A 288,358-nucleotide genomic window follows, 5' to 3' on the forward strand; every position below is an offset into this window, starting at 1 on the left:
CACAGCAACGAAGACCCAACACAGCCAAAAAGAAAGAAAGAAAGATGCAGTTGTTTTGGTATGTATGCTGGGATAGTATTTGGCCACAAGTACAGAAAACCCAATTTACAGTGTCTTGGGGTTTTTTTTGCTTGTTTTTAATTAATTAATTAATTAATTAATGTCTTTATGCCTGTGTTGGGTCTTCGTTGCTGTGTGCGGGCTTTCTCTAGTTGCAGTTGAGTGGGGGCTACTCTTCGTTGCCGTGCGTGGGCTTCTCATTGCAGTGGCTTCTCTTGTTGCGGAGCACAGGCTCTAGGTGCACGGGCTTCAGTAGTTGTGGCATGTGGGCTCAGGAGTTGTGGCTCACAGGCTCTAGAGCACAGGCTCAGTAGTTGTGGCGCACGGGCTTAGTTGCTCCGCAGCATGTGGAATCTTCTCAGACTAGGGCTCGAACCCGTCTCCCCTGCGTTGGCAGGAGGATTCTTAACCACTGTGCCACGAGGGAAGTCCTTGTTTGTTTGTTTTTAATCTGGAAGTACTCCCACATGGGGCAGCCATTTAAGGATGTCATGGGGGGCCCAGTCTCCTCCTGTCTTCCTAATCCACTCTCCTTTGCATGTGGCTCTCATCCTCATAGTCTCTAGATGCTCCTGCATCTCTGGGCTTGGCGGAAGGAAGAGGGGAGAGCATGAGGGCCAAAGGAGTATACCAACTGAGTGCCACCTTACCTACCCTTCCCAGAAATCCTGCCCAGACCTACACTTTTGTCTTCTTGGCCTCTAGCTACAAGGGAGCCTGGAAAGAGGAAAGTTTTGAGTGTGTTGTTAGTCAGATTGTTTGTAATGTGCTACTAAGGACAAAGGGAACGCTATATAGGAACAGAACTAAGTTTCAAATTGTATTAAAACTGGAGCTTTGCAGTGATACTTGATTGACTAGAGAATTTCCATTTTGGCTTTATGGGTTAATATGTAATTTAAATGTGAGTTAAATACTGTTGGGCATCTGTTCACTGAAGATCTGAATTATGGACTAAGTAAGTACCACATTTCACATACCAAAGAATGTGGGTATGTTAAAACATACTCCATAGATAGGTAAAAGGATAGTCTTGAAGCCAAAAGAGTGCTATTGTTGGGTTGTTTGTGTTTTTGTTTTATAATTAAAATTCTTATCTAAAATCAGATTCTGGGTGTTTGGGTTGGAACTTCTGTTACAGACTCAGAGACATGTCAAAAAGAAAGAAAGCTACAGTGATTCATATCAAGATTAAAGGTTTGTTTCTCACAGATGTGTTGTGTTTTTTTTAATTGTGGAATCTTTGTGATAAAAACCAACTCCTGTGGTGCCTGTTCCATTAGTACCAGCAGGGAGAGCACAGACAATAAGCGCCAAAAACCTGGCTTCTAAATCATTTCCCATTAGTGCTATATGGTAAGTGTTTTGTTTTTTAATGTACCAGAGAGAACGGTTTCCAAAGGATTTAGAATAAATTATACATGAAGTATAGCATAATGGGTTCAAAACTACATCTTTAAGCAAAATGTGATGTCGACATTAAAAGAATATTATTACAAGGTACAACCTTTTTTTTTTTTTTTTTTCTCGGTACGCGGGCCTCTCACTGTTGTGGCCTCTCCCGTTGCGGAGCACAGGCTCCGGACGCACAGGCTCAGCGGCCATGGCTCACGGGCCCAGCCGCTCCGCGGCATGTGGGATCTTCCCGGACTGGGGCACAAACCCGTGTCCCCTGCATCGGCAGGCGGACTCTCAATCACTGCGCCACCAGGGAGGCCCACAAGATACAACTTTTTAGGGAAGGCAGTTTAGTAATAATTATCAGATTTTGTTTGTTTGTCTTTTAAAAATTGTATCAGATTTTTGTTTTTTTGGTTTTATTGCTGTACACGGGCCTCTCACTGTTGTGGCCTCTCCCGTTGCGGAGCACAGGCTTGGGACGCGCAGGCTCAGCGGCCATGGCTCACGGGCCCAGCCGCTCCACGGCATATGGGATCTTCCCGGACCGGGGCACGAACCTGTGTCCCCTGCATTGGCAGGCGGACTCTCAACCACTGTGCCACCAGGGAAGCCCTGTATCAGATTTTTGAATGTTCATTCTTTTTGGTTCAGCAACTCATCTTATCCTATTTTTTTTTGTTTTTTTATTTGGCTGTGTTAGGTCTTCGTTTCTGTGCGTGGGCTTTCTCTAGTTGCGGCGAGCGGGGGCCACTCTTCATCGCCGTGCGCGGGCCTCTCACTGTCGCGGCCTCTCTTGTTGTGGAGCACAACCTCCAGACGCGCAGGCTCAGTAGTTGTGGCTCACAGGCCTAGTTGCTCTGTGGCATGTGGGATCTTCCCAGACCAACCAGGGCTCGAACCCGTGTCCCCTGCATTGGCAGGCAGACTCTCAAACACAGCGCCACCAGGGAAGCCCCCAGCAACTCATCTTGAAGTATTGTTGAATGCTGAAACACACACACACACACACACACACACACACACACACATGCACACCTGGAAATAATTCAGACATCTTTTAATAGAGAATTGGATAAGTGAATAATCATGGTGCATCCGTAAAATGAAATATGCAGCCCTTAAAAATAATAAGGGGCTCTATCTGTTCTCTTATGGAAAGATGCCTTAGGGTATACATCATTGAGTTTAAAAAAAAAGGTTGAGGGTAGTATTATAGTATGATTCCATCCTTGTTTATTTAATTGTATGTACTCCAAAAAAAAGTAGGGGTTAAGAGTGATTACGGTTAAGAGTGATTACTGTTAAGAGTGATTACTTTGCACCAGGGGCAATTACAAAGACTTGTACATCCTAAGTCATATATACTACAATTCAGTAAGAAATGTGTTACCTTAATAACCAGGAGGGAAAATCTAGTTTTTAAAAAGAACATTGAGGGCTTCCCTGGTGGCGCAGTGGTTGAGAGTCCGCCTGCCAATGCAGGGGACACGGGTTCGTGTCCCGGTCCTGGAAGATCCTACATGCCGTTGAGCGGCTGGGCACATGATCCATGGCTGCTGAGCCTGCGTGTCCGGAGCCTGTGCTCCTCAACGGGAGAGGCCACAACAGTGAGAGGCCCGCGTACCAAAAAAAAAAAAAAAAAAAGAACATTGATAGGAAGTCAAATATTAGAAAAAATATATTAGCCAAAAACCAGGCTGAGGACAACAGTCACCTGGTTCTTTTCTTAAGCATCCTGTTTACATTTATTAATTATTAAAATATGCCACCAGTTATTGTCATATGCATAGAAAAATTACAGTACATGGAAATGCTTGAACAAGATTTATGAGAATTGTTTTATTCTACATTTTCCTTTCCTCCAAAATTATTAGTACTGAAGAACTTAATAAAAAGTTTGGAGTTGTGTCCAGAAAGGGATGTAATACCAAAAGCCATTTGGTTTGTTTTTCCCTTCATTTTGTTTATAGAAGTTTGGAAGACCATTCCATTAGGAGAGTGTAATTTTAGGGCCACATCTGTTCTGTGTTGATTTTGAGATAAATCACCAATCACAATTTTCCACTTCAACACTGCAGCTCCAGTTTACAGGTGATCTGACAGCTTGCTAAATGCTTTGCCTTTTTAAATCCTGTTTAACCCTGTCAAGAATCTTTGTGGCAGATACAGGTACTATCCCCCTTTTTAGATGAAGACGCTGACGCCTACAGGAATTAAATAACTTGCCCAAACTCAAGCACCTGGAAGTTGGCAGAAATGGCAATGAAACCTAAGTCTTTCCAAACCCAGGGCTGGCCCTCTCAGCCATTATAAGATGGTCACTTGGCCACATTGCAACTTTTAGTAGAACATTCAGGCAACAAAAGCAGGAGATTGAGGATATACAAGAAATGTAAAGGGCAACTATGCTCTCCAGGACCTTAGCCATCTGATGAGAAATTTGTATATCAAGATAGGAGAGACGAAACACTGAAAGATTGACATGACTGCTCAGTTCTGCCCAGAGAAAGAGCAGGCTGTTATTGCTGAGGTCGCTTGGGGAAGACTTAATGAAGATGGCACTCAAATTAACTGAGCTCAGAACAGGTGAACCAAATTGGGTAGGCTAAATGAGAAAGAAGTATATTGGGTAGCTTTGTGACATGATCAGGCCTGGCATGAAGGAAACGTTAGGGCAAAGAACGTGATGGGGACAAAGCTGCCCTAGCAGGTAATAATGAAGGACCCACGTTTTTGAGAGCCAGGGTCAGGGTTAGACCTTTTTTTTTTTTTGGGTGCGTTGGGTCTTGGTTGCTGTGCACAGGCTTTCTCTAGTTGCAGCGAGCAGGGGCTACTCTTCGTTGTGGCACGCAGGCATCTCATCATGGTGGCTTCTCTTATTGCGGAGCACAGGCTCTAGGCACGTGGGCTTCAATAGTTGTGGCACGTGGGCTCAGTAGTTGTGGCTCACGGGCTCTAGAGCGCAGGCTCGGTAGTTGTGGCACATGAGCTTAGTTGTTCCGTGGCATGTGGGATCTTCCCGGACCAGGGCTCGAACCCGTGTCCCCTGCATTGGCAGGCGGATTCTTAACCACTGTGCCATCAGGGAAGCCCCCAGGGTTAGAACTTTAAACTGTATTCTATTAGTGGGACAAAGGACATGACAGATTCTCCACACAAGGGCACCATTCTGCTTTTACCTACCATTATGAGAACGATTTGCCTGAACATCACTTTTCCTGCCCCAGTTTTCCCCAAGCCATTCCAGAGTTTCTGTGCTTAACTCTCAAGAACTTTTTTTTTTAAACAGTCTTCTTGAGATGTAATTCATGTATCATATAATTCACCCATTTATAGTATACAGTTCAATGGTTTGTAGCATATTACATTGTCATATTTCCATTTTAACCATTTTAAGTGTACAATTCAGTGGCATTAAATTCATAATGTTATGCAACCACCACCACTATTTCCAAACCTTTTTTATAATCCCAAATAGAAACTCTGTACCCATTAAACAGTAACTCCTCATTCCTCTTCCCCCAGCCCCTGGTAACCTCTAATCTACTCTCTGTCTCTGGATTTGCTTATTTATGTGTCTCATATAAGGGGAAATCATACAATATTTGTCCTTTTATGACTGGCATCTTTTACTTAGCATCATGTTTTGGGGGTTCATCCATGTTGTAACATTCCTTTTTGTGGCTGAATAATATTCCATTGTATAGATATACTCTATTTTGTTTATCCTTTCATCTGTTGATGGGTTGTTTCTACGTTTTGGCCCTTGTGAATAATGCTTTAATGAACATCAGTGTACAAGTATCTGTTTGAGTTCTTGTTTCTTACAGTGCTTTAAAAAAAAATCAGTCATCTGCCATTTCATCACAAGTCCTCTGAAGACTTTCCCCTGAACCAGTCATTATCTTGTCTGTTCTTATATTACTATTTAACTTTTTCTTAACATGGTCATGGGCCACGCCTATCATTATTGTAGCCCCAGTGCCTGAAATGAGGTGACGAGGCATTCAAATATATACTGAATGAAGATTACATTTACATTTTCAAGCGGATGGTGAAAGGATAAAGTCAGGACTTTTATGAAATTTAGTTAATTACAGTGCACCAGATGGATTGGAGGGTAGAGAGATGGGAGGGAGAGACACCAGGAAGTAAGAAGCTTTATTAGTGGTTCCCATGTAAGGGCTTAGTGGGTGTTACTGGGAATGTAAAAATAAGGGGAGATTTGCGGGAGATTCTACTGCATTCGAATTAGCAGCTGAAGGTTAGGTTGAGGTTTTTTGTTGTTGTTGTTTTGTTTTGTTTTTATTAAATTCACCTGTTTCTTCTACTGCCAGGGAATTCCCCAAGGTTGAGTTTTTTTGTTTGTTTGTTTTTTGGATTTTTTTGTTGTTTGTTTTAGTTTTGAGTCTAGTTGACTTGAACAATAGCAGTTCCTTTGATGAAAATAGGTTGGGTGATGACATAATTTGTCATCCAAACTCTTGAGCATAAAAGAGCGTGCTATAATTAATTCTGGAACAGCAGACATAAACTGGAATTGTCCCGAGCAAACTTCTAGAAATCAATAATTGGAAGTCCTTTGGAAGGGGTGTGGGAGATGAGTTTAATTCTGAGCACTTTGAGTGTGAGGGGGCAGCTGATGGCCTGGGTGATATCCAGCAGCAAACAAAAATATACGTGAAAGCAATAGAAATAAAGACTTGAGAGACAGGAGGTCTTTAGCGGAATTAGGAGATAGAATTTGATCCCTGAGACAAGTCAGCAGTTAGGATCAGGAAGAAGGAAGGACTCAGCAAAGAATCAGTCTAAGAGGTTAATCGGAATAAAGGGTGGATCAATAAAACATGCGAGTCCTAGAGAGGAATTTCTTGGAGGGGGTTGTTAATAGTATTAAAATATCCAGAAAACTTTATTTTATGGCAGTTGAACTCTAACTCAGCAAGCCTTGTTGGTTTTGCATTTGTGTGTGAATTAGTTGCTCTGTCCTTGTCTGACCATCTCATAAACAAAGTGCCAATCTGGACACCTTAGAACCCTAGAATATATTGCTTTGCCAGCCACTTTTACTGAAAAGAGGGAAACTCATTTGGAAAGATGGCTATATTTATTCCCTCCAGTTGTCCAGGCAAATTCTTTGTCCTAAAGTTACTTTTCCACTGAAAGGAAGGCTATCACTGCCAGGAGACACTTAAGGGATATTAAGTAATGTTTCCCTTAGAGCAATTTACAAGTGTTATGTTTTTCCCCTTGTACAAAAGACAGATCTAAGAAAAATGTCTAATGGAGCTGGGAGAGGTTTTCATTCTTAGGCTGTTGGAGATTTAGAAATGAACTTAAGTGGAGCAAAACATTTACATTTATAAATTGTTCCTCTAAATGTATCTGATTCAACACTCCATGGAATTCACATCATTCTGCATCTAAGTGGCTTGTCTAAATGTTCATGGCCAGCTGTGTGTCTGAAAAGACCCCTCCAGTTACAAAATTATCATTTTAGAAGATGATGATTCCATGAGAAAGAGGAGACTTTGTCCCCTTGGATTTATCTCTTGTGTTTCCCATGTTAGTTTAATATTACATGTGTCCTTTGTATAATATGAAAATCAGTATGATCTGACTTACATGAGGTTAATGGAACTTAACCATGGAATCCATCCTATTTTGGAGTAATTTATTTTAAAGAGGATTTTTAAAAAATTTCCAGAGGAGGTGGTCTCTCCTTTGCTTCTTTTTCTCTATAAATATTTTGCTTCATGCATTCTTTGTGTTGTTTATCAACTCCACAGATGTCTTTTAGCACTATTTCTTTATAGAAATTATCAACGTTTCTCCTGCCATTTAGCTAGTGATATATTCTCCTTCATTCCCATCAGGATATAAACATGTTATTTCTTCCATCTTAAAAAAAAACTTTATTCTGTTTCCCCCACCTGCTGTCACTCATTTCCTCCTTCCCTTTATAACAGGCCTTCTCAACCTTGGCACTTGGACATTTTGGACTTGATTGCCTCCTCCAATCTACTCTTAACGCATCAGACAGAACAATCCTCTTAAAAAGCAAGTCAGATCATGTTACTTTTCTGCTCAAGACTCTCCATTGGCATCCATGAACTTGTTTCCTACTCCTCTCCCTGCTTGCTCAGCTCCAGCCCACTTACCTCCTTACTCTTCCTGTAACATGCCAAGCTCACTCCTGCTTCAGACCTCTAAGCTTGCTCTTTCCTTTGCTTGGGATCCTCTCCCTGTAGATTTCTACATGGCTCCCACTTTCCTTCCCTCAGGTCTTTACTCATATGTCACCTAATCAGTGCAGCCTTCTCTGATTTTGATTAAAAATGGCAGCCCCTGCCCCAACACTCCCTTTCTTTCTTCTTTACCTTTTAAGCACCTTTAAAAAACACTTATGGAAAATTTAAATATACATACAAGTTGAAAGAATAGCATAATGAACTCCCATGTACCTGCCACTTAATTTCAGTTGATATCAACATTTTGCTAATTTTGTTTCATCTATCTCTCTCCACTCCCAGGAATATTTTAAAGTAAACCCTATACATTTTTTCTTCCATAAATACTTTAGTATGTTTTATTACCTTCTCATAATACTATTTGTATTACTTGGTTACTGTTTATCTTTCCTCATTATAATGTCAGCTCCATAAGAACATGGGCTTTTTTTAAAAAAATAAATTTATTTACTTATTATTTGGCTGCGTTGGGTCTTCGTTGCTGCGCGAGGACCCCCTCCAGTTGCGGCGAGCGGGGGCCCCTCCTCGTTGCGGTGCGCGGGCCTCTCCTTGGGGTGACCCCTCTTGCTGCGGAGCACAGGCTCCAGGCGCATGGGCTTCAGTAGTTGTGGCGCACGGGCTCTAGAGCGCAGGCCCAGCAGCTGTGGCACACGGACTTAGTTGCTCCGCAGCACATGGGATCTTCCCAGGCCAGGGCTCGAACCCGTGTCCCAGCAGACTCCCAACCACTGCGACACCAGGGAAGTCCCAGAACATGGGCTTTTGTTTTTGTTCCCACCCTCGCTACCAAGCAATCAAATCTTTCTGTTGCTTTCAGTTTATTTTTTCTGGATATTTCATATACATGGAGTCAGGGATTATGTGATTTTTTTTCTTCTGGTCTGATTTCTTTCACCTACCATGACTTTATATTTAGCATAATATTTTTGAGATTCATTCATGTTGTTCTCAGTAGTTTGTTCTTTTCGTTTTTAATTTTTTGCTGAATAGGATTACATTGTATGAGTATACCATATTTGGTGATATAGTCATCAGCTGGTGAACATTTCACTTGTTTCCACTTTTTGCTATTATTAGATGTGGTTTTAATTATGAAATATTTCAAATGTAGAAAAAAGTATAATAGCAAGCATTTATATAATGTTTACTGTGTGTCAGCCATTGTTGCAAGTGTGTTAGATACAATGGTGTATCTAGTGTGTTTGACACCCAGAGAAGGTCAATTTTGACACCCCCCCTTCTTTCTTCCTTTTTATTAAGTTTAATTTTTTCAAGCAGTTTTAGGTTCAGAGCAAAACTGAGGGCAACTAACAGAGAGTTCCTATATACCCCTGCCCTCACATGTGCACAGCCTGCCCCACTATCAGCATCTCACATTCAGGGTGCATTTGTTACAACTGATGAACCTACCATTGTCACCCAAAGTCCATAGTTTACCTTAGATTTCTCTCGGTGATGTACATTTTATGAGTTTTGACAAGTGTATGACATGTATCTTCCATCATAGTGTCGTATAGAATAGTTTCACTGCCCTAAAAATGCCCTTTGCTCCACCTCTTCTTTCCTCCCCTCTATCCCTGGCAACCACTGATGTTTCTACTGTCCCCAGTTTTATCTTTTCCAGAATGTCATATAGTTGGAATCATACAGAATGTAACCTTTTCAGATTGGCTTCTTTTACTTAGTAATATGCATTTAAGTTTCCTCCCTGTCTTTTCATGGCTGTGCTCCAATAATTGACAAATCTGTTTACACTGTGTATGGAACATGAATACGCAGAGATGATCAGCTTGGCAGTCATTGACAAGTTTTCAGAATTTAAAGGTCAAGACCAGAAACTGTATATTATTCATTTCTTTGCTAATCCAACATGTAGGGTAACAGTTTTTAAAAATACATTAATATAATTAAAAAGTATTAATCCGTTAACTTTTTGTCCTGTAATATTGGTTTTATTTTTTCATTAAAAATTTTACTGACATCATTATTTAGATGAAGTTTAATAAAATAATATTTTCACTGTTTCTTTTCGGGCCATTATTATTAGTCATTCATTTCAGGACTCTTACTGAAAGTTAAAGCGAGGGAGTGGTCAACAGAATGAGACAAGGCACAGACTTGGAGCAAATATTTTCAAAATATTCTCTGATAAAATCTGATAAAGGACTGCTATCCGAAATACACAAAGAACCCTTAAAATTGAACAACAAGAACACGAACACCCTGGGAATTCCCTGGCCATCCAATGGTTAGGACTCCGCGCTCTCATTGCGGAGTGCCCAGGTTCGATCACTGGTCGGGGAACTAAAATCCCACAAGCCGCGCCCTGCGGCCAAAAAGAAAGAAAGAAAGAAAGAAAAAAAGAACACGAACACCCGGACTAAAAAATGGACAAAAGAACTGCACAGATAACTCACCAAAGAAGATACCCAGATGGCAAATAGGCGTATGAGAAGATGCTCAATTTCATACGTCATTAGGGAATGGCAAAAATCACAAGATAACACTACACTCATATTAGGACGGCTAAAACTCAACCTAGTCTTTATTCACTCTGAGCTAGTGAGTAATTTCCCATGGTAAAAATACGTCCTTTTGCACCCAAAGAGTGAAGCCGTACTCCCAAAGGTACACGCAACACCTGAGGGGAGGGGGCGTGGCGCTTTCAGCCTTCGCGCTCGTGCGAGACTAAAAGCAGTTAGGACTGCCCCTGGCGCCTGATTAAAATATCTAATTCCAGCTGTTGGGGATTTTTCCCCCCCGCATCCTACTAGTATATTAACTTTTATTTATGATAAATATCAATACATTTTTATTAATTTCTGAGAGTCCTCTCAGACTCATTTCAATTGGGCATGCATTCGTCCTGAGTTGCCTTTTGTCCCCAGCTCATTGTAAGCCCTCCATAAAGTTTGCTGCTTAAAATGATGATGTAACTTTCGCTAAAAACAACCCTCCGCACCCCAAACCAAATCGTACCACCTCACAGGGGGCTTGGCGGGGAAGGAACTGAGGGTTTTGTTTTTGTTTTCGTTTTTCTCAGGCATTTCGGTAGCTGCCTATTATCCTGGGGGCGGTGCCGCGTGTAGACCCGATGGACCCTGGCGAGGCGGCCATCTTGGAGTCTTCCCGAAGGAGCTTCAACCTTCTCTTCGCGCTGGTGCCGCGGCGGCCTTGTTGGGCAGAATGAATGTGATAGACCACTTGCGAGACATGGCGGCAGCGGGGCTGCACTCCAACGTGCGGCTCCTCAGCAGCTTGTTACTTACAATGAGTAGTAACAACCCGTGAGTTGAGGCGGGGAGCGGCCTGGGGCTGAGGAGAAAGCGGCGCCGGTTTGGGAACGGGGGCTGAGGGGACCTGGGGATTGGCGGGAAGGAGCGGCTGCGGGCCCCAGCTGAGGTTCCGAGGTCAGCGAGGGCCTCGTCGGGCGGAGCCGACTTAGGAACGAAGTTGAGTTCTCTGGGTCCCCGCGTTGTGCCGGGCGCTGGGATGCGCTCCCTGCGGGGGATGCGGCGAGCGGCTGCTTCGAGAAACGGAAGGCGGGGGCTCTGAGGACCACCCTGGCTAGGGTTTCCCGAAAGTTGGGAGCAGAGGTTTTCCTAAGGAACTTGTCGCCCGGCATAGCGACTGTCACATCGCTGGGCTGACTCATCCCTTCCCAGCTCCTTCCCGAAGAACGTTTTCTCGCTCAACGAGGCTCAAAGAAGCCCAGTCGCCTGGTTTTAGACCCTTGTCCTGCATTTGAGATTGATTTTTTTCCCTGGGTGTGTCAGTAGGGTTTATTTACTTTCTCGTCCCTGCAAACACCTGAAAACGGGAGACTTCCTTGATGGGTGAGAGTGGCACCTTTTGAAGGACTCGCATTGCCCTTTTCACGTTTCCAAAGCTGCCGCTTATGGAGTCTTATTGCGGATGAAGCACAGGGCTATTTCCAGCCTTGAGTGCATGTCGCCCCTGTGCTTAAATTTCTCCCTTTTGGTTAAATTAAAATTCCTTCCCACGGTCTACAAGACCAAACATCTCTCTCTCACTCTGTCTGTGCTCCAGCTTCCCTGGCTATTCTTTCTGTTAACTTGAACACACCAAGCTCGTTCTCAACTCAGGGGTTTTGCATTTGCGGGTCTGCTTAGAGTCCTCGCCTCAGAGCTGCCTCCTCATTTAGGTTTCAGCTCAGATATCCCTCCTAGAGAACTCTTTTTTAAAAACATTTAATTTCATTTTTTATACAGCAGATTCTTATTAGTTATCTATATCATACATATTGGTGTATATATGTCAATCCCAATCTCCCAATTCATCCTACACCCCGTCACTTTCCCCCCTTGGCGTCCATACGTTTGTTCTCTACTTCTGTGTCTCACTTGCTGCCCTGCAAACCGGTTCATCTGTACCATTTTTCTAGGTTTCACATATATGCGTTAATATACAATATTTATCTCTTTCTGACTTACTTCACTCTGTATGACAGTCTCCCTCCTAGAGAACTCTTGTCTGGCCACTAGAATTGTCCCTTACCCTCACCATTCTATCCCTTTGCCCTGTTTTATATTCTACATCACTTTTTTTTTTAACCAAGATATAATTGACATACTAGTCTCAGGTGTACAACATAATGATTCGATATTTGTCTGTATTGTGAAATGATCATCATAGTAAGTTTGGCTAACATCTGTCACCTCACACAGTTACAGAAAAATGTTTTTCCTGTGATGGGAACTTTTAAGATCTATGTTCTTCATCACTTAACACCTAATGAAATCAGCACAGTGCCTGTGTGCAGTACGCACTCAAACGTTTATTGAAGGTGCTAAGGAAATACGTGCAACCTCAGGAAGGTGAAATACCGTGTTCAAGTTCACACATCTAGTAAGTGGAAGAGCCGCAATGTCTGAATTTTGGTCCTTCTGACTCTAAAGTCTCCATTCTGACCCACCACAGTCTACTGCGTCTAAATGGCATTGTAATCTTCTACTGAGGGTGGACCCATTTGCATTTGGCCTGCTCTGGAAGCTGTCTGGGCCACTTAAGGGCGTTGCAGCTGTTCCTACCTATTTAATTTCCATTAGTGCTTTTGGACCTCACTATGGGAGACCCATCATTTTACCACCATCCACTTAGTGTTGACAGTGAGGAGCCCTGGTCTCTGTCGGCCTTCTTTGTTTATTCTGGAGCCTTTCACCTGGTTCTGAGTGATTTGTCAAAGCATACAGTGTCTACCATTGGGAATTTATGCACCAGTTAGTCATTATTCTTGGTTCTTGAAGATGTTACAGGATAGTTAGAAGGAGTTTGGTCCTTTGATTAGACTTGGCCCGTTCTTTATTTTAGGCTAAACTGGCAGTTTCCTTCCTAGCTTCAGGAGGTGTTTAAATTCTGACCTTTATCATTTATATTTTAATATTTCTTAATTGCCAATACACACCATAAAAAAAAATCAAACAGTACTGAAGGGGTATGCAGATAAGTGTCTGACCCTGAGTCTTGACCCTCACTCCACTATTTCCCTTCTCCACAGACAACAACTTAACAGTTTTTCATGTATCATTTCAGAGATAACTTAGGCATGCATAAGTAGGCATGTATGTTACAATATATAAACATCTGAATCCTTTCTCTGAGTGTAGTATTTCTATCAAATCAACTATTTTCTTTCACATCTTATTTTTCACTAAATATATAGAATCTCAGAGTTGGAAGAGATCTCAGCTATCTGGACTGTACCTTTCAGTCCTTGACTTTCCTTTGTAACTTTATATCCAGTGTTTAGCCTACCTATCCTTTTTTTAAAATTATTTTTTTACTAAGATAAAATTTACATACCATAAGATTCACCCTTTTAAAGAATACATTTCTTGTTTTTTGTTTTGTTTTGTTTTTGCGGTATGTGGGCCTCTCACTGTTGTGGCCTCTCCCGTTGCAGAGCACAGGCTCAGCGGCCATGGCTCACGGGCCTAGCCGCTCCGCGGCATGTGGAATCTTCCTGGACCGGGGCATGAACCCGTGTCTCCTGCATCAGCAGGCAGACTCTCAACCACTGCACCACCAGGGAAGCCCCCATTTCTGTGGTTTTAAGTACATTCACAGAGTTGTACAACTGTCACCACTGTCTGTTCCAAAGCATTTGCATTACCTCCAAAAGAAACCCCAAATGTATTAGTAGTCACTCACCAATTCCACTTGCCCCAGCCCCTGGCACCTACTAATCTGTGGTACCTATTCTTGAGTATCCTTCATTTACTGAGCAGTTAACTGTCTCCAGAGTTCTTTGACTCTGACTGTTCTTTCATTTTAAGTGGCTGTAGGTTTTCCCTGTCAATGAAAAAATGTAAACTCTAAATGGGGGAAGGATGGGATTGGAGATTAAAAATACGAGTTTCCCATTAAGATTGGTGGCCAGTCCTAGGCACTTATAACACTTGTGAGCAATATTCAAGGTTAAAGAAAAGGTTCTGAAATGTATTGGTTCTGTTACGCTGTCCTTAAACCCCTGAGACTCAAGGAAGTAAAAATTCTTGTTAGTGAAGTTTACTTCTGTATGTAAAAAAAAAAAAAAAACCTTTCATCAAATAAGGCTAATCTTCTCTCATTCTGTTCCACTCTGTCCCACTGGCTTATCCTAGTCTATTCCCATACTTCGGTATTTTAGTATTCCCATTTTCTTCAGTATTTGAAGAGTTTTAAGTACCCTCCAAACCTCTTTTTGTTCAGCACTTAGCTAAAAATGATTCAGAGTGGTGAGTTTCTCTTTTCCAGGTTCTTTAACCCTTCTTTGGTAATATTTAGTAATATTAGTTAAGTCATGATTGCTCTCTTTTGTCTATATTACCCTAAAAATTGATGTTAATATGAGAGTTATGGATATATATCAGACTCTTCAATTAAGAGGGCTTGGGTTAAAGAAGGGGAGGAAAAGATACACAGTTGACCCTTGAACAACTTTCAGGGGAGGGGAGGGGGTGCCAACCTTCCCCACAGTCAAAAATCCACGTATAAGTTATAGTTGGCCCTTTATATATGCATTTCCTCCATATCTGCAGTTCTGCATACATGGATTCAACCAAGAGTGGTGTAGTACTGTAGTGTGTGCTATTGGAAAAAATCTATACATATAGGTGGACCCTTGTAATTCAAACCTGGTTTGTTCAGGGGTCAACTGTATTACATTTCTCTTTGTATATCTCTGTATTACTGAATTTGATTTAGATGTATCGATTGTTTTTATACTAAAGAGAACAATTTAAGGCAATTTTCTACATGTGTTGACCATATTGACATGAAGTATGACTCTTGCCTCTTTTTTGGGGGAGTAGCACTTAAGGTAAATTTACTTTTTTGTAAACTGTCAACATAAGGTGTATTAGGCTTATGTAGACACTAAGGAGAGCGTTCTTTCTTACATTTCAAAACAACCCATGTAGGGGGTATACTTTCTTTGTTTTCTAGTGAGTTATTCTCCCCATCTCAGAAGTACCAGCTTTTGGTGTATCATGCAGATTCTCTCTTTCACGATAAGGAATATCGGAATGCTGTGAGTAAGTATACTATGGCTTTACAGCAGAAGAAAGCCTTAAGTAAAACTTCAAAAGTGAGACCTTCAACTGGAAATTCTGCATCCACTCCACAAAGTCAGGTAATTGGAAGTAGATGTGTGATGTGGTTTTGGTTGGTTGGGTTGTTTTGAGAGCAAGAGACGCTGAAGGAATTTGAAAGATTGCTGATTAGATGTAGAAGAAGTAAAATAAAAAGTAATTTTAAAGGGGAGCTGACTGGAGAAACAAAGATGAAAAACCACTTAGATGCAAAAATGCATCCAACCAAGCACTAAGGGCTAGAAGCAAAGTTGACTCTATGGATGAATCTAAAAATAGAATTAAATTTTAAATTAATTAGTTTAAAAATTAAATGGAATTATCTAGGCTCTAACCAAAGCCTTTTATTGTTCCTTCCTTTTATTTTATTATTTATTTATTTTTTGGCTTAGTTTCCCAACCAGGGATTGAACCTGCGCCCCCTGTGTTAGAAGCGCGGAGTCTTAACCACTGGACCGCCAGGGAAGTCCCTGTTCCTCCCTTTTATACAAACAGAACTCAAAATCTAAAGTGTTTTTAATAATTTTAATGAAAGTACACTTTTAAACTGTAACTCAGTTTTTAGGATAGTGAGCACCTGGGGAAATTTATATAAAATAATCTTATGAATTCCTACTAGTTTTGGTTGCTTGATAATTAAATAAATGAAGGGTAAAAAATTATAATTTCACCATTCGACAGTCATCCCATTGCTAGAAATTAATCCTAATAGTAGATTCACAAAAGGTTTACAAGGATATATAACTAAGGCTGCTTATTGTAGTATTGTTTATAATGGTAAGAAACTGGAAGCAAAAGTGTTTATCAGTAGGATCTAGTTAAATTATAATATAGCCCTAGGATGGAATATGATGGAAATATTGAAGAAATGAAATATAGAGGTGTATGTGCTGATGTGGAAAACACTGTGTATATTAGTAAAGAAAATAAGGTTTGAAGCAGTGTGTTCACTACTCTTTTTGTTTAAAGGGGATAGTTTATTTATTTTATTTTTATTTTTTGGCCACACCGCACGGCTTGCGGGACCAGGGATTGAACCCGGGCCCTCCCTGGCCCTGGGCAGTGAAAACACGTTGTTCTAACCACTGAACCTCCAGGGAATTCCCTAAAGGGGATAGTTTATAGTTATATAAGTATATCTTGGTGTATGCCTAAAATATATATGGTTAATATACATGAAAAATTTTCTGTGTGCGTGAAGGAAATACATTTAATGGGAAGCTTCAGGGAGAGGGGAACTTTGACTTTTCAGTTTGAATCTGTCTTTAAATTTAAATTACACATGCAACTTATTTAAGAGGAGTGTCAGTAGAATGAACTGGAAGTGAAATTATGAGTTGTGTTCTGTATTTTTCCACATTAAAAAAAGATACAAAGTAACATCATTGCTTTTTTTTAAAGCCTGTACATCTTCCTCTTGTTTCTTTTTATGTAGAACCTTTGTTTTTGTTTTAAAACAAAGCTTTTTTTTTTTAATTTATTTAATTTTTATTTATTTTTGGCAGCGTTGGGTCTTCGTTGCTGTGCGCGGGCTTTCTCTAGTTGCAGTGAGCAGGGGCTACTCTGTTGCGGTGCGTGGGCTTCTCCTCGGGCTCCAGGTGCACAGGCTTCATAAGTTGTGGCTCGCGGGCTCCAGAGCAAAGGCTCAGTAGTTGTGGCGCATGGGCTTAGTTGCTCCACGGCATGTGGGATCTTCCCGGATCAGGGTTCGAATCCGTGTCCCCTGCATTGGCAGGTGGATTCTTAACCACTGGGGCACCAGGGAAGCCCAGAACCTTTGTTTTTGTTATTAAAGAGCTGATTGCCAGGAATTCTGTTTTCTGACACTGAATGGAAGTCATGTGTATTATCCACACAGACTCATTCATAGAAGTAGTTAACTCCTTTTTTAAAATTTATTTATTTATGGCTTTGTTGGGTCTTAGTTGCTGTGCGCAGGCTTTCTCTAGTTGCAGTGAGTGGGGGCTATTCTTTGTTACGGTGAGCAGGCTTCTCATTGTGGTGGCTTCTCTTGTTGCAGAGCACGGGCTCTAGGCACGCGGGCTTCAGTAGTTGTGGCTCGCAGGCTCAGTAGTTGTGGCTCGCGGGCTTAGTTGCTCTACAGCATGTGGAATCTTCCTGGTCCAGGGCTCGAACCCGTGTCCCCTGTATTGGCAGGCAGATTCTTAACCACCACGCCACCAGGGAAGGCCAGGTAGTTAACTGTTTTTGAGCGCTCTGTATGCTTAGCACCATGCTGAACCTTCCATGTGAATCAAATACATTTAATCTTTAAAGAGTCTTTTAAAAAATTGACATACAATTCACAACATAAAATTCATAATTCAGTGGGTTTTAGTGTATTCACAGAATTGTACAACCATCAGTACTGTCTTAATTCCAGAATATTTTCATCACCCTAGAGAAACCTTCTGCCCTTTATCTCCCCAGTCCCTGGGAATCACTGACCTTTCTGCCTCTGTGGGTTTACCTATTCTGGACATTTTATATGAATGGAATTGTGCAATATGTGGCCTTTTGTGGCTGGCTTCCTTTACTTAGCATAATGGTTTCAAGGGTGATCCATGTTACAGCATGGAATAAAGAATCAGTTCTTTATTCCTTTTTATTGCAGAATAATATTCCATTGTATGGATATGCCATATTTTAACTGTTCATTAGTTGATGGGCATTTGAGTTGCTTCCGCTTTTTAAAATAATTAATTAATTTTTATTTGGCTGTGTTGGGTCTTCCTTGCCACACGTGGGCTTTCTCTAGTTGCGGTGAGCGGGGGCTACTCTTCGTTGTGGTGTGTGGGCTTCTTGTTGCCGTGGCTTCTCTTCTTGCAGAGCCTGGGCTCTAGGCGCATGGGCTCAGTACTTGTGGCTCGTGGACTCGAGTGCAGGCTCAGTAGTTGTGGCGCACAGGCTTAGTTGCTCTGCAGCATGTGGAATCTTCCTGGTCCAGGGCTCGAACCCCTGTCCCCAGCATTGACAGGTGGATTCTTAACCACTGCGCCACCAGGGAAGCCTTGTTTCCACTTTTTGTCTATTATTAATGCTGCTATGAACATTTGTATACAGGTTTTGTGTGGACATGTTTTCAGTTCTCTTGGCTGTATACATAAAAGCAGAATTGCTAGGTCATATGGTACTTATGTTTAACAATTTGAAGAACTGCTGTACTGTTGAAGTAATATTTTGAAGAGATGTTTTCATTTCCTCTTAAGTGTCTTCCATCTGAAATTGAAGTAAAGTACAAAATGGCTGAATGTTATACAATGCTAAAACAAGATAAAGATGCCATTGCTATTCTTGATGGGATCCCTTCAAGACAAAGAACTCCCAAAGTAAGTTGAATTAACAACTTGTTACATATTTTTCTCTTCCCCAGTCCTTCCAACCCTCTTCTGCCATGTTTTCAGGGATTCCATCTGAACATTTTATCCTTGTCTCTAATTGCCACTTTGTTCACCTGTTCTCCCTGTTTAGAGAGATGGAGGAGTGACTTTCTTATGAGACCGTGAAAATTCAGCTAATGAAAGTGGTAGCTGGAGAATAATATTACATATGTTTATTTTTTGGTGTTTCTTATTGTAGGAAATATGATTTGCAGTATACTTCCAGGTAGCAATAATACTTTTTAGAACCTCATTTTTTGCATTCTATAGGTATACGCATTTGATAGTGTGTGTTCCTTTCATTTTCAGAATTAAGACTGCAAGATCCTTTTGTACGTTTGATTTGTCAACATATTATAATGTATAGAACACCTTCAACTGAAATCAAAAGTTCTGGTGTCTTGTCTGAGTTTAGGGCATTCAAGCTGTGTGCAGTGTGAACTTGGCACAAGTTAAAAATCTGGCTTTCCTTTTTTTTTCCTTACTGAGGATAATGGTACTTTCTCTGGTATAAGTTAAGTTCATGTATGTGAGAATACTTTTTAAAAGTACTATTCCATAAGGAGTATTATATTGGGCATCTCTGATTACAGGTTTTTTTGAAGTCCAGTTTAGAAAAACAATGAAAATCTTAGCTCTTAGGAGTAAATTCACATCAGTATTTAATATTCTTCATACTCTCATGTCACCTACCGTCCTCATTTCATTGAAAAACTGTTCTGTGCAGTGTGTGCTTAACAATAAGGAATTTTATAGGTATGATGTCTATGTACATGTTCCTGCCCTTAAAAGAAAAGGAATCATAACCAGTAGGGACCTGGTGTATTTAGTTAGTGTTTTTTCACCCAGGTGTTACTGAGTTTTAAAAGTAAATAATCAAACTTTATGAGAACGTGTTGAAGCATCTCCTCATGTTGAGGATTTATTTAATATTTTCTGAATTTTCAAAAGTAAGCTATTTCCTCAGTATATTTTATGGTGATAGCTGTTATTAAAAACATTTGTAAGTATATTATAGATTAACTTGTCTCATAGTAAGCTGGGCGCTCTATACTAAATTATGTTCTGGTACGCTATGAAAGTGTTACTCCAAGAATAATTTTTTTGTATATGTAAAGAGTGTCTTCTTTTGGAAAATGCTGTTTTGATTATAAACTTTGCATGGTACCTGTTCCTTATCTTATTGGAAATGTACCGTAATTTCTTCCTTGATGACTTGATGGAGTTCAGGGACATTTTTTAAAATGAGTAATGGCAAAGAAGCTGAGCTTTGTATCCAGCACTTTGGTGTTTACAGCCATCATTTCAGGAGAGACCAGAGGAGTCCACATATGTTAGGAGTACATATCTTTCGTTCTTCATTCTGTAGAGCTGTTGTAGCCAGGAGCAAGCAAAGATGTGTGCCTCACACATAAACCTAGAATATTTACAGTTTTTCTTTCTTGTCCGTTAGGGAGTTAACTGGCTTCTCAGTCTGTGTAAAGAACAAGGAAGTGAGTCAAAATAAATGTTTGTTAATGTATGGTAAACACCACCACACATTCTTTCACAATTTTAAAGGAAAATTCCAGTGTGAAATTATTATATCTTGGAAAATCTTCAACTTTTAAGAGAAACATACCAACAAACAATTTCTCACTCAGTTTTTAGAACACGATGACTTCTTGTGTTTATTACTGGTAGAATGTGGCTTTAATGATGCCCACAAGTAAGGATCTGTTTTAAAAAGAATTGACTTTCCTACTAGGTAGTACTCAAAACTCACTCTTTCAAAGTGTCAGGTAGTTTAAAGGGAATTTTAATATTTGTTGAGACAGATGGTCCGTCCGTCGTAGTTTGCTAATAATAAGCAGTCAAGAAAGGATATTAAATTTAATTCTTTTATTTTTTTCAAGTATTGACACCAGTACTGGAGTTTTCCTTTAAGTACCTTTTTTTGCATTTCAACATAGCCTAAAATGGAAAATCTGAGGCCAAATAAAAAATAGTTTTGAGTCACTTTGCACGTTAGTAGCTCGGGCCGTTGTGCCGTGCCATCTTCCCGCCTGTGCCAGGGACCTGCCCGACTCATTGGCCGCCATGGCATCACATGAAGGCAAGCTTTTCGTCGGAGGGCTGAGTTTTGACACCAACGAGCAGTCACTGGAGCAGGTCTTCTCAAAATATGGACAGATCTCAGAAGTGGTGGTCGTGAAAGACAGGGAGGCCCAGCGATTGAGGGGCTTTGGGTTTGTCACCTTTGAGAACATCAACGATGCCAAGGACGCCATGATGGCCATGAACGGGAAGTCTGTGGATGGGGGGCAGATCTGGGTCGACCAGGCTGGCAAGTCGTCTGGTAACCAATCCCGCGGGTACCGAGTTGGCTCTGCTGGGGGCCAGGGCTTTTTCCGCGGGGGCCGTGGGTTCTCCAGAGGAGGAGGGGACCGCGGCTACAGGGGGAGCTGGTTCGAGTCCAGGAGTGGGGGCTATGGAGGCTCCAGAGAGTACTACAGCAGCTGGAGTCAGGGTGGCAGCTGCGGTGACCGGAGCTCGGGCGGGTCCTGCAGAGACAGCTGCAGCAGTTATGCTACACACAACGAGTAAAAATCCTTCCTGCTCGAGATCGTCCTTCCAGTGGCCGTATATTTAAAAATTTTGGGAGCTCCGCTGAATCGTTAATGTGTAGTGATCACACGTCCTTGTACCCACTTTTGTAGTCTTACTGGTTCTGATCTTGTCAAACACAGCCTGACTGCTTCTGGCCCCCAGATGGCCTTGTTACTACACTTTGCTTTTTAAGGAAGCGCTTTCCATTTTTAAGAGTCTTAAAAACGTTTTGAAGAGCACTTCCAGTTTTACTTTTACCATTTTACTGTGAGCCAAGAGGTTTTTTTCAGAAAATCACCAGGGGTTGTGAGAGTTTTGTTTTTTGTTTTCTGTTGTGTTGCTTTTTTTCTTTTTCTTTTCATTGGGGTCGGCCCCGTAAAGTTGGGTGCCCCGAGTCACTTCTCTTTGAGATTGAACAGACTCTGAATCTGCTCTTTGTCCGAAGCTGAGCAAGTTGTAGCTTTTTTCCAACTCGGTGTCACGTTTCTGAGTGTAGCGTGGTAGAACCGTGCAGGTGGCAGCAGAGCACCCGGGCTGCCCTGGCCTGGGCGTCCACCTGTCCTGTGGGACCCACAGTAGATTTGCAGACATCCCCGAGAGGTTCTTGAAAATGTGTATTTATATTGTCCTTTTTTGCCGGAAGACGTACACATGTCCCGTCAATGTTGTATCTGAAGGGGTGAAGGAATTCTTACAAGCAGTTTTCTTTGGCTTCATGAAGCCGATTAAAAGACCATCTGAATGAAAAAAAAAGTTTTATTTCCAGTATCCATTATTTCATTGTTTGATTCAGTATGGATTAATGGCGTACTAGATTTTTATATACTATGAGTTCATAATTGGAACAGATGTTGATGTTCTTTATCTTCATAGTAATTTTTAGTAAGCGTCTGGCATACCAAGCTACAGATAATTGAGGAGATTGGGGATTGGCTTTTTTTTTCTTTTGTGCCCTCATGTTGACTGCTTCCTTAGGGTAATGATCTGGCAAACAATGTGTTCTATTTAATACCTATTAATTTTAAATTGGAAAATTGTGTTTTTGTCTTTGTACTATTAAGAATATTTATCCCTTCCCTGTAACTTCTATATTCTTTGGAACTTTTAGGTATTCTCAAATTTTCCCTGTTGCATTTTTAGGAAGGGTTTTTCTTTTTCTTTTTCTTTTTTTTTTCCTTAACTAGAGCTTTTCTGAGTTACATATTTGAATTGTGCTAAAAATGCATTCACTAGATTTAAATAGTGTAGCTGATCTCAGGATCATCATCACCTCTAGAGGTCAGTTAGAGTTTGATTTTTGTAGCATTACTTTGATCAATCAGACAGTACCTGTGGGTCAAAGCTTTAAGCATTAGAAAGGCTAGAGTCTAGCTGCTAGACCAATTGTCAGAGAGAAGCGAAGTGTTTTATTCTGTATCTGTCATTTCCTTTTTGGGGAAAATTCATCTGATCTTTTTTAATTAGCTGTGTTAAGAATTCCTCACTTTCTCATGCTGTGATATTAATTGCATTTAGAATATATAAACTTAAAAAATAAAATATGTAAACAAGCATTTTTAGGGTAGTTCATCTTCTGTCTTAAAAATCAAGGTAATTAGAATTCTGTAACATTTCTCAAATGAAGGTTACTTCCATTTCCAGAGGCAGCATCTTTGGTCCAGTATTTTTGGACCTTTTGGCTGGGTAAGTGAGAAGAATTTGGGGGGAAATGGGAGGACATAGGAAAAACAAAGTAGTAATTTCCTCTTTGGTTTGAAGAATGGGGTTGGGCTTTATTTCCACACCGCTTTGGGTAGATTTTCCAGTAAAAAGTAGAATAGCTGATAATAAAAATCAGGACTTATTGATGGTGAGATTTTGTTTTTAAATATATACTTACCTTATTGTCCTTTCTTTTCATTACAGATAAACATGATGCTGGCAAACCTGTACAAGAAGGCTGGTCAGGAGCGACCTTCAGTCACCAGCTATAAGGAAGTGCTGAGGCAGTGCCCATTAGCCCTTGATGCCATTCTAGGTACAGGTCATTCTCCCTGTTTTCATGGAGTGTTTACTCTCTAAGATAATCTTGGCTGTACATTAGAATAAGTTTATTTTTTTTAAAGTTGACCATGCTTCACCTCCAGAGAGTGAGTCAATAGGTTACTCTTGCCGTGTATTCTTTCACTGATCAAGAAATACTGTAGTTGTTCTGTCATGTCCATCTTGCTTAGAATAGGGAAAGGGTTGCCTTATAACCTAGGGAAAGAGTAGCCTATTGCTTTTTGCATTGTAGAAGAAGGATGCTATGCCTCACCTTCTTTCTCCTACTTTTTGTTGGATTAGGTTTGCTGTCCCTTTCTGTAAAAGGTGCAGAGGTGGCATCAATGACGATGAACGTGATCCAGACCTTGCCTAACTTAGATTGGCTTTCTGTGTGGATCAAAGCGTATGCTTTTGTGCACGTTGGTGACAACTCGAGAGCAATCAATACCATCTGGTGAGAGCCACAAAGTTGATTCAGTATTCTTGGGGCCCTTACATGGGGGTTTTATGTATATAAATTAGCAAAACAGAAAAATGGATGCTTATCTGTTGGTATTACAGCCAATTGTCCCTAGGCTTTGCTAGTCTGTTAATGTACTGAATGGTCCCAGATGTAATAGTCTCTGTTAAATGTAAACTTGGACCAAGTTTAGCTCTGTACTTGCAAAAGTAGTAACCCTTGCAAAACAGACGGCCTTAGTGTGTCATACTTGAACCTGGAAGAACATCTTTTCGGATGCCCCAGAAGCATAGATTATTGCAGCATCTGACCTGGGTTGCCTCAGGACTGGGATTTTTCTTTCTAGTCAGGTAAAGTCCAAGGACAAGAGTGGGGTTTGTGTTAGGCAAAGTCATTTGGTTGAATAATAAGTAGCTGTCACTTTGAATGACATTACATTTAACACCGTATAGTATATGTTATCCTCTGAAAAACTGCAACCAGAAAGTTTCTAGGTAATGAGAGAGATTTCTGCTTTATTCTGTGTATTTACTATCCAGTCTTGTATAACTTTAAGTTAAAAGCTCAGAATAAGAAAATCTAGTTACACTTTTTTTTTAGTCTTTCCTTGTGAAAAATCTTGTACATACATAAAAGAAAATAGTGCCCATATACCCATCACCCAGATTCAACAACTAAGAGGATTTACAATAGACTTTAAGGTTCATTGTTTAATATCTTAAAGTTCACTAGAGAAAAAGTCCTTATTGAGAGATAACGTGGACCTACTGGGAAGCTTGGCAGATCTGTACTTCAGAGCTGGAGACAATAAAAACTCTGTCCTCAAGTTTGAACAGGCACAGATGTTGGATCCTTATCTGATAAAAGGTAAGTAATTCTTGGGGCAGGATGGAGGTCTGTAGAGGGGCAAATCAGAAGATAGGGAGAAGATGTAATATGATCTTCTGATACAGTTTTTTGTAAAAAAATATTTTATAAAATTGATTAGAGTAGCCTTTTACCTTTTTTTTTTTTTTTTAGGCCTTGACAGTGTCTCTGACACTTGGGTAATTCCATTTTGAGCAGTTGTTTTTGCTTGAATTTAAGTGTCATCACCCCACAGATCATTATTTAGCTTTGTTTGTTTGGGGAGGGATCATAGTCCTTCCTTATGATTTACAGATTTATGATGTGCCTGACTGAGAATTTGGATGGCATCCCCAGGACCGTATATCCTTTTAGGGAATTTAGCTTTACTGTGTCCTTAAATGTAGTTAAAAAGGAGTAAGTGAACAGATACTAAGAAAGTGATCAGGTGGTTAAAGGAAGTAATTAGAAGTGAACAACAAAAAAATCATTGATTTAAAAGAAGATTGCTGCTGAAGGAGGTAAGCCACAGGGACTTCCAAAGGATGGCTGTTGGGTGAGTGGCAGTGAGTGAAGGGTAATGTGCGCAGGAATAGTAGGAAATAAGGTTGGATAGATAGGCTGAAGTCTGCTTGTAAAGGCCCCAAAAAGGTCATGAGAAAAACATGGCCTTGTGACAATAAACAGTTTTGTAGACTCTTTTTTTTCTTTTAATAAATTTATTTATTGATTTATTTTTGGTCGCATTGAGTCTTCGTTGCTGTTCACAGGCTTTCTCTAGTTGTGGCGAGCAGGGGCTACTGTTTGTTGTGGTGCACAGGCTTCTCATTGCGGTGGCTTCTCTTTGTGGAGCACGGGCTCTAGGCATGCAGGCTTCAGTAGTTGTGGCATACAGGCTCAGTAGTTGCGGCACATGGGCTTAGTTGCTCCACGGCATGTGGCATCTTCCCGGACCAGGGCTCGAACCTGTGTCCCCTGCATTGGCAGGCGGATTCTTAACCACTGTGCCACCAGGGAAATCCCAGTTTTGTAGAGTTGACAGAGCAGGGAGGGGAACTTCACAAGCATGTAGATGGGGAAACAGATCCAGAAAGATGAATTTGTTTGCCCAAGGTCCCCTCCTGCCCATTGTTATTCCTCTTCTTCAAATTGCCTGTGCCCATGATGAAAATGATGTTTTAGAAGTAGTAGCCCGGCAGTAGAGTCAGCATCTTGGAGTTAGAAGCTCAGACCTGAGTCCAGGGGCCAGCAGGGAGAGCTGCAGTAATCTTGGTTTGAGAGGCATTTTCTTTGGAATCTGAAGGAATATTAAGGAGTGGAGGGGAATGGTGGTAAGAGATGGGTGACAGCGAGCTTGGGGCTTTTTTTTAATAGAACATGAGCGAAAATAAGGGGGAGGTAGGGCTGGGGGATGATCTTAAATGAACTAGACTCCAGAAGGAACTAGATGCTTTTTCTAGAATAGGCTAACTTTTTCTGAGACCGTCATATTAAGTGTGTACTCCTGACTGTGTCTAGACCTGTTGGAAGAGAGAAGTTAATTTGATGCCTTTTTTGGGCCTTTTCTGTTTATGTGTTAGGATAGCTGTATTATCACACCACAGGATATAGGGACAAATAGTTCCTGAAAATAACAGGCTTTCAAATTGTGAGGTAGGTCCTTCTACTTTTTTTTTTTTTTTTTTTTTACTTTTGGATGTGTTTTGTCTTTTTTTTTTGCGGTACGCGGGCCTCTCACTGTTGTGGCCTCTCCTGTTGCGGAGCACAGGCTCCGGACGCACAGGCTCAGCGGCCATGGCTCACGGGCCCAGCCGCTCCTCGGCATGTGGGATCTTCTTGGACCAGGGCACGAACCCGTGTCCCCTGCATCGGCAGGCGGACTCTCAACCACTGTGCCACCAGGGAAACCCTGTTTTGTCTTTTTAATAGTCATTCTGTAGGAAACTGGGAATGCTGGTGGGAGGAGCTCATGATGGTGGAGAGGGCTCAGACCTTGCTGGAGCTGGGGCCTCAGTGTGGACTCTGATGAAGGTTACACCTCCTTCAGAAAAGATGCCTGCTGCTTTAATGAGCCTCTTCCTTTGTAGGAATGGATGTATATGGCTACCTCCTGGCACGAGAAGGGCGGCTGGAGGATGTGGAGAACCTTGGCTGCCGCCTTTTCAATATTTCTGATCAACATGCGGAACCCTGGGTGGTCTCTGGGTATGTTTATGCACTCCCTTTTCTCCCCAGTTTTAGTAGATTCTTTAGGAAATTGTGGTTCCTCCTCAATAGAATATAGATTTGAAAGCTTTGGTTTAAGGGATAATCAAGACTTGGATTCAAATCATGGTCTGCCTGTGACTTTGGATACATCATTTACTTCTCTGAGTCTGTTTTCTCATTTGGAAAATGAGGATAATACCCCTGCTTTATGGGGTAGGTGTTTACTGAGATAGTGAATGTATCATGCTCAGCACTGCACCTGAACACGGGCAGCCATCAGTGAGCAGGCCAGGAACTGTGCTGCTGTTATTAACCTGGCTTTACAAATTCTCTGAATGTCTCTGACCTGATAACATACCCAGATTGTCAGGTTCTTTTTTTTTTTAATTTTATTATTATTTGGCTGTGTCGGGTCTTAGTTGCAGCTCATGGGCTCTTCGTTGCAGTGTGTGAGCTTCTCTAGTTGCAGCCTGTGGGCTCAGTAGTTGCGGTGCACGGGCTCTAGAGCATGCAGGCTTAGTTGTCCCGTGGTATGTGGGATCTTAGTTCCCCAACCAGGGATTGAACCCACGTCCCCTGCGTTGGAAGGCTGATTCTTAACCACTGGACCACCAGGGAAGTCCCCATCAGGTTCTTTTTTGTAATTTTTCCCTTCCGTATCAAGATTTCTCCCTTAAAAATAAATATTCAGTAGATTCTTGTTGTTCTGTTTTTTCACTAATATCTTAGGCTAAAATTGTAAGGGGTTTGTAGTAAGGATCACGTAGAGGGCCTTTTCTCTGATTTTCCTTTTTGAAGAAGTTTCTTTATGGTCTTATCTCAGATAGCTTTTGGTTGTTTTTTCCTCCAGGTGTCATAGCTTCTATAGCAAACGCTACTCCCGAGCCCTCTATTTAGGAGCCAAGGCCATTCAGCTGAACAGTAATAGTGTTCAAGCTTTGCTACTTAAGGGAGCAGCACTCAGAAACATGGGCAGAGTCCAAGAAGCAATAATCCACTTTCGGGAAGCTATACGTCTTGCACCTTGTCGCTTAGATTGTTATGAAGGTAAGATAAAAAATATAGACGAATGGTGTGGATCTGTAGATGTGGCGACAGCACTCAGATGGAAGGTTTTGTTGGGCCAGCAGTTTCCAAAGTTTGTTGTACATTGGAGTCCTCTGGGGGAACTTTGAAAAATCCTGATGCTAGGTCACTCCAGTACTGTTTAAGTCAGAATATTTGCTGTTGGGATATAGGCATCAGTACTCTTTTAAGATCACAGGTAATGCCATTGTGCAGACATATTTGGGAACCACTGCATTAGGCATTATAAATTCATTTATGGCCGGACTTTTCACTCCATACTTTAAATCCAGTTTTTTCATTTTTTGTTTCTGATTTTTGGTTAGGGTATAGTTGGGTTGGTTTTTTTGTCATGTTTTGTTTCTCAAACGTGGCCCACTCATTAACGTGAGTTTCTCTGTGCTGGCACTGTGCTGGATTGCTTGGTACGTCTTTATTGGTTTTTTTTTCTTCTTTTTTAAAATATTTATTTATGTATTTGGCTGTGCCAGGTCTTAGTTGCCGGGTGTGGGATCTTTATTTAGTTGCAGCATATGTGGGATCTGGTTCCCTGACCAGGGATCGAACCCGGGCCTGCATTGGGAGCGCAGAGTCTTAACCACTGGACCACCAGGGAAGTCCCTGTCTTTATTCTTTTTTACAGTTGTCTTACCTTGGGCCAGAAATATTACTCATAGGGTAACTCAGTATCCATATGACAGTGTTGGTTGTGGGAACTGGTCAGTTCATTGTGACCTCTGGAGTAGGCATGATCAGGGTCAAACTTTGTTATGTACTATTTTAAGTTCGTGTGAACTGCCCCTAGGAGTTCAAAGCTATGCCAGCTTCAGCAGCATTTGGTGACTCAGTCGGAGACGTTAAAATAGATCTTACAAGATGCAGTTCCTCCAAAGCATATTTTTATAAGAATTTAAAAATAAACCCAGGAGTCTAGGAGTGATTTGCTCTTAACAGGAAGATGAGCTCAAATTTGAGAAATAAAATTTGGAAGTTGGTGTAAAGAACAAATCTGCTTAGATAGCCAGAGAACTATGCCTGTTGTGGATTTGTTCTTAAGAAACTGCAACAAACCAAGCTTTTGGTTTCAGATTAAATTCTTGATCCTGAAACTGTAGCTTCCCTAGCCTCCCAGCTGCTTTTATCACGCTAACTCCTGTCTGCTGTGTGCCTGTTTCACAAGAGCCTAGGAATGCAGCTAACTGCATTACCACAGTGAGTGGTTGGACACAGGATAGTTAGAGTTGTTCCCCAGTTGGCCAGTGAGGCTTTATGGGATGCCTTCACTCAAGCCACAATTTGGAAATTTGGATCAGGGTGACTTGGTTATGCCTTCTGGTGGTTCTTGCAGCCGCCAACCAAGCTTTCTTTACTGGTGGGGGCCCTGGATCAGTGAAGTGCATTCTTCACATTTCCCTCTGAATTTCCAGTGGGGCTTTAGCAGGAAAGTAAAACTATTCAGTAGGTAGTTACAACCAACCACCATATTCTGAATCCACCACGTTACCCTTAAGAGTTAGGTAATTTCTGGTTAAGTAACCATAGTGTGTGGTAGAATGTGCACATATATTATAAATGCCACTAGGGTGGAGGAGTATACAGAGAAAATCTGCCAGGGAGTGTGTGGGTTTGGGGTTTAAGCTGTTTTTCTGTTTTGATGAGTGCTTTGGACTAAAAAGTACCTCCTCTGTTCTCTTTGATTTCTTGGCATGAACAGTTGAGAGTTGACTGTACTTGAAATGTCCCCGTGGAGCATCTTGCTGTGGGTATGGAAAGAGGCAGGAGCTGCCGATCTCAGTGTATTTGATCCATCTGATTAAGCCCTTTCCATCCAGTTTAGGGAAACCCTCAGCAAATGCTTCTTGAGATAACGTTTATGTTTCAAATGAGAAGGTCTTCCTTTCTCCTGAGGTTGCTCCCTAGGTCCTTTAGTTTTTAGAGCTGGACATTCGCTGTGGACTGTAGGAGCCCTCCCCCTTAAATGTAGGACTAAAGGTGACTGAGCACAGCTGGAAATTAACAGTTTGTTAAGAGGCAGCAAAACCTTGGGTTTTGTTGGAAACCTCCTCTTTCACAGTATGTTAATGTCACATTAGTTAGTGTCACATTCGTTCCTCTGACTTGCAGCTGGGCTGCCTACATGCTTTGGTTTACTTGTGCATGTTTGTTTCCTTCACTAACTGAAGGTGCCTTTGCGCTACAGGCTTTTTCCACATCCGTCACGTGCTCTGGGGAAGAGCACCTCTTAGCTATTCCATCAACATACCCTTCAGTCTGATCTCACCATCAGACTTTTCCCTTGGCCTGCCCTTTGTTTTAAACTTTGAAGGTTTGTAATTTGGAAGGCTGTCAGATGGAAGCATGGCTTGGAATGGTAATGTGGTTGAACTTTGTGTTATATTTTTTCAGGTCTCATCGAATGTTACTTAGCCTCCAACAGTATTCGTGAAGCAATGGTAATGGCTAACAATGTTTACAAAACTCTAGGAGCAAATGCACAGACCCTTACCCTTTTAGCCACCGTTTGTCTTGAAGACCCAGTGACACAGGAGAAAGCCAAAACTCTATTAGATAAAGCCCTGACTCAAAGGCCGGACTACATTAAGGCTGTGGTGAAAAAAGCGGAACTGCTTAGTAAGTGTATCTTGTTTACTTCCCTGTTCGTAGTTAATTGTGTAAAACCTGATCTCAGTTGGATTCCCTAGTCCCAGTTGGTTACAGATGACCAAACGGGTGTGTGCTTTTTTTTTTTTTTTTTTTTTTTTTTGCGGTATGCGGGCCTTTCACTGTTGTGGCCTCTCCCGTTGCGGAGCACAGGCTCTGGACGCGCAGCCTCGGCGGCCATGGCTCACGGGCCCAGCCGCTCCGCCGCATGTGGGATCCTCCCGGACCGGGGCACGAACCCATGTCCCCCGCATCGGCAGGCGGGCCCTCAACGACTGCGCCACCAGGGAAGCCCTGGGTGTGTGCTTTTGCACTAGGTCTGAGCCCATGTGAATTGGTTTATATTTAGCACAACCAAATGTAATTGGCTTAGAATGACTTTTGTGGAGTGGCTCAAACCAGGTGTACTTGGTTAGTACCTATTCAGCTCACTTTGTCCTGAACTAATTTGGGCCGAATATAACTGGTTTTAACCAATTTGAACTGTTTTGACCCATCTTATGACTTCCCTTTTAGACTTGGTTTTTTAAGTCCTGATTTATGATGAACTGAGTTTAGGGTAGTTTAGCAAATAAAATCCATTTTGGCTTTTTATATGAACTTTGGTCGTGAGTAAGTTTTTAAAAATCAGAACTCAAACTGCAGAGTTCCTAATGGAATAAGAATTCAAACGACCTTGTTCTCACTTCCTGCCACACCACTGTTCTCTTGACATCTATAAATAGATGTTGGATTGTGATCATTGTTGTGGTTTTGTGTATATGACTTGCGATGGGAATATATTTCGAAATGTTGTGTAAGTAGGAAAATGAGAGTCTTTTTCTTTTCAGGCAGAGAACAGAAATATGAAGATGGAATTGCTTTGCTGCGGAACGCACTAGCTAATCAGAGTGACTGTGTCCTGCATCGGATCCTAGGAGATTTCCTTGTAGCTGTCAATGAGTATCAGGAAGCAATGGACCAGTATAGTATAGCACTAAGGTAGGCACTTAGCCTCCCATGGGGGGAAGGTCATTGAGGGGTAGAGGAAGCAGGGAACAATGTAACAGGAGTTCTGGAAACACACACACTTTGTGCCCATGGTTGAAAACAGTAATAATAGTAATGGTAGAGTTGTTTGTAAATTTATGACTTCTAAAGTCTTTTCCTTAACTGATATTAACATTAAAGAACTGTTTCACTCATAACCAGCCACACCACTATAACATCTGTTTTCATTTGTGTAGATCATCTTCCTGGCCTTGCCAACACATATACGTATTTTTATAGGGTTATACGTAGTATATATTTTATATTCTGCTTTTTCAATCAACGTATTGTAAGTACTTTCCCATGTTTCTACCTACTGTAGTAGTTAAGAACTTAAGCTCTGAAGAATACTACCTTTACCACCTGTTATCTTGGGCAAGTTACTAACAGATTTCCTTGTCTATATCTACCTTATTAGGTATTAAATGATTAAACGAGGATTAAATGATTATTACGTGTAAAGCTCTTAGCACTGTGCCTGGTATATAGTAAATACTAAATAAATAGTGGTATTCTTACTGCTTAATACAGAAGTGATTTCTTTGAGGGTCGTCTGTGTGTCTATAAAGTTATGGTGGAGGCCTGTCTTTAATCGAGTCTGATCACATCTATTTACTTGTTCAGCAGTTAAGCACCACTCATGTGCCTGGCATCTCAGTAAACACTGGGGATGCTGTGATTCCGGGAGCTCTCAGTCTCAGACGTGCAGACTGATAGATACCATGTGCTAAGTGCTTTCAAAGCAGTCTCTCTAGAAGGCAGGGTGGGAGTGCAGAGGGTGGGGAGCGCTGCGTGTGGGTGAGAGCTGTATGGAAGGTTTCAGAGAATAGGAGATGTTACAGTCAATCTACAGTTATATAAGTAGGAACAGGATTCCAACATGGGTTTCATTTGCTTTTTGGAAACCCAGAAGCAAATGTGAAAATAAAATATAGAAGCGGAATTTGCTAGAGATTGGACACCGGCTGGCCTCAGTGATGGTCACAAAGGCAAGAGGAGAGATTGCTTAGGAACCAAGTAAATAAATGTTCTGGACCCTCTGAGCTTTGAGGGTTTTGGCATGCACAATACTCTTAGCTGCTACAGTCAAATGCCCAGGTTGGGTAGCTTTGGGTCCTGGGGTCTAACCTAGGAGTTGACAAATCTGTTCCATGGTAAGCATGATGATTTTGGTTGACTACTGAAATGCTGATATGTTTAATTATATCATAAGAATATGGAACAGTTTTACTCACAGAAAAATAAGTATTTTTTGTAAACTTGTAACTTAAAAACCTAATACTGTTAAATTATATTTGAATTTTTCTGTTAATGGTTGTTTGCTACTTTTTCATTTGTGTTATCTAGTATCTTCCTCTAGCAGAATGCTAGGGGTATTAAGTGTGAAAAGGTTTAAGAAATAAATGGAGAAAACTCAAATTGAGAATTCTAAAACTTAGGACAAGATGCCTTTTTTCACTTCTAGTGGTGGACTCCCTCGATCTTCCCTATGGAACTGGAGTTGTTTGGAGAGGCCAGGCATTAGCAGTTTCTCTGTGACTGGGTGGTCATTTCACTGCTGTGCCAGGGAGAGATGACGCATCAGCCAGCAAGAAGCAAGGCAGAGATTCAGGCCTCTCCTTTGTTTTGTTGTCCCCTAGTTTGGACCCCAATGACCAGAAGTCTCTAGAGGGGATGCAGAAGATGGAGAAGGAGGAGAGTCCCACGGATGCCACTCAGGAGGAGGATGTGGACGACATGGAAGGGAGTGGGGAAGAAGGGGACCTGGAGGGCAGCGACAGTGAGGCGGCCCAGTGGGCTGACCAGGAGCAGTGGTTCGGCATGCAGTGAGGCAGGCACAGCTCCGTGGCCACACTGGCCTGCCCCGCTCTGAGCACTTCCATGGACTGAAGGAACCTGTAGGAGCCCGCTCTCTGGGAGGACAATGATTCAGCATGTGATTGCAGCAGGGGTCTCTGCCCCTTGCTCCGTATTTCTAGTAGTGACTTCATTTTTAAAAACTGAGCCTGACCAACCTTCCATATATCTCCATCCTCCTCTGCTCCAGTCAGGGAGGACCAAGTGAGCACTCAGAGGCCCGTGGACGTGTCGGGGCTTCTGGGACAGAGTGCTTTTTATAGAACTAACTTCTAAATCTGAAAGCTCGAGGAATAGAAAGTCTTTTGTCTGTGATGTTGTGGATGGGTTTAAAGGAGCGACCTGTTCCCCAGAGCAAGAGTGTCATCTCCCAGCAGCAGCATGGACTGGCCCTTTCAGAGAGGGTTTCCTGTCCCAGAAATCATTATCCTGGGTTTTCCAAACTTCCCTAGTAACCTTGCTTCTTTCTGCAATGTTAGTAATGCCTTAAGCTGACAGTTGCTGTTTTGCAGAACAGTTTTCCTATTTGCTAATCTGGTAACTTGCCTATGAGCCTGGGCCGAATCTGAGAAACAAGTGTGACCTAGAGCATGAACAGAGGCACAGTTGGGGTAATTAATAAAACTGTTTTTTGTACAGTAATGATGTTGGGTTGGTCAGAATGGAAGCCCTTTATAGATTCTTTTTTTTGGTCTCTTATTTACAATGCATTGATTCAGCTCTAGAATTATTTGCCATAAATAGACTCTCTTTTTCCCAGGGAAAGGATTGGGAGGAAAGGGAGCTGGGAGGATTGGGAACCTCAGGTAATACTGAGCTGGTTCATCCATTCGCATTTTTGATTGGTAAATTCCTGGGGAGAGTCTTTGGCCAGATTTTAGACTGAGTCTGCCTATCTCTGTCAGGGGCGCTGAGGTCGGTGTCTGGTTTCAGCATTCTATTGTGGGGTCAGCAGGGGGCTCATTCCCTGGGCTCGGGTGCTGGGAGACTACCCACCCTCTCCCCCTTGTTTAATATGTGATGTTTTTGGAGGTGAAGGTAGTGGGGGGTGTCACAGCTAACCCCAAATTCTCATCAAAATAAAATTAGCCAAAGGTGGTACAAAATGGGAATTTGACATAAATGGAAAGTTCTGTCTTAATGTGTAAAAACATAGAGTGTACAATAGTTTAGGAGCTTAGAACATCTGATAACTGCAATTTAAAGTGGGCAAAAGGTTACTGTTAAATTATCTTTCAGTATGAGAACCAAAGCTTGGGCAGCATCATTTGATGGAGCAGTTTTTAAAGAGCCCAGCAGGCAGTTGGAGTCATGCCAGGTGAATGTGTGGCCCAGAGAAGACACTGCTCATTTGTGCTCGCTGCAGGATGCAGGCTCGTGTCCTTCCTCAGCTCGCCTCTGAGCATCCATGATCAGTTAGTGCTTTGGGAGAAAAGGTGAAATCTCTCCTCTGGGGAGGAAGCCCAGCCACACCCTCCTGACCTTGTTTCTGCATGTCAGGCTCATCACCATGAGCCCTGAGATTCTCTCAGGATCAGTCTGTGCCTTGGAACCCACACCTGTGCACCGCCTTCCATCAGCAGCCTCACGTTCCTCCCCTTTCATCTCTGCTGGGAGCCCCTGGATCAGTCTGGCCTGTCCATCCCAGCAACACCCTGCACTGGATTCCTCAGGCCCTCACACCTGCAGCTCCAGTATTTCCATCTCGGCAGTGCTGGGGTGACAACTGGGTTGAAGTGACAACTGAAACTATTTTTAGAGCACCTGACATAGGATTGAAAACACTCTCAGTTTACGTCAAAGAATCAGAGGAGTTTGAGTTGGAGGGTGCTGAAGCGCTTCCCTGCCAGTCACTTGCTCTCATAAACAGAAAACCTCATGAGAGTGAGGAGCCCCAGGAAGCAGGGGCACAATCAGGCTGACCAGCTCTGTCGCTGTCCCACTGATCCACTTGCAAGAGACCAAGCAACCTTATAAGGGATGCCCTTCCACATGCCTGCAGTCACCACAGGTACCTTTTGCTGTCTGGATTTTCGCACAGCCAATGTGGAGATGTTTTAATTGATGCTTGTCATTCCTCCTGGCTCCTTCCAGATTGAAGCATAGGTTTGGAATCAGACTGGGTTGGGTTCTAAAAGTCTCAGCTCACCTGTTAGTGCTGTGGGTCAGGGGCCAGGTGGTTAGCCTCCACGTTCTGGGCTCCCTCATCCTCCTCTGGACTGAAGACTGAGTGATCCTGTGAGGAGTTCAGCATGGTCCCCATTGGGAACATTATCGCCATCACAAGGGTAATGGAGATCCCAGTTCTTTCCTGGGGAACTGGGGACTGGTGGTATCACTCTGAAGACTTCTTGCTCTTCTCTCCTGGAGGTCCCTCTGCTGAGCAGGGAGGCAGGGTCCTAAGGAAGGTGTTCCAGGCCCTCCACCTTGGCCCTTCACCCTTCACTTCTGAACCCATGCTGTGTGCCAGGGACCTGGCAGATGTGACCCCTACAGAGCTTATGTCAGGAGTGCTCCTTGCCAGCCTTAGTTTGGAGGCCACACTCCTGCCTCTGAATTCTTTCCCAGAGAATGAGGCCAGCTTTTGCCTGAATCTGTAATTCTGAAACTTGATTATGCTTCTCAGTGATACAGATCTCTAGGCTGGACACCAAACTTTAATCAAAGTCTGGGCCCTGGGCCCAAGAGTCTGCATCTTTAATCCCATCCCAATTTACTATTCTGATGCAGGTGTTCCCTGGTCCAAATATTGAGAAACCTGGGAGAAGGGTTTGAGGGCCCCAGAAGTTGCAGGCCTGACCTTAGAGGGCCCCTGGGGGCCTCACTCTGTAGTTGCCTGTGGGTGGGGCAACTCCCATGACCAGGCCTCTTAAGCCCATGCCCAGGCCTGCTTGCTGACCCCGAAGCCATGGGCACTGACTGCTGCATTCTCTCTGCTGACAATAGGCAGTGAGGCCTGACTCAAGAACCTCACTTCAGCGTCCAGGGACAGCAGCCATGACCAGGCCTGCCAGGAATCCCTGGCACTGGGAGGGCCTGTTGAGGTAAGTACCTTACTAAGGTTTTCCACTTCCCCCAGGAGCTTCCCTGCCCTGGGGCAGTGGAAGGGGGTACCAGTCATGGGCCACAGAGGGCAGGCTTTTATTGTCTAGACGCTCTGACCTGCCCTGGCTACACCTGGGCCTCCACCATTTGGGGCCAGGGTGTGTGCAAGATGTCAGTTGTTGCCATCACAGAACATGTTACTTATTTCACAAACTACATGGTACCAGCAACACCAGGAAAAGCCGGAAGATCACGTAAGTCTCCTTAGCAGCCGTTAGAAGAAAACAGTTTAAAAATAACCAAGTACCCTCATGCATTGCTGGTGGGAAGATAAAATAATATAGCTGCTGTGGAAAACAGTCTGGCAGTTCTTCAAAAATTTAAACATTTACCATATGAACCAGCAATTCCACTTCTGGGTATATACCCAAAAGAATTGAAGCAGGGTCTCAGATGCTTGCACACCTGTGTTCATAGCAACACTATTCACAATGGAAATAACCCAAATGTCCATTGTTGGATGAATGGACAAACAAAATATAGTATATCCATACAAAGGAATATTATTCAACCTTAAAAAGGAAGGAAATCCTGCCACATGTTAACAATATGGATAAACCTTAAGGACATTACGCTAAGTGAAATAAGCCAGTCACTAAAGGACAGTAGAATGATTCTGCTTATGAGACCCCTAGAGGAGTCCGATTCAGAGAGACAAAGTAGAATGGTGGTTACCAGGGCCTGGAAGGAGGGGGAATGGGGAGTTTAATGAGTACAAGTTTGGAATGTTGAAAAAACTGGAGATGGATGGTGGTGATGGTTGCATAACAAACTACTTAAAAATGGTTAAGATGGTTAAAAATGGTTAAGCTGGTTAAAAAATATATATCAAAAAAAATTAAATGGCCTGTAATTCTGCCATTCAGATAACCCTGTCAGCCCATGTGTTTGTAATATATAGGTGTTATATAAACGTACACATGGTTAAAATTAAGAGAGAAAGGTGTAAAATTAAAAATATATCTGCTTCCCAATCTCTACTGAATCCTAGTGTCTCCACAAAATAAATTTTCTGGACTACATTTAGAAAAATAGTCTTGAGCTTTTACCTAATGATAATGGTATGAAAGTTACACTAAATTGGTCATGCTGTACACACAGAAATTCCTTCCAGCGGTATCACTGCTCTTCCTTGCCTTAACAGTTCCACAGAATCCCATTCTGTGGATGGAACCATTTCTATAACCCTTCTGCTGTTGGTAGACCCCCGTTTCCAGCTTTGTATGTAATTATTACAGTGTGAACTACCATGAATATGTTTTGGCATAGTACTCCAAAGATAGGTCAAGTTCCTTGTAGTGAAATTTCTGATCTCAGAGTATGTGCATTTAAAGGCTTTGATGGATGCTGTCAGATTGCTCTCCAACAATAGACGGGAGTGCTTGTTTCCTGAACTTTCAGGAAACACTGGTGTCATCAAGCGTTTTTGTTTTTTACCGGTCGTCAGTGTGATAAAAGCTCTATCATTTTGATTTGCTATTTCTTGAGCACTCGTCTGGCCTGAGCTATAAGGTAAGCCCTGTGCCTGTGTTATCACATTTTAGCCTCACACTCCTGAGGCATCACTGAAATTAGCCACATTTCACAGATGAGCTAATAGTCTTCATCTGTCCAAGATTTCTCATCCTAGAGTTTGTGTGTGTTCTTAACTGTGATCTCTGCACAATTTTATAGTCTGTTAAGGAAAAAATGGGCTCTAAGCACCCCTTGCTGTCCATCTTAATCCTCAGTCTCGCTGGATTTAAGGGCTGCCAAACCGTCTGGCAAGGGCAGCATCAGAGCCGGCCACTTAAATCTTCCAGTGTCTGTCTCTTTATAAACAACCCTGTGGTGACCTCCGTTGTGCTCACAGCTTTTTCCTTCTTTGGGTAAATTCCCAGGAGGGGAATTTCAGAGTGAAAGGATATAGTGATCTGTTTTGGAACTTTCAAGGGGGCTGCCTAGCTGGTCCTGTTTCTGTGAAGCGAATCTGTAAGCTCAGGCCAGCCCTGTGGCCTCCCTGTTTCTGGTTGGTGTGCCCCAGCTGCCCCAGTCTACTTAGGGAGTCCATCCATTGGCTTCAGGTTAGGGGTGAACCAGGAGATTCCCAGTCTCTGGAACTCGCATCTCACTTCCTCTTGCTGGAGTGGGAGCTTATGGTGGACTCTGGTGAGGTCTGCGGAGGCCTCTACCTTTGCTTTCTCAGGCCTTTGGGATTTGGGGACCTCTTCCCTCATGGGACAGCCCTTGCTGGCTCTGTGTGTGTGTGTGTGTGTGTGTGTGTGTGTGTGTGTGTGTCAGTGGTGATTGCGGGCTACTTGTGTCCTCTCTGAGCCTCCATCCTTCTTTCAGTCCCTCCTTGGAGGAATTCCACCCTCCCCACTACGAGGGCTGAGCCTCTCAAAGGGAGGGCCTGTCCCTACCACCAGGTAGAAGGCTCAGGTCAATGGCCTGTCACTGGCTACTTAACCTCTCTGTGCCTCCATCTTCTTTTGGAAGAGAACTTAGGGAGTCGGGACCCCTCTCTGGGTCGTCCAGTGTATGGGGCTTTGTGGCAGGGCTGTCAGCATTGGAGCCTTTGGGTGGGTCGTGTGGGAGGGGAGTGGCCTCCCAAGGCTAAACCTTGGTCCTTTTGGGCTCAGCATCCTTGTGGACATGAGCCCTGCCCTCTGGCCCCCTTTGGTGCTGGATGAACAGATTTGCCCTGAGCCCCTCTCAGTGCCAGGTTTAGTCCTACATGGGTCTGTGGCCCAGAGAAATTATTTTTAATTTTTGGATCATTTTCCACTTATGACTTCAGTCCACTCTACCCACCGGCCCATCTCCCTTGTCAGGCCCCTGGGGCAGTGGGGATTTTGTCCAGGAATTGAGAGGGAATGGTAGCAAGCAGGAATCTTTTCTGAGAGAGGCCTCTGCCCTCCCGCCTGGGTGGTGCCCAGACTGAAGCCCCATCCTTGATGGGCTGAAACAAGCTGATCTCCAAAGCCCCACAGGCCCCTACGGCTCCCCAGTCCCATGCTGCTGCTTTGCTGAGCTTGATGGTGTTTGACGGGAAGGGACAGAGATGACCCCTATGCACAGTCCCCATCTGGAGCTACTCTAACCAGCCGTGTTGACCAGAAAGACAGCTTCTGTCAGCTTAGGGGAGGCCAGAGGGAGCCACCTCAGAGGACAAGGCCATGTGAAGACCCCTAACCAAATATAGGAGAACCGCCTCCCCTGAAGAATAATTGTGCCAGGGCACTAGGGCCGGAGCCTGCCTAGGGGACAGATAAGTTTTTCCTTTCTTTTTAAATAAAAATAAAATTTGTAAAATATAGCATATATATAGAAGTATATGAAAATATGTAGAAACACACATGTACACTTTATCCAGGACAAGAAATAGAACATTTTCACAATCCCAGAAGACCCGTTGTGCTCAAAACTGATAACATCCCATTCCCTCCCTCCTCCTGCCTGCCTTTCCCCACTACCCCAGCCAGAGGTAACCACTATTTTGAATCTTGTTTTTATATACTTCCTTTACTTTCTGACCCTGGAAGCTCAAGTGAACCTTCAACAGATAGCTCATTTTTCTTACCTGTAATATTGTTTTTCCATTTTATTTTCACTTTTACCATGTTTTTATCCTAAATAATACATTTATTTGCTGTTCTTGAACTTAATGTAAATAGAATCATGTTGTCTATATTTTTCCATGATACCCTTACTTAACATTATTTTAAATATTGATTCATATTAATACTCCTATAGCTTCATTTTTAATTGATAGACATTATTTTTAGAACAGTTTTAGATTTAGAGAAAAATTGAGTAGATAGTACAGAGAATACCCATATACCTTGCACACAGTTTTCCCTGCTAACATCTTACATTAGTATGGCATGTTTATTACAATGAATGAAGACTGATACATTATTATTAACAAAAGTCCATAGTTTATTCAAGTTTCCTTTAGTATTTACCTTATGTCCTTTTTTGGTTCCAGGGTTCCATCCAGGGTAGCACATTACATTTAGACATCATCATGTCTCCTTAGGTTCCTCTTGGCTGTGAAAGTTTTTCAGAGTATCCTTTTTTTTTTTTTTTGATAACTTTCCTTGAAAATTTGGTGAGGAGTGGTCAGGCATTTGTAGGATGCTACGTTCATTTTTCATTGCTATATAATATTCCACTGGGTGTATCCAACACCCCCATCTTATTAATTCTGCCAATGACAGACATTTTAGTTTCTAGTTTTTTTCAAACAGTGCTGCTATGTATGTTTTCATATGTGACTTCTGTGCATAAGCACAGGCTTGTGTAGGGTTACACTCAGAGGTGGAACTGATGGGTGTAAGGTATGCACGTGTTCAGTTTTACCAGATATTGTCAAACTGTTTTCCAAAGAAGTTGTACAAATTTACATGCACACCCACACCTGCAGTCCTTTGTCCTATTTCCTCACTGGCATTTGGTATTGTCAAACCTTAATTTTCTCCTGGATGTGGGATGACATAGTGATTTTAATTTACAAGTTTCTGTTTTTGTAACAAGATTGAACATCATTTCATATATCTAGGAATTACTTGTGCTTCCTCTTCTGTGAAAAAAATTTTTGCCCATTTTTCTATTGAGTTATTTATTTTTCTTGTTAATTCACAGAAGTTCTTTATATATTCTGGATGTAATTCAGAATACGAGTTGCAGATACCTTCTTCCAGTTTGTGACTTGCCTTTTCATTCTCTTTTTTAACATTCACCTTTTTGTTTTTTCATCTTTGGAAGTCAGAGCTATGCTATCTCCAGCCTTCTTTCTTTATTTTTTGGAAATATTTATTTTTGGCTGCGTTGGGTCTTAGTTGAGGCACACGGGATCTTTTGTTGTGGCGTGCGGGCTTCTGTCTAGTTGCAGCGTGCATGCTCTCTTGTGGTGCGTGGTGCGTAGGCTCTGTAGTTGTGGTATGTGGGCTTAGTTGCCCTGCAGCATGTGGGATCTTAGTTCCCTGACCAGGGATCAAACCTGCATCCCCTGCATTGGAAGGCGGATTCTTAACCACTGGACCACCAGGGAAGTCCCCTTCACTCTCTTTAATAGTATCTTTTTTTTTTTTTAGACTTATTTATTTTTTGGCTGCGTTGGGTCTTCATTGCTGTGCACGGGCTTTCTCTAGTTGTGGCGAGTGGGGGCTACTCTTCGTTGCAGTGTGAGGCCTTCTCATTGCAGTGGCTTCTCTTGTTGCGGATCACAGGCTGTAGGCGCGCAGGCTTCAGTAGTTGTGGCACATAGGCTTCAGTAGTTGTGGTTTGCAGGCTCTAGAGCACAGGCTCAGTAGTTGTGGCACACGGGCTTAGTTGCTCCGCGGCATGTAGGATCTTCCCAGACCAGGGCTCAAACCTGTGTTTGAGCAGGCAGATTCTTAACCACTGCACCACCAGGGAAGCCCCAATAGTATCTTTTGATTAACAGAGGGTCTTAATTTTAATGTACTTGAATTTACCAATCTTTTTCTTTATGGTTGTATTTCCTTCATTCCTTCCCTCCTCCCTCCCTCCTTCTTTCCTTCCTTCCTTCCTTTCCTGTTGTTTTTTGGCCACACCGTGTAGCTTGTGGGATCTCAGTTCCCCAACCAGGGATTGAACCTGGGCCACGGCAGTGAAAGCCCAGAATCCTAACCACTGGGCCACCAGGGAATTCCCTATGGTTGTATTTTTTAATTCTTATGAAATCTTTCCTCATCTCAGAGTCAAAAATTTATTCTCTTATATGTACGGTGCGAGGTAGGGATCCAATTTTATTGATTTTTAAAAATTTAGGTTTAAATATGCATAACCACCAGGTATTAAAAAATTACCTGCTTTTTCCACTGATTAATGCCAACTGGGTTACAAATCAGGTGTTCGAAATGAGCAACTCTGTTTCTAAGCTCTCTTTTCCATACCGTTGGTCAGTTTTTCTATCCCAGCACTTATACCTCATTGTCTTAATTTTACTGTAGCTTTATAAAATTTATTGATATTTGGAAGGGCAGGACCCCTTGATCTTATTCTTAGACGTGTTCTGGCTATTCTTAGCTCTTTGCACTTCCATTAAATTGTTAGTATCAGATGGTCTAATATATTTTCTAAAGTTAGATTCACAATTTCAAAAGGGCATAAGGTGAAACTTCCCCGTCTTCTTTCTTCTCCTAATTCCCTCCTCAGAAGCAATCGTAATTACTAGTTTTGTGTGTAGTTTTTCAGAAATAATTTGAAATTGCATGTTTGTATATATACTATACCACCCCCCGTTTTGTACCTGCACTGTTCATCGGCAGAGTTTATTTAAAAAGTAAACTTTTCGTATTCAGTGAAATCTTTCTTAATAGGTCATGATGTATAAATATCAAAGACATAAAAATGTTAAACTTTGTACACTTTTAGTCCTGAATTAAAACCATTTTGATTTTAAGTAAGTTTAACTTACAAAATGTATTTTATAATTTCTACAAATTTTGACGAAAAAGCAGCCAATTTCAGCTCCTCCAGCACTTCCTAGCTGACTGCTGGACGTGTTTGTATCTCTTCCTGCTGCTGGAATCAAGTAGAAGCACGGATTGCTTTTCAAAATAGAAATATCTGGGTCATGCAGAAATCACTCTCTCAAAAACAGCAACAGGAATAACATATTTAGTATGTTCTTATAATATTACTATTGATTATATTTGGGGTTGGTTCTATCGTCTTCTATTATCCTTTCTATCCTTCTTATTTTTTTAATCTTTTTAGATTTCTTTCATTTTTGTCCTTCTGTTGATTTGTTAGTCTTGCCTCTATTTCTGTCATTTAGTGTTTACCCTAGGAAGTAGCAACATACTTACCAGTGTATCTATGTCTGGAGCTAGCCAGTGACTTTACCATGCTCCTGGGTGACAGAGGCCTGCATATCACTTAGATTGCTTACCCCTGCCCCCCATCTAGAGTTTCCCTTAGTGTGAGTCTGCTGGTGAAGAATTCTGTTTTTGTTTGTCTGAAAATATTTGACTTTGATTCTTTAATTACTGTATATTTTCTCCAGGTTTAGAATTCTAGGTTGCCAGTAATTTCAGCACATGAAGCTGTCATCTCACTGTTTTCTGGCCTCCACTAACTGTTGTGAAGTCAGCAGTAGGCTGTCACTCTTTAAAGGTAGTGCCTTTTTTTTTTTTTTTGCCCTCTGTTGCTTTTAAGATTTTCTCTGTCTTGGCTTCTCTGCAGGTCACTATACTATTTCTAGGGCCGGATTTCTTGTTATTTACACTTTTTGTGATTTGTTGGGATTCTTGTATTGTCATTTCTAGAAAATTCTCAGCCATTACCTCTTCAAATAATACTTCTCTCATACTCTCGTCTTCTGAAACTATGATAAAATGTATATTTGACTTTGTCACCTTTCTCAGTCTATCTTCCAGGTATTTTTACCTTTCTTCTGTATTTTCTAGCTTTTTTTTCCTTTCTCTGCTGCATTCTGCTGTATTTTCTTTTCATCTGTCTTCCACTTCATTTGTTATTTTGCAGTGTCCACTTTGATACCACGTCCATCCATCCATTAAGTTTTTAGTTTTGGTTCTTATACTTTTCATTTCTAGGGTTCCATTTAACTTCCCTCTCTGCTATGTTCCCTTTTTTTTTTTGGCTGCACTGCAGCATGTGGGATCTTAGTTCCCAGACCAGGGATCGAACCTGTGCCCCCTGCAGTGGAAGCATGGAGTCTTAACCACTGGACCGCCAGGAAAGTCCCTATGTTAACTTCTTTTTTCTTTAAAGATTTTTTTTTGATATGAACCATTTTTTAAAGTCTTTATTGAATTTGTTAACAATGTTGCTTCTGTTTTATGTTTTGTTTTTTGGCCGTGAGGCATGTGGGATCTTAGCTCCCCAACCAGGGATCAAACCTGCACCCCCTGCATTGGAAGGTGAAGTCTCAACTACTGGACTGCCAAGGAAGTCCCCCTATGTTCACTTTTAATAATTGCTGTGTCCTGCAGATTTTCATCTATTTTTCTTTAAGCAAAGTAAGCATGAATGTGTTCTTTTTATTTATTTTTAAAAAAGATTTTATTTATTTTTGGCTGTGTTGGGTCTTAGCTGAGGCACGCAGGATCTTTCGTTGCAGTGCACGAGCTTCTAATTATGATGTGCAGGTTTTCTCTTCTCTAGTTGTGGCGCACAGGCTTAAGGGCATGTGGGCTCTGTAGTTGTGGTGCTCGGGTTCCAGAGCCCATGGGCTCTGTAGTTTGCAGCATGCAGGCTCTCTAGTTGAGGTGCGGAAGCTTAGTAGTTGTGGCGTGCAGGCTTAGTTGCCCCGCGGCATGTGGGACCTTAGTTCCCTGACCAGGGATCCAACCTGCGTCCACTGCATTGGAAGGCGGATTCTTTACCACTGGACCACCAAGGAAGTCCCAGTATGAATGTTTTATATCTAATACTTCCCATATGTGAAGTCTGTATGAATCTGTAATGTGTGTTTCTGTAGGCTCTCACTCATGGCACCTTGTTTTATGTACTTGGTTGTCTTCTACTGTGTGCTGCTTTGAAAAATAATTGTGTGGTTCTCCTATGACGTAAAATGAAGGTGCCTTCCCCCCAGACAGGATTTACATTTATTTCTGCTTGGTGCTTAGGAGTACTATCAGTGACTTTAAATTCATGCCTTGAAGTTTCATAGCTTACCACTAGGATAGAGTTTGGGCTGCAGATATTTTCCTGGTTCTGCTCAGCACCAAGGCAATGCTACCTACAGTTCTTTGAGTTTTGGGGAAGATTTGCTTGTACCCTGAGGTGTTAGCCCTTCAGGGGTCACAGCTTAATGTCCTTTGAGACTTCCCACTTTTGGTGGGCCCTGGATTTGACTTTGCCTTTTTTACTCTGTGAGCCCTCAAAACCCCTGCTTGCTTTCACAGCTTAGTTTATTGGGATAGGTAGATGCCACTAGGAGAGAACTTGACCTCTCCTAGTGGGTATTCTGATGATCTCTCTTGCTTTCTCTTAGATTTTTGCCTGGAAATTCTGGACCACCTTATAGTTCTTTGATGCTTCTATGAGGATTTTTTAAAAATTTGGTGAGTGGTCGAGATGGTGGAATAAGAAGACCCTGAGCTCATCTCCTTCCATGGGCACACCAGAACTACAACTGTTTATACGCAGCAACTATTGATGAGAATGACATGAAGACTAGCAGAAAAGATCTTCTGCAACTAAAGATAAAATGAAGGAACCATGAGACAAGTAGGAAGGGTGGAGACGCAGTATAGTCAAGACCTATACCCCCAGGTAGGTGAACCACAAATGGAGGATAATTACAATTAGAGAGGTTCTCCCCAAGGAGTAAAGGGGTCTGAGCCCCACATTGGGCTCCCTAGCCCAGGGACATCACACTAGGAAAATGAGTCCCCAAAACATTTGGCTTCAAAGGTCAGTGGGTGCTTTTAAAGGGCACACACAAAATCATGAAAACCAGCTTTACAGTGGAAGAATGGATAAAGGAGATGTGGTATGTATCCATCCATGTTGTTGCAAATGGCAAGATTTCATTCTTTTTTATGGCTCTGAGTCATATATATATATATATATATATATATATATAGAGAGAGAGAGAGAGAGAGAGAGAGAGAGAGAGCTTTTAGACTTATGGAAAAATTAAGCAGATAGTACAGAGGGTTCTTATATACCCCAGACACAGATTCCCCTGTTATTAACATTTTTTAACAATATGGTACATTTTTAATGATACTTATACATTATTATTAACTAAAGTCCATAATTTATTCAGATTTTGTTAGTTTTTTCCTATTTCTATTCCAGGATCCCATTCAGTAGTATTGTATTTAGTCATTATGTGTTCTTAGTCTTCTCTTGGCTGTGAAAGTTTCTCAGACTTTCCTTCTTTTTGATGACCTCAACAGTTTTAAGGACCATTGGTCAGGGATTTTGCAGAATGTCTTTTGGGATTTGTCAGATGTTTTTCCTTTGATTAGACTGAGGTTATGTTTTGAGAGGAAGACCACAGGTAAAATGTCATCTTCACTTCATATCAAAGGTACATGCTCTCAGGATGACATCACTTAGCTGAGGTAGGGTCTGTCAGGTTTCTCTACTCTGAGTCACTTTTCCCCCTGTCTACATTATATGTACTCTTTTTTTTGGGGGGTGGGGGGCTGCATTGGGCCTTTGTTGCTGCACACAGGCTTTCTCTAGTTGTGGTGAGTGGGGGGCTGCTCTCCGTTGCGATGTGCGGGCTTCTCATTGTGGTGGCTTCTCTTGTTGCGGAGCATGGGTTCTAGATGCTTGGGCTTCAGTAGCTGCAACATGTGGGCTCAGTAGTTGTGGCACACGGGCTTAGTTGCACCGCGGCATGTGGCATCTTCCTGGACCAGGGATCGAACGTGCATCCCCTGCATTTGGCAGGCGGATTTTTAACCACTGCACCACCAGGGACGTCCCCATATGTACTCTTTGGAAGTCACTATGTGATTTAAGCTCAGGCTTAAAGAACTTCACCTCCGTAATGGCAGAGTGCCTATAGAAATTACTTGGATTTCTTCTACAAGGGAGATTTCTGTTTTCTCCCATTTATTTATATCAGTATGAACTCATGGATATTTATTTTATACTTTGGATTATAATTCAATACTACTTTATTTTATTGCTCTAATTGTTCCAGCTTTGGCCATTCAAAGCTTCTTCACTTGGCTCCTGTGTCCCTTTGACATAACTTCATCTCCTTGATCATTGTTTTTGTGTTTGAGCACTTCCTTGCTTTCTGGCACTAGTGTTCTCCAGGCATTTGTACATTTTCTGCCTCAGTCCTAGAATCAGCCATTTCTCTAAGGAGACTTGATTCCTTTAATTGGAGAATGGCATCAGAAACCTAAACTGGGAGCTAAGTGTGCTCATCGCCACTGGAATGTCTGTCCTTGCTTCTTGGCCCACTCAGTTGACAGTGTAATACATGTATATATACACATAACTAGAAATATTTCTATATGGAATTTTCTGTATCGATATTAAGCTAAACATAGTTTATCCTGGTGTTTCCAACTGTAATTCACTACCACATGGATCATTCTAGCTGTCTTCCCTTGCTTATCTGTAACCTCCTACTCCAACAGTGAGAAAACTGGCTACCACCATCTGCCATCTATATCACAGCATTTTCACTTATTCTCAGCAACCATCATTACTGAAAACTTCCTCTTGTTTTTTAAAAGAAATAGTAGAATATTATTTGGCCTCTACATGTTTGCGTGTTTCCAGGGTATTTTTTGTTTTCTGTTTTTTTTCTTATACTTGATTTCTAGTATCATAGCATTGTGGTCAGAAAAGATGCTTGCTATGATTTCAATTTTCTTAAATTTACCAACCCCGGTTTATGACTCTATCCTGGAGAATGTTCCATATGTACTGGAAAAGAATGTGTATTCTGCTGCTTTTGGATGGGATGTTTTATATATATATTCCATTTGTTCTAATGTCATTCAAGGCCAGTGTTTTCTGTCTGGATGATATGTCCATCGATCTAAGTGGTGTGTTAAAGTCCCGTACTAATATTGTGTTACTGTCAGTTTCTCCCTTTATGTCTGTTAATATTTGCTTTATGTATTAATATTTGCTCCTATGTTGGGTGAATATATATATACAGCTGTTACGTCTTTGGATTGATCCCTTGATCACTATGTAATGTCCTTTGCCTCCTGTTAAAGTCTTTGTTTCAAAATCTACTTTGACACAAGTATTGCTACTCCAGCTTTCTTTTCATTTCCCTTTGCATAGAATGCCTTTTTCCATCCTCTCACTTTCAGTATGCCTTTTGATCTGAAATGAGTCTCTTGAAGGCAGCATATATATGGGTCTTCTTTTTGTATCCATTCAGTCACTCTATGTCTTGGAGCATTTAGTCCATTTACATTTAAAGTAATTATTGATAGGTATGTACTTACTGCCATTAAAAAAAATAAATTTATTTATTTATGCAGCCTGATGCAGCCATCAGGTCTTCGTTGTTGTGTGCGGGCTTTCTCTAGTTGCGGTGAGTGGGGGCTACTCTTCATTGTGGCGCGCGGGCTTCTCATTGAGGTGGCTTCTCTTGTTGCAGAGCACAGGCTCTAGGTGCGTGGGCTTCAGTAGTTGTGGCTTGCGGGCTCTAGAGCACAGGCTCAGTAGTTGTGGCGCACTAGCTTAGTTGCTCTGCGGCATGTGGGATCTTCCCAAATCAGGGCTCGAACCTGGGTCCCCTGCATTGGCAGGCGGATTCTTAATCACTGTGCCACCAGGGAAGTCCCACTTATTGCCATTTTGTTAATTGTTTTGGGGGTTGTTTTTGTAGTTACTTTTTCTCCCTTTCTTCTTTTGTTCTCTTCCCTTGTGGGGAATATGCTACTAAACAAGCAGTGGATCACTGAAGAAATCAAAGAAGAAATTTAAAAAATACTTGAAGACAAATAAAAGCAAAAACAGAACGATTCAAAATCTGTGGGATGCAGCAAAAGCAGTTCTAAGAGGGAAATTTATAGTGATCCAAGCCTAGCTCAGGAAACATGCAAAATCTCAAACAACTTAACTTTACATCTAAAAGAACTAGAAAAAGAAGAACAAACAAAACCCGAAGTTAGTAGAAAGAAAGAAATCATAAAGATTAGAGCAGAAATAAAGACTAAGAAAACAATAGGAAGGATCAAAAAAACTAAGAGCTGATTCTTTGAAAAAATAAACAAAATTGATAAACCTTTAGCCAGACTCATCAAGAAAAAGAGAGAGGGTCCAAATCAATAAAATCAGAAATGAAGGGCTTCCCTGGCGGCGCAAGGGTTAAGAATCCACCTACTAATGCAGAGGACTTGGGTTCGAGCCCTGGTCTGGGAAGATCCCACATGCTGTGGAGCAACTAAGCCTGTGCGGCACAACTGCTGAGCCTGTGATCTAAATCTCACAAACCACAACTACTGAGCCCTCATGCCACAACTACTGAAGCCTGTGCGCCTAGAGCCCGTGCTCCGCAACAAGAGAAGCCACCACAATAAGAAGCACACGCACCGCGACAAAGAGTAGCCCCTGCTCGCCACAACTAGAGAAAGCCTGCCTGCAGCAACGAAGACCCAATGCAGCCAAAAATAAATAAATTAAAAAAAAAAAAAGTCACAACCCACACCCCAGAAATACAAAAGATCATAAGAGACTACTACAAATCACTACATGCCAATAAAATGGACAACCTAGAAGAAATGAACAAAGTCCTAGAAATGTACACTTTCCCAAGACTGAACCAGGAGGAAATAGAAAATACATAAACAGACCAGTTACCATTAATGAAGTTCAATCAGCAATAAAACAACTTCCCTCAAAAGTGTAGGACCAGATGGCTTCACAGATGAATTCTGTACATTTAGAGAAGAATTAACACCTTTCTCAACTATTTCAAGAAATTGCAGAGGAAGGAATGTTTTCAAACTCATTCTACAATGCCAGAAATCACTCTGATACCAAAACCAGACAGAGATAGCACAGAAAAAGAAAATTAGAGGCTAGTATCACTGCTGAACACAGATGCAAATCCTCAAGAAAATATTAGCAAACCAAATTCAACAAGACATAAAAAGGATCATATGCCATGATCAAGTGGGATTTACCTCGGATGCAAGGGTAGTTCAATATCTGCAAATGAGTGTTATATACCACATTAACAAACTGAAGAATAAAAGCCAGATGATCATATAAATAGATGGAGAAAAAGCTTTTGACAAGATTCAACATCCATTTATGCTAAAAACTCAACAAAGTACATATAGAGGAACATACTTCAACATAGTACAGGCCATATGCTTGCTGCAACCAGAGAAAGCCCGCGCACAGCAACAAAAACCCAACGCAGCCAAAAATAAAAATAAATTTATTGTTTGCAGGTGACATACAATACATAGAAAATCCACAGGATGCCACCAAAAAATTATTAGAGCTCATCAATGAATTTGGTAATGTTGCAGGATACAAAATTAATATACAGAAACCTGTTGAATTTCTATACACTAACAAAGAAGTATCAGAAAAAGAAATTAAGAAAACAATCCCATTTATAATCAGATCAAAAAGAGTAGGGCTTCCCTGGTGGCACAGTGGTTGAGAGTCCGCCTGCCGATGCTAGGGGACGCGGGTTCGTGCCCCGGTCCGGGAAGATCCCACATGCCGCGGAGCGGCTGGGCCCGTGAGCCATGGCCGCTGGGCCTGTGCGTCCGGAGCCTGTGCTCCGCAACGGGAGAGGCCACAACAGTGAGAGGCCTGTGTACAGCAAAAAAAAAAAAAAAGTAAAATACCTAGGAATGAATCTAAGGAGGTAAAAGGCCTGTACTCTGAAAACTATAAGACACTCATGAAAGAAGCTGAAGAAGACAGAAACAGAAGAAAGATATATCATACTAATGTATTGTAAGAATATTGTTAAAATGACCATACTATGCCAGGCAGATTCAGTGCAATCCCTATCAAAATACCAGTGGCATTTTTCACACATCTAGAGCAAATAACTCTAAAATTTGTATGGAAACACAAAAGACCCTAAATAGCCAAAACAATTTTGAGAAAGAAGAACAAAGCTGAAGTATGTTCCCTGACTTCAAACTATACTAAAAAGCTACAGTCATCAAAATAGCATGGTACTGGCACAAAAAAACCAGACATATAGATCAATGGAAAAAAATAGCCCAAATGAGCCCACGATTATATGTGCAATTAATTATGACCAAGGAGGCAAGAATACACAATGGGGAAAAGACAGTCTCTTCAGTAAATAGTTTTGGGAAAACTGGACAGCTACATGCGAAAGAATCAAACTGGACTACTCTCACACCATGCACAAAAGTAAAGTCAAAATGGATTAAAGACTTAAATGTAAGACCTGAAACCATAAAACTTATAGGAGAAAACATAGGCAGTATGCTCTTTGACATTGGTCTTAGTAATATTTTTTGGATCTGTCTCCTCAAGCAAGGGAAACAAAGCAAAAACAAACAAATGTGACTACATCAAACTAAAAAGCTTTTGCACAGCAAAGGAAACTATCAACAAAATGAAAAGGCCACCTACTAAATGGGAGAAGATATTTGCAAATGATACATATGACAAGGGGTTAATATCCAAAATATACAACTCAGCATCAAAAAACCTGATGAAAAAATGGGCATACGATCTGAATACAGTTTTCCAAAGACATACAGATGGCCAACAGGTACGTAAAAAGATGCTCAACATCATAGTCGGGGAAATGCAAACCAGAACCACAGTTAGCTGTATTACCTGCACCTGTCAGAATGCCTTATCAAAATGACAACAAATCACAAGTGTTGGGGAGGGTGTGGAGAAAAGGGAGCACTCCTGCACTGCTGGTGGGAAAGTAAATTGGCATGGCCACTAAACAGTATGGAGATTCTTCAAAAAAAAAAAAGCTACCACGTGATCTAGTAATTCCACTCCTGCGTATTTTAGAAAAGATACATGCACCCCTATGTTCATTACAGCATTATTTACAATAGCCAAGACATGGAAGCAACCCAAGTGCCCATCAGTAGATGAATGGATAAAGATGTGGAACATAGCAATGGAATATTACTCAGCCATGATGAAATTTTGCCCTTTATGACAACATGGATGGACCTGCACTTGAATATTTCACTGGGCAGTAAATGTGTATTGGACGTCATTGCTTGCTGGATCATAGATCTAACCTTGGGTTTTCTGAAGGCTGCATTAATACTCCATGGTAAGAATGTTCTTAGCTTATTTAGCAGCTAGCTTGTTTATTGATGGGCATACAGGTTATTTCCAATCTTTTGCTAACAATAATGCAGCAGGATTACGTTTGGCTTTGTAAACATGTGGGGGGATTTCACCAAAGTTAAGTGCTTGATCAAAGGGGATGGATCTTTAAAAATGTCATAGATATTGTCAGATTGCCCTCTAGAGATTGGGCCAATTTATATTTTCACGATCAGCATGAGCTCTTTCCTAATGCCAGCTGCAAAGGAGAGATCATTAAACTTTTATCTTTGCTAGTATGTTTAGAGAATATGCTTTGTTATATGCGTAGCACATCTATTTTACTAACTCCAGAGAGGTATATGGTATTCCAAAAATTTTACGTTTTTATGTAGTCAGTTTATCACTCTCCTGGGATTTTGTGTCATGCTTAGAAAGTCTTCTCAGCTTCCATGTTTTCTCCTGGTACTTTTATGATTTAAAAAAAAACATCTCAGATTTGCAAAAGGCATAATGAACCCCTACATACATGGCACCCAAGCATTACTTACAGAAGTGAAACTCTGCTCTCCCTCCCTCTTGGAACTAACCACTATCCACCTACTCACTTCCTATCCCTGTGGCTGGTGTCTGTGAACTTGTTATTTATGTTTGCTCCTAGTCCACAGAGGTGAGGAGCTTGCACTGTGAATCCACCACATGGCTGTTTAGTTTAGCTGACTTTCTGTGAGCTGGACTTTCTCATCAAGGAAGCCAGTGCACATGCCTTAGCACAGACAGGCACTGGCCCTAGGGCCAGGTTAAACAGTATGATATGGTCATGGAGTTCCCTGGCCGTCCAGTGGTTGACTCTGCACTTCCACTGCAGGGGGCACACCACAGGTTGGACCCCTGGTCGGGGAACTAGATCCTGCATGCTGTGCAGTGCAGCCAAGAAAAAAAAAAAGGCTATGATATGGTCTTATTTTGGGTATTTTAAACTTGATATACATCGCACTTGGTGGCACCGTGCAGGGAGGTTTATCTGCTGATGCCTGGTTTGTTTATTCATTTTCACTGATGCAGAGTGACTTCAACATGCCTTAAATATACTTACCCATTTTCCTGTTGTTGGTCATTTAGGTTGGTGCTTTTCTTTTGCAAACATCCTGGTATGGCTCTTCCAGCACTTGTGAGGAATCCCTAAGAAGGTAAGGATCTGCCAGGTTGTATGTTAAGAGCATCTGTAAATGTACCAGATGATGATACCCAATTGCTCTACAATGTAAGGATGGCCCATTGTCCACATCCTTGGTATTAGAAGACCCGTTTTTTTGTCAATTGATGGGCATGAAATGGTATCTCATTGTGAATTTAATTTGCTAGTGAGATTGAACATCTTATATTTACAAATTTTGTTTATATCATTTAGCCATTTTTCTTTTGGGGTATACCTTCATTTTTCAAACCTTCTGATCCATTTGCAGTTGATTGGGTGTGAGGGATACAGCCATATTTTTTTTCAGAATAACCAGTGACAATGGATAACCCAACTTTTACCTACTAAGCTAAAATGCCACCTTTCTTAGATAATACATTTAATGACTATAGGTTTTATACCTGAGGTTTGTACCCTTCCTTGCTACTCTTGCATTTTCATTAGAATCAGTCTGATTAAAACATTTGGTATTTTCATATATTATTATTATTGTTTTTTGCAGTACGTGGGCCTCTCACTGCTGTGGCCTCTCCTGTTGCGGAGCACAGGCTACAGACATGCAGGCTCAGCGGCCATGGCTCACGGGCCCAGCCGCTCCACGGCACGTGGGATCTTCCCGGACCGGGGCACGAACCCGTGTCCCCTGCATCGGCAGGTGGACTCCCAACCACTGCGCCACCAGGGAAGCCCCTTCATATATTATTAATAATGTATGACGTGTATCATCATTCATACTAAGATGTTAATCTCCCCTGAATTATTAAACTTTCATAAAAATAAGGTGTTCTTATTGATCCAGTATGACCATTGCTCCTTTCTGTTCACTCCTAGGCATTTTCCCTTCTCTTGTCTGACTACAGTGACTCTCCAGAACAGTGCTAAGTTGTGGGCAACAGTGGATGGTGAGTCTAATTCTGGAATTCAATATTTCTGGCTTTTCATTATGTCAAAAAATGGGAATTATGGGTACTCAAAAGTTTTTTTTTATCCTTTACAGAATGGATGTTAAAATTTATCAAATATTTTTCCCATGTATATAGATTTCAGTTCCTTTTTGCGGGGGGGGGAACCTCCTTTCTCTTTTTTTTTAAATTGGAGTATAGTTGGTTTACTCAGCTCTTTTCTATATCTATTAACAGTGGGATTTACATTTTGCATCTGAGTAGTATTACAAGTATCTCTCCATCACTATAGTCTCCAAGCTGCTGACAACTTTTAAATCATGTTATCTCTGAAAACCCCACTCATGACACACTCTTTTTCTCATACTTAAGGGGAGACAGTGGAACCAGGGCAGGAATATTTTATAGATCTCATGTCACACAACCAGACCTTCTACCACTCTGCTCTCCTATGCAGAAAGTCAACAGGAACTTTCTGTCCCTTTTATCTACCTAAGGGCACAACTGCTCAGGGTGCAGGGCTGGAGGTCCTCAGTGCACATCACCCACCCCTCCTGCAGGAGAACAGTCAACACCACACTGTGAACTTATCATAGAATAGATTTATTTACCTGAAACCATGTCTGTGCAATGCCTGTTGCCAGCACAGAAACAAACTTTCTATTTACAGTCTAAGTCAAACATGCGTTGATAAATTGACGTTTAGCATTTTATTGATATAAATGCATCACAATATTCTTATTGCACCAACATCTGTCTACTGCTTCTGATTTCATTAAATAAGTTACATTTAATACAGTGCAAAATAGCTGCACACTCAAAATATAACCGAAGTTATGAACTGGAAGCCTACATTTTTAACCATTCAACACCTGTAGTGTTTTCAATAAATTTATAAATAAGCAAACTGTACAGGGCCAATTAAAAAGTAGCATGTTTCAATGACACCATAGAGAAATCTGGCTACTTACAACTGAAGGCATGCATTACAACTGAATATTGTACATTTATTTAAGCTATGACATTTTGCACAGAGAAATATGGCAACTTGGCTGATGGCTTCTAAGCTCTTGGATAAGGTTTCAGAACCTCATTCTTCTTGCAGCAAAGAAACCAAATTTCTCTGGAGAGGCTTTCTGATTCATTAAGCTAAACTGTACATTTGTAATTATTTTGATTTAAAAGCTAAAAACCCCACTGGTAATACACGTTTCCTCCACATAACACACAATGAGTTGGGGAGTTTTTTCTAATTTTCTTTTTCCCCCCAACATCAATCATGCAGAGGGCTGGTAGATGTGTTGCTAAAAAACGCACATGCACGCAACTGAACACCCTTAAATTTCTGCAAAATGGTTTAGGAAGCGGTTACTCCAGTATTGCTGAAAAGGAAAGAGAGAGGAAATCAGCTTTATGAAATATGGGGAGGAAATGTTAGAATAACTAATTTAAGATTAATAGTGACAGATGAAAAGGAATATTTGGTTTGATCTTTTAAGATTTTAAGACTAGCATTTCTGATCAACTGTCCCTGAGGGGTTGCCCACACAGGGTAGCATCCAGAAGCACTGGCTCAGCAACACAGGCCCCTCATGTCACCTGGCTACAGAGAATCCAACCAGGCAGACACTTAATCGCTTCAGGTATAACAAAAGTTACGAAGTCCTCAGTTAGCAGTGCAGAGGGTAAGGAAGGCGAAGCAGAGTGAGCAGCGTGGTAATCAGCGCCAAGCCTCTCTCCTTCCTTCCCCGGGGGCCAGCCTCTGGGCTGCATCCAGTCCTAGAAGGGGAACTGCTTATCACTGTTCCCTTTCAAGAAAAAAGGCTGCAGATTACCCTCACATGCAGGGTGGTGGTTTTGACACAATTTGGTGCCTCCGCCCTGCAGACACAACAGGCTTGGCAGACACTGAGCTAATAACGCTTGTGGTCTTGGATATTCCTGAGGTCTGCCCACCACACGGACATTCAGGGGCCTGAGGCCCCAGTTTGAAGGTAATGTGGCAGCCGCTGCTTGTGAGGGAGGGTGGCAGCTGCCCTGCTTGTCTCTGAGCTCCTGCAGCTCTCCCTACCCCGTGTGTCACCTGCACTGTACAGATGCAGAATGAGCTGCTGGCACAGTACCCCACTTAGGAAACGTGTAAGACTGCCATCTCCTGGGCAAAGGGTAAAGCTCTACTAAAGAGGTCAGTCTGGGCATGGGGTGGCAAAAAAACAGAACACCGATGGGATGGGCCTTCAGCCCACTTGCCCGTTGAGAAAGAACCTGGAGCAAGTTTCAGGCAAGAGCTGCCTGAGAGCATGTAACATGATGGGTCTGAGGATGCTGCCGTCCTATCCAGCTACTGATAGCAGCAGAAGCAGAGAGGCCAACGGTGCCTTCCTGCGGGTACTTGGTGAGGATGGGGCTGGGTACCTGCTGCTCCCTATAGGACAGAGGCCAGGGATGTGCCCACAGCAGCACCAACTACTGAGGAGGTGCCAATCAGACGTTTTTTGGCGGCGAAGCCTGAAACAGAGCAGACAAAAGGACTCTGCACCACTGGGTCTTTCCCACTCCCAGCTGTCTGAGTTGAGGGAAATGGGTGCCTAAACCACCTCTGTGGGCTGGACAGGCCTGAAGCTGAGAAAGCACAAGGTAATAGCCTTCCATACCATTCAACTTACTTTGCAAGGGCCAATAATAATCAAGGAGCTGAGTCAGGAAAAGTTGACCACTGAATGGCACCCCACCCAACAAGCTCAGACACCCTGGTTTGGTTTGCAGCCGAGACACACTCCTTGCATTTGATCTGCTCAACCTGTTTCTACACCCCGTAACACTAAAACTGGCAAAATGTTATCCCCTACATTCTCTGCCAACCAAACCAGCTCCTCCTCCTCTGAGAGGCCTCCATGAGCCAGGCCAGGACTCTAAATTAAGAATCCGCCTCCATGTGACCTTTCTACCCCCTTACATGGAGACCTCTTAAGTTCGCAGCACCTTGTCCTGCTTGATACCTGTTAACCTTTCCCCAGACACTCAGCATTTACATCATGTCTTCCGGCTGGCCCTGTATCCAGCTAGGGCCCAAGTACCTTCAAGTACCCACAAGAACTCTCGGGGCTTCACGTGCAGTGAGCTACCACCCTGAATACGAGCTGCTGCCTAGGCCCTCCTTCACCCTGGCTAATGATGGGGCTGGTTGTTTGCTAGCTGAGCAGAACTATGGCCAGTATCTTTTCTCTCCAGGGTACATTAAAGCACAGTTAAATCTCAGCTGCAAAGAGTATGACCCAGAAGGTGGAAAAAGGTGGCCTATTTAAAATGAACCAGGGAATTCCCTGGCAGCCCAGTGGCTAGGACTCAGTGCTCTCACTGCCGGGGCCCGAGTTCAGTCCCTGGTCAGGGAACTAAGATCCCACAAGCCGCACAGCGCAGCCATAAAAAGAAAAAAGTCATGCAACAAATGATGCATGATTTTATTGGTTACTTGCTTTCACTCACTTTTTGCTTTTTATTGAACCAGGTAGCAAGATTCTGGGACAAGTCCTTGCAGCTAACAAAGATCAAAGGAACCATGACAAGTTTTTTGTGAATCCTCATCTTGGCATTTGTGAAGGCACCTGTCAGTCTGACCAAAGCAGAACTACCTTCTCTTCCCCCAGGCCCTCTCCAACTGACATGTGGCTGTGCTGTTATCCTAGGCAGTGGGTGGCGTCGAGAACAGCTACCCCAGCCCACAGGCGCCACGTAAAGTCATATGCCCGCTGCTCTCAGGGTGCCTGACATAAGGGGCTTGCTCATTAGTGTCATATAGCCAGCTCATTTAGTGGCAGTAACCTTTAGGCTAAAGCATCCAAATTTCAGGGAATACTCACGTTAGTTGATGGATGTTGGAAGGCATTGGAGGAAAACACCACAGTTAGGACTGTTAATGACTTACACACTGTTGGTTAAGACTGATCTCGAACATGCGCAAACATTTGTCATAGTAACGATGGTGGTGGTTAGTGCCACATTCAAATAAAAATAGTTCTATACAATATGTTCATTTGGTCATGTGCTATTTACAGATTTTACAAAACACATACACACACATACACACACATACACACTTGCCCTTATGTCCTCTACACCAGGCTAAAACAGGCCAGCAGAAACTTGCATAAAAATGTATCACAGATAACAATTAGTGCCTATACACTAAAAATAAAATTCCTACAACCACCTATGCAGCAGAACAGGATCCTTCTTCCCCTCAAGCACAGTAAAACTAAAAGTAAAACTAAGAACTTAAGAGAAAGTTGGACATCTGTTAGTTCAAACTAAGCCACTTAAGAGTTAAAAACAAGACAGTTATTTTTCTCTGTCCATTTAAAATGTTTTATTTTTCTTTTTAAACTAGATTGTGAAGTGCCACTGAAATAGGCAATGTTGGCAAAACAATGTCTGTTACAATAAAATACATTAGACATTTAAATAAATAACCTTAAAAACTATGTGAAGGGACATGAACCTGGTCGATTGAATCTGGAACAATGTTTTCTGCACAAGCGAGAACAAGCATACCTCTTGTTAAGACTGATGTAAACAGAACCATCAAAACCCTACAGGAGAAGCAGCCGAGCGGGGTGGGGGTGGAGGTGGGGTGGAGGTGAACAAGGGCCAAGGGGTGAAGGGGTGGGGGTGGGGCAAACCAAAAAAAAATACTGACTGAGGTAGCAGTACTCTGCTCAGTGCAGAAAAATTGGCTTATGAATAAAAATTAGACTGTGATCTCAGATTAAATCCAGATGATCATGCAAAAGACACAATACATGCTATTTAGTTTTAGAAAAAAAACACACACATTCATTTCCTAAAATCTGCTGCCAATTAATTTGCTGACAATGTCTGCTGGCTCAACTATTTTTTTATACAAGGATGAGTATTAAACAGAACACTGTACATGCTTTTTCATCTACAAAAAAATATTTGCATAAAATAGTGTTAGTTCTCTGTACATGTCAATGGACACTTTAATTATGTGTATAAAAAAGGAAAATCTTGCCCCACTGGAGTCAGAAAAAGCAAAACAAAATCTAGAGTATGAAACCTCCTTCACCAGCCAGTATGTTCATGTGAAAATTCAGCAGAAATAGACAGTTGCTTTAAACAATAAAAAAATTAATTGATTAAGTTAAACATCACCTTTATGCAAAACTGTCAGTCAAGACCAGAACATATCACTAAAGTTAGTGTCTGTGCTATAGACCCAGATCACCAGGGGCATTATGAGCAGCACAAAGGGCCAGGAGATCCCATCGGTGCATGCTGAGAACGAGCAGGATTTGGTGGCAGGCTGCACACACTCTTTACCAGGTTCTAGGTAGTTGCGGGCCACAAACTTGAGGGTCTCATCCATTAGAATCACAGGCAAGGAGATTTTCAGCACCATCAGCCACTGGGTCAAATTCAGTGGTGTGATCTGGAAGATAAGCTGAAACACAAAGAAACCTCATCAAGCTCCCTGACTTGCTGGACAGGCAGCCAGGCCCCAGCCCAGGCTCCCCCCACCGCTTACTGGCAAGGGTTCCACGTAGAGGATTAAGAAATGGAGTGACATGGACAGGCAGATGGAGCCCACGAGCCAAATGTTCTCCCAAGGGGGCATCCTCAGCAGGGACTGGTTTTCAGACAAGCTGCAGAACAAGGAGAGGTAGGTGGGTGAAATGTGCCTGCTGAAAGGGCAAAGGCATATGCCATCACCGACAGAGACTGTTCAGAACCACACTTCAACAAGGTGATGGCTAACTTGGCACTGCCTATTGCCTACTGACCTAATTCTATTAAGTTTCTACAGTGGCAAAGTTAAGGAAGAATGTTCAGATGTAGGACAGACTTCCAATTTAAATCTAGGCTTCAGCACAGCAATCCCATTTCAGTGTGTTCAAACCTGCTCTCAATTGCCCTTGACACTTAGGCTATTTTGAAATTTCCATTTTTGTCACTGGCTTAATTAGGTGATACTGTTTGTCTCAATGCTGAAGGGCAAGAGCTCCTTCCCTGTGGGCACTGGCACACAGGGGTGCAGAAGTCCCTATTTTTGGCCTCTGCTGTCTCTTGAAGAACATGTGGCTAAGCACTCCCACTACTTCCTGGAGGTGATGATGACTTAAGCTCTTAAAACCGGTGCTGCTTGTTCTTCCTTTTGGGGAGGGCGGAGCTTTCCTGTGATTCTCAATCAACCAGGAAACACACACAATCCCCCAGCACCCTGGCTGTCAGGCTCTTGCCCCAGCATGCTGAGAAGACTCACTGACCTGTTGAGGGCGTTGCACATCTCTATGGTTACTAGAACAGAGAGCGCCATTGTCATTGGGTATGGGGATTCAAAGACGGTACAATCTACTCCTTCAAAGTCCGGGTTGTCCTCTTTACACTGTAGGAAATGGCTCTGCAACAAAAGCCCAATCAAGTTCCTGATCAGCCAAGGACATTTCCGAAGTCCACACACCAATTCCACACCAAACCCAGAACACAGACCCACACAAAATCTCACCGCATTTCCCAGAGAAGCCCTGGTCCTTCAGAATAACCTTAGATGCAACTGCTTATTGTTAAGAGTATTAAGATTATTTGACTGACATCCAAACCATAGAAAGCTCAAGGACAACTGTTTGTGAAGACTTACACCACCTTGCATCTAAGGTACACAAAGAAAGGTGGCTACGTACCAGCTGGTAGAAGGACACTCTCGGACCACCCTCGGCAGCAATGAACCACCACGCAGCAGCACCCACCGTAGCAGCGCCAACATAACCTGGGAACAAACATCATGACACTAACACACATGGGGTTTACGGCCTGCAGCATTACTGCAGGTGCTGCCTCGAGGGCCAACCCCTAGGACAGAGATCAAAGACATGGTATGTCAATGAGCCTGTGCTACCACTGGCACCTGCTCACTTGCATCAGATAAAGCAGCTAGGCTGATGGTTTCCGTAACGAGAAGGGTGTCTGTGGTACAGAAGAACCAGGCAGCTTTTCCTCCAGAATTTGTGAGGAAATGCACCTACTAGAATTGGTAGGACCTTCACACTAGCCATGCCCTCTCTAACCAGCGGCCAGTATGTTAACGCTGCAGGCACGTGTTCTCCATGTAAGGAAGGCCATGCTGTGCTAGAGCACCAGATCACACCCGTCATGACTTTGGCAAACTCATGCTACCAGTTATACACTAATTTATTTGCTCCATCAAGGGCCTGGCAGAACCTTTATATGGAAAGGCCATTAGAGCAGTTAGTGCAGAACGCTGAGCACATGGCAGTGCTTGAAGCCAATTCTGGGACCATCCCTTCCCCCACCCCAACAATTACTTTTGAATTCAGCAAGTTTATTATAAAGAAACAACCAAGGGTAGTGGAGAACACAGGCACTTGAGAATAAGAGACTGTCCCAATGCAGTAGTATCCACTGAAAGGTCCAAGTGCACACCCTCTAACCCAGCAATTCCAACAGAGCAGTAGGCAGGTGGTGCACAGCAATAAGGCAGCTATACTGGTACTGATGTAAAACTACCCATAAAACAGGGAGAAATACAAAAAGACAGGGTTCAGCATACAGGTGTATACAGCATACCATCTCGCTTGCGAAAATAAACACCTAAGATGGATCTATTTGCTAAAGTATCCCAAGAAGGCATGCCGGAGGGGAACCAACTGGTTGAGAGCCTTCCTGCTTTATGCCACTGTGTGTTTTTTGAGTGTTAAATCATGTGAACATATTAAAACAAAACAGTTTCCTATGGGACCCTAAGGAAGTCATTTAACCTCTCTGGGCCTCACCTTCCTAACCTATGAAATGAGGAAGAGAGAAGCAGCGTCCTGGGTCAGGACGAGGTCTACAAAGGCCACACATGTGGAAGAACCAACCATTGCTGATGAATGCACAGATCCCTTCTCTCACTCAGGGAAAGGGGGACTTCGTTTTACATTTTGGTGATTTAAGGCCTCAGTCCTCCCTGTATTTCCTTTGCCCATAGATTAAATCTGAGAACCTCATTCACAAAGGCCCAAGGAAGAACGAGGATGCTAAAGTAAAGGAATAACTTTACTGTAAACTGGGTATACACAGCTCATTAAACTGCAAAAGGGCAGTCTCCATATTTTGCTCCCCTAATATGGAAACAGAAAAAAAGGTGCTTTTAAGGGATGCATTTACAAAATTTGGACTCAAACATTCGTTTAAAAATCAATAATATAAAAAACTGTACTCACAGCCAATAGCCAGGTAACGGAAAAAGAGCCACCCACTGATCAGTGGTTCCTTTGGGTTCCGGGGTGGTCTGTTCATAATGTCCAGATCAGGAGGATTGAACCCCAGTGCAGTGGCAGGCAGGCCATCTGTCACCAGATTGACCCAGAGCAGCTGGACAGGAATTAAAGCCTCAGGAAATCCAAGGGCTGCTGTTAGGAAAATACTGTTTCCATCCAAGAAAAGAAGAAAAAGACCCCAAATTATTTTTGGCCACTATTTAAAATAACATCACCACCCCACCTTCCTCCATAAAAATCAGTGGACAGCAATGATTGTTTTAACTTTTTCCCTGGGCAATCATAAAACATTTATTATATCCAATTTCAAATTAAGTTAACTTTTACAAGACCAAGAATTTTATGTTACCTTATATAGTTAATTTAAATTCATTTCTATGTTAAAGTGTATCCTTTGCACACTGGAGCAGCCGTAGACAGCCCTCCTGAGGACCAGAGGAAGTACCTCTACCTTCACAAGGGCCTCCTTCGTCTTGCCCGGCCCTCCCTCTCTCCCGCTGCACTAAGAGCAAAGCTACTGCCACATGAAGAGCAAATCTGGAAAACTGGTCATCACAAGCCAAGGAATATATGTGACCTGGTCATAGGGACCCACCAAACAACTTCCCCGACATTGGACGAGATGAGGTAGCGGATAAACTGCTTCATGTTGTTGTATATCGCCCGTCCCTCCTCCACGGCAGCCACGATGGTGGAGAAGTTGTCATCAGCCAGGACCATCTCAGAGGCGGTTTTAGCCACCGCGGTGCCAGAGCCCATGGCAATGCCGATTTCAGATTTCTTCAGAGCAGGAGCATCATTCACACCGTCTCCAGTCTGAAAGGGTTAGAAACCCACCACTGGTTTACACCTGCCACCTAACACGCTGCCAACAAACGCTCAGCCATCCTAAAGCCAGGGAATGAATGGAGCTGTTGGGCCTCTGGACAACAGAATTCTCTGGAAAAGTTTTCGTTTTTGTAAGTTGGTGTCATAAAACACATTTCACCTGGGAAATGTAAAATTGCCAAACGAGCTATAATAGGTGACACTTCAGAGGGAAGTGGGACAAAGGGGACTTCAAATTATCTGTATTATTTTTTTACCAAACAAAACACAATATGGCAGTCAAGACAAAATACTTGTATCCACATGGATAAATCTCAAGTAGAATAAAGGCAAGACTTCAAAAATATGTAAACTATAATATATAATATATATAAAGACCAAAAAAGGGCAAAAACACTTAAATATTGTCTACAGATACAAAACTATCATTCCCATGTATGTTTTCTATAGTAAACACCCAGTACTGAATTCAGAATGGTGCTTTCCTCTGGGAGAGAGAAGGGAAGGGGGAGGAAAGAGGAAGGGAGGAAGACAACTATAATAACTGGTTTCAATCAACAAAATTAAGTTGTTTTTAAGAGTGTGAAGTTTCACAGATAAGCAGCAGAAAGCAAATATGACACAATGTTAACATGTCTCAGTGAAAAAATCAGATGCGAGGAAGAATATGGGAAATGCTTCATCAACAGGTAGCTCTTAAGAGAACACATCACCAGTACATCTCATCTCAGGTAAGGCTATCCAAAACTGGGTGACAGAGTGTGGATTATGTCCTGAATCAGCTTTTAGAAACGTGAGATACAAACATGTATATTTTAACCACAACAAAGATTAAAAAAGATATCACCAAATATTTCCCCTGTGACTGATTCAGACTTCCAGGTCTTAAACTTCTCCAGAATCTTCCATGCATGCAACATACAGCATGCCAACTACTGGTCAACAGAATCCTTGATAAACAGCCCCAGATCATGACAAAAATAAAGAAGTTCCAAATATGGGAGCTATTACTAAAAATTTAATGGTCAGAATTAGAATCTGCTGTGTCTGTGCAGTCTGTTACCTGTACATGTATAAAGACACTCACCATGGCTGTAATCTCATCAAAAGACTGAAGAAACTCTACAATTTTAGACTTGTGGGAAGGTTCAACTCGAGCAAAACAGCGGGCATTCAAGCAGGCTTCTCTTTGGGCTGAAGGACTGAGCTCATCAAACTCCCGACCCGTGAAGGCCTTTGACGTCACATCCTCGTCCTGCCTGAAGATGCCAATGCGCCGGCAGATGGCCACAGCGGTGCCCTTGTTGTCACCGGTGATCATGATGACCCGGATGCCTGCCTGCCGACACAGCTTCACAGAGGAGGCCACTTCAATTCTTGGAGGGTCCAGCATGCCCACACAGCCAACAAAAGTCAGATTGGTCTAGAGTTAAAGAATCACCTTATGTCAAAACAGGAAATTCTGGTTTTCCCCCCAGTGTGGACAGCAAAGGTTTCTGCATTTTCTTATGATAGAATTCACACCATTGATATAAATCCAATGAAGAACAGTATTAATTCCAATAAGTCAGAAACAATTAAAAATCACTACATTCTTGTTACCAAATTCTTTAGCTTTCATAATAATATTCTGAAATGAGGGAAAAAAATATACCGAGGAATAAAAACATTTTGATAGTGGCCAATTAGTTGCCCATACTACCCAAATTTGTTCCCTGTTCAAGGCTTCAGGAAGTCACATACTTGATATGAAAGTATTCCATAAGCAGAAAAGTAGACGGAATCTCTCCATTTGGACAATTTGACCTTTAGTAACTAACTGAGTGTTTTAAAAATAGCCTCAATTTTTAAAATATCTTAAATTTACATGAGAGCTGCAAAATAGGTTTTTAGCCTTGATGATTCTACTTTGAAAGTAACAGGCCTGTATTAAGTTGTTAACTGTGTATGTTTGAAGCAGCAATCTAAATTATAAAGGTAATAAATACATTTGGCCTGAAGAAAAACAAATAACCGCACCCTTTTCTCGGCAAAAGCAAGACTCGTTTGACCTTTTATTGAAGGAGTGCTGTCTGAACACAATGAATGTGCAGGATGTGGGCAAGGAAGCTTTTCATTAGCTAACCTCGTATTTAATAAAGTTGGCAGAGTCCTCCAGGTTCATTTCTTCTCTTCTCAGTGGGTTGTCGTGAGTGGCCAGAGCCAGGCATCGCAGTGTGTCGCTGCCGCTGCCCCATTCCCGAATGACAGACATGATCTTCTGTTTGACTCCAGGAGTCATGGGGACTTTAGTACTTCCAACTCGAATGTGGGTACACCTGTCAATGACACCTTCGGGGGCACCCTGGAAATGTTACAGATTTATATCAACAATTTTATTTATTAGCTCACCCAGGATTCCAATCCTGGTAAGAACATCTCAACTGCAATCAGTTGTACTTGCCTTCACAAACATTTTGCTCATCGATGTCCGGCTTGGTTTGTTTGGTGTACAGTAAACCGACATCGATTTTCTATCGCGTGAAAACTCTAGAGTAAATTCTTTTTTCATCAACTGTTTAATGACCTATAAAGAGAACATATATGGAATATTATTGGATGGCAATTTCTGCACATTCTTGATTTGTTAAACAAACACTCACTAAGTACCTATTATGTGAAAGGCAATAGGGATACAGCAACAGACAAACCAAGTTCTCACCCTCATAAAACTTACCCTCTAGTTTGGGAAAGACACACTAGAATGTGAAAGTAGATTATAAGTGCTACGGAGAAGAATATTTAAAAATAAGCAGGGAAGAGAGAAAATTATGTATGACTGCGCTTTTACATAAAGTATTGAGAAGGCAGTATTTGAGTAAAAATGTGAAAGATGTGAGTGTGGCAGAGAGAACAGACGTGCAGGCTGACGTGACCTGGCACGTTCAAGGAGCCTCCAGGCCAACATGGCTGGCACAGAGTTTGCAAAAAAGAAGTGAGAGGTTAATGGCAGGAGTGGCAGAAGCAGGTTGTAGGATCTTAAAAGTCAATGTAAGGCATCTGGCTTTTGTAACAGATGAAACAGGAAGACAGTGGAGGGTTTCGAGCTCTGGTAGTTAAGTATTAGCTGAAGCGGGGGCAAGGAACACCACTTAAATATTCTAAATAGCTTTAGATAGCTAGTGGGTACTATATTAGATGTCAGCACATGGACAGTATTTGAAGTCATGAGGTGAGAGGAGTTCAAGGGAGTAACTGCAAACAGAAAAGGCCGAGGACTGGGCCCTGGAACCTCTTCACCTCTGGTGGGATGTGGAAGATGCAGCCAAGGAGATGGCAGGGGACAGGGGGTGGGGGAGGGAGGAGAACGAGTGAAGTGAAGGACTTTCAAGGAGGGAGAGACTGACAGGATAAACTGACAGCTCAGGTAAAACGAAGACTGAGAATTAACCTTCAGATTCAGATTTGGACTGTCTATGTATACAATCATGTTACCTACAAAATAAACATACTTTATTCTTCCCAATTTTTATATCTTTGATTTTTCTTGCCTTACTGCATGAACTAGGACTGCCAGTACAACACAGAATAGAAATGTTGAAAGTAGAAATTCTTCTTTTGCCATTAGATATGTTAATTTTGTGTAAATACACCATCAACTTGAAGATAAGTTTGTTGAGTTTTTATCATGAACTGAGATTAAATTTCATCAGATGCCTTTTCTGCATCTATTTAAATGATCTTACGGTTTTTTGCCTTTACTCAATTATGTGGTGAATTACATTGATTTCTCCCTAATTCAGACAAGTATTTAATAATAACTGTAGAAATCCCAAAGAACCTCAGCATCCAATGTAGGCAATTACAAGTGGGCTGAAGCCATCCTCTCAGCAAGAGTTGCCCCAAGCAACAAAAAGACAATCACTATGAATTCTACATTATTTGACTGATACATTACTTATGTATTTAGTTTCCATTAAGCATTTGTACCAATGACTCTAGGAAGACTGAAAGAATGGGTAGTGATTCTGAGTGAGGTGTGGACCTCGGCGCCAGACACATCCTAGGGGGAGAGAAGAACAAAGCCATTGCTTCCAGTATCAGGGCTGTGAAGATCAACAGTCCTATCCAAATGGGCCGCTAGGCCTTAAAAAGCTGGTCCTGCTCTATTCACCTCTGTACTATAAAAGGTTCTTGCTTTCGGGGGCGGGAGGAGCAGGCAAAAGTTCATTTCTGGGAATTTTCAGTGAGTGAGCACCATGACAGTCATTTCTGATCCCTTCACTCAGCTGCTGTGGCAAAAAATGAGGCAAAGGAGGACACAGAGCAAGAAAATACTTAGACCGCACACTCTTACAGAACAGACACTCCTGCCCTTATTTGCAGTGGTCATTACAATTAACGTACCACTTTTTTAAGTTCCATGCTGCTACTTGTTTCCCTTCGTTGAGCAGTTACAGGTCTAGAATCATATAATTCTAAACCTCAGTCTCTGTGAAGCTGAATCTTCGGGTTGCTTCTCGAGGGTTTAGTCACAGCAACTAATAATAGAGCTGTCAGACAATGTGGCTTTGCAAGGATTGGCCCCCTACTTAATGACAATTGGGGTGAATTCCCTATAACAGAAACAAAGGGCCTGGATGTCTGTTTCATGAAAACCATGTAAATCGGGGCAGGATGCCATAGGAGCTGCCCAAGATCCTCATGGCAGTGAGACTGTTAGTTGTGAAGCACAAATAGGGCGACTATACTTCAGCTGAGACATCCTCCATGCCGGTGCGAGTTTTGATTTCTCGGGATAGTATAAAGGAGGCAAAACGATGTAAAGGAAACGAGTGCCAGAGCAGAAGTCCAGTTCTGCCTCACACTGTCGCCCACCTTAGGCTGCCTGTGCCGTGTGGTGCCACCCTACTCCCCCAAAACACACTGCCTCCTAATCTGCCCTGGATATCCAGGGAAGGATGAAAGAAAGGAAACGTAGTGACAGCTGACCATTTAGTAGAAATGAGTCTTGCTTTTGTATAACTAGGAAAGGCTATATTTTTAACTTTCCATTTCTCCTTATTCTATCTACCAGGAAACCCTGACTACAAATCAAAGAAGTGCTACAAAGAGGAGCCTCAAGCACTAATTGGCAGCCATTTGGAGATGACAGGTACTAAGACATTATGTGTGGCAGAACCCAATTCCAAAGAAATCTAAGCGCCAAGGCTGGGAGGCAGCAGGTACTGGGAATAGGTCTGGAGGACCCACCGTACGATCTCCTGGCTACACCACCCTGCACTGCACGAAGATGATGTTGTCCCTGGTGCAGAGGGGCAGGTATGTTTCCAGGGTGGTGGCTTGTGGGGGTGGGCCCAGACGGAGACTCTGGGGCCTGACCTGCTTCCTTCTTAGGTACCTTCTGCTCCTGCTCGGCATCACAGTCCCTTCAACCCGTCTTCTCCGGCTTCTGCAGTTCCCATTTCTGAGCTTCCTTAGCTCGCTTCTTGGCACTATGCTTCTTCTCTTCCTCTTGTTCCACTTGTACGTACCGCTGCCTGTTACTCTGACCTTCGTGTGTTATAACATCTTGTTTGCACACTGCTTACGCTGCTTCTCATCTAAGCAACCATTCACCACTCTGTCTAGGACAAAGGCTGGATCTGTCCTGCAGTAAACTGTCAGTGGATTCTGTGTCCTCAAACACTTGGTACAGCTGGACCTGAGTAAAACCACCTGCAACAGAGGCTGACAGACACTGGCCATCTGGTCAGCCTCCAGCACCTGGGTGTCCTCAACAGACTGGTCCATCCTGCCTGCCACTTTGTTCAGCCCAAGAAACCCAGGCTCTGGGGCTCCGACAGGCAGGGGGAAGGCAGCTGAGGAGCCACAGATTTGTCTAGTGTCTAGGGCAGACACGCCTGCACCCTGCAACACGGCCACCTCACTGAGCTTTGAATGTCAAGCTAGCCTTGTAGTTGTGGTTATTCTGCTCAAATATAACACGTCAAAGTTCCGATATATTACTAGACTCAATCTGCTAATGTTGTGCTGAGAATCTCTACTTCTATTGATATATTAAGAAGAATACTAGCTTGTAACTTCCTTTTCTTGTCGCATCCATGTCAGGTTTTGGTATCAGGGTTATGCTGGCCTCATCAAATGAGGTGATAAGGGTTTCATTTTCTGCACTTTTTTGTTTTTTTGTGGCCATGCTGAACAGCTTGCAGTGAAAGCACCAAGTCCTAACCACTGGACTGCCAGGGAGCTCCTCCAAACTGGCATTTCTTTAGCATTATACAGAACTGGGCCTGAGGAATTTTTGTGGGGTAGATTTTAATTACAGATTCAATTAATGTAACAGACACAGGATTATTCCATTTTTCTGTGTCAGCTTAGAAAGCTGTGTTACTGAAAGGACTTGTTGATTTCTTCTACGCCGTCAAAATTGTTCAGAATAGCTTTCTGATCTTGTCTTTGCTATTTCCCTTTTACTTGTATTTAATTTGCTGGTTTTCTACTTTCTTCAGATGGAAGCTTATTTATCTTTTTGTTATCAATTTCTAGTTTAATTCTTTCACGGTCAGCAACCAGCTGTATTTCAATCCTTTGTAATTTGTTGAGTCTTGCTTCATGGACCAGTAATATGGTCTATTCTGGTGAATGTTCCTTATGCATTTGAAAAGCATATTAGAAGTAGCACGATAGGGACCTTCCCTGGGGGCACAGTGGTTAAGAATCCACTTGCTAAAGCAGGGGACACGGGTTCGAGCCCTGGTCTGGGAAGATCCCACATGCTGTGGAGCAACTAAGCCCATGCGCCACAACTACTGAGCCCGCATGCCTAGAGCCTGTGAGCCACAACTACTGAGCCCACATGCCTAGAGCCCATGCTCTGCAACAAGTGAAGCCACCTCAATGAGAAGCCCGCGCACCACAACAAAGAACAGCCCCCACGTGCAGCAACGAAGACCCAACACAGCTAAAAATAGATAGATAAATAAAAATAAATTAAAAAAAAAAGTAGCACAATAGAAATAAGTGTTGGATTGAGTATATTTACAGTGTCTTTCCACATCCTGATTTTTCAACTGCTTGTTCTGTCAATTTTTGAGATAGATGTGTTAAAATCTCCAACTCACTGTGAGTTCATCTACTTTCCCTTTTATTTCTGTCAACTTTTGCTTCGTGTACTTTTTTTTTGCAGTACGCAGGCCTCTCACTGCTGCGGCCTCTCCCGTTGCGGAGCACAGGCTCCGGACGCACAGGCTCAGCGGCCACAGTCCACGGGCCCAGCTGCTCCGCGGCATGTGGGATCTTCCCAAACCGGGGCACAAACCCGTGTCCCCTGCATCGGCAGGCAGACTCCCAACCACTGCGCCACCAGGGAAGCCCTCTTCGTGTACTTTTTTAATTTATCTTTGACTGTGTTGGGTCTCTGTTGCTGTGCGTGGGCTTTCTCTAGTTGTGGCTGCTCTTCATTGTGGTGCATGGGTTTCTCACTGTGGTGGCTTCTCTAGTTGCGGAGCAAGGGCTTTAGGCACGCGGGCTTCAGGCACACGGGCTCAGTAGTTGTGCAGGGGCTTAGTTGCTCCACAGCATGTGGGATCTTCCCGGGCCAGGGCTCAAACCCATGTCCCCTGCACTGGCAGGAGGATTCTTAACCACTGCGCCACCAGGGAAGTCCTTGCTTCGTGTACTTTAAATGTGTTAGTAGTACACATGCATAAACTATTGGACCATTTAGCACAAGGTCATGGGCAACTTGGACAAGAGGTTTTGATAGACTAGAAGGAGGCAAAAGCTTGACTGGAGTGGATTCAAGAAAATGGGAAGAATGAAACAATACATAAAAATAGCTCTTTTGAGAAATTTCACTGTGAAGGAAAAGAAGCAGGGTGCTTAAGGCAAAAGACAGTTTTTAGATAAAAAACATACTATTATTTCTCTAATGAAGATCCAGTAGAGATGGGAGATTGATAAGCAGGAAAGATGTTGGGGCTCACTAGACAAGGAGCAGCTGGGTTTTGCTGGGAGCAAGAAGAGTCCATTTCACAGCACTGGGGGAGACAGCAGACCTTATGGGCAGAGGCTGCATGTGGAAATTATCCATTGATTACTTTTATTTTCGTGGTCAAATGGCCAGACCATTTTACCTTATAGTGAGTATGGGGAAGGAGATATTGCAAGTTTGAGGAAATAAGGTATACACTAAGTTATCTAAGAGAGTAAGAGAGTGAGCAGACTAAGAATATATGGTCTGAGTGATGGGCAGCATGAATAAAACACTAAGCTCAAATACTGACCGAGTTGCAGGCATTTGCTCGTTCTATTTTAGAAAGACCCTTCAATTCAGTATCAAATACATTCATCTTCTCTACCAGGCAAGTGAGAGCAGTCTCTGTAGCTTCTCCAACTTTTTCATACACACCCTTCGCCTGTAGTAGTTAAAAGCATACAAATTACAAAAAGGGAAAAGTAGTAAATTTTCTTTAATAAAGACTTTTTCCATAGGTGGATAATCTCTTGCCCATTGTACCATTATTCTTTGGGCCATTTTTATCCTATTCTGGAGCATATGATCCAGATAATTAAAAATAAACTCAAAGCATAGGTGTGCATTTTATCTTTTTCTAATAATTAGATCTTTCATTTCCCTTAACCATAAGAAGCCAATATTCACAGTATTAATTCAAACATAGGGAGCTTTCAAACAGTATTTGTAATTCCTTGTCATTACTTATCATTCTACAGAGTTTACATTCTGTTTCCGTTGGGGACTGGCTTGCCTTTAGAAACCAAAGAATTTATCTCACTGTTTAAAATTAAAAAGGGAGGGAAAAAAGGTTTTCTGTTGGTTAAATTTTATATTATATCATCATCATCATCATCATCATCATCATCAAAACAACCTTCTAAGCCTCAGCCTGTCCTCTAGGACATAATGTTACCCATCTTAAAAAGCAAGATCAATACCCTATACTTTCAGGAAAAAGTATCCTGGTTTTAATCATTTATAGTAACTAAGCTATACACAGAAGAGAACATCATGTACGCTACAATTCCTAGTTAAGTAACTGCAATGCTCAGTCACAGAGAATATATGAAAGGCTTCCAGCTTCCTTTGGGTAGGTCATGCTGGCTCTGATAGAGATAGGCTCTTAATGGAAAGGGAAAATAAAACCAGGAACCCATACTTTCAAAAAGGGAGGAAGGAAGGCTGGATTTTCATTCCACCCACCGCACCCTTGAACTAGGAACAGCCAGGTCTAGTTTCTCATTTGTGAGGAGGCTTACCTCATTGTAATCCAAAGCAGAGTCATTACAGAGAGCGCAAATTGTTGCCAATTCCACAAGACCATCATACTGATGACAATTCACTGGTTTATCATCTTTATGTCTGTCAAAAGAAAAAGTAACTCTTAGAACACACTGTGGTCATCTCTGTTGATTTTTATTTAATTATTTACTAATAAATAGAATTTTGTGGACAACGGACTGGCAAGCATTCAAAAGAAATCTGATGCTGGAGACAGAATATGTCTCTGGTATCAGCAGTCAATCAGTAAACACCAGGAATTCTTAGTTAATGAAATTCCTCCACCACTGGTATCAATGAAAAACAAACAGGAATTCCCTGGTGGTCCACTGGTTAGGACTTGGTGCTCTCACTGCCAGGGCCCTGGGTCCAATTCCTGGTCAGGGAACTAAGATCCCGCAAGCCGTGCAGGGTGACCAAAAAAACCAAACCAAAACCAAAACCAAAACCAAACCAAAGCAAACCAGAAACCCCACTTGAAAATTTAGGCTTCAAAAGATGAAAAAGGGTCACTGGCTTATACAACCTGTAATGTCAATTTCAATTTCCAAAGTATGTATTATCCATTTTGTTTTTAAAGAAAATGAACTACTCTGATAAACATGAGCCACATTAGGAAAACTGTCTGAACATTTTAGAGACACTGCAAGTCTATACAAGCACCAAACTACCAGAGTGGAGCCTTTAAAAGACAAGGAGGGATTACTCACATTTCTCCAATAGGTGCATATGTTGATCCAGTTATGGTAAACTCATTAAGGGAACAAGTATCACTGTCAACTTTGTCCAGAATGAACATCTACAGAAAAAAAAAGCCTAAGTGTTGAAAAGGTATAAAAAATATGCTAGAAAAAACATATAACATTTGCTAAGACAAAAGGCCTTTCTCACTTAAGTATAAATGTTAATGAAAGTGATTAATTGAAGCTCAGCATGAGGAATATTGTCCCTTATTCCAGCTGGACACTATTAAGACTGCCTCCCCCATCCACCTAACAGTCTGAGAAACAGCATCACTGAGGAGCTGAATAAATAATAAGCAGCAACAGCACCAGACACAGAAGAGAACCCACGTGAAATCTGAGTTATGAGGACTCTGGGTCAGTCAATTCCAAGACTCAGCAGTACTCTTTAGAATGCTCAGAATTCCAAATTTCAAATGGCTGGCTGAGGAAGTGACACAGGTATTCCTGCCTTAGAGCTAACAGTAAAAGCCTAGGAAGAATAAACTCACGTTTCAGAGTTGCATAAAAACTCCCCAAGTAAAATAAGACAAACTGCTTCTCTACTTCTTCCTACTTATTTTTATTGTGGCAATAGCTCATTTTCTATGAAGCTGCACAACTACGTGTATACAGTAAGGAGCCCGCAGAGCTGAATGAACTGATGCTACCAAGACAATACAGATGGAAGCAGGCTTAGGAAAGAATTCTTAATTTTACAGAATAATAAAGTGACATAAGCTAGTTTCTTAAAGATGGCTTTTTTTTCTTGGTTTGTTTTCCAATTATAATTCAGAAGTCCAGTTTGGAATGATCAAACCATTCTACAATAAGGAACTTTTAAAATGTTAAACTAAAGTAAAAAAGGGCCATGTAATGCTTTAAAAACATCTTTTCAGAGCATTCTGACTCATATTCAGTAAGAAAATCTGCTCATTTTTATTTTAAAATAACTTCTTTTGCCTCATAAGATTTGCTTATTATATAGCACATACTTTTTTTCCCCACATCTTTACTGGAGTATAAATGCTTTACAATGTTGTGTCAGTTTCTGTACAACAAAGTGAATTGGCTATATGCATACATATATCCCCATATCCCCTCCCTCTTGAGCCTCCTTCCCACCCTCCCTTATCGCATCCCTCTAGGTCGTCACAAAGCAAGGAGTTGATCTCCTTGTGCTATGCAGCAGCTTCCCACTAGCCATCCATTTTACATTTGATAGTGTATATACGTCAATTATAGCACATACTTTTAAATTCCAAAAGCTTCATTTCAAAAGTACACTCAGAACTAAATCAACCTTGGAACTGAACTAAAGCTATGAGTAAGACAAAACGATTTTTTAAAAAATTAAAATAGTAAAACTGTGATGACTCCTGATAAAAGGTGTTAGTTCAAACACATATAACTGGTTTGTCAAATGAGGAAAAGATTCATGTCCAAGGTCACATGCAGCAAGATCACCAATCCCTACAACTTCTAACAGATACAACATCTAAAAAAGGAAGCTTGGCACAAAGCTCTTTCCAAAGATGTCTGACATTTACAGAAGAGGAAACAAAGGACTAGAGAGGTTAAAAGATGTGCTCACAGTTACACAATTATTAAGTGGAAGAGAGAGAACCAGGTTTACCAATGTTTCCCATCAGAAAATTCAACTTTACCTTTCTATTAAAAGTTGTGCGACCCTCGGACATGTCACAACTTCTCACAGCCTAAGTTTTCTAACCTCTTGAGCAGGATTACCATACAATTCAAATAAAGTCACATGTGAAAAATTAACTGCACTAAGCCTTACCAAAGCAAGTTGGCATTATTATTACTATACACCATGCCATTTCTTTAATGACACTGTTTATAAAAGTGAAACTCTTTGGGTCTATACCAGAGTTCAAAATATTCTAAGACATTCAGAATTCTAACACACACCAACTAAATCTGAATGCACATGGGCATTTTAGACTGCAAGCCAGTAAACCATTTAGAAACTGCATGATGAAAGTATCCCGAAGTCAAGGGCAGTTATGCAATCCACTGCAAGAAACCTCCTGTAGAATACTGATTAGCATCAGCTTTCTGTCGCCAAATGTAGAACAGAACAAAGAGCCAAGCTATTTCTTTAATAGAACATTTTAAATCAAATCATTTAAGGGAAAATGTAAGAACAAAAACATTTTTATCATGGATTGTGTTTTAGTCTTAGTTTGAAGTCTGAAGCTGCCACAATCTTACCATTTTTTAAAGATTACAATTTCACACACTGCTTTACCTTCATGGACATAAGGACTATTCTGAGGAATTAAAGCTTACAGTCTAAGTTTAAACAATTTCCTGGGGGAAACCAAACAGATAAAATGAAATTCCCTTTCTCTCCCAATCAGCTTTTAGCGGACAACTAGCTTTTAGCAGATTCGTCCAACCTTTTATGATTCCAAGGAAAGAGAACTTAGGTAGCTCAGTTACACCCTGCATCTACTCAAGAAACTCAAGACAAGCTAGAAGGTTACCACTTGAGAGAACACCCCAGTGTGTTTTAAACACCTGTCCATTCACTCTAAATCTGGGTTTTGGACAACACAAAAAGTTGAGGGTGGATGTATCAAAAAAATACCATGACTATAAATTTGGCAAGAAAAAGATTCAGAGGGTTCAACTGTATTAAAACAAGAACAATTTCCAGTGCTAAAAAAACATTAACTAAAACCTGGAGATAAGGCCAAGGGGAGGATGGCATGTCCTTTCAATGTCATTCAGAAGCATTACTTAACAAGCACACTCAAAGATTTAGTGTTTTGGAAAAATTTAACATTCTTTTACTGTGCTATTATTAAGGGCTCATGTTTTATGAAGTTGTGGCTTTTTCTCCTGTATAAAAGATAAGCTTAGTTTTACTGCCCTATAGGATATTAACCAGTTTTTGTAATCTAACACACATCAATTCTATTCTAATATTGAGCACACTTCCTCACATGATCCTGTAACCAGTTTTACCATCTTACTGATTCTCCCTCATTGAATTAATGAGCCAAATAGAATCTCTGACATGTGTCCACTCAATATTTCTATGAGCTGTGTACCTTTTGGAAAATTACTTTGACTTGTACATAGTAGTAGTAGTTTTTTTGTGTGCGTGTGTCAATTTTATATTTAATTTATCCTTCCAGTTATACTGAGATATAAGTGACATACAGCACTGTATAAGCTTAAGGTATACAGCACAATGATCTGACTTATGATCATCATGAAATGATTATCACAATAAGTTTAATGAACATCATCTAATATATACAAAATAAAAAAGTTTTCTCCTTGTGATGAGAACTCTTAAGATTTACTCTCTTGACAACTTTCATATATAACGTACAGCAGTGCTAATTACATTTATCATGTTGTACCATTACATTCCCTAAGACTTATTTATCCTATAACTTTGTACCTTTTGATCACCTTCATCCAATTCCTCCCCCTCCCACCCACACCTCCGCCTCTGATAATCACAAATTTGAGCTCTTTTCCTATGTTTGTTTTTGAAGTGTAATTGACCTAAAACTTCCTGGTGCATGGGATAGTGATGCGATACTTCTATACATTTCAAAATGATCATCATGATAAGTCTAATTCTCATCTGTCACCATACAAAGATATTACATTATTATTGACTGTGTTCCCTGCACTCTACATTTCATACCCATGACACACTTATTCTGTAACTGGAAGTTTGTACCTCAATTTCCCTCATCTGTTTCTCTCATACCCCACCTCAAAGTTGTTTAAACAAAACCTAGGGAAATTGAATTACATGAAAGAACTTCATTCAGCTGTACCATTACATTATTTCTTTAGTTCTTATTTTGCTAAGGGAAGGTTTAAAGTTTTTAATTTTATCCCCAAGTGATGGTCAAAACAACCTAAGAAAGGAAGGATGAACACAGAGAATGAAGCAAGTTAAAGGCAATTATTTACTTTTCAAGAAGAAAACATGTCTCATTCAATGTGTTAAGGAAGTACCAATTAGAATTTTATGTAGGCAGGTAACTAGCTGGTTTATAGAACTCTTCCTTTGAAGCTCGTGTTAACATACATACACTTAGAGAAGAACAGGGAAATAAAGTAAGCACAGTCACCTAACACATTTACAGACTGCTTACAGTTATTTCCCCAGTACAAATATATCAGCCATGTAGGTAACCTTTATTTCATGACATAATTTTGGGAATTAAATGATTAATTCCCCTGGAGTATAAGAAATTACCCTTGGGCTCAAGCTACACATACAACCCAATTTGCTTAAAGCACATAAAAAGGTATCAAATTATAAATCAAAGGTTTTAAGATCCAGCAATCCCACTCCTGGGCATATATCCAGAAATGATGAAAAGATATATGCACCCCAGTGTTCATAGCAGCACTATTTACAATAGTCAAGACACAGAGGGGGACTTCCCTGGTGGCGCAGTGGTTAAGAATCTGCCTGCCAATGCAGGGGACACGGGTTTGAGCCCTGGTCTGGGAAGATCCCACATGCCGTGGAGCAACTAAGCCCGTGTGCCACAGCTACTGAGCCTGCACTCTAGAGCCTGCGGGCCACAACTACTGAGCCTGCATGCTGCAACTACCGAAGCCTGTGCACCTAGAACCCGTGCTCCGCAACAAGAGAAACCACCGCAATAAGAAGCCTGCGCACTGCAACAAAGAGTAGTCCCTGCTCACCGCAACTAGAGAAAGCCCGTGCGCAGCAATGAAGACCCAACGCAGCCAAAAAAAAAAAAAAAAGAAAAAAGACACAGAGGGACTTCCCTGGTGGTCCAGGGGGTAGGTGGTCCAGTGGGTAGGACTCCACGCTCCCAATGCAGGGGGCCCAGGTTCAATCCCTGGTTGGGGAGCTGGATCCAGCACGCATGCCACAACTAAGAGTTCGCATGCCGCAACTAAGAGCCCACATACTAAGAAGTCTGCATGCTGCAACTAAAAAAAGATCCTGCATGCTGCAGCTGAGGCCCAGCACAACAAAGAAAGGAAGAGGGGTAGGGAGGCAGGGAGGGAGGGAGGAAGACATGGGAAGAAACCTAAGTATCTGTCCATCGATAGATGAATGGATAAGGAGATGTGGTATATAGATATACAATGGAATATTACTCAGCCATAAAAAAGAATAAAAATAATGCCACTTGTTATATGTGGAATCTAAAAAAAAGGGTATAAATGAACTTATTTACAAAACAGAAGTAGAGTTATGGATGTAGAAAACAAACTTATGGTTACCAGGGGATAAGCAGTGGGGGGGATAACATGGAAGACTGGGATTGACATACACACACTTCTATATATATAAAATATATATATATATTCTATATATAATAAGAACCTGCTGTATTAACACAGGGAACTCTACTCAATACTCTGTAATGGCCTATATGGGAAAAGAATCTAAAAAAAAAAGCAGGTATATGTATATGCGTAACTGATTCACTTTGCTATACACCTGAAACTAACACATTGTAAATCGACTATACTCCAATAAAAATTTTTAAAAAAAGGAAAAAATAATGCCACTTGCAGCAACATGGATGGACCTAGAGATTATCATACTAAGTGAAGTAAGTCAGAGAAAGACAAATATAGTATCGCTTGTATGTGGAATCTTAAAAAAAAAGACACAAATGAACTTATTTACAAAACAGAAATAGACCCACAGACATAGAAAACAAACTTATGGTTACCGGAGGGGGAGGGGGAGGGGGAGGAGGGATAAATTAGGAGTTTGGGATTAACATATACCTGCTACTATATATAAAACAGATAACCAACAAGGACTTACTGTATAGCACAGGGAACTATACTCAGTATTTTCTAATAACCTCTAAGGGGAAAGAATCTAAAAATTTATATATATATATATATATATATATATATATGAATGAATCACTTTGCTGTATACCCAAAACTAACACAACACTGTAAACCAACAGTACTTCAATAAAAATAAAATAAAAGAATAAATCACACAGGGAGCTCTACTTCACTTCGCTGTACAGTAGAAACTAACAATATCGTGAAACAACTATACACTGATAAAAAACCATAGTAATTAAAAAAATAATAAATCAAAGGTTTTGATGGCACGAAGGCATGTTCTTAGGATGAATCAACAACCATAACCTGCAAAGATTCTGAAACTACTCCCACTTACCCTGCAGACTGACATCTGGTTTGTTGTCAGTGTACCAGTCTTGTCTGAGCAGATAACAGAAGTACAACCAAGGGTTTCCACGGAAGGGAGACTTCGAACAATGGCATTTTTCTTTGCCATTCTGCGAGTTCCAAGAGCCAGACAGGTGGTGATGACAGCAGGCAGACCTTCAGGAATGGCTGCTACAGCCAGGGCCACAGCAATTTTAAAGTAGTAAATAGCACCTCTGATCCAGGAGCCTCCATGAACTGGGTCATTGAAGTGTCCGATGTTTATGATCCAGACCGCAATGCATATAAGGGAGATGACTTTGGACAGCTGTTCCCCAAACTCATCTAGTTTCTGCTGGAGGGGTGTTCTCTCCTGTTCCGTGGCCACCATTTCATCCCGGATCTTGCCAATTTCAGTGTTCACTCCAGTTGCCACCACCACTCCCATAGCTTTGCCGGCAGCAATGTTTGTACCCTAGGACAGAAGTAGAGAAATGGTTACAAGACTAACACCACACCCAATTTAAATACTGACTAGTAAACTCAGACTTGTGTGGATTTTCAAGAGGGCACCAAGATTCTCTCACCACATTCTACTGGGCCTTCCAGTGGCAACCAGCCATCTAACTTTGATGATGAGCAATACCTCATGCAGGCAGTGTGGTCCATCTCTCTCTGATTTGATTCTCCATGAAATCAGAATGGTACCTACTTGCCCCAGAGCCCTCTACACCGGCCACCTTGAATCTCTATTCACAGTACTGAGCCTGGCTTGCAGACTAGCTTTGGCCTGGGACAGCGCTTAACCCCTCTGTGTTCCTGACTTTTCATACTTCATACAGCTCTCAACCCTAAGCATTCTCCACCTCTGGCTCCAACAACTCAACCCCTCCTACTTTTATCACCCATAATAAGAAGGGCAACCAGGACCATGGGCTGTCCTTGAGGACCTCCACTTAAGCACTAGTATTCAAAGATCAATACAATCAAGTGTAAGGTTCCCCCCAACCCATTTTAATTCCTAAATGTTGGAAGAACAGGGCTTCATTATTTTCATTGTAGCTCTACTTTTTTTACTTACTATGGGGTGGTTAGATTCCCATGCTAACCCACAAAAGCCCACTACTTGAAATACCACTTTAAGTTCTAAACAAACGAAAACTATAAATTTCCCAACTTTCTATTTCAAAAAAATTTAACAGAAAAATTGAAGTAGTACAATGAACATCCATTCCATTTTCATCCAGACTCACCAATTATTAATGGTTTGCCACATTTGCTTTCTCTCTAAACACAGGTTGTGAACTACACACAGTTATCATCCACATCATTTTGAAAACATCCCTTTATAGGCTAAGTCTTTTCCAAACAAAGTACTCACAGAAAAGAGCATGTTCTTCTTATCTTGATTGACGGCCCGTGGGTCAGGGACGGGATCAGTGTGCTTGATGACAGAGACAGATTCACCTAAGCAGGTTGTGATACAGAAGGTTTGTTTAGATCTGTGCAGTGTGCACCTAGAACCTTGGTACCCTCATCCGCTCATGCCACTACCACTCTCAGGAAAAAGGAAAAAAGGCCCAATTCATTCAAAAGAACATAAACTAGTAAAATTCAGTAATAGAAACTAATTTCAAAGAAAAAAAATCAAAATAAAGGAATTTAATTTTGAAGTAAAATCCCAGTCAATTACCTTTATTTTCTTGAATAACTATACAAATTTAGTTCATTTTCAGGTATCATTTTATACTCTAATATTATGAATGTAGATTTGTTGTATATTTATATACACATACACTCTGATACTTAAGGTGAAAGTATATTTACTTTTAACAAAATAAACAAACTGTAGGTACAGTATATGAATACTGAGGATCATCCACTGGAAAGCCTGTTTTTGTTTTTGTTCAATAATGCCAAAGATGAGAAATGAAAACATTGTTCTAGAAATATCTGCATGCAGTAATCAGACCATTCTATTTCAATAAACCAAAATGAAAAACAGCAAGAGACTAAGAAGTAAGTCTACTAAGAAGTAAGTAGAAGTCTCTAAGAAGTAAGAGACTACTTCTTAGAACTTTCACAATGTCTGAATCTGGTTTCAACTTAACATCACTTATGAAATGCAGTTGATCCTTGAAAACCGCAGGAGTTAGGGGCACCAACCCTCTGCACAGTCATAAATCTGCACAGAACTCATGGTTGGCCCTCCGTATATGCAATTCCTCTATATTTGCAGTTCTGCACCTGAGGATTCAACCAACTAGTATAGTAAGTACTGTAGTATTTACTATTGAAAAAAATCCACAGATAAGTGAACCCACACAATTCAAACCCATGTTATTCAAGGGTTAACTGTATATAATGAGGGTGAAATATGGCCCTAGTTGTTAGGTCAAATTCCAGGTAGGAAATTTCACTCTCAAAATTTAACAGAAGAATCTGGTTCTTCAATCTAGCCTAAAACTAGAGTATGACTTTTAAACAAAAAAACAACATTCAAGTAACTCTATGGAAAGTTTTAAAATGGAAATTATTTTTGTAGGCACAATATGAGAATTTCATACATTCAACCCAATCAATTCCCTACCATTTTATGGCTTAATCAGCTTCCAGGTTGTTGCTGCTAATGGGAGTTTTAGTAGATAAGGTATTCATAAAGAAACAATAAAAAACAGAGCCCAGGTTACTCACATCCCTACTTCTATGACATGAGTTGCTTTTCAAAACTAATAATCAGATAAATCTTTGAATTTTATATTTACTCTCTATTTAATTCAGGTTAGCATTGTGTTTAATCTTCTGACCACCTTACTTCCATCCAATTAATATGAACCCTCCACCCTAGACTGTGCCTGTATCAAACAAAAACGGGAAAATGTTCCAAACAATCCCAAATCTAAGTGTGCAAACTTTAGGTAGTAAACATTCACCATTTTAGAGGGTGCTAACTTTTGTTAATTGTACATCTGATTACTGCAAAGTATGTCAGATGTGAGATTAGCATTCCCGGAGTCTGTATTTTTCCTGCTTGGAAAAAGAACACTAAGTAATTAATGCACTTTCCACAAAACAGAGAGACAACAACACTACTTCAACCTTAAGAATATTACCTCTGCTACTGAAGGAATCTGTAACCCTTTAAAAAATTTTTAAAAGTTAAGTTTAAATCAAAACTAATTTTTAATAAAATTTAAAGATAAATAGGCCTTATGAGATGAAAGCCAATTGTTTTTAAATCATAGCTTTACCTCATGTATTGGCAAAAAGCCTAACTGATAAAGCATTAAGAAATAAATATCCTGGAGAGGATTAAGAGACAGTGGGGGGGCTTCCCTGGTGGCACAGTGGTTGAGAGTCTGCCTGCCGATGCAGGGGACACGGGTTCGAGCCCTGGTCTGGGAAGATCCCACATGCCGCGGAGCAGCTAGGCCCGTGAGCCATGGCCGCTGAGGCTGCGCATCCCGAGCCTGTGCATCCCGAGCCTGTGCTCCGCAATGGGAGAGGCCACAGCAGTGAGAGGCCCGCATAGCGCAAAAAAAAAAAAAAAAAAAAAAAGAGACAGTGGGGCAAGAAGTCAACTCAATTATTAGCATGGAATCTGAGGGAGCCTTCAGAAATTCAACAACGTTCCAATACATAATATTTACCTGTGAGAATTGACTGGTCAACTCTTAGAGTAGTAGATCTGATGGAAGTTAATCTTATATCAGCAGGAACTTTGTCACCAACTAATTGGGGAGGAAAAAAAGTCAGCTAAAATAAGCAACTTTTGCAATCATGTTACATAAAGAAAAATCTGTCTCCAAATCAAACACAATTTTTAAAGGAAATAAATAGCCTGTATACAGCACAAATATATAAAAATCTGCTATAGGGAATTCTCTGGCAGTCCAGTGGTTAGGACTCCGAGCTCCCACTGCAGGGGGCACGGGTTTGATCCTGGGGAACTAAGATCCCGCAGGCCACATGGCATGGCAGGGAGGGAAAAAAAAAAAATCTGCTACAATAAGCAATATAATCAACTTATTCTCAGGGTCATAAAAACTCTTCCTGGATAGATACAAGATTTGAAGTACACAAGAAGAGAATAATGATACTCGGGCAAACAGCTCTAAGTACACATTATTTGCACACCTACACACACACACAGCATGGTGAAGGGGACTGAATTGTACAAGCCATGATTTATTCCACTAAGAAAGCCAAATTACCATGAACAGGAAACATGCCTCTATAAAAAGATGTTCAATTAATATCACTCATAAAAGAAAGGCAAGATAAAACTACACAGAGAGACCACTTTTAAACTATCAAATTGACAAAGGAGTTGAGAAAAATGCACCAAGTTTGAAAGGATGTATAGAAACGGCTTCTTATACAGGGTGACTGTAAGATGTGGCAAGTTTAGTTTTAATAAGCAAAAAAACAAACCAAAACAAAACCAGAGGCACAAATCATTTAGAGGCAAGTGCATGAGCAGATATTAATGAAAACTCGGTGTTAGTGCACTAGCAAGGATAAACTGAATATGTCACTAAACATACCATGTAATGTTAGTAACCCATTTAGTATTCTTAATTCAACTACGCGTCCAGACTTTGTGACGACCCTATATACACTGCTGAGTACGAAGAAAAAAACTTACAAAATCTCTGGAGGGCAAACTGGCAATACATATCAAAATTACAAAGCACAGGAGTTCCCTGGTGGTCCAGTGGTTGGGACTCCACGCTTTGCTTTCACTGCTGAGGGCGTGGGTTCGATTCCTGGTCGGGGACCTGGGATCCCCGCAAGCCGCATGGCGCGGCCAAAAAAAAAAAAAAATGCAAAGCACAATCTTTTTATCCCATAAATTCCACTACAAAGAATTTATTCTACAGATATGCTTGCTGTATGTGGTTAGTTTTTTTTTAATCAGCAGTAGAAAAAAGAGACAACTGTATTCATACTAAAGTAAAAACTTCCTCTAAGACATACTGTACATTAAGTGGGGAAAACACAAGTGTGAAGCATCATGTATATGGAGCTCCACTGGTATGAGAACATACCTCTGGGAAGGTGTAACAGACTTGTACCACTAGGGAGCAGGGCATGAGTGGCAGGAGACTTTTCACCTTGTACCCTTTGGTACCTTTTGAAGTCTGAATTATCAGATAAATGAATAAACCTCTTGCAAAACCTCTAGAAGATCTTTAAGTCAACTGAGTTTTCTTTTCTGGGCCAAACAGTCCCTTTAACAGCTCTTAAACAGACCATGTCTTAGCCCCTTTCCTTGACGTATTTGAAGTAAATGCCACAACACAGACCCAGGAACAGATAAAGCCAATATTTCACCTGCACCTTGAGAACAATGCACAGTGTACTGTAGGTGTTCAAATATTACTGGATGAGTTCGCATCAGTACCAAAGCAACTGGAGAATAAAAAATAAGTATACAACAGCTTTCCCTGGCTTTCTGAAAGGTACTACAGTGGTTTTAGAAGTCTTATGAAAGGACAGCTAAAAGTCAAAACAATAAGCACAGTCCCCCCCCACAACTGCATATGGTATTTCTAAGTTAAATCTTAATTTTCAAGACTTACCCTACTATACTGAACTGTAACTGTCACTGGTTATACATAAACTGGCAAAACAGCCATTCTGTCCAAGAAGTAGATTTATTTCATTTGTTAAACCTTTAGTTTAGTTCTAATTTTTCTGTATCTCAGAGCTTTTAAATTCAGGGAGAGTATGGTGTGCTTTCTGAGCTCTAGTTCATGAAACAACCCTATAACCTAAGTAGGAAATGTGGTCACAAGGTGGCACAGAAAGAGATTGCCAATATATAATCTCAAGAGGCAAAGATCATCCCTGCATTTGACTGCAGGGACACATTAAGTTAAGGTGAAATTCCTGCTGGAAATGCTTATGCAACAAACAGCAATATTCAGACTGAAGAAATCAGAACCTTTCATTTTAATATAATTCTGCTCATACTACAATAAAGTAACCATACCCTAAACTTTAGTGACCCTCAACACCTAAAATACCCCATGAAGATAAAACTTTAAAATCAATTTAGGGAATTCCCTGGGAGTCCAGTTGTTAGGACTACACACATTCACTGCCAAGGGCGCGGGTTCGATCCCTGGTTGGGGAACTAAGATCCTGCAAGCTGAACAGCATGGCCAAAAAATAAAATAAAATAAACTTAAAAAGAAAAACAAAACTTTTTCCGGGCTTCCCTGGTGGCGCAGGAGAGTCCACCTGCCGATGTAGGGGACACAGGTTCGTGCCCCGGTCCGGGAAGATCCCAGGTGCCGTGAAGCGGCTAGGCCCATGAGCCATGTCCACTGAGCCTGCGTGTCCGGAGCCTGTGCTCCGCAACGGGAGAGGCCACAACAGTGAGAGACCCGCGTACTGCAAAAAAAAAAAAAAAAAAAAAAAAAAAACTTTTCCTGTATTAGTTCTGTTTGTCATAATTAATTTTATCCCACATGACCCTGAACATGAAAAGAATGCAAGTTCAATGATGAGCATATGACCCTAAATGGAAAAATTACCTGAAAATGTTCCTTTAAGGTCTGAAGCAATTTATGTCATGATCCTACAGGAGTGGAAAACTTCTAACATGGTATAGAGGTCGCCACAATCTATAAGCATGTCTGCACTGTAACAACTGAACATAAACCAGCAATCTAAAAGCACAACACCGGGAATTTCCTGGCGACCCAGTGGCTAGGACTCCTCACTTCCACTGCAGGGGGCACAGGGTTCGATCCCTGGTTGGGGAACTAAGATCCTGCATGCCAAGTGGTGCAGCCAAAAAAGAAAAAAAAAGGGAGGGGGGGAAGCAGAAGGCATCATTTTATACTGAAAGTTGAATCTCTTACTTCTTTTTAAACAATTTCATATATTAGCCCTAGCTCATACTCTCATATACCTGGCCACAATTTAATTAAGGCCAGCAAATCTAATATTCAAATTGAGGACCCAAAAGTTTTATCTTGCCATTTACTTTGCTGTTTCAGTGGAAGCTCAGGATTAAAAATGAATGAAAAATGTGTTTTTGAGGCAAGAAATACCAAGATTAAATTTCTTTCCTGGGTAGCACAGTCAACATATAAGCTACTAGTTTAAGGTGGGATTGATACTATATATGCAGCATTTAAAATTATATTTAAACTGGCACTACAAAGAAACCAGCTATTTTTCCCCCTATATGTTTTAAATATATGAAGGCTGTCTCTTTGTTGCACAAAAATTGTATTCATATACATTTAATTATTGGTTAAATATTCAAGAATGAGTCAAATGTAAAATGCTAATGGAGGGACTTCCCTGGTGGCACAGTGGTTAAGAATCCGCCTGCCAATGCAGGGGACATGGGTTCGAGCCCTGGTCCGGGAAGATACCACATGCCGCAGAGCAACTAAGCCTGTGTGCCACAACTACTGAGCCTGTTCTCTAGAGCCTGTGAGCCACAACTACTGAGCCTGCGTGCCACAACTACTAACGCCTGTGCGCTAGAGCCCGTGCTCCGCAACAAGAGAAGCCACCGCAATGAGAAGCCCGTGCACCTCAGCGAAGAGTAGCCCCCGCTCACCACAACTAGAGAAAGCCCGTGCACAGCAACAAAGACCCAACGCAGCCAAAAATAAATAAGTTTAAAATGCTGGTGGAACAAGTGACTGGGAAGTCCTTAAAAACTGATCTCAAGGGCTTCCCTGGTGGCACAGTGGATGAGAGTCCGCCTGCCGATGGAGGGGATGCAGGTTTGTGCCCCCGTCCGGGAAGCTCCCACATGCCGCAGAGCAGCTGGGCCCGTGAGCCATGGCCGCTGAGCCTGCGCGTCCGGAGCCTGTGCTCCGCAACGGGAGAGGCCACAACAGTGAGAGGCCCACGTACCGCAAAAAAAAAAAAAAAAAAAAAAAAAAAAAACTGACCTCAAGCTCTTCTTCACTTTTCTTCCATCCTGTAACAGCCATTCTAAAATTAAGAGATGACCTGGGGGCCTTTTATAAACTACAGAATCTCAGGACCTGCTCTTCAAGAGTCTGGGGTCCAGGAATTCATATTTTAAAGAAATTCTCCAAGCACACTAAAAAATTAATATAAGAAAAAAGAAAAGGCTTAGTACCTGGTGTCACAGATCCTGTGAAGGGCCTGTTTAGAATAGCCTTTACTATGTGCTGTTTCTCATGTGCCACGTATGCCACAGCTCTAGACCAAGAAGACCCTAAATCCCCCAACACTTGGGAAATGTACTACCTTAAAGTTTCACATTTAATTTGTTTCCATTATAAACCGATCTCTTTGTGGAAAGGTACTAAATAGCATAAATCCAAACTGGTTTTAAAAACCTGCCAAATTCTAGTATTCTCCTAGCTAGACAGACCCTCCCTCACATCATCTTGACCAACCCAACTCAAGTCCTCATTTTAGACAGGAAAAACTAAAGGCAGTAAGTAAAAGGAGTCTTACCTAAGGAACCTCAATTAATGAAAGACTTCCTTTATATTACTGTGTGACTCTGTGCTTTTTGTTTGTAGGAGTCAATTTAGGATTAAATCTGTTAGGAAGCTGGTTGTCTAAGGAAGTAAAAAATCCATGAAAGCAAAGATTCAATGAATACTTTTCCACTAAGAAATAATTTTGCTTTGTCTGCAGGCTTCTGTGAATTCCAGACAGTTTTGTGCATGAGGAGTAGGCAGCCTGTTCTGATGATCACATCCAGTGATATTTCCCCGATGGGGAATGTCAGTGCCCTTAGGGCAAGTGGTAGTGGAAAATTCTTACTCTTGCCAAGGGGATGCTCTGCAATATTTTCCTCTGAAATTTTTTTTCTTTGTCTCTTGAGTTCAGGCAGTGTAATAAAATAATAAACTCTGTTATAAACTACCTTCTATTTGTTTAACATCTGACACTTCAAATTCAGCTCTTGGCTCCTTAAGTCTGTAGCTCTTTAAAACCTGCTATCACAGATTTCCACTCTGAACAAATTCTTCAATGTATACTTTATGCTAGGTTACCAAGAAGGCGAGTAAAAGTCATTTAAAGGAAATTATTACTTGGCCACATTTTAGAATCAAATGAACACAAGCTTTCTTTACCTTAAAACCTAGGAAGGAGTTTTATAAAGCCAGGATACTTTAACATTGTTTATATCATTACGTCAAAAAGACTGATGGTTAAAATCAGCACTACTTAGAAAAAGTCTTTTTTGAATTGATTATATATAAGGAAAAAAATCTAGTTTATTGTGGCAAATTCTACCAGTTATTCAAATCTTTTTTTAAGAGAAAACTATACATAAGATCAGAAATTATCTCCTAAATACCACTACTGTTTCTGAGTTTAGATGGCTGAGGAAAAATGACCCACAATAGAATGAATTAACCTAAATTACTCAAATGACTCAAATACTTTCACTCTTTGCAATTTGGTTCATAAATTTTGTAGTCAGGAAGAATGAATGAAATTCTTCACTTGAGAAGCCCTACTTGCCTACTTAAAACTACTTCTAGGCCTCAGGGTGAGCATGGAAGGAACATTACAAACTGCCATACTTTATACCATATTTGTTCCCAGTCTGGTTTTTTGGATGTATTATCTATGATGAAATGAAACTCATCTTTTAAAAATGCAGATATATAATTCTTTTCTTTAAAACCTTTTAACAGCTTCTTCCTACTAGACTTTAAATAAAGTTTAGTATCTTAACCATGGTTTTTAACACCCTCCACGACCCAATTGCTCATACTTTTTATGACCCTCCCCTTCCCTCTAAGCTTCAAACAATGCTCTTCAGTTCCTCAAAGTTCTGAGTCTTCACAAAAAGCAAGGCTTTCCGTGAACTTCCAAGATTAAGGGATACCAACCTAATAGAGAGCTGTCCTTTCCAAACACTCACCACATTACATATTTGATGTGTCTTCCTCACTAGACTCAAAGCCTCCAAGAAGGCAGTCACTTAGTCACCACTGATTTCCCAGGTCCTGGTATTATGCTGGCACATAGTGGCTACCAAGTAAAATATTTGTTAAGGAATGAAGTACCTGCACACACATTATTTTCTTTAAAAAACAAGCACCAGAAACTTATGATAATTATCAAGTTGAAGAATGTCACAAAGCTTGGAACAACGAAAAAATCAGGATCCAAACAGACCTAAGACTTGGTTGAGCTGAATGAGGTTTAACAGTGATTGCTGCTTAAAATTTAGACTAAAAACAAAATACATGTATGCTAGTAGAGGACTAGATGTAGTGGCGAAAGAGAAGCATGAAAAAGACTCATGGGTTTTAGCTGGTAGGGCAATTAAGATTGCTAAAGAAATGTCCTTATGTGTAAGAGTGGAGGATAAGGTCTAGAATATCAACCAGACTGCACTTACATTAACTGCATTCAAGTCTGGGCACCAAAAAAAGCCATCAAGATGGTAAAGGGTTTAAAAATAATTACAGGAACAACAGAAAGAGCCAAGACTAACCTGAAAATAAAAATTTTAGGATACACCACACCACTAACACTCGAGACTCCCAGTTCTACCATAAACTGCCACACGCTTTTGGACAAGTTGCACGCTCTCAGTTTTAGTTGAGGTCTCCCCCCAGCTCTAAAAGGGAGACGAATTTACCTTCAACTACGTAACAGGCCACCATAGGAAGAGGAATCAGACTTCTATGTGCTCCAAAGCAAAAAACTAACGTATAAAACAGACAAGTATATTTTAGCTCCTTATAAAGGAACATTTTATAATAAAACTGGTGTAATATATAACTACCAATAAAAATGGCATGGCGGTTCCTAGACAGGCAAGTTTCCAGCTACTAGAATGGAAGATAGCCGGCTCATTAGATGCTGTGGAGGCAGCCCATCATTAGGCAAATTTAGAGTATACAATATCTGGGATACCAACATAAATTCCTCTTTATTACAAAAGTAAAGTATGCTTTTTACGAGGTGATAACCCATCCCTCGCTCCCTTCATCCAAATATCTAGCTGTTAACAGTATTTATCAGATACCTTTCTCTATGGATAACACTTATTAAAATTTCATTAAAATAAAAATCACAAACCTCCTTTTACATTAGTATATACTTATCTGTCTCATTCTTTTTTAATGGCTACATAATAATAATACCTAAAGCTAAAGCAATAATCTCTAAAGCTAAACTTTGGAGAATGCTTATTCTATACCAAGCACTACTACAAGAGCTTTATGAGTTACTAACTCTTAATCTTCACAATTCTAGGGAAGGTCTGATTATCTTCATTCCCGGTTTACAGATGAGGAAAATGAGTCACAAAACGCTAACTTGCTCAAGGTCACAGGTATTTCATAGCCATACTGTGGATGGACTAAATTAATCAGTCACCATTTTCATAGCCATCTAGGTGTTTCCAATTTTCCTATTACAATGTTATATAGAGAACATCTTTGTGCACTTAGATTACTTCTGGAGAAAAGATTCACAGAAACAGAATTTTCCTACAGATGTATACTTCCACCAAAATTTATTTTCTTGCCATTTCCCCATACTCTCAATCCTGTATTTTTCTGACCACTGTTAACACCAAACACTTTATTTTTTTAAATTCTTTTATCATCTTCAAAACAAAAGTTGTTTTATATTTTTACATAGTCAAATCTGGTGATCTTGGTGGTTTTGTGTCACACTTAGGAAATGTGCTCCCTATACCATGTCTTTCTTCTAATTTTCCCCAAATCTTAATCACACTGATAAGGATTGGAAAGGTTGGCACTTATTGGTACTGTGACTATCACTGAGTCACAGGGAGAGGGGAGAAGGGAAGGAGATGATTATAGGAAATGAGGAAATGCCAGCTCCATGAAATTCAGGTCAGCCTTCAAGATCAACTGGTCCATCACGATCTGATGATTGGGGAGATCTTTCCAAGTTCTTCATTTCTCATTGTTCTTAACGTCTTAGCTACTCTCACAGCGATGAATAAAGGGCTCTAGGTCTCAAAACCCTCTGCTTCTAATACATCCATGCTGATTTCTTTCTTTTTTCCCACGCTGATTTCTGTTTTAGACTATTTGCTGTTCTGCTTATATACAAGTTCTTAAGAGTAAGAACTTATATCTCTACACAAAGAGATATAACTTACGGGAACAACTAAAATAATGATTTCTACTGTTATTTGGTTACAGATGGCTTAGATCTACATCTCTAACTAGCCTTGTTCTCCCATCCTTCTTGTTGTGAAACAACTGCATATGGGGGAAAAGGCAAAAGACAACAAACCTTATTTGGTCATGTATCTTTGCTTCTATTTCTCTGAGCTATGTTTAATCATTCTAGGAACAGGTGAAAACTGTTTATTCTAACAATATTCCAACACTATGTAAATTGCTTAATCAGACAATATTTCACTAACTAGACTGTTTAACTGTAATCGACTTCTCCCATTTTACTGAGATATAAACCAGCTGTAACACTGTAAGTTTAGGGTGTAAAACATCTGATATATACATACAATGTGAAATTACTACAATCAGTTAATATCCATCACCTCACAGTTACAATTTTTTCCTTATGATGAGAACTTAAAGTCTATTCTTAGCAACTTTCATATATGCACTACAGTTCTGTTACCTATAGTCATCATGCTGTACATTACATCCCAGAACACATTTGTCTTAAAACTGGAATTTGTACCTTCTGACCACCTTCACCCAATTCCCCCACTCCCCGTCCCTGGCAACCACCAATCTGATATACGTTTCTATGAGTTTGCTTTTTAGAAGATTTACATGTAAGTGAGATTACACAGTACTTGCCTTTCTCTGACTTATTTCACTTAAGATCCATCCATGTTGTTGCAAACAGCAGGATTTCCTTCATTTTTATGGCTGAATAATATTCTAGAGAGTGTGTGTGTACACATACCATTTTCTTTATCCATTTATCCGTTGATGGATACTTAGGTTTTTACCATGTTTTTCCTATTATACACAAATGCTACAATGAACATAAGGGTGCAGACCTCTTAAGGAGAGTGATTTCATGTCTTCTGAATATATACTCCAGAAGTGGAATTGCTGGATTATATAGTATATAGCCATACCTTGCAGACACTGTGGGTTCAATTCCAGACAACCACAAAAGCAAATACTACAATAAAGAGAGCCACATGGAAGATTTTACACTATACTGTACTCTATTAAGTGTGCAATAGCATTGTCTAAAAAAAAATGTACATACGTTAATTTAAAAAGACTTAATCACTTAAAAAAAGCTAATCACCTGAGCCCTCAGTAAGTCAATCTTTATGCAATAGTAACATCAAAGATACAGATCATAAAAATATAATAATAAAAAGTTGAAATATTTGCAAAAAATGCAGTATCTGCAAAGCACAATAAAGAGAAGCACAGTAAAACTGGGTATGCTTGTAACTTCATTTTTTAAAACCAAACAGCTAGAATCTTGGGGTGGATTTCTAGGGAGAAGGGCAAAAGAATCCCCTGAAATTGCATACAAGATTTTGAATACATGTATTTGAGGAAAGAATCCATAGATTTCATTAATTTTTAGAGGACGTGTGATCTAGAAATGATTAAGAACGACTGCTGTAGACTTCCCTGGTGGCACAGTGGTTAAGAATCTGCCTGCCAATGCAGGCAACACAGGTTCAAGCCCTGGTCCAGGAAGATCCCACATACCGCAGAGCAACTAAGCCCGTGCGCCACAACTACTGAGCCTGTGCACCAAAACTACTGAAGCCCATGAGCCCTAGAGCCCGTGCTCTGCAACAAGAGAAGCCACCACAATGAGAAGCCCACGCACCGCAACAAAGGGTAGACCCCGCTCACCACAACTAGAGAAAAGCTCACGCCCAGCAACAAAGACCCAACGCAGGCAAAACAAACAAACAAACAAACAAACAAAAAAAACACACTAAAAACAGCCCTTGAAGGACTTCCCTGGTGGCAGAGTGGTAAGACTCTGCGCTCCCAATGCAGGGGGCCTGGGTCTGATCCCTACTCAGGGAACTAGATCCCACATGCATGCCGCAACTAAGAGTTTGCATACCACAACCAAGGAACCCACCTGCTGCAACTAAGACCTGGCACAACCTAAGTAAACGACAAAAAAAAAAATAAATATAAATATAAAAACAGCCCTTGAGCCAAGGATGATTTTCATTTTTAAAGTCTTATTTAAAAAAAAATTTCCCCCCCCCCTACAGAGACTGTTTGGGACCACAAAAGCCAAAATATTTACTAGGTGGCTCCGTTAAAAAAAGTTTGCCAAACCCTTTGCTCTACAGCACAGAATTAACTTTTCTGATATTTGTGTTAGGGAGCTCAACAGGTATGGATTAAGTGTTTGCTGACTGTTCAGTCAGGCTTCTCCTATCCTTCTTTCTAAAAGCAAAAGAAAAAAAGGCTCATGGCCCCAGCTAAACGAATAAGGCTACATTATCTGAATCATACATCTTTTGAGCCAGAAAGCTCCTTAAGAGGCTACTCCAATTACCCAGTTTTGTAGAGATTAGGTTAATTTACTTTGTCCTGTGTCATATGGAATTAGGATAATAACACAGGTTCTTACATGAATCAGTCATCTTTCTATTTTACAACTTTATCTTTTCTTTACCTCAAATGCTTGGAAATGCCACTTCATACATGTTACTAAATTTCATTACTGCAAGCTATCAAAAGTGAAACTTTTCTTCCCTTAAATAATTACCAAGTTTAAGAATTACTCTTTTCATTTAAAAAATCCTGAAATTGCTGGCACTACTGCTGAATATTTATTCTTCATTTTAGGAAATATAAAATCAACTTCTCCAGAACCTAAATAAAGCAAATGCAGTTTTATGTTGAGACTCATTTCTATCACCTACATAATCTTAAAATATGATTTATTCCAGAGTATACTACAGGACAGAAGTCATCTGAGGATATTTATGTCCTTGTGCTATTTATCAACTCTGGATCACCAAGATACAAGAAGTTTGTTTTAAACAACTCTGAAGGGACTTCCCTGGTGGCACAGCGGTTAAGCATCCGCCTGTCAATGCAGGAGACACGGGTTCGAGCCCTTGCCCAGTAAGATCCCACATGCCGCGGAGCAACTAAGCCCATGCGCCGCAGCTACTGAGCCTGCACTCTAGAGCCCACAAGCCACAATTACTGAAGCCTGTGCTCCTAGAGCCCATGCTCTGCAACAAGAGAAGCCACCGCAATGAGAAGCCCACGCACTGCAACGAATAGTAACCCCTGCTCACTGCAACTAGAGAAAGCCTGCACACAGCAACGAAGACCCAACACACCCAAAAATAAATTAAAAAAAAAAAAAGCTGAAAAGTCACCTTGAGAAGTCAGTAATACCCCTCCCATGCAAATACGGAAACCTCCCCAAATTCTAAAGTTAAAGAGTTTCATGACTACCATAGCTCGATTCACCTTGATAATATTGGCAGATAATACAGAACGCTTAAACACTGATGTTCATTTCTCATAAAATTATACCTGATTTTATTACTTTTTTTTTTTTGCGGTACACGGGCCTCTCTCACTGTTGTGGCCTCTCCCGTTGCGGAGCACAGGCTCCGGACGCACAGGCTCAGCGGCCATGGCTCATGGGCCCAGCCGCTCCGCGGCATGTGGGATCTTCCCGGACTGGGGCACGAACCCATGTCCCCTGCATCGGCAGGCAGACTCCCAACCACTGCACCACCAGGGAAGCCCGTGATTTTATTACTTTTGGTTTCCATCCGTCAGAGAAATATTTTCCTGGCATTAAAACAAAATTATTGTGGCTTCAGAAGATGAACACATGGGTAACTGTCTCCATATTTATACTTGCCAAATCAATTTTATTTGGTTCCTGTATTCTAGATAGTTATAAGTATACGTATGGTTTTGCTATGCACGCTTACACAATGTCTTCCTGGAAAGGTTATTAGTTGGTATAGCAACATCTAAAATATAATTCCCTTAAACCCCCTCCATCTCCCCCTCAAAAAGCCACCCAGTCTTCAGAAAGTTCAGCAGAACCATCCTATCAGATGTCTTCCAGAAGCTAGCAAAAAGAAGTTTATCATCTGAAGTTAGGAGATGATTCTTACATCCAAACAATGACTACAAAAAGGTCTCTTTCTTTTGGCAAATATCAAAAAAGCAACTCCATGCTCACTTTCATCTTCAAAACAGTTCACAGTATTCTCCAGTTTTTCAATTCACCAGAAAGAACCCTCACACTCAATTTCATAATTTAAGTAATAGTATAAAAGTTACCATGTCTAAAAGCACAATTCATGCCATTTATCCCTTCAGGCCATGTAAGACTTTGACAAGAAATAATTTAGATCTACATTTAGAATTGAAGTTCATTTCTACAGTTTTACAGAACTGAATTATTGGGCTAAATGCCAAATTGCAGGGTCAACTAGATTACTAATCCTAATAAAAGTAGAAGTTAAAAAGCCTCAACGTGTATAGTATTAAAAGTCTGAATAAAATAAATACCTATTTATCTGGCCCAGGTCAAGCAGTCACAATATGTTTTCCCAAAATGTTCCATATAATTCACTTAAATGCCTTAGGATTACATCTTTCCCAGTTCAGTGACCCACTGGTCCTAGTAATCTAGCAAAACTAACCATTTCTAATTTGGATCTAAATACATAACCACCATGAAAAGTCACCAGAACAGATCAAACAAGAGTATACTGACAACCTAAAAATTAAAATTGTGATCAGGCATCCTCGACATGATAAAGGGCATCTATAAAACCCACAGCTAACATCATACTTCATGGTAAAAGACTGAATGCTTTTCCCCTACGACCAGGAACAAGACAAGGATTTCTACTCTTGCCACTTCTTTTCAACATTCTACTGGAGAGTCTAGCCAGGGTAATTAGACAAAAAAAAGAAAAGGCACCCAGGCTGAAAAGACAAAAATATTTGTTTTCAGATGACATGGTCTTATATAGAGAAAATCTTAAGGAACCCCTGAAAAACTATTAGAATAAAAGAGTCTACCAAGATTGCAAGGTACAATATCAGTACACAAAAATCAACTGTGTTTCTATACACTAGGCAAAGAACAATCTGAAAATGAAATTAAGAAAACTATTCCAATTACAAATAGCTCCCCCGCAAAAAACGAACAAAAAACGATAAAATACTTAGGAATAAACTTAACAAAAGTAGTACAAGACTTGAATGCTGAAAACAGAGTGTTAAAAGAAACGAGACCTAAATAAACATAAAGACACCCCATGGTCATGGATCAGAAGATTTAATATTACTGTGATGTTTATATTCCCCAAACTGAGCTACAGAGTCAACATTATTATCAAAATCTATGCAGGGTTTTGGGGCAGAAATTAACAAGCTAAACTTAAAAGGTATATGGAAATGCAACGGACTCAGAACACCCAAAATAATCTAGAAAAACAACAAAGCCAGGGGACTCAAATTTAGTGATTTCAAAACTTACTACAAAGCTACAGTAATCAAGACAGTGTGGTACTGGCATGAGGAGACATACAGATCAATGGAATAATAGTCAATTTGCAGTGGAAAATGAAGTCAATTGATTTTTGACGAGTGTCAGGACAATTCAATGAAGAAGTCTTTTCAACAAATGGTGCTGATACTACTGGATATCCAAATGCAAAAAAATCAAGTTGGACACCTACCTCACACCATATACAAAATCTTGGTGACATGAGATCACAGAATAGCTTCTTAGATATGACACCAAAAGCACAAGCAATGAAAGAAAAAAAAAGACAAATAGGACTCTATCAAATTAAAAACTTTTATGCTACAAAGGACACTGTCAAGTAAAAAAGACACCTACAGAACGGGAAAAAAAATTTTCAAACCCTATCTGATAAGCCAGGATATGTAAAGAACTCTTACAACTCAACATTAAAAAGACAGCCCAACTAAACCCAATGGATTTAGACAGTTCTCAAAGATGACATACTAATTGAAAATAAGCACATGAAAAGATGCTCAATATCATTAGGAAATTAGGGAAGTACAAATTAAAATCACAATGAGATAACACTTCAAGGCTAAAATTTAAAAAAAGACAAGTGTTGATGAGGATGTGGAGAAACTGGAACCTATATACATTGCTGATGGAATGTAAAATGATGCAATCACTTTGGAAAACAGTTGGGAAGTTCCTCAAAATGTTAAACTTTGAGTCACCGTAAGCTCCAGCAATTCCATGTCTAGGTATATATCTAAGAGAGTGAAAGCATATGGTCACACAAAAATTGTACTTGAATGTTCACAGTAGCGTAATAGCCAGAAAGGAGAAAGCCACTCAAATACTCATGAACTGATGAATGAATAAACAAAATGTGGCATACCTAAACAATGGAATATTATTGAGCCATAAAGAATACAGTATACACATGAATGAACTATATGATACATGCTACAACATAAATGAATCCTGAGAACAATATACTAAGTGAAAGAAGCCAGTCTAAAAAGGGCATTTATTGTATGATTCCATTTATATACAATATCCAGAACAAGCAAATCCCTAAAAAAACACTGTGGTTGCCAGGGACTGGGGAAAGACGGGCAGAGGAAGTGATTGCTAATGGATATAGGGTTTTCTTTTTGGAGGAAGATGTTCTGAAATTAGACAGTGGTTATGACTGTAGAACTCTGAATATACTAAAAAACACTTAATTACACAATTTAAAGGAGTGAATATTAATTATGGCATGTGAATTATATCTCAATAAAGCTGTTTTTAAAAGATTGTAAACTAGGTCTCCAACAAATTGATATATGAAATATGTACACATTCACTAAGGATACTGTATATTCTCTAGCAAATTAACTACAGTTGAAGATAGAAGCAATAAACCACAAAGACTCAGTTTCAATTGTAAAATATGACTAACAGTATGCACCCCATAGAGCGGTTGATGGTTAAAAACCAAGCACTAGCAAGTTTATCACTATATCTGGCACACACTTCAAGCTTTGTTATTACTGAACTTAAGCACAGAGACTTCAAATTATCTATTCTGCACAGAAGCTGCACAATAAGAAGGTTTACATTAGCTAAACCTACTCCATACTTCCGATTTCAAGTTTCATTTATTACTCACTGAGCGCTTGTTACATGCTCAGCAAGATTACAATGATCACTGTGACACACTTCTGCTCGTTGCCTAGTAGTATGACAATAGTGTTTAATAAAATGTTCATATCTATCTAAAACTAGTTACCACCTCTGTTCAGCATCCCTCAGAATGGTCAAAATTCAAAAAATAATACTATACAAGAGCCCAATGTCCAAGCATTGCATATGCTTTTAGCAATTAGTATACAGTGGGGGAAGAGTTGGAGGAAAAAAGTGTTAACTATCAGGACCTGTTAGACTCCTCACAAAGGATTCAAACACAGGTGAAATCGGAATAGGGTTGAGAATGTGTACTGCTTAGAACACTTACTATTGGTAATAAGTAGATTCACCTAAGATGAGGAATTTAAACTCATGTTTTAATATTTTTTTTGAATATTAAAAGAAAGGCAGTGGGGCTTCCCTGGTGGTGCAGTGGTTGGGAATCTGTCTGCCAATGCAGGTGACACGGGTTCGAGCCCTGGTCCGAGAAGATCCCACGAGCCACAGAGCAACTAAGCCTGTGCACCACAACTACTGAGCCTGCACTCTAGAGCCCACGCACCACAACCACTGAAGCCTGCGCACCTAGAGCCTGTGCTCTGCAATGAGAAGCCCGCACACTGCAATGAAGAGTAACCCCTGCTAGCCACAACTAGAGAAAGCCCGGGCGCAGCAACAAAGACCCAACTCAGCAAAAAAAAAAAAAAAAAAAATAGTCCTGTATGGCTAGAGCATAGAGAGTTGCATAAGATGAAATCACAGAAGCAAGCAGGAGCTATACAATGCAAGGTCATTTAGGGTCAAAGAAAAAAATTTATATTTCTGGTGCAAGAGAGAAGCCACTGAAGTGTTTCAGCAAGTGAATAAACATGACCTTTAGGAAACTGGCTTCTGTGTGGAAAGAAAACAGTAAAGGAAGGCAGAGGCTCGTTAGGACACAATGACAATGTCAGTGTGAGGTGATAGTGGGACTGGTGTGGTGACTGAGGAAAAAGTAGTAAACAAATTTGGGTGTGTTTTGGAGACAGAATCAACTGGTCTTAGAGACAGAATAAAAGAGGAAAGAATCAAGATGATTCCCAAGTTTCTCTCAGTTAACTAGTTGGTAAGAGTGACTTACTGAGACAGGAAAGACTGGAGAGAACCAGAATTCAGAGAAAAGAGAAACCAAAACCACCTCCATTGAAGAGAAGCTGGTCTTAGTGTATTCCTTCAAAAGGGAAGATGATGCTTTGAGGATCAAGGTTACAGTTTCCTCTGACGCTGTAAACCACTGCCATCTACTGATGCAAACCAAGGATAAACACTTTGGGGGTGATTTCTCTAAGTTTTCAGATACATTGAATATACTGAAATAGCTTAAGTAGCACAAAAAATTCTTACAATATCTTAATTTGACAGGCTGAAAGTATATTACCAGACTAAGCTGGAGAACTGGAAAACATACAAAGTCAAAAAGAATCTTGTGCAATATTTAGGTGACCTGCAAGTGCACTGACCACATATATATTTGTGGAAAGACAAACGATCTTCCTCTAATGTTTCCTTCCTCAGTTACTAGCACCATCACCACCCGGGCACCTAAACTAGATATCCTGCCAGTATCTTTGATGCCACACCCTACTTCACATCCACCCCAATATCTATTAAGTTATCAAAACCTGTTGCTTGGCACCTAAACCTGAGGCTCACTTTTCAAACTATACATGGCTGTAATTCCTTGCCCAAGGGAGATTCAGAGTTAATACTTTGGGTTGAGACCTGGTAAAAACTTTTAAGGAGGGTCCCCAGATAATTCTGATGTGCACCCTTGCTTTAAAACTCCTACTTGTAAACTCAAAATCTTCCCCTCATTATTCTTAATGCTACAGCCTTCATTATTGTTTGCTCTCATTAACCCTTACCTATCTCCAGCCTTCCCATTCTGACCTACTTCCTACATCACCACCAGAATTCCCTAAGTCATATTTTTGCTGTAAAATCCATGGTGACAAAATGGTTAAATCTAAATAAGGTCTACAGATTAAAAAAACTGATACAATACTGTTATCTACTTTCAGTAGTTAACTGGAATCATATTAAAAGAATGCTCTAAATTTTATAAAATAATCACTCAAGTATTTAGGAGTAAAGAGGCATCATTTCTGCAACTTACTCTCAAACAGTTCAGACAAAAATGTGTGAATGTATAGATACAGACTGAAAGAGGATAATGCACATGTGATAACAAACATTTGGAGAATCTGGGTAAAAGCTAAATGGGAACTCTTACTAGTCTTGCAACTTTTAAGTCTGAAATTATGTCAAAATTAAGTTTAAAAAATCCACTGGCCAAAACACTTCATTCTGAGTTGTACTTTTGTTAACACTATTAAGCAAGCTGTTAGGTCATTTATACAAATTTTGCTGTCCTAAGTAATCAACGTGTGGGTACACAGGCAACACTATTCTTTTACTGGAAGACCTATGACAAGGTAATTTACTTTTGTTTTTCTTCTGTTTTTCGGCTGCGCCAGGCAGCATGCAGGATCTAGTTTCCCTGACCAGGGATCAAACCCGGGCCCCCTGCATTGGGAGGGCAGAGTCTTAACCACTGGACCACCAGGGAAGTCCCGGTAATTTACTTTCAAAGACCAAAACTGCAGAGCGCAGGCCAGGAGACTCAGCACTGAATTCTCATTACAATGAGTAAGACAAAGCACAATTTCCCCACAATTCAGTGTAAAGGTGTTACTATGAGACAATTCACAAAAAGAAAACAAGTATTCTGAGCTCAGGAGGGTGTGAAAAACCACAATGATTTGAATAACCCAATGTAATAATTCCCCAGCAAAAAGATTACACAGTTCTGATTGGCTCCAGGGGCATTTGGGTTGCCTGAAAACATGGCATTGACCTATAGGAAAGAGGACCTTTTTGAGATCTGTGTAGAGCTCTGGCATTGCAGTGGATTCACTAACTCTTTAAAGCCCAAACCTAGATACCCGGCTCAGTGTTATGTCAAAGTATTCTTAAGTAGAGCTTTTAAAGTCATGAGATTACCCTTAGCCATCAACTAGGTTTGATGGTTCCAAGATTGACCTATTTGTGTCAAGAACCAAAACGGGAAAAACTATGTAGCCATTAACTAGTATTCTACAAACTGCTCACTACAACTAACTGTCAAATCAAGATTAAGTTCATTATCTCACCTGCACTAGTGTTCCACAATGTACTAAAAGTAATAAGCACAATAATTCAAAACACCTTGTTTAAAAAAAAAAGATAAACACATCAACATGAAGGGAGGTGCCAAAACACTTTGAAAATTTTACAGAAAACCTGATTTGTTTGGATAGCACTAAAAATCTGTTAACGTAATTGATACACATGAGCCTAACTTTTAAAACTCTTAAGTATGAGCCTTCAGAAAAGGACTGTATTCAGATATACAACCTAAAATAAAAATGACAAACTCAACTCACCAGCAATTTCTACAATATCACCAGGAACTATGTCTTTAGCTTTAATCCGCTGTACACTCTTCCTGTCTTGTCGATACACTTTGCCCATTTCAGGCTCATACTCCTTAAGGGCTTCGATTGCATTTTCAGCATTTCTTTCCTGTAAAAAAGAAAACAAAAGATAACAGTAGTAAATACAGCCTGCCACTGCCAAGTGTTTCTGGCCCTAGGAATCAAATTTTAGAGCTGTAAACTAAACTTAAAAAGAAAAAACACAGGAGATGCATATTAATGACATTTGTAATAAATGATTCACATCTTAAGGTAATAACATTAGGCCCTTATGATTTTGTATTAAAAATGAAAAAATAAGCACCCGAAGAAGGGTAAGGAGATAAAAATCAATGGAAAGAAGCAGTTATTAGAACCTGCTGTCCCTATGCACACTGGGCAACATGGCCCTCACCTTCAGCTTCACACACTCACATCATTAAATCAATCATGACCCCCATGAAAGGTGATGGTCTGGGGTTGGACTGCCCAGGCTCAACACAGGCTTTTACACTCAAAAGCTATGTGACTGTGGATAACATGACACACAGCTTTATGGCCTACAAAACCAGGACACTAACAGTACCCACCCTCAAGGGTTGTGAGGATTTACAAGCTATGTGTAAAATGCTTAGATTGTGTTTTGGCACATAGTGAATGCTTTGAGTGATGAATTAAGAAAATCCAGTTACGTTTCACAAATTCTAAATCTCTCACCAGTACTAAAGACCAATAAGTGGCCGGAAGCACTGCCAGTCACATACCATATTTACCATAATATTATATATGAACATGTCAAGACTTAGTCACACACAATTTTTTTTTTTTGCAGTACGCGGGCCTCTCACTGTTGTGGCCTCTCCCATTGCGGAGCACAGGCTCTGGACGCGCAGGCTCAGCGGCCATGGCTCACGGGTCCAGCCACTCTGTGGCATGTGGGATCTTTCCTGACCGGGGCACGAACCCGTGTCCCCTGCATCGGCAGGTGGACTCTCAACCACTGTGCCACCAGGGAAGCCCGACACACAATTTTTATTTCCAAATTTCAAGATGAAAGATGCAGAATTAAAATGAGCCATGTTGAAAAAAAAAAAAGCTAAGGGAAAGTTCCTTTGGGGGGCGGTGGGGGAGTATGTGTGAAATTTGCCTTTTCTCCTTTTAGAAAATAAGCAATTAGGACTTCCCTGGTGGCGCAGTGGTTAAGAATCCGCTTGACAATGCAGGGGACACAGATTTGAGCCCTGGTCCGGAAAGATCCCACATGCCGTGGAGCAACCAAGCCCATGCGCCACAACTACTGAGCCTGTACTCTAGAGCCTGCAAGCCACAACTACTGAGTCCGTGTGCCACAACTATTGAAGCCCTCGTGCCTAGAGCCCGTGCTCTGCAACAAGAGGAGCCACTGCAATGAGAACCCACACTCCACAACGAAGAGTGCTCACTGCAACTAGAGAAAGTCCCCACGCAGCAACGAAGACCCAACGCAGCCAAAAATAAATATAAAATAAAATTAATTAATTAAAAAAAAGAAAATAAGCCATTAGAAGGAGCAAATCTACAAAGCACATGCCCAGCTGAGGTTACTCAGTGGACAAAGGAAATAATTCTTTCATTTCTCTCACATCTTTGCTCTCCAACCTAAAGCTCTTCAGTTTAACATTTGGATAAAATTTATGCTCGATAACATGCAATCTAATTTTTCACACTGTGGTAAAAATTAAGTCCCCAAACCTGCTTAAAGAGAATTTAGATGACACAAAACTGAAAGCTAATGGCATGTGTCTAACTTTTTATGTATGCATTCCTGAGAAAGTACAGGAAACCTTAAATTTGGAAAGTTCATGATAAGAATAATTTAAATCCCAATCAGATCTGCTTAAAGAATGAGTCTATCTGCATCACCTTATAATTAACAGAAATACCAGCATATCTAACTCTAATTAATGTCACTGGCTAAAAGGTCCTTCAGGTTAAGTTCAAATGTTACTGATACTGTAGAAAGAATAAATTCTGAGCATTGTCGCTATTCAATTATTCAACTTTGAAACTACTTTTTCCTCAGGATTTTCCCCCCTGAATTTATGAACTGTGGCAGTTTTATTTCTCCTTCCTCGAGGTCATGTCAGGTAGAGTTTAATTAGACTGACCAAAGTTAAGATGTCCAGGTGCACTGTATTTTGCTTCTATTAAAAATCAGGGAGGGACTTCCCTGGTGGTCCAATGGTTAAGTCTTTGCTTTCCAATGCAGGGGGTGCAGGTTCCATCCCTGGTCAGGGAGCTAAGATCCCACATGCCTTGTGGCCAAAAAACCAAAACATAGAACAGAAGCAATACTGTAACAAATTCAATAAAGACTTTAAAAAAAATGTTCCACATTAAAAATCAGGGGGACTTCCCTGGTGGCTCAGTGGTTAAGCATCTGCCTGCCAATGCAGGGGACACAGGTTCTAGCCCTGGTCCAGGAAGATCCCACATACCACAGAGCAACTAAGCCCGTGCACCACAACTACTGGGCCTGCACTCTAGAGCCTGTGAGCCACAACTACTGAGCCCACCCGCCTAGAGCCCGTGCTCCGCAACAAGAGAAGCCACCGCACCTCAACGAAGAGTAGCCCCCACTCACCGCAACTAGAGAAAACCCGCGTGAAGCAACAGAGGCCCAACACAGCCAAACATAAATAAATTTATTTAAAAAAAACAAACAACAAAAAACAGGTCAGCTTGGGGAAAAACAAATATACCTAACTTACTATGAACAAAAACTTAGAAGACCTTCTAAGGTTTCCTTTGTTCTAAAAGTTACAACTCCTACCTCCTCCAGTCAAACCTAAATAGGTCTAAGTGTCATTCCTCAAACACACTTTGTACCTCTCTGCTCATGCCACCCCCTCTCTGGAATATTCTCCCCAGCTTCCACCCACAAAAGTCCTATTTCTTTATAGTTCCCCCAATTGCTTGTCAGCCTTCCTTGATGACATTGATCAGAAATACATGCCCCACCCCTCCCAAATACTACCTTACACTATAATTATAACTTTCATTACTTCCAGAAAGCAAGAACCCTATAGTATTTATTGCTCATACCCTTCTGTATATTATGTAATAGGATATCCATCAAAAATATTACTGTTTTCTTTAAGCTAAGACATATCTAAAAGTCCTGTGAAAATTGCTGTAAAATTTTACTTTGGAGTTCAGATCAGCCTGACCCTGGATATAAATCCCAGATACTCTATGTATGTACTATCTGTATGGCCTTTGATAAGTCAATCACTCTGAACTTCTATGTCACATCTGTCCAATGGGAATATCATCTGCCTTACAAAATCACTCTAAGCATGAAATGGGAATATGTATGAGTTATCTACTATGTAACTGACATAAATTAATTTAAAAATGCATATTACTAACTTGAGAAGGACAATCTAATGCTATATATTGTTTCTTTTGCCTAAATTATTCACAAAAAGATCGTTTCTATTTAAATAAAAGCAATTAAAAAAATCAAATGTAGCACAATTAAATTTCTTCTAAGTAGGCTTCCTTCTAAATGAGCTCACCACATAAAGGCCTTCATGTTTATTAATAAGATCAGAAGTTTACAATTCCAATAGGATTAAATATGTTTATAAGATGCTTCCACTTTAAGAATGACAGATACACTCTATTTTAGTCCTGAAAGAGGTGACTATATCTATCAAACATCTAAAAGATCAATACTTAAAAGATGAATGAGAGGGACTTCCCCGGTGGCACAGTGATTAAGAATCTGCCTGCCAATGCAGGGGACACGGATTCGATTCCTGGTCCGGGAAGATCCCACATACCACGGAGTAACTAAGCCAGTGCGCCACAACTACTGAGCCTGCACTCTGTAGCCCCCGAGCCACAACTACGGAAGCCTGCGCTCCGCAACAATACCTGGGCACAGAACACTGTCCCAAGAAAAATGAGCAGAGAATTAACTTCTAGCTCACACAAGCCACACTATACTTTCTAACTAAGCATTCCGCACTGCAATGAAGAGTAGCCCCCGCTCACCGCAACTAGAGAAAGCCTGCACACAGCAAAGAAGACCCAACACAGCCACAAATAAAAAGATGAATGTGAAATATTAGTCTGGGTTTGTTAAAATATATCAAAAACAAAAACCTAACAGATCCATAGTCTTAAAAAAGTTAAATTCTCAAACTAGCTATCTGCAGAAGACCAATCATGCAAATATGGGGCAGATGTGTGATCCCGTTATGTTTCTGTAGTAAAATTAGCTTCCATTCTGTGAATAAGAAAGGCCTGGGTACTAGGCAGTTAAGGGAAAATAGCCAGGAATATGCTCTGAAGGTAAAATTATTTAGGATTTAAACAATTTTTATAGCTAAATACACACACACACCCAAGGAGAATAAAAGTTTTTCATAGGAAGCAGCTAGAAAATATAAAGAGAATACTGGTCGTCAAATTTTCTGGTTTTCCTTAAGTAGCTTCTTTATCCACTGTTCTTAATTCCATGCTACCATGAAGGATGAGCAATTTTAACAGTAAAGTGTATATGCATGAGGTCTAAAATTTTGCCATTAAATAAATTAATAGATAAAAAACACATGTAGTTCCACAGATTGTTTTAACAGTTTAAATCACTTACGTAAATTACCAAAATTTTGCACTGCAGGAATTTTTGCTTACCTGCCATACACCCACAATTGCATTGGCTACTAATATAAGTAAAATCACAAAGGGTTCTACAAAAGCTGTAATTGTTTCTTCACCTTCTTCAAACCAAGCCAAAACCTAAAAGAGAAATGGCACGCGTTAGAACTGTAATGTGTTCTTACAACAAAAGTGGCTGGCATTAAAGGAATTATTATGATACATAAAATCTCTTTTCTTACCATCCTTAGAAACAAAAGGTAGCAAAATGTAATGACATAAACAACAAGCTTATATCTTGTTCCCAATAATTCTTAAGACTCAAAACTATAAACTTCTTAATAATACCCTTAAGAACTAATTTATTTTTTCATGTAATAATTGGTTTAAAATCCAAAACAAATACTTTTGGGGAACTAAATTCCATTCATTTTCTGTGTATATTTTTCAAAAGAAATAAAACAAATTCCTGATTTTGTTAAAGCAAAAGGCAATCATGAAACTTTGTTAATTTGGTTAATATTCACATCAAATAATACCTATGTGGCACAAATTCATAGTAAAAACAACTTAATCATTGACTCAAAATTAGAGTATATAAACTGCTAATGTTCCACGTATTTTCAGTGGTGTTGCTGAAGGTCATTACTGCAAGGTTGTTCTGCGATCAGGAATGTATTTTGAAGGTTATCCTCCATATGATATCTAGTACAGGAACACAGCTCTTCAGAGATGACATAAATCCAAAAATGTTATACCTGGGCACAGAACACTGTCCCAAGAAAAATGAGCAGAGAATTAACTTCTAGCTCACACAAGCCACACTATACTTTCTAACTGAGCAACCCTAAGAAGAGAGAATCCAACACAATGAATCTTAAAATAAACAACATAGTAAAAGAGGCATCTAAATGGTTAAAAATTTAACAACCAATTTTTGTGGAAAAGTGCCAATCCAAAAAGGATGTTAAAGGTATCTTATGATACAGTCTGGGAGGTAAGATTTGCCTTTGCCTTTTAACACTGCTTAAAATGTTTGTATATTCCACAATGAAATCTTTTCTTTAAAAGATCTATTCAGTAAACAATGAAAGCACTGTTTCTGATACTTTTTAATATTGTCAGATATGATGTATGGCAATAATAAAGCCATCTGACGACTACATTTGTACCTAGTGGAATACTATAAAATGAGCTTTGACACAAACAGCAAACAACCAGAAAGATGATTAAGGTAAGACCCAACATGAATTTTGCAAGTAAATGAGGGTAACGATGAATTAACAACAAATATCAATTTGTTAGGCAGCTTTGCTCACCACTATACCACCAACAAAAGAAATATATCAATTTGAGCAGGAAAAAAAACGGGAGACCCAAGGCCAGGTCCTGAAAGACGCCAATCACCACTGACAGCCAATGAACCAGGGCAAGCAGAACACCAGAATGAATATAAATTGCTCCTGCAAGCTTTCAGCTGGGCATTCCTGGTGTTAAGGCCAGGTCTAATGGCAGGATGAAAACTTCTCTAGGAAGTTATAAATTTTGATAGATGCAAGATCACAGCTGCTTTGATGCTAGCCTTTCAAACATTTGCCAAGGAGAGCTATCAGAAATAAGAAACTTAATTAGCTCTTGGGGGAGAAAAATTGCTCAACTTGAAGAGTAACTAGGACCTTTAGAAAAGGTCAGTGAGGCATTAGCAACTGTAAGATAAGCTTCACACCTTGTTAAATCGGGTATGAATTTCCCTCTTGGCAGCTAGGCGGGAGGAACAAACTTAAAGCAATATCCCACATAAGCTGGAACAAAGGAAAAGACTAAAGAAAGCAAGCAGTGACAGGACTATCAAAGCAAACCTCTACTTTTCAAGAAATGTGTGGTTCCTTTGCACAAGTGGTATTTATCCATAATGCAATAACCCTCATCTGTATTATGAAGTAGCATTTTCTTCCACTATGTGACTTTAAATGTTTATGTGTAAGAAACACAGGCATTCATAGTTATTTGAGGGTTCTGGACAATGTATAATTACTGCCTGATGAGAAACTAGTGGGCAAATCTCTTAGTGTGGAAGGGCAGTGCTGAACCTATTTAACACTGACAACTACCAATTTTCTAATATTTAAAAAAATATTTTGAAACCCACAAATAACCCAAAGAATTAAGTGCTACAACTCAAAATAAAGATGAACCGTATTTCATTTACTGCTAAGAATCAATCCAGTCAATCATGTTCAAACCACATGGTGCAGTCCTTCATGGTTTTGTTCTATTGAAAAGAAAACCTCTCTTGCGTAAATGGGAAGATGATGCTGACGGATGGAAGATTCCCATGAGATGGGGAAGAGGGTAGTGAAGAGGGAAACTGGATGAGTGACAAATTACTATGTCTTATTAGCATTATAGTACAGTCAGTTCATAATTATGGTTACCAGAAGTTATACAAAATATACAGGGGGCAGAGAGAATGTTTCTAAAAAATCTTTATTGAGAACAGGTTGAATATAAAGGATTATCTGTTTGTATTTCCTTTTGTTGATTATTCTACCCCCAGGGGTCTAGAAGAGTCTCTGGTACATAGTTGATGCTCACTATATATTTACTGAATAAATGCATGAATAAACAAAACAAAATCTCATACAACGTCTAAGGTACAAGTCCCTACCTGGCAGTCTATGAACTTAAACATTAAGAGAGCAAAAAGGTAACCAACCTCATTAACAATACCAAAGGGAAGTGGAAGGAAAAGCTACTGCAGTATAATTTTAGGAATAGTGTTTCTTCTTTCTTTGCTTTGCACTATTAATACAGGAACAGTACTTCTGGGGCTTACAGTATCCAGCTACGGCAAGTTCAAAAGTTTCAAACTTGTCAATCCTATTCAAAGTAAACACTTGCTAGGTTACTTTATTTATTTAATTCCCTGACCAGGGATCGAACCTGGGTCCTGGCAGTGAAAGCACAGAGTCCTAACCACTGGGAATTCCCTTGCTAGGTTACTTTAGACAGGGTAGGGTATCTTCTAATTGTTATATGGAAGACTGATCTCTGTATATCACCATAACTTCTGAGAGTATAGCCGAAAGATGCCAGAGAGCAGGGTTTAATGAATTAAGCAAATTTTAATCCAAGGTAAAAAGGGATGTTCTGGTATAAACTAGGAGACAGTCATGGTACCATGACTCAGTTATCTACACGTTAGGATAATGTGCAGAGCTCTTAACAAGAACTTAAGAAGAAAATGAGAGATCATAAGCACATTCTTAAGACTGAGGGTCTTAAAACATGTATCAGGTCTGCATTCCTCCTTGTATCCTTAGAAATTTGCAATGCCTTAGGGCACTCAAACATTTGTTCAATGAAGGAAAAAATTTACATCAAGAAATTTAAAAAGAGGAAACAAATAAAGTATCACCAATAAGTGTTATAGCAATTTTCTGAAGTGAGAAACAAAAATTCTTTCAGCCATTATAAAAAGAATAGTATGAATTAGACTAGATTCTCTTGTGAACCAGACATAAAGCTTATGTGAAAACACTCTTCAATATTTTCAGATTTGAAAATACAATCTTATTTAAAAGAAAACAAAAAACCCCATACACATTCACCTTTCAAACCATATTTTAAAGACAGGCTCTAAATAAATTACTTAAACCAATCAGTAAACTGCCCATTTTGTCCTTCAAAATAATTAAAAGAAAACACAGGAAAAATTTAAAATCACTACATTATCAAATACTTCTTGAATATATCTTACTGAGAAAACAAAAGTAAACAAATTTCATGTATTTTGAAAATGCTACCAACACAAACTCATCCAAATATTTGTTAACTCAAAAGCACTAACCTGGGACACTTCTCTAGTGGCGCAGTGCTTAAGAATCCGCCTACCAATGCAGGGGACACAGGTTCGAGCCCTGGTCCGGGAGATCCCACATGCCGTGGAGCAACTAAGCCCGTGAGCCACAGCTAGTGAGCCACAGCTACTGAGCCTGCGCTCTAGAGCCCACGAGCCACAACTGCTGAGCCTGCGTGCTGCAACTATTGAAGCCCACACGCCTAGAGCCCGTGCTCTGCAACAAGAGAAGCCACCGTAATGGGAAGCCTGCGCACCACAACGAAGCGTAGCCCCCCGCTCGCTCCAACTAGAGAAAGCCCGCGCGCACAGCAACGAAGACCCAACACAGCCAGAAATAAATAAATAACAAATTTAATTAAGAAAAGAAGCACTAACCTAGGTTCTAAAAGGAATTAAGAATCCCTTCAAAGGTTCCAGTAAGAAGAAAAGACAAATTATTCAAATGTAAATCAAAGTTGAGAAATGCCCTGGTCTAATAAAGTTTTATTAGCATTTTAGGGTCAATCTAAGTAACTGAGATAGGGAAATGGGGGTGAAGGGTAGAGAAGCTTATGCAAATTGTGTTACCAGAGAGGACTTTATGATTCTGACAGATGAGACAAATATGGTCCTCAAGCTCACTTCCTTCAGGTTAACTGTCACCTTAGACACCTCTCCTGACCGCCCTATTTGAAAACTGCACTCCTTCCACAGGCTCCCCTATTCCGCCACCAACAACCATGTTATTTTTTTCCACAGCACTATCTCCAATCCAACAGTTTATTATATATTTTACTTTTATCTGTCTCCACTAGAACGTCAGCTCCAGGTAAGAGACAGTGTATTTCGTTCCATGCTGTATCCCCAGTGTTTGTGCCATGTACCTAAGGTGCTCAATTCCTAACAAAGCAGGGAAGAGAGAAAAGAACAGGCATTCCAATTAAGCAACCATATGATGTGTTATATGAAGGGCAAAGCTGGTGAACAAGGGGAATGGAAAGAAAAAGTGAAAAGGATAGGAAGGTACTGAATGTCAAGTTAAGGAATTTCTAATGTTACTTCACATACAATGGGAGATATATAGCTCACGTCTTCCAACCCAAGTGACAAGTTAATTAAACTTTATCCCTACAGGTCACAAGTATAAAACATTAATGCTGTTTCTACTTTCTGCCAACGCAAAATATTAACTATGGTTAACAGTTTACTACTTAGATATTTGAAATATATCACTAAAGCCTAGTATTTCTTAACTTGAGCAGAACCTGATGATGTATCATATATAGATTATAAAAACTGCCTATCTGCTTCTCCATAAGAGCATGTATATTTTACCATTTTTCCTTTTAAACGAATAGGAATGAACTGACTACCACAAAAAACTCAGTGCTCTTTTCAAAGGTAAAGAAATGTGGAATGAAAAGGGTCAAGCATAATGTAGCAGTAGTGCTAATCCCACATGAAGAAAATCAACAAGTTTTATATCTGCAATTTCTTGATCAAACAAAACAAAGCAAATTAAGTTACAGTACTTCCTAAACAATAAATGTTTAAACTTTTCTGTTTAGCAACCCATAAAATAAAAATGTAACACAGTTCATTTCCTAAGCAATAACTCCATGTAGTTACCAAAAAGGTAACTCAAATTTCAACTCCAAAATATAGCTCTAAAAAGCTATAAAAAGCCAACATCCTACGTTACAACAAAATTAAAGCTTTTATTTAAAAACCCATTTGAGGAATTCCCTGGCACTCCAGTGGTTAGGATTCGGGGCTTTCACTGCTGCGGCCGGGTTCATTCCCTGATCAGGGAACTACAGATACTGCAAGCTGTGCAGCACAGCCAAAAAATAAAATAATAATAATAATTTTAAAAAAAACATTTGAAAATACCCAGAAGATTTAAGCTCCTTACTTCAAAGTAAAACTCACATCATTATTTCAAAATATTAATATAAAGTCACTCAAACTGGCCACTCAAGAGATCCTATACAACCCAAATAGTCAATAGCTTGTCTACTGGAAATAGGGCCACCGATGTTACAACACTGCCTTAAATTACACACACAAAATAACGCAATAAAAATTTATTTTATCTCTTCTTGTATATAGCAGCTGATTAACTTCTAAGAGATCCCCGATGACCTTACTGAAGCCCAGTATTAAAATTACCAAGTTGAGACTATTTTAAAATTATGTAGCCAGCTTAAACATAAACATTATACTACCTCAAACACATTATTTGTTTTGTTCCACGACAATGTATTGAAACTAATTAATCAAACAGCTCTATTCCTTTATCTGAATTGGTAAAGCAGCAGCCACTTACTAAAGAGGAATTTTTTTTAACCAACCAAGAAAAACAGACACGTATAAGGTATGGAGTGACTAATTCAGGATGCTTAATGATTTGCTATGATACTCTCTTAATTTTATTCAATGAAAACCGTAGAAAACATTCGTGAGGAATTAATTATTAACGGCTACACATCACTTGGCTAACATGGCATGACATATTAAAGTCTCATGGCAGAATCTGCGTACAGAAACTCCAAAAAAGTTCACCTCTTGCCAAGTTTTTCCCTTCACCGAAAGTAAAGAAATGCCTACTGCTTCATGTATTTAGTTCTCAAAATAGCCCTCTAGGGTAAGGTTGTCAATAAAGACAGAGGTAGATCCCTGAGGCCTGCATGCTTACAAACACACAAAAATGAAACCTTGAAGCTGTGTCAAGTTTGCAAAGCCTGAAACAAGTTATCGCAGAGTGAATTTCACTTCCCATCTTGGTTTTTATAAGAACAGAATACTGTACTTTAAGAACAAAAGACATCTCATGCTGTTAGGATTAGGAACATCTGTGTCCTATGCATGACCATTTTTAGGAAAACTTCAAAGTCCAATGCCCAAGAAAAAAAATGCAATAAAAAAATCAATATTGAACACAAAAAAAATGTTAATAATAACCTAGAATTATCCTTTCCAACCCCCATCACCTTTCTTCTGCTGTTCTTTGCATTTCACCAGTTTCTTAGCAACCATACAGGACTCAAGCTGGTAAGCACATACAGAACATGAAAAGTTTTTTTTTTTTTCTTTTAAGATCTAGAACCAATTGTACTAAACCTTGTTCTCTCAACCTAGGAGCCACTCAAGACAGGGGTCCAATTTAGATAAATTTACCACCCTAAAGGTCAGTGACCAAATTTGGTCAACAGTGGTGCCATCACTGCCGTCATCATTCTTGTCACTGTCAGAAACAACTGTCACCTTGCCATTACCAGGAAGGGAGAGCAACTGGAATATTCCTTTTGTAAGTTCTATTTACAGACTACAAAGAGCCCAACATCATCTTAGAATGATCTTACACAACGGAAGAACCCAAAACAGAAAAGGCCTTCCAATAAAGAACTTTTTGATATTAAAAGCTGATAAACCACAAGAATTTATAAGACCCTGCCTGCCGCATTTGGGAACAATCTCTAACTGCACTGCCAATGTCAGACATCCATTTATTTTCTGTACGCGAATGGCTTCAAATGTTTTACTTATAAATTTAAAATACCTAGGGAATCAAAAAAAAAAAACCCAAAAACCCCACACAAAACATGAAGAAACAGCTTAAATCTCCAAATATAATGTTCTCACTCAACAGACATTTGTTTCCTGGTTTTTCATCTATGGTATAGTCTCAACTTTTGGAAAGTAAATTTCTTTATACTTACAAAAGATATACATGCTGCCAACAATAAAATTCTAACTAGTAAGTCTTCAAACTGCTCAATCACAAGTTCCAGCAAGGTTTTTCCTGTTAGAAAGAAACATATCTGTTGTAAATGTCATCTTAAGATCAGCACACAAAGTGGGGGAAGAAACGTGTTAAGATTACTCACCTTCTTCAGCCGGTAACTCTGTAGAATGTAGAAATTCACCAGGCAACGTGTCAAGAGAGGGGAAAAAAAAACATTTTAGCACTCTGTCTTTACAAAAATTACTAAATTATCACTGCCTTTGAAAGACGCACCTAGATATATGAACATTCAACCATATTTAACAGAAACCATACCAAAATGGTACCTCAAGAAAATATGCAGTATTTGTTGTATTGATCTACTCCGAAACGTGAAATCTCATCACCACCTAAGTAAGTCTCCTGAAACAAGGAGTCATTTCAGCCCTGTCATCACTTCTGCCAGATGTGTAACTTTGGGTAGTACAAGAACGGTCAGAGGCATTCTCAACTACAACGCCTCATAAACCGGGTAGGGACGAGAAAATGTCTCGCAGGGCTCAACCCAGATGCAAGAGGCTCATCCCTCCCTCCGCCGGGGCCGGCTGCTGCTGGTGAGAAGCCGCGGAGCTAACTGCGTGCGGGGAAGGTCAAGGGCTGGAGCCGCGAGGAAGTCGAGAGGAGGCGCAGACCCGACGCCGGAGCCCCCAGCCTGCAACCCCTCTCCCGCAGGGCCGTCGCACGGGCTCAACCCGCCGCCTGCAGCCCTAGTCAGGCGCGGAGCCGAAACCCACGAGGTGGAGCTCAGTCAGCCATCTTTCCTGGCTCTCGGGCCCGCGCCTAGCCGCGCGGCGCCGCTGCAGCCCCGGCGCCGGGCACCTACCGTTGGAGCCCCATCTCTCCTTGAGCTTCTTGACCTGCTCCAGGCTCAGCCCTGTGCTCTCGTTGACGCCGAAGTGACCCAGCACTTCCTCTACCGTCTTTGTGTGCGCGTTCTCCATGGCTGCGGGGGCCCGGCCGGCCTCGCCTCCAGTCCCCGCGGCCTCCTCGCCTCCGCCTCGCACTCGGGCCGCGGGCTCGTGCCACCCCGGGCGCCCAGGCGCGGACTGGTCTCTCCCCCCTCCTTCTCCTACTCCGGCCGCTTCCGCCTCGCCGGGCGCTAAATCACCCCGCACCCCCTCCCCCAGCAACCGCCCCTCTCGCAGCCCGGCCCTCGCCGGCGCCCGCCCCGGGCACAGCTGGACGGTGGTGGTGGGGCCTCCCGACCCTCCCTCCCCTCGTCAGAAGGGAGGGCCTCCTTCACCCTCAACCGCCCGCCGGGAGTGCAGGCCGCGGCCCCTAGGCCCCCTCCCCGTGCTCCTGAGGTGATTCTCGGCCCCGCCCGGGCCGGTAGAGGGGGCGCTCGGTCGACCCCTGACAGCGGAACGGAGCAACGGAGGAGAGCCGGCGGGGTGATGCGCGGCGCGCTCGCCCTGTCCCCTCAGCTCTGCACCCCCGGCAGCAGTAGAGGAAACCGCAGCGGAGGGGAAGGAGGTGGCGTCGGGGACGGCTCCGCGGCGGCTGCTCTAATAGCATTTATCCGCCGCTGCCTCCCCTCTCGCCGCCGCCGCGGCATGTGGACGCCGCTCATTGGCCGAGAGGGCCCAGCGCGGCGCGGGAGGCGCGGCCCCGCCCCCTCCCTCAGGCTCCCTCCCTCCCGCGCGACTTGCGCCCACGCGGCCGCGCAAGCCCCGCCTCCTCCCTCGAACCGCCCCCAGGAACCCGGATCGAAGCTGGCGTGCCCGCGCCCTGCGCGCTCTGATCGGCTGTTCGGCGGAGAGCTCTCCGCCTCTCTTTGGCTAATGCGGATCTCGATTCCCGCCCGGTTCAATCACCTGTAGACGTAGAACCCAGGGAGGTGGAGGGCTCGCGTGGGCTCCCTGCACTCGCTGCCCCAAGGGAACTGCCTACCCTTAAGAGTCGGCCTCGGGTTGGGGTGGGTGATTGGGAAGGCGAGGCCGAGGAACCTTACGAACTCGGTCGGCGCAGAGCTTCACCGAAGCGCGCTGGGGTTGGTGTCCTTGGCTCGTCCCCTTGCCCTCCACCCCCCAGGGCCGCACTGTGCAACCCAATCTGTGTACTTCAGAGCCCCTCTTAGGAACCGAGGGGAGGAATTCCGCAGTTCACTTCCCACACGGCCAAAATCCCTCATCTGTCGCTTCAGGAACACCGCATCCCATATTGTTTTTAATATCACACACAGATTTGATAACATGTCTGCATGGAAGTCACAGATTACGCTACTGTAACTGCTAAATAAGCGAGAGTTGTGCTAGAAGGTGCCTCGCTTGGGCATTGATTAAGGCTATTTTCTAGACTGCCCCTTTCCCCAATAGGGGAAAAAAGGACTTTAATCCAAAAATCTATTCTTAAACCACAGATGATTTGCTCTTGAGGTCTGTAGAAAACCTACCTCAACAAGGACCTACAGTATAGCACAAGGAACTCTTCTCAATATTCTGTAATAACCTAAATGGGAAAAGAATCTGAGAAAAAACATATATATAACTAAATCACTTAGCTGTACACCTGAAACTAACACAACATTGTAAATCAACTATAATATAAAATAAAAAGTAAATTAAAAAAAAGAAAACCTATGTAACAGCAAGATAAAGGGAATTTCGCCAATATAAAAAAATTAGACAACAGAGAAAAGGACCTTCGCATTGAATTCTTGAGCAAAAGGTGAACACATTCGCATCACAAAGGGCAGTTTTCTTAAGGGACTATGTTGCAGAATGAAGCATCTAGTCCACTTTTGTGTTTGGCTATGGTGTACCATCCACAGGAGCCAAGGCAGAACAAAAATCACCTCAGTTGTCCCAGATGGCTCAGCTTCAGGACTTAAAGTCCTTTAACAGATGCAAATCACAGTACATTACCTAGCTGAAAAAATCAGGCACGTCATTTTGTCATTTCATTTAATTATTTCCAAGGAGTGGAGGCTGGTATACAGTTTTAATTGATACTTGGAAAAGGACCAACAAAACCCTACATGAAATAAACAAAAATTCTAGTGTATGGCAATGCACTAAGAGAAGCAAAATGAAAACTGGTTAGGTCACAGGATTGGAGCCTCTTCCAGCAGGGACACGTGGCTGCACGGTGGGGGGGTGTGGTAATGGAGGGCTGGTGGTTCTTTTCCCCCTCAGACCAGGTCTGCACCACTTCTTTTTTTTTTTTTTTTGCGGTACGCGGGCCTCTCACCGCTGCGGCCTCTCCCGCTGCGGAGCACAGGCCCCGGACGCGCAGCCTCAGCGGCCATGGCTCATGGGCCCAGCCGCTCCGCGGCATGCGGGATCCTCCCGAACCGGGGCACGAACCCGTGTCCCCCGCATCGGCAGGCGGACTCCCAACCACTGCGCCACCAGGGAAGCCCCTGCACCACTTCTTACCAACTCTTCTGCCTCACCCCAGCAAGTGTAAAAGCACTCCAGGCAGGAGGATTGTTACCTTTCTCAGCCTGGAAATTATCTTGAGCATTTGACTTTGGATCTCCGTTCTGTGGCTTGGTCTCTGCTTGGGGTTGTAAGTGCTTCTGCTTCTTGAGCTTCTTGGGAGGTTCCTGATCTGTGCTTTTGTACTGAATGCTCTTCCCCAGATCTTCGAGCTCCTTGTTATTGTTCAGATTTCAGCTTACATGTTACCTCCTCAGAGATGTCTTGACTAAAAGGGCTACCCTCCCCAGTCACCCTCGCTATCACATTATTGTTTTATTTTCTTCACAGCACTTATCTCTGATGTTGTATTTTTTGCTTAGCTGTTTACTGCCTGTCTCCCCCTACTAGGATGTAAGCTCCATGAGAACAGCATGTCTTGTCTAGCTTGTCCATCTTCAGGATATAGGAGTCCCCTGGTATACACTCATCATTTATTGAATGCCTACTATTTGAGTGAATGAAAGAGCCCCACCATCCCTGATCTATCAGTGACTTGCAAAGGGCCTGGCTTTGAGAGGACCCCAGCAAATTTTTGCTGAACTCAAGTTTATTGATTTCCAGTATGTGATGTAAATCAGAAGGCCTCTGAACTACTTGCCTCATGTGAATGGCTGTGAAGGTTAGGCTTAAAACGAACAAACAGGGACTTCCCTGGTGGTCCAGTGGCTAAGACTCAGCACTCCCAATGCAGGGGGCCTGGGTTCGATCCCTGGTCAGGGAACTAGATCCCACATGCTGCAACCAAAGATCCCGCATGCGGCACCGAAGTTCCTGCGTGCCGCAACTAAGACCCAGCGCAGACAAATATTAAAAGCAGACAAACAAAAAACAAAGTGAGGCAGCATTATAGGTTTCTCAGAGACAAGTAATGTCTAAGTTCACATTGGTCGTGTTACCAGACTGTTCTTTGCAAATCTGCTATTTCCTGGAGATTGGAATACAGGTATTCCTCAATGCACCATGGGATTACGGCCTGATAAACCCATCATAAGTTGAAAATATCATAATTCGAAAATGTACGTAAGACACCTAACCTACTGAGCTTCATAGCTTAGTCTAGCCTACCTTCAATGTGCTCAGCACACATTAGCCTACAGTTGGGCAAAATCATCTAACACAATACCTATTTTATAATAAAGTACTGAATATCTCATGTAATTTATTTAAAGTGAAAAACAGAATGGTTTTAAGTGTATCAGTGTTTACCCTTGTGATCTGCACAGCTGATTGGGAGCTGCAGCTCGCTGCCGCTGCCCAGCATCTTAAGAGAGGATGGTACTGCGTATTGATAGCCTGGGAAAAGATCAAAATTCAGTTTCTACTGAATGTGTATTGCTTTCGCACCATCTTGAAGTTGAAAAATTGTAGGTCAAACCATCATAAGTCAGGGATGGTCTGTATTCCCTTAAACTGAAACAGTGTGCTTTACAGCCTGGGACTGGCCCCTTCTGTATCACATACTAATTATGCCCTTGGTTCCTCAACCCATTGGTGTCTCTGAAACCTGTTGTTTATTTATTTATTTATTTATTTTTATAATGTCACCATGGTTTTTCTTTTTAAATTGAGGTATAGTTGCTTTACAATGTTCTGTTAGTTTCTGCTGTACAGTGAAGTGAATCAGCTCTACGTATACATATATCCCCTCTTTTTTGGATTTGCTTCCCATCTAGGTCACCATAGACCACTGAGTAGAGTTCCCTGTGCTATACAGCAGGTTCTCATTAGTTATCTACTTTTTACATATTAGTGTATATATGTCAATCCCAATCTCCCAGTTCATCCCACCCTCCTTCCCCCCTTGGTGTCCATACGTTTGTTTTCTACATCTGTGTCTCTATGTTTGCCTTTCAATGGTTCATCTGTACCATTTTTCTATATTCCACATATATGCAATATATGATATTTGTTTTTCTGACTTACTTCCCTCTGTATGACAGTCTCTAGGTCCACCCACATCTTTACAAATGACCCAATTTCATTCCTTTTTATGGCTAATATCCCATTGTATATATGTACTACACCTTCTTTATCAATTCATCAGTCGATAGACATTTAGGTTGCTTCCATGACCTGGCTATGGTAAATAGTGCTGCAATGAACATTGGGGTGAAACCTGTTATTTAGAGGTTGCCAAAATTTAGCAAAACATAGCCTCCCAAAGGCAGAAAGATTTACTCTTAAGTAGAAATAGACTTATGCTCGATGTATTTTATACACATGCTTCTTGTTAATAAGGTTAAACAAAGTAAGAATGGGTTTTAGAAATACAGTTGACCCTTGAACAACACAGGTTTGAACTGTGTGGGTCCACTCCCATGCATATTTTTTTCTATAATGAATACTGAAGTACTGTATGATCTGCCTGTGGTTGGTTGAATCCTCAGATTTGGAACTACAGATGTGGAGGAACTGTATATGTGGGCCAACTCGGACTTTCAACCTCATGGAGGGTGGGCGCCTCTAAGCCCCCTGTTGTTCAAGGGTCAACTGTACTCTATTTTTCACCAAGGATTGTAGCTATTTTCAGTCGGTTGGGGACAGGGAGAGGAAAAAAGAGAAACTGTGATTCAGAAAGATGGATGAGTTGATCAAAGAACCTCAAAGGAATTAATAAAGGAGGATATTATCTGGTAGTAGGCAGGCTGGTTTAAAAAGCTAGGTAGATAGAAAAGGCCCAGTAGAAAAGAATGACATGCTAACTTCCCAACGCTCTACAACCCTCCTGTAAGGCAATGGAGATGGTAAAAGGCAGTCTGTTCCATATTTGGACAGCTCTAATCATTAAAGCCATCTCATTCTGGGCTGAATCCACCTCCCATTAACAACTTCTCCTATACATTGGTTCTTGTTTAGCCCTTTGGAATAACTCTGAATAAGTTTAATCCCTCCTCTGTGTGTGATCTCTTCCAGTACTTCAAGATATTTATTTACTTTTTAAGAGTCTTTTTTCTCTGCTAAAAAGAACAGCTCTGTCTCTGAGCTGTGCCTTGTATAGCGGGAGTCTGCAACCCCTCAGCATCCTTGTCGTCCAGTCGCGGAGACACCCAACACTGAAGACAGAAGTCTGGAAAGGATCTTGCGGTGGAGTTATCACTGTGCACCTTTGTTTCAATGCTTCCCCCTGCACATTGCTGATTTGTGTTATCAGTTCAAAAATGAGTCCTGTATATATAAACTGCAGTCATTTAATCTTCCCATCGTCTACTTGCACTGTTGATTCTTTTTAACCCAGGCACTGAACTCTGACTGTAATGGAGTGTTCTCCTGTTCACTTTGGCCCATCTTTGCAGTCCGCTGTGGTCTTCTGGAGTCTTCACGTGATGTTTTAGCCATATGCCCGAACTTGGGTTACACACAAATTTGATAAGCATGACTTCTGTCAACTGCTATAAATCAACTTGACTACAGGTCCCAAAGTCAGGAAAGTAAAAATCTTATAATGCAGTCTCTTGCCTCTTTACCTCCCATGACACATTATTATACAGGTCATTCTTTTGGTTGAGCACCTGATGTAGTCAGCGTGACTTAAGGATCATGATATATGAAAAATACATATTTACGACCTAGACTCAGAACTGGCACAGTAAGGTGTTTGCACTGAAAGGTAAGTGGGAATTAAGGCTATCCAACTTACTCACACCTGCTGTCTCTCACGGACTCCAGAACACATGCTGGTTGAGTCGAATGCCAGGCAAAATCGCCTGCAGTATTTACATTCTTTGTTCTGTAAATTGTTGGGCGGCCCCCTTACAGGCCTACAAGGCCTGCACTTGTCCAGCTTCAAGACCAAAGAAAGAGCCAAGTTAGCAACAGAGACATCAACGGTTTGATGGATAGGGGAGCTTACACGTCTGAAGCGAGGTCCTGGAGCGAGAACCCCACTGCGGGCAGGACATGGTGGCAGTCTTTGCTCCCCAGGGGAATGGGAGATTGACGTCAGGTTGGCTCATTAGTTACCAGGGAAACCAGCAGAGGGGCATGCCCCTCACCAACCCTTTGATAAGATATCACTAGCTGAGGCAAGTACATAGGAAGGTCAGTCATGTGTGTGGGTATAGGTGAAGCTGGCACTGGTCAGGCAGGAGATGTACAGAGAGCAAGAGAACAGCCATCTTGAGTGGCCTGACCATACATAAATTAAAGTGTCTTAAGGTAATTATGAGATGTTGGTCCACTGTATTATTATCTAGCCTACATTTCTCTACTGGTCCATAAGAACTTAACGAGAGGACTCTGTCGAATGTGTTGCTAAGATCTAAGTAAATTGTCTACAGCAGTCCATATTCTAGTGATCTTTTCACAGACATGTGTCCCGTTTGGCATGGCTTGTGTTACTGATCACATGTCAGTACCTAGTGACCACCACTTTTTCTACATGCCCACAAACTATAAGTTTAACATCTGAGAATTTGCTAAACTTAACAGAATGTCTTTTCCAGAATTTGGCCCTCTCCCATTGATAAGCATTCTTTTGATGGCTAAGTGTCAAAAGACCAACTTATTAGCTTATGCTTATAAAAAAAAAGGACTTATTGGGGAATAGACTCCAAATTCAGAACAGCTTGATCCAGGTGCTCAGATAAAGTAACTGAGAATCTCAAAGCAAAACTCTGTTTTGCTTTGCTTTTTACAGTCTTGTGAGTTCTCTCCAGGTGGTAGCAGATATGACCCCCAGCATCTCCAGTTTACAGTCCACCAAGTTTAGCAATCTCAATGGAAGGAAAGGGCTAATATTTTCTCTGGGTCATGTGTCCACCCCTGGAAGCAGGGATTGTGGTCAGCTCTACCTGAACTTCATGGACAGAGAGTGGGGGGAGAAGTGGGTCCCCAAAGCAGTGGTTTTCAAACTTTGGCATGCATCAACATCACCTGGGTGGCTTGTGAAAACAGACTGCGGGGTCCCTACCTCCAGAATTCTCATTCAGTAGGTCTGGGATGGAGACCAAGAATTTGCATTTCTAACAAGTTGCCACGTGATGTCAATGCTGCAACTTCAGGACCCACACCCTGAAAAACAATACCCCAGAGGAAGGTCCTGGTGCTGTTACCAGAAGGGGGGGAACGGATGTTGGGCTAGCAAAACCAAAGATGTGTACTTCACCAAGAAAAGTCAAAGATCTAACAGACTTGGAGGAAGCGGAGGTAACTAGCATGGAGCACTGGAAACCTTGTTTGGAGATGCCCTAGATTATTCCATTGCAGCTTTCAGTTTCATCTGCCCTATATCCACCACAACCTCCCCTCCGATTCTAAGCTCCTGCCACAGTGGATCATTACCTGTTCCTCTGCATCTCTGCTCAGAGGTTCCTGCTTGGATATGCCTGGTGAATGCTTAATCAGCCTTCAAAATGAAGGCTCAAATCCTACCCCATTTGGGAAGCCTTCCCTGATAAGGACCCGCTCCATCACTTCCTTCCTCACCACCCAGAAAATTACTTGCTCCTTCTTCTGTGTCCCACGCAGCACTATGTATATCACTCAGCTCTACTACAGTAACTCAGGTTTACTTCTTACTTCTCTGGCTGATCCTTTACAGCCTTCTTTTCACACATCTCCCCATCTCCTACTCAACCTGAAATGTGCAGTGTCCTACCACTGAGGACTTAGCCTTCTTCTCTATCTGGATTTTGCCTTAGGCCCACTGGTTTAAACGGCACCAAAATATTGATGACACACCCATTTGTATGTCCAGACTCCTACACCCAGCTCTCTACCTGACTTTGCCATTTGACTGGGGCTTGGACTCCTGTGAGAATGACAGGGGTGGGGGTGGGGGTGGGGGCTGGGGCGACCCTCCCTCGGAGAAGTGAGCCGTGAATAATATACGTCCGTTTGCATATTCAGAGCTGAGACAACAGCATTCAGGGCAGGAGGAAGAGCAAAGGAGACAGACCCAAAGAGTACTCTTCTACCGCACTCATCACTAGCACTTACTCACCTGATTATAAACTCCAGGAGAGCAGGGATCATATGCATTTAGGATATATGCACAGTGATGAATGAACGTGTGATAATTATTTGCTTTAAGGACTTTGAGTGTCCCTTATTTGTGTCCCCAGTGCCTAGCACAGTGTGGCCCATGTGGCAGGTGCTCAGTACATGTCTGTCTACCGCCATCAATTAATGAGGCCCTTCACTTCCTTTGCTATTACTGCTCTGGGGGGAAAAAAAAGTTGCCATTTAAAAAAAAAAATTAAAGAAGAGAAACCCATACAGCACAGTGCCAAACAAAGTACTGTGGAATGGTTTTCAAAACCATAGCTCCCTGATGGGATAATGTAGTTTAAATATAGCAGCTATTTTTTCCCTCCAGTCGGTTTGTTCTTTGATTTTTGTGGAAAGATTTCAAAAGTTCTCCTCCACTGCCCTCCTTCCTCACCCCGCCCCACCACCAAGGTACTCAGACCTTAAACAGCAAAATGCTTAAAATGCAGAGATGACAGGGCCTCCTGAACCTGGTAGAAAAATGAACAGTGATTAAATGCGATTTTTAATTTTAAATGATGAGTTCCCCCTTCCCTGCCAGGTGCCAGGGTGTTGCTCTAGCAGTAGTGGTAGCACAGTGAGCAGGTAGAGTTTCCGACGACGGGCAGAAATCCAAGGACTGTGAATGCAGTGGATAGAGTTGCAGTGGACAAATTCCTAGAATAGGATCTTTGTTCCCAAGCTGACCAACTCACTCCCTTGATGTTCCACAATAGAAAAAAAAAGGGGGGGTGGGGTGGAGGTGACAGAGGCATGTTTAGGTCTCCTACTGTGATCCTGCTGTAGTTAACCTGATAGTTCACAAAAGATCCCAGGAGGTTGGCTGCCCTCCCAAGTCACCTTGTGATTCTCTCCTGATTTTGGAGAGGGGGAGGGTGGGGGACACTGTGTATCCTGAGGAAAGCATGTCTGACAAGGCTGATCCGTGCCATCTGGGAGGATGCATCACGAGCCCCATCTGGCTCCAGCAGGCTGCCGAGGCTGAGGCAGTGGTCCTCTCCCAGCACACCCCGGCCGCTCCTGTCCCTCTCCAGCCTGCTCAGCCTTCATCTTTCCCCTCTTCCTAGCCTTTGCCTTCTTTCCCACAATCCCTTTTGCTCCCTTCTCCCACCCGTGGCTTCTCTCCATCTCCCACGCCTCTGCGAGGTGGGGCTGATTGGGAGTGCTCTCACGCAGGCCCCTTGGGGACAGCCCTGCTGGCTCAATTAGTCCTCCTGCACCACCCAGATCGTGTCCTGGAGACCGATAAACTCATTGTAAGGTCCTGTCTTGTGTCTCACTTGCTGGAGTCCAGAGGTACAAGACAACTGCCTCTCCTTCTCTTAGCTGCTTTCCATCTCAAAGGGTGGTAGAACACAGGGCCTCTGCTTTACTCTTCAAGTTTAACGTTAGAAACTTCTCAGGTGGGTCCAATCTGCATAGATGGGGGATGGGTGGAGTACAAGAAAGCAGAGGCTTGGCCGGAGTTGTTTGCAAACATTAGGCGTTTCTCTTCCATGACTCATCAGAGGACAGCAGAGTCCTCCCTCTTCCCGGAATGCCAACCCATGGCCAACTCCTACCCCCATCTTACCCCCAAAATAAAACAACCCACACATAGAGCTTTGTCCTCAAAAATCAGATTTCCCCCGGAGATCTGACATGGCAGCTTGGAGAGGGGGGCATTTTGAGGCCTCAGAAGAACAGCCTCTAAGAGGATTCTCTGACTGGGCAGAGAGGTAGCTGCAGAAACAGTCTGGTGACTCGAAAGCAAAGAAAGTACATGTGTTGTGAGGATGGGTCTTTTCAAGAAAAGTGCCTTCACCCTCTCCTTACTTCCCCCAACCTTTCTACTTAGTACCTTCCTAATATAAAACCTGGCATAGACAACCTTTGGGTCGGTTAGAAAAAAATAGGCTGGATTTCCCTGGTGCTCCCAATGCAGGGTGCGCTGGTTCTATCCCAGGTCAGGGAACTAAGATCCCACATGAAAAGAAAAAAAAGGCCAATGCAGATAAAAAGGAAGGAAAGGAGACAAAAAGGAAGACATCATTTACTTGACACATATTTGCCAAGCATGTGTTGTCTCACTCCATCCTTAGGACAAGCCCATCTGATAGGTTACCATTATCATCTCTATTTTTCCAGACACAGCTAATTCTGAGAGGTTAAGTCATTTGCTGAAGTAATACAATTAGAAATCACTATTCAATAAACAGTGTTGGGAATAGAAGATTATTTGTATGGAGAAGAATTAGATTGGAGCTATTCCTCACACCATGAAATGCAATCAATTTCTTATGGGAAAGAGAGTTAAACAGTAGAAAAAAATTTGTAAAACAATTAAAAGAAGCAACAAAAGCAAACATGTGTGGAAGGGAGATAAATTTCTAAGTACTTCAGATAAAGGAATATTTAAATTTGCATAACAAAGGGCCACAAAACAAATGGAGGGAATATATGCACACAGTTTTGGAAAGAAGCTAGATGATTGCTGAAAAAACTTCATGTTAGGAGTTTGATTCAATGACTGCATAAATGCACTCAGAGAAAGACACATGCACATAGATCTTGACTGTAGCAAATATCTCTGTGGCTGGTCCCAGATCAGTTCCTACTCCCGCTGTGGTAGGATCCCACTAGTGGATCATTCTGAGGCTCGCAGAACTACACCCTCCTCAGGGTGGGGAAGGGACAGCTGATTAATTCACTGCACAGACAGCTGAGAAAGAGGCAAAGCAGAAAGCTACATCCACTGAAAACTGCACAGGGAGGCTGCCGCCAGCAGAATGCAGTGACCTGAGCTGGAATTCTGCCAAGACAGTGGGATTAGATTCCCAAGCGTTGGCCAAAATGGGCCCCGGGATTTTTATTTTTATTCATTTTCCATTACAACTGCACGGCAACACAAACAAGCCCCAAAACAATGTGAGCCACCGAGAGTCATTTTCCCTTGCGGGTGCCATACCGATACCACACATGCTGCTGACCTTATCTTACCGAAGTTTAGAATTGAGAGTTTGATTACTCTCTTCCGTACCAACCATAACGGTAGAAAGGCATTATGATTGCCCAACTAACGCCACGTGCACAGAAAAAGGGATATAAAGTAAGACGTGCACGTGGAGCCCACTGTAACCAAGAATAAAAACTTGTTGGGACTCCCCTGGCAGTCCAGTGGTTGAGACTCCGAGCTTCCACTGCAGGGGGCGTGGGTTCCATCCCTGGTGGGGGAACTAAGATTCCACATGTCGCGTGGTGCGGCCAAAAAATTAAAAACAAACAAAAAAACTTGAGAAGTCAGTGGAAATCTAAGAAAAGTTAGGTACTGGCTCTCCCAGTCCCCCAAGGTCAGGGGCCTGTAGGCACTGGGAGTGAAAGATACCTGACAGCAGGCAAATGAATGTCAATTACAAAAGAGCACTGGGGTGGGGAAGGAAGGGAAAGGGCTTAGTGCATTAGACCCAGATTTAGGCTAATGATACTCTCAGAGGTTACTTTGTAGATGTCAGACAGTAGGGACTTTTTTTTTTTTTTTTGGCCGAGCCGCGTGGCATACAGGATCTTAGTTCCCTGACCAGGGATCGAACCCGTGCCCTCTGCAGTGGAAGCTCAGAGTGCCAACCACTGGACTGCCAGGGAATTCCCCAGGGATGTTTTAACTTGTGATTCGCCCTGTTCTAGCTACATGATTCCATGTTATCACAGGTCTTCAAAATACCACCTTTCACAAATTGTGGGGAAACAAATTCGGAGAACTGCAGCCACCTGGTAAGGAAAGCATGCTCTTAGACAAACTACTTAACCAATGTCCCTAGTTCCTCACTGGTCAAATGCGGATAACAGAATCTACCTCATGTAGATTTCCTGAATGCGAAGTGCAGAGCACAACGCCTGGTACAGCTGTTGAGAGACACACCTTTGTCTTAGGTTCACCTTAAGATGCAGCCCTTTTAAAACAAAACATTTGGTTTAATCTCATAACAACAAACACATCATTAACATAACTGAGGATACAGAGGCTCCATATCCCCCTCTCCCTTTTAAAGAAACATGCTCGACATATAAAAAAAAGTACAATAATAATATAATATATACCCACCATCCAGTGTAAGAAATACATGATTTGTACCATGGGATTTCTTTGTGAGCTCCTTGAACTCACTCTCCACCTTGCTTTCCCAGTGATAACCTCCACCCTGAACTTGAAGTTTGTCATTCTCATGCATATTTTTATATTTTGACTACAGATATATAGATCCAAAAACAATTTACATAAACCTCACCAATTCTGTGCATGTCTTGCATCTTGCTATTTTTACTTACCACTAATGAGTTTTTTTTTTTTAGGTTTATCCACAAAGATATATGTAGATCTGGTTACTTCATTTTTCTTGCTATGTAGTTACTTATATTTTTTAAATAAACAAGTAAAACCACACAGAAAAAGCTGAAATCCTCATTGTTCCCTTTCCCCTACATTCCATCTTATAAGTAGTTTACAATGTTAGGCTTCCCAGGTAAAATCAAAGATGAGGATTTCACTTTCTCTCTCTTCCCAAAACACTTAGCTCTGTTTGTTTTTTCCTCTGCTTCCAAAATTGATGAGACTTCATTTAAAGCTGCCAAATTTCACACTGCAGGTGCCTGTAAACAAACTCTCTGGTTTGCACTGTAGAGAATTCATCTTCGTGTAAGTCAGGTCCCACCCCCAATTTCAGACTGAGAAGGCTGCTCCTACCTGGAAGAAAGCTGAAGCCAGCATTGCCATGGGGTCTGGCACTGCAGGGGACTTGGCTGATGACATTTCTCGATTGTCAGGCTTTTTTTTTTTTTTTTTTTGCGGTACGCGGGCCTCTCACTGTTGTGGCCTCTCCCGCTGCGGAGCACAGGCTCCGGACGCGCAGGCTCAGCGGCCATGGCTCACAGGCCTAGCCGCTCCGCGGCATGTGGGATCTTCCTGGACCGGGGCACGAACCTGTGTCCCCTGCATCGGCAGGCGGACTCTCAATCACTGCGCCACCAGGGAAGCCCTGTCAGGCTTTTGATAGAGCCTTAGTATTAAGAGAGAATCAAGTAAAACCTGCAGGTCAGCAGGAATTTTTCACTCACCCCCACCCCCATCCCCCATTGGGAATATTTCAGTTATCGTAAAGGCAGAATGGTGTGAATGCCCAGACACCTGTTTATAAACTTTCCTTTTGGTCTTTCCTCTGAGCTACCCCAATAATTCTTATGCTTTAGTTTGCTTGAGAAATACTGTATGGGAGAGTTGCTTACACTAAATCATATATATTGCACTTTGTTGGCAATTGAAGAGACTTTCGGAGGTGGTTTTGACTATAGTTCATTTTCACCTTGCTCATCATACACAATGTAATTCCTTTGTGTAAGTTTTCAATAAATGTTAGTTATTACTATTGTTATTGAAGTATATAACAAAATTTGCAAAAATATTAGAAGAAAAAACTCAATTTGTGGTATCATGGAAAATGACCAGTGCGTATGAAGATGTTTTGGGTCTTCCAGATACTGTGTTCTAGGGTGGGCCAGGTGGTCTGATGAGATGTGACAGGGGAGCCTGCCATGCCACATGTGTGGGGTCTGCTACACAGCAGACAGGCTTTCACCCCAAGTTTCGTTACTGAGCTAACTTTTGGCATGTGTATTGGATTGTACAGTGCCCTCCCTCTTCTTTTTTGTTTTGTTAATTGTGGTAAAAAGCATGGTAAAATGGTTTACCATCATAACTATTTTCAAGTGCACAGTCCAGTAGTATTAACTAGGTGCACATTGTCGTACAACAGATCTCTAAAACATTTTCATCCTGCAAGACTGAAATTCTATACCCATTGAACAACACTGCCCCTCTTTCCCTTCCCCCACAGCCCCTGGCCACTACCATTCTGCTTTCTGTTTCTAAGAGTTTGACTACTTTATATATCTCATATAAGTGGAATCATGCAGTACTTGTCTTTTTATGACTCGCATATCTCACTTAGCATAATGTCCTCAAGGTTCACATACATTGTAGCAGGTATGAGAATTTCCTTATGTTTTTTAAAATACATTTATTTATTTATTTATTTTTGGCTGCGTTGGATCTTTGTTGTTGCGTGCAGGCTTCTCATTGCAGTGGCTTCTCTTGCTGTGGAGTACGGGCTCTAGGTGCGTGGGCTCAGTAGTTGTGGTGCACAGGTTTAGTTGCTCTGCGGCATGTGGGATCTTCCTGGACCGGGGCTCAAACCCGTGTCCCCTGCATTGGCAGGAAGATTCTTAACCACTGGACCACCAGGGAAGTCCCCAGAATTTCCTTATGTTTTTTAAAGGCTGAAAAACATTCCATTGTATGGATAGACCACATTTTCTTTACCTGTTTATCTGTTGATGGACATGTAGGTTTCCTCCACCTCCTGGCTATTGTGAATAATGTTGCAATGAACATGGGTGTGCCAATCTCTTCGAGATCCCATTTTAAATTCTTTTGGACATATCCCCAGAAGTAGGATTGCTGGATCATATAGTAGTTCTATTTTTAATTTTTTTAGGAGCCTCTATCCTGTTTTCCATAGAGGCTGCCCCATTTTACATTCGTATCAACAGTAGTGGTCCACCTCCTTTTGATCCTTGCCATATTGCCCTGCTTTGCCCCACCAGTTTAGTGAGCCCACCTTCCACCTGTTCTCTCTATCCTGCTAATTCAACTCGCTACACTAGGTGCTCGGGGTTCTGGCCACTTCACCCTATTCAGCCCCCTTGGTTAAGCCTCCAAGAGTGATTCCAGATGGAGCAGGGCTCAGGCAGAGGCCCCAAGTTCATGGTCGCCAAACAATCTCACATTCCCTATTGGTTACTTTTTACATTCTGGATCTGGGAAGCATTGCCACTTGTTTCTTATTTTCCTCCTCTTTCTTCTAGGAAGGGAGATGTAACTGTCAGAAGGAGTTTGTTGGCCTGATTCTGTCATTTTTCTGCTCTTGAGGCCACTGAAGTGGGTGAAACTGGCTCTCAGAAGCCCAGGTGCACAGAATCTAAACCTTTAGTAGAAACTTCCTTTCTGTTCTCCTGCTCCTCAGGGTCACCTGTAGCTCTAGGGGTTTGATAGCACTGAGCTCTTAAAGGGAAAAGCTCAGAGTCATGCACAATTCAATTCCCAAGTCACAGAAGGATGGAGTCCTTGCTCAGATCTTTCCCTTAAGCTCCATATCGGACCAAAAACTTAGAGTTTCTTTTTTTTGTACAACCACTCCATCAATGGGCAAGCTGGCTCACTGCTAATCCTGAGCTTGGGAATCCTGAATCATCTTCTAACCAGGGTAGGTCTAGCACAAGTAACTTCCCACCTATGCTTGATTCATTTGGCTTCAGCTGTAGATTTGACCTGCTGGGGTTCAGAGGTCCACCTTAGACTTGTGAGGAAGGGTGGCAGGTATGGAAGGAGAAACAAAGACCTTCAAACATTATTCTTACCCTCTGGAAACATATCCTCCAGTTTCAGTGATGGATAGAGTTGGAAAGAGAGGAGAGAGAAAAGGTTCAAAACAGTCTTCTCCCTTAGCCCAGAATTCTTGGGCTGAGTACTTATTGATGCTGTCTGCTGGAAACATGGGTAGGCTGGAACCTGTACCAATTAACTAACCTATCTCGATTTAGCCTTAGAAAAATGAGGTTTCATCTCTAAAGGGGGTTCATGATAAACCTAATTTCCCTCTCTGAATCTTAAGTTTCCATTAAAGAGACACCAGTTAGAGAATCTGGGAATAGGTAAAGATAATGGGAATCTGATTCCATGGGGAGGTAGTAATAAATTTACTCATGTATGTCAGTCTCATGCCTTGAAAAATCATGTTGACCCAATTCTCTCTTTCCATTTTCATTATGATTGGTAGCTGTGATGGTCAGTTTTATGTGTCACCTTGGCTAGATTACAGTCTCAAGTTATTCAATCAAATATCAATTGTTGCTGTGAAAGTATTTTGTAGATGTGATTAACATTCATAATCAGTTGACTTTACTGGAGACATCACATGTCCTAATTTCAAATTATATTACAAAGCTATAACAATCAAAACAGTATGGTATTGGCATAAAGACAGACACATAGATCAGTGGAACAGCATAGAGAGCCCAGACATAAACCCATGCATAAATGGTCAATTAATTTACAATAAAGTAGTAAAGAATATACGATAGGGAAAGGGTAGTTTGTTCAATAAATGGTATTGGGAAAACTGAACTGCCACATGCAAAAGAATGAAACTGGACCCCTATCTTACACCATACACAAAAATCAACTCAAAATGGATTAAATAATTAAATTTAAGAACTGAAACTGTAAAACTCCTAGAAGAAACCATAGGGGGTTATCTCCTTGACATTTTGGTCTTGGCAATGATTTTTTGGACTTGACACCAAAAGCAAAAGCAAAAATAGACAAGTGGGACTACATCAAACTAAAAAGCTTCTGCACAGAAAAGCAAACCATCAACAAAATGAAAAGGCAAGCTACAGAATGGGAGAAAATATCTGTAAGTCATATATCTGATAAGGGGTAATGTTCAAAATAAATAAAGAACTTACACAACTCAATAGCAAAAAACCAAACAACCCAATTTAAAAATGAACAGGGCTTCCCTGGTGGCGCAGTGGTTGGGAGTCCGCCTGCTGATGCAGGGGACGCGGGTTCGTGCCCCGGTCCGGGAAGGTCCCACATGCCGCGGAGCGGCTGGGCCCGTGAGCCATGGCCGCTGGGCCTGCGCGTCTGGAGACTGTGCTCCTCAGCGGGAGAGGCCACAGCAGTGGGAGGCCCGCGTACCGCAAAAAAAAAAAAAATAAATAAAAATAAAAATGAACAGAGGAAGTGAATAAACATTTTCCAAAGAAGGCATACAAATGGCCAACACAATATATGAAAAGGCACTCAAAATCACTCACATCAGGGAAATGTAAATCAAAACCACAATGAGATTTAACCTCACAACGGTTAGAATGGCTGTCATCAAAATGACAAGAGATAACAAGCGTTGGTGAGGATATGGAGAAAAGGGGACCCTGGTGCAGTGTAGGTGGGAGTGTAAATTGGTGCAGCCACTATGGAAAACAGTATGAAGGCTCCTCAAAAAATTCAAAATAGAACTACTGTATGATCCAGCAACTCCATTTCTGGGTATATATCCAAGGGAAATGAAAACAGGATATAGACTCTTGCACTCCCATGTTCATTGCAGCATTATTCGCAACAGCCAAGATAAAGAAACAACCTAAGTGTCTGTCAATGGATGAATGAATAAAGAAGATGTGGTGCGCACACACACGCCCACACACACACACACACACACACACACACACACACACACACACACACACTGGAATAGTATCCAGCCACAAGAAAGAAGGAAATCCTGCAATTTTCAACAATATGGATGGACCTTCAGGGCATTATGCTAAATGAAATAAACCAGGTAGGGAAAGACAAATACTGTGTGATATCACTTATATGTGGAATCTAAAAAAAAAGGAAAGTCAAACTCAAAGAAACAGGGAGTAGAAAAATGGTTGCCAGGGTCTGGGGATGAGGGGGTGTGAGAGGTTGGTAAAAGAGTATAAACTTTCAGTTATAATATGAGTAAAGTGTGAGGATCTAATGTATGACATGGTAACTATAGATGATAACGATTATGTAACTGAAATTTGGAAAGGGAGTAAAACAAATATTCTCTCACACACCATATATATATATATATATATACATATATATATATATATATATATATATAGTGTGTGTGTGTCTGTGTCTGTGTGTGTGTGTGTGTGTGTGTGTGTGTGTGAGATGGATGTATTAATTAACTACATGGGAAGGAATCCTTTCATAATGCATATAGTAATCAAATCATCATGATGTACACTTTAAATACCTAACAATTTGTCAATTATACCTCAATAAAGCTGAAAAAAAATCAGCTGACTTTAAGTAAATGAATTTATTCTAGATAATTTGGGTAGGCTTGATCTAATCAGTTGAAAGACCTTAAGAGCAAGGCTGAGGCTTCCTTGAAGAAGAAATTCTGCCCATGGAGAGCAGCTCCACTTCCTGTGTGACAATTTCCTTCCAATCTGCCCTTCCTGATAGCCTGCCCTATGGATTTCAGATTTTCCTGGACAGCCCCCGCCATCACAGAAGCCAACTGCTCGCAATAAATCACTTACTATATATCACCTACTGGTTGTTTCTCTGGTGGAACCCTGATGGATAACAGTACTCTGCACATGTGTTCTGGAGCAGCTAGAATGATCTCGCAATTCCCAAATGTGCCAACTGCATTTCTACCTCTATGTTTTAGCTTGTTCCTTACCCCCTGCTGGAATGTCCTCTTCCACGAGGCCACTTTTCAAGTCTTACATCTTGCCTTTAAGGTCCAACTTGAAGAGCTGCCTCTTCGAAGCCTTCCTGGCTGCGTGGGATCTGGCGGTACTCCCTCCTCTGAATTCATACAGCATTGTGGGTGACCACTTGTTTGGCCTGCAGTCCAACTTTATATTGTTATGACCCCATAAGGGTCAGAAGCATGACCTCTACACCTTTGTTTCCCAAATCCTAACTGCTACTCTACTCAAAGGTGATGCTTCTGAAACCCTACCAGCACAAGCAGAGTGCCGTTTTTGGCTTTCTGATGCCTTTCATAATTACTGTCCCTTCATAAGTGCCAACATTTTCACGGTGTGGAACATCCCCACCCATGTACTGGGGCTCAGATAGGCTAGTTTAACAGAAGGGAGCCTTCTGTAACACGACTTCAAGTAGGGAATAGAGTCAAAGACACGATTTTGATGTAAAAACACAAAGGAGTTACATCAAGAGGCTGAGGAAAGGTCTTATTGGTCTTACTGTCCAGTCCTCAGGCCAAATTTCTGCTTTTTTCCACTTCCCCTGCCTGGAGTGATTCAAAGTCCCCTCTGGCTCCATGCAGGGAAACCTGACAGAACTGAATGTCCAACAACCTGAGTGGAAGATCTAAGTGGAGGTGAGGATGGGGGACGCGGGGGCTAAAAGCTGGAGCTTGGCAGAGGAGAGAGAGTCCATAGAAGAGAGATTCCTAAGTTCTCTGATGGCAGCAAGAGGACAACCCAATGTGGAGCCTGGCAGGAAGCGTTTGGTGGTCCAGGAACAGCAGGTAGGACGGGGTGAGTGCGGTGCAGGATTGAACCCAAAGTGAACACACCTGTCGGACAGCATTTCAGGCTGGAGCTGAATCGAGGAACTCTTGTGCAAACTCCTCCAGGACTCTGAGGGTGCACGTGACTAACCCGCTGGCACCTGCCTCTCTCAGGGCTGCTGCACCTTCTGTGCTTCTCATGCTCCAGGCAGAAGAGAGGGTTACACAACCCATCGGAAATGACAGTGCATTCCTCCCTAACTCGAGGGATCAAAGGGCTCCTCAAAGACGGGAGGAGGGTGGGGTCCCTGTCACAAAGCTCGGTAGGGGGAACTCAGGCAGCCTCAGCCAAGGGGCTGTGAACACCAGTTTCTTATTCCTGGCCCCATCCCCGTCTCACCTCCCCTGAGAACAAAAGGAACGGAAGTTTCTTGGGAAGAGAAAGCAGCGCTCTAGCTCAGTTACTTCCTGAATAAAACTATACTGTCTCTAGAATGGTCTGAGAAATCTTGAAATCTGACCTTTGCTCTGAGGTGGGGTAATTCTGAGGGAGCTACACAGTGTGGCTGAGGGTGAGAAGAGGGGGCAGGGGGCAAAATGGGGACCCAACTCTTCATGAAGACCCAAGTCCTCCTGGGTATGTTGAATATGAAAAAATTTCTCCTTGCTGATGCACTCCTAAATTATCTGGGTCCAGACTGAAACTCAAAATCAACAGAGATAGTGAGTGAAAGCAAGAGAGAAGTAAGTGCCAGCAGGAAGGACAAGCTGCTCTCCGTGATGCTTACTCATGGGTCTACAACTGACTAATGAGTGCGTGAGGGAAGAGTTCAACCTCACTAGTAATCAAGGAAACGCAAATCAAATCAAAGAGATACAATTTCCACCTACCAAACTGAATTGTTTTTAAAGAGGGACTTATCTTACGCATGCTGGTGGGAGTGCATACTGGCTTTCTGGAAAGTCACTTGGTAATAAGTAACAAGACTTGAAAATGATGACTCAGTAATTCTTCTAGGAAATGACTAAAGAAATAACAAGAGATGTGAACAAAGATGGTTTTATGCAGAGATGATCATTGCTTCATTATAACAACAAAAAAATAATTGAAATGTCCAACAAAAGAGAATAGTTAATCATGATAAATCCACATTGGAGAATATGATGCAGTTATTGAATATGGTCATTGGTATAGGCAATTTGGTCCAAAAATGTGTGTGAAATCCCATGGGCATTTTAAGTCTTTACTAGTGGGGCAAGTTCTTTACCTCTCCAAGGCCTCACTCTATTTACCTGTAAAATGAGTTTATCAGTATCTACCCAGGAGAGCTGCTGTGAGAATTAAATGTGATCATGTGATCAGGGTTTCTGGCTGATTACGAGACTCAATCAATGTGGGCAATGATTATTTCATAATGGACATGCATAATTTTTTAATAAGGAAAAATCCTAATTCACGCTATTTTAAAATAATATTTCAGAAGAGTTTTTGATGAAATGGAACACAAAAATAACATATTAAATATAAAAGCAGAATACAAATAATGTGTGTGCATATAATCCCATTTTTCAAATGCACACACATATACACAAATATATGCATGCATTTCAAAAACACGTAAAGGAGTTACCTCACAACATTACCAGCAGTTAAGTTGTGGATTATGGGTGATTTTTGTTTTCTCCTTTACAAGTACTGTGTTTTCAAAAATCTCTACAATAAGCACGTTATCATTTTTAAAAAGTAAAAAATTTCCAGAGATTCCAAATCTGATGTGGGGAGAACACAGAAGGGAAAACTGTGACCTCCATCTGTGAGTGGCCCCTCCACGGGTGTCGTGCTCCACAGAAAGCCGAGTCACCCCTGTGAGGCCAGGGTGTCCTGTGAAATATGTAGACCAGGGTCAGACCAGCTTGTGAGGCATGATGGCCTCGGCAGACCTTTCCGGGGAGTGGGCACTCTGCCACCTGGGCCTGTATCATAATGAGATAATGTTTGTGAAAGCACTTTGCCAAAGAGAAAACTCTATCCAGATAGGCGATTCTGGGGCTTATTCTAGAGAAAGGAGGCTCTCAGAGCACATTCCATTAAGGAATTTCACACTCTGCCTCCTCCTCCAGACTCCTCTGTTCCTCCCTCCCCTGAACAGAAACATATTTAGTAACCCTATCTAAATCCTCTTCTTTCCCTTAATTTGATTAAGAAGCTAGGGGAACAAGGGATGAAGTGGAGGGTGAGGAGAGGGGGAGACTGAGTTGTGGGGAAAGATTAGAGGAGCTCAATGGATATCTCGGCCAAGTGATGCCTGAGTGTGGACAGGACAAGGGCCTCCAGGTACTTAGTACAGAAGCACAGAGCACAGAGGGAGGGACACAGTTGATCACGGAGCAGCCTCTCTGGCTGAACGAGAACCAAATAGGGGAGGGTCATGCTTTAAGGATTAACCAGGGGAATGGGGGCCATTTCCTAAAGGAGGCGCTAGCATCTTTCTGCGTCTCTTCTGGATCCTTGGAGCTTTAGGGTCTTCAGATACTTAAGAAGTTCCAAGGGGCTAATGTGTTGAACTCCTGCTATATGTGAGGTACTTTCACATATATCAATTAATTTACTCTAATTAAGTAAATTATCACCCATGAAACTGATGCTCAGAGAGAACAGTTTTTGCCCGTAAGCATACAGTATCAGTGGGGTGGGGAAACTGGGGTTCAAACCCAGCTCTCCCTGCTTTTACCACTCTTCCTGGCAAACATTATCCTCAGGAGGAAGATAGTAACAGCCAGCATTTATTTAGCCCTATGTGCCTTACAAATAAGTGGTTTCATGTAATCCTCCTAATATCTCTACAAGGTAGATATATACTATTAACAAACCCATTTTACAGATGAGCAACCTGATGCTTAGAGCAAGCAACTGAGCTAAAGTTACAGAGCTGGTAAATGGTGAAAGAGCAGGGCCTTAGAGAGCCTGGGAAAGTTAAAGGAACATTGGGTATGAGGCATTTCGAGTGAGAGGGGAGCTCCTGTTTCATGTGTCTCTTCTAACAGCTGGTTGCACCTCAAGGACAGGGACCTTACCTTGTTTATCCTTTTCCCAGCCCTGAACACAATGCCTGGAACACGGGGAACGTTTGCTGCAAGAACTAGTGGTACTTGTTAAGTTTGGCCAAGTGAGAGTCTCCAGTGTGGTGAGGATTAAGTGAGACATATTTGTCTAGGGATTTCCAAGTCTAAAATGTCACAGTGCTGGGCTTCAGAAAAGGATCCATTGGCAGTGGGAATCCCTGCAGGAGGCTTTAAAGGTGACCAGGACCTTGACAATGGGCAGGCCCAGGGAGAGGGTTCCAGCTCCCTTGCAGAATTTGATTCAGACCAAAATGACAATGAGGGGGGCTCAGGCACATAGTCCCCACTGGTTCCTTCCACAGGGACGTCTCAAGGACATCTCCAAACCTTGGGAGATAAAACACAGTATGGGAGATGAAGGTGAAGGTGGGAAGAGTGCCATCTGGGCAGCTCAGAAAGACAGGAGAGAGAGGGAAGTGGGGAGCTTAGTGCTTTAATTAACAGGGACCTAAGACTCTTCTAGAAATAGGTTTGAAAGGATAAAGGGCAGAAAGTTGGTCTCTTCTGGAGAGGACTAATAGTCTCCACGAAGGGACCTCAAGCTTCAGTGAGAGTCTCTCATTGATAGATAAATACATCATTGCTTTATGGTCCACTACAGCTTTAGATGAAGCATTCCTGCTTCTCTTCCTTCTATAACCTGTGAGGAAGGCTACCAAAGGGCAGAGAACAGAAACAGCCACCGAGTTCCTGGGTCAAGTCCAGGGCTTCCTGGCCTGTATTCAGAGCCTCAGCTTTTCTCCCCCTCTTGCAATAGTTGTTGGTGTCTTTATGTGAGCTGCTTATTAACCAGAGGATATCAGGGCACTGGGAGGGGAGAGCTGGTGCTGGTTGCCAGTGAGTGTAATTCAGAAGCACAGAATGGGGCAAAGCTGATGTGTGTGGTCTGGGTGACAGAGGATGGAACCAGACTCTGGTCACCACGCTGGAGCATCAGCTTGGAGGGTCCTGTGACCTGTGGGGGCAGCCGGGAGAGCCAGGGGTTCACTACCAACAGTGCCTATCCATAGAAGAGTTCCACTTGCCAGGATGAAGGATAATGAATGGCTCTGAAGCAGCTGGATCTACGCTACCCTCCCACAGCAACAAGTGGAGGGAGTTCTTTCAATGCTGTAGGAACTCCTCTACCACACCCTTTTCCAAAGACACTACTTTTCAATTAAATATGAAAATCCTGGGCATCCTCTCCCGTCTCCTCTGGTAAGCTGCAGCTGACGGTCCTAGTCTACATAAGTACTTCTGATGGGCTTCATCAGCCAGCTGACCTCTTGGGGTCAAACCAAGGAAGCAGAGCCTGCCCTGGGCCCTGAGATGGTTCTTGATACTAGAGCACAGAACGGCTTCCTGCTGTGTCTAAGAAATACGGCTTAGCCAGGCTTCAGCTGGGCTGCAGTGTTAAATGTCTTAGGTTTCAAGTTGGTACCAGCTGCACTGAAGGGAAATGGTTGGGGAAATTCTCCCATTTGGCTTCTTTCCACATGGAGGATGGCTAAAGGAAGAGAGAGCTTAGAGCTGCTGTGCTGGTGCTGATGCCTTAAAAATAATGATATAAACACAGCCACAGAGGTTGGCCTGTGGAGTCCCTGATGGGGACCAGAGAAGAAATGTTGTCCTGACTTACCCTTCAACCCATGCTCTGCAAACAGAAGTGACCCAGCCCTCATCTATCACCTCTGAAGCTAAACAACTTCCCCAGATGGCCCCATGGAGCATAAATCAAGAGGGCCCTAGCTTCCAAGAAACCTGTACACAATTGCAGCCCTCAGAAATACTTGTTCTCAGATTCTTTCTTCCTCTATGTTCAGAATACGGTGCTAGCAAGTCATAATCCCAGATGAATATAGCAGATCATCTTAAGCATGTCACTCAGTTTCTCTGAGCCTGGATCCTCACCTTTAAATGGGGATCATGTCACGTCTGCCTCATGGGTTTGAGGTGGAAATTAAATGAGATAATTCAAGGAGAGTGCTTAGTTCAGTGCCCTGATGAATGTTAGCTTCTATATCACCATTATTTCATTAGCTGAAGCCCATTCTTAGGTACAAAGACAGAAAACGAACAAACAAATAACAGCGATTCTAATTGTAATCCCAAACACGAAGGGCTGTGGGCTACAGCCTCAATGATTTCATAACACACAAAGCTTCTGTCTCCTGCTTACTCTCATGCCAAATCTGTGCCAGATCTGGTTATACGTGGTAACCTCAGTGGCCTCCAAGTTGTTTAAATTCTCACAGAGAATCCCAATGGATACTCAGACCTGCTGAAGCCGAGACAAATTCAAACATGCTGGGCTGGCAGTGAAATGTAGGATAAGAAATCATCACAAAGAAAGTCTGTTCACATTCTAAAAGTGCCTGAAGAACCATGGTTTGTACAGAGAGCCCTCCTCTCAGATGGGCAGCTCACAGATTCTTTCCTCTCGTACTTATTCCACAATACCACATCACACCCCTAACAAACATGTTTTGCTCCCAACTGAACAGGTAAAGACATGACGGCATTTCTGTTTTAGAGCTATTGAATGCCAAAGCCTTTGCTTCTGCTCACGTGTCCTAACCTTCCCTGCCTGGGAATTGGATCTGGGGTAATGGGTGACCCAGCAGGCACAAAGATGACAGATTCCTGCATCATGTAGCAACGCCGGGACAACCTGGGGCATCTGGCCTGGCTGGCAGGCGGGCAGGCTGGGAGGGGCAGCTGTAAGTACACCGACCTTTGTCCCCGTTTGCTCTTGGAGAGGGCGGGCCCTGCCAATGCTGCTCTCTTCTTTCTCTCCGTGTCTGCCTGGGACTCCTGCTAATCAAAATGTTCTCCAGGACCTGAGAAAGCCTGACCCTGGTGGGTGGCAAGCAGAGACCTCTTCTGGCAGCCAAAGGGCGCTCTGAACCTCTGTCCAGACATGGCAGGCACGGGGCTCCTAGGCACATGTATGTTCCTGTTCCCGAAAAAAATCTCTTCCCTTCTGGCTTTTTTCCAACTAGAAGGCTTATCATTAACTAGCCATCTACTCCTCTAGAAAACTGTCGACTCTGGGCACTCCTTCTACTAATGGATAACCACTAACGGATCCAAGGGAATATATTAAAGGACAGTGCCCCTGAATTTGAGCTCAGCAGGGCTGCTTTTCTCTTTGCAGGGCTCGTCCTTTGGGGAGGGAAACGCTCCTGTGTCTGCCTTCCTCACTGCCAGTTAAGTGGTTGTTCTGAGGAAACTGCGTGTCCTTTCTTCCAGCAAGGTTCTCCAGACCTCTGGCTCCCCAGGCTGGACACAAGGAGGGGGATGGATGCACATGTCTAGTGGGGAGGTAGGGGTACTCTCTGGCTCTTTCATGGTAAATCCTCCTGCTTTTTTCCCTTTCTTTCTTAGTTTCCCTGAATGATGCTGCTGGGGCTTAAGGCAGGTTGAGCCAGAAAACCAATTTTTCTTGAGAAAAGGCTGAGAGTTTTCTCTTTTAAGTAAGAAGTTAGGCCCTGGTTGCCTATTCCCTTCACCTTATGGAGGGCACTACGCCTGCCAGTTCCCTTCCATCTGGCAGGGGAGGCCACAGTCAGAGAGAAGCATCCTTCTCTTTCACAAATAAACAAATCCAATCCATGTGCTAGAGGACTTAGGGTATATTAATAGACAGATATTTTGTTTTCCTATTCTGGTGCTTATCCCCTTCCACTAGTATGAATGATAAGAGAACACAAAATGTTCTCCACCAGCCACCCTTCTCCCCTCCCCCAGGGAGAAGCAAGCCAGGGGGCATAAGCTATTCTGTTTAAAGCCATCGCTGATGTACGAACTCTGAGAAAACAGACTTAAAGGTTTATATTCGGTCTCTCTTGGCTACGGTTGCTGTTCAGCAAAGAAACTATATTGTTTAAACCCTCCAGGCAAACGGGTTGCAAGGCAACCTGCAAACAATAGAAAATACCCCAAACTAAAAATACAGGCTTTAAAGGATAGGAAGCATGGTGGTGTCTTGGGGAAATAATTCCAAAATTGGGGTGAAGGAGAAAGGTGTCAGTTAGGTTGCTTTTATGTCCCATCAGCCCATCTGCCTGCTTTCACCCTTAACTGAGTTTCTTATAATCCAGGCATATTGGATTTTTATTCCTGGACTCTTAGTTCTTTCCATGGTCATCAACACCTTTATGGAGGAAGGGGCTCAAAAAGGCTATAATATCAGGCTGCCTCCTGTCCTAAGAAAAGCTACAAAGATTCTTATCAATGTACTTCCCCACTAGCTCCCAGCCCTGACAATGACTGCAACTCCTATGCCTGAGAAGTCCTTAGAAGCCCAAGAAAGAAGAGGGCTGGGGCCCAGCTTAATCACAAGGGTCCTGTGCCAGGAAGGCAGAGGGTCAGAGTTAGAGAGGAATGTGACGATGGAAAGAAAGCTTAGAGTGATGCGCCTGGAAGACAGTCGAAGGACCACAAGCCAAGGAACGCAGGTGGCCTCCAGAAGCCGGAAAAGACAAGCAGCTGCATTCTCCCCAAGAGTCTCCAGGAGGAACATACCCTTGCTGACACCTTGATTTTGGCCTCATGAGACTTCTGACCTCCAGAAAGGTAAGAGAATACATTTGTGTTGTTTTAAGTTTGTAGTAATTTGTTACAGCAACAATAGGAGACTAATACAGCAACTGAGAACCCAAGGATCTTTTACAAGGACAAGAAACCTTCTGTTAGTTCTTGGGTCCTCCATACTCTAGTACTGCAGGCAGATGACTGGGAAACCATGGTGTTCCCTTCCTGATGTACTTTACCACACATGACCAGACCATCGGAGGGCACTGAATCAGGTGGGCTGATTCACTATTATATCTCATGGCTTCCTTTAAACAAACAATCAAATAAACACAAATCAGTAAAAAGGCTGCTCTTTTATTTTTACCCACCGACAGGGCAGACCGATCAATCTATTATCCAATAGGCAGACTTGAGTGGCTGGGACATGGTTTTCTCCCATAACTTGTGGCCCCACCCCAACCAGTGTCACTCAGAGGGATCAGACCAGAAAGGGAAACTGGAAGAAAGAAAAATAAACCACTTCTATCTCCCTACTCCAGGTAGCCGGCCAGAAACTATAAGAGAATCTCTTGGACCTGTTTGGAAGGAAACACTTAAGAGATTTCAAGGCTCTCTCTTCTTTTGTGAGCAGGTTTGCTTTTTTCCAGACTATTCTCTGATTAAATGTCTTCTAAGGGCTTGCATAGAGAGCCTAGGAAACCCTATCTCAATAAAAAAAGAGAAAAGCACAGGATTCCCCTAGTTCCTTGCCTCCTAGAAGCATAAGCACTGGAAGACCATAATTTACTCTGTCTCATGACATTTCTAGGAGATAAGAACCATGGGTCCGGTCCCCATTTTATAATTTGGAACCCTGAGTATTACAGAGAGAGCAGCAACATGGACACAGTCACCCAGCAAGTTAAAACGATTTGCCCAGGGCTTCCCTGGTGGCGCAGTGGTTAAGAGTCCGCCTGCCGATGCAGGGGACATGGGTTCGTGCCCCGGTCTGGGGAGATCCCACATGCCGCAGAGCGGCTGGGCCCGTGAGCCATGGCCACTGAGCCTGCGCGTCCGGAGCCTGTGCTCCGCAACGGGAGAGGCCACAACAGTGAGAGGCCCGCGTACCGCAAAGAAAAAAACCCAAAAACAACCAAAACGATTTGCCCAAACCAGAACATAGCTCCCCCGACACCTAGACTGGCACTGTCCTCGTGTTCTCATGCTTAGTCTCAGGCCCTGGTGAACCAGGTCAGTAGGGCATAGCCTCTGGGTAGGTGGTCTCAGTGGAATGCAGAGATATGAAATCATTAAGCCTGTCATCACAAGGCAAGCTACTGATGCCCCAGGGGAAAGATTTTTCCAGACCAGAATAGAGCTCTGAATTGTTCTGTATGTCTGGTGTGTGTGTGTGCACGTGTGTGAGAATTTGGAAGGTAGTCAGGGGTGTGAAATAACGGCCAGGTCAAGGTATCTGCACTCTACCTTACCTTTTTTTTTAAAGACATACTTTTTTAAAGATTTATTTATTATTTATTTTTGGCGGCATTAGGTCTTAGTTGTGGAATCTTTGTTGAGGCATGTGGGATCTTTCGTCGCGGCACGCAGGCTTCTCTCCAGTTGTGGCGTGCGGGTTTTCTCTTCTCTATTTGTGGTGTGTGGGCTCCAGGGCACGTGGGCTCTGTAGTTGTGGTGCGCGGGTTCTAGAGCACGTGGGCTCTGTAGTTTGCGGCAGGCAGGCTCTCTAGTTGAGGTGTGCAAACTCAGTAGTTGTGGCATGCGGGCTTAGTTGCCCCACGTCATGCGGGATCCTAGTTCCCCAACCAGGGATGGAACCCAGGTCCCCTGCATTGGAAGGAGGATTCTTTACTACTGGACCACCAGGGAAGTCCCTACCTTACCTCAGTAAACCCATGAAGAGCTTTCATTTTTCTTTTTCTACCATCAAAACAAATCATTTTCTAGCTTCTTTCTCATTTATCCCTCCTCCTCTCTCTCCCTCTACCATTCTTCTGAGAGCCTGAAATCTGACTTTAGGAGCAAAACTAATAGATTCCCCAAACTCACTGCAAGGGGATCGTGCTGGCTTGTACTGAATAGCGGCTTTGGCTTCAGAGCCAGAACTACCAATGCCCACAGCTCGGCATGAAATGCTGACAAGTTCTGCACATTCTCCACCACTTCTACTGCCCTTCCACGCGCAGGGGGCTTTGCAGAGCCACCTTCATTTCCTGCCACTTACATTTTGTGTCTCTCAAAGACTGAAAGGGTGCCCCTCTCTTTTCTTTCAGGTATAAAGAAAGGAGAATGGAATGACTTGGTTTAACACTACACTATTTTCAAAGTGTAGCAGACTCCTAATGGGGTTGTCATGTAAAAGTGGATGTAAAAATTAAGCTGATGTTGCCAGGTGCCTTCCCTAAGGGCCCAGAGTGGGCCCACAATATGGATCCTGTGCCACGTGAGGCAGAGGGCAGAAAATGGCAGCTGACAAAGGCAAAGTCAATGACCCTCAGCGTCTGAGTGGAGGAAGGTGACAAAACAACACCATGGGGGGCCAAAGATGTCAAGACAAGATGAAAGGAAGGACTGGTGGAACATGGCACTTGGCAAGACTGGTAGTGCTTTTTATTTACTTATTTCATTTCATTTTATTTTTTTGGCCACACCACGTGGCTTGTGGGATCCTAGATCCCCAACCAGGGACCAAACCTGAGCCCTCGACAGTGAAAGTGTGGAGTCCTATGACTGGACCACCAGGGAATTCCCTGGCTAGTGATTTTTAAAATCTGAGCTTAGGGCTTCCCTGGTGGTGCAGTGGTTAAGAATTCGCCTGCCAATGCAGGCGACACGGGTTCGAGCCCTGGTCCAGGAAGAACCCACATGCCGCGGAGCAACTAAGCCCGTGCGCCACAGCTACTGAGCCTGCACTCTAGAGCCTGCGAACCACAACTACTGAGCCAGCGTGGTGCAACTACTGAAGCCCCACGTCTAGAGCCCGTGCTCCGCAACAGGAGAAGCCACCGCAATGAAAAGCCCGTGCACCGCAATGAAGAGTAGCCCCCACTTGCCACAACTGGAGGAAGCCCATGTGCAGCAACAAAGACCCAACACAGCCAAAAATAAATAAAATAAAATAAAATAAAAAAGAATCCGCCTGCCAAGGAAGGGGACATGGGTTCAAGCCCTGGTCTGGGAAGATCCCACGTGCCACACAGCAACTAAGCCCGCGAACCACAACTACTGAGCCTGTGCTCTGCAACAAGAGAAGCCACCACAATGAGAAGCCTGCGCACCGCAAAGAAGAGTAGCCCCCTCTTGCTGCAACTAGAGAAAGCCCGCGCACAACAACAAAGACCCAACACAGCCAAAAAAAAATAAGATAAATTAAAAAAAAATCTGAGCTTAAATTAACAGATGCAGTTTTGAGTTTGACTAACCCTCAACCTTGTATTAGTCCTAAACTAAAAATAATCGATGCCCCCAAATCTCCTTGCCTTATGCTAGAAATACGCACACACAGGGATGATAGGTAAAAAGAAGTGGGACAGGATGACTGGGACCCAGGGCTAAGGATCAGATGGGAACCAGAACCTCTTTATAAGGTTAACCCTGAGAAGTCCAAAAGTAAACTGTCACAATTATGATCAACTGATTTGCAATAAGGGTGCTAAGACAATTCAATGCGGAAACAATAGTCTTTCAACAAATGGTGCTGGGACAAATGGATATCCACATGCAAAATAATGAAGTTGAATAGGAGAAAATATTTGTAAGTCATATGTCTGAGAAGGGACTTGTATTTAGAATAAAGAACTCCTACAACTCAACAATAAAAAGACAAATAACCCAATTAAAAAATGGACGAAGGATCTGAATAGACATTTTGTCAAAAAAGATACAAATGGCCAATAAATATATGAAAATTAGCCATCAGGGTAATGCTTACAAAACCACAATGAAATACTATTTCATACTTACTAAGTTGGCTATAATAAAGAAGATGGATGATAACAATATCCTTTTTTCCAGTATCCTTGGTGAGGATGTGTAGAAATTAGAACCTTCATACTTTGCTGGTAGGAATGTAAAATGGTACAGTGAAAAAGTTTTTGAAAAACTTCTGCAGTTCCACAAAAAGTTAAACATAGACTTACCATATAACTCAGCAATTCTACTCCAAGGTAAATGCCCAAGAGAGCTGAAAACATGTCTATACAAAAACTTGTATATGAATGTTCATAATACTGTTATTTGTAATAACCAAAAAGTGGAAATAACCTAAGTGTTTGTCAACTTATGACTGGATAAACAAAATGTGGTATAGCCATATGATGGAGTATTATTCAGTCATAAAAAGTTAAAGAAGTAGAAAGGAAATTCTGACAAATGCTATGACATGAATGACAAGGTTATTGAGCATATTATGCTAAGTGGAACAAACCAGTCAAGAAAGGACACTGTATGATTCAACTTATATGAGGTTCCTGAGGAGTCAAATTCATAGAGACAAAATACAGTGGTGGTTGCAGAGGGTGGGAGAAGGAAAATGGGGAATTCCTGTTTTATGGGAATAGAGTTCAGTTTTATAAGATGAAGAGAATTCTGGAGATTGGCTGTAGAACCAATGTAGACATATTTAAAATATTGAAATGTACATTTAAAGATGGTTAAGGGAATTCCCTGGTGGTCCAGTGGTTAGGACTTGGTGCTTTTGCTGCCATGGGCCCAGGTTCAGTTCCTGGTTGGGGAACTAAGAGCCTGAAAGCTGTGTGGTGCGGCACACCCCCTCCCCCCACCAAAAAAAAAAAAAGGTTAAGATGGTAAATTTTATGTTATGTGTATTTTCCCACAATAAAAAAAAAGTAATGAAGTCTAATGATACATACTATGACATGGATGGCCTTGAAAACGTTATGCTAAGGGAAAGAAGCCAGACACAAAAGACCACATATTGTATGGTTCCATTTATATGAAGTTCCAGAATAGGCAAATCTATAGAGCTAGAAGTAGATTAGTAGTTTTCTCAGGCTGGGGGGGTCTGGGGGAAATGGGCAGTGACTGCTAATAGGTACATGGTTTCTTTTCAGGGTGGTGAGATGTTCCTAAAGTGAATGTAGTAATGGTTGCACAACTCTGGTAATGTACTGAAAATCACTGCATTTTTGAATGGGTGAATTGTATGGTATGTAAATTATATCTCAATAAGGCTGTTAAAAAATTAAGGTAAGAAGACTGAAAATGAATGAACTGCTTCTTTTTAAAAATTATTATTGTTAGGTTCTGTGATCTAACAATATCTAACAATATCTAGTTGATGACTGCTTTCCCTTAATGAACTGTAGGAACATAAGGCTGTGCTATGACAGAACAGGGGAGGAGTGCTATTCACAAACAGGAATACAGCTAACTCAATTGAAGAAGTGAGAAAAAATGTCTGCAGGCTTGAAAGAAAAAAAATAACCCAGCAGCAGATATTTTTAGAAGATACTTCAAAAAAAGTTGTAATAGGTCAAATACATTTCTAGAAAAACAAAGCAACTAAAATCCTTCAATACAAGGGGCTTGCAAAAAGGTCTTTAAGGTTTTTCTCAAACTAAGTCCTGCATTGTTTAATCACTTTATAACCGCGTTTGATCTCTTGACAAGATAATTTGGAAGTCCAAATGTGCATTTCAACTTGCTTCTCATCATTCTGTACTTGATCATGCTCTGGGACGTTAACATAGACAATACCTGCAAAGATGTTTAAGAGTAGAATAGACTGTACCATAAAAATGACATTAAAAAGGACAATGGTCTGCCTGAAACAGGAAGGAAATCCTGTCACATGGTACAGCATGGAAGAACCTTGAGGATATTATGCTAAGTGAAGCAAGCCAGTCATAAAAAGATAAATACTATATGATTCCACTTATATGAGGATCCTAGAGTAGTCAAATTCAGAGACAGAAAGTAGAATGGTGGTTGCCAGGGGCTGGGGAAGGGGGATGGGGAGTTAGTGTTTAATGGGTATAGAGTTTCAGTTTGTTCTGGAGATCTATTGTGCAATAATGTGAATATTCTGAACCATATACTTAAAGATGGTTACGATGGTAAATTTTAGGTTATGTATTTTTCACCATAATTTAAAAAGTTTAAAAAGGACAGTGCTGAGTTACAAGCCTTAATAAAAATTTCATTTTTATTGTATTAAGGTATGACTGACATGGAAAGAATTTTCAAATTTGATAAAGAAACTTGCTGGCTTGTGTTTATCTTTACTTTTTACTCCTGCTGGAGTATAATGAAAACAGATCACTTGGTTTAATTTTGTGATTATTTTTACTTCCTGGTTCCTGCCTGATTATGCAATGCTTTTGGTTACAAATAGAAAAAAAGGAAAGTTTATGTGCTAGTCTATTATTTTTGCCTCTATTATGGCATTACATTAAAGAGGACTGGACTGAGAAATATTTCTACTTATATAAGTTTTTATACAGATTTATTTCTAAACAAATTGAAATTCTGGGGCCTTGGCCACTAAGTAAGGCATCTTCCCTAAGGTCTATGAGCTGATGCTGCTTTATACTTCCAAGTGTATTATTTTAACTGGTTTTACAATACACTAGCTTCCTCTTTCAACAAACCTAAAAGGTCACAGAATCTATCTTGAGTAATACACAAAATATTTCATAGATTTTTTGATTTTATCACATTAACTCTAAAATGTAACCACTGCTTGGAACTGTGACAATTTGATACAAGATAAGCCAAAAAGGACAGATGTTCATTACAATCATGTACAATGGGTCACTCTGAGAACAGCTACTAGCTATTCCATACTTATACTATGTGCGTTCCTGAGATACCGTCTCTGTTTTTAGACAATAATCATACATATGCATTTTTCCATACATATGCATTTCTGTGTGTTAAAGGCATGACAACATTCATTTTCTTGTTTTTAAAAAATAAATTTATTTATTTTGACTGCGTTGGGTCTTCGTGGCTGCGCTTGGGCTTTCTCTAGTTCTGGTGAGCGGGGGCTACTCAACGCTGCAGTGCGTGTGCTTCTCATTGCGGTGGCTTCTCCCGTTGCAGAGCACGGGCTCTAGGCGTGCGGGCCTCAGCAGTTGTGGTGCACGGGCCTAACCCCTCAGCGGCACATGGGATCCTCCCGGACCAGGGATCGAACCTGGGTCCCCTGCATTGGCAGGCGAACTCCCAACCACTGTGCCACCAGGGAAGTCCCAACATTCATTTTCTATAAACTTTATCCTAAGCCTGATGAGTGTTCTAGTATTAGATTTATATAACATACTTTTGAATAGTGAGAATGAAGCAGTGGGTAAGATGTCAAAGTCTCCAGGACATACTAGTGATTATTTCTAATTACAGAGCTGTATTATATTTACTTTATTCTCTATCTGGTTAATCAAGATGATACTTGGGCAGTTGCTACAGTAAGCCCTACCTGAATGGTGACTGTAAGTAGCTCGGTAAAAATAATGAGAAGACAATCAGTTTGGAGAGGGCTCCCAGTCTTACCTACCACCTTCATACATAACCTTATTTGATCCTTTCAACAATTCTTTGAAGTTGTCAGAGAAAGAAACTGAGGTCCAAAGCAATTAAGTGATTTACTCAAGGTCACACTCTATTACGTTCATTCATTCATTATTCATTTAACTAGTATTAACTGATCAAAGTTGCTTATGTGCAAGTAGGCACAGGAAATACAACTGTGAACAGAAACCAATTCCGCATTCAGCATGGTCCAAAAGGAGAATCAGATAAGGATATGTATGATTACCATACAGGACTTGTATCTTTAAATGGCTGACCCTATATGTTAAGCATTTTACTGTTCCCCAGGTGTCTACTACACTTTCTGAAGGTTCTTACCCTGGCTCACCAATCTCATCTCCTGTTTTATGTGTGTGTGTGAGAGAACAATGATTACATATACACACATAAACATATATAATACAATATATATATAATATATTCCTTTATAGACATATATTTAAAGAAAATGTGTTTGTTCTTTAAGGTATTCCTTAAAAGAATTCCTCTATCTTCCATGCCATTAAGGGATTATAGAGCTCCTTCTCCTCCACTAAGAGACCTATTGGCTCCTAGGAAATCTCATCCAGTTTGAGCCCTGGTAGTGACAGGACAGTGTCAAGGAAAGAATGCTAATGATTTTTCCACTAGCTGATCCCAAAAGCTTGGCAGAGGGGAGCTCAGTCCACTGAATGTTTATATAGCACCTTGATTAAAAGAGCTCAAAGCAGTAGTCTGAGTAGCTGTATTATAACCTCATTTTGTAAACTGCGTATTTTAAATACGAAAATAAATTCCTTTACCAATAAGCTTCATTATTTGTTAAAAATAATCATGAGATAAATTTCACAGAAAGAAGACTAGAAGTAAAATTGTAAATGGTGATAATCCCTGGGTTGTGGGATTACAGGTTATTTTAATTATCTTCTGTATTCAAAATTTCTACAATTAACATTATGGACTTCTCATTTAGAAAAAAATACTTAAAAAATTAAAGAAGAGGCCATAAAAACTCAACCTTACATAATTAAAAAAATACAAATTAAAATAATTCTTTAAGTCTATCATATTGACAGAGATGTTATGAAGCTAATATACCTAGTATAGGTAAGGGGACAGTAAACTAGGCACTGTCATTCATGACTGATGGGATTACAAATTGTCACCAGTTTTTTTCAGGGTGATTTGGCAATATCTATTGATCTAAATATCTATCTAAAATTTTAAATGCACATACTTCTGAATCCAACAATTCTACTTCTAAGATTTTTTTTTCCTTGTAGATATACTTGCATAAGGGTGCAAAGATGTAAGCAGAAGGATGTTCAATAAGGAATTTGTTAATTAAACTGTTCTACAGCTATATAGTGGAATATTCTGCAACTATTAAGAGTAGGAGAGGGGCTTCCCTGGTGGCGCAGTGGTTGAGAGTCCGCCTGCCGATGCAGGGGACACGGGTTCGTGCCCCAGTCCGGGAAGGTCCCACATGCCGCGGAGCGGCTGGGTCCGTGAGCCATGGCTGCTGAGCCTGCGCGTCCGGAGGAGCCTGTGCTCTGCAACGGGAGAGGCCACAACAGTGAGAGGCCCGCATACCACAAAAAAAAAAAAAAAAAAAAAGAAGAAGAGTAGGATAGCTCTATATGTACATATGATTATAATTTACTGTTTAGTGCAAAAAGCAAGTTTCAGAATAGTGAATATAACCCTTTCTGTATACAATTTTAAAAGGCTGTAAATACATATATGTGCCTGTGTATGCAATTAAAATGTCTGGAAGAATATTCTAAAACCTAACTGTGGACATACCTCTGAGAAGTGAGAAGACTGAGACAGGTGAGGGTTTATTTTTTTAAACTACTATTCTTTGATATTATCTGAATTTTGTTACACTGATCTTGTATTTTTATCTTTAACAGCTTTATTGGGACATAATTCACATAGCATAAAATTCACCAATTTAAAGTGATTTAAATGTACGCACACATTCACTATTTTTTAGTATATTAACAGAGTTGTACAATCATCACCACGGTGTGTATTTTTTTTAATGCAAAATATTTTGAAAATGCTCTAAAAGTAAACTTACTAGTGGCAAGAGAATGTGTGTCTGAGATACGAAAAAAGAAAGTTTTGAAGAGTAAGGGAATGATACACATAAACAAGGAGGAAAAAAATGATGGAGAGGGTCAGAGATAAAAAAAAAATAAAGATGTTAAATTGAGTTTTAACTAGGAACATATTAGATCTGCCTTCATTAAATCAACACATCTGGATTCTGTACCAACAACATCAAGGTAAGATATTTAGGCATGATAAGAAAAAGAAAACAAAGAAACCTTTGATTTGATTGTACTGCAAATATTTGGACCAGATTCTATATAAATCTACAGATAGCTGGATATGAATTTAGTTTAGAAAAATATATTGATTTTGTAGTTGCTAGAAATCTCTCCTGTCTTAGGAAGTTAACAGAGAGATACTACTTCTTAAGCAACGAATACTTACGGAACATCAACAATGCTCTGATTTGCTTAAGAATACCTGAGATGTCTGTAGCCTTATTATGATTTTAGGCAGCCTCTCTGCTAATGGATGGGGCTGTGTTCCTGTCTTGCTAGTTGTTTGGCATAGGGTGTCCAGCACTGTAGCTTGCTGGTTGTTGAGTGAAGCCGGGTCTTGGTGTTGAGATGGAGATCTCTGGGAGATTTTCGCCGTTTGATGTTACGTGGAGCTGGGAGGTCTCTTGTGGGAATAAAGACACAGACCTACTAGAGCATGGACTTGAGGATATGGGGAGGGGGAAGGGTAAGCTGTGACAAAGTGAGAGAGTGGCATGGACATATATACACTACCAAACGTAAAACAGATAGCTAGTGGGAAGCAGCCGCATAGCACAGGGAGATCAGCTAGGTGGTTTGTGACCACCTAGAGGGGTGGGATAGGAAGGGTGGGAGGGAGACGCAAAAGGGAGGAGATATGGGGATATATGTATATGTATAGCTGATTCACTTTGTTATAAAGCAGAAACTAACACACCATTGTAAAGCAATTATACTCCAATAAAGATGCTAAAAAAAAAAAAAAAAAGAATACCTGAGAATAAGGAGAGCTGGGTAGAGAGAAAAGGGCTCCTGAAACATACCGACAAACTTAATAAGCACAAACCATGTAGGAATATTCTGACTCTTTGGCTCAAAGTTTTGTATATGTTTTTAGAAGAAGGATGAGAAAACATACATTTGAAAGATAATATTTTATGAAAACATTCAGCAAAACTCACATTTAATCTCTGTATTACTTAAAATTACCTTTTCTCTGAGACTTTTCCCTCATTAAAATCTTGCTTGAGCACTACAGATCTTAGGAATACTTTGTAAAATATCACCTTATTTCCTTTTTTTGTATCTTTAAAAAGCACAGTTCAAAAGTTGTGCAATTGGAGGAATCTCTGGCACCAGGAAAAGCAAACTTCACTGATCATCCTATAAAATCAATTAGCTTGGGTACTACGAGCTCTTATATACTTAATTAGGGTCCTGTGGTGACTATAGCAATTGATCTGGTTCAACATCAATAAAATAATGGAAATAGGGGCTTCCCTGGTGGCACGGTTGAGAGTCCGCCTGCCGATGCAGGGGACACGGGTTCGTGCCCCGGTCCGGGAGGATCCCACGTGCCACGGAGCAGCTGGGCCCGTGAGCCATGGCCGCTGAGCCTGCGCGTCCGGAGCCTGTGCTCCGCAACGGGAGAGGCCACAGCAGTGAAAAGCCAGTGTACCGCAAAAAATAAATAAATAAATAAATAAAATAAATAATAATAATAATAATGGAAATGTACACAGGATAGCCACACTCATGCAAAACCTGTTTTTATAAAGAAGTAAATATCAGATTAAAAATATAAGTCACCACTTTTGAATTAGGAAACTGCAAAGTAATGCTGGTGCAAAAAAATTTTATTTATTTTTTTAAGGCCATGCTGCGCAGTGGCTTGCAGGATCTTGCTTAAGTGGTAATAGTTGCAAAAATCACTCACCATGTGGCTAACAGTTGACATAATACTTGATTCAAAACCAAGCAACAAGGAATCCTCGAGAACAAGCTATCCTTTGAAGTATTATAATATGTTGTGTTTCCCTATTTCTACATGTGCATGTAAGCATGTGCACGTGTGTTAACACAACATTTTATTGGTAATTAATGAATTGTGCATGCTGGAGACTATTGCTAACAACATAATCATCTCTATAAATGCTCTGATTGACTGTAACATCTTAGGAAACCATATGAAAATAGAAAACGTTCCTATCCCCAGTAATATGCCATGTAGGACAATGATCAGTTGTTATTATTTGCTTAAAAGTAAAATTGCTTTATCAGAAAGGTTACCTAAGTCTTGTCCTGTGACTGTGACAACAAATTAAAAATGGAACTGCTTAAACCTCCAAAATATGCAAAACGGTAACTGAAAGAATATCGCTTTAATGACAGTTAAAACCATCCATCTCCATGGGCTAAATGTAGATACATTTGGAAGCTAACCTTGGCTTTCAGGCTTGAGGCTAGACTAGTAGGACTTCTATTGTCATCTGGACAGGTGGCAATAACCTTAGACGGGGATGTCAGAGCCTCCAAAGTCTTCTTTTAGATCTTACATCAAGCTACAATGAACCCTGGCTTCCGAACAAATTCTGAATGCCAAAAAGCAAAGGTGAAGGGTTAACTGCTCGTTATTTTTTATTTCTTTGATGCTAAAATATTTTAAAAAGCAAGGACAGCTCAATTTAGATTTATAAAAAGGCACTCTGATGAAAAGCAAATGTGTTCCTGTATTTTGAAGTAGATGGTTAGAAAGCTAATATAGAGCTTGTGGTCTAAATATATCATTCTTTTAGAGGCAGAACATATTGCTGGGGAAAAAAATTCTCTATCATAGGACTTATGGCATATAGTAACTAAAATGTTTTTTCCATTTGTTGAATTTTCAATGTTGGAGAATATTATTCACTAGACCCAGAGAGAAGTCCTAAATTGGAAAAGCAGCTGAGTCCAAGGTCATCTCTCTTGTTTCCAAATATATCTTGAAACAAATGCAAGAAGGGCACTTTGCTGAGTGTTATCTGGACATATATAGTTTCAATCAAATTCTTCAAGAAGTGTCAGAATAAAAGTTGAACATTTGTTTGACACTGCCAAGTCACTAGCAAGTGGGTCTCTTCAAGGGCTGAGGCTCTCCTCAGCGACTTGTCAATTATTACAACATAAAAGAGTTCTTTTTCCTACTCTCAAGAAAAAGAAATCAAGCACTGTTAAACACCAGCTCTGAATTTTTTTCTCACATTTTTAGATATACAGGAAATCATATAAACTTATAAAAATGTCTCCCAACAAAAATATCACTTTAAAATATTTTGTGGGCTTCTCTGGTGGTGCAGTGGTTGAGAGTCTGCCTGCCAATGCAGGGGACACGGGTTCGTGCCCCAGTCCGGGAAGATCCCACATGCCGTGGAGCAGCTGGGCCCGTGAGCCATGGCCGCCGAGCCTGTGCGTCCGGAACCTGTGCTCTGCAATGGGAGAGGCCACAACAGTGAGAGGCCCGTGTACCGCATTAAAAAAAAAAAAAAATTTGTTTCTCACCTAAACTCCTTTGAATTAGCAAATCTTTTCCATATATCTGAAAATGTGACATGAAGCAAAAACGTGATTGTATAGATGAGATGATAGAGTTGTAAACTGAATCAAAGAATAAAATGTTGAATTTCTGAGTTAGTGTAAAAAATATTCCTCCAAAGACAATGAAACAAATAACTGGCTTATTGCCTATACTGCTCTCCTTTGTCATAAAAACCAAATCAAACGTAGTCCATGATAGTAGTCTCTCTTGGAGACGATTAATTTGTGATTCTCTACAATGTATGAATCTCTCATTTCATCAAGGGTTCAAAAGGAAGCAGGGATATTAAGAACAATGCCAACAAGTGTACCAACTCAAAACCTTCAGCAATTTGGTTTCCAACTCTGTTTCCAGCTTCAACTCTCTTACTCTCTCCAGCCTTGTCTGGCTTGTACCTCAGGGCATCCCTTTCTTGGGGCTTCCTCTTCCCCATGGAGCTCTTGTTCCCTCCCTAAGCCAAATTCTACCCATGCTTCCAGAATGGTTGAAACTTGTACTATCTCCTTCTCTAGCGTGCCTAGACTGCTCCAGCCCACAGTGTTTTTTTTTTTTCCTTTGAATTCCCATAGGACTATTAACTCTTGATCCCATTCCAAAAAGTTAAATTGAAACTTTTAGAGACCCTAAACCCTAAAAAGAGTGTAAGGAAGTCTGAGTTCTGATTTTTCTAATGAAAACTTCTTTTTTTTTTAAATTAATTTATTTTTTAATTTTTGGCTGTGTTGGGTCTTCATTGCTGTATGCGGGCTTTTCTCTAGTTGTGGCGAGCGGGGGCTACTCTTCGTTGCAGTGAGCAGGCTTCTCATTGCGGTGCCTTCTTTGTTGTGGAGCACGGGCTCTAGGCACGCGGGCTTCAGTAGTTGTGGCACGTGGGCTCAGTAGTTGTGGCTCGCGGGCTCTAGAGCACGGGCTCAGTAGTTGTGGCGCACAGGCTTAGTTGCTCCGTGGCACGTGGGATCTTCCTGGACCAGGGCTCGAACCCGTGTCCCCTGCATTGGCGGGCAGATTCTTAACCACTGTGCCACCAGGGAAGCCCTGAAAACTTCTCTGATTTCTGAAATATCAAATATCAGGGTACATCTGTTTGCCTACTGGATAATCCAGTGCTGTAAACTCCTTCGATTACTGGTTCCTATCCAAATTTTACTCATCTTTCCAGGCCCAGATCGTTCCTCCCTCTTTGATGAAGCCTCCTGGACTCCCCTTTGACCTTTTAGTCTTCCCTAGATCTCCGTTTTGATTGAACTTTGATAGCACACAAAATTTAACACTTGGTTATTAGGATTCGATATATTTGCTGTTGTTTAATGTATTGTTGTTACTCCTGTTAATGACAGGGGCCATGTCTTATACTTTTACTGTACCTTTTCATAGAATCCAGCTGAATGCCCAGCATATCAAATTACAGAGCACAAGAGCTTAGCACATAATAGGAACTCCTTACCCTGGCCCCATGCAACTGGGTAACTTACTGAGCCATTCTAGACTTGTCATTTCCTGAAAATGCCATGTCCTTAAATGCCTTTATGTCTTCCACTTTTCTTATACCTATCAAAATCTTAACTTATTCTTACAAATCTAGCTCCAGTCCCACCTCTTCCATTAATCTTTCCTCAAACCCCCCTGTTAGAATTAATTGCTTCTTCCTCTGAGCTCCTTGTTTTATAGATTAAAAAAACTTTTCTTTTTGCTGCCTAATATTAGAGTGTTCTAGACTGTAAGCTCTTTGAGAGCAAAAACCAGGTCTTGTTCATTTTCCATTTTAGCACTTAGCACAGTGTCAGGCACACAGAAAATACTCAATAAATATTTGCATATAAGTAAATGAGTGAACTTACAAATTCATTCTCCAATTAATCAAGTAATATCTTGCTAATTTCTTTAGTTTGGCCTTGGCATTTTCATAGATGAAGGCAAGAAATGTCCATAAAACTATTCAATGGATTCTGGATTTGACCAAATTAAATAAATTTTGTGGTTTTGCTTAATATTTTATTGTATCTCAATCTTTAAGTTTCATTGCAGCACTGCTCATAAAGTAAAAAACTGGAATGTCCAGCAACAGGAGACACATGATTTTAAGACTTTCACAGAGAAAGTTTTAAATTATAACCTATAAAGCTTCTATTTGCTCTGTATCTAAAACTATTGCTTCTTTTATGTATTTACTTGACAATCATTTTTACTATAATTCCCTCATCTGGTTGGTAGAGCTTATTTTTAACCATTTAGTAAATTAGTAAAGTTTGCTCCTCAGGTACAGTAAGCAAATACATTTTTAAAAAAGCATTATAAGAAGCAATAAAAATAGGGACTTCCCTGGTGATCCAGTGGTTAAGAATCCACCTTCCAACGCAGGGAACGCAGGTTCGATCCCTGGTCGGGGACTAAGATCCCACATGCAGTGCGGCAACTAAGCCCTTGCGCCACAACTACTGAGCCCGTGTGCTCTGGAGCCCTTGTACCACAACTAGAAAGAAGCCTGTGCGCCACAACAAAAGATCCTGCATGCCACAACTAAGACCTGATGCAGCCAAAAAAAATAATAAAAAAAAATAAATATTAAAAAAAAGCAATAAAAATAATTTCACACATATTATAGTTTATAAATGGACATTAACCTTTATGGATATATATAACCAGTATATTCATGGGTCACACTGCAGGACAACACAGTAGTAAAGAGCACAGGTCTTAGACTCTGGCTCTGCCACAGTTATTAGCTGTGTAATACTGTGAAAGCCTTTCTGTGCCTCAGTTTCATCATCTATAAAATGAGAATAATAGTATCTCACAGGATTATTTTGAGATTTACATTGATTCATACACATAAAGCACTTAGGACAGTGTCCGGTACACACCAAGTGCTTAATAATGGGTTAACTGCTAGCATGATCATCATCATGATTATGATTATTATGATTACAGAGCTTTAGATTACAGGGAATAAAATTTGTTCAATCTCGCTTTGCCTAACTGCTGTTGAAAAAAATTTCTCCTCCTCTGTAAGTCTGCTTCGCTTCTAGAACCAATAAACCAATCAGGCTGTGCTCTTTAACAATGGAACAGGCTCCCTCGTGAGGAGTGAGCTGCATTGCGGTTACTCTACCCAGGCTGGAAAGTGATTTGCTACAAGCGTTAACGTCCTGATTTCTGCACTGTAGAGAGGCTGAAAGAGGTCCCTCAAAGGTCCCAATCTAATAAATGACTACATGACTCATTCTGAGGTTCCTTTCAAGCTCCAATACTCTATGCCTATTTACCAGCTTCTCACATGCAGTGTTAAGCAGCAGACTTGCCAGGAACTTGCCATTAACACTCTGAACTGAGGTGGAAACAAATACTTTCACTGAAAAGCAGAAATCTTTAATTTCCTTCTGTGTTCTGAACAGTGAATTTTGTGTTCTGAAACCAAATTTGTTGACTCAAGTCTCTTAGCAATTCTAGAAAGGAAATTGTGAAATTATCGGTATTTGCTGAGAAAGTACTTACAGTTTGCCAAAAGAGGGAGCATGGGAGCAGAAAGCATGTTTGTCTAAGTCTTTAAAAAAATACTTGTTTGGATTCTGTGCTTTAGTTTTTGACTTCTTTTGCAAGGATGGGATGAGACTAAATGACAGTTACAGACAATATTCTCTTTTTAAGATTGTCTTCAGACAGAAGGGTCAAAGACTGATACACAGAACTTTAAACGATCCCTCTCCATCCTCCCCAGACAAAAGTCACCTCGTGCCTGGCTGCCACACATCAAAGAGCTCTAATTAAACTGCTCTCATTAAAAGGAAACGGAGGAGGAGCTCAGGCTAGCAGCTTCTCCTGAGTAGGGAAACAATTACATATTTAATAAAAGTACAACTTTATTTCTCTCCTGGCTGCCATGGATTGTTTAAAAAAGAAGGATTCATTGTATATATAAGCTAGATCTCACCTTTACCACAACAATGGAGAAGTTATTGATATAACCAAGTTTAAGGAAAGTTAATCATCAGGGTGGTGCTAACTTACTCACTCCCTAGGGCTAAACACTCCTTGTTGCCAAGTAAGAGGAATGATATAAGCGCCTAGAACCCTTTGTAGAAACAAGTCTTTGATTCACACTTATTATTAGTCACTAATGTTAGGTGAATGCCTGTGTGAGACAAGGAGGTTTCTATAAGACTAAGACACACATCTCCATGAGAAGTCATTTTTCAATACAAATTTGATTTTTGCCTTTGTAAAGGCAGCTTTAGCAAGTTACCCATTTGTGCATATTTTCAAAATCAATTCAGAAGAATGCTGCAAATTTATATATTTTTAGTTTGAGCAACAGATTCAGTCTCTTCCTTTACTCAAATTACCAAAAAGTTCTTTGTATTACGTTAGCCTAAAAACTTAAGAAACACACTTGGAAAATTCACAGAGCTTAAAATTTTCCCCCCAAATTATATATGTTATATAAACTAATTATTTGATAGTTTAATGAAATGGCTTCTTTTATTACTGCTGTCTGCTGCATTAAAGCAAAATGATAGAAAATATTAATCTAAAGAAGAAAGTTAAATGTTCTACAATTTCCTGAGATCTGGTTTAATTTCCATATGCCTTCGAACAATGTTCTAAGACAATTCTGCTACACCTTCTGGACCGGGAAAATACATGATCTTGGATTCAGTTATTAATAGATTTATAACAGAAAAGACATTATCCTATTATAAGATTCTTCTTAAAGGACAACCTTTAAAGTTGGATTATTTCCTTAACTAATACAGGAAGCAAGATAAGCACTGGCCTTTTGAAATTTACAGTTTAAATAGTCAGTCCCATGCAACAGCTGGCAATACTGGGTCCTAGGAGGAGAAGATCTGTGAACGCAGAAGCAGATTTCACAGGCTACATTTTTTTCCTTTATTTGGGCCATCATGTGGAAGCTGGATTATTTTCCAAAACGATTAAGTACTCTCATCAATTAGCCAGCTAGAGTATCAATCCTGAAGGAAAAATGTAATAAATTCTTCTGCTGTAAGTGCCAGCTGTCAAAAACTGTCAGAGTTAGTCAAAGCTTTTTAATGTTCCAATCAAATCGTAAAATGAGTGGAAAGTCACTGTATAAAACCCATTAAGCTGTGTTACTAAATGTCCAATGTTACATAAAAACTATAAATAACTTTGTACTTTTAGGGCTTTTTTTTTTTCAATTTGCTTTTCTTAAAATAATAATGATGTTCGGTTTCAGTTAATAAAGTAATTTTGGAGCTGCCTTAGAGTTTAATCCACATACTCTTTCTGTGTGGAATAAAGAAGGCAAGCAATAATCAAATCAGAATTGTAAGCATTCCTTGGAGTATCTGTCGCTAACAATTTTAAAAATTAAGAGAAGAGCATCAAAGACAGTGAAGGCTGAAAAAACTAATCATTAGGCTTAATAATCTTACAAATTGACATAACTTTGGGGAATAAAATGCTGTTTCTGGGAAGCGCATCTAGTCTTTTTCAAATATTTGCAAAGGAATTCATACTCTGGTTAAAGGAATATCACTTACTACTGGCTTAAAAATAACAAGGCAGTAGCCAACACTGAACAAATACATTTACCTCAGTGTTCAAAAACTGATTATTGAGTTAATAAGGGTTTGCTTCCACACAGTGAACATAGCCTTTCCTCTTTTAGTACATGGTTGATCTAATAGTTGATCTACGGGCACAAATGAGAATGCTGGTAACGGATATTTGATCAAATAAGTAGCTAAAGTAAGCTGAGGACCAGATTCAAACCACTTAATAACATTGAAATGCTTCTTTTTTTCTTAAGATATGTTAAAAGAACTTTGGGGCTTCCCTGGTGGCGCAGTGGTTGAGGGTCCGCCTGCCGATGTAGGGGACACGGGTTCGTGCCCCGGTCCAGGAAGATCCCACATGCCGCGGAGCGGCTGGGGCCGTGAGCCATGGCCGCTGAGCCTGTGCGTTCGGAGCCTGTGCTCCGCAACGGGAGAGGACACAACAGTGAGAGGCTCGTGTACCGCAAAAAAAAAAAAAAAAAAAAAAAAAAGAACTTTGTTTCTATACTTTCCTGGTAAGTTCTTCCATACTCTGATGGATCCCATCTCTTCCAGTAATAGCTCCTAGAATTACGAATAATTTCCATGCTAATAAGATTCTCTGATTACCAAGAAAGACACTTTCTAACAAAAATCAAGAGTAGAACACATGTGGGAACAAATACACCCAAAGCCATTAATCCAGTTTGTATATTTTGCACAGGATAGAAACAACTTTCTTCATTAAAATGTTTTTGTTTTGTTTTCTCCAGGATAGCTAAAAAGAAAGAACCCAAGGTGGACATGCTAACAATTTGAAATTTGAGTTTTCAAATCTAAAAGAAATTTTGAAAAGTAAATTGAAACTGAACTGAAGTAAAGGGTGGCATATGAATTTAGTACCTTTCTTTAAGGAAAAACCAAAGAAATCTTCAAATACCTTGTCCAGATGAAGCAGAGAACTTGAGGCACTTCGACAATTTCTTATATTTAAAATAATAGTCCCCCAAACCTAAATACTATATTAGACTTTTGGTGAAAATAAGTAATAATCCTTAAATTTAACACAGTGCTATAACATAAATACTTACTTAAAAAAGAATAAAAATTTACACTATATAAATTTTAAATAAATAGCCATGATATGTGCACCAAGTTTTATTTGTGTTTAAACGATACAAATAGAACAAATATGTTATTCAAAATAATAAATCTTCTTGAATTTTACATAAGAAAAAGAAACTGAAGTGAAACTGTAGGAATTGCTGAACTTCAGATAAATGTTTCTTCAAAACAAGAGATATTAATTCCTAAAAGATTCCTCTAAAGTTAAAAAAAGATTAAGAAAAACATTAAGCCACTGGGTTAGTATGTTTAAAAAAACCTACATGTTTCTTAATGGACATATGTTTACATTTACAGATAGTAAACTCAGTCTCCTGTCTCATAAAACACAGAAGACATCACTATGTCTAAACTAAGCAAAAAAATAAAGGACTCTTTTCCATATTAAAAAACTTTTAAAACCTAAATCTACCTTAACATTATTTTCCAAGAAAACTTAATAGGGAATGGCTAATCTGAAAGCAAAATGTTGTACAAATCACTTTCAAGAAAGGGAATACACCATGGGATTATGCTTATAGCTAGCAGTATCAGCTAAAACCCCAAACAATGACACATGAACTCAGAGTATCAGCCGGTCCTCTCCTCCCTCCTGAATTACCTGACCAATGGAAGTTTGGCTTTGTTGTTTCAGAAAGCACTGTTTCTTACATTCCATCAATTGTTCAAAATCACGCCACATTTTCACTTGTTTCATATTGGGACCATGACTTTCTCGTACAGCTTTTTGTTTTTCCCGGAGTTTCTATTGTTAAAAAAAAAAATCAAGAATAATTAAATCTCATATACGGATTTACTTCTATTGTTCTAATCAGAAGAATATGGTATGCTTTGTACATCTGATGAATAATAGCTAAGCCAGGTTCTCCTATGATAGATGAAAACGAAGATGATAAAAGTTAACTAAATTTATGATAGATCTAGGACAACCTGAATTTAAAAAGAACAGAAAAATGTAAAAGAAAGGAAGGGGGGAAAAAATAAAGGAAATCTGGAAAGTGGAGCAGTAACATGGTATATAAAAATATGCAGATTTTGGAAGTCAGAAGACTTGAGTTCCAACTCTGGCTCTGTCACTAGCTGTAGGGAAGACAATTTCTCTGGACTGTAGTTTTCTCAATTGTTAATTAAGGCTAATAATAGGGGTAATTATAAAAGTATCTGCTTTATAAGATTATTTTTTCCACATGACAATAGATATGGAAAAAATTATAAACTACCATGTGTTATACATGTTATTATTATTAAATACTGTATTCTTTCCTGAATCAGTATGCTCTAAGGGTATGCTCTATACCCAAATAAATCAAATTGTATGTAAATATTCCTCAGGGAGAAGGTCTAGTGATATTCTAAAAAGGCCCAAATCCTTATCAGAATTGTTTTTGTTACTACTAGCCTATATAGTTCCACCTGCCAAAATTGTTCTACTTACTGACTCTAAAATTATAAATAGGAATAAGAACATTTTTCAATACATTGCAAAACTATACTTTGGTTCTGTATTATGGCAAATTGAGGAGAGTGACAAAGAAAGGGAGGCACAAAGTCAGAGACAATGAGAGGAAAGAAAAGAAGGAAGGAAAGAAGCGAAAAACAGAGATGATAGTACACACATAAGGAAACAGTGTGACAGAAATACATACACTGACACAGTGTGAGAAATCACCAAGAAGGGCAGAAAAACAAGCAAAGACACAGAAACAGATTACACAGGAACATCTCCATCTTTTCCTCTTTTAGTATACACGGTTGATTTAACAGGTGACCTAAGCACATAAGTGAAAAGGCTGGTCATTGGTACTTGCCCAAATAAGAGGCTAAACTAAACTGAGGCCAGGTTCAAAACGCTTACTAAAGACTGCCCTCTCCATCTATGGTTAATGAAAAGCAAAGTTAACAGCAAATAGCAACAGGAAACAAAACAGAATTAAGAAAATATAATTTAAACATAACCAGCAATTTTTTGACACAATGCCTGGCATGCAAATACATCTATTTAAGTCTATGTTACAAATAAAGTATCTTACAACAAATATTTTTATCCTCATAAACTAAAACAAAAGTAGTAAGTCAGATCAAGAGTACTGAGCATGATTTTAAGATTAAGGTACTACTTAACTGTAACTTTTCTTATATTATTGGAATAATTTCCTTGTCAAAATCCTAACAACCTATAAAAAGTTATTTAAAGAACCAAAGACAGGAGGTGGGGACTGTCTGTATCAGAAATATTATATTACTGTCACTTATTACAGATTTATTTTGTGGATAGTTGCAATGTACAAAAAATACTTGTCACAGATTTCATTGTTCTTAAAAGGAAGAGGTGGTACAGGAGGAGGAAAGTTACAACTTTCAGTACAATATTCCATCTTGGTAAGGCAAATTCTAGTATATGATAGTGTGAATTGTAGCACTATAGCTTGGTCTAATTTCAGAAACTCAGTTGGCATGAGGAGGTCTGTGGATGTCCAGTCTTTGCTGGTTTGGAAGGCATATGCTATTGTCAGTTTCAAAGCCTAGGTATGTTCTGTGTTTGCCTTGAAAATTTAGATCCACTCTAGGAGTGAGAGGACCAAGAAGCTTTGTTTCTTAAATGATACAGCCTGACAATCGGGGCATGAACTAATCAGTGGCTCATTTTGCTGGAACATGCTTGACGTCAGACTGCTGCTACTGCTTTCCCCCCAAATCCTGCAGTAAAACACTACACTGGAAGGGGAAAGAATAATCTTTAATCATATTTAGCAATTAAGTTTGGGTCTTTGAAAGGATTCAAAGTTTGACAAATATTTCTCTACACATAGCATCCATCCAGATACTTTTCAAAACAAATGAAATAGAGGAATATTTTCATATAAAAAATTATATTATTTATGAAATACCTGGATGAAAGTCAATTATTGACAATCATACTAAATCCTAAAGCCCCCAAAATCTCTAGTTAAAATACTGTACAAATGAATGTACAACTTGATTCAAACACATAAGTTCAAATATGAAAATTATTTTTTCCTTTTGAGTATGGCATGTCATTTCATAAATGGAATAAGGTGTACAGAACTCAATTTCTCTGATGAAATGGAAGAATCAGCTTTAATGTTTCTTTTTACTTAGATTAATATGATGGACATCTATTCACAATTCATACAAAAAGAACAGATGAACACTTTTTATAGATATGGCTGATTCCAGATTGGGGACAGGAAATGTACAGAATGAGCCTTTTGTCTGGAACATTTTGTCATTCCAGAAAATAAAAAATCCATCAAAACCTAGTAGGATTGTTTCAAAAGGATTCAGGAGCTGACTTCAAGAGGCTTCCACCGGCCAAACATGGGGCAATTTGGATAGGAATAATAATAAATATTAAATAAATAAAAATAAATAAAAATAAATATAATAATAATTGCAATGGATTGAAACATATAAAACATGTTAAATCTGGGAGTTATAAACATACTTTTAAAGAATGATAAAAAATGAACTCATCATTTTGAAAACCAGTAATAAACAAATCAAGCAGTTATTCTGCCTTTCCTATATGACCTGTACTTTAGAGTAACCAGAGTTGGTAAGATGCTCTTAACAGAATTATTCCAGCCAATAAATGAAGAAGGAACAACATAATTAGAATATGACTGTTCTGCAACCTCTAATGAATTAATGGACTGAGGAAGTGATTTTCATTGGCTGCCTACATTACAAAAAGAGAGCTTCCCAAATATTGAATCGTATTTAATCAAGTCTCTAAACCCAACTGCCAATTCACAGGACATACTGGGGACAGAAGAACATGCTAACTGACACTACAGGGAGGCCATCAACAAAGCTCAGAATGCTGGAAAATGACAAATGATCAGGTTTTTTTTCTTCCAACAAATAAATTGTAAAGAAAAAAGATGGACTAGTAACCTAGAGAAAAAGGGACTTAAGAAATATATCAAATAATAGCAATGTATGAACTCTTATTAGGATCCTGATCTGAACAAATAAACCATTAAGAAATTATGAGACAATTGGTGAAGTTTGAACACTGACTGGGTATTATGCAATTATTGTTAAATTATTTTTGGCATGATAATAGTATTGCAGTTATGTTAAAAAAAGAGTCTTTATGATACATACTGAAATATGACCAGATAAAACAATTAAATCTCTGAGATTTGCCTAAAAATGGGCAAATCTGGGAGTGGGACTATAGATAAAACAAGACTGGTCACAAATTTAATTACTGAAGTTGAGTGATGGTTACATGTGAGTTCTTTACATTATTTCCTCAATTTTTTATTTAGGCTTGAAATTTTCCATAATAAAAACTTTTATTTTTTTAGTTCTTTTTAAAGTTTTTCTCAAAAAGACTTTTAAAAAGTCTACTTAGCAATTACTTCATTGCTTTCTACACTATTTGTTTTTCTGAAGTTCATCGTTAGAATATTACTTACAGGTTTATGGGAGCTAATTCAGCTTTTATGTAAAAGCAGATATATGTAAATATGTTTTTAATAATGACTCAAATGAAAGTAAGAATGAATAATTTTACTATCACCAATTTATTGAGTCAGACCAATAGCTAAACTGTACAATGCATTAAGACTGAAACAAAGCCATATTTTTCATTTGTACTATTAGGATGGACAAGCCTATATATGTATATAAAATCATTTCCAGGCTGCAGCCTCAAGAATATTTGAACGTTGAAATTAGACACCCATATATAATCAGTATTTTAAATGAAAAACTGCAGCCAACAATTTCTAACTCTGATGCTACAAACTTGACACTCCTATTAGAAAAACTAATAAGGAACTTCAATTTTCAATAGTGAAACTAAGTAAAGAACAGATAAAATGGCGTATAGTGAAGCATGGTTAGCATTCACTATGCAACATGGATTTAAAATCATTGAAGATTAGAATCAATTAGAAAAATCAATTAGTCATTTAAGTCCTGATGTTCAAGGCCCCACCACCTCTTCTACTAGGAGTGGCTCAGAGAACTGAGAAAACAAGACTCAATCACATGCTCCTATTTTTAGTAGCCCTCATATAAGACTGGCAGGTAGGGAGTGAGTATCTTAAGTAAAGTTTTTCGATTATTTGTATTAATTGAATCAATGTTTGTAAAGGACTTAAACTAGCCCCTGGCTCATTTGCATTTATTAAATAAAATAAATGAATAAGTTTACACTTATAAGTATAATCCCAGTATTCCCAGATACCTGGGAATAAACTGAAACTTGTAGTTCATTAAACGTGGCATTTTGTTTGTTACGCATGAACTCTTTGTTATTTAAAACTGGATTTCCCCCCTCCTCCCAAATTCATGTGCCTTCACTTTTATAAAACTAAATTCCTAAAGAAGAGTCTTCATCTTTGAAAGGGAGTAAGAAAGTTCCAATTTCCTCTATAACCTTAAAAAAAATGACAATGGCATAAACATGTACTGAAAGCCTGAATAGACACATTAAAAAAACCAACATTCTTGGGACTTCCCTGGTGGTGCAGTGGTTAAGAACCCCCCCTCCCAACGCAGGGGACACAAGTTTGATCCCTGGTCCAGGGAGATCCCACATGCCACGGAGCAACTAAGCCCGTGCACCACAACTACTGAGCCTGTGCTCTAGAGCCCACATACCACAACTACTGAGCCCACGTGCTGCAACTACTGAAGCCTGTGTGCCTACAGCCCGTGCTCCGCAACAAGAGAAGCCATAGCAATGAGAAGCCCGTGTCCCTGCTCGCTGCAACTAGAGAAAGCCTGCGTGCAGCAACGAAGACCCAACGCAGCCAAAAAAAAAATGCATTCTTACCTTTCCAAGATTTTCCTGTTCAGCAATATTTTTGGTATACTGTTCCCTGGGGAGTAAACATAATGATTTAGTTTACATTTACTTCAATCGATTTGATCATACAACTAAATTATAAATTAACATATCTATCTAAATATATTAGACAATACAGTTTATAGAGTACTAGAGTCAGAATGAAACCCATTATCAAACACTCCCTTTTCCAATCTTTAGTCAGATCATCTAATAAACAGTAATATAAGGAAAAAACCAAGGCAAAATATCATGTAAGAAGTTAAGTACCATTTCCAGTTAATCTACACTTAAATCAATGGTAATCCATTTGCTTAAATTACACTTTTTTTTTAAAGAGGTTTGCAGAAGAGAGAAAGGATACACATTTTTAAAAAACATTAAATAGCATCTAACCCAGCAATCCAACTTCTAGGAAGTCATCCTACAGAAAAACTCTCATAAGTTAATAAAGATGAAAGCAAAGACTATTACTTCACCATTGCTTATAGTAGTGAAAATCTGCAACCAACTAAATATTGATAGACGGGGAAATGTTTAAATAAATTATGGTACATCCGTTCAAAGGAATAATACAGAGTTGTAAAAAAAGAATGAGGTAGATCTATAAATACTAAAGTGGAAAAAATTCTAGATAAATTATTAAGAAAAAAACTGTATATGTAGCTTAATTTTATTTATGTATACACACATATACAGACATATTAGCAAAAGCATGGGAAAAGAATATGGGATAATATACAACAAAATATTAACAGTAGACATTTATGAGGTATGGCAGTGTGGACAACATTCAATTTTTGTGTGCTATACTTGATAATGGTTACTTTTTGTTTTTATAAGTATTTCTTTTGTAAGCTAAAAAAGTTACAAATTTTTAATGTAAAAATAGAAATACAAATAACGTATTGTATTTTTAAACAAAGGTATAATTATATTTTAATATTATATAAGACAAAAAATGAGATTTGAAGTGTTAAGGACAAAGATTGAAGGATGAGGACACAGGAACCAAGGACAAAGGAACCAGTGACAAGAAGATAAGAGACTTTAGACCTCAAATTTGTATGGAAAAAGACTATATTTCTGTGTAAAGCTACACAGTAGTACTTAAGAAGAAATTAAACAACACAAAATTGGGAATCTAAGAAATCATAAACCACAAACTCTAGCAGCTTAAGTGAAGAAAGATTTGCATTTATGTCAAAAGGGAGGTAAACATGATTAGAACAGAGAGAATGGCAATCAAAAGTACCTGAAGCCCTTACAGAGCTGAAGTGAAGGTAGAATTTGTGCACAGGAATAAGAATGGAAGGGAATAGACACAATCTTGATGAACCTTCATTTTGCCCTTAAAATTTATGAGACACTAAGTCAAAATTGTTTACCTTTCTAGCTCTTCAATGAAAAAAAGCTGGGAGGAACTAAATGACATATCCCTCAAGAAGAATGTATGGTTATTATTAAGAGAGCTTTAAATAATTCATTTATTACCCTAGGCCCGAGGAATGTCCAAACTGTTTTAGAATTTCCATTTATATTTTATCAAGAAATCGACAGGCACATGCTCTTTCCCCATAACAGTAATATGTAATTTTAATTTATTCAATGAATTTATTCAAGAAATAATTACAGAGCACCTGTTATGTACCAAGCATGCCCTGGGATTTCAAAAAGAAAACAGGACAGACAGGGTCCTTGCCCTCTAGGAATTCATACTATATCATTTCTAAAATACTGCTGCATACATTATATTTAACTTGAACCTCTGTGGTATATATTATTCTCCTTATTTTATAGATGAGGAATGATTTGTCCAAGGTCACAAAACTAGGAACTGGAAAAATCAGGTTAGAAACAATTTTATGGTCTCTCTCTAGTACTTTGATATATAATATGCTGCCTCTTTAAGTAAAATTAAAATTTGCAGATGATCTTTCAAAACCAAGCTAATTTCTTACACCTTTGGCCTTACCAGGAAGTACCATAAAAGTAGAAAATGAAATAACATTAAAAATATTGTGTCTACCATAGTTATAATATTTTAAACATGTATCAGTGAGTTTAGAGTATAATTAACTCCATTTTATTCTTAACATTCTTATCATGTACTACTCTAGTCAGGGCACAGTATTTTTCTATTGGAAAACTGAGGAATGGTAAAGGTTTACAATGATTTTTAAAATGATGAAGAGGAATATCTAGCTAGAAAACTGATAAGAAAACCAATAGTTCAGGAGCTATATTTCCTTTTTTACTATTTATATTGATCACTTTGGAAGAAAAGAAACAATTTCTAAAACTTATTTTTCAAGAACAAAATTAACTTCTCACATTTGTGAAATATTAGCATTGACTATACAGATTTAATGAGCAAAGTTTACATTCAATGAAAGAATTTGTATAAGTACATTCAGTATGTTTTTTTAATGTAGACTTATTATTTTTAAAAAATATTTATTTATTTATTTGGCTGTGTCGGGTCTTAGTTGCGGCATTTGGGATCTTTCGTTGCAGTGCGCGGACTCTCTAGTTGTGGCGCGCAGGCTCCAGAGCGCGCGGGCTTCAGTACATGCAGCACACGGGCTCTCTAGTTGTGGCACGTGGGCTCTGGAGTACACAGGCTCAGTCGTTGCAGCATGTGGGCTTAGTTGCTCTGCGGCATGTGGAATCTTAGTTCCCTGACTAGGGATCGAACCTGTGTCCCCCTGCATTGCAGGGGGATTCTTAACCACTGGACCACCAGGGAAGTGCCTGTATGTTTAATATGTTAGACTATTAAAAAATAATATCCTATTTATAGGATATTTTTGGTCTGGCCTGCATTATATAAAAAAAATTTAGACTTTGCAAAACATTCTATTTCTTAAATTCCTTTTTGTAATATTAATGTATATGCCACTAGAAATCTCAACTGCAGTCTAGAATAAGTGTGAATCCTACACTTCATTTGAGTTCTTACCGAATGGTAAAAGCAAAACATTTGAATTACGATTAGGGGCAAAGAAAGCTTATCTTGTTCATTACTGCATTTTATCAAAGCTAGCAATTCAACTATAAACGTATTTTTTAAGACAGCATTTGATTTATTACAATATGCTTCAAGCTAGGATTACAAAAAGAAAAAATCACCATATAAGGACTAGTAGTATTTATACACCCTTCTTTGCTTTAAAGGCTGACACACCGCAGTCACACAGTTTCTAGCTGAAATGCAGTCACTCACACTGCACAATGAGCAGGCCAACAACCAGAGTCCAGGCCATGTAGGACTTGAAAAATAGACCAACCTTAGTGCTTTTAAAAAAGCAATTATGAAATTATACGTATTCCTGAGGAGGGGGTAATGGGGATTAACTGCTTAATGGTTGTAAGAGTTTCTGTTTCGGGTGATGAAAAAGTTTTGGTAATATATAGTGGTTATGGTTGCATAATATTTTTAATGTAATCAATGCAACACTTTTAATTATACACTTAAAAATGGCAAATTTTATGTTATTTACCTTTTGCCACAATAAAAAAGTAAGCAAGCAAGCAAGAAAAATTATATGTATTCTTACTTAGCAGGGCTGGACTATCCAGAAGATGTTTAACAAGATTCAATCCTAAATAATATCTTACTATATGCTTATTTAAGTACTCTGACTTTGTATAATTCCATCTTATTTATAAAACTTCTATAGATTAAAACATTAAGTAACTCAATATAAAAACAACAAAATTACTTGCCTAATTGCCTTTCTTTTTTCTTGTTGATCAGAAGAGACATATGCCTTCATTTCATCAGTAGCACGACAAAGTTGTACTTCTAGGTTCTAAGTGGAAAGACTAAGCTTTAGGTTAAGTCCTTGATACAGAAAAATCTCAGAAAAGTTTTTGATCCACTTTCTTTGTCTTACCTTAATCATACAATTTGTATAATGGTATCTACTTTCGTCTTGAAGACATTCTTCACGGAGTCCTCTGACTTCCTAATGTATATAATTTTAAATGGGCAACATTATCGAAAGAATAATCAGATACAGAAAGGATGACTATATTTACAACAAAAGAAATACCATCAGAGTATTTCCTCTTCTGCAACCGAAACTTTATTATAATAGACTAGGTTGCAATCTTTTCTAGAGACCACTCATATCGCTCTACAACCTATAAGTTTAGTTATTTATTAAGTACCTACTGTGTGCCCAGCTCTGTGCTAGGTGCTGGGGACAGAGGAGTGAACAAGACAGGTCCCTGCTCTCATTCAAGTAGAGGAAACAGACATAAACAAGGAAACATGTAATGAAGGTAGTTTCAGATGGGAAAAAGTGCCATGAAGAAAATTCTGCAGTGGAATGTGATAGGGTGACTGAGTGGGCAATATTAGGTGATCAGAGAAGTCCTCTAGGAGGATGTGACATTTAGGGTGAGACCTAAAAGGTGAAAAGGAGAGATCAAGGCAAATAGTTGGTGGTAGAGTATCCCAGAGAGAGAAGAATACATGCAAAACCCCCAAGGTGAAAACAAGCTTGGCCTGTTTGAAGTACAAGAAGGCGGCCAGTGTGGCTGGGGCCCTGTGGGTGAGGAGTAGAGCACGTGGATATGAAGTTCATGGAAGCAGGTAGGGCCTTATAGACCACAGTTCTGAAGTTAGATTTTAAGTGCAACAGGAAGCCAGTGGAGGGTAGCCTAACTGCTGTATAGGTTTCTTTGGCTGCTCTATGGAGAATAAACCTTAGGAAGGCAAGCGTGGAAGGGGAGAGTAGGTGGGAGGTTACAGTGCGAGTCTAGGGGGCCTGGACTCTGGCAGTAGGGGTGTAGATGGAGAATGTAGTATGTACACATCAAGTTTGAAGAAATAAAAATCTCTGCAGCTTAGGAGACAGACTCAGTAAAGATTTGGGAATCTTTTGACATTGGTAGTGAAAATACGCATATACAGGCAGTTTCTGCTAAGTTGTTAAAATAAAAACTGTCTTCTTACCTGTTCTAATTTGGACCGATTACTTTCAAGGCCTGCTGCACAGCTATCATACTGGGATTTCTTTTCATCACACTCCTGGGTTAATTCCTAGTATGAAAAGGGTAATTAATTGAATAAGTAAAAAACAAAGGCCTAAAATGTGGCTCTGAAACAATACATGCCCTTGTCAGTCTTGTAACTTAACTCTAAGCTTCTTGGCATACTTACGAGTTATTTATACAACAATCAGACATTTGAGAATTATGACAGATGAAGGTGCTGATAAAAACAATAGCTGCCATGTATTAAGCTGTGTGCCAGGCTCTCTGTTAGAAGCTGGGAATAAAACAGTGAGCAAAACAGCCAAAAATCCTTCCCCTCAAGTAATGCTCAGACAAGTAAACAGGCTGAGTGCTATGATGGATGAATGCAAGGTGTTATAGGAGCACATGGGACGCTCACTGGACCTAACCCAGGCTTGGGGATCAGTGCGGACAACCTGCTGGAGAAATTGATATCTAAGCTGAGGTACGAAGGATTAGTAAGCATAGTTAGAAGGGACAAGAGGAGGAGAATGTTCATAAAAAAAGGAACACTATGTATGAAGTCTTGGACTTGGAACTAGAGAGAAGAAGGACAATTTAGGACATATAAGTAGTTTATTATACTGGAGCATGTCTGGGAAATTTGAGAAGAGGCTGAAGACTTTGGCAGAGGCCTGATCAGAACTTTGTAAACCATGTTAAGGGTGTTTGAGCTTTACCTTTAACAATAACTAAGTCTCAAAACAACCTCTTGAGGTAGGTATTAATATCCCCACATCGTGCAAGGACAAGTATCTTGTAAAAGATTGTACTGCTGGAAAGACGTGTTAGAATTTGAATTCAGGCTATTTGAATAGTTTCACACTTTCTTCTAACGTAATATTTTGAAACTGATAATTTGAAAATCTTCTTCTACCGACACCTGGAAAGGCTAAAAGTATCAACAAATGCTTGATAAGGCAGGGCAAACATCCTTTCAGATCCAGAGCTAACTGAACTCTCAAGGAAGTAAAAGGAATTACCAGGACTAGAAACAAAGGATGACAGCCTATGGCTACACTTGGTGAAGGAGTTGGGAGCCAATCTTGATAACAGAATGATTATTATCTCCAGGCAGGGCAAAAGACCTAGAAACCTGTGAATAAAGGGTTAACACCAGGCCTGGATTGATTCAGGCCAGACTGGGAATGGTTTCACACAGCACAGTTTTCTTGGGAACTGGAGAGTTAACATAAATGGGTAATATTGTGTGGTGCTTCTGCTGTGTGGGACTGCATCTGGTTTGGGGTGACTAGCACAGTATAAAAGACTGGTGGGAAAAAGGAGCCATGGCTTTTGTGAATCAAAGTGACCTACAGACATCTAAGGCTCTCATGGTTGACATGAGAAGGGGCAACAGAGGCTGTGTACTTGGGTAGCTGCTGGGCCTGTCAGTGAGATGAAGATACTATAGTATATGAAAGCCTTTTTTTGTTTGTGAGTTTTATGGCCAAACTGATCAGTAAATGCAGTTATGCTACTTCAGAGGAGGATGGAAAAAAGGAGTCTGTCCTCAGGCAGGTTTGGGATTTGGATTTACCCTACCTACGTGGTCTAAGAACTCCCAAGCTGAGACATTAACTCAAATTAGCTCCAAGCTTGTGATAGTCCTAAAACACCTGGCAGAACAACAGCAAAACCACTCTGGAGGGACACACCCTCCATCTTAGCTGCCAGGACTCAAGAGACAAAACCCTACTAAAGATAAACTCACAATCCAAAAGTATAAATATATAAGGAACAATCAATCCATTATGAGTGAGAATCAGAAGATATAAAACACACAGCAGGACTATACCTCCAGGAACTTCGAATACTAGAAGAAAGTCTATTAAATAAGTATGCTTAAAATAATTAAAGTTATAAAGGAGGAACTGAAAATAAAAGACTAAAAAAGGCACAGTGAGTAAAAATAGACAAAAATGAAAAAAAAAGTCACTGAAATTAAAAACTAAGTAGGTGACATAAACATAAGATTGGCTCAGGAGATGAAAGAATGAACTAAAAAACAGAGCTGAAGAAATTATCCAAAATTCATCACAGAGAGAGACAAAGAGATGAAAATATGAAAATGAGGTTAAACAACAGGGAACAGAATAAATACGTCTAACATATATCTAACAGGAGTTGCTGAAGAACAGACTAGAAAGACCAGGGGAGAGAATATTTGAAGATATCATGTAGAATTTTTCCAGAATTAATGGGAGACAAAAAAGCACATATTCCAGCAGAGCAGATAAAACTAAATCTATACTTAGATCATGGCAGTGAAACTGGACAACACCAAAGACAAAAATATTAAAACCGTCTACAGATTTAAGGCAATCCCTATCAAAATACCAATGTTACTTTTCACACAACTAGAACAAATAATTTAAAAACTTGTATGGAAACACAAAAGACCCTGAATAGCCAAAACAATCTTCAGAAAGTAGAATAGAGCTGGAGGTATCATACCCCCTGACTTCAGACTATACTACAAAACTATGGTAATCAAAATAGTATGGTACTGGCAACAAAAACAGACACATAGATCAATGGAACAGAATAGAGAGCCCAGAAATAAACCCACACACTTATGACCAACTAATCTATGACAAAGGAGACAAGAATATACAATTGAGAAAAGACAGTCTCTGCAATAAGTGGTGATGGGAAAACTGGACAGCTAAGTGTAAAGGAATGAAATTGGAACATTTCCTCACACCATGTACAAAAATAAACTCAAAATGGAAAAGGGAACCCTCTTGCACTGTTGGCGGGAATGTAAATTGATATAGCCACTATGGAGAACAGTATGGAGGTTCCTTAAAAAACTAAAAATAGAACTACCATATGACCCAGCAATCCCACTACTGGGCATATACCCTGAGAAAACCATAATTCAAAAGCAGTCATGTACCACAATGTTCATTGCAGCACTATTTACAATAGCCAGGACATGGAAGCAACTTAAGTGTCCATCAACAGATGAATGGATAAAGAAGATGTGGCACATATATATAATGGAATACTACTCAGTCATAAAAAGAAATGAAATTTAGTTATTTGTAATGAGGTGGATGGACCTAGAGTCTGTCATACAGAGTGAAGTAAATCAGAAAGAGAAAAACAAATACCATATGCTAACACATATATATAGAATCTGAAAAAAAAACCAAAAACGTTGTGAAGAACCTAGGGGCAGGACAGGAATAAAGATGCAGATGTAGGGAATGGACTTGAGGACATGGGGAGGGGGAAGGGTAAGCTGGGACAAAGTGAGAGAGTGGCATGGACATATATACACTACCAAATGTAAAATAGATAGCTAGTGGGAAGCAGCCACATAGCACAGGGAGATCAGCTCGGTGCTTTGTGACCACCTAGAGGGGTGGGATAGGGAGGGTGGGAGGGAGGAGAAATGGGGATATACATATATGTATAGCTGATTTACTTTGTTACACAGCAGAAATTAACACACCGTTGTAAAGTAATTTTACTCCAATAAAGATGTTAAAACAAAAAAAAACTAATAAGAAAAATAAACTCAAAATGGATTAAAAACCTAAATGTAAAAAACCATAAAACTCCCAGAAGAAAACATAGGCAGAACACTCTTTGACCTAAATCACAGCCATATTTTTTGGGTCTGTCTCCTAAAACAAAGGAAACAAAAGCAAAAATAAACCAATGGGACCTAATTAAACTTAAAAGCTTTTGCATAGCAGAGGAAACCATGGACAAAATGGAAGATAACCTACTGAATGGGAGAAAACATTTACAAATGATATCATTAATAAGAGGTTAATATCCAAAATATATAAACAGCTCATATAACTCAAAAAAAAAAAACCAGTTAAAAAATGGGCAGAAGACCTGAAAAGACATTTTTCCAAAGAAAATATACAGATGGCCAACAGGAACATGAAAACATGCTCAATATCATTAATCATCAGCGAAATACAAATCAAACCCACAATGAGATATCACCTCACACCTGTCAGAATGGCTATTATCAAAAAAGACCACAAATAACAAATATTGGTAAGGATGTGGAGAAAAGGGAACCTTTGTACATTTTTGATGAGAATGTAAATTGGTGCAGCCACTGTGGAAAACAGTATGGAGGTTCCTCAAAAAACTAAAAATAGAACTACCACATGATCCAGCAATTCCACTCCTGAGTATATAACCAAGGAAAATGAAAACATTAATTTGAAAAGATATATGCATCCCAATGTTCATAGCAGCATTATTTACAATAGCCAAGACATGGAAGCAACCTAAGTGTCAATCAAGAGACGAATGGAAAAAGAAGACGTGTATATATATATATATATATATATATATATATATATATATACACACACACACACACACAATAGAATACTACTCATCCATTAAAAAGAATGAAATTTTGCCATTTACAACAACGTGGATGAACTTGGAGGGTACTATGCTTAGTGAAATAAGTCAGAAAGAGAAAGACAAATACTGTACAATATTACTTTTCTGTGGAATCTAAATAATAAAACAAACTAGTGACTATAACAAAAATTAAAACTATATATAGGGAAGACATTATCTAAAAAGAAATGAGAATTAAACCGATAGCAGATCCCTCAACACAACAAGAGAAAGCAGAAAGCAATGAAAATAATTTTTTTTTCTGACCAAGTCACTATTTAAGAAGAAAAACAAAGATGGTTTACTTTTGGCAATGATTCTTTACTAAGAGAACTACTAAAAGAAAAAAAAATAAAGCAAGGAAATTTCATTTTAGGAAGAAGGAAACTGAATCCAGAAGTAAGGAATAAAGTACATGAAGCAATGGTGAGAACTGCTAAATATGTGGGTAAATCTAAACAGGAAATGACTGTACGAAGTAGTAATTATAACAGTAATGACCACCATGACAACCACTTTTAGAGATGAAGAAATAAAATGGAAATAAAATACCACAGGATAACAACACATGTGTAAGGCAGGAGAGGGTGTTAAATTATTCTGAGGTTCCTGTATTGTTCAGGAGATTAACAATTGTTCAGCTGATTAACTTTAGGCAGGAAAAATATGTTAAAAATTTAAGAGTAAACAATATCAGAATAGAAGAAGATAGAAAGGGAAATAAAGGGAAAAAAGAATATAAAGAAAACAGGATTGGTGCAACGGAGGGCAGAAAGAGGAAAAGAAACATAGAAAAGCACAGTACATAGGATGTACAAAATAGAAATAAATTCCAATGTATCAATAATAAGAGTAAATGGGACTAAACTCACCAATTAAAAGACAGATTCTCACACTGTAAAGCAACTATACTCCAATAAAAATTTTCTTAAAAAAAGATTCTCAAACTGGATGTAAGAAACTATATCCACACAAAATCCAACTATATGCTATTTATGAGACTTACATAGGACAAAAATAAGGACGTAGAAAGCTGAAAGTGAACAAATAAAAAGACATACCAAGCAACACTAATCCTAAGAAAGCTGCCACACTTACGTTAACAGCAGACAAAATAAGGCTCCTAGACAAAAAGCACTGCAAGGAATAAAAGAGTCATAAAATAATGATAAAATGAATAATTTTAAGTGTTTTTTTTAAAAACCAGGAATCTTTAAATTGTGGTAAAATACACATAAAATTTACCATTTTAACCATTTTTAAGGCTACAGTTCAGCTGTATTAAAAACATTCATGTTATTGTGCAACCAATCTCCAGAACTCTTTTCACCTTGCCAAACTGAAACTCTATACTCATTACACCACAAGTCCCCATTCAACAGGAAGTTTTGAACAACACATTTAAGAAGCTTGATCTGACAAACACATGGAGAACCCAGCACTCAACAACTGGAAAATACATTCTTTTCCGGATCAGGTCACTAAAAAAATTATGTTGGCCTCAGCTCTCTCCATGGCCACACTTAACTCTCAAAGACTGTGGAGCTACACTTTAAAAATCCTCAAGGAAAGAAAGCATGATGTAAGGGCTTTTATGCTCAATCAAGCAGTTGTTGAAATATTTAAGGCAACAAATTCTAGATTTGCAAGAACTCATCAGGTAATATTGCTCTACTAAGCTTTGAGGACTCTACTAGAAAACAAATGAGAGACAATAAAAAGTAGGAAAATGGGCAGTGAGAGGATTGTTAATGAGCACTGAATCTGACAAGTACAGGTATAATACTAAAGACAAAAGTGGGAACTAGGGTAATAGAACAGAACATAAATGTTATATGCCCTGACAGTGTAGACACGATACCATAAAACCTGCAGGGAGGGGAAGGGGAAAAGAAGGTGGAAGGTAGAATGAATAAGCCAGCTTCCTCAATTTTTAATTGCTGGGGATGGATGGGGGAATGTCAAAAGATATAATTTAAACCTGATGAATCAAGTCATAGTATAAGCATATTACAAGTATAAAGGCAAACAGTAAGAAAGACAATACAAATGACCAAAATTAGGTGCTAAAGCAAAGGGAAGGAGAAGTTAGAGGAAAAATACCAATTTCATCACTACTCATAGTGGGGATTAATACATACTATCAACAGAAATGGATGATTAATGGTGGCATTACAGATATAACCAGTAGAGCAAAACCAGAGCCAGAAAATATGAGAGAGAGACACAGACACAGAGAATGAACAGAGGAATTTATTTTTATAGGATTTAAAGTCAGAAGCAAAACATAAAATGCACAAAGACCAAATATGTCTACATATCAATAAATATGAATTGGCTAAACTTATTTATTAAAATAAACCTTTCAGATTATGTCACAACACAAAACACAGTTCAAGATCTATTCAGAGACACACCTAAAACAAGGTAAATTTTTAAAAGCTGAAAGCAAAAGATGGGCAAAAGTATAGCAGGCAAATGCAAACAAGAGGAAGCAAACATTAGTATCAGTCAGAGTTGACTTCTGGCACCCCACCAAAAAAAAAGCTTTTGTTTTTTTTAGAGAGTAAGAACAAAGGTGTGGAGATCAAACTTCAGGTAGCCAATAAATAATTATCCATTCATGAATTTTCAGAAAATTTCTGGAAAATATATAAGGAACTGTTATCAGTTATTATTTCTGGGGAGTATGCTAGGGGTGGAGTGTAGAGAGAGAAATAATTTCTATTCTTTCCCTTAACCAATTCCTTACAGTTTGAATTCTGGCCAAGAGCATGGTTTTACTTCTATAAGAAAAAGCAATCAACAAGAAATATTTCAGTGAAATCAATAATTACCACATTGTATATATACTCTAAAACAAGTATTTTAGCTTTTTCCCATATATTAGCAATTATATGTATTATGTCATTTAATTACATATAAATTTATAATTTATGGAACAGCATCTAAAAAAACAAACATGAAGATTTTCAAGATGCTATCTAACTCTAGATAATTATAAAAGATTTAGATAAATATAAGTTGTGATTTTCAAAGTCTTGAGATTTTCAAACAATTTTCAAACAGTTATGAATATTCAAATTTATAACAAAATGCAAATAAAAAGAATGGAAATGTACTAACACTTCACTATAAAATTTCCTAAATATTTGAGAGTTGTCCATGAAAGCAAGAAGTATAAAGTATTTTTAAGAACTCCTGCACTTTAACAATAGGATAATACATCTGTGTAGTTTTGAGTGTTAAATATACTTACACAAGTTAAAAATAAACACTATTCAAAGCAGAGAACAATTATGAATTTCAGTTAATATTTGGCAACAGCTTAAAGTCAATGAAGCAGCTTGTTTTTTCAGTATACTTTTTATTACAAAAGTTTTCTGGGTAAAAATAGAACTATAGGGACTTCCCTGGTGGTGCAGTGGTTAGGAATCTGCCTGCCAATGCAGGGGACATGGGTTCGATCCGTGGTCCGGGAAGATGCCACGTGCCGCGGAGCAACTAAGCCCGTGCACCACAACTACCGAGCCTGCGCTCTAGAGCCCGCAAGTCACAACTACTGAGCCCACGCTCCACAACTACTGAAGGCTGCGCGCCTAGATCCTGTGCTCCCCAACAAGAGAAGCCACTGCAATGAAAAGCCCACGCACTGCAATGAAGAGTAGCCCCAGCTCGGCGCAACTAGAGAAAGCCCGTGCACAGCAACGAAGACCCAATGCAGCGAAAAAAAAAAGAACTATACATGGATGTGGGAGATTAACACATGGAGCTAAGCAAAATAAGCATCAAGGACTCACCAACTGCACTGAATTCAAACATTGAAAAAAACTAAAAAGTTAATGAAAATGTGGGCAAGTTCTATACTCTTAGATTTTTTAAATTATGGTAAAATATACATAAAATAAAAATTATTACTTAAACCATTTTTAAGTGTGCAGTTCAGTGGCATTAAGTACCTTCACACTGCTGTGCAACCATCACCACCATCCATCTCCAGAACTCTTTTCATCTTCTAAAACTGAAACTCGGTACCCATTACTTTTCAACATGGCAGAAGACAGAGATGAAAATGCTTAGAGGACCTAGGCGCCCCTTGACTTGATGAATGTGTTAAGAACTGGAGAGTTGTATTATTTGAGAATAGTAGTGAGACAGCTATATTTCTTTGTAATGGAAGAGGCAGGAAGTACTTGACATACAGAGAAACCTAGTTAAATTGTATAAAAATGAACTGCAGGTTCTGGTTACATTATTATAATAAATGACTTTTTTCTAATTTATTTATTTATTTTTTATTTATTTTTGGCTGCGTTGGGTCTTCGTTGCTGCACGCGGTCTTTCTCTAGTTGCAGCGAGCAGGGGCTACTCTGTTGCGGTGCGCAGGCTTCTCATTGCTGTGGCTTCTTTTGTTGTGGAGCACAGGCTCTAGGTGTGTGGGCTTCAGTAGTTGTGGCACGTGGGCTCAGTAGTTGTGGCTCACAGGCTCTAGAGCACTGGCTCAGTAGTTGTGGTGCACGGGCTTAGTTGCTCTGTGGCATGTGGGAATCTCCCCGGACCAGGGCTCGAACCCCTGTCCCCTGCATTGGCAGGCAGATTCCTAACCACTGCACCACGAGGGAAGTCCCTATAATAAATGACTTTGCAGAATTAAAGATCTGGTATATGATTTTACTTAGAAAACAATTTAGTTGAAAAGCAATAGTATTCCTTCCTTTAAAACCATTTTTTAATAGTTATAATGATAAATACCTTTTTTAAAAGTCCTTATGTATTAGTCATTGCTGTTGCAAAGTACCTTATATGTGTTATTTAATTTTACAACCACCCTATTAAGAAGGGAGTAGTTTACAGGTGAGGAAACTGAAGTTTATAGAGATGAAGTCATCTACCCAAGGTTATCTAGGGTCTGCCTGATTCTCTAGCCCATGTTCTTAAATCATTCTATCCATATTGTCTCCCTGTAATTAGCACAATTGGTATCCTTTGCTTTTCACCTGCTGACATTTAGGATAAAGCTTATCCTAAATCTATGTGACATATGCACTAAATGGCCCAAGACTGACAGATGGCACACTTTAGTTTCATACATTAAATGGTTCTTTTACTGAACTAATAAATTATCAATATATTTCAAAAGAATTAACAAGTGTGAAGCAGAATGGCACAATATAGAGGAAGAGGGCTTTGAACTCACAGAGACTGCAGTTTGAGTTCTTGTGCCAACACTTAAGTCATCTTAAATAAGTTATTTGACTTCTCTAAGCTTCAATTTCCTTATCTAAAGACAATCTGAAAATATTTTATAGTTGTGAATATTAAATGCATGAATGAGAAAGCATTAAGAGAACACTGTGAGGGCTCAATAATAATTATTTATATAATTCTGTAGAGGTCTGCTTCTAGCTCTAGAAGATTCTTGCCACTTATATTTATACTTGATTTTTAAAATACTTTTAAAAATGTTCTGTTAATAAAGTCAACAAATGTTTATTGAACAACTACATTGTCCTAAACGTGGTTCTATAAACCAGACACAAACAACTCTGGTAGATATTACTGTAAGGACCTTAATAGCAAATTTTTTTTAACTCCCAAAATAGAGAATTCCCTGGTGGTCCAGTGGTTAGGACTCCATGCTTTCACTGCTGAGGGTCCACCCAGGGTCAGGGAGCTAAGATCCCACAAGCTGCGTGTTGTGGCAAAAAAGAACCCCAAACACAAAAAACAAAAATAACCTCTAAGTACACGAAGTAATTTCATTTGCATCATATAGTATTAAACCAAAACCCAAGAGGGTCTTTCCTGAAGTCTTCTCAGACTTCATCTAGTCTTACTCCATGCTCTTTTCGGTAACTGCATCTTCTCCTGAGCTATGATCAAACATCACATCTAGGCAGATGATTACACACTTCAACTTGAGCCCCGATATCTTCTCCTGAACTCTTGCTGGATATTAACTTTGAAGTGTCTATAAGAAATTCATCATTTCTCCTCTTCTTCGTCCACTGCTACCACCAAAACTAGCTCTTCCTCATCCCTAATCTGCACTGTTAGTGGTTTCAAACCTCAAAATTATCTTGCTATCTCTTGTTCCCTTGTCTGTAATTAGTGTTCTTCCATATACCATTCAGATCTATTCCTTCTTGTCCATTCCTTCCACCAACACTAGTTTGGGACCTCATTCCCTCTAACTTAGGCTATCGAAAGGCACTTGATGTCACTTTTATTTGTTGAAAAGAATAATTATAAAGACTATGGCAAACAAGGGAAATATATTAACTGAATAGAACCTTAAAGTAATTAAACGCAATGTATACTACCATTCCAACCATGTAGAAAAAGTATATATAAGAGGACAAGGATAAAATGCAAAGATGAACACTGTTCAGCTGTTAATAATAGGATAATGGGTGGTGTAGTAAAGATGTTAAACAGCGGTCCCCAACCTTTTTGGCACCAGGGACCAGTTTTGAGGAAGACAATTTTACCACGGACCAGGGCAGGGTGGGGGATGGTTCAGGCAGTAATGCCAGCGATGGGGAGCAATAGGGCGCGGCAGATGAAGCTTCATTCGCCTGCCTGCTGCTCACCTCCTTCTCTGTGGCCCGGTTCCTAACAGGCCACAGACCAGTACCAGTCCACAGCCCAGGGGTTGGGGACCCCTGAAGTAAAGTACCCAAAGTACCCATAGCCTCTCCAGAAGGAAAATTCTCTAGGCAGCCATATTTAGTACCATATCACCCTCCTTTCTTCTGATCCTTACCCACAAGCATAGCTGGTTACACCAAGGATGGATCCTCGGTCTGACCCGAGGATAGCCAGTAATCTCTGAGGTAGTCTGGTGTGGAAAACTGCCCCCAAAAGAGAGGAGCTGCACCAGGAGTTTAAATCAGAAAAGGCAGAGAAAACAGGGCAGTTATAGTGAAAACGTCAACATATATGTAGAGAGAAAGGCTACAGTGTGAGATATGAACAATGAGGAGCCATAAGCGAGCTAAGGTTACAAGTATGCCAATCCAAAGAATGGGGAGAAACTAAAAGATGGAGAAAAGAAACATAGGCAGACACACAGCTGGTGGCAGGCACAGTGAGAAGCCAATACAGAGTGATTCACTGAGCCATGTTATTGGTGTAGTATGAGTATGAAGAACTTGGCTCTGCCATTTACCAGCTGTGTAACCTTGGGCAAGTCCTTTACCCCTCTGTACCTTTATTTGCTCATCTGTGTAAAGGGTGGTTTATCTAACTGGGTGGTTACGAGGCCTGAATGAGTAATGTAACAGTGCCTGGCACACAGAAAGCACTTGATAAATGCTATTACTATCACATTCATCATCATTATCCACAAGCTCCTGCTAAGGTTCCTGAAGCTTCCCTGAGCCAAAATGCTCGGCAGAGAAGTATAGTACCTCTACCTGCTCCAGAGAGGCTATAGTTCTGATCCTTGGATTTCCAAAACAGCATATTTCCTTTAATGTTCTAAATATCCTTTCAATAAAACTCCTCATTTAAAATGTAAATGAACTTAATAAAAGAACTACAGGCATACCTTAGAGATATTGTGGGTTCTGCCCCAGACCACTGCAAAAAAGTGAATATTGCAATAAAGCGAATCACATGAATTTTTTGGTTTCCCAGTACATATAAAACTTATGTTTACACTATACTGTAGTCTATTAAGTGTGTAATAGCATTATGTCTAAAAATGTATATATTTTAAAATACTTTATTGCTAAAAAATGCTAACCACCATCTGAGTCTTCAGCAAGTCAATCGTTTTGCAATAGTAACATCAAAGATCACTGAGCACAGATTACCATAACAAATATATAATAAAGAAAAAGTTTGAAATATTGCAAGAGTTACCAAAATGTGACACAGAGACACGAAGTAAGCAAATGTTGTTGGAAAAATGGCACTGACAGAATTACTTGACACAGGGTTGCTACAAACCTTTAATTTGTAAAAAATGTAATAAAATGAAGTATGCCTGTATTTACAAACAGATTTATTTTACTATATTTTATTTTATTATATATTTTACTTTTACCATTAGGGAGAAATTTTACCATCACCAGAAATACATATAAGTGTTCCCTTTTGTCTGTAAGTTGCTGACTCAAGAAAAGCATTAAGAAAATCAATTCTTTAGAACGAACCCATGAAAACAATCCTTGATGTCCTCAATCTGAAAACCCTGCTCAAAAATCTCCTTTCTGGGGGCTTCCCTGGTGGCGCAGTGGTTGAGAGTCCGCCTGCCGATGCAGGGGATGCGGGTTCATGCCCCGGTCCGCAGGGGACGCGGGTTCATGCCCCGGTCCGCAGGGGACGCGTGTTCATTCCCCGGTCCGGGAAGATCCCTCATGCCGCGAAGCAGCTGGGCCTGTGAGCCATGGCCGCTGAGCCTGCGCGTCTGGAGCCTGTGCTCCGCAATGGGAGAGGCCACAACAGTGAGATGCCAGCGTACCGCAAAAAAAAAAAAAAAAAAAAAATCTCCATTCTGAAATCTTCCTTTCCTGACAATCATTTCATTTCCTTATTTCCTTCATTTCCTTCCCTTTTCCTTATCAGTTAAGTATATGATGCTGATTATATTTTTTCTATATTGTTCTTAGGTTGGGTTATCTTTTATTTTTCCTAATTTCCTCATGTGTTTGTTCCCTCTCACCTATGACAGTATGAACCCCAGAGAACAGGGACTTGTCTCTTCCATTTCTTTCGTGGCAGCAGGAGTGTATAATGAAATAAGCAGGAGATTTAAAATAAGATGCTAGAGATGCTAGAGTCAAGCCCCAACTCTCTCACTTCCTACTTCTCTCTTTGGATAAGTCACTCAACCTGTCTCAGACTCCATGGCATTTTCTATAAAAAAGGAAACAATATCCATCTGATTTCAAAGTCCATGTGATTTCTCACTCTGCTTCTCTAACTCTGATAGATGGCATTCATGAAGAGTTTTATAGTTCCATCCTTAGGCACATGCAGTACAGCTCACATTCAAACCTAAAATTACTACGTGGAGAACGATAAAATAACAATTGTTAAGGACAAACGGCGAAGGCCACCTTATCTGGATTTGTGGAGGGCATTTACCTTCTCACAGTTTATCTTTAAAGCAGTGCCTGGAATTAGCTTCCAAGTAACTGTATTTCATCACTTAATCATAAGCCATCATGGTTTGCCCCCCATCCTGCTCCCTAGCAAAGCAAGTTCATTAATCTAACATTAATTTGTCACCACTCGTTGGCAGACTCTGAACTTTTACCTGGCCACAGAAGAATGTGACTTCATAACTCTGACATGAGTATGATTTAAAGCAAAAATCTCATTTGGCTGCACTTGTGATTTTAGCTTAAACTCCTTCCTCTCCTTCTCTCCCCTGCCCCCGCCCAAAATTTATGACAAAACAAACAGCATAAATTAAACAAAAACTGTTGTAGGTCACATTATTATTCTCTTCTGCAGAATCATATAAAAAATAATAATTTATTTCCAGAAATTACCCAAGTAAAATATTTGGGATTCTAACTAATACAGCTGAACAAGAGAGAGTATTAAAAGTATCACAAAATTACCACCTAGGGGGGTGGGACAGGGAGGGTGGGAGGGAGATGCAAGAGGGAGGAGATATGGGGATATATGTATAGCTGATTCACTTTGTTATAAAGTAGAAACTAACACACCATTGTAAAGCAATTATACTCCAATAAAGATGTTAAAAAAAAAGTATCACAAAATTAAATTCACTTACTTGACATTTCTGACGCAATTGTCGTAGTTCTTTTATAACTGGAGCTAGAGCTGATTTCTTTTCAGATACCAGAGAATTTAGTTTTTTCACCTGTCATTTAAACAAAATATATGACATCTAAGAAAAGAACTCAAAAGAACAAAAATACCATAAAGGTATTTATTGAAGTGTTATATATGAGTGAAAAAAACTATAAATTACTTCAATGTCAAACAATGGGGAAGTCATTTAGTAAGTACTGATTCCTCAATAAGAAGGAATATCATTTAACTCTTCAAAATGTCAATTATTAAAACTGCAAACCATTATGGGAAAATATTTACAATCTAGCACTGAATAACTAAAACAAATTACAAAGTTGCCTTTATACAGCTTTGTATTATGTAAAAAGTATACAATTATGTAGGTTATATAAAATACACATAAACATAGACGAAGTGATATTCAAGATAATTAATAACCCAAAAGGCATAAGTAATGACCAATCAGAATGGATACCAGCCATAGAGATGAACAGGGTCTTGGAGGCCTCTGCTGTACTAAATGTTCATCTTTATAGGAGTTAGAATGTGGTGAAATCCAGAGGGTTCTGGGACCAATGTGGACAAGATAGGTGGAGGTGGGTACTCTGAGAGTTTGGGGCAGCAGCTATTTACCAATAAGTAGTGAAAGATTTCAACATTTTAATGCCTGATGAAGCTGTATCCGTGCATTCTGGCTGAATAGCAGTCCTGAATACAGAAAGATACTAAGGACATACACAAAAATGAAATAATTGTATTAATTTAAGTAGCATGATTTGGGGAAACTTGTTTTTTATCTTAAATATTTCTTTAATACCATGTAACTTTTTTTTTTGGCTGAGCTGTGCAGCATGCGGGATCTTAGTTCCCTGACCAGGGACTGAACCCAAGCCTCCTGCAATGGAAGCACAGAGTCCTAGCCACTAGACTGCCAGGTAATTCCCAATGCTATGTAACTTTTACACACTTCAAAAACCACAAAATTGAACAACCTCTTTACAACCTCATTAGAATGGAAAAAGGTGAAAGAATGTAAAGAAAACATTGTGCAGAAATGAAAATTTGAATGCTTCACTGAAAACAGAACACAAAATATCTGCCTCAGAGGTAGACCATAAAACAAATAAACAAACAAAGCCTGTGTAATCACCATTTCAGACATGTCATCCAGTGTTCGTCCTTTCACTTCATCAACTTCACTCTTCAGGGCGGATACTCTTTCTAGCTCTTCTTGGGTGTAACTATATCCAGATATACCCTTTTTCTCCTCAATAGTTTGCTAAAAGTAAAGAATAAAATAGGTGTAAAAAATGGGGTCCACAAAATGGGTGTCAAAACCTTGATGATTCCATAATAAGTATATAGATTTAATAGGTAACAATAAAGTCGTAAATAAAGTAGTTTAAATCCTAAAGAACAATCTTTATTGACTTCAACAATAATTACGTTCCTTTATACGTTATAAACTTATACTGAAGAACTGAGAGGATGGAGCGCCCATTTGTTGAGATGAGGAGGACTGGGGAGGAACAGGTGAGGGAGTAGTAAAGATCAGAAGTTTAGTTTTGGACATGTTACAAATCTGAAATCTCTAGCAGAAATCCAAGAGAGTTCAAGATGTTGCATATACAAGACTGAAATTTGAGAAGCAACTGGAGATACAAATTTGTGAGTTGTCTGCATAGACAATATCTTTAAAGCCATAAGAGAATAAGATCACCAAGGGAGTGAGGGTAGAGAAGAGATCCAAGGCCTAAGCCTGGGGAACTCAAACACCTAGGCTTTGGAGAAATGAGAAGAAATCCACCATGGAGTAGGAACAGGAGTGTTAGTAAGGGAAAAACAAGGAGAGTGCAGTGTGCTAGAAGACAAGTAAAGAAAAATTTTACAGGAAGAGGGAGTTATGAACTATGTCAAACACTGCCAATAGGAAGATAACTAAAATGAATCTGTATGGACTAATCTCAGGATATTTTCAGTGGATACAGTGGGTGCTCTGCCCTGATCTGTTTATTGTGTCAGGGTACCCATCCCGTAGCTGTTGTGAGAATTGGTATTTTGATGACAGTCTACAGCTGTCCCTTCTTCAAAGTGTACCCCTGGTTTAACAGGAACTATATCACACCACTTCTTGGGTAGTAGTAAGAGGGTCCATAGCAAATTACTGACTGACACAGGGGTCCAAAGGGGTAGCCCTCTTGCCTAAAGATGAGACCAACTCTGTGATGCAATTTATGCTCCAGAGCTCCTTATGCAATCAGAATGAAATTGGACTCCAACTGAATCCACTTTTTCCTCTTGCTTCATCTTTTTTCCTAAGAGCACTCACTGAATTATTCATATGAGGAGGAATAAGAATTCTTGTTTCAGGTTCTGCTTCTAGAGAACCTGACCAAACTACAAGGATGGGCTTCTAAGGTAGGATCACTCCCTAGGTGAATGGAACTGAGAGCCCTATCATTGGGGGCAAGCAGAGTATCGTTAGTCCTAGGCATGTTATAGCAGTACAATTGCTAAGACTGGTGAACTAGGGCAGAATATAGGTGGAAGGGATTATGGTGGGCATGACAATGGAAGGCTTGAATCTCCTTCAAGAGAGTTTGCTGAGAGGAACAAAGTTGACTGACAGCCATAACTGCTGCCCCTCTGGATCCACCATCAGGTTCACACCAAGGCCATGCTTCCCCCAGGCTGTTCCCAGCCAGAGGCTGACCCATTCCTGCCTGACAGGGAACTCCTCTAATTGGTGACTGGCTCAGGAACTCCCCATCATCCCAACCAAAACGTCCTTAAAACTGTGCTTACACCCTAAGGCTCTTCCTCTCCAATCCTCCTTCCTTCTTCTTCCTTCACAGAACAGCCTAAAGGCATTTAGAGCCTAAAGGCTTTCCCTGCCGCCTGCTGCTCAATTCCCTTTACCCTTCACAAAGGCTTCCTCCAATAAATCTCTTATACATCTAATCCAATCTGGGCGTATGCTTCTTGGAGGACCTGAACTATCACAGGAACATACTAGCTGGTACAGTGTTGTTGGTGTTCAAGAAGCATGAAGAAATCGTAACTATAAGGACTATGAAATTGGGGTGGCTGTTGCTAAGCTCAAATGACGGGCTCAAATCCATTAATCAGTAATTTAAAGCAAAGTGATAAGTCAGAGAACCTCCTTAGGAGCTTTAAAGAAACCCTCATTTCCTGTGGCTATGAGGCAGAGAGAGCTGAAAACCACGGACAGGACTTAAATTGTAAGACTGGCAAAACTTCAGAGAAGGCTGAATATGTCCTATGTCAAAGTCAGGGCTCTGATAGGGAAGGGAAAGGGTGCTGAGTCTGAAATGGGGATAACTGGATAGGCTCACTTGAGAACCTTAAAACCCCAGATTATCTTTTATCTTCTGGGCAGTGGCAAATGGCTTAGCTTGTTGGGTCAGGGGCCTGGAGGAAGCAAGATAGCAAGACTAAATGACTGGGGACAAGGAGGTCTCGGGAAGAGGCATCTGGATCGAGCTATAAGAGTTAACACTAAGTGTGAAGATCTCTTCATCACATGTATATGGCCACTGGACAATGTCCACAGTAGAAGAGGCACTCAGCAGCCGAGTGGAAAGGATGATTTGGCCTTTCCAAAAAGGCCAAAAAGGCTGACAGTAGATGTCAGCCAGCCTCTGTCATTGGCCACCCAGTGTGTGGACAATGGGCTCATGAACAGAATGGCTATGTTGGCAGAGATGGAGGCTAAGTATGGACCAAATAACATGGGCTCTCTCACTAATGCTCATCTAGCTAATGCTACTGCCAAGTGTCTGAGCTGGTGGCAACACAGACCAATCCTGAATTCTGGGTATGGAATCATCCCTTGAGGAAACTGATCATCTACTTAGTGGCAATTTGATAACACCAGATTCTTTCTACCTTGAAAAGAACAACACTTCATCCTGAATGAGACTGACCTATATTGTGGGTAAGGGTTTGCTTTTTTTGCCCACAGCGCTTTAGGCAGCACCACTATCCAAAGGCTCAGAATGTCTGGTCTACTGATGTGGAATCCCACATAATATCACCTGAGACCAAGGGACCTACTTTATGGCAAAGTAGGTATGGCGATGGGAATATGACCACAGGATTCAGTCACTGTACCACACACCATCCAGAAAGCTAATGGCCTGACTGAATAGTGGAAGGGCCCTATGAACGTAAAGCTAAGGTGCCAGCTTGGAATTCATGGCCTGTGAAGATAAGTTCTATTCTTCATGATGGAGTGTATATCTTAAACCAATGCCCATTACATGGTGTTGGGTTCCAAATAGATCCAAAGACCCAAAAATACATGGGTCTTGGAACCATGAGATGAAAGTATGAGTGTTATCACTCACCAGAATTCCAACTCATACACAGGGAATTATACTTCCCTTCTTGACAACTTTAGGCTCTGTGGGTATAAATGTTCTCGTTTCCGTAAGGCACATGCTTCCACCGGAAGGCACATTGAGAAGCCCTTTAAACTTAATGCTCTGCCTACCATCTTGTCACTTGGGCTCCTCATGCCCACAGACCAGCAGGCAAAGAAAAGAGCGATTTATTGGCAGAATATTTTAAGGGTATACAGATGCTGTTATATAATGAGGGACAGATAGGAATAAGTTTGGCATTCAGGTGATCCATTAGGGCATATCTTGGTACTCTCATGCCCAGTTTTAACAGTAAATGGGTAAGTTTACCAACCACAGCCTGATAAGGGCATTGTACTAGAATCTCATACCTCTTAAGGATGAGGGACTGAGTCATCCCACCAAGTGAGTCATCTAGCAGTCCCAACCTTTTTGGCACCAGGGACCAGGTTCGTGTAAAACAATTTTTCCACAGACGGCGGAGGGTGGGGGTTGGGGGGATGGTTCAGGCAGTAATGCCAGCGACGGGGAGCGGCAGATGAAGCATTGCTGGCTCGCCTACTGCTGACCTCCTGCTGTGCAGCCCAGTTCCTAACAGGCTGCAGACCAGTACCGGTCCATGGCCCGGGAGTTGGGGACCCCTGATAGACCACTGGAGGTGCTAGCCAAAGGTGTGGGGAATCTAGGATGGATGGTAGAGGAAGGAGATATTGAGTATCAATTATGTCCTTGGGACCAAATGAAGCAAAGAGAGTTTTAATTTGTCCTCCTCACTCTCCTGTTTTCCTAGAAATTTTGACCAACTGTAATCCTGTATAAACTATACCAGGATGGAGTGACTTTAATGTGAGAAGCAAGTAGATCTCAGGAGTACAAGGGGTGGCTTATAGTGAATGCTGTTGGTGCTCTACTCAAACCTCATCTGCAAGCTGCAATGAGTGTTGACTGCTAATGGCTCACAGATGTCCCCTTCTCCAGAACATGCCCTTAGCCCAATGGGGGCTGCCTCATCTAGAAGGTTATACCGTGCAATAGCCAATGACTGACTGATATGGGAGTATAAAAGGCCAACGCCCTTGCCTCAAGGTGGAACCAACTTCATGGTGCAATGTGTGCTCCAGAGTTCCTCATGGGATCTAAATGAAGCTGTTTTCAGTCGGGAATACATCCTTGCTTGGCTTTTTTCTGCTGCTCCATCTGTTTCCCTCATTCCCTTTCTTCTGAAGGTACTCCCTCCCTCAGTAAATCATTTGCACCAAGTATTCCCCTCTCAGGCTCTGCTTCTAAGGAACCCAGCTTAAGAAAAGATGTAAAGCAAAAACTGATGGAACTAAAAGGAAAAAGATCATAGATATTCTAAAACATCTTTTTCAATAACTGATGGAATAAGCAGATGAAAATATAAATAGAAACATGAATACATGGAGGCTAAACAATACACTACTTAATAACCAAGAGATCACTGAAGAAATCAAAGAGGAAATCAAAAAATACCTAGAAATACATGACAATAAAAACACGACAACCCAAAACCTATGGGATGCAGCAAAAGCAGTTTGAAGAGGGAAGTTTATAGCAATACAATACTACCTCAAGAAACAAGAAACATCTCAAATAAACAGCCTAACCTTACACCTAAAGCAAATAGAGAAAGAAGAACAAAAAAACCCCCAAAGTTAGCAGAAGGAAAGAAATCATAAAGATCAGATCAGAAATAAATGAAAAAGAAATGAAGGAAACAATAGCAAAGATCAATAAAACTAAAAGCTGGTCCTTTGAGAAGATAAACAAAATTGATAAACCATTAGCCAGACTCATCAAGAAAAAAAGGGAGAACACTCAGATCAATAGAATTAGATATGAAAAAGGAGAAGTAACAACTGACACTGCAGAAATACAAAGGAACATGAGAGATTACTACAAGCAACTATATGCCAATAAAATGGACAACCTGGAGGAAATGGACAAATTCTTAGAAAAGCACAACCTTCCAAGATTGAACCAGGAAGAAATAGAAAATATAAACAGACAAATCACAAGCACTGAAATTTAGACTGTGATTAAAAATCTTCCAACAAACAAAAGCCCAGGACCAGATGGCTTCACAGGTGAATTCTATCAAATATTTAGAGAAGAGCTAACACCTATCCTTCTCAAACTCTTCCAAAATATAGCAGAGGTAGGAACACTCCCAAACTTATTCTAGGAGGCCACCATCACCCTGATACCAAAACTACACAAAGATGTCACAAAGAAAGAAAACTACAGGCCAGTATCACTGATGAACATAGATGCAAAAATCCTCAACAAAACACTAGCAAACAGAATCCAACAGCACATTAAAAGGATCATACACCATGATCGAGTGGGGTTTATCCCAGGAATCCAAGGATTCTTCAATATACACAAATCAATCAATGTGATACATCGTATTAACAAATTGAAGGATAAAAACCATACGATAATCTCAAGAGATGCAGAAAAAGCTTTGGAAAATTCAACACCCATTTATGATAAAAACCCTCCAGAAAGTAGGCATAGAAGGAACTCACCTCAACATAATAAAGGCCATATATGACAAACCCACAGCCAACATCGTTCTCAATGGTGAAAAACTGAAACCATTTCCACTAAGATCAGGAACAAGACAAGGTTGCCCACTCTCACCACTATTATTCTATTATTCAACATAGCTTTGGAAGTTTTAGCCACAGCAATCAGAGAAGAAAAAGAAATAAAAGGAATCCAAATCAGAAAAGAAGAAGTAAAGCTGTCACTGTTTGCAGATGACATGATAGTATACAGAGAGAATCCTAAAGACGCTATCAGAAAACTACCAGAGCTAATCAATGAATTTGGTAAAGTAGTAGGATACAAAATTAATGCACAGGAATCTCTTGCATTCCTATACACTAATGATGAAAAATCTGAAAGAGAAATTAAGGAAACATTCCCATTTACCATTGCAATAAAAATAAAATACCTAAGAATAAACCTACCTAGGGAGACAAAAGACCTGTATGCAGAACACTATAAGACACTGATGAAAGAAATTAAAGATGATACAAACAGATGGAGAGATATACCACGTTCTTGGATTGGAAGAATCAATATTGTGAAAATGACTATACTACCCAAAGCAATCTACAGATTCAATGCAATCCCTATCAAACTACCAATGGCATTTTTCACAGAACTAGAACAAAAAAATTTCACAATTTGTATGGAAACAAAAAGACCCCGAATAGCCAAAGCAATCTTGAGAAAGAAAAATGGAGCTGGAGGAATCAGGCCCTTTGACTTCAGACTATACTACAAAGCTACAGTAATCAAGACAGTATGGTACTGGCACAAAAACAGAAATATAGATCAATGGAACAGGATAGAAAGCCCAGAGATAAACCCACACACATATGGTCACCTTATTTTTGATAAAGGAGGCAAGAATATACAATGGAGAAAAGACAGCCTCTTCAATAAGTGGTGCTGGGAAAACTGGATAGCTACATGTAAAAGAATGAAATTAGAACACTCCCTAACACCATACAAAAAATAAACTCAAAATGGATTAAAGACCAAAATGTAAGGCCAGACGTTATAAAACTCTTAGAGGAAAACATAGGCAGAACACTCTATGACATAAATCACAGCAAGATCCTTTTTGACCCACCTCCTAGAGAAATGAAAATAAAAACAAAAATAAACAAATGGGACCTAATGAAACTTAAAAGCTTTTGCACAGCAAAGGAAACCATAAACAAGACAAAAAGACAACCCTCAGAAAGGGAGGAAATATTTGCAAATGAAGCAACTGACAAAGGATTAATCTCCAAAATTTACAAGCAGCTCATGCAGCTCAATATCAAAAAGACAAACAACCCAATCCAAAAATGGGCAGAAGACCTAAATAGACATTTCTCCAAAGAAGATATACAGATAGCCAACAAACACGTGAAGGAATGCTCAACATCACTAATCATTAGAGAAATGCAAATCAAAACTACAATGAGGTATCACCTCACACCAGTCAGAATGGCCATCATCAAAAAACCTACAAACAATAAATGCTGGAGAGGGTGTGGAGAAAAGGAGCCCTCTTGCACTGTTGGTGGGAATGTAAATTGATATAGCCACTATGGAGAACAGTATGGAGGTTCCTTAAAAAACTAAAAGTAGAACTACCATACAACCCAGCAATCCCACTACTGGGCATATACCCTGAGAAAACTATAATTCAAAAAGAGTCATGTACCAGAATGTTCATTGCAGCTTTATTTACAATAGCCAGGACATGGAAGCAACCTAAGTATCCATTGACAGATGAATGGATAAAGAAGATGTGGCACATATATACAATGGAATATTACTCAGGCATAAAAAGAAACGAAATTGAGTTATTTGTAGTGAGGTGGATGGACCTAGAGTCTGTCATACAGAGTGAAGTAAGTCAGAAAGAGAAAAACAAATACCGTATGCTAACACATATATATGGAATCATAAAAAAAAAAAAAGGTTCTGAAGAACCTAGTGGCAGGACAGGAATAAAGACGCAGATGTAGAGAATGGACTTGAGGACACGAGGAGGGGGAAGGGTAAGCTGGGATGAAGTGAGAGAGTGGCATGGACATATGTACACTACCAAACGTAAAATAGATAGCTAGTGGGAAGCAGCCGCATAGCACAGGGAGATTAGCTCCGTGCTTTATGAGCACCTAGAGGGGTGGGATAGGGAGGGTGGGAGGGAGACACAAGAGGCAGGAGATATGGGGATATATGTATATGTATAGCTGATTCACTCTGTTATAAAGCAGAAACTACATACCACTGTAAAGCAATTATACTCCAATAGCAATGTTAAAAAAAAAAAACATGGAAGATTTGAGTATCATGGTTAACATACTGGACTGAATTGACTTTTATGGCACGCCATCCCCCACAACTGCAGAATATATATTCTTCTCAACTGCACATGGAACAATGATCAAAACAGACCACATGCTGGGCCATAATGCAACATTCAAAAATTTCAAAGGACTGAAATCACAGAGTATGTTTCCTGGTTACAGCTGAAATAAGCTAGAAATGAATAACAGAAAGGTAACTAGAAAACCCCCAAGTGTTTGGTTTTAAGCAATGACCATAGGTCAAAGAAATCACAATGAAAATGAGAAAATATTTTAAAGTGAGCAATAATGCAGTTACTACATATCAATTTTAAAAGTGCTGTTACAATCTATGTTTAGTGCTGTTAGAATCTATGTTTGATGCACTGTAAAATTTCAATCTTAAGTTCCCTAGAAGCAAACATTATTCAACAGCATGAGACAGAAAAGTTCATATTGCCAGCTAATTACAACTGGTTCAAATTTCATTCACCTCTACCAGATTATTGCTAGCTGGTAAGCCAACATCCTGATGAAATCATTTCCCCATGGGTAAAAGAAAAAAAAAAAGCCAAATCAAGAAAACTCAGAGGAACTTGTACCCACGATGAGAATAGCTTTGCTGCTAGAGGGATTTCTCTGGGTTTAACTTTTTTCTGACAACCAAGGCACAAATATATAAGGAACAAGCCTGCAGGCAAACTTCCATACAGAACCCTCCCTGGATACTTCTTTCCAAAGCTCCAGGGAAGTGGCTGCTTAGATTTCTGCCCAGCAGGCCACGATAAATAAATTATTTTATAGTCAATCTCTTGGTATGATCATTTTGGTCATATTAACTAGCTAACCAAAAGAAAAACCTACTTAACAGAATTCAACTTTTATTAATTACCCCAAAGTCAGAACACATAAAAAAGTTAGTGCCTACTGCTACAGTAAAACACAAAAAATTAGCTTTTATGTCATCTCTGTAATTAATCAGAGAAAATGAATAATTTTATGGTTTTTCTAATAAAAACAATGACCTCAGTAAAAAGCTATAACCTATAAACCTCCTGGCATTTGTACTTTTAGAACCCCAAGATAACACTGTATTACCAGTTGATGTTGAATATTTTCATGACGTTGCTTAAGAAGTTCTTCTGTCCTCTGCAAGAGACCAAATTCAGCTTTAAATTCAGCTATTATCTGATGCTTCTTTTTGAAAACTGTACTCTTGCTTCGAAGTTTACTGACATATCGTTTGAACTGTAAAAGAACATAACATGTAGTTTAATAAGTAGAAAAGTAGTTGCTAAGTATATATAACCTCAGTGTATTAGAAAAATTTTCTTTTCTACCATCCTACATGTGGGTCACAAGTACATAATAATAACTTAGTCTTATTAGAAAAGTTGGAAAGACTAACTGTTCAGTTAAAATATTTTGTGTATGTTTTTATTTTTTGGACCCATTAAACACTGTAAATCATTATACAAAAACTATTTATTTTGGGCTTTACAAATAAGGATTAGGAAAACAGAAACTTCAACACTAGAAAAGTAAAAAGGTTAAAAAGAAGAAGAAGGGACTTCCCTGGTGGTTCGGTGGGTAACACTCCATGCTCCCAGTGCAGGGGGCCGGGGTTCAATCTCTGGCCAGGGAACTAGATCCCACATGCATGCTGCAACTAAGAAGTCTGCATGCCGCAACTAAGATCTGGCACAGCCAAAATAAATAAATAAATAAATATTTAAAAAGAAGAAGAAGGAAGCAGAAGACCATTTCTGGTTGTGGTCTTATCATGATATCTCTTATGTACTGTACTATTTTGGTGGCACTGGATCTACTGGGGTTAAAATAGCCAACCAGAATAGTCAACACTTGTAGCAACTATTTATCATTTAAGAAAGGTATTGTGACCATATACCCTAAGAAGTATCTGAAGTTCATCCCAAATGTTAAAAAGCTAAAAATATTCCAAATTAGTGGGAACTCATAGTTGCTTAATTCAGCTATTTACCTACTAATGATATTAAAGTTATAGCTACTCTAATGGAAAGACTCTGTTATTAAATAATACCAACAAGAGTTTGGAAAAACAAGTGAAGTGGATATTTACAGGAATTCATTTGACAAGTACTATTTATTAACTATTATGTACTAGGCACTGTGCCAGACGCAGAGAATACAATGCTAAACAAGATGCTCACATGTCCTGCCCTCATCAAGCTTAAGGAATAGTGGGGGAAATAAACATTGAACTGATGTTCACAACCATGGTGAACATTATGAAGCAGTGAAGGGGCCCTGAGAATAAATAACAGGAGTTTAAACTGGGTTGTGATGAAGGTAGGAAATGTGGGGTTGGATTTTAGGGAGGTGGGTTTTGACAAGTTTCTCAAAAATAATTTAAGCCAAGACTGAAGTAGCAGGAATACATTAGAGGAAGGACAAAGGAGCAAGGAAGAGCATTCCAAGTAGAGGAAACAGCAGGTGTAAAGGTCCCAAGGCACTGGCTCATTAAAAGTATTGCTCAATATGAGAAGCAAATGTGAAAATTTTCTGGTATTTCTGAAACAGAAACATAACACATAAAAAAAAATCACTTTCTCTTATGTACCATTAGTACTAAGAATTTTTACTACATAAAATATTTTTTTCTGCTCCAACCTTTTATTAACTACATTATTTTTAAAATGTCCATAGTAAGAATCTGGCTTATTATACTTAAACTCATCACTTCAAAACAAAAGTAAGCCTCCATATTACCTAATATGAGAAAATTCTTTGATAATCTTAGCCTTTTAAATGCCCAATTCTTTACAAGGATAATTGGGGGGGGGTTATAAATAATTTTATAAATAATAAAAGTAATGAATGTATTACTGAAATTTTAGAAAACGGAAAAAATTCACTCAAAGCCACTATCCCAATGCAAACTCTATTATCATACGGTATTTTACCTCCTAATTTTAAAGGCTAAATCTAAGGTCAGTAATTATAAATTGCAAGGTAGCAAAATAGGAAGGAGAACATGTCTAAAATTTAGGTTTTTTTTTTTCTTAAAGACTTGATTGATTCCTGAATATACAAAGTCCTTAAAAATAGTAAGATTAAAAATTCTTCACATAAAAATAACCCTCTAATTCCTAGTGTAGACATCTTTTTGGCCTCTCCCGTTGCGGAGCACAGGCTCCGGACGCGCAGGCTCAGCGGCCATGGCTCACGGGCCCAGCTGCTCCACGGCATGTGGGATCTTCCCGGACCGGGGCACAAACCCATGTGCCCTGCATCGGCAGGCAGACTCTCAACCACTGCGCCACCAGGGAAGCCCTAGACATCTTTTTTAAACGTGACTTAAACTTTGAAAGAAATGAGGAACACATTGTGTTTTAGAGGAAGGAAGTTCAAAATATTTTTCTATTCATGACTGAGTTAGTTTTAATATTAAGGAATCCAGCCCACAAAAAGCAAATTATCAACGGCTGTATTACAGAAACAGTGTAAAAAATTTAGTCATACCAATGTACCTAGAATCTAATTACTTGCAATTTTTCCTTTTAAAGAATAAATGTGTAAGCCTGACATAACCACTGATTCAGAATCCCCAGACTAACTGTATGTTCTATTAAAAGTGTCCTGGGCAAAGTGCCCAAAATGAAATCAATCCTGTTCATCTGCTATCCTCTGTATTATCTAGGCCAATCTTCCCCTTCTCTATCTTGCTGTGCTCTGGAACTATTTTTAAAAGCTAAAAGCTATAAATGTTTTTGGTGAAAGAACAAACCTACCGATTACTCAATGTGCTCTATGCTGATTGGTTATTATTTGGCATTCACTGGACAAACTACCTAGGGGAAAGGGAGTCAGGGTCAGATTAATGACAGTTCCATAAAATTAAGCAATAGGTGGCCATCAAAGCACTCTAAGGGTTCCATTACCTTAGACTGAATTAGAGGAATTAGAGGGGAAAAAATGCATTATCCATGATTTTCTTCCATTGGAAGTTTTTTCTAACTATCATTTGGATTTTAGGTTATTTTTGAACTTTCAGATTATTGAAAAAAAAAACCATGATAAAAATATTGAAGCTAAATCTTGAGACACATTCTTAATAATTTCTATAGGCCATACTCCCAAAAATGGTCAGAAGGAAATTTTTTTTTTACCTTTGTTTTATTTTTTTTATTTTTATTGGGTTTTGATACCTTCTGCCAAACTGCCCTTCAAAGGCTATTTATAGTACTGTTTATAATTGTCAATTTAATAAGCAGAATAGTATCTTATATTTTGTTTGCATTTCTTTATTAGGGAACTTCACTTTTTGCCATGTTAATTGTGCATTTGTGTGGATTTTTTAAAATGATATGCCTGTCTTTGGCTCATTTTTTAATTGGAGCCTTTCTTGTGGATCTGTAATAGTGATTTTCAAATTTTGGGTCTTAGGAACCCTTTATTAATGATCTCAAAGGGATTTTGTTTATGTACATTGCTAGCATGATAAATCTGAGGAAAAAGAATAGAATACTCATTAGTAAACCAAATCCTACAACACGTAAAAAGGATCATACACCATGATCAAGTTGGATTCATTCCAGGGATGCAAGGATGGTTCAACATATGCAAATCAATCAATGTGATAACACCACATCAACAAAAGAAAAGACAAAAACCACATGATCATCTAAATAGATGTAGAAAAAGCATCTGATAAAATTTAATATCCATTCATGATAAAAAATTCTCACCAAAGTGGGTATAGAAGGGGACATATCTAATAAACCCATTTATGACAAACCCACATCCAGAAGCTGAAAGACTTCCCACTAAATTCTGGAACAAGTATGCTCACTCTCACCACTTTTATTCAACATAGTATTGGAAGTCTTAGCCACAGCAATCAGACAAGAAAAAGAAATAAAAGGTATCCAAATTGGAAGGGAGGAGGTAAAATTGTCATTATATGTAGGTGACATGATACTCTACATAGAAAACCCTAAAGACTTCACACAAAAATTATTAGAACTCATCAGTGAATTCAGCAAGGTAGCAGAATACAAGATTAATATACAGAAATCTGTTGTATTTCTTTACACTAACAATGAAATATCAGAAAGAGAAAGTAAAAAAAAAAAATTCTGTTTAAAATCATGTCAAGGGAATTCCCTGGCAGTCCAGTGGTTAGGACTCCACGCTTTCACTGCCAAGGGGCTAGGTTCAATCCCAGGTCAGGGAACTAAGATCCTACAAGCCATGTGGTATGGCCAAATAAATAAAATAAAATAAATAAGAAAATAAAATTAAATCACATCCCAAAAAAAAAACAAAAAAAAAACCTAGGAATAAACCTAACCAAGGAGGTGAAAGACCTATATGCTGAGAACTATAAAACATTGAAAAAGGAAACTGAAGATGATTCCAAAAATCAGAAAGGTATCCCAAGCTCTTGGATTGCAAGAATCAATATTGTTAAAATGGCCATACTACCCAAAGCAATCTACGGATTCAATGCGATCCCTATTAAATTACCCATGACATTTTTCACAGAACTAGAACAAATAATCCTAAAATTTATGTGGAACTACAAAGGATCCAGAATTGCCAAAGCAATCCTAAGGAAAAAGAACTAAACTGGTGGCATAACCCTCCCAGACTACAGACAATACTACAAAGCTACAGTAATCAAAACAGCATGGTATTGGCACAAAAAAAGACATATGGATCAGTAGAACAGAATAGAGTCCAGAAATAAATTCACACACCTATGGTCAATTAATCTTTAACAAAGGAGGCAAGAATATACAATGGAGAAGGGACAATCTCTTCAGGAAGTGGTGTTGGGAAAGCTGGAGAGCTGTATTACCCCAGCCCTCACACCATACACAAAAATAAACTCAAAATGGCTTAAAGACTTAAATATAAGACATGACACCGTAAAACTTCTAGAAGAGAACATAGGCAAAACATTCGCTGACGTAAACTGTAGCAATGTTTTCTTAGTTCAGTCTCCCAAGGCAAAAGAAGTAAAAGAAACAAATGGCACCTAATCAAACTTATAAGCTTTTGCACAGCAAAAGAAACCATAAACAAAATGAAAAGACAACCTATGGAATGGGAGAAAATATCTGCAAATGATGCAGCTGACAAGGGCTTAATTTCTAAAATATACAAACAGCTCATACAGCTCAATATTAAAAAACACAAAAATCCAATCACAAAATGGGCAGAAGACCTAAATAGACATTTCTCTAAGGAAGACATACAGATGGCCAACAGGCACATGAAAAGATGCTCAATATCGCTAATTATTAGAGAAATGCAAATCAAAACTACAATGAGGTATCACCTCACACCAGTTAGAATGGCCATCATCAAAAAGTCTACAAATAATAAATGCTGGAGAGGGTGTGGAGAAAAGGGAACCCTCCTACACTGTTGGTGGGAATGTAAATTGGTGCAGCCACTATGGAGAACAGTATGGAGGTTCCATAAAAAACTAAAAATAGAGTTACCATATGATCCAGCAATCCCACTCCTGGGTATATATCCAGAGGAAACTCTGATTCAAAAAGACACATGGGGCTTCCCTGGTGGCTCAGTGGTTGAGGGTCCGCCTGCCAGTGCAGGGGACACAGGTTCAAGCCCTGGTCCGGGAGGATCCCGCATGCCACGGGGCAGCTAGGACCGTGTGCCACAACTACTGAGCCTGTGCTCTAGAGCCCACAAGCCACAACTGCTGAGCCCGCGCACCTAGAGCCCGTGCTCCGCAACAGGAGAGGCCACCGCAGTGAGAGGCCCACACACCGCAACGAAGAGTAGCTCCCCTGCTCACTGCAGCTAGAGGGGGCCCACACACAGCAACGAAGACCCAATGCAGCCAAAAATAAATAAATAAAATTTAACAAAAAGACACATGCACCCCACTGTTCATAGCAGCAGTATTTACAATAGCCAAGACATGGACGCAACCTAAGCGTCCATCAACAGATTAATGGATAAAGAAGATGTGGTATATATACATGATGGAATATTACTCAGCCATAGAATGAAATACTATGAATACCAAAGAATGAAATACTACCATTTGCAGCAACATGGATGGACCTAGAGATTATCATACTAAGTGAAGTAAGTCAGACAGAGAAAGACAAATATCATATGATATCACTTACATGTGGAATGTAAAATATGATACAAATGAACTCATTTACAAACCAGAAACAGACTCGTAGACACAGAAAACAAACTTATGATTACTGAAGGGGAAGGGGGCATGGTAAATTAGGACTATGGAATTAACAGGTACACACCACTATATATAAAATAGATAACATGGATTTACTGTATAGCACAGGGAAATGTATTTAATATCTTGTAATAACCTATAATGGAAAAGAATCTGAAAAATATATACATAACTGAATCACTTTGCTGTACAACTGAAACTAACACTGAGACTAACAACTACACTTCAATTTAAAAAAAGAATAGAATATTCAATCATTGGACCCCTTACTTCATAATGCATAAAAATCAATTCCAACTGGATTACAGACTTATATGTGAAAGACAGAATGAAAACTCTAGAATATAGGAAAATATTACTATGATTATTGAGATAGTAAAGGATTTATTAAAACACACAAAAAGCACAAACTGAAAACAGATGTTGATAAACTTGACTTTGCTAAAATTGAGAACTTTTGTTCATCAAAATATATATTAAGATATTAAGAATATAAGTCACAAGTTGGGAGAATATATTTACAACACATTAATCCAATAAAGAATTTGTATCCAAAAATACATAAATTAAACCTACAAATCAATGAGAGAAAGGCAAATAATCCAACAGAAAAATGGATAAAATACTTGAATAGTCACTTCATAGAAAAGAAAATCCAAAATGGCCAATAAGCATATTAAAAGACGTTTGACCTCATCTGTAATCAAATTAGTAATGCAAATTAAAACCACAATAAGATAACATTGTAATACCCACCCAATTAGCAAAATTAAAAAGTCCTTCAATACTAAGTGTTGTTGAAGATGCGGAGGAAATAGCACACCTATACACCACTGACAGTGAGGGATACATAATTTAGGACAATAGATTGAAAGACAACTTGGCATACCTACTAAAGTTGACCTGTGTTCACCCCATGCCCCATCAACTCCACTCCCACAAACAGCAGGGTTTCTCACACTTAGCTACGGTGATGGACCAGTTTTTAAAAATTTCTAACCATTTGTGGACTGGATACTTTTATAAAATAACAAAAATGTCTATACAATATCAAATTACTATAAACGTTTCTAAATGCTTCCTCTTAATTTATATGGTTGTGGCTTAGTAACTTAACAGTTTGTAGACTAGAACTGGTCTTCAGACCACACTTTGAGAAGCACTGTTCCAGGGCAGTTCATCCTGAATGGGGTATGCTCCAGTATACTCATGTGGCACAGATATTATGGGTGTGCCAAGATGTGCAAGATACTATAAAGAACTCCAAAGCCAGTCATCCTCAGCTATAAGCAGCCTTATCCTTTTACCTCAGTATGCTAAACAATAACCATTTTCTTTAAGTGTCATATTGTGAAAAAAGGTAAGAAACGGAACACTACCCTGGAAAAACCCTTGCTCATAGTCACTGGGAGACATACATAAGAATATCGATACCATTTTACTTTTTTTTCCCATAAATTTATTTATTTTATTTATTTATTTTTGGCTGCGTTGGGTCTTCGTTGCTGCGCACGGGGTTTCTCTAGTTGCAGCAAGCGGGGGCTACTCTTCCTCGCAATGCATGGGCTTCTCATTGCTGTGGCTTCTCTTGTTGCAGAGCACGGGCTCTAGGCACGCGGGCTTCAGTGGTTGTGATGCGTGGGCTCAGTAGTTGGGGCTTGCGGGCTCTAGAGTGCAGGCTCAGTAGTTGTGGTGCATGGGCTTAGCTGCTCCACGGCATGTGGGCTCTTCCAGGACCAGGGCTCGAACCCGTGTCCCCTGCATTGGCAGGCAGATTCTTAACCACTGCGCCACCAGGGAAGCCCCCCGTTTTACTTTTTAAACTACATATTTGTATTAATCTAAACAATTATGATTAAAAGAACAATCCACCCCAAAAAAGCCCATCACCAACAAAAACCTAACAGCTGATAGACTTTATTTTGAATAGACTTAGGGTATTAAAAATTAAATTTACTCATAATTCTGTGTAATAATAACTTATCTGAGCAAAAATTCACAAATTTATAAATTAATCATTAAAGGTCCTAGGAGCAGTACAATAGGGTCACAGAAGCAGTTCAGAGAGTTGTTGAGACCAACGGGCTGTGTTGTCAGAGAAACATGATTTCAAATCCTGACCCCACCACTTAAAGTGACCTTGGGGAGGTTTCTAAATAAGATCTATAAAACGTACTAAAGTTCTATAAAAATTGAATAATGGATAATGATTAATAATATCTGTCATTTTGTTTGAACACAGGTAAAAAGTACCTAGAAAATGAGATAATTTACTGTTCCTTCTAAATACTAAGAAACAAGGAAATGTCAAGTAATTAGAACAAACAGAAGAGTAAAGGTCTAGGTGTGACACAATGCTCTTTAGAACTAAAACAGAACAATCACTACTGCAAGAAACTACAAAGCTACATACTCTGAGTACAACTATGTAAAATGTTTGTATGTATGTCTATGAACCAAGATTGGGAGAGAATGAAGAAATAAAAATAGCTGTTGTGTTGGGCAGGTAGGGTTATGAGTGAATTCTTTGAGATTTATTTCTTAAATATTTAAGTTAAAAAAATATTTTAAAGGAACTCTGGCATAGGAGATAAGCAATAAATCCTTGGAATATTAAGGAAAAAGTTTTCAATAGTGCACTATAGCAGGCCAATCAAGCAAATTTGTCATGAAAGTGAACTATAAAGATTGCCATTGTGCAGGAAGGCCCATTATAGCAGTTATTACTAATCATTTGGTCCAATACACATTTGTAATCTAAATTTGTCATTTATGAAAGAGCAGCCATCATTTTAGATGCTGAGATCAGTAAGATTAATGTTTTAATTACTTCTGACTTCAGAACCAATTTTACAGACTCAGCTCCTCTGTGATCAAAATGGTATTTGATAGATCTTCTTTCTCCTTTACCCATTTAATATGTTTTAGAACCTTTAATAGTAATGATCTAGGCAAGCTTTTTAAAAGGACAAGGCAGCTTATTTCCCTAAGTATGTAACCATTTACAAATGCTTTTCAAGCTTATCTGGAACTCAAAAGTATTACTGGATTCCAGATATCATTCTGGATATTTATGTGGAAACAAGAATCTCTGCTCCTGTTGCAAATTTCCAACTCAATATCTGGTGTGAAACTATTTTCACAGTAATTAGCTGTGAAGACTTTATACAATAAGTACTTTATATTGTCCAGAACCACAAAGAACCATTTTTTAAAAATACTATTCCCCCTTTTACAGGGAAGAAACCTATAGAGAAATTAATACAACTCATCAAAGTTCAGAAAGTTAGAAAAACTGGAATAGAATGAATACTTCTGTCCTCAAATCCTGTTAGTCCACTATTCATGCTATTTTCCACTTATTAACTAAATCACATCTTTGTCAGGTATTTCATCAAATGATTTTTAAGCACAGAAAACTACAGAAATAGGCCCAAGAGAGTTAGGTATGAAATGGATAACACCAACTGTTCAAGAGTAGAACGAATATGCCCAAATGGCCATAATTTTTTTTGCCCATTTGTCAGTGTTCCTATTTTGTCTGAATTCAGACTTGCAGAAAACCTGAAAAGGCCATCTTTTAAGTCATGCTTCATGTCATAAATCATTTGGACTCCCTGAAGTCTCGTCTCAGAGTTGCTATTTGTTTTAAGGCATGAAAAAATGTTTTAAAGCAACTTTTGTTTTCTGCTAAAATGTTAGTCTTTTCAAATCACCCATCATAACAAGTGCAATATATATAGACATACAAATACTACTCAAACCTTTTTCCAACCTGTTAGTACTATGTTTTCAACTTTAAATTAGAAAATCTCACCAAGCCAAGCATAAACAATGCAATTACCCACATATGGTAGTGGATAGTTAACTGCTGATTCTCTTGAGAGAGTCTATAATAAGCAATATGATATATGCTAGTAGAAATCTGTCTTAATAGAAACTTGTGGTACAGGAACATCCATCTGGGAAACACAGGTAATCATATCATCCAAGGTCTCCCTGCTTCTGTTATAAATCAAATCACCACCACACAGCTGTTACTATATCTCTAATGGGGATTTCAACTGCTGTCCAAGCAGTTAACTCTCAAAAAAATTTCTATGAAAAGTTTTCACGTTTTGGGTTAACATTGTGGGATTACCTAAACTGCATATATAACACCCTACTTCTATTACAGTGAATTGGGCCAAATTTATTTGATTCTGTTTTGTTCCATCTCCTGGGAAATTTTAGGGGCCTTAGGTCCTGCTATGAACTCTAAAGAGTGTAATGTGATTTGAAAGGCTCTAAAAATATCACAGGTTTGCCTGGGCTCACTTAGAAGGGTGGATGATTCAATTACAAGTGTCAAAATTTGATTCCTAATTTTTCAGAATCTGACAGCTGCAGCTAATCTTGCCAGGATCCCTTATCTTCATTGTGCTTCTCTTTGAAGTATTTAAAGAAGATTTCATAATCTTTGCAATTTAGCTCTAGGATTTCTGTCAGTAGCTGTAGAATGAATTGGTTGGCTCTTTCTTAAGCTGCTTATTCATATTATTTGATCAAGCACATTGTAAAAGTAGCCATTAACTGCAAAACAGCTGAGCTTCTTGTAAGGTTTGGGAAGAAAACACAACGAACTTTAAACCCGTACACCATAAACCAGGAGTGACCTTTCAATGCATGAAATGACAATGGAACCTTAACCAAAGGTTCATTTGTTGCTATAAAAAATTTCAGACTCAAAAGGCACGCATTCATTTCAATCACAGTTCTGAGAAGGGTACTAGCATGACATCATTGGGGCTAATTTTTTGTTTTGCTTTTCAAATAATTAATGCAGAGATTCAGAGGTACCAAGGTGATGAAAACGGTAAAGACCAGTAGCTATTCAGCACTACTACAAGAAGTAGAGCTTCTATTCTTTGCTCTTCCATAAGTGAGACAAAATCATTAGGCTCAGATTGTTGCCTATGAATGGGTAAAAATCATATTTACCATGTGCTGTGTTTTGTCACACAGAGGGTTTTCTTCCCTTTTTTCCCCCAGATTTATTGAGATAGAATTAACATACAATAAACTGCATGTATTTAAAGTACAAATTGTTGCTGTTGTTCCATGCTATGATAGCTTCATATTTTGGGACAGAATTTTAATATTAAGTGACCTTAGTTTTCCATAATTTGAAGTGTTATAAAAATGTTTACAAAGAAATATCTTGCTTTATGCAGGATTCAGTGTGAGAGGAGATAGAAAAACAGTGTTATAGCATAGTATAATAGTTAATGTTCATAATTATGACTCTGAGTTGTCAATAAAAGGTTGCTGTGATCAGTATGATTTTAAGATAACAGAAAGAGCTGAAGTAGCATGTCTCCCACGAATCATACCATGTTACTATTTTCCCAGCTCACACCCCATAACCCTGAAATGTATTCCCATACCACTCTGTTAATGTGTGTTCTAACATACAGCTCACTTAAGATCACTTGTTAAATTTCTGACTCCCCTAAGAAACCATTAAGCTCTGTGATGGCAGGATCATATCTCTTTCTCACCACCATTTACTTAATAGTTGGCATGTAAAAGACACTTGGTAAATGTGTAGAAAACCTGAATAGAACTGTATAATCTAATCTAGATATATAATTTTTCATTAGAAAATTGATAACATTTAAAATGTCTTGGTACTTCAGTTGATAAGGAAAAATTATTTATATGTAAGTCTTCCTCCTAACCATAATTGTTTATTTTATTGTATAAAGTTATTTTTAAATACCTAATCAGAAACATAAATTTGCCATGTAATACAGTAGCCCCCACTTATCATAGCATGGAACAACAGAAAAAACTTGTACTTTAAATATATGCAGTTTATTGTATGTTAATTATATCTCAATAAGGCTGTTTGGAAAAAACAGGGAAGAAAACCCTCTGTGTGACAAAACACAGCGTATACAAAGCTAAGAGACAAATGACAGACTAGAAGAAAACAATTACCCAGATTAATCCAGAATATAGGTAAAAATATGAGAAACAGATAAGGAAAAACATTCAATTAGTACAAAAATGTGAGCGTACTTTGTGCCACTGAACTGTACAGTTAAATATGGTTAAAATAGTATGTTTTATATTATGTGACTTGTACCACAAAAAAAATTTAAAAAAAGAAAATACATTCAATCCATTAGAAAAAAATGAGGAAAGACAATAAAAGGGCAAATGACAGAAGAAATACAAGTGACCAAACATGTATGTGGACAGATGTTCAATCTTAATCAAGAAAAACGAAAATTAAAATGAAATACTGTCAGAATGATAAAAAAATAAAGGACTGAGGATCAAGTGCTGTTTTAAATAACAGAGGAAACAGATGCTCTTGTACGCCCTTGGATGGAATAAAGAAATTGTACATACATTCTATAGAACACAATGTAGCAATTAAAAATTTTAAAGTACATGATAATAATTATTATTATAACTGTAGGTAGCATTTATGAAGTGCTTCCTATAAGCCAGCCACTGTTGTATACTGCTAAGTTGTATTAACTCATTTAGCCCTCACAACCACCATATGAGGTGAGTACTGTTATTATCTCCACTTTATAGATAAGGAAACTGAGGCACAGAGCAGTTAGGTAACTGCTGTAATTAACTGTTAGGTTGAACATCTAATAGGTGGCAGAGGTGAGATCTGCACATAGGTGTTCTGGCTTCAGAGCTGATCCTCTTAACCTCTAGAGAATAGCCTCTTCATTTACTGACATGGAAAAATCTCTAAGACGTGTTATTAAAAGCAAGTTGCACAATACACACGGTATAATACCATTCATATTTTTTAAAACTCACAAAACGGTATTATCTGTATCTGTATCTATCTCCAGAGAAAGGACTGAAAGGGTTTACAAAACTGGTGGCAGCGGTTTCTCTTTGGAAAAGGGTCTAAGGGACTGGGAATGGGGATAGGAGGTAATCAATAGGGACTTTTGTTTTATGTGTATTGTTTGCTTTTCAGACCATGAAAATGTATTCAGATATTACTTGTATAATCTGATTTTTAAAATATTATTCTATTTTATTTTATTATTATTATTTTTTATACCCTGGAATAAATCCTACTTGATCATGGTGTGTGATTCTTTTAATGTATTGTTGAATTCAGTTTGATTTGGGGATGGAAAAAGGTATTCCATGCAAATGGAAACAAAAAGTAAGCTGAGGTAGTAATATTAATATCAGACGCAATAGATTTTAAAACAAAGACTACAGCAAGAGATGAAGAAGGACATTACATAATAGTAAAGGGGGCTTCCCTGGTGGCGCAGTGGTTAAGAATCCGCCTGCCAATGCAGGGGACACGGGTTCAAGCCCTGGTCCAGGAAGATCCCACATGCCACAGAGCAACTAAGCCCGTGCACCACAACTGCTAAGCCTGCGCCCTAGAGCCCGCGAGCCACAACTACTGAGCCCACATGCCACAACTACTGAAGCCTGTGCACCTACAGCCTGTGCTCCACAACAAGAGAAGCCACCGCAATGAGAAGCCCGTGCACCGCAACGAACAGTAGCCCCCTCTTGCCGCAAGTAGAGAAAGCCTGCGTGTAGCAATGAAGACCCAACGCAGCCAAAAATAAATAAATAAATATTTAAAAAAAAAATAGTAAAGGGATCAATCCAACAAGGAGATATAACAATCATAGATGCATTCAAGATAGGAGCACCTAAATACGCAAAGCTAATATTAACAAACATAAAGGGAGAAACTGACAGTAACACAATAACAGTAGGGGACTTTAATACCCACCTAAATCAATAGACAGTTCATCTAGACAGAAAATCAATAAGGAAACACTGGCCTTAATGACACATGAGACCAGATGAATTTAATAGATCCAGAAAGAACATTCCATCCAAAAACAATAATAATACTAATCCATCTGTATCAGGGGTCCCCAAGACCATTCCCAGGTTCAATGATTTGCTAGGAGAACTCACAGGACTCAGCATAAAGTCATATTCTTGGCTATGTTTTATTACAGTGAAAAGGTACAAAGCAAAACCAGCAAAAGGAAAAGGCACATGGGGTGAAGTCAGGAGGAAACCAGGGGCAAGCTTCCAAGAGTCTTCTCCCTTAATTCCTCCAACAGCGAGTTGTAACAATACGTGTGAAAGGCTGCCAACCAGGGAAGCTCATTAGAGACTCAGCGCCCAGGGTTTTTACTAGGGGCTGGTCACATAGGCATACTCTGCCTAGCCCATACCAAAATTCCAGACTCCAAGAAGGAAAGCAGGTGTTCAACATAAACCACACTCTGTACATACAGTTTAGGCACGTGAGCCATTCTTATCAAGGAATGGTGGGAATTCTAAAATCCAAGCTCCCAGATACCAGCCAAGGGCCAATCCTGCAAGCAAGTTTTTCTAAGAATAGCAGTTTCAGGCTTGCTATGTTAACTCTTTTCTGCACACCATCCTTTCCATAATCCTTGTGATATTAAAATGCAGTTCTATTATGTCTTTCTTTAGTGTTTTGTTCTCAGCTAATTCATAATTAATTCTGTGAATGTTTCCAGACTTTTCATTTGTTTTAGTCACCTTCATCTAGACTCTGGCTTGACTATGTCTTTCTTAAAACATGAAGCCAAAAACGTAAAATAATATTCCAGGCATAATTTCACATAAATGGGATATTATATTTTTATTAATAGAGTATAATTTAAAAAAAAATTTTTTTTTTTTTGGCCAAGCCACGCAGCTTATGGGATTTTAGTTCCCCGACCAGGGATTGAACCCTGGGCCCCCGCAGTGAGAGCGTCAAGTCCTAACCACTGGAGTGCCATGGAATTCCCAACATTTTGTTTTTTAAAGCTGCATTATTATTGGATGATTTCTGAGCATCAGATAAAACTCAGATTCTATGACATTATTATTTATAATCCCATTAATGACACTTTGTTTGCTTAAGCACAATGTTTTTAACTACCAAGATGATTTTGAATCACAATTCTATCATCTCAGATTGACTATTCCTTCTAGCTTCCTGTCATGTCATGTGAAAATTATTAAGGGTTCTGGAGCCAGACTACTGCAATTCACATCATGGTACCACTAATTACTAGCAATGTGACCTTGGATAAGTTAGCATAAGTCCTCTGTGTGCCGTAGTTTCCTTATTTGTAAAAACTAGTAATAATAATCATATCTATCTCATATACCTCAATGAAATAAATGAGATAATGTACATAATAAACCTATTATGCTATCTGGCACGTTGTAATTACATAATAAACATTACTTATTATAATTAATCTAAGTTATTGATAAGAATAATAAATAGGTCAGGATCAAAGTTCCATAGCATTTTCGGGTGATTCCTCTCAGAGATGAAGGCAGTCAAAATTCTTTGAGAATATCAATTCCATGAGACTTATACTTTATTATGTATTTAAATACAATATAGAAAACTTCATGATATAAAGGAGAGTTAGATATTATTATAAATTTTCAGTTATGTCAGAAACTGTAGTCTCTAAACTTAACCTTTTTATCACCTACCAAACACTTGTTTGAAGAGAAAGAAATCAAGATAGACTAGACTGGCAAGAAAATCTCCATCACTAAGAAGATAATTTCAACTGTTTGAGAAATTCCTACCTATGTCAGAAGTCTGGCAGAATAAGATTTTGCTGTGCTTATTCCTGTATATTGACTACAAGGCAATACAATGAAAATACAGTGTTAAAGTGATAACCAAAGTATAAGAAAAGCAAGAAGTATTTTTAGACTCTTCATCTTTTTTAATAAGAAAAATCAAGGGAACACAAATGAAAACATCTAGTAAGAACAAATGCCCGTAGCACTTGTCATCTGCAATCAGAAGAGCTAAAATTCTTAGACAAAATATAACATCTGGAATATTGACTTTAATGGCAGTAGGAAGCATCAAAATGTACTTCAAAATGCACACCTCTAAAGAGAAAACGACAAAGGAATATAAATTACTATATGTATAGTATTCGTTACATTTATCCTTACACAGTCACATTCCTAAATTTTTCCAAGAAAAGATTAATCAAACATCTATATATGGATAATCAAGGAATGAAGTTTCTAGCAAGTTTCTAGCAAGCTTTTGTTTCCAGTTAATGACTGTCTACAATGTGGTCCTATTTAGAGTCAAATATGAATCTTAAAATTAACTCATTCTAATAGTGTCTTGAAGAATAGCTCAGCATTCACTTAGGAGCACAGCTGCTGAGGCATTCAGATTTGGATTCAAATCCTTGCTCTGCAACTCACTGTGTGACTTCAGGCAAGTTACTTAAATTTCTCTAAGCCTATTTCCTCAATAATAAAATGGAGATAATATTTACCTCATAGGCTTTTTGAGAGGATGAATTAGCATATGTTGTATGTGTGTTTTATTGTAGTTAAATATACTTAATGTAAAACTTACCATTTTAACTATTTTTAAGTGTACAGTTCTGTGGCATTAAATGCATTCACAGCACCAGCAACTTGTGCAACCAGCACCAAGGATATGTTTTTGTTTTTATTTTATTTATTTTATTTTTATTTTTTTTGCAGTACGCGGGCCTCTCACTGTTGTGGCCTCTCCCGCTGCGGAGCACAGGCTCCAGACGCACAGGCCCCGGACACGCAGGCTCAGCCGCCATGGCTCACGGGCCTAGCTGCTCCGCGGCATGTGGGATCTTCCCGGCCCGGGGCACAAACCCGCGTCCCCTGCATCGGCAGGTGGACTCTCAACCACTGCGCCACCAAGGAAGCCCTGTTTTTATTTTTATTTTTTAGGTAAGAAGCAGATTTACTTAGAAACACACTCCAGAGTGTGGGTCATCTCAGAAGGTGAGAAAGGCCAAGGATATGGGTTTTTAAAAAAATAAATTTATTTATCGTATTTATTTATTTTTGGCTGCGTTGGGTCTTCATTGCTGTGTGCAGGCTTTCTCTAGTTGTGGTGAGCGGGGGCTACTCTTTGTTGCGGTGTGCGGGCTTCTCATTGTGGTGGCTTCTCTTGTTGCAGAGCATGGGCACTAGGCGTGTGGGCTCAGTAGTTGTGGCTAACAGGCTCTAGAGCGCAGCCTCAGTAGTTGCAGCGCACGGGCTTAGGTGCTCCACGGCATGTGGGATCTTCCTGGACCAGGGCTCGAACCCGTGTCCCCTGCATTGACAGACAGATTCTTAACCACTGCGCCACCAGGGAAGCCCCAAGGATATGTTTTTAAAGTGCTCAAGATTGAGCACACAGGTATTGCTTGGTGAATGGCAGCTAAAATGACTCAGTGCTATCTCATCACATCTTGAATCTGTGCAGTTTATTTTATCTCTATTTCATATTTATTTCTACTGAATTGCTCCCAATCTGGAAAATACTAATATCAATTTTTAAGCTGTAAACTGTATTACTTACTTTCAAATTCTTCATCCAGGTAAATAAATACATAAAAATATTAAGAGCTAATACTTATTGAGCACTTAGTATGTGCCTGGTGCTATTCTAAGCACTTAACAGGTATTAACTCATTTAATCCACACAATAATAATTCTAGGCGGTATATACTAATAACTGCCACATTTTACATGTGAATACAAAGAGGTTAAGGAACCTGGCCAAAGTCACCCAGCTAATTGGCTGACAAAGCCAGGATCTGCACTCAAACCAAGTTCTAGAGACCACGCTCTTAGTTATTCCACTATCCTGCTTCTCCCACATGCAGTAACATGGGGCCCACAGGAATGATTACTTTCAGATGCCAGATGTTATATGTTGACTTAACCTCTGAATTTCTCAGAAGCTTGGACATCCATTATTTCATGTGTTCTTCCTAACGACAATGAAGAGCAACTTCTCCCATTTTACAGATGGAGAAGTCATTTTCCTTAAGGTCAATAGGAACATGTGAGAGAGACCTGGATCCTGCTTGGCCACTTATTAGTTGTGTAAATCTTTACTTTTCCTGAGTTTCAACTAATTGTAAAATGGAAATAACAATAATATCTCTTATAAGAAGAAGAGAATATATGTTTGCCAATCATCTAGCAGAGAGCCTTATATAAAAATTGCTCAATAAAGGTTACCCCTCCCTTTCCTCATTCTCCTATTTGTGACTCCGGGCATAATATTCTTTTCAAACACCGTGCTACCATTTCTTGATACCCTCTCACCAACTGCATTAACAGATTGGTGGTAAAGAACATGATTTTTTGGTAATTACCATGTGATACCAAATGAAACCTTAGTGAAGTCCAGCTATATTATATAATTTTAAGTATAACAAACTTTCTCCCTTTTGTCCATATGGTCTACCACTTTATCAGAGTAGAAAACAAAATTGGTCTACCAAGATTTGTTCTTTATAAAATTGGGCTTAATGTTCCCCAATACCTTCTGTTCTTTTAGGTGACCGCCAAATGATTTACTTGATTTGTTCTAGTTTCTGACCAAACATTGTTTAAAAATTAAGTTGACCTCATCATATCCAAAGTTATCTTTTTCCCCTTTAAAAAAATGTGTCTTTTTCTGTCATCAGATACTTTTCCTATTCACCATAATTTGTCAAAGATAAAAGCTAATAGCTTGGCACTAGATTCTTTTCCGTCACATTTGCAGAGAGAGGATATCTAATACTGAATTATAAGCACTATTCATGCCAAATATGGCCATAGCAATTGGTATTTCTGGTCAAATGGGCAGCATTTTCCTAAGAAAAAATTAAAATGCTAGGAGATAGCATGTTCTCTTACAAAGCGAAACTGCTGCATAATTAATACTTTTTTCCTGGATAGCAAGGATATTATCACAAAGCACACTCTGTTGGCTTCCAAGTATCATTTAAAATACTCCCATGTCTTAAAGCAATCTGGAAGTGGATGTTAAAAGCCAAAGGAATTTTTTTTTGTACTGCAGGTTCTTATTAGTTATCTATTTTATACATATTCGTGTATATATGTCAATCCCAATCTCCCAATTCATCCCACCACCACCACCCACCACGCCCTCCCCCGCCACTTTCCCCCCTTGGTGTCCATACGTTTGTTCTCTACATCTGTGTCTCAATTTCTGCCCTGCAAACCGGTTCATCTGTACCATTTTTCTAAGTTCCACATATATGCGTTAATATACAATATTTGTTTTTCTCCTTCTGACTTACTTCACTCTGTATGACAGTCTCTAGATCCATCCAGGTCTCTCTACAAATGACCCAATTTCGTTCCTTTCTATGAAAGCCAAAGGAATTTTTCAATCAAGTGTTGACTTCTGAATTCTACTACCTTCCCAATAAGCTAGAAGGCATACTGGGAGGCTACAATCAGAAGCACCAGAGAAAAGTGGTGCTGTGGAAACAATTCATTTGTGTTTGGCATAGTTAAGGTTCATTGCCAATTTGTAACGGTATGAATTCAATAACTTTCCAAAGCCAAAAATGAAGTTTGGACCTGAGCAGCTTTTCAAAGTAGCTTTTGCTGAGGGCTAGTACTTAATATAAAATAAAAAAGCTGTTACAGGAGGTAAAGTGAGGCAATGTTTAAGAATTAAAATATGACCTATTGGGCTTCCCTGGTGGCGCAATGGTTGAGAGTCCACCTGCCGATGCAGGGGACGCGGGTTCGTGCCCCGGTCCGGGAGGATCCCACGTGCCGTGGAGCGGCTGGGCCCGTGGGCCATGGCCGCTGGGGATGTGCATCCAGAGTCTGTGCTCCGCAACGGGAGAGGCCGCAGCAGTGAGAAGCCCGTGTACCGCAAAATAAATAAATAAATAAAATAAAATAAAATAAAATAAAATAAAATATGACCTAGCACTTGATTTGCTAAAAAAAAAAAAAAAGCACTGAGTTAAAGGCAAGATATTTTGCTTCAGTCATTCACTCTTTCTTGAGCTAAGAAAGAGCGAAAGAGCCCCTTTATGAAAAGGAGATGGGGATTATATTTTGTCTATAAATGACAATATTACTTGTCCTACTAATCTCATGAGTCTGACAGAAGGATAAGTGAAATAAGAGCTGTTAAAGCATTGTTCAAAATGTAAAGTAGATAGCAATGTAAGACATAATTATATTTTTAAAATTTGTAAGCATTTACAACAAAGTCATTTTATGGTGCCAGTCCCACTGGCCAACTACACATTACTGACAAAGTAACTTAGTGATACTTTCTCAGCCCTTTATGGAATTATATTTATCAAAAAATATGAATATTTGTCTTATCTGTCAGTTTCTACTCATTTGGTTTCACCTTTATAACTTAATACTTATAATAAATAAACCCAATATAAATCCACCTAATTAAAAAGTGAAAATTTGGAACATTATCTCATAAAAGTCACTAAAATCTCCATCATTATATATCAAGAATAGCTCAATATTACTGCAAAGAGCTTTCAGTTTTAAATAAATAGGCTTCATAAAATAAATTAACTTCTCATTATTGACAGTCAAAATAAAAAGTAAAAAAAATTAATGGTTTCAAACAAAAACAACACTCATATCCTTGTCCCATTAGACACCTCAACTTACTTCATCTCCCTTCAAAACTTCGGTGCCATCAAATTCACGGGTCTGATTTGTCTTCGCTGACACTTCTCTTTCAAGGTTGGCTAACTTCTCCTTTGCCTCCTGAAGTTCCTCAGCTTTGGCTTCTTTTTTACGAGAAATGATAGATGCCTAATTGAGCATTAAATATGAGTGTAAAATAAGATATACAATCAACTTTCTATTATCTTGTGAAATTAAGTATTTTTTAGATTTTACTGAGCTAAATTTTCAATATCAGGTTGACTTCTCCTGACAATAATACCCCTTTGCCCTACTACCTACTATCACCAGTTATATATTTAGTATGAGTATGCATTGTGTGTATATATATATATATATATATATATATATATATATACATTTATATTCTTTTTTGGCTGCACTGTGCGGCTTACAGGATCTTAGTGTCCCCAACAGGGATCGAACCTGGGCACCCGTGGTGAAAGCGCCGAGTCCTACGACTGGACCACCGGGGAATTCCCTGCAACGTATATTAAATAGCAACCTAAAAACATTATGGAAGACAAAAGCCCTGAAAATATAGGACGTATCAGCAGAGAAACAGAAATGCGATAGTAATAAAAATATTAAAATCTTGTTAAGTAACACTCAAATGCTAATGAAAATACCTTCTAGGTAAGTACAGAAGCTAACACTAGGTCTACTGTTTTTCTGCATGGTCGGTTTCCTTTCATTGGAAGAAAACAAGAATGCTTTATTCTCAAAACTACAACACAGGTCTTCTTATTTAAATTCAATATGCATACTTTTAAAATAAAATGTTAAAACATTTATTATATTTGGGGCAATCTAATAAATAAAATGCAGGTTCAAAATCAAACATCTGACTCACCAGAATTATGCAAACGTTTACACAATCCAGATGGCTGCTCTTAGCCATAATGGCAGCACTTTATATTAGTTAGCAACTCACGGGGGATTTCCTTAAATGAACCATGGCTGTACTGGTTTAAGAAAAACATTAGCTAAACTGTCTTCTCAAGTGAAATAGTACAAATATTTTCTTCAAACAAATTTGACAAGAAGGGGGAAATCTTTAGTCTAAACCCTTTAAAAAACTCTATTGTCCTCCCTGTTTAAAAAATGAAAAAAGACAGATGATGAAGGAATGTTTCCCTCTATAGAACTGTTTCAGCCAAAAAAAAAGAGAAGTAATGATTAGAGTATCAGAATTGTATAGGAATTGATGGTATGCTTCCTCAACATGATAAAATAAATAAATATAAACCTCAGCCCAAACCAGGATCTTATTTAATAGAGACATATGAGCATATATCCCGCCAAAGTCTGAAACAAGGTAAAAATGCCCAGCATCTCCACTACAATTTAATACTGTGCTGAAGGTATTTGCACACACCATTAGACAAGAGAAAGCAATTAGAAGCACAAGAATCTGAAAGGAAAAATTGGAATTTTCACAGTATATGATTATGTACCTAAAAAATCAGAAGAATCTACAGGAAATAAATCAATAGCTTTCATAGACAAATCAGTCAGAAAACATTTGGAAAGAAAAGCCCTCATTTATAAAAGCAAAAACCAAAATTAAATATGTAAGCATAAGTTTAACAAGAGAAGTTCCAAAATTTTATGAGGAAAACTATTCAACACTCCTGAAAGATACAAAAATAAACTTGAACAAATGGAGCGACATACCATGTTCTTAGATAGGAAGACTCAATATTGTAAAGATGTAAGTTCTAAGGTAATTGATAAATACAAGGCAACCCTAATAATTTTAAAAGTATGATTTTTTTCTAGAGATAGACAAATTGATAATAAAAGTTATTTGGAAGAACATACAAATAAGAATTGTAAGGGATTTCCCTGGTGGCGCCGTGGTTAAGAATCCGCCTGCCAATGCAGGGGACACAGGTTCAAGCCCTGGTCCGGGAAGATCCCACATTCTGCGGAGCAACTAAGCCTGTGCACCACAACTACTGAGCCTGCGCTCTAGAGCCTGCAAGCCACAACTACTGAGCCCACATGCCACAACTACTGAAGCCCACACGCCTAGAGCCCGTGCTCTGCAACAAGAGAAGCCACCACAATGAGAAGCCCACGCACCGCAACAAAGAGTAGCCCCCGCTCACTGCAACCAGAGAAAGCCTGTGTGCAGCAACGAAGACCCAATGCAGCCAAAAATAAATAAATTTATTTAAAAAAAAAGAATTGTAAGGAAACCCTAAAAAAGTAAAACAACTGGGGATGAAAATGGCTACTTTTATTAGATATTAGAACTTGATGATAAAGTTTCTATAATTAAAACAGTTAATATGGGTACATAAGCAGACAGGTCAACAGAACAACAGAAAATCTAGAAATAGATCCAATAGCATTTAAAAAATTTAAATAAAACAAAGGAGGACTCTCAAATCCATAGGGGAAAAATGGACTTTTTACCAACTGGTATTGGAACAACTGGATAATTGGACAGCATATACAATAAATACCATACACCAAAGAAAAATTCTAAACAGATCAAAGATTTAATTACAAAAATTAAATCACAGGATTCCAAAAAGGAAACTTGAGTAAATTTCTCTATAACTTTCAAGAGGGAAAAACATTCCTAAATATGACTTGAAACCTGAAATGATAAGTGAAAAAATTAATAAATTTGATTTCCTAAAAATGAAGAACTTTCCCATGGCAAAATAATACCATAAACAAAGTAAAAAGGCAAGTACCAAACTGGGGAAAATGTTACACTTATAAGCTAGATAAAGAGTAAATATTCCTGATATGTAAAGAGTTTCTAAAACTAGAAAAAAAAGGCCTACAGCCCTATAGAAAAATAGGTATAGATAGGAAGGGATAATTCACAGAAAAAGAATTAAAATGACTGTTACTCATGTGAAAAGATGCTCAACCTTGTTTATGGTAAGATAAAAAAAATTAAAACTATCATAAGATACCATTTCTCATCTACAAGGATGGCAAAAATCTTAAAGTTTGACAACATACTCTATCGGTGAGGCTGTAAGGAAACAGGTGCTTTCATACACTGCAGATAGGAATGTAAAATGCTAAAACCCCCATGAGGAGGAATTAGGCAATACTTAGCAAACTTACATCTACATTTATCGTTTGATGTAGCAATCTCACTTCTGAGACTATATCCCAAAGATACGCTGGCAAAAAATTGCAAAGACATAAACAAAAAGCTATTTATTTAAGTACGATTTGTAATAGCACAAAAATGGCAACAACCCAAATGTCCATTAATGGGGATTGGTTGAATAAACTGTGGTATAACCACTCAGTGCAGTATGTCTGTGAACAGGAATAAGCATATCCACTAGGACAGCTATAATTAAAAAGACAGATAATAACAAGTGTTGCTAAGAATGTGGAGAAATCAGAACCTTCATACACTGTTGGTGGGAATGTAAAATGGTACAGCTGTTTTGGAAAGCAGTCTGGCATTTCCTTAAAATGTAAAACACAGAATTATCATAGGAACCAACAACTGCACTCCTAGGAGTATACTCAAGAGAAATGAAAACTTATTTTGAAACAAAAACTTGTACAAGAATGCTCCTACCAGCATTATTCATAATAGCCAAAAAAGTAGAGACAACCCAAATGCTCATCAACTGGTGAAGAGAAAAACAAAACGTGATATATCCATACAATGGGATATTATTCAGTAACAAAAAGGAATAAAGTATGTACAGATACATGCTACATCATGGATGAATTTTAAAAACTTTACACTAAGTAAAAGAAGCCAGTCACGAAGGACCACATATTGTATGATTCCATTTATATGAAATGTCCATGACAGGCAAATTTATAGAGATAGTTTGGTCTTTGGTAGGATTTGGGGGAAATGAGAAGTGACTGCTAATGATGGCTTTGGGGGTTATTTTTGGGGTGATAAAAATGTTCTAAAATTGATTGTGTAATGATTGCACAACTCTGTGATGCTAAAAACCATTGAATTGTAAATTTTAAATGGGTGAATTGTACAGTATGTAAACTGTATCTCAATAAAGTTATAAAGGAATAAAAATTATTTTACTATTCACAAGCATATATTAAGAAAAAAGCATGGAGAATAAAAGTGTATAATATGCTCTTCTTTCTCTGAGGATGGAAATATATGAATATATGTATACGTAATATTATTTTTAATGGAATAATAAACTATAAAATTAAAAAATACCTATGGGAGAAGGAAAGAATAGCATGGATAGCACAGAGGTAGATGCTAGAAACTTCAAATACTTCTTGTTTTATAGGTTTGACTTGGAATCATGTAAATATTTTAAATAATTATAAAATTAATCTCGAAAATGTAATCCATAAAAATCAAAATGACCATATATATTTATCCAGTTTCCTTTGTGGCCTAACCATACAGAAGAATTATTCCCAGTAACTTTAGAACAGTAATTTGACTATATAACCCTAGGGGGATATATCCTAAAGACAAAACAAACTAAAAAACAATTTTCAGCAGTAATCGTATTTTTGATGGTAGTACTGGTACTTTTATTTTGAAACTGTTGCATGTAATGCATGGATTTAAGCAAATGATGAACTATGTTGGTGCCAATGGAATGAAGCAAATAATGAATGCAATTATGTTGATGCTTCTGAGAACCAGAATTTTCAATTTGGGATAAGGAGGAAAATGGGAGATTGATGAGGTGAAGTAAAAACCCAGTAGTCCTGGAGGGCATTTCGTTTGTGGAACAGACAACCCTACACTTTCAAAACACAGATTCCAATGTCTAGTCATGGGTCAATTTAAAAGGTTGAAGAATATCTACCATTGGTCACACTACAGGAGGCCAGGGACCATCATATTAAAATGGGTGTTGGGTCTTTTCCTTCCAGAGCAAAAAAGGGGGAGGTGGGGCTTACTGTGGGAAGTCATAAACCACAGAGAGATTAACCTAATCATCCTGGCTCTTTTCCACACTCCACCATGCCAAGCAAACATCCTCTGAGCAGTCAGCATGAGAGTGCTTGGAAAAGAGTCATAATAATTACCCAGTATTTTCTGGATAGATCCTTGATACACCTTCTATATGTTTCTTTCATTCTAAAGTTGTTCTCTGAGGAGCTGATGTCTTATTCCAATAATGACCCATGCTTATCTGCTCTGATATGAGGCCATCTACTGAGCAGGAACAAATACTGTAGAATTCCCTCCTATTCAGAGAAGCCATATCAAAAGGATTGCTAGCCATCAATAATTGAGCAAGAACTGTTTTTCTACAAACAAATATTGGGCAGAATGGCCCTCTCTGACAGCAAAGTAGAGATAAAAAAGTAATTCACCTAACTTCATCTCCTCTATATTCCAGGGAATGGCAAATTGGAGATTTACTTACCTAGAATTTTAATTCATTCTTCAGGACCAAGTTAATAAAAGACCAAGAAACTCCTGATTAAACTGGATATGGAGTATTTTGTAGACAGGGCTGCAGATTTTGGCTTTGTTATATTTCTGCTTTCTCAGTTAACATTTCAGAGCTGAAACATTCCACATTCCCCAGCAGTGTGGGGGCCAACTCAGGCTTACAATTCTGACTAAAAATCACCCTGTGCTTCTAGCTTATCCAAATTTTCTGCCCCTCACTAAGCATTACACTATCCAGGAGATACACTAGCAAGTTGTGCAACTGAAAAAAACCCACACTTTTCATTTAGATTCTTGCAACTGTATCATATGTAATATTATCACTTTTTCTACATTTTGGTCAAATAAATTTTTATATCAACTAAAAACAAACAAACAAACAAAACCAGTAGTCTTGAATCTGAACTGAAAGGATCAGTATGAACTCATGGTATACTTTATGAGAGAGAAAGAGAAAAAATACTTTCTAGCTCTGTCCACTAAAAAGACCTAAAAACAATGGCCACCCCAGTAGCAATGAGAAGTACTAATACCAGATTGTGGTCTGTAAATATCATTTCCTACTAAAACATATCAGGCTCATAGAAGAAAGTCTAATTCCAAGACTGGGGTAGGAAATGTAAAAGATGAGCCTAGAAACTATCTTAATCATACCAGAAAGCAAGGATGTTATCAAAGACAAATAGTATTTTAAAAGGACTCAGAAGTTAACTGGAAAAGCCTCCTACCAGCCAAAAATGGGACAATTTAAGCATCATTAAGGGAAATGTCTGCAACCTAAATTTCATTACATCTATGGTTCATAATAACATTAAATAGATAAGAAACCAAAAAAATTAAAAACTAACCCTAATTAATCATTTTTAATGTTAGACGCAACCAATCCATTTTGAAAACTGAAAAATAAAAATAAGAATCAAGCATGTACCCTGACTTTCCTATATGAACTATACTCCAGGATAACCAAATAGCTGATGAGAGGAGGTTTCTCTTTTCAGAAGTAGTCCAGCTCCAACATCGCTAATTATTAGAGAAATGCAAGTCAAAACTACAATGAGGTACCACCTCACACCAGTCAGAATGGCCATCATTAAGACGTCTACAAATAACAAATGCTGGAGAGGGTGTGGAGAAAAGGGAACCCTCCTACACGGTTGGTCGGAATCTAAATTAGTGCAGCCACTGTGGAAAACAGTATGGAGGTTCCTCAAAAAACTGAAAATAGAGTTGCCATATGATCCAGCAATACTACTCCTGGGCATATATATGGACAAAAACATAATTCAAAAGACACATGCACCCCTATGTTCATAGCAGCGCTATTCACAATAGCCAAGACATGGAAACAACCTAAATGTCCGTTGACAGATGAGTGGATAAAGATGTGGTACATATATACAATGGAATACTACTCAGCCATAAAAAAAGAATGAAATAATGCCATTTGCAGCTACATGGATGGACCTAGAGATTATCATACTAAGTAAAGTAAGTCAGAAAGAGAAAGACAAAAACAAGGTCCTACTGTACAGCACAGGGAACTATATTCAATATTCTGTGGTAAGTCATAATGGAAAAGAATATAAAAAAAGAATGTATATATGTATAACTGATTCACCTTGCTGTACAACAGAAATTAACACAACACTGTAAATCAACTATATTTCAATAAAAAAAGTAGTCCTGCTAATAAATGAAGAAGGAATCATAGTATCAACATTTTATTATCCCTAATGAAATAAATGGGCAGGCAATGATAATCAACGGCACCAAAAAAATCACAAAAAAAGAGACAACCAGACATTAGTCCCTCCAAACGAAAGTATAAAATACTACTTAGAGAATATTCGTGACCAAAAAAAAAAAAAATCAAAACAGAACCTGTTCAAGCTTCTAGATCTAATATATAGGAAATACAGGAAACAGAGGAACATTTTAAAAGGACACCATCAGGCTGCAATCAGTAAAACACCAACTATGGGAAATGCTATAGGATAAATAAACAAGTTTCGATTAAAAAAACTGCAAGAAAATTATTAAATGAATGGATAAATAAGTAGGGAAGAGAGCCTATAGATTAAAAGAGACAAATATATCAACCAAATGCAGTGTATAAATCCTGTATGGATCCTAATTAAAACAAAGCCCCTGGGGGAAAAAAAAACAGGAAAGGAAAAAAAGAAAGAAAGAGACAATCAAGGAAATCTGAACATTGATTGGATATTTGCCAATATTAAGGAAGTAATAAAAGTGTTCAAATGTGGTATGTTAAGTTTTTTTAAAGTATTTTTTAAAGATACGTTCTGAGATATTTGTAGATGAAATTATATGAAGTCTAAGATTTGCTTCAAATAATCCAGTTGGGGCGGGGGGTATAGATGAAATAAGAATGGCCGTGATTGCTATAGCTGAGGGACACACGAGGGTTTACTGAACTATTTTCTCTACCTTTGTATATGGTTAAATTTTTCCATTATAAAAAGGTTTTTTTAAAAATTCTAGCATCCTTGAATAATGCTTTGTTATGCTGCTCAGTATTTTCTGAGGTTACAGAATGCTCTTCACACTAAACTCTTCTTGCCAAGGTTCTTGTCAGGTAATCCATGGCTGTCATTTGAGCCTTCTGTCTAGAAATACATAACAACATATATACCCTCATGACTTCTGGATAAAATGATAAATGCCTTAGCACTAAAATTCAATTTATTCTGTATTTTTTCAAACTAACTTTAAACCTGAAAAAGTTCAGGTTTATAATCTTTAATGAACTAAAAGTGCCTTTAGTTCATTAAAGATTATAAATAGTCTTATTTATATCACTTAAATAAGCATTCATATAAAAAATCAAATTTCACACTCACAGATATAACCACAAAGAGCTCTATCACCACAGTTGGCAGACACTAAGGAAACTAAGCATTATCAGATATATTGAATTTCAAACCTGAACATGTGTCTTTTGTGGCTTTTCCACAAATTCTTTCTTATAATCTAGAGATTAGCAATGACAGGAGAACATTTATTCTTTGCTTCCTTCTCACTTTAAGACAATCGATAACACAGACGATGGTATTAATGAAAATGTTCACCAACAAGATTACAGACCTAAATATGTGAGCCAAAAGGAGTGGTCTTACCTGTTGCCTATATAGTGACAGTTTGCCTTCAATTGGCTCATTTCTCATCATTTTCTTTTCAATCAGCTGACTGATCTGTGTGTTTATTTCATTTATCTAAAACAGTATGAAAATAAAAAGGTTAAAACTCTGCCTATGATTACCCAAACTAAGGGACATCTGGCCAAACAAAACTTTGAATTTACAGTTGTTATTATCAGTAATTTGATGGGAGGATCAGCTCCATTAACATTATGAGTGGGCTGTTACGATTACTTTTAGAGACAACTTGCATTTCACAGTTCATGATATATATTTACACAATTTGATTACTTACATGGATTTAACCATCTATATCTAAATTATCCTAAAGTATTCTACATGAAATATTTATATATTACTATCAAAAAGATGATTTCTAAAAATCTGAAGTTATCCCTTCACCTAGGCTGTGACTTTCAAGTAACTGTAAGTGATAAAGCAAATCTGGACTAACATTCCCCAGGGATTTAGTACAAGGAATTCACGAACCCAGCTAAGAGTTGACATGAATGACATCTAAAAACCCTTCCTGTTCTAATGAATGATCTATGATTCTATAATAGCTGTCACTTATCCTATTGATTAATCCAAACTTTTCTCAAATGTAGTAAAACTGAATAAAGCCAACAGAAGCATATAGTCCTATAATAAATTTTTTTAAATTACATGGCTTTCAGTATAACTATCCTTTGAAAAACTAGAATTTTCCTGTTAATCTTATAACATTAAACTGAGCCAAATCTGACTTGGACAACTAATTTCTATACATAAATTAAAAGAATAAAATCATTAGAATTATGTATTTAATTGTAGTGGCTATTAAGCACATTAAAGTCAAAATCTTTCAATCAATTTTCACGATATTTAATTATTATTTTAAAAAATATACATTTGATTAGTGTTTTTAGGGAAGAAAAATGTTATACCAGGTTTCAATGAGCATTACAAGAAAGTTTAGTAATTCCAAAGCAGGCATAAAAAGCTAATAAAAAACATTAGCTTTAAATACAAAATTGCTATAACATTATTCTTGGAAATAAAAAGTAATCACATTTACGATATTTTAAAAATTGTCAACTAAATTATTATATTCTGAATATATAAACTTATGAGTCAATCATATACATTAATTTATATATCCAATTTACCCACTTTCCTAATCAGTTGACTAGGTTTTTATAACACCATGTGGATTAAGTGACAGCATTATGTGCTATAATTTCTCATAAAGAACAACTCCTCATAAGAGCTGTCAGCTCTTAGCACAGGTTAACTTAAGAGTCAAGAGTAGGACACTATAGAAAGCAGTTCACATAACTTTCACAGGAGTGGGGATGAGATAAAATTGGAAGCTTATAAAAAGATGATTGTTACTTACTTTAGATTCAAGTTCAAGAAGATCAGAATGACCCATAGCAGGCTCTGAAACCACTTTCTGTAAAAAATGCAATTCTTTTTTCTTGTTCTCTAATTCTTTAGGAAATTTTTCAGTTACCATATATGAATTAAACTTTATCTCCTCCTCTAGCCTCTTCATTAAACCTATAAAAATAAAATAAATGAATATTCAGCCCAAGAGAGTAGGTAAAGTGAGGCTTTGTACATTTTAAAACATAAGACCTGGATAGTACGGCACATCCATTGAGAGCATTCTGTATAATACCTAGCATAGAACAATAAAAGATTGGCCACTGAAATTTTTTGCTGTTAATTAGAGTGATAATGAAGGACAATTTACATAGAAGAATATTTAAATTATAGAAAAAGTAATATTATGATCTTTCCAAATTACCACCTAATTCTTTTACAGTCCACAATATGCAAAAATAACCTTTACGGTGCCAAATATTTTGTTGGGTCATATTTTGTCGTCTAAGTATTTAAGGAATCCATGAACCAAATGACAACACAAATGAAATCTAATCCAGGTTATTTCTTCTATAAGTGGTCATTTATTCTTCTTCTTTTGCAGTACTTATGATGCAATTTATATTTCTATTCTAATACTTCATAAATGGTAATACATTATCATTTTTAGCTTTAAACCAATGAAGATATTACTAAAGGTACAAGTTAAAATCTGAAAAAGAGAAATTATCTACATTCATAAACATTTTCAGTTTTCCATGTTTGGTAGTTTTGATTTTGTAAAGTATTAGTTTACAGTTAAGTGGCAACTTAAATTACATTTTCTTATTCTGGCAGTATTAGTTGACAGTTAAGTGGCAACTTAAAATACATTTTCTTATTCTGGCAGAGTGAACAAACATACACATATACAGATTTTCAGTGAATAATGGTTTTGTTATAAATTCCCAGCCTTGAGAGCTTTAAAAAGTTTATTTCAGATCTTTCCATTACATTTACAAATTCTGGCTTGACTTTTTAAAACACTGGATTTCCGGTTTAAGTAATCTACGTACGTAGATTGCATAATAAATCTCAGCCAAAGCCTTAAAATTATTTTTAGTTCTGCTGTGCTAACCGTGTATTAATGTGTAAAAATTTATTAATGGTAAATTCACGAGTTTTCCATTCATCCCTACAATTTTCCACCTCTTTTTTTAGGGACTGGGGATAGGAAGGGAAAAGAAAGTGTTTACTGAATCACACTATAATTAGGCAGACATTCCTATATGGTTTCCGATTAACTCTACCACCTGGTTTCTTTGGCTATTAGATGACTAGTTTTTCCACCTTCAAGTTCTTAAACACAGTGCATGTAATCAGAGATGCAAGAAATCAAAATCTAAAATGTTTTTAAAGATTTAAAATTCTTTAATATTACTTTCCTTATTTAAAAAAAGTTTCTAATTCTAGAAAATACAAACCAATCTATAGTAACAGAAAGCAGATCAATGGTTGCCTGGGGTGGGTTAGAGAGGCAGAGAGGGACAGGAGTGAGATATTACAAAGGGGCACAAGGAAATGTTTAGGGGTGATGGATATATTTGTTATTTTGATTAAGGTTGACAGTTTCACTAGTGTATATGTATGTCAAAACTTATCAAGTGTATACTCTAAACATGTGCTGTTTACTGTATGTCCATTTTACCTCAGTAAAGCTATTAAAAAAAAAAACAGAGTTTCCATCACATTTTAAATTCTTCTCTTAAAAATTTTAACTTATGAAAAGTGGACACGTTTCTATGCAGTTTTTTAAAAATTATCTTTGAAAATCCTGGTGAAATTAAATATAAGGTCACTTAAGATCTCCGCAAACATTTTGATTAAAAACCCTTTGAAAACGTCTCACTGATCCTATTACAACTGAATGAGTAGCTTTTTTACATAATAAATCTCAGGAATATGTAGAGTATAAAGATGAATTAACAAGTGAGTATTTTATAATACAGCTGTTACTCTGAAAAAATACAAATTATACTGTTATACTAAAAATACTTTTATGTTATTTAAGCAAACAGAAATTTTTTGTAAGCCATTTGTTGTTACTAAAAAACTTCGATGGACCTTATTAAACTAAATACCTGAAGCAACTGAACATCTGTTTAATTTACTCTTTTCCTAGGCTGCTGAATATAATCCTTAAGACTCTGCTTCCCAGAAAGATGTCAACAAACCAGGAACTCCTTAACTTCCTGCTCCCCACTCCCTGTCCATCCACAAAAAACATATATTGCACACATAATACCTTATTTTTATATTTTCAGCCATTTTTTTTTCTTACTTGATTTCCCTCCTACCCGTGGAAAAGATCATTTTCTTCCTATGCAGGGTTAAGGTCTCTACTCCCACCACCCAACTATTTAACAGATTGTTTACTGAATGCTGGCTGTGTGTAATCTGTGTGCTAAGGCCTGAAAATAGAAAGAACAATTATGACTTGGTGACTAGCCTGTTTAGCTGTGTCAGAGTCAGATATGCCAACAATTAACATATTATGGTAATTGCTGTAGAACATTCAGCGCAATACAGGGACACAATGGGAGCACACAGGAAAGGTTGTTACCAATTCTCACCTTTTCCTCCTGAATCTTCCAATCTTCCTTTGTCTGACTGACTCTCCAGCAATGTGAACACCACTAGACCACTACCCTGCCTCAATCTATGCACAGTACTATATTTCTCAATCATTTGCACACTCTCTCCCTTGCTTTCTTTTCAAAGACAAGCAGTCAGAAGAAGCCTGCCCTTTTATCTCTACTCCTTCCTCCATCATTAGCTTACTACATTTATGTTCTTTTAGGTCACTCTGCCTTGGCATGGAATGTCTTCCACTCTTCTACCTCTCCAGCTTTAATTTAACTCAATTGCCACACCTCCAGGAAACCATTTGACTCTGTGTTAGCGTTTAGTGCTCTTTGCCTCTTTGTTCTCATGGGAGCCTGTGCTGAGCTCCATCGGTGTATTTGTCACACTGCATTATAATTGTCCACTGCTTGTCATTTCTCCATTAGACTGTGAGCACTTTAATAGAAATAGCTTTTCTTTCTATTCCTAGCACTTAGCACAGTATCTGACAAGTAGCAGATGTCCAGTAAACACTGAATTAATGGACTATTGGTTTTGAGCCAATTACTTCTGTTACTGTGTAACAACACAATTGACTTTACTGTTTAGCATCATCTACTAACATTTCGAGAGATGCCCAAAACAGAATAACTTTATTTGTCCATTTTATTACTAAATAATTATGTATTTCCTGGCCCAAACAATTTTATTTAGGCTAGAAAGCCAAAGCAAAACAAAGTCTATCAATTCAAACAAAAAATGAATTATTACTAATACTATAAATATCTTTGGATATTCTGTTTAGTTACCAGAATTAAAACATAATAGCAAGAAATATTTAACCAAATAAAACTGAGGATAAGCAGAAACACATGTTCAGGCTAACATTTTAAGTTGTATTAAACTGTACTGATCAATCAATTTTTCTGCATACCAAATCTTTCAATTCTTATATACATTACCTTCATTTTCAAAAATTCACTATTAATGTTAAGTTCTAGAAATTTCTTAGCAAGGATAGACATATGAAAACAAATTGCTTATTGATATTAATTTTTAAATGGCTATAATTTAAGGAATTTCTTTTGAAGATTTATCTTAATTTTTTACAGTAAAGATGTGAAGGAACCTACATCAAACCCAAAGAACATATACTAAAAAGATATACTATATATAATACTAAGGAGGAAAAAAAGCACTAAAAATTTACTTTCTTTTGTCCTAAACATTCTCCTAAAAGGTGAAAACCTAGTGAATAAGGAATCAAATGACACCAACAACTAAATGCATGGCAACTTCCAGGTACTGCTTGAATCTGAATTTATGACTGAGAGGAGTCAGAGATTCTACGGAGAGCCACTAATTAATACGTATGAACCATACATTTTATAGGGAGTACTATACTGGTTTCTTAAATATCAATTAAATGTGCCGTATTTCCTTGATTTTAAGATGCCATCAACTAAATTACAAATACCATGTGAAATGCATACATAAAGTATAAGATGTATCTCAATTGCAAAACCAATTAAATTGGTAAAGAACATGTGTCTAGAATCAAGGAAATACTGTATTACCTCTTTCTACAGCTTTACTGAGATATAATTTACCACACAGCCATAAAATTCATCTGTTTAAAGTGTACAATTCAATGGCTTTTAGTAAATTCACAGAATTGTGTAACGATTACCACAATCAATTTTAGACCATTTTAATCAGCTTAAAAAGAAGCCTCTATACCCACTAGCAGTCACCTCCTCCCCCCATCATCCACCTACCAACACAGCTGTCCTCCCCTATAGTTCCCCAACCCTAGGCAATCACTAGTTTGACTTCCATCTCTATGGATTTGCTTATTCTGGAAATTTCATACAAATGGGGTCATATAATATGTTTTTGTGACTAGTTTCTTTCACTTAAGATGTTTTTGGGGTTCATGCATATTGTAGCATGTATCAACACTTCATTCCTTTTATTGTTGAATAACATTCCACTGTATGGATATGCTACAGTTTGTTTATTCATTCATCAGTTTAGGGATACTGGGGTTGTTTTTACTTTTTGGCTATTATGAACAATGCTGCTATGAACATTTATGTACAACTTTTTGGGTGGACATATGTTTTAAACTCTCTTGGTAGAATAAAATTGCCGGATCATATGGTAATTCTAGGTTTAACACTTTGAGGAACTGCCAAACTGTTTTCCAAAGTGGATGCATCATTTTACATTCCCACTAGCAAAGTATGCAGGTTCCAATTTCTCTACATCCTTGTCAACACCTGTTATTGACTGTCTTTTTTATTACAGTCGTTCTGTATGTTATATCTTAGAGTATAATATTTCACAGAATACTAGAAAAAGATAAATTAACCTTCTCATAGCTGGATATTTATACTGAAATATTTCTCCAATACCAATGAGAACTTTTTACTGCTCTTCCAATTTACACGGTCTCCCTTCTGATGAGCACACTTAAAAAATGCCTAGGATAGGTTTGGTGGTATAATCTGGGATATCAGAACAATGTATCCTCTATGTAAAGCTAATGTGCCAGCAGAGCCAGGGATACCCATGTCATCAGCACAACCCAAAATATGAAACAACACTCAGTTTTAAGGGTCCAGCATTTTACTCTTTTTCTTTATAGCCCTGGCACTAAAACAATATTCACATTTTTTCCATCCATCATTCTCATAAAATACATTCTAAGTATTTTATACATTCACACACCAGAGAGCCTCTCTCCATGGTGGTTTTCATTAGTTCACCCTCTGACAAAACACTGAAAGGGAATTTAAAAACCACAGGTGAACACTTAAGGATGTCTTCATCAGGGCTGTCACTTACTAGCTAGGAAATGATGCCCTAAAATGCTGAGCTATCACTTGACGATAATTAGTTCCCATTAGTAAGGAAGACTACTGATTTAAATTAATATTCTCGCTAATATGATGACTTATATCATATTATATGATCATCTATATCATATAATTTCCACTTACTTTCAGGCTTCGCATCTGCTGCTGCATGGCGCATACTTTTCAACTGGTTTTGTATTCTTTGCAGTCTCTGCACTGCATGAAATAGCTTTAAAATACAATTAGATCTATTACTTCCTTAGTCTAATGAAACCTACCATTCATAGACATGCAATGAAAAATACAAGTTCCACATAATTATTATGCTGTAAAGGGAACAAACGATAAGAACTAAAAAATTACTAAGCTAAACCCAAAATGTAATTGGTTCGCTCAATACCCTCTCATGTAAAACTTAAAAGAAAAGCTTTCAGAAACTTTTTCTTTAGTTATTTGTTGAATTAGGTGATCAAGGAAAAATGCTGGTTAGAAAAGTATATGCACCAGGCTTTTCTTGTTAAAACATGGTTTTCTTTATTCTAAGGAATGCTAGCATTCTCAGAAATGATGGCTCAGGAATCAGAAACTGATGCTAAGTAACCATTCAGGGCGTGGGCAATGCAGCTTACTGCTGCAGGGTAACTATTATGATGCCAAGCCAAGTTCCAAAGAGCCAAACATCTAAACTGCTCACTTAGTAGGAAATGAAGCTGATTTGAAATATATTTTTAATGTACAAGTCTACTCAGTTTTAAGATAGATTTTTTTTTTTTTTTTTTTTTTTTGGCGGTACACAGGCCTCTCACTGTTGTGGCCTCTCCCGTCGCGGAGCACAGGCTCCTGACGCGCAGGCTCAGCGGCCATGGCTCACGGGCCCAGCCGCATGTGGAATCTTCCCAGACCGGGGCACGAACCCGTGTCCCCTGCATCGGCAGGCGGACTCTCAACCACTGCACCACCAGGGAAGCCCTAAGATAGATTTTTCATAAAATAGAAGAAATACTTTCTGGCCGGGAATTCCCTGGTGGCGCAGTGGTTAAGAATCCGCCTGCCAGTGCAGGGGACACAGGTTCGAGCCCTGGTCCGGGAAGATCCCACATGCCGTGGAGCAACTAAGCCCATGCGCCACAACTACTGAGCCTGTGCTCTAGAGCCCATGAGCCACAACCACTGAGCCCATGCGCCGCAACTACTGAAGCCCGTGTGCCTAGAGCCCATGCTCCACAACAAGAGAAGCCTCTGCAATGGGAAGCCCGCGCACCACAGCAAAGAGTAGCCCCTGCTCGCTGCAACTAAAGAAAACCTGCGCGCAGCAATGAAGACCAAATGCAGCCAAAAATAAATAAATAAAATAAATAAATTTTTTTTAAAAAAGAAATTCTGGCCAAATTATTTTTTCTTTAAGGCAAAGTCTAAAAACGTGGAGTGTGGGTAATTTTGAGCCTTTTCAAGATCTGCTTATTTGACCATGGAGTAAAGTGTAAAGAATACAGTGATCAGTGGAATAAAATGGATGTTTTTTCATAGCCCCACAATCTCAGGACACCCTTTAAGAGATTCTAGAAGTTTTATTAGCAGTTAATCTTACTGCTTAACATTACAATGGATATTCTGTAATGCTGGAACAACATGAGTTAAGCATGGGCCAAAAGATAGTGTATAGATACCTACAGAGAATAGAACCCAAAAGATGGTATTGTTTTTGCTGTTGGTGCCACACAATACTCTTTTTTTGTTGTTGTTTGTTTGTTTTTATAAATTTATTTATTTACTTTATATTTTATTTTTGGCTGTGTTGGGTCTTCGTTTCTGTGCAACAGCTTTCTCCAGTTGCGGAGAGCAGGGGCCACTCTTCATCGCGGTGCGCGGGCCTCTCACTCTTGCGGCCTCTCCCGTTGCGGAGTATAGGCTCCAGATGTGCAGGCTCAGTAGTTGTGGCTCACGGGCTTAGTTGCTCCACGGCATGTGGGATCTTCCCAGACCAGGGTTCGAACCCACGTCCCCTGCATTGGCAGGCAGATTCTTAACCACTGCGCCACCAGGGAAGCTCACCACACAATACTCTTAAAAAGAGTATTTCATCATGTTAACAAAGGGAATCGTGAACTACAATTCTAAAAAGTCTTCTTTACATTTGAATGATCAGCAGGAACTATTTCTTTCACAATGAGAATATAAACTTTTATGTGGGTACCTGATTCTTTTGTTCCTGTTTCTGTTGTGCAAGAAATTCTTCTCTCTCTTTCTCAACTCGAAGTTGCCTTGCTATTTTAAGCATCCGTGGATGATTCTGAACTGTCTCCACCTACAGTGAGGGAATAAATAGTATATATTACTATCAGGTTTAAGAAAGACATTAGCATGTCATGTGACTCAGACATCCACTTAATCATTTCCTTTTGGTAAACAGTATTCCCTAGAGATGACACTAAAGTTTCAGACTCCAGGTCCTTAACAAGTTTTGGGCTGCTGCCTAGGGAGATTCCCTTTCCATCAATGTATTTGACTCCAGCCTCCGATGTACACTCATGCCTTGCTTAATCTTTATTTGCATTCCTAAATCTTTCCAAGTCCTTGGGAATTGGGGCCAAAGTCTTACAGTGCTAATTCTTGCCTTACCCTTTTCTTCAAACGTTCAACTCTCTTAATGAGCTGATCCTTTTCTTCCTCCATTGCACTGATATCCTAAAAAGTAGTCAAGAAGACGTTATAAGAAAAAGTATTCTTTGTCTGTAGAATTCAGATAAGGTCTTTACATGATTATGCATCTACCATTTCCATCATTTATAACCAGAGCATTAAGGAACAAAGATCCTCTTTTGGATGAAGGGCATTTCTATTCCCACCCCTCACCCCAGGGTTCTTTATGCAGGGTAATTTATTTGGTAGCTTGGTGTTCATCTAGAAAAGCAACTGAAACAGGTTACAAAGCAGTAAGGTAAAGCTGCCAACCAGACATTTGTGTTCTGATTCCAAATATGGGCACATGATTTTTCAAAAATCTTCTATAATGGAAAGTGTACAGGTCTAAAAACATGAACAACAGCTGCTGACATCCCGTCTGCTCTGTTAAATACCAAACTATATATTCTGTCAATTTTCCACCAAAATTATTTTTAAGGCTATGGTGTTTTCAAGACATAAATTTGTATCTGGTTTTGTCAATTAACCAATTCCATTTCTAAAAATAAAGATTTCAAAAATGTCTTTTAACCAGCTCCACAATAGTTTCTAGTGAAAACAAACAAAAAATCCTTCCTAACCCAAAAAACTAATAGGCTAACTCTCACAGTAATAATAAAAGGAAAAATATATACGGTAGTCAGTACTGACAGGATTTGGGGAAATAAGCACTGTTACTACTGGTGGCATTATATTGAAGAACAATATCAAAAGTCTTAAAATAAATGTGTATGCATTCTGGCTCAGTAATTTCACCTCTGGGAATCTATAAAGATCCTCATAGATGTCAATTATATCTAAAATTTGGAAATGACCCAAATGTCTGAGGATTATTAAGTAAATCATGGCACAACACAATGAAAATCACTAAAAATCATGAAGAATGTTGAATGACATGAGAAAAAGTCATGATATGACATTACTTGAAAGAAGCAGATTATAACATTTATATATAATATAATACCAAGAAAAATATATTAAATATATTCACTAAAATATCAGTAGCAGTTATCACTAGAGCATGGCATTTTGAGTGAATTATTTTCTATTTTTTGCTTAATCATACTTCTTTACAAAGAATATGTTGAAAAATACTTTGGTAATAATTAATAAAATTAAAATCACAGACGCTAAGTTATTTTATCATTTTAGTTTACTCACACGACATAATGGAGGAACCATAGACAGACATCACTCTTATTCCATACTTTGTGATAACTATCTACTTATGGGTCTTTCTTTTCCATTAGATGTGAGTTCATCTTTCATTTCTTATACATTCATACATACATTCTCAAACTCTTATTGAGAACCTCCCACATGCAGGGCACTGTGATAGGCACTGGGGATACCGTGGAGAACAAGATATGTAGACGTGGTCCCTGCCCTCACTGGGTTTAAATACAGTTGGTAAGACAGGCATTAAAATAATCATAAGTGTAATGAGTGTTATGAAACAGAAAGAACTGGGGGGAACTAATCTATCTAGGGAATCAGGGAAGGCCTCCCTGAGGAAGCAACTTCTAATGTTTCCTGTTTGAATGAGAAGATAAAAGATGTGATTTCTAAAAATACAAAATCCATGAAAGTGAGAACTAGCAATTGTTTAGAGAAAGAACTTACACACCTAGCAAGAATATAAAGACATTTTTTGGAGAACACTAAGTAACATACATCAAAAGTCCTAAAAATTCTCATATGCTTTAATAATCAATTCTACTTCTAGGAATTTACTCTAAGGAAACAATCGCAGGTACCCCCAAATAAATTTATGTAGAAGATAATCACAGCATTATCTATGACAGCAAAAAATGAAAACAAAACACCAAAAATTGTTAGACTATCCATACCACAGAATATTAAATTAATATTAATAATTAATATAAATTTAGTCATGAAAAATCATACTGTAGAAAGATAACAATGGGAATATATTCCCATGTAATGATTAAAAAAACAAATAATTATGTATAGCATGATCCCAAATACACACACACATATATTTTTTTTTCTATATCATATATATATATTAGATAAAGACCCAATTTTTTTTTTTTTTTTTGCGGTACGCGGGCCTCTCACTGTTGTGGCCTCTCCAGTTGTGGAGCACAGGCTCTGGACGTGCAGGCTCAGCGGCCATGGCTCACGGTCCCAGCCGCTCCGCAGCATGTGGGATCTTCCCGGACCGGGGCATGAACCCATGTCCCTTGCATCAGCAGGCAGACTCTCAACCACTGCGCCACCAGGGAAGCCCAAGACCCAAATTTTAATTGCTTTTAATCCATGGTAATGGTCTATATAGTACATAAGAACTAATTATGAAGTTACCCTGGCCTCATTAATTTCTTCAGTAAAGAATAAGCAAAGGTCCTACAAAAGAAAATTTGCCATTTGCTATCACTAGTTTCCACATAATCTTAAGACTCATACTGAATTTAATTCAAGTTCCCCAAAAAATGGTTATTATGTTTTTTTCCTTTACCCTTCTTATTTCTGCTGTAGAAAATCCAGATGTCTTGAGCTGCTCACATTCTTTATGCAAAGCTTTAAAGGCTTCCATCAAATCTTCATACTAAAAGAACAAGTTAAAAAATTATAAACTAGTGACTAGATCCAGTAGGCTTTTCTTAATCAGGTTATCTATTAAAGTGATTACTTAATCGGTATAGAACAGCATTTAAATATATCCTTAAACATTTATACAGGACACAAAAAAAGTTGGTGTATATAATCTGGCCTCTAAAGATTTCTCTGGTTACTTCCCTAACTAACACTCTATTCACTAGCTTTGTTGATCTTCTTTCAATCCCTGGAATATTCCACCTTCACTTTACACACCCTATTCCCTCTGAGAATACTCTATGACTCCCTCACCATTTGCCAGGATAGCTCCTATTAATCCTTCAGGTCTCAGCACAGACACCACTATCCTCAAAGAAGCCTTCTCTAGCCCTGTACCTATTCCATATCAGAGTACCATGATATCAGAGTAAATATCATATAAAATTATAATTGCTAGTTACTTTAGACAGTGAGAGTCAGGAGGATAAGAATCATATTACTTGTGGAGACTTCTACATTCCTAGGGCCTAGCATAGTGCATAACCAATACAGGTGTGCAATAAAAAGTAGTTAAATGAATGAAAAAAATCACAACTCTTATCCAAAATTTTTTAAAAATAGGTCTTTTTGTAGATAATGACAGAAAATTAATGATATTTTTTCTTGACTGATCATATTCTGCAAGTCTGTAAATCATTCTAAAACTCTTCATTCAGAAAGACAATGTTCTTTTTTTTTTTTTTTTTGCGATACGTGGGCCTCTCACTGCTGTGGCCTCCCCCGTTGCAGAGCACAGGTTCCGGACGCACAGGCTCAGTGGCCATGGCTCACGGGCCCAGCCGCCCCACGGCATGTGGGGTCTTCCCGGACCGGGGCACGAACCCGTGTCCCCTGCATTGCCAGGCGGACTCTCAACCACTGCGCCACCAGGGAAGCCCACAATGTTCATTTTTTATTAGGCTCTCTGCTAAATGGCTAAATGTGTAAGTCATTTTATACATACACTTCAAACATGCTTCGAGGACAAACATGTCTTATAATTAATCCTTCCATTAATAATTAGCTGGGCGTGTTTAGTAAAAGCCTATTAATAACCTTCCTCCAGGGACGTCCCTGGTGGTGCAGTGTTTAAGAATCCGCCTGCCAGTGCAGGGGACACGGGTTTGAGCCCTGGTCCGGGAAGATCCCACGTGCCACGGAGCAACTAAGCCCGTGCGCCACAATACCGAGCCGGCGCTCTAGAGCCCACGTGCCACAACTACTGAAGCCCACGTGCCTAGAGCCCGTGCTCCGCAACAAGAGAAGCCACCGCAACGAGAAGCGTGAGCCCCGCAACAAAGAGTTGCCCCCACTCGCCCCAACTAGAGAAAGCCTGCGCACAGCAACGAAGACCCAACACAGGCAAATAAATAAATAAATTTATTTAAAAAATAAAATAAAATAACCTTACTCCAGAGGAATTGGTTTCTATCAAATTTATTGATGTGTGGGCTTCCCTGGTGGCGCAGTGGTTGCAAGTCCGCCTGCTGATGCAGGGGACGCGGGTTTGTGCCCTGGTCCGGGAAGATCCCACATGCCACGGAGTGGCTGGGCCCGTGAGCCATGGCCGCTGAGTCTGCACTCCGCAACGGGAGAGGCCACAGCAGTGAGAGGCCCATGTACCACAAAAAAAAAAAAAAAAAAAAAAATTTATTGATGTGGGAGGGTAGGGAGGATAAAATATTTCATATTTACAATAAATAAAATAAAATATAAAATAATAAAATAAAATATTTCGTATTTACACCTCTCTATTTCTTACATTATGTAAAGTATTCAAAGGTAGGGGCTGCATTGGTCTCATTCTGCTATACTTTTCTCAAGGCATCTACTGTAACATTTGACATAATTATTTGCATAAATCTTTCAACCCTAGAAATGTCTTAAGAGATCAATACTGACTCTATTTTGAGTGACTGCTATGGATGAAATATATTTCATCCAAAATATATGGATGAAAAAACATTTAGTTGATTGTTTCGATTAATACAAATTTTGAGCACATACCATATAGAAGCAACCCTACCAAACTCTGGAGGAAAACAAAGATGGATAAGACATGATATCTGTTTTCATAGATCTCATAATCTACTGGGAGAGACAGATTGACAGACTACTCACAACAAACTGGCACAAAACGGCCTACATACCTACCATAGAACAAAAGCACAAACACTAAACAGAGGCAAATTTTTTTCTTTTAAATCAAAGTTCTTTGAAATCTTAAGCCTAAATTCTTTCTTTCCATAGTCTTTGATCAGCAATGTGCTTTGAAATCCCAGGACCAGGAGCCAGACCAGCCAGAATCCTGAGTAGTCAAGAGCTTTAAGTCCTTAAGGCCAGAACCCAGTATCACCCCAAAACTCTGGAGAGGAAAGTACACTGAAATTACAAATTCCTGGTCCTTTCTCTACCTTCTGCCTGACTGGAACATCCTTTGAGATCATAAGCTTGGCTTCTTTGTCTACACACAATCTTTGAAGGTGCTCACATGTACCAATTCGCCTGGCATACTGTCAATTTATACCTTTTGCTCCAGTGTAATTATGATAACCCCTTTCCTCTCTGATTTGGATGACAAATTATACAGTCACAGAACTGATCAACAAAGTATTCTGCAGTCCCAAGCCCAGGATCCTAACTACCCACAATTCTTTTTTTTTTTTTATTCAACCCACATTTATTTATTTATTTTTTAAACATCTTTATTGGAGTATAATTGCTTTACAATGGTGTGTTAGTTTCTGCTTTATAACAAAGTGAATCAGCTATACATATACATATATCCCCATATCTCCTCCCTTTTGCGTCTCCCTCCCACCTTTCCTATCCCACCCCTCTAGGTGGTCACAAAGCACCGAGCTGATCTCCCTATGCTATGCAGCTGCTTCCCACTAGCTATCTATTTTACATTTGGTAGTGTATATATGTCCATGCCACTCTCTCACTTCGTCCCAGCTTACCCTTCCCCCTCCCCGTGTCCTCAAGTCCATTCTCTACGTCTGTATCTTTATTCCTGTCCTGCCCCTAGGTTCTTCATAACTTTTTTTTTTTTTTTAGATTCCATATATGTATGTTAGCATACGGTATTTGTTTTTCTCTTTCTGACTTACTTCACTCTGTATGACAGACCCTAGGTCCATCCACCTCACTACAAATAACTCAATTTCGTTTCTTTTTATGGCTGAGTATAAAATATGGAACACTTCATGAATTTGTGTGTCATCCTTGCGCCGGGGCCATGCTAACCTTCTCTGAGTCATTCCAATTTTTAGTATATGTGCTGCCGGAGCGAGCACCACAATTCTTAAGTAATAAATTATTCTAAGATCCAAATTTCAGGTGTTTTTTTTCTATCCACATACTCTATCACCAAAAAGGTATTTGTGTGCAAAAGTCAATATTTTCATAAGTGATTACAGCTGAACATTAGCTGATAACTGTTTTACCTTTTGATGCCACTGGAAATACGGAGAGAGCAAATAAACTAAAGTGAGATCAATATATATTTGAATGTGTGCACCTTGAAATCCACTATGGATAGCTTAAAAATACCATTTATATATTGTATACCTGTTTATTGGTATCAGCCACGGTTTCATCCTGAAGAAACTCACTTGGTACCTCAAGTTTTATTAAAAAACGAGCTAAATATGCTCTTTTCTTCAGTTCATTAGTCCTCTGAAGAAGCCAGTGGAGCACTGGGTAAATCACAGGTTTACTTCCAATCACCAGACCCTGACGAAAGTTACTCCTATAAAAAGAAAATAAACACACACACCCACACACACACACACAGAGGCTTATAAGTAAACCTTGAAAAGAGGTAACATTTGCTCAAAATCCAATTTACAATTTCCTGATTGCTTTCCATGATTATTTTAAAAAGATAAAACCAAGGCTAATCTAAAGTCAGTCTGCACATTAACAATAATCATAAAATTAGGCCTTTAATATATCACTGGAATATACAGGGAGGTTGTTTTGGAACCATTAACGGGTACAGTCAGCCTAAATACTTCACTTCATTGACTGGACAGGTTTAAGTCATTGTTTTTGTCTAGGATGGCAGATAAATGATAAAATGGAATCATGGATTTGCCTGACTTTTCTGATTAAGAGAAAGAACTGACTCACTTAAGACTCCTGCATGACAAAATAACATTAAGAATTCAAGATTATTTTGAAATTCAGTGATTTTCTGAGGCCACTGACTTAGGGAAAACCGGTATTGCCAGAAAGACTGACTGTGAAGGTTTGGATATTACAGCACAGCTCTAAGAAAGCAACATTTGATCAGATTCTTACATGTCCGTGGCATTTCCTGGAGGTTTGTATTTAAGGATACCAAGAAGGCTCAACATCCTTTTGGCTGTCTGCTCTGGCATCTCCTCTCTGATATCAACAACTTGCTAACAAAGAAATTGAAAAAATGTTATTATTGTATATCTAACAAAGTACAATATTTAAACTCACTGACAAAATTGTTCTGCTAGAGCATAAAAGTCACAATGGTCTCTTCAAAAACAGATTAAGTATGGAGGCCCCCAGATTCCAAGTGAGGGTACATACAAGTACAATCAGGATTCATATTAAGAAGGTCAAGCTTAAAAAAGTCTCAGTGGAAAAGACCAGTGTATGAGACACATGAGCCAACTTGCAACACAATAAAACCTTTCGTAAAAGCATCTTCATTCCAGGACCAAATCTATTTATGTTTGGAAGTAGACAAATAATTTCTAAATAAGGTACAAATAATTTCTAAATAAGGTACAAGTAGATAATTTAGTTTTAGTACAAGTAGATAATTTAGTACAAGTAGATAATTTTAGTTATCTACAGCTTTACAGGCATGGAAAATTAGGCCCAGAGAGGTTAAATAATTTGCCCTAGATGCACAGATATTTAATGGCAGAAACTGGCCTTCTTGCCACCCTTTTCATCACAGAGAAAAAGAAAACTCTTACCTTTGGGTCAATCTCAGCCAGAACATCACTGAGAACTTGTAATAGTTGCATTGGCTCCAGGGAATCAAATGTGATTAAGTTATAGTTCTTCCTAAAAGGCTCCTTATTGAGATTGTCCACGATGAATTTGATTTGATCACTCATAATTAGGTCTTATAATTTATACTAAAGAGTAAAAATACAGACAAAAATTCCTCAATATTGGTAACAAAAGTTCTGTATTAACAAAATACAGTCAACAGAAAATCAGTATTAAGTTCATAGGAAGTAGGCATGGGAAGTATTCTACATGGCATATAAAATACTGTGAAGGGGTTATTTTGTTGAAAGAAAAAGAGTATGCAGACTTTCTTAGGAATGCTACAGTACATACTGTTAATATTTAATGACCTGTTTTTGTATATGCATCTGATAGCAATCATCTGAATTAACATTGAATTAATGTGGACAAATGAATACAAAATCCACCGACATTAACATTTCTCCCACTCAGCTTCACAATTTCTACCTAGAGGTAAAAACTTGTTAGCCTGTAAACATACTTCTAATATATATATTTTTTTAATTAGCAGCCCACATTAATCCAAATTACCAATTTCTCTGGAAAATCAGATCTGGCAACCCTGGACCCACTAGGTACATGGCCACAACCACCTGAAGCTGGGTAGAGGCTGCAAGCTTCAGCCTTGGGGGTGCACTCTTTGGTTTTGTTTTGGGTTTCCTCCACCAGGTACTCTTCACACATTGATGCATCAACTCTGCCACCCTTGAGTAATTAAGGTCTTCATTTCCTTTGCCTTCAATAGTTCCAGTCTCTGCCTCTCCCATTCCAAATCATTTTGTAGGCGTCTCATTGCCTACAAAATAAAGTCCAAACTTCTTGGATTTTGAGACCCTTTAAGATCTAGCTCAATTTACAGTTTCTCAATATTATTTCCAATTGTTACCTTACACCCTTTCAAACTTCAGCTGACTGAAATAAGCACTGCTCCCTAAATAGCTTTTCCATCTCTGCCTTCCGTTAATGCTGTGTTTTCTGCCTAGGACTGTTCTCCCTTTCCCCCGTCTCCAGAGGTGCAAATCCTAACCATGTTTCAAGCCCTGCCCTCCAAATCCAAGTTCCTCTAGGAGATCTTTCTCAAGCTATCCCCCAGTTCTGCATCAGAATAGCAGCATTTGCCCTCCAAGCTGACCACTTTATCTGCACTGCTCTCCTGGAGTTACTTTTCCCTTTTGTACTAGTTACTTACCGACAGTTTCTCTTCTCTACTAAACTGTAAATTCCGTGAGGACATATCTGTGCCTAATTCTATCTCTGAATATCCACTGCATCTAAAACAGTGACTTCTTCCACTAGACTGAATTTGTTCACAGGCCCAAGGCCAGAAAATAAGCATAAGCCTAAATAGAGTGGCAGTGAGGAAGATCATAACTTTTTAAAAAATTGATTACCTGATTATTTAACTGCTGAAACAGTTTAACCAAGGCTATTAGTGTTTCTTGCACACAGATATCACTTGTTTAGTATGAGAAAAAGTGGTAGAAATTTGCAGACAGGCAATTTTTTAGAGTAGCTATTTTTAAAAATGAATTTAAAAATGAACTACTAAAAAAAGAAATAAAGAGGGCTTCCCTGGTGGCGCAGTGGTTGAGAGTCCGCCTGCCGATGCAGGGGACACGGGTTCGTGTCCACGAACACGGTCCAGGAGGATCCCACATGCCGCAGAGCGGCTGGGCCCGTGAGCCGTGGCCGCTGGGGCTGCGCGTCCGGAGCCTGTGCTCCGCAATGGGGGAGGCCACGGCAGTGGGAGGCCCACGTACCGCAAAAAAAAAAAAAAAAAGAGAGAAATAAATACTTCAGTGCTCCCTAATAGCTCCTAACCACGAAATGAAGAGATGCTATTTTATTTAAGACATTCATTGGAGCTGCATGCACCTTGCTCTGAAATAGGTTTTTTAAAGTGGGTGGGTGGAGCTAGATACCTAACATTGAAATGTAAAAATATTATCATTTCCTCATAAGTATGATAAAATTATGAGTAAATGATTATTATTTTTGAAAAATAAGCCAAAAGATGGTAGAAAAGATAATCAATGTGGTTTAAAATTTTGAGGTTTCCTCCATACTGTTTCCTTTAAGCTATAAAAGGAAAACTTTACATAAATGAAATAAAAATCCACACTGGAGATACAAATTTTCCACTGTTGAAAGTATTTTAAGTATAAGTCCACGTCACAACCTTCACACACAGATATATTAATTTTTAACTCTTTAGAAATTATATACATGTACACATACACAAAACATATTACACACAGATATATATTCTTTTTTCCCTTCCCAAAACCAGAATACTTGGACAAACAAGTAAAACGTTCCCAGGAGACAAAGATGTACTGAACAGGTAGGTTGTCTGTGCCCAGTGGGCTCTGCGCTCTAAAATTAGCAAAAGCAATCACTCTCCCTCTTCCAAAGGAAAGTCGCCACACTAATTCACAAGCACTCACCCACATAAGAACCCGAGAGGGTGGGGGAGAAGAACTGAAACCAGGACATGCGTTTATCTGGCACAACTCGGCACAGAAACGACGCTGCCCTGGTCCCAGGCTGGCACGCACGCTGGACCAGCAGCCTCCCAAGATTCCCCAAAATAGTATCTCCCCCACCCCCTCACGCCCCGGGGCTCGCGAGAGCGGACAGAGGACCCCACGTCAGACCCAGGCACCTCGCGAGGGCTGCTCTGGGCTCCCCTGCGGTTCATCCCGCGGGGGAGCCGCCCGGATCACTGCGAGGCACCACAGGGGCCGACCCCCGATGTTGGGGTTCAACTGCTGCTACCCCTCCGTTCTCGAGGTGCTGCACTGGGAAAGGAAGGAGTTCTCTCCTACTTAGGGGTTTGGGGGAGCTTCCGACCGCGGCTTGGCGAAGTTACCTCAAATTCTCCTCACGAAACCACTTCCCCCCCCGGAGGCATCCGGGCTCTAGTGAGTTCCTAGAGACGAGCTCCTTGGCAACGGTTGCTAGGCCGTGGCACATCACTTCCGGGGGCGGGAGGGTCGGCGCGTTTCCGCGAGGCCCCGGGCGCGCGCTCTGTGGTCAAGGCCCTGGAGGCGAAAGGCGGAGGGAGGGGGGCCCACCTGCAAACTAGGTTCACAGGTTCTGAGCCACTGCGGACAGCTTAGAGAGTTGGGGGTTGTTACCGTGGCAATAAACTTTCCCAAGCGTCCTGCAGTTTGCAGTTTACGAAACACTCTCTTCGTTTTTCACCCATGTTAAATTCGTGTGCTCTTTCCTCCTTCCCTCCTTCCTGCTTTCCTTCCCTCCTTACTTCACCAAACATCGGTGATGACATCTTTGAGGCAGGGCCAGTGGGATTCGGGTTGAGAAAGCATTTGGCCTGGGCTTCAAATTTAGATTTTTGACATAAGTATCTCCAAATTAGGTTACACGTAGGAACAATTGTAGTCTCTTCTGTGAATTGTAGATTAACAGAAGGCACATTCATCATAGAGATGTCAGCTTCTTTGTCACATTATTGGGCCACATAGCCCGTACTGGGAATTAATTTTTTTCATCCAGAGTTTCTTTAATATTCTGAGAGCCTAAAAAAAAAAAGGAAATGGCCTAAGGCTCTCTTTGGCTTCTGAGAGTCTATTTTTAGGCACCTGCAGAAATGAATATAGTTCTTACATTTTCATGCGGTTCACGTTCTACGAGGTAGGCGTGGGGGGCGGAGATCTTCATGTCTAGATCACAGAGGAGGCCAGGAAGACTGGAGCCGAGAGAATCCCGGGACTGCACTAACTGGCTTCAGGGGAGAGTTTAATTGATGAATGGTATTTTGAACTGCCCCTATTAGGGTGGAAACCACTGTACTCCGTGATGTCAGCTGGCAATGGAGAAATGAGAAGAAAAAAAAATGAAATTCCTCACACCCTGAAAACTTAGTTGCCTGCTCAAACATCTTGGAAGAAACCAACTACAGATTTAGCATCAGACTTACAAAATAAAGCAAGACAAAACAAAAAAAATTCCATATTAGGCATCTCCTGTAGGCCCTGCTCTTTGCTGGCTGCTGGGGATGCAGTGGAAGGCAGGGAATTACCTGGCCCCTGTCCTCACGGAGCTGACAGTCTATGCAAGAAGAGAGACAATTGAACAGGCAACACCAATATAACTATGACAAATGCTATAAAGAAGGACCCAATGATGAGAGAGTCCAGATGAAGGGTCACAAGTTTATTTGGAGCTGAAGGGATTGTACTGTTAGGAGAGGTTCCATCGGACAATGTGACGTTTAAGGGTCAGTAAAAATTAGCCAAACAAGAAAGGGGAGAGTTTTTTGGGCAGAGGGAACAAAACATTCCAAGAAGGGTACACTGCTGGCTGCAGGGCGCTTGGAGAGAAACTAAGACAGGTCCCAGCTCACAGATGCTCAAGACTAGTTGGAGGAGGCAACACTTAAAACCTTGAAAAATTAAATAACTCTGAGAGAAACAATAAAAGATGCAAACAAGGGATTATATAATTACTTGATCCTATTGGGTGTGTTAGGAGATTCTCCTGGCTCCCTGGATTTGGGTATTGGATTGCCATTGTATGGCCTCACGTGAGATTTCTTTTCCTCATCTCTAAAATGTGGCTATAATAATATGAGGATTACATGAGTTGATATGGGTTTAGCGATTAGAACAGTGCCCGATACTGGAAGAGCTAAGGACATTTTACCTTTTTTGTCCCCTTTTTTTTAAAAAAATGAGATGGTTAGATTTGCTCCTTCTATAGTCTAAAGATGTCAGCTATACAAAGGTAAGAGTGGCTTTTCTAGTAGTTTTTAGTTCCTCCTCTGCCTGTTGCTGCTATTACAGTTATAAGAACGTGTCAATTCAAGTAAGCAATGGAACCTACTCTTTGCACTCAAACTTGATTTTGTGCTTAATGTGATTGCTCTGGAACACAGGAAAGAATTGGAAGCCAGTCTGCATGCTTCCTGGGGTCCATATACTGAGAAGCTTATATTCCAATCTGAAGCAAAGAAGAGAGACATTGAGCAGCCTTGCACATGTTGGGTCCCTGCCTATCTGTCAGACCCACACACAGACCAAAGGAAGACGTGTAACCACCCCTTGATTCATTTAAGATAAAAAGATTCATTGAGGTATCCAAGAAGAGCTTACCAAGCAACAATTTCACAACAGTGGAGGCATTGCTGAGTACATCCCAAGTTTAGCCACACACACGAAGGCTTTTTTTCCTTAGATGCTTTACTGAGTCTTCCTTGTAAACCCCCAAAGCTGCCTCTTGGCTGAACTATAGTTGACCCTTTTAACAGGTGAAGGGAAGTCTCAGTCATGTGAGACAGCCTCTCTGAAAGATTCCCACTCCTACCCTGACTCTTTTTTTTTAATAGCTTATTAAGATATAATCCATAAGGGCTTCTCTGGTGGCGCAGTGCTTGAGAGTCCGCCTGCCGATGCAGGGGACACGGGTTCGTGCCCCGGTCCGGGAAGATCCCACATGCCGCGGAGCGGCTGGGCCCGTGGGCCATGGCCGCTGAGCCTGCGCGTCCGGAGCCTGTGCTCCGCAACGGGAGAGGCCACAGCAGTGACAGGCCCGCGTACCGCAAAAAAAAAAAAAAAAAAAAGATATAATCCACATACATACAATCCACCCATTTAAAATATACAAATCAGTTGCTTTTAGCATCTTTACAGAGTTGTGCAACCATTACCACTATCTAATCCAAGAACATTTCATTACCCCAAAAAGAAACCCCATTCCCTTTAGCCATCATCTCCCAGTTTGCTTAATGTGATTAAGCAAACCCACCACCACTTCTCAGCCCCTGGCAGCCATTAATCTGCTTTCCTACTTTATGGACTTGCGTTTTCTGGACATTTCATATAAATGGAATCATAAAATATGTGGCTCTTTGTGTCTGGCTTCTTTCACTTAGTTGTAATATTTTCAAGGTTCATCCAAGTTGTAGCACATATCAGTACTTCATTCCACTTTATGGTAGAATAATATTTCATTGTATGGATTTTTGTTCATCCATTTATCTATTAATAGACATTTGGATTGTTTCCACCTTTGGGCTATAAAAAACAGTGCTGCTATGAACATTCATGTACATAACTCCACTGTCTCATGGATAAAGCACTTCCATTAGCTAAGTCAGGTAAGCAGGGTATGCACATCAGGGACATGGGTAAATGGAGAGGTGGCCTTTCTTGGATTTGTCTTTTCCTTTCAATTCTTGTTAATTTTGTCTTCTTGGGTGCTCAAGGTTGCAGACTATGGGACCTAAGATATGGATTCTTTAGCAGTTTTTGGTTGTAAAATCAGACTGTTGTTGAAACCTACTCTACCCTTGCTACCAAAGCACTAAAAGAAAATGCTGTTATTTGGTATTATCCTTTAAATGTTCACCAGCCACCAGTGGAGGAGAAGGTGGGGAGGAGTGCGGAGGAGATGAGAGAGAAACTGGAAGCTGCCCCTTCTAGCTCCCTTATTTAACCTTATAGATACTGCAAAGACCATCCACAGTTGTGAACCTCTGCTCTGGTTATTCAGAGGGGAAAAAAAAATCACTCCTGGTCAAGTGTTTTTTCAAGACTGAGTTTAGTACTAGATAAAAAAAATAAGGAGAATGGTCATTATTTCATGTAATTGTAAAGTCCAAGGAAATCACTACCTTCAGGTATGGTTTGATCCAGGAGCTCAGTGATGTCATCTTAACTTTCTTTCTCCCTCCATCTTCCTGTCTCTCATCCCCACTTTTCTCTGAATGGGCTGTTAGGAGCAAGAGGCTTACATTCTTCAAGCATAGCATCCTCAATAAAAGTAGAATTTTTGCTTCAATAGTTCCAGCAATTTCCCAGTGCAAATTCTCATTGGTCTGAAATATGTCAGATCATTCTTGAATCAATTGTTATGACTCTGCTGGACACAGTAATTGATTGGGTAAGGGTGGTTTCCCAAAAGAAAGGGCTGGATTTTCTTACCAGAGGTAGAGACACTGTGCAAACAAGAACAACAGATGTCCCGTTCAGGTGGTCAGGGAAGGTGGTTAAATCTCAAAAGTTGGGTAAGCAAAACCAGAAATGAGTCTGCTTATTGTGGAGAGTTTGTGTGTTAGTGCGAACCTTCTCCCTGATTTCCTTCCAACAAATTATCTTTCTTCAATGCAGACTCCCATCATGGGCCAAATGAGGTCTTGGGATAACAGCAGACCTTCCAAATCCCTGTAAAAATCTGAGGATGCCATGAACTTAATGTCTCCAGCCCCTTCTTATTTCAGAACTTTCAAACAAGAACTTTCCTGTGCAGAGTACAGGGAAGCCAAGCCAATTTTCTGTTTTTGGTATTAAATTTAGACCTTTCATCCTGACCATGAGATATTTCTGGATTCTGCATGAGTATTCAGCGAATGCCAGTGTTCAAGATGCTATCCCATCTGGGGCTACTCTGCACACTGCCCACTTTATCTCATTCTTTTAAAACTGGGAAAAATGACCCAGACATAGGAACAAATTCAGAAGTAGGTTATTCCATTATCCATTAATTGTCATTTAATGCCTTTGCCATCTAGGTTATTTGGAGATGAAAGAAATTAAATTTAAACCGAAACCTGAATTGAGCTTTGCAGAGACCCTAAATTGTCTCTGCTCTGGCGATTTAATCCTGTGGGTATGTTTAGCAGCAGAATGTGCTTTCCTAAAATGTTAAAAGGTAAATAATATGTGAAAAGTTAAACTGCATGGATGGGATTCCAGAGGTCTTATTAAATGCGTGCCTGGTACTACATTTTTGTCAAATGGTTTTTTAAAATGGATTTTGTGAGATTAATGGGTAATGTAGAGGAGCCAAAATAATATGCAATTCATATTAGTTCTTTGGTTATAATTATGGGCTGAAAAATAGAATGCACCTAACATTCTTACTGTGCTCAAATAATAATTATAGCATCACTTATTGAGCGCTTACTGTATGTCAGGGACTTTGTTAAATACTTCACGTATGTGTCAGAATTTATTAAAATGTTAATTTATGTGTGTATTCCTTCTGTTTCCCCTCCTCTTGAAGCAATTTGCATTGCCTTGAGTTTTACAGGCTGAAATTAGAAACAGTACTTATGCCTTTTGTAAAGGTCTGAAGTCTTTAGAGGAGCTTATACTGGTTGTCCTCAAGGGGGGAGTGGAGAGGAAAGTTCCTATTAGAGTAAGAAGAGAGTAGAGAGATGCTAAGAAGATTGGGAAAGGATCACAGGTGGTAAGTTTGGGGCAGCTCTTGAGGAGGCCACACCATCAGTCCGGTGGCTTCCAGTGTGGCCCAAGCTTTCCTTGTCCCAGGTCTGACATGGAAGCATCAATGGCATTGGACCTAAAATGACCAGGCAGCCTAGGATGATGGGTGGGTGACCAAGCAAGCACCACGATGGGCCATCAGCAGAAGACTGCAAGTGATTCTCTGAGGCCTTGTCACTGCAAAAGAACCCAGAGACTTGCAGCCCCCAGGAAGTGTGTGAGGGAGAGAAGCTCAGTAATGACAGGATGGGGGCTCAGAGTTGGATTTCAGTTGATTATAAAATAATATACTTCCTCTAGCAAATTTGAGTTGTGAACTAAAATGGGTGACCTCTGCATCAGTCAGCTTCCTGGCAGGATAAAGATGGCACATTCTGGACAACTGATGAGAGCTTAATAAAGGACTATGTATAAAGGTGTGGGCAGGGTTTAGGGAAACCAGCAAGGGTCCAGCAACAAAGGCAGCTATTGCATCCCTAAACCTGAAGCAGCCAGAGAAGGGAACAGGCACCAGAAGCCCAACACAGCAGCTGTATGGAAAAGGTTACCCAACAGGAGCCTTTAGATACAGCCAGTCTTGAACTCACTCTCCTTCCACTCTCTGATCTCCTGCCTGGCCTCCCCTTGGCTAAACCCAACAGGGAACCAAAGGAGCAGGCAACCCCTTGAAGACCATCCATGCAGACTGGCCTCCCAAGGGAGAAAATGGCAGAGTGGGGATCTGGAGGGGCAGATGGACTGAATTATAAATTGAATTATACAGTCAAAATGATGGGCAGGAAGGTCCTGTGAGGCCACCCAAGCCACCGCCGCATCTCTAAGCTTCCCCGGTTCTCCAGCTGAAGATCTAGGCATCGGTGGAGTTAGGTCTAATTCTATTTCTGCACACTGTCCACACCCACGTCATCTCATTTAATCTTCACAATAGGTCTGCAAGGACAGTATTGCTTTTTCCATTTTGTAATTAAGGAAACTGAGTCCTGGAGAGTTAATAGAGGGCCCAAGGTCACATAGCCAGCAGCTGGCTGAGCCAAGATTCACACACAGGTCTCCCTGATCCCAAAGCCATTTACACCAACCCACTAAACTGTCTCAAAACTGGCTCAGCGGAGTCTGGAAGAAGGATCATAAATCATAAATCATAAAGATCTTCTCCAGCTGAAGATCTAGGCATCGGTGGAGTTAGGTCTAATTCTATTTCTGCACACTGTCCACACCCACGTCATCTCATTTAATCTTCACAATAGGTCTGCAAGGACAGTATTGCTTTTTCCATTTTGTAATTAAGGAAACTGAGTCCTGGAGAGTTAATAGAGGGCCCAAGGTCACATAGCCAGCAGCTGGCTGAGCCAAGATTCACACACAGGTCTCCCTGATCCCAAAGCCATTTACACCAACCCACTAAACTGTCTCAAAACTGGCTCAGCGGAGTCTGGAAGAAGGATCATAAATCAGGCCGCTGAGGCAAAGTGATTTTCTGTGTGAGGCAGAGGGATTTTCTATGTGTGAGGGCCAGGGTTAACATGCTATCTGGCTTTCTCTGCCTACAAGGGCTTTGCCAAGGAAACTCTTTTCTTTCCCAGGTAGGGCTAGTGGTTTGAAATCCAAGCGCTTACCCTGGAATCAAAGAGGGAGAAGATGGAGAGAAAACACTTGGCTGATGATGGGAAAAAAGTGTATTTTCATTTCAGATGCCTTTCAAGTTCTTTTTTTTCCAGCTGAGTGTTGGTGTATTTATAGAATTCAGGGGGAGTATTTAAGGGTAACCAGCAGTGGAGCTGCATTTTGGGACATCAGGAAGCTCAGAATCATGCAGGAAAATGTTGATGGGGTGGGACAAGAAAAGGCCAGGAGCAGCAGGGCACAAATCTCCTTCTTCATGTTGTCAAGACCTTTTCTCCCTTCTGGGATGATGACGTCAAATCAAGGTCTATAAGAGTGCTATAGATGGAATATAGAATCAAAATGACGGGCAAACGGATGGAAGGCTGAACAATTTGTGGTATAAACATACAGCAGAATATTATTCAGCCATAAAAAGAAATGAAGTATGAATACATGTTGCAACAGGGATGAACCTTGAAAACACCTTAAGTGAAAGAAGCCAGACACAAAAGGCCACATATTGTATGATTCCATTTATATGAAATATCTAGAAAAGCCAAATCCATAGGACAGAATGCAAGCTGGTGATTGCCAGGGGCTGGGGCGGTGGTGGGGGTGGGAGAATGTGGAGCAAAGGCTTCAAGGGTATGGGATTTTCTTTGAGGACGATGGAAACCTGGAAATAGACAGAGGTAGTGGTTGCACAATACTGTGAATGTACCAAATGCCACTGAATTTTCCCTTTAAAAAGGTTAATTTTATGTTATATGAATCTCACCTCAATTTTAAAAAACAATGATGGGCAGTCAGGCCCTTAGGAGGTCACCCCAAGTCTTCCAAGCTGTGTTTGCTCTCTATGGTTGAAGTTCCAGGAGCTGTATGGTATAAGGTCTGATTTCATTCTAGATTTCCCTTCTCTCTCTACTCCTCCGACCACTGGTTTCCACTCAGTTGCTCAGACAAAACAAACCCATCCCAGCCTCAAGATCTTTGCACTGCTGTTCCTTCTGCCTGGCCGTTCTTTCCCCAGATCTTCACCAGCCTGGCTCTGTCTCCTCAGCCAGGTCACAGCTCAAATGTTAGTTTCTCATCTAACATCTGAGGAGGTCAGGAGGTCTTTCCTGACGCTGTTACTTAAAGTAATACACCCACCAGTCATTCTCCATCATTGTGCTCTGCAGACTGTCTGTTATGGCCCATTAGTGGGTACTGAAATCAGTTTAATCATTAAATCAGTTTAATGTAAATCATGATTAACATTTTTAAAAACTGAAATTAAGTGGAATAGAAAATACACACAGAATAAGGGTAAATATTTCTTTGATAGAAATATTTTTGCTGCATTCAAACCACTCCAAATTTATTGGCTTAAAAACAATACCTTTTGGGACTTCCCTTGTGGTACAGTGGTTAAGAATCTGCCTGCCAAAGCAGGGGACAGAGTTTCGAGTTCTGGAACGGGAAGATCCCACATGCTGCGGAGCAGCTAAGCCCGTGCACCACAACTACTGAGCCTGCGCTCTAGAGCCCGCAAGCCACAAATACCAAGCCTGCGTGCCACAGCTACTGAAGCCCATTCTTTGCAACAAGTGAAGCCACCTCCCACCTCAATGAGAAGCCCGCACACCACAACAAAGAGTAGCCCCCGCTGGCCACAACTAGAGAAAGCCCACACGCAGCAACGAAAACCCAATGCAGCCTAAATAAATAAATAAATAAATATTTTTTTTAAAAACCCTTTCCCCCCACAAGTCTGTGGATGAGCTCAGCTGGGCAGTTCTTCTGCTCCATGTGGTATCTCCTGGGTCATCATGTGACTAAGTTAGGCTGGGAGCTTGTCTGGGGCTGAAACATCCAAGATGGCTTCCCTCCTTTCTGAGGCCTCAGTGCTGGCTGCCATTTCTCCCTCGTGTGGACTCTCTCTTTCTCCTTGTGGTGTTTCATCACTCAGTGGTCTAACCTGAGCTTCTTTACATGGCAGCTGGGTACTAATGGCATAAAAGTGAAAGCCACCAGGCCTCTTAAAGCTGAGGCCCAGAACAAGTACAGTGATCATTTCCATTGGTCAAAGCAAGTCATAAGACCCTCTCGGGTGCAGAGTCCTAACCACTGGACTGCCAGGGAATTCCCTAGACTCTACCTATTGACTGGGGAGTGGCATGTGCATACCAGGAATGATGCTTGCCAAACTGCTGGCAGATATCTTCACAGACAATCTACCACAACTGTTCTGTGAAAGTTTCATTTCAGCTTAATGAACATGCATGGGTGTTCACTGGGTCACACAATAAGCATATTTCTTACTGTGAATCACAGTCAAAAGGTTTAAAAAACACACTTCTTCCACATCGCTTTTTTAATATCTTCCATAGCACTTAGTACTCTCAGAACTTAATTTACTTTATTATATCACCCCCATGAGAATATAAGCTCTCTGAGGGCTTGTCTGTCTTGTTCACTGCTATATCCCCAGCACCTGCCAGGGCCTGGCACCTAATTGGTGCTTAATAAACATCTGTTGTTGTTGAATAGGTAGTAAGAGTTATTATTAGGTGCTGAGCAGTTAAAAGAATTATCTCATTTAATTCGTTTAACACATTTGAGCTCCTACTGTGTGCTGGTGAGACAACAGTGAACAAAACAGACAATAATTGCTGCCACAGAGTTTACATTAGACTAAGATACTAGAATAGTATTGAGTAGATTTGTTGATGTTATTTTGACAGATAAGGAAACTGAGAGTCAGAGGACTCAGTCAATTTACCCAAGGTCACATAGCTAATAATTTCACCCTGATACCTGGCTCTTCTCTACCCTGCCGCAGAAGCTGGGCTTTGCCCAGAGATGGGCCTAAGTGGTTACTGATCTCAATTCCTGCAACTACTTCTCTGAAGGATCAGACATCTTTCTGGGAATCATGCACAAGGTAGTGGGAAGAGGAGAGTCCCATGACCTCAGGGTCCCTGCCTTCCCCACTCCCTGCCCCCCCCACTCCGTGATGACGTCTCACACCTGGGGTGTTGCAGATTTGAGCCACAGGTCTCAGTCACCCCCGACTGTCTTATCGGCATGTGACATCCCCAAGTGGCTGGGGCCTGCAGGCCTGGCAAAGAATGCAGCCCGAACAAAAATAAACCTGCCACATTCCTTGGCAGCCCCCTGCCCCTTCCCGCTCTCCAGCCATCCATCCTCACAGCAGAGCCTGCCAGCGAAGGCCGAGAGAGGGAGAGCAGGGTGGAGGAAGTACTGCTGCAGTCCAACCCTGAGAAAGAGAGGGAGAGGGGAAGAGAGAAAGAGAAAGAGAGAGAGAGATCACCTTATATGGGAACGTGCGCAGACAATATGTGGCAATGGCTTAGAGGGCAGCAGAGGTCAGATACCAGACAGATGGAAGAAATTAAACATGGGACAGAGAGTGTTCCTGGGCCCTGAAAACAGCTCTTGTTTCACAGCGAGTTCGCACAAAACCTGGCCCATTTTCCTTTTTAGCCTAGGCCAAGCAAGATTTGCGTCCTAAATGCTACATGACTTTGAATCGGGCCCCCGACTCTGGCTGGCCGAGGTCTCAATCCTCTCAAGTCATTTCTCTGACGAACAAAATTCCTCTTTGCAAAAAAAAAAAAAAAAGACTGGGCCTGTTTCCCAAGAGTTTCCAATACCTCTCCAAAGCACATAAATTTGCTGTTAGTGAGTAAATACCCCTTCATTTCGCATTCATTCAACAAATATTGAGGACCAATTATACCCCATGCACTGAGCCAGGGTCTGGAAAGACAGTGTTGATGATGATGATGATGATAATAGTCGTAATAATAATAATAATAGTTAACGTGTTGATTTGCACTCATCTGGTAATGTTTCAGTTCATAATAATTTACTTAGTACCTTCCATGTTCTAGTCATTGGTGATATTGAATGTTGACCTAGAATCATCTGGTCCCTGCCCTTGTGGAGTTTACAAGGGAGTGGGGGAGTAGAAGTGACAGATATTGAACAAGTGATCCCCCTGGATCCTCACAACAGTTTTTTGAGTTAGCTACCATTACCATCTCCATTTTATACGGGGTTTTTCAGCTTCAGCGTTACGGACATTTTGGGTTGGATCATTCTGTGCTCCGTGTGTGTGTGTGTGTGTGTGTGTGTGTGTGTGTGTGTATGTGTGTGTTTGGGAGCGGCTCTGTGCACTGTAGGATATTTTGCAATATCCCTGGCCTCCACCCACTAGGCATCAGTAGCAATAACCAACACCCTCAGTTCCTCCAGTTGTAACAACCAAAAAATGCCTCTAGACATTGCCAAATGTCCCTGGGGGACAAAATTGCTTCTGGTTGAGAATCACTTTTTTCAACAGATGAGGAAGTAGGAGGGGTTATAAAACTTCCTTAAGGTCATACCACTGGCATGTAGGGCTCACACCACCGTCATTTTGATTCCAAAGCCCACGGGCCTAACCATTACAGTGTGAAAACCTGTATCCTTGACAACAGATGACTCTGGGTTTGGATGATTGTAGACCTCACTAGCTCATTTCACAAAATGGAAGTCATCTGTGTTAGTTCAGATCCTCTGAGAAGCAGATACCACGTTGAGCACAAATTTGCAGATTTACTGAGGATTTATTTATTTATGCCTATGAGGGATAAAGGGCAAGGGAGTGAGAATAGGCAAGAGACTGTTCAGACTGTGATGCTGGTCTGATACCTTGGAAGGAGAGGGGGACAGAAGGATTGGGTAGGAAGAGCCTTGGACAGCAGCACAGTTCTAAGAAAGTTTTGGCCATGCTGAAAGGGAGTTCCCCAGCCACAGTCAGCTGTGAGAGGGATTCCAAGTCGGGCAGCAATGGGGCTTCACTAGCACTCCCAGTGTGCTCTGTTATTGGCTGGGAGCAGCCCGGGGAGGTATGGCCTTGGCATGAGCTTGGTGGATCCAGAGGGGTGGGAACTAGTGCTGTCAGTCAACCGTGCTCTTCGAAGCAGACACTCAGGAAGGAGTTCTGAGTGGTGCACTCCATCCATGGCTGCCACATCATCAGAGAAGTGCTGCCCAGTAGTTACAGTCACCTTAAGACAAGGAGATAAAGGCACTGGAGATGCAGTGGGCAAAAAAGCCAGGTTGGCATCCTTTAAGCAAAAGGGTTCATTTTCCTTGCAATGTCTTGAACTTCTTAGTGAACTTTGAAGTCAGCTCTAACTTGGGTACCATCAGCAAGGAGGTAAAGAGTGCAGTCTTGAGGATCTAGTTTGTAGTTTGTGAAAGTGGGCACTCTCTGAGCCTCAGTTTCCCCATGCATGTAATGGAGTTAACCTGCTTTATCTCATAGGGTTGATGTGAGGATTGAATGAATGTTCATGGAATTGCTTTTCAGAAGAAGATGGAGGTCCTCCTGCACAAACTTTCTGCCCATCCTTTGGTTTTGTAAGGACATCTCCCTGCTAGCCACACTCTCATCCTTCCAACTAAGATTCATCTTGGCATATACCCAAGGGACAACAAACTAGCATCCCCAGGGCTAAGTCTGACAGACAGGCAAGTTGTGTTTGGCTCACAGAGCACTAAACAAACAAACCAGCAGAATGAACCAACATCTGAAAATCGAGATATTTCAGGATGAGGCCAATCAAAACCAGTGAGACTCAATTGCATTTGTTGGGACTGTCTGGATTTCTGGAAATCTGGATATACTATGTGGAAGCTTGGCTTAAGCTGAGAAGAGGCTTCCTGCTTCAGATGGGACATGCACTGACCTGTTTGCCACAGTTCCCCCTGCTCCCTAACATGTGTGATCTGGAAGCCACTGTCAGTTGCTGATTATCGTCACGTTTGTGCTGCCGTTCTTCCTAGAATAACATTCCTTTGTCTCGTGTACCTATTGAAGGGGAACGTGTAGACCAGGAAGCCTATGTTCTTTCTTGTATCTGCTCCTACTTCACTCACTTAGACCATCTCCTGGTGCCTGTAGCGTCCAAGTTTACCTTTAAGCTTGCCATCCTTTTAAGCCCTTCTGGAATCTTCTTCCTAAAATTATCCCTGCAATTTCATAAGAAATCTCTACATTACACCTAGAATCTTCCCCCACCACTGACTCCTTCCTCTAGCCTTCCCAATATGCACCAGTCTTCTTCTCCACACCCACCTCCCCTGCCTTGTTCCTGGGACATTCCCTTCCTCTCATGGGAAGGCCACCCTCATACCCTCTTTCCTCATTCAAATTGACTTCAAGACCCAGGTCAAACCCCCCCCCCCCATTCAACCATTCCGGGCTACAATGAAATTGTTCTTCTGGGAACTCCTAGTACAGTGAGAATCTGAACCACACACACCAGCACTCAGCTCCATAGCTGTTGAATGAATGAATGAGGGGATAATCTACATGAGTTGCAATAATTAGAAAGCAGGGTCAAGATTAGGACAAAATAAACAAAAATGTTAGTGGGAGCTATTTTGATAGGTTATGGGTGATTCTGGCTTTTATTTATTCCTTTTAGTTTTTCCTACAATTGAGAAAAAAAATATAATAGTGAAAAGGAAGTAATGTGAGTCTGGTTTAAACATCTAGACTATAAGCAAGGTGAGGGCAAGGACCAAGTGTTAATTCTGATATATCCTCCTAACTCCCAGCAGCAGGGCACACACAGTGAGCTAGGGAGAGCTCCCTGGGAGCTAAATTAACAGCACCAGGGCTTATAACAGAGACTGTCGATTCGCTTCTCGAAAGCTTCTTAGTGAAGATGTCCCCCTTTCCTCTTTCAGACTCTCCAAACCCCAATTTTGTGTGGTGTCCTCTGCCTCTTCTTCACTGCCGTGTGCTTCATGGAAGAAGAGTCCAGTCCCAACCCCTGCACTGATCAGTCTAGCCCAGGGTTTCTCAACCTCAGTACTATTGACATTTTGGGCAGGATAATTCTGCTAATCTTGTTGAGTTGTTGTACGTGCCACCTTGGAGTTTACTTGTTATATGAAGTAAAATTTTCCTTAATGTTGAACTGTTTAAGCTAATTTGAGTTGTGCCTTTCTGTTGCAGCATCTTAACCAACCCAGGGATGTCTTAAAGACATTGCACTCACATACAAATAAAACGACCATCAAAAACAGTGATGATCTGGGTGGTTGAGGGCAGATATCAGCATCTGGAGTTGGGGATAGGTGTGTCAATTAATAGTCCCTTTTTTTTTTTTTGCGGTACGCGGGCCTCCCACTGCTGTGGCCTCTCCCGTTGCGGAGCACAGGCTCCGGACGCGCAGGCTCCGGACGCGCAGGCCCAGCGGCCACGGCCCACGGGCCCAGCCGCTCCGCGGCACGCAGGATCGTCCTGGACCGGGGCATGAACCCGCGCCCCCTGCATCGGCAGGCGGACCCCCAACCACCGCGCCACCAGGGAAGCCCCTAATAGTCCCTTTTGAGTACCATTGCTGATCTAAAGCTATTTCAGTTCTACGTGAAATTGCTGATAACCTGTGCAGATGCTGAGACAGAGAGAGAGGAGTTTAATTTCTTTTGCAAAACAAGGAGCAATATCTGGACTCGAACCCACTATGTCCCATCATATGAAAACTGCTGCAAAACACCAAGTTCTGTAGTTGTTAAGCTAATATTTCTGGGAGTCTACCAAACAGCCTCTAAGATGGAGCTGATTAAGAAAATGCTAAGCCAAATGGCATAACCTCTAGAAGCCTCAGTTTTCTCATCTGTAAGCTGGGGAGAACAAGAGGAGAATCCCCTGGTATTGAGGATCAGAAAATACTTCATGAACCATAAAGAAGGTAATGTGTTATCAATACTAAGCAGACAAGACATACAGCAATGCTGTTCCTAAAATTGGAATGTTCTAAATTTAGGATGTGGTATGAACAAAATTATCTGTTGATTGTTTGTATGTAGTCTTGTTAAATTTCTTATGCTTCTGAGGTTCTGCTTTCTCATTTGTGTACTGGGGCAAGACCTCATTCTGACTGTGCGCTGAGGATAAAATAAGGCTCTTTGAAAAAGAGAAACATACTACTATCATTATTTCACCACAGTTTTCTTGCCCCGAGTCAGATGATAGCAACAGGGCAAACAAGACTTGCAGGCACGGACTCTACAGTGAATGTCGGCTCACTGCTACCCTCTACTGGTCATTAGCGGTGCACAGGTAGATACAGAGAAGAGAGGGTCCTTGGAGAGGGACCCCAGGAAACTGAGGCTCAGAGAGGGAAAGGGACTTGCTCGAGGGCATGGAGATAGTCTTGGACAGAACATTTGGGGCTCCTGATTCTTAGCTTTTTCCAAAGGGAGAAAAATGAGAGCTGGAAACTCATTATGGCTTCACTCTTGCTAAGTTCTCACGAGCTTTTCTAGATAGTCTGATTGGGACTTTTCTCTCCTGTTCTTCCCTCACCACCCAAACTGCTTGGACTTCCCATCCTTTTCTTCATACCAAGGTGGCCACCATCGGCTCTGAGGCTAAGAGTCCTGTTGGGTGCTGGGTGCTTCACAAAAATGATCTCAGATCCTTACAACTGCTTTATAAGGTAGGCCGGGAAACTAAAGCCCAGAGAGATTAAGACTCTTGCCCAAGGTCCAACAGCAAGTAAGCACAGGAACCAGGATCTCAACTCTCACCTGAGACCCCAAAGCCCACATTCTACCTGCCACCAAAACACAAAACAAAGCAAAACATCATGGCAACTTGTGTTGAAGACATGATTAAAGGTAATCTTGTGGTTTTTTTAATGCCCCAAATGGCATTTGCTGGGCAGACATATGATGAAGCAACAAAAGAGGGAAATTTTTTGAGCACTACCACATACCAGTGACACTCATATATATTATCTATCAATTCTCCGATGACACATATATGATCTTGAATCCTGTCAACAATATTGAGTCACAAATGAGGAAATTGAGTTAAAAGAGATTAAGAAATTTGCCTAAAGTCACTTGGTGAAAGCTGGCATTCAGACTCTAATCCTCCTGCTTGGTGTTAGTATATAAACAAATTATGCTCTTAGAAGCATAAATAGAGGAGAGTATATGGTAGCCTGTGTCAGGCTAGACTGCAGGCCTCCCCTCCACAAAACCCCTCAGGCTCTCCTATAAACCATTTTCTTCCTGGAGGCCTCAGGATTTGAAGTCCTCCTGATCTGAGTTCAAACCCCTTTCCTTTTTTTTTTTTTGTTTTGAATTTTATTTTATTTATTTTTTTATACAGCAGGTTCTTACTAGTCATCCATTTTATACACATCAGTGTATACATGTCAATCCCAATCTCCCAATTCATCCTCCACCACCACCCCCCGCCACTTTCCCCACTTGGTGTCCATACATTTGTTCTCTACATCTGTGTCTCTATTTCTGCCCTGCAAACCGGTTCATCTGTACCATTTTTCTAGGTTCCACATATATGCATTAACATACGATATTTGTTTTTCTCTTTCTGACTTACTTTACTCTGTATGACAGTCTCTAGATCCATCCACGTCTCTACAATGACCCAATTTTGTTCCTTTTTATGGCTGAGTAATATTCCATTGTATACATGTACCACATCTTCTTTATCCATTCGTCTGTTGATGGGCATTTAGGTTGCTTCCATGACCTGGCTATTGTAAATAGTGCTGCAATGAACATTGGGGTGCATGTGTCTTTTTGAATTATGGTCAAACCCATTTCTGAGCCCTACTATATGCCAGGCCCTGGCTGGGTATATATTTAATTTAATTCTTGAGAGAACACTGCGAGGTAGATAGCAATTATTATCCCTATTTTACAGGTGAGCAGATTGAAGCTCTGAGAAGTACAGTTGACTGTTGAAAAACATGGGTTTGAACTGCCTTGATGCACTTCCACAAAGATTTTTTTCAATAGTAAATACTACAGTACTTCATGATGCATAGTTGATTGAATCTGCAGATGTGGACAAACCACAGATACGGAGGGTTGACTCTGTATATACTCGGATTTTCAACTACGAGGACAGTCGATGCCCCTAACCCCTGTGTTGTTGAAGGGTCAACTGTATCTTGCTCAAGTATGTGGGCGAGCCCAGGTGTTGATAATTTGCCATATTCTATGTGATATTCTCTTCATGGTCTTATTCTTCCCCATTAGCATACAGGAAAATAGAGTTAAAGACAAGTGAAAATGACTTGCCTCAGGGCCTTTGCACTTACTGTTCCCTCTGCGTGCAGTGCTCTTCCCAGACATCCTGGTGGCTTGCTCCCTCATCCTCCTAAGGTCTTCACTTAAAAATCATCTTCTGGGACTTCCCTGGTGGCGCAGTGGTTAAGAATCTGCCTGCCAATGCAGGGGACACAGGTTCGAGCCCTGGTCCGGGAAGATCCCACATGCCGCGGAGCAACTAAACCCGTGCACCACAACTACTGAGCCTGCGCTCTAGAGCCCACGAACCACAACTACTGAAGCCCACGTGCCCTAGTACCCACGCTCCACAACAAGAGAAGCCACCACAGTGAGAAGCCCGCGCACCACAACGAAGAGTAGCCCCTGCTCACCGCAACTAGAGAAAGCCCACGAGCAGCAACGAAGACCCAACACAGACAAAAATAAAAACAAACAAATTAATTAATTTAAAAAGAATGTGATATAGCCACTCAATGGAATATTACTCAGCCACAAAACAGAATGAGCTACTGATGCACTCTAAAACATGCATGAACCTTGAAAACATTACACTAAATGAAAGAAGCCAGTCACTAAAGACCACGTAGTGTATGATTCCATTTATGCGAAATGTCCATAATAGGTAAATCCATGAAGACAGAAAGAAAATTGGTGGTTACAAGGGGCTGGTAAATCCATAGAGACAGAAGGTAGATTGACAGTTGCCAGGGGCAGCGGGGGAGGAGGGAATGGAGAGTGACTGCTTAGTGGGTAAGGGTTTTCCTTTTGGGGTGATGAAAATGTTTTGGAACTAGATAGAGATGGTGGTTGCACAACACTGAGAATGTACTAAATGCCACTGAATTCTATACTTTAAAATGGTTAATTTTATGTTGTGTGAAGCTCACCTCAATTTTACCAAAAAGTTCAACCCTAAGCACATCTTATCTTCCTTCCCTGTTTGATTTTTCTCGATAGAGCACATGGCCCTCTCACATACTATATATTAGTATCTATTGTTCATCCTGTTTCTTTAGAATATAAACACCAAGAGGGTAGGGATTTTGATCTCTTTAGTTATCTCACCCCAAAGAGTCCCTGGCACTCTGTAGGTATTCATTGCATAAATGAATTAGAAAAAGTGTGGTGATGAACCAGAGTCCCACCCCACCAACCCACCCCGCTCTCTAATTCTAACGGGCTCTTGATCCTCAAGCAAATTAACAGTAATCTTCAGTATGGGCTCATTTTTTCCTCCTTTTCCTAAAGAGCTAAATCCATAGGCTCTCAGCTCAGCTCTTTAAACCCTTCTCTGCAGAGAGTCTGAGAGAAGAGGGGCAGGAGAGGAGACAACGAATCCATCACTATGTGGAGAAACACTGTCCACTCTGCCGCTCTGTGGCTGCCCGCAGCAATTGATTGTAACCCCAAACTGATGCTGTGAGGCCATCTTGTCCCCCAGCCAGGAGGACATCATTCCCAGCTGCTGCACAGGTGGCTCTTCAGGAGGGATATTTACAGGAACGAGTCAATAACCATTTATGAACAGCCATTCTGACACAGCTGTATACCAGGCACTTGGCCGAGTTACAAATGTAAGATATAATCATTCATTTGATCATTCATTCACTTATGTGGTTATCAAACATTCATTGAGCACCTACCATGGGTCTTACATTATGGCCCTTGATTTCAGTTTACAATTGAATTTACAGCCAAGGCACCAACACAGTATAGACCAGAGTTTCTCAGCCTTGGCACTATTGACATTTTAGACCAGACAGTTCTTTGCTGTGGGCATTGATCTGTGTATTGTCGGATGTTTAGCAGCATCTCTGGCCATTAGATGCCAGTAGCACTCCCTCAATCATGACAACGAAAAATGTCTCCAGACATTGCCAAATGTCCCCTGGGGGTGAACAATCACCCCTGTAATGAACCACTGGTTTAGATGAGTATTTTTTCCCCAAACCCAGATAAACCACAATTATCAGAGAGAAGAAAAACACATTTAAAATTATTTTTGCTGTTCAATCTTTCCTCTCTGTCTCTTTCTGTCTCTCTCTGTCTATTTCTTTCTGTGTCTCTGTCTCTTTCTCTATCTCTCCGTCTCTGTCATTCTCTGTCTCTGTCTCTTTGTCTTTGTCTCTCTGTTTCTCTCTCTATGTATATACATATATGTATATATTCTTTCTTTTGCTAGTTAAATTGGAAAGGGAGAGCATAACAGCTAACATCTGTAAAGGGCATATAGTGTTAACTTTATTATAATAATAATTATTATGAACCTGCACCATTCAACACTTTAAGTCCCTTATCTTGATTACTCTCACAACCACCCTACGAAGAAGATGCCATCAATGCCCATTTTACAGATGAAGAAATTGAGGTTCAGAGGTGTTAATCAACTCGTCTAAGGCCACACTGAGAGTAATGGGCACAGCTAGTGTTCAAATCCAGTTCTGTATGATTCCAAAACATGAGCTTTTCACCACCACATTACATATTCCCAGCTCCTGGCACAGAGCCTTGCACATAGTAGGTGTTCAGTAAACATTTGTTGTCTGAATTAATAAACAAAGGGATGGGGAAAGGATTGTAAGAAAGGTCTGGAGAAGCATAGGCTCCTACTTTGGGGCCTGATGCTCAGGAGGGACATGTACTATTTTACTTCTTTCTATTATTCATCCATCCACCAGTCCATTGGTCTATCCATCAATCCATTCATTCATTCACCAAGCATTCCCTGAAAACGTGGGTTGTGCCTGCTACCTAGGTGGGATTCTGGTTTCAAGATACTTGAGGAGACATGACATGTGTTCAGAAATAATTGCAACGTCAGGTTCAAAGTGATAAGCCATATTATGAAGGTACACATAAAGGTTCTACTAGTCAAGACTCTTTTGGTTCAAAGTGATAGGAGAGTCTGCTTCAACTGGCTTAAGCAGAAAGGGGAAGTTACTCGCTCCTGAAACTAGTCAGGCCTTCTGGCATGGCTTGATCCAGATGTTCAAATAATGTCATCAGGAATCCCTCCATCATTTCCCTCTGGATTTCTCTGAGTTGACTTCATTCCCTGCTGCCAAATGGCCACCAATAATTTTAGGCCCATATCCTACCAGCTTAGCAACTCCAGCATAAAGAGAGCACCACTGTTTCAGTAATTTTAACCAAAGTTCCAAGACATATCAGACTGACCTGGCTCACATGTCCAGTCTTGAACAGAGCACAGTAGCAATGACGAAGTGTCTCAGACTGGTCCTGGATCCACTCCTGGGGCCTGTGGGTGGGGAAAAAATCAACTGAGAATGTAGAAGGCACGGTTCTGTCAAAGGAAAACCAGAAGAGAAAATAAGGCCAGACAACAAAACCAACAGATGTCTACTCCAGGTATGATGGGGGTTCAAAGGAGAGAGCAGCCTCTTTTAGCTGGCAGATCAGGGAAGACTTTTTGGATCTTGTGGAGTCTGTGAGCTTTGATATCACCTAAGGAACCCAGAACAGGACACAGCCTAGGAACTGATTGGAGACTCCAATACTCCACACCCAAGACTTTGACTTTCAGACACCCCCGTCAGTGCCAAGATAGGGCCCATTCCCTTGGGAAAAACACAAATAGGTCATTATTTACCTGGGCAAATAAATTCTCTATAGAGCTCTTCCCAGGCTGGGCCATATTACATGCCTTATAGCTGTCCAGGTCCCCTATGAACACAAAGATTTCCTTCCGCATGTGGGAGAGGCTACTCATTCAGCTCCAGGTCAAAGGACCATTCCATTGGTACCAGTGGCAGGAACTCTTGCTTGTCTTTCAATATCCATTCTCCTTTCTCAAGAAAAGTAAGAAAACTCCTGATCCAATTTTAAGCAAGCAACATGGTCAAACAGAATAAGGACTACATTTCCCACCTCTTGTTGCAGGTAGGTGTGGTCACGTGACTAAGTTCTGACCAATGAGCTGCAAGTGGCAGTGACAGGCCACGCCCTTGAAGGGAGGAACATGCCCTTTCTTTCTCCTTTCCTCCTTCTTCCATCCTTCTATTTGGAATTTGATCCTGATGGGGAGCCATTTTTGACCATGCTGATGAGGGCAACACCCTAGAGATGGGTCCCTGATGAATTCATTGCTCAGAACCGCCATACCAGCCCTGGACCATTTTCATCCAGACTGCATGTGAGAAAGAAATCAATTTCTACCTTATTTAGGCTACTGTTATTTGGGGTCTCTATTGCATGCAGTTGAGCTCTGTATCCTAACTCATATAGTGCCTGTATCTGGACATTTCCAATGACCTTTGGGCAGAGAAGGGAAAAAAATAAGGATGTACATCCTTGATAAATGCTAGTATGAGAGTGCACTACCTCATTTAATCACCAGGACACCATAAGGTAGGTATTACCATCCCCTTTTACAGATGGGGAAAATGAGGCTCAGGGAGGTTAAATAACTTTCTTCAGATCACATAGAAGTGGCAGAGTTGTGATATATGCTCAGAACCACCTATTCAAATTAGCTCCAGAAAATGATTTTCATATTAAAGACATAGTTCTCATGGAATCTCCTACAAAATCTATAGCCTTAGGAAGGGCAAGAATCAGGGTGATTCCAGGGACCACATCAGTTAGAGCTGGAGGACTTTCACCCTAGAGCTCCTCCTTTTACTTGATTCCCTTAATGCCTTTGTCTCTTAATTTAAATTCTTTTTTAAAAAAATATTTATTTATTTATTTGGCTGTGCCAGGTCTTAGCTGCAGCATGGGGGATCTTTTAGTTGTGGCATGCGGGATCTTTAATTGTGGCACACGGGATCTTTAGTTGCGGTGTGTGAACACTTAGTTGTGGCCTGTGGGATCTAGTTCCCTGACCAGGGATTGAACCGGGGTCCCCTGCATTGGGAGCGTGGAGTCTTAGCCACTGGACCACCAGGGAAGTCCCTTAATTTATATTCTTTTTTAAAAAATTAATTTAGTTATTTATTGTGGCTGCGTTGGGTCTTTGTTGCTGCAATCAGGCTTTCTCTAGTTGTGGCGAGTGGGGGCTACTCTTTGTTGTGGTGCGCGGGCTTCTCATTGCAGTGGCTTCTCTTGTTGCGGAGCACAGGCTCTAGGTGTGTGGGCTCCAGTAGTTGTGGCACGCGGGCTCAGTAGTTGTGGCTCACGGGCTTAGTTGCTCCATGGCATGTGGGATCTTCCCGGACCAGGGCTCCAGCCCATGTCCCCCTGCATTGGCAGGTGGATTCTTAACCACTGCACCACCAGGGAAGCCCCTTAATTTGTATTCTTGATAGAGAGATCCCAATTGGTCACTGGCCAGCCACTGTGCTGACTCTGCTTGGCAGTTGCCCATCCTGGTCCAATCAGCCCTGGTTAGGGACATGAAGGCCTGCTGATTTCAGGTTGAGCTAGAAGTTAGGCATGGCAGAAAAATTTATAATCTCTGCTAAAATTCAATCTTTGAATATTGGGTTATTGAACCTGGGCATAGAGCAACCACTCTCCTTGTCTTCTAGGAGCTTATATCCTCTTATTATTATTGTTACTATAATTAATAACGTATCACTATTAATGAAAAGCTGCAATTCGCTGAACTCTATTATGTACCAGCCATGGTGCTTTTAATGAGTAATCTCATGTAATTCCTTTAAAGAAAATCAGTCAATCAGAGACCTTTCATCATGTATGGCAACACAGGGACATTTGGGATTTAAGAGGTGTGCTTTGGGAAAAGAAGTATAATTATTCCATTTTCACTTAATTGGAGAAACTAAGTGGTAGGTGCAGTTGTAAAGGAAGGCAAGCTCCTGGGCAGGCAGATGGTAAGTAGGAGGCTGTTCAGGCATAAGGGAAATGGGGGTGGGAATGAAAAAGAGACAGACAAGGGAAATTAAGTTTGACTGGATAAAATGGACAGTGAGAGTTTTGATAAGAGCAATGAAATGGGCAGGGAGAAGTACAGAGGTCTTCAAATCATGGACTCTCTCACCACGCCCTCCCTCTTCCACCAAAAGAGAACTAGGGTGCTCTCCCCACCTCTTCTTCCTGGGGCCTCCAGAGACCCTGAGCTCAGCCTGCTGGCCTGCCCCTCAGCTAGGGGCCTCACTTCCTGTTTGCTGTAACTGCTCTATTCCATGTCACCATCTCCATGTGTCCAGATCCAGCCTGGTGGCCTGATCCCTGTTCCTATCCATTCCATTGGCTTCTCCATTTGGCTTGGAACTCTTGAGCTAGACTGAGACTATGCTGATGAATGCCACATGACTGGCTCCACAAAAAGGGTGGAAGTAAGTCAACATCTTTGACATGAAGATGCTGTCATTTTGACAGGGGCCAAGAGAATGAGACTATTTTAGTTAAACTTGTTTGATGGTGAGGCATAAATACTCAGTCACACTATGTCACTGTGATATAATAAGAATATATATTAGGTCTCAGCCCCTGGTTCCTGACACAGAGCTCCTGAATTTCTTGGAATTTCCTGGGTTATAGGAGCATCTTTTGTCCTAAAGAGGCCACTCTTGGTGGGCTCCTGGACAGGCTCAGGATAGGGCTGGTCACCAAGAAGACCAAGCCATGATTAGAGGCTTGGAACTTTCAGTCCCATCTCCATCCCCCAGGGAGGGAAGAGGGGCTGGATATTGAGTTAATAACCAATCATGCCTAAGTGATGGAGCCTCCATAAAAATCCCTGTACTATGGAGCTTGGAGAGCTTCTGGGTTGGTGAACATGTCCATGTGCTGGGAGGGTGGCAAAGCCCAACTCCATGGGGACAGAAGTTCCTGTACTTGGGCCCCTTCCAGACCTCGCCACCCTATCTATGTACCTCTTCACCTGGCTGTTCTTTTGTCTCCTTTTTTATGTCCTTTACAGTAAACCAATAAACATGTTTCCCTGAGTTCTCTGAGCCATTACAGTAAATTACTAAACCCGAGGAAGGGGTCACGAGAACCCCCAATTTGTAGCCAATCAAACACCTGGGACGCACTACTTGTGACTCACATCTGAAGTGGGGGCAGTCTTGTGGGACTGAGCCCTTAACCTGCGGGGTCTGTGCTAACTCTAAGTAGTTAGTGTCATGATTGAATTGTAGGACCCCCTTTTGGTGTCCAGAGAGCTGGGAAATTGGTTGGTGTGGAAAACCCACATATTTGGTGTCAGGAGTGTTGTGAGTGTAGAGACTGACAGTGGCTTTTCCTTTTAGTCACAATTATTATACATATGATCAGAGAGAAATATATAACATGGGATTTCATGAAAAAAAAAAAACCAAAATAAGTTGTAAATGGGTCAGGGTTCTTGGACTCCAGAATTAATGAGGAATTCTCTGTTCGGGGTCACTCTAGGGACCTTCGGAGCTGGTGGGTCTTCATGCCGCAGCCCCACCCTCAGCTCCTCTGTGCTTTCTCTCTGTCTCCCTGCTTCTGCTTTTCATTTCATGTCCTAAATTTCCATCTATTCAGCATAACTTTATTCTGCTTTCCCCTCTATGCTCTGTAACAGAATGCCCTGTTGGAATTAAACTAATGGTTTTTATCTCTGCTTTAATGAGAGAGATGGTGACTCACTGATAAAAGGAAAGTATTTCGCCTCCTGAGGGTGATGTATTCAGCTTTGGGGTTAAAAAGGGGAAGCTTTCAAGCACATGTGGATATCCTGGTAAGTTAAAAAAAAACAAAGAACAGAAAACTTGGTTTCTAAAAAAAATTAAACATACAATTGCCATGATCTAGCAATTCCACTTCTGGCTATATACCCCAAAGAATTGAAAACAGGGACATGAACAGAAATCTGTACAACGATGTTCAGAGAAGGACTATTCACAATAGCCAAAAAGGTGGAAACAAACTAAATGGAGAGAGAGAGAGAGAGAATTATTCAGATTTTAAAAGGAACGAAATTCTTTCTTTCTTTCTTTCTTTCTTTCTTTCTTTCTTTCATTTATTTTTTGCGGTACGCGGGCCTCTCACTGTTGTGGCCTCTCCCGTTGCGGAGCACAGGCTCTGGACGCACAGGCTCAGCGGCCATGGCTCACAGGCCTAGCCACTCCACAGCATGTGGGATCTTCCCAGACCGGGGCACGAACCTGTGTCCCCTGCATCGGCAGGCGGACTCTCAACCACTGTGCCACCAGGGAAGCCCCGAAATTCTTTTTTTAAATTGAAGTATGGTTGATTTTACAATATGTGTTAGTTTCTGGTGTACAGCAAAGTGATTCAGATTATATATATATATATATATATATATGTGTATGTGTGTGTGTGTATATTCTTTACCATTATAGTTTGTTAAAGATATTGAATATAGCTCCCTGTGCTATACAGTAGGACCTTGTTGTTTATCTATTTTATATATAGTAAGTTATATCTGTTAATCCCAAACTCCTAATTTATACCCACCCCCTTCCCACTTTGGTAAGCATAAATTTGTTTTCTATGTCTGCAAGTCTGTTTCTATTTTGTAAATATGTTCATTTGTATCATATTTTAGATTCCACATATAAGTGATATTGTATGATATTTGTCTTTCTCTGTCTGACTTGCTTCACTTAATATGATAATCTCTAGGTCCATCCATGTTGCTGCAAATGGCATTATTTCATTCTTTTTAATGGCCAAGTAGTATTCCATTGTATATATACACGACATCTTCTTTATCCATTCATCTGTCAATGGACATTTAGGTTGCTTCCAAGTCTTGGCTATTGTAAATAGTGCTGCTATGAACATTGGGGTGCATGTATCTTTTTGAATTAGAATTTTCTCTGGATATATGCCAGGAGTGGGATTGCTGGATCATATGGTAACGCTATTTTCAGTTTTCTTAAGGAAACTCCATCATTTGCAGATATTTTCTCCCATTCTGTAGGTTGTTTTTTCATTTTGTTTATGATTTCCTTCACTGTGCAAAAACGTGTAAGTTTGATTAGGTCCCATTTGTTTATTTTTGCTTTTATTTCTATGGCCTTGGGAGATTGACCTAAGAAACATTGCTACATTATATGTCTGAGAATTTTTGCCTATGTTCTCTTCTAGGAATTTTAGGGTGCCATATCTTATATTTAAGTCTTTAAGCCATTTTGAGTTTATTTTTATGTATGGTGTGAGGGAGTGTTCTAAATTCATTGATTTACATGTGGCTGTCCAGTTTTCCCAATACTGCTTGCTGAAGAGACTGACTTTTCTCCATTGTATATTCTTGCCTTCTTTGTCAAAGATTAATGGACTGTGGGTTTATTTCTGGGCTCTCTATTCTGTTCCATTGATCCATATGTCTGTTTTTGTGCCAGTATCACACAGTTTTCATTCCTTTGAATATTTTGTTGAATATTACTTTGAATGGCTTTGTAGTATTGCCTGAAGTCTGGGAGGGTTATGTCTCCACCTTTGTTCTTCTTCCTTAGGAGCGCTTTGGCAATTCTGGGTCTTTTATGGTTCCATATAAATTTTAGGATTATTTGTTCTAGTTCTGTGAATAATGTCATGGGTAATTTGATAGGGATTACATTAAATCTGTAGATTGCTTCGGGCAGTATGACCATTTTAACCACATTAATTCTTCCAATCCAAGAAGAGATGAAATTCTGACATGTTACAACATGGACGAACCTAGAAGACGTTATGCTAAGTGAAATAAGCCAGACACAAAAGGACTAGTATGGTATGATTCCACTTTTATGAGGTACCCAGAGTAGTCAAACTCATAGAGACAGAAAGTAGAATGGTGGTTGCTAGGGGCTGGGTGGCAGGGAAGGAATGAAGGGTTATTGTTTAATGGGTACAGAGTTTCAGTTTGAGATAATAAAAAAGTTCTGGAGATAAATGGTTGTGATGGTTGTACAACAAGGTGAATGTACTTAATGTCACAACTTAATGTTGTACAACAAGGTGAATGTACTTAATGTCACTGAACTGTATACTTAAAATTGGTTAAAATGTTGGGGAGGGAAGGATTGGGCATTTGGGATTAGCAGATGCGAACTGGTATATATAGGATGGATAAACAACAAGGTCCTACTCTATAGCTCAGGGAACTATATTCAATATCCTGTGATAAGCCATAATGGGAAAGAATATGAAAAAGAATATATATATGTATAACTGAATCACTTTGCTGTACAGCAGAAAGTAACACAACATTGTAAATCAACTATACTTCAATAAAATGCTTTTAAAAAACTGGTTAAAATGGTAAAATTTGTTATGTATATTTTACAACAATTTTTAGAAAAGTTTTTGGTTTTTGGAAAGTTAGAGGTAGTCAACCCATCTGTCATTTGAGTGAGAGCATCTCTTGTGTTAATTGGTCTAAAGGAGAAGCTGGCAGAACTCTCACAGAGAATTAAAAAAGGGAAGAGAACTGAGGCTTTGAGTATACAAGGTAGCAGATACCTGAGCCATATTCTGATAACATATTCCAGAGTTCAAATATGACCAGGAGATTCCAGGGTAAGGACATCAAGGAAAAGATGACAGGGGCGGGGGGTTTGTCAGGGTGCTGGACTTAAGATGCATCCCGGATATGGGGCAGGCTGCCTCTTGGCAGTTGAGTCCCTGCTGTCTCTGTACCTAAGGAGGCAGCCCACTGTCCTTAATTACCCCATAAATTGTGTATCTGCCTGTTCTGTGCTTCAAAGGTATTGTCTGCCAGCCTCCTGATGAACTTTATAGCAGTTGCCTAGCAATGCTTCTTAAATCAGAATGCTTTAGCTATGATGAGTAAAAGAAAGCCCAGTTAAAATGGTTTAAACAATATATATATATATTTTCTTTTTTAAATAAATTAATTTAATTTAATTTAATTATTTTTGGCTGTGTTGGGTCTTCGCTGCTGCGTGCGGGCTTTCTCTAGGTGCAGCGAGTGGGGCCTACTCTTTGTTGCAGTGCACGGGCTTCTCATTGCGGAGCACGGGCTCTAGGCGCGCAGGCGTCAGTAGTTGCGGTACGCGGCCTCAGTATTTGTGGCTCGCAGGCTCTAGAGCGCAGGCTCAGTAGTTGTGACACATGGGCTTAGTTGCTCCACGGCATGTGGGATCTTCCTGGACCAGGGATCGAACCCGTGTCCCCTGCACTGGCAGGCGGATTCTCAACCACTGCGCCACCAGGGAAACCCTAAACACTATATTTAAGAAAAGAAGTCCTAAGGTAGGATGGCTCCAGAGTTACTTAACTCAGTGGTGCCAACAAGTTCTTTCCATTGTTCTGCCCTGCCACCCTGAGCATGTCACATTAGAAAGACCATTTCTTCTCATGCCTCTCTCTTAGGAATGACATCTTTCTTTAGAAGACCTCTAATAAACTTTCATGTTTTGGTGGCCATAATTAGCTTTCATATTCATTCCTACCTAGACCAGTCACCCACAGGTAGAATGGGATTAACGTGATGCCCTTGAGGTGGGTACAGAGTTATCTTTCCTGAAGGTTTGAAACCTGGACAAAATTGGGGATTCTCTTAACAAAGAAAAAGAGAGCAGATTTCAAATGAGTAGCTGAGTGTCTGCTACACCCCTAGATACTGATAAGCTTGGGGGATTAATGGACATTTAGGAAGGGTTGTTTTGGACTTGTTTCTATTATTAACAAGTGGGTGAGGAGTATGAGTTCTCATACGCTGGATCAAATATGGCTCACCTCTGGGTTTCATTCCAAATTGTGGGAATGGAATAGAGAACAGTGGAAGGCATGTTCTTTTCTTTTTCAGGTCATGACCTCAACATACAGAGTTCCTTCTACTTCCTGCCTCCCGTAAACTTGGTTCTCCCCTGACAGTCCTGAAGCCCTCCCCAGAGGATGCAAATCCTTCTCCGACTCTCATGGTGTCCCCCATGGTCTTCAACTCTATCAGTGGTCCTTCATCTTGATTAAACTCTGAGGCTCAAGTCATCTACGTGTACCACCTTCAATACCTTCTCATTGCTGATGTCTACTAATCAGTCAGTCATTGTTCTTAAGAGGACTATAGCATCTGGCTCATCCCTCCTCCCCATCCCAGTTCCTACCACCATACTAATGATTTTGATGACAAGGATGACCCAAGACTTGGCCAACCTCCTGGCCCCTTGGCTCCTGTCTCTCCTCATTCCAGTGATCTTCACCTCCACTCCTCTTGAGCCACCCCCTCCCTTGACCATGTCCTAGACCTCAGTTTTTCTGGAACTAATCTTCCTCCAAAGGCTTACATTTCTCTGACCACACTCTTGTATCCTCTGTTCTTTCAGTTATTGCAGGCTTAGCAGTTCTTTGAACTCCAGAATCCCAGACCCTTCGACTCTCTCCCTCTCAGGACCCTCCTTCCTCCACTTCATTCCCTATCCAGCATAGATCCTGTGGTCCTCACTTTAGCTACTTTATTGCCAGTCCCCAAGTAGTGGACTTTATAGATGAGTCCCCAATATCTACTTGAACTCAGGTGATTGGTCCGAGTTGGTCATGGTCATTTCCTCTCCCTTGTCAGTAAAGGAACAGGCATGTGACTCAATTCTAGTACTAGAGGGTAGAGTAAGGTGGGGAGAGAAGGGCTCTGGGAAAGATTTTCCCATGAAAGAGACAAAAGAATTGATGATATTTCTTTCTGAGGATGAACGCAACAACAAGGGGGGTGGTGCAGAGAGATAGAAAGAACCTGGGTCCTTGATGATGTTGTCAAGCCACAAGATCAACCCAATCTGAAGTTTGTCCTCCCTCTTGATATCTTATTATATAAGATAATAATTTATTTCATATTAAGCCAGTTTGAATCAAGCATTCTATTACTTTCACATGAAACACCCTAAATGACATAGTTTTTAACTCCCAGCAAAAGCTCAGCCCTGGATCAATATACATATCCTTCTTTTTTTTTTCTTTTTCTTTTTAAAAATTTATTTATGGCTGCATTGGATCTTCATTGCTGCACGCGGGCTTTCTTTAGTTGCAGCGAGCGAAGGCTACTCTTCGCTGTGGTGTGCGGGCTTCTCATTGCAGTGGCTTCTCTTGTCGTGGAGCACGGGCTCTAGGCACATGGGCTTCAGTAGTTGTGGCATGCAGGCTCAGTAGTTGTGGCGCACGGGCTTAGTTGCTCCACGGCATGTGGGATCTTCCCGGACCAGGGCTCGAACCCATGTCCCCTGCATTGGCAGGCAGATTCTTAACCACTGCGCCACCAGGAAAGCCCACATATCTTTCTATACTGTCTTCATACCTGTCCTGCTAAGACTGATGGAAAAAACAATAGGTCCCTGGTCCTCTAGAAACCCCAAACACCTCTCTCCCATCCACCATTAGAAGAAGAATGACAGTTTACCCCATCCTTCCCCATCCTCTGTGTTTAAGATTGCAGAACACCTCAGTTATCATCTGAAGTGGCCAGCTCTTGACTAGGAAATGGATTTTAAAAGTTTCCAAGAAGAGCATATGTATTTGGCTTGGATGGAGTGGAGTGGAGAGATGATCTTGGGATTGAAAGAATCCAGCACCCATGAGAAGGATACAAGAATTACACCCAGAATAAATTGAGTGAAACAAGACATTCCTAGTGCTTGGGTTGAGTTAGGGGGAAAAGAGGAGCTTCTTGCCTTGCATTGTGGGGCTGGCAAGTGATACAAGCCCCAGGAAAAGGGTGACTTAGGTGGAAGGCGAGGCAGAGACGTAGCTTTGCTCACAATGTTTCTGGAACAAATGTAGAAGACTAGAATAAAGGTAGTAGATATCAGTGATTACAAACTCTAAAACTATTTGAACCACTTGGCAAGAGCTGGCTGGTCTCTGGGTGGGGAGGTGGGAGGTGGATCCTGTAGGTGGGAAGGCCCTTATCATAATCTCAGTCATGCAGACTGTTGCAATAACAAATTCATAGTCTTTAATTCTCAGCACCACCCTGGAATTCCTGTTTTCTTTGTTGGCTCTCTTCTCCTGGTTACCATAGCAACTGTTTTGAATCTTCTTCACTCTCATGGACCCTCCTACTCCTCTGCCTTCCCTTTCTCTCTCATCAGGCAACTTTGCCTCCTATTTCACACAAAAAAATAGATGCCATCTGACTGGGACCGCCCTCACCTTCCTCATTTACTTGCAACTGTATATCACCTTTTCCTCTATCCCACAGATTTAGTCAGTAGTGCTGCCCGATAGATCTTTCTCCGGTGGTAGAAATGTTCTACATCTTCACTGGGGTAGCCATTGGCCACATGTAGCTGTTGAGCACTGGAATAATGGCAAGTGGGACTGAGGGACTGAATTTTAAATTTCATTTGATTTTAATTAATTTAAATTTAAATAGCCACATATGGCTAGTGGCCACTCCCTTAGACAGCACCAATTTAGTGTAACTCAAGGAAAAACACTTTTGAACACCAGGGCACTGGGTATTTCTCCTAACTCTGTGACATCCCTAAGCAACAGACTCTTGACCAACTTATTATAAGAATTATGAATTAGGTGATGAGAAGGAAGGAAGAGAGGGTTAGAGCGGCAGGTTCACAAGAAATTGCCATGGAGAAATATAGGTGAAATTAACATCATTTTGACATGCTTTTTTTAGTAGCTCCAGTTACCAAGAAAGAAACCACAGTGAATCCTGGCTGAAACATATTCCTGAAGGAGAGTAAGAGGCTCTCATCATCATCTTTTCATCACTGCAAATCCATCCTAGTCTTTTTTTTTTTTAATTTATTTTTGGCTGCGTTGGGTCTTCGTTGCTGCACGTGGGCTTTTCTCTAGTTGCAGCAAGTGGGCTACTCTTCATTGCGGTGCTCAGGCTTCTCATTGCGGGCTTCTCATGCTTCTCTTGTTGCAGAGCACGGGCTCTAGGTGCGTGGGCTTCAGTAGTCGTGGCTCACGGGCTCTAGAGCGACTCAGTAGTTGTGGCGCATGGGCTTAGTTGCTCCATGGCATGTGGGATCTTCCTGGCCCAGGGCTCAAACCCGTGTCCCCTGCATTGGCAGGCGGATTCTTAACCACTGCGCCACGAGGGAAGTCCCTCCATCCTAGTCTTGACACCAAGGAGGAGTCTGAGTGGGAGAAAGAACCAAGCATCAGCCGGGTGCTGGTATGGTATAGTTATCAGTTGAGTTATTTCAAAGGGCATCCAGTTATCTTTGCATTTCTACGATAACGCAAAATGTGTGCAACACAAACAGAACGGTGACTTGAATATCCCTTTTGTGTAGCTGATTTTGTTCACTTTCGATGATTCTATTACATTTCAAACAGCTACACATCTTTTATTTATTTTTTTTGCAGTACGCGGGCCTCTCACTGTTGTGGCCTCTCCCGTTGCGGAGCACAGGCTCCGGACGCACAGGCTCAGCAGCCATGGCTCACGGGCCCAGCCACTCCGCGGCCTGTGGGATCTTCCCGGACCGGGGCATGAACCCGTGTCCCCTGCATCGGCAGGCGGACTCTCAACCACTGCGCCACCAGGGAAGCCCTACAAATCTTTTTAAATATGAAAAGTTAGAATAGCACATCCCCTCCCCTCCACCGACCTCCTGTAAATAGCTGGACAATTGCTGTGAGATCACATTTTGAGTAATTTCTTTCTCCCCTGATTTTATTTTTGGTTTTTTTTTTTTTTTTGGTTTTTTTAACCACACACACCAATCTTCCCTTGACTCTATGACCCCCATTAAAAAATCTCCCTTACCCCTCTTCTCACATAGCCAAGCTAACAGGAAATGTAGACCCCATTTACTGTCTCCACTCTTTTGCTCTCATTAGTCCTTGCTCACACTATTATTTTATGGGAAAATATTCCGTTTTTAAGTTGTGATTTGAAGTGTCTGCGGGATATTTAGGTCTGCAGGTTCATAGACCACAGGTATGGAGCTCAAAAGGCAGGTTTGGTCTGGAGATATAGCTTTTAAAAATCTATCAGTGTGTGTGTGTGTGTGTGTGTGTTTGTTTTTTTTTTTAAGTAATGCATACATATGGTGGAGAAAACTTCATAGAAAGGTGATAAGTCTCTTGACACTGACTAATGCCGCTGTTCCCTCCCCAGAGACCATCTTTTTTTTTTTAGTATTTATTTATTTATTTGGCTGTGGTGGGTCTTAGTTGTGGCATGCAGGATTTTCATTGCCGCCTGTGGGATCTTAGTTGTGGCACACAGGATCTTTTAGTTGTGGCATGCAGGATCTTTTAGTTGTGGCATGCGGGCTGACCAGGGATGGAACCCGGGCACCCTGCATTGGGAGCGCAGAGTCTTAACCACATTCCACAGACAGGAAGAGCAGAAATGGATAAAGTCCACGGCACAGGGAACACGAAACAGTATTTCTGTGTAGCTGTAAGGTGATAATAGCCCCCATCTTTGAGTGAGTGACTGCTACTTTGTTACTTACTGAGAAACATCACCCTCTAAAATCATAGACTATCACAAACTTTGCTATTTGAAATTGCATCTGTAAGAATGAAATGTTCCTGTTTTGCCTGGAGGATCTAAGTCACCTTGAAACAGAGAGGCAGCCTCGATTTGCAGCTCAGGTGCAGAACTTCAGATATTGGGTTTCTGGAAACAACAAGCAACATCTATCTTAGCTTTATTGCTTCCAAGGAAACAGGGCCCTGGGTCCACTTTGCAATCCAGATCTAAAGTTGACTGTTTTATATAAAACTGCTTTGCTTTGAACCTGTGAAAACTTGATTTCATTTAAATTTGATCTAAACTCCACCTTCCCCAGAATCTGATGATAATTCTATCCCTTTGTTTGTATACTCCCTCATTGAATGGGTCAATAAACCTAATTTTGTTGGATGGCAGGTTTGTTTCTTAGGCTGACTGGGCTAGGTCATGGGTTGACCTCCCGGGGGAATGAAGCAGAGTGGAAAGTGGATCTTGAGGGTCAGGCAGGAAATATCCAGCATAGAAATAAAGTCCTCCCCCAAACCCAGCCCCCAGCAAATCTAATTCCTCCTCTACAGACCAGAGTGTTGTGAGGACGTGAGGGAGGGAGGAGCGGGGAGACCTTCATTCATCCAGTGTTCACATACATCTGGGGCTAAATAAAGGGTTGTAGAAATGAACTAATCAGTCTCTGAGTGGGGCTTGAGGTAATGGAAAGATCTAGGCTCTTTCTTAAGGCACAGTGGAAGCTCTGGGTCTCCTGACATTTGAAGGGCTGCCCCTTTACCCCAACTGAAATGAGCCCCAAAAAAGTGAAAGGAAAAAGGGGATAAGGCAGAATTCTTAAAATGCCTTTCCTTTGAACACCATCTTTGTGCAGGCATCTGGGGGAGGCCAGCTGGGGCGGGGACATCTGCCAGCTGGGCCTGTAGGACTTGGCTTTTCTTGTTTATTCTCAGCCACATCTTGGGCAGCTGCCAGTGCCCGCCCCGACTCTGACATCATTGGAGGAACTCAAACTTAAAGGTTCCTGCTAAGAATAAGGACGCTTCATTTTCCTCTTACTGTTGGGTCTGCTGTGGCCGGTCTGGGAGGGTTGAGCCCTGGTCCAGCCCCGAGTGGAGAGCGAGCCTCTCACCATGACAGCCTGTTGCAGCTGGAACGATGTTTTCCAGTATGAGACAAACAAAGTCATCCGGATCCAGAGCATGAATTATGGCGCCATTAAATGGTTCTTCCGTGTGTTGTTCTTTTCCTACATTAGGTAAGTGGGCTGTGGGAATGACCTTAAATCTCTGCAGTGGCTGGCAGCACAGAAAACCTCAAGGTCCAGCTTCTTGTGCACATCCTGAATTCCCTGTGGTTTTAAAATCTGAGACATGAGGCTCACAGCAAGCTGGGGAGAAGTGGGAGTCAGGGGAGGAAGCAGCAGGCGGGAGGAAGTATGCCAGTTTCCTGCAGGGAGAAGCCACAAGAAAGGAGGGTGACACTTTGGGTTCTAACCCAGGACTGCTGGGGTGAGCTGGGCAGGGCATGCCTGGGGCAGGTGGGAAAATGCAGGGCAACACCCTGGATTCCCAGGAAGGAGTCAAGGATTCAGGGCACGCCTGGTGATAATGCTGGCATCTACACGAGTCATCACCGCTTAGGGGGAGGAATAGGACCAGACCTGTAAATGTAACTTTAGGTCCTCACCAGGGTCAGAAAGACCCTCCTTGCTCTTTTTTTTTTTTTTTAACAACTTATTGAAATATAATTCACATACCATCAACTCACTCATTTAAAGTGTATAATTCAGTAGTTTTTACTATATTCAAAGAGTTGTGCAACCATCACCACAATCAATTTTAGAATATTTTCATCGCCTCAAAAAAAAAAACACCAACCCACTCCCTCATCCCTTAACCATCACTCTCAATCCTCCTATTCCCCTGCAGCTCCAGGCACCCACTGATCTACTTTCTGTCTCTATGGATTTGCATATTCTGGATATTTCATTCTAAATGGAATCATGCAATATGTGATCATTTGTGTCTGGCTTCTTCCACTTAGCATTATGTTTTCAAGGTTCATCCATGTTGGAATATGTATCTCTACTGCACTCCTTTTTTTTTTTTGGCTGAGTAATACTCCATTATATGGATATACCACTTTTGGGTGGAAATTTGGGTTGTTTCCAATTTTCAGCTATGATGAACAATGCTGCTGTGAACGTTTGTGTACACATTTTTGTATGAACATGTCTTCAGTTTTCTTGGGTATGTACCTAAAAATGGAATTGGTGGATCGCTTGGTAAACTTTAATTTTATTTTATTATTTTATTTATTTTGTTTTATTTATTTATTTTTGCTATGTTGGGTCTTCGTTTCTGTGTGAGGGCTTTCTCTATTTGTGGCAAGCGGGGGCCACTCTTCATCGCGGTGCGCGGGCCACTCACTATCGCGGCCTCTCTTGTTGCGGAGCACAGGCTCCAGACGCGCAGGCTCAGTAATTGTGGCTCATGGGCCTAGTTGCTCCGTGGCATGTGGGATCCTCCCAGACTAGGGCTCGAACCCATGTCCCCTGCATTGGCAGGCAGATTCTCAACCACTGGGCCACCAGGGAAGCTCCTAAACTCTAATTTTAATCTTTTGAGAAACTACCCAGTTGTTTTTCACAGTGGCTGCACCATTTCATATTCCCACCAACAATGTATGTTCCAGTCCTTCACATCCTCATCATCACTTGTTACTGTCTCTTGGATTATAGGCATCCTAGTGAGTATCTCGTTGTGATTTTGATTCATATTTCCCTAATGGCTAATGCCCCCTTGTTCTTTGTGATGGTGGTGATGATGATGATGATAACTTGCATCTATTAGAGAGACAATGCAGTTTACCAGCTAAAAGTTAAAGCAACTTATTTCATAAACCTGGCTAAGTTTCCTTGATCAAGTCACTTAACATATTATAATTATACAAGAAAAGGCACGACAACCTCTTATCAATGCCTAGCATAGGGTAAGAGCTTCACAAATGGTAGCTATTTTTTAAAAATAATCTTTTTGAATATAATAGGTACTTTCATATACACTCTCTCCTTTGACCCTCAAGGTAATCATGCCCAAGCTTGGGACTTCAGATCTGGAAATGTGGATTCAAAACTCCTTCGCCGGGTTTCCCTGGTGGCGCAGTGGTTGAAAGTCTGCCTGCCGATGCAGGGGACACGGGTTCGTGCCCCGGTCCGAGAGGATCCCACGTGCCGCGGAGCCGCTGGGCCCGTGACCATGGCCGCTGAGCCTGCGCATCTGGAGCCTGTGCTCCACAACAGGAGAGGCCCGTGTACCACAGAAAAAAAAAAACAATAAAAAACAAAAAAAACCCCTCCTTCGTCTTTATGAGCCTTGGTTCCCCATCTGATATTATTAGGATTATCATTATTTGAGTCATATGTTTTCTATGCAACAAATATTAAATAATAAGCATGTATATTAAAATTCTAAAGACACATTACTTAGACCAGATATCACAGAATGGATAATAAAGAATATAGTTAATAAATTCTCCCTTATGAATCAATACATAGATCATATGTCACAATTCCACATTGTGATGCGGCTTCCTGGTATTCTTGGGTCTAGCACGCAATGTCTTAAAAGAAGATTGCTGTATATATATGAACAGATTATTATGAGAACACCTTATAATGATATTTTTCTTTCATATGGTGGAATCTTTTCTTACGAGCATTTAATTCCCTCAAATTCAGTTGTACATGTTCCACAGGAGCATGGAGAGAGAGCACAATTTAAACAGTGCAATGATTCAGCAGTTGGGTGCCCCAGAGTAAACGTGAGAATGGGGTTCCCTCAGTCAGTTTCTGTTCCCACACGCTTCTCATAGCATGAGCATCTTGCCTCCGTACCTGTGAACATTTTCCACTCAACATGTCCCCTAAAATAAGCCAACTCCTTCACCTCCACCTTTGAGACCCAAGCTTTTCAAACATATGCACCATGCAACAACACTTTGGTACACAGGAAATAGCATAGGGTGCTGGGCATGAGCAGAATTCATCTTAAGGAATGGATGGGGACAGTACCAGCCTTGACCTACACAATAGGGACCACTTCCTGGACCCCACACTTTAGAGACCCCACCCTGGCCCTCTGCTAGCTGCAAGCTTCCCCACGGAGTGAGGAGCCTGTGGGGCTGTACTAGTTTTCTGTTGCTGCGTAACAAATTACCACAAACTCAGTGGCCTAAAACACCATCACTTATTAGCTCACAGTTCTGTAGATCAGTAGTTTGGGCCTGGCGTGACTGGGTGCTCTGCTCAGGGTCTCACAAGGTTGAAATCAAAGTGTCAGCTGTGCTGAGTTCTCACTTTGGGACTCTGGGAGAAAATTCACTTCTAGGCTCATTCTTCCTGTTGGTAGAATTCAATCCCATGCCGTCATGGGATTCAGAGCTCTGTCAGCCAGGCGCCACTCTCAGATCCTAGAGACCACTTGCACTATTTACCATATGGCCCCTTCCATCTTCAAGCCAGTGATGATACAATGTTTTCATGCCTCAAATCTTTGACCTCTCTTCTGGGACCAGCCAAAGGAAATTCTCTGCTTTTAAAGGACTCATGTGTTTGGGTCAGGCCCACCCAGATGATCTTGCTAGCTTCAGGTCAACTGTATAGTATAATCTAATTGTGGAAGCATTTCCATCATACTCAAAGTTTGGGGGATTAGGCAGGGTGTGTATGCCAGGATACAGGAAATATGGGTGTCCCCTTAGAAGTCTGCTGCCTCAGGGGCAGAATGTGCCAATCCAGAGCACTGGATGCACTCCCCCCATCCCACCATGCTCCGTATGTAGGACCCCAGAATTCTCTTCCCAAATGGCCCTTAACCTTTTCACAGATTTATCCTCTTGAGAGGAGACCATAGCACCCAGGGGCATGCTCCTGAGATCAAGGGATGGCCAAGGGGCAGCTGAATGCAGGTGGAGGGTGTGGAGGGGGCTTAGGCATACAGTGCAGGGCATCCATACATAGGTGCACGAGGCCCTCACAGAGCTGGGAGGAGCCAGAGTGAGATGAGAAGGGGGGTGGGCTAAGGGATAAGGGTCAGAGGCCTCTTCAACCAATGCTTCCAAGTTCTGGCACAGAATTCTGAGGAGTCCAAGAATTCTAAAGTTGAATCTGGCCTTCCAGGTTGTAATGAAGGTATGTCTGGGTAGATGAAAAAACACGTTTCATTTTAAAGTCTGTTATGACTTTTAGGGACTTCCCTGGTGACGCAGTGGTTAAGAATCCACCTGCCAATGCAGGGGACATGGGTTTGAGCCCTTGTCCAGGAAGATCCCACATGCCGCAGAGCAACTAAGCCTGTGTGCCACAACTACTGAGCCTGTGCTCTAGAGCCCGCGAGCCACAACTACTGAGCCCGTGCGCCACAACTACTGAAGCCCGCGTGCCTAGAGCCCATGCTCCACAACAAGAGAAACCACCCACGCACTGCAACAAAGAGCAGCCCCTGCTCACCGCAACTAGAGAAAGCCCACGTGCAGCAACGAAGACCCAACGCAGCCAAAAATAAATAAATTTATACAAAAAAAGTCTGTTATGACTTTTAAATGTCTGAATAAGCAGTATGTGGACCTCCACTTGTTCTCTTGCCCAGTTGTCAGTTGCCTGTCATTGCTATAACAATTAACCACAAACTTGGTAACTTAAAACAACGATTTATTCTCTCACAGTTCTAGAGACATCTAAAATCAGTATCACTGGGCCAAAATCAAGGTGCTGGCAGGGCCACGCTCCCTCCAAGTCTCCAGGGGAGAATCCTTCCTTGCCTCTTCCAGCTTCTGGGGGTCGCCTGTGTTCCCTGGCTTGTGATCACATCACTCCAATCTTCAAGGCCAGCATCCTTGACTCTACTCCACCTTCACAAAACTTTCTCCTGTATGTGTGTGTGTGTGTGTGTGTGTGTGTGTGTGCGCACACATGCATGAAATCTCCCTCTGTCTCTCTCTTATAAGAACACATATGATGGCACGTAGGGCCTACCTTGATAATCCAGGATCATCTCACCATCTAAAAATCCTTAACTTAATCACATCTGTAAAGACCCTTTTCCCAAATAGGGTAACAGTTATAAATTCTGGGGATTAGGACCTGATAGCTTTGGGGCCATTATTCAGCCTACTATAGGAGGTCTAGCCCCAGGCATTCAGCTCATTGGGGATGGCAGTGACTAAGATTCTGGCAGTCATTCCCAAACATTATTGGCATGAGTTCCCACCTTAGGGCTTAGCAGTGGCTGGCCGAGTCTTTTCTCTGGAACAGTCCCTGTTCTCTGGGTGTTGTTCCTGGCTGTGTAGTGTCTCAGCAATCCTGGTTTTTGGTCCTCCAAGAGATTGTAAGAACTGCCTAATGTCCTTTAAAATCTCTTTCTTCCTTTACTTTTTAACAACTTTATTGGGGTATAAATTTATATATCACAAAATCACCAATTTTAAGCATACACTTCAATGATTTTTAGTAAATTTGCCAAGTTGTACAACCGTCATCATAATCCAGTTTTAGAACATTTCATCACCCCAATAAGATCCCTCATTCCCATTTGCAGTCACTCCCCATTTCCACCCCCTGGACCCAGGCAACCACTAATCTATTCCCTGCCTCTATAGATTTGCCTTTTCTAGACAATCTTTCTTCTTAAACTAGGCAGAGTGAACTCTGTTGTTTAGAACTAGAGACCCTGACCAATATAATATTAATATCCCCTAATTATAGAAGAAGAAATGATGACTCAGAAAGGCTAAGTTACTTACATAAAGTCATGTAGGTAGTAAGTGGTAGAGCCAATGTTGAACCCAAGTATCTCACCCCAGAGTCCAAGCTCCCACTAAAGTACTGCAGAGAATGGAGGAGGTAAGAGTACAAACGGAGGGAGGGAGACAATGTAGGAGGCTATTGGGTCATCCAGGTGAGAGTTAATGGTGATCTGGTGATCTGGTCTGAGGAGTGGTAGAGGAGAGAAGTAGACTGTTTTGAATAACATTAGGAAGATAAAACAAAAAAATTTGACAATTAAATGGATGGGGGGAATGAGGGAAAGGATGAATCAGGGTGTGTGCCATGTTCTGGCTTGGGCAATTGAAGAGTGGTGGAAGAACTTATGGGGATAGGAAATGTGAGGAAAAAAAGCCCATTTAGGGTGGAAGATGAATTCAGAACTGAAGACTCTGAGCTTGACAAATCTATGGGACATACAAACACAGATGCTTAGTTGGATATATGAATCTGGAGCTGGAGGTGTAGATTTATATACCACCAGCATACAAATGGTAACTAGAAATATAGAAGTAGCTGCAACTGACCAGCAAGAGAGGATGTAGGTGAGAAGGCAAGAGGGCTTAGAACAGACCCCTAAGGAATGCTAACCTTTAAATGATGGGAAGCACAGAGGTCTCCAAAGGATTCTCAGAAAGGGCGAACGTGGAGAACCAAAGAAAGTCAGGAGAATGTGGATTCTGGGAAGCTGAGGGAAGAAGGGGAGGCAGGGAGATGGTGCATGGTCACTGGTGTCAAATGCTGCTGAGAATTTGCCAGGTCTGTGGCGTGTCTATTGGATTTACCGATGGTGGTGTTGTTCACTTGGCACGAGAAGCTTTATAGAAGTTCTGGGGCTGGGTGGGGAGCCAGACTGGAGTGAGCAGAGGAGTGAATGGAGATGCGGAAATGGATGTGATGACTCACTTT

General features: G+C 40.3%; 5 protein-coding genes, 3 long non-coding RNA genes and 2 other non-coding genes across 26 annotated transcripts in view; 5 read left to right on the forward strand and 5 right to left on the reverse strand.

Moving 5' to 3' along the window:
- The first annotated feature begins 10,818 nt into the window (after nucleotides 1-10,818).
- On the forward strand, nucleotides 10,819-58,377 carry ANAPC7 (anaphase promoting complex subunit 7). Of its 7 annotated transcripts, XM_060170670.1 has the most exons (17): nucleotides 10,884-10,999; nucleotides 15,159-15,345; nucleotides 18,514-18,633; nucleotides 23,179-23,290; nucleotides 23,599-23,752; nucleotides 24,483-24,625; nucleotides 26,692-26,809; nucleotides 27,663-27,859; nucleotides 30,284-30,508; nucleotides 31,369-31,519; nucleotides 33,208-35,435; nucleotides 36,371-36,468; nucleotides 45,501-45,781; nucleotides 53,375-53,442; nucleotides 53,953-54,160; nucleotides 54,282-54,352; nucleotides 57,861-58,377. In XM_060170670.1, exons 1-11 carry the CDS (start codon nucleotides 10,899-10,901, stop codon nucleotides 33,395-33,397), a joined length of 1,698 nt encoding a protein of 565 aa, XP_060026653.1. In that variant the 5' UTR covers nucleotides 10,884-10,898; the 3' UTR covers nucleotides 33,398-35,435; nucleotides 36,371-36,468; nucleotides 45,501-45,781; nucleotides 53,375-53,442; nucleotides 53,953-54,160; nucleotides 54,282-54,352; nucleotides 57,861-58,377. The 7 variants fall into 7 exon arrangements, with proteins under 7 accessions (XP_060026658.1, XP_060026659.1, XP_060026653.1 ...); XM_060170671.1 differs by lacking the exons at nucleotides 54,282-54,352; nucleotides 57,861-58,377 and adding an exon at nucleotides 43,548-44,523 and having other exon boundaries at nucleotides 53,953-54,267; XM_060170675.1 differs by lacking the exons at nucleotides 54,282-54,352; nucleotides 57,861-58,377 and having other exon boundaries at nucleotides 10,819-10,999; nucleotides 53,953-54,267.
- Nucleotides 20,677-21,554, forward strand: LOC132532351 (cold-inducible RNA-binding protein-like). Its single transcript, XM_060170760.1, has one exon. It carries the CDS (start codon nucleotides 20,764-20,766, stop codon nucleotides 21,268-21,270), a length of 507 nt encoding a protein of 168 aa, XP_060026743.1. The 5' UTR covers nucleotides 20,677-20,763; the 3' UTR covers nucleotides 21,271-21,554.
- Nucleotides 25,351-42,013, reverse strand: LOC132532304 (uncharacterized). The gene is made up of 3 exons (XR_009544360.1): nucleotides 40,477-42,013; nucleotides 35,574-35,803; nucleotides 25,351-25,901 (listed from the first exon to the last, which is right to left on the reverse strand). It is a non-coding gene; the product is annotated as an uncharacterized LOC132532304 (long non-coding RNA).
- LOC132532305 (uncharacterized) lies at nucleotides 46,200-53,775 on the reverse strand. Its single transcript, XR_009544361.1, has 2 exons — nucleotides 53,349-53,775; nucleotides 46,200-50,779 (listed from the first exon to the last, which is right to left on the reverse strand). It is a non-coding gene; the product is annotated as an uncharacterized LOC132532305 (long non-coding RNA).
- ATP2A2 (ATPase sarcoplasmic/endoplasmic reticulum Ca2+ transporting 2) lies at nucleotides 54,935-116,075 on the reverse strand. Of its 2 annotated transcripts, XM_060170669.1 has the most exons (21): nucleotides 115,392-116,073; nucleotides 114,672-114,689; nucleotides 114,504-114,586; nucleotides 106,977-107,081; nucleotides 102,264-102,402; nucleotides 83,313-83,393; nucleotides 81,044-81,129; nucleotides 79,673-80,137; nucleotides 73,468-73,556; nucleotides 72,736-72,838; nucleotides 71,745-71,876; nucleotides 65,921-66,043; nucleotides 65,603-65,821; nucleotides 64,565-64,900; nucleotides 63,245-63,465; nucleotides 62,593-62,795; nucleotides 61,051-61,136; nucleotides 60,637-60,770; nucleotides 59,898-60,015; nucleotides 59,693-59,813; nucleotides 54,935-55,734 (listed from the first exon to the last, which is right to left on the reverse strand). In XM_060170669.1, exons 1-21 carry the CDS (start codon nucleotides 115,507-115,509, stop codon nucleotides 55,721-55,723), a joined length of 2,994 nt encoding a protein of 997 aa, XP_060026652.1. In that variant the 5' UTR covers nucleotides 115,510-116,073; the 3' UTR covers nucleotides 54,935-55,720. The 2 variants fall into 2 exon arrangements, with proteins under 2 accessions (XP_060026652.1, XP_060026651.1); XM_060170668.1 differs by having other exon boundaries at nucleotides 54,935-59,813; nucleotides 115,392-116,075.
- Nucleotides 116,076-142,242: 26,167 nt separating this feature from the next.
- LOC132504096 (uncharacterized) lies at nucleotides 142,243-149,703 on the forward strand. Its single transcript, XR_009534729.1, has 2 exons — nucleotides 142,243-142,793; nucleotides 145,025-149,703. It is a non-coding gene; the product is annotated as an uncharacterized LOC132504096 (long non-coding RNA).
- On the forward strand, nucleotides 147,414-147,486 carry TRNAK-UUU (transfer RNA lysine (anticodon UUU)). Its single transcript has one exon. It is a non-coding gene; the product is annotated as a tRNA-Lys (tRNA).
- A 12,921-nt stretch (nucleotides 149,704-162,624) lies between the features above and the next one.
- On the reverse strand, nucleotides 162,625-267,631 carry IFT81 (intraflagellar transport 81). 10 transcript variants are annotated; one of them, XM_060121118.1, is made up of 19 exons: nucleotides 267,501-267,631; nucleotides 244,287-244,451; nucleotides 243,628-243,731; nucleotides 242,893-243,073; nucleotides 239,201-239,290; nucleotides 236,656-236,721; nucleotides 236,231-236,341; nucleotides 234,181-234,265; nucleotides 228,582-228,745; nucleotides 227,183-227,278; nucleotides 218,630-218,776; nucleotides 197,983-198,132; nucleotides 188,767-188,895; nucleotides 187,594-187,683; nucleotides 173,389-173,475; nucleotides 172,322-172,393; nucleotides 172,152-172,237; nucleotides 168,411-168,456; nucleotides 162,625-163,340 (listed from the first exon to the last, which is right to left on the reverse strand). In XM_060121118.1, the coding sequence occupies exons 2-19, from the start codon at nucleotides 244,428-244,430 to the stop codon at nucleotides 163,158-163,160; spliced, it is 2,031 nt and encodes a 676-aa protein (XP_059977101.1). In that variant the 5' UTR covers nucleotides 244,431-244,451; nucleotides 267,501-267,631; the 3' UTR covers nucleotides 162,625-163,157. The 10 variants fall into 10 exon arrangements, 9 of the variants coding, with proteins under 9 accessions (XP_059977101.1, XP_059977100.1, XP_059977102.1 ...); XM_060121117.1 differs by lacking the exon at nucleotides 267,501-267,631 and adding an exon at nucleotides 247,220-247,568; XM_060121119.1 differs by lacking the exon at nucleotides 267,501-267,631 and adding an exon at nucleotides 247,013-247,131.
- Nucleotides 242,511-242,618, reverse strand: LOC132504588 (U6 spliceosomal RNA). Its single transcript, XR_009534974.1, has one exon. It is a non-coding gene; the product is annotated as a U6 spliceosomal RNA (small nuclear RNA).
- Nucleotides 267,632-281,677: 14,046 nt separating the features above from the next.
- The window catches only part of P2RX7 (purinergic receptor P2X 7), a 49,660-nt gene continuing 42,979 nt past the window's right edge, over nucleotides 281,678-288,358 (forward strand). Inside the window, 1 exon segment of the mRNA XM_060120655.1 lies at nucleotides 281,678-281,881. Coding sequence (XP_059976638.1) covers nucleotides 281,757-281,881 — 125 coding nt within the window. The 5' untranslated portion in view covers nucleotides 281,678-281,756.

Source organism: Lagenorhynchus albirostris, chromosome 14 (assembly GCF_949774975.1).
Source record: "Lagenorhynchus albirostris chromosome 14, mLagAlb1.1, whole genome shotgun sequence".
NCBI classification, from domain to species: Eukaryota; Metazoa; Chordata; class Mammalia; order Artiodactyla; family Delphinidae; genus Lagenorhynchus; species Lagenorhynchus albirostris.

Bases quoted from the DNA above. Each gene is read 5' to 3' on its own strand.
- ANAPC7 (XM_060170675.1), top strand. From the start codon at position 10,899: ATGAATGTGATAGACCACTTGCGAGACATGGCGGCAGCGGGGCTGCAC. The intron at 18,634-23,178 runs GTAAGTTGAATT...TTTTCATTACAG, and splicing joins CAAGACAAAGAACTCCCAAA to ATAAACATGATGCTGGCAAA. The intron at 31,520-33,207 runs GTAGGCACTTAG...GTTGTCCCCTAG, and splicing joins CAGTATAGTATAGCACTAAG to TTTGGACCCCAATGACCAGA.
- LOC132532351 (XM_060170760.1), top strand. From the start codon at position 20,764: ATGGCATCACATGAAGGCAAGCTTTTCGTCGGAGGGCTGAGTTTTGAC.
- ATP2A2 (XM_060170668.1), bottom strand. From the start codon at position 115,509: ATGGAGAACGCGCACACAAAGACGGTAGAGGAAGTGCTGGGTCACTTC. The intron at 83,394-102,263 runs GTGAGTTGAGTT...CTCCCCAATTAG, and splicing joins TGATATTGTAGAAATTGCTG to TTGGTGACAAAGTTCCTGCT. The intron at 59,814-59,897 runs GTAAGCGGTGGG...TTTGTGTTTCAG, and splicing joins TCTACGTGGAACCCTTGCCA to CTTATCTTCCAGATCACACC.
- IFT81 (XM_060121118.1), bottom strand. From the start codon at position 244,430: ATGAGTGATCAAATCAAATTCATCGTGGACAATCTCAATAAGGAGCCT. The intron at 228,746-234,180 runs GTAAGTGGAAAT...TTATTTTTATAG, and splicing joins AGCAGATGCGAAGCCTGAAA to GTTTAATGAAGAGGCTAGAG. The intron at 173,476-187,593 runs GTAAGTGAATTT...TTTTCATACTAG, and splicing joins AATTGCGTCAGAAATGTCAA to GAATTAACCCAGGAGTGTGA.